This window comes from Pituophis catenifer, unplaced genomic scaffold (genome assembly GCF_029215685.1).
Source record: "Pituophis catenifer annectens isolate HBS135680 unplaced genomic scaffold, rPitCat1.0.hap2 SCAF_8, whole genome shotgun sequence".
NCBI lineage: Eukaryota > Metazoa > Chordata > Lepidosauria > Squamata > Colubridae > Pituophis > Pituophis catenifer.
Genome location: NW_027256888.1, coordinates 20,230,893 through 20,519,250, shown reverse-complemented (window position 1 = coordinate 20,519,250; position 288,358 = coordinate 20,230,893). Strand labels below are relative to the sequence as shown.

The 288,358-nt window shown below is 40.5% G+C and overlaps 2 protein-coding genes across 2 annotated transcripts; both read left to right on the top strand.

The window, feature by feature from the left end:
• Window positions 1–123,422: 123,422 nt before the first annotated feature.
• GUCY1A1 (guanylate cyclase 1 soluble subunit alpha 1) lies at window positions 123,423–134,302 on the top strand. Its single transcript, XM_070948412.1, has 8 exons — window positions 123,423–123,668; window positions 126,261–126,322; window positions 127,767–127,822; window positions 129,243–129,952; window positions 130,661–131,146; window positions 131,675–131,818; window positions 132,759–132,913; window positions 133,133–134,302. Exons 1-8 carry the CDS (start codon window positions 123,423–123,425, stop codon window positions 133,332–133,334), a joined length of 2,061 nt encoding a protein of 686 aa, XP_070804513.1. The 3' UTR covers window positions 133,335–134,302.
• Window positions 134,303–145,739: 11,437 nt separating this feature from the next.
• On the top strand, window positions 145,740–272,218 carry GUCY1B1 (guanylate cyclase 1 soluble subunit beta 1). Its single transcript, XM_070948219.1, has 13 exons — window positions 145,740–145,807; window positions 233,792–233,892; window positions 235,072–235,190; window positions 237,859–238,056; window positions 252,292–252,522; window positions 253,544–253,660; window positions 256,234–256,367; window positions 259,962–260,159; window positions 261,455–261,692; window positions 262,642–262,782; window positions 264,425–264,579; window positions 269,916–270,036; window positions 272,003–272,218. Exons 3-13 carry the CDS (start codon window positions 235,098–235,100, stop codon window positions 272,024–272,026), a joined length of 1,650 nt encoding a protein of 549 aa, XP_070804320.1. The 5' UTR covers window positions 145,740–145,807; window positions 233,792–233,892; window positions 235,072–235,097; the 3' UTR covers window positions 272,027–272,218.
• Window positions 272,219–288,358: the final 16,140 nt, after the last annotated feature.

Sequence of the window (288,358 nt, the reverse complement as noted above, 5' to 3'; positions counted from 1 at the left end):
CTGAATATTAGTTTCTTCCATTCTGCTGGTCGGTTTTGCTTCACCACTGTGGGAAACAGCATACTGTATTAAACAGAGCTTTGATCTGCTCCAGCAGGACTTTTATTCTGGTTTTATATTGTTCATGGAATAGCTATACTCCTGGTAGCTGAATCTTATTAAGAACTGCACAAGGGCGACATATCTCCCAACAGACTCAGTCAGTACAGTCAATTGTAAGAGAGGCGGGAAAATAATAGTTTAGCAATACTTGGTTGGCCATGCATTGTGTATCCAGGCCCTAAACTTAAAGAGTCCTGTGAATCCTTAAAGGTCTCCACTGCATTATGGAATAGGTTCATATGAGAAGACTTTCATGTCTTGGAGCAACTCAGCTCTTTTGCTCTAATCAGGCATGTTTATCTGGATATATTTTAATAATTTAATTTTAATGAAAACTTTTACAAATGCCATCTTGGCATTAGCAGTCCTCATGGATACCCTCTTTTTCTTTATGGTTGTCAAGACAATTAACAGAAGGCAGATAGCAGGTATAGTAAAATGCCATCTGTGCTACTAAATGAGGTTGGCTGATTTGGATATGAATAAATATGATTTTCCAAATATTTTATTAAGCATCCACATTTTGAAATACATAAATTGATGTTAAGCATTGAAAAGTGCTGGGGAACTTGGGAGAAGGTGGTGAGTGGGCACAAGGTTCTGCTGCACTGTTTGATAGAAGCTAAAGCTGGCTCTTTGCAAGAATCTCACCTTGTCCTGTAAAACAAAGTAACATAAAATATGGAAGAAAAAACTTGCTGCACTGGAAAATTCTCTCTCTCTCCCTCCCTCCCTGTGTGTGTGTGTGTGTGTGTGTGTGTGTGTGTGTGTGTGTGTGTGTAATAAATGAAGAATAGAAATGGAAGAGAAATACATCCAGAAGTATCACACTTTCAAAACAACATATCAACAATAATTCATTTGAAATTCATGTTTGTTCAGTATAGATCTCAGTTCTAAAATGCAACATATTAATGAAAACAATATGCAAAAATACCATCTACCGTGAAAATAATTGTGTGTTTTTATATATATTTATTTGTTCAATTTATATAGCCACTCATCTCACATTCATGACTCTGGATTACTTACAATTAAAATATAAACAATACCAACCAAGCAAAAAATAAAACAACTATAAAAACAATACACAATGTTTAAACAATTAAAAACCATACAGTACAATCACCAGGAGAGCACAGTTATTCAAGAATACAACAGCCAGAAAGGGCCATACTCCTCAACAGAAAGCATCTCTAGTGGATGGAACCTCTAAAAGCCTCTTCTACCAGACCTAATTGGATGAGTAAATATCACTGTATGATGTATATAAGTGTATATATCAGAGGTGGGTTTCAGCAGGTTCTGACCAGTTCTGGAGAACCGTAGCGGAAATTTTGAGTAGTTTGGAGAACCGGTAGTAAAAATTCTGACTCGCCCCGCTCCCATCTATTCTCTGTCTCCCGAGTCCCAGCTGATCAGGAGGAAATGGAGATTTTACAGTATCCTTCCCCTGGAGTGGGGTGGGAATGGAGATTTTACAGTATCCTCCCCCTGCCACACCCACCATGCCATGCCCACCAAACCATGCCATGCCCACCAAGCCACACCCACAGAACCGGTAGTAAAAAAAATTGAAACCCACCACTGGTATATATCCATTTGTTTATGAGGCTGTGTGTATGTACAGGTGTGCAGCTTGTTGAGATGCCCTTTCACTTTGATGAAGCTTCAGAAAGAGCAACTAGTTGAAGCTAATCTCCAAAAAAAGCCCCACTTCATTTTTATTGCTTCACCCAGGCAAGGCTGGATGGGAAATGGACATAATGTTTTGATGTAAAACATTTTTTGTCTTCCTCTCCCTCCTAAACTGATGCAGAAATGGAATGAATCAAACTAAACATAAAGAGACACTATCAACAACTTTCTTTGTTGTTAAACATGCCACTCTTAAATTGTCACTGATTTCTTTTTTAAAAAACTGTGAGGATGTCTGCTGCCAAAATCCTTCTGACAAGCCAAAAACTTTGGCTGGCCAACTACATCAGAAAAAAGATAGAGTGAGTGATTCCACTATTCCTGGATGATACTCTTCTTACATTTGGATTAAGCTTTCTCTCAGTATTGTCATTCATGTCATTTCTGAATTACAATAACAATTGAGAACAGAATAAATAGTTTCCTGAACTTATCAATACCACATAATATTTTGCATTTGCCGGTGACTTGCAGCGACATGGTGTTGAGTGAGTGATCGCTGCTCCTCAACACCTCCTATCACCGTGTTTTGGGGATCCCTTTGGGGGCGTGGAACCCGGAGAGTCCTGCAGACAAAAGAGGAAGCCAGGTGAGTGGGAAAGTGGGGTGCGACCCCTTCCCGCTAGACCGGGCGGCTCTGTCGATCCAACGCTGTGAGCCGGCCATTTGATGGCGGGCCTGAAGCTGCAATAGCCAGCAAAAGATGGGAGTTAAGAAGGAGATCGGAGGTGCCATGTCAGATTTAAAGCCACATCCCATACCCTGGAGTGATTGAGCATCGAAAGAGGAGGTCGGTGGAGTCGGGAGAGGAGTGCTTGGTCTGGTAAGAGGCGGCGACGGAGAGGGCAGAGCAGATCGCAACTACGGAGACCCGACAAGCCGATGAGAGATACGGAGGGAGCAGATTGCCTTTACAAAGAGCTCTGGACGGTGAGAGGGAAAAGAAAACGACTATCAGTGTGGCTGGTGCTGTGATTGGCAAACGAGGAGGAAAGTAAACAGGAGAAACTTTTGATCTGTTTTTGAGTGCTTCAGCGAAACAGGAAGTGCGCCCATTGAACTGAAAGAGTGAGACAGCAGAGGACTGACAAGGAGATGCTCTAGCAGTGAGACTCATCATAGAGAAATGCCGGAATCCAGTAGAGCAGCGAGGTGAAGATTTACAACTTCGTGAACACTATATAACAACATTTACATACTTATACTCATTCTTCCTCCTCCTTTTTGAGCAATTGTGATTCTAACACTTGAACTTTGACTTTTAAAATTATTATTAATAAGAACTGTTAACTGTTAAGAAATTGTTAAGAAATATAGAATATAGGAATATATAAATTAAGTATTGATTCTATCTAGTAGCCATTAGACATATTTACAAATAAGGACTTAGATTTGTATCTAACGAATTAATTTACTATATCTTTACATATCTATCTAGTCATATTTATCTACTTTAGAATATTTATTCCTACAGGTAGTATTTATTAATTTATTTATATCAACGTTTCATATTAAGGCTTGAATTTAGATATATAAGAATTACAGAGAGAACTTATTAACTTATTAATTTACTCATACTAATATTTATATTAAGGTTGAACTTAGCTATATAAGAATCATATTATTTATAGGAGTATATAGGTATAAAAATCTTGCTTTTCTAATTATATCTGAGAATTAATTTGGAACTCTGAAACATGATCTAACTCTTAAGTTTTAAACTATTAAGGAATTTTGAGAATCTTGGTGTGTTAGGAGGATCTGATTTAAGAAAGATATTTTGATGAATTGATTCCCTCCAGTTGAGACAGTAACCTAAGTAGCAGAACTAATAGAGGAAACAGGGGCAAAGCCATTGAATGGTCATTTGGAAAAATATTGAGAAAATTATAAGAGAACAAAAGTTAACCTTGAAAGAAATGGCAACGATGACATCGACAATCTTAAAATCTGGCAAAAAAGCCCCATCTAATCCTACACTAACAACACTATCTCCGATAATCCAGAAACCCTTAGAAGGCATACAGAAGTTAGATAAGCCACCAACAACTCCAACTCTTCAAACAGTACAATCTTCTTTATTGCTGATCCAGGAGACCATGTTAGCAATGCAGGAGAAATTGCTAAACAGTCATTCTGAACTTAAAACAGATATCCATGTTTTGGACGCAAAAATGACCGAGATCCAAGTCTCTATCGCGAATAATGAGAGAAGAATTCAAAATGTAGAACAAAGGATGGAACAAAGTGAGAAAAAACTAGATATGGTGGACCGGACATTCACGATACAGAACAAAGGAATTGAAGAGTCCCTGATACAACTGGAAATGGACAAGGCTTCATACTACCTTTGCCTCCAAAATATCTGCGAAGAGAAGGAAGAGGATTTAGGCGATAAAATAGCCGAGTTGATAGCAGATGTCCTTCAACAGGATAAACAAGATATCATCAAAGAACTTGACGAGGTTTACAGGGTTCAAACGAACTATGTGAGAAGAAACAGACTCCCCAGGGAGGTCCACGTGAAGTTCGCCAGGAAGAAAGTGAGGGATATTCTACTTAACATAGCGAGAGAAGAAAAGGTTGTATTTAAAGGAAAGGAGGTGAATATCCTGAAACAGATACCTAGAAGGGTGAGGAAAGTGAGGAAAAACTACAGATTTCTGGCGAGCCAACTGAACAGAAGGAATATTATATTTCGATGGATCCTGCCAGAGGGGATGCTAATATCATGGCAAGGAAAAAAAGTTAAAATCAATAGTTTAGCCGAAGCACAAGATTTTTTAGATCAACTAAGAGGAGGGGAAGAAGAACAAATCAGCAAAGAAGAGATCGATACAGTAAACACGGAAGAAGAAACCTCACAGGAGCAAAGCACAAAGGAAGACATAGAGGAAGAGAAGAAAAAAGAAGAAGCGGAAGGACAAGGAAAGAAGGTTAGACCAGTAAGAGCAATAATCCTAAAGAGAAATAAGAACTAGAATTCGGACACAATATAAGAAATGGATGGCCTAAAAATTTTATCCTTAAACGTTAATGGCTTAAACGATCACAAAAAAAGAAAGATAATTTTATCAAAACTGGTAAAACAGAACCCAGACATAATTTGCTTACAGGAGGTTCATATAAAAAAAGATGAGGCAAATTGTTTAGAATTTATTAAATTTGGCAAATTATTCGTGTCACTAGCAGAGAAAAAGAAAAGGGGTGTGGCGATTTATGTGAAAAAAGGAATCGAGGCAGAATTAAAGTACAAAGATACTAAAGGGAGAATTCTAATGGTAGAAATTAGGAGAGGTAATGCAAAAATGATGTTGGTGGGAGTATACGCCCCAAATGAGAAACAGGGACAATTTTACAAAAAATTACACGAACAATTAGGGAATCGGGCCCATGCTGAAATATGTATGTTAGGCGATTTTAATGGAGTTGTTAACCCAGTGAAAGATTATAAAAGCAGGGAGAGAAAAAGAAATAAAAGATTACCTCTGCCAAAAAGCTTCTTTGATCTCGTAGATGAAATCAACCTAATTGATATTGGCGTACTTTACACCCGCACGATTCCCAATACACTTTTTTCTCAAATCCACAGAATTCTTGGTCCAGAATTGACATGGTATGGACTACTAGAAAATTAGGTCTAGAAATTAAGAAAGTGGATATAAGTATAAATACTTGGACAGATCATAAACTTCTCGAAGTAAATTGGCACTATATTAACAAGAGAAAACAACAAAGATGGAGTCTAAGGTCCAACCTCTTGAATGAAAAAGAGTTTATAATAAAATTAAATGAAGAAATTAAGCGCTTCTTCATCGAGAATGGCAAGCAAGGTACGGTGAAGGAAATTGTATGGGATACCATGAAAGCGTATTTGAGAGAAGTAGCGATATCGTACACGGCGTTCAAAAATAAGGAAGAAAGGAAAGTTAGAGAGGATTATAATAGGAAACTAGAAGAAGCGGATAGCAAATTACAACAAAACCCGGGAGACGAGATGGCCAAACAAGAGTGGATGATGGCAAGGCATAATATTAACATCCTGGATCAGGAACAGTTGGCGCGAAAAATCAAGAGAACAAAACACTACCATTTTGAGAACGCCAACAAGTCGGGAAGATGGCTGGCATACAGATTAAAAAAAGAACAGGAAAAAAATCAAATTCTTATACTAGAAGACTCCAATGGAGATATCTTGACAAAAGAAGTGGACAAGCTAGAATGAGCGAGAGAATTTTACGAAGCTTTATATAAAGAGGAAGCGATTGATCCAGATAAAACTGTACAATACCTGATGGAAGCTAACTTGCCACAGATAACAGAAGAAGAGAGGGAAATGTTAAATAATAAAATCACAGTGGAAGAACTCAAATTGGCTCTTGCCAAAATCAAGAAAAACAAAACACCAGGCCCAGATGGTCTCCCGGGGGAAATTTATGCAAAATTCGAGGAAGAATTACAATTAGAACTGTTAGATATATTTAATGAGGTATTAGTTGGTACAAGAATCCCAGATTCCTGGAAAGAAACTTATATTACACTCATATTGAAAGAAGGTGCTGATTCAAAGCAGATAGCAAATTATAGGCCAATTTCTTTGTTAAATTCAGATTACAAATTATTCACAAGTATAATTGCGGAAAGATTAAAAAAAAATCTAAATGGCTGGATTCATAATGATCAGAAAGGATTCCTCCCAGGGAGGCAAATGAGGGATAACGTGAGGACTGTAATAAATGTTATAGAATATTATGAACAGCACCCGGAAAAACAGCTGGCGTTAGTGTTCCTGGACGCCCAAAAGGCGTTCGACAATTTAAATTGGAAATTCATGATCAACCAAATTGATTTAATGGGATTTGGGACAAATTTTAGAAAGATGATTGAAAATATCTATCATAAACAGAGGGCAAGCATTTTAATAAATGGGGATAAGACACGGATATTTTGGATACAAAAGGGAGTTAGACAGGGATGCCCCCTGTCCCCTCTACTCTTTATAATGGCGTTGGAAATCCTACTCAGAAAGATTAGAGATAACAAAGAAATCAAAGGACTACAAATTAAGAAAGAAATTTTTAAAACACAAGCCTTCGCAGATGACGTGGCCCTAATAATGGAAGATCCCTTGAAATCTGGCCCCAAATTACTCCAGGAAGTACAACAGTATGGAGAAGTCGCTGGCTTTAAGCTTAATAAAACCAAAACTAAAATTTTAGTAAGAAATATGACAGAGACAAACAAGAAAGAGTTAGAAAAGTCCTTAGAACTTCAGATAGCAAAGAAAATAAAATATTTGGGAATATAGATTACTGCAAGATATTCCTCTTTAAAGGAGGATAACTACAGTCCACTACTACAAAAAATAAAGCAGGATATAGACAGATGGAAGAAGTTAAAACTGTCTTTCACAGGTAAGATCTCGGCAATTAAAATGAATACTCTCCCCAAGATTATATTTTTATTCCAAACTATCCCAGTGAATATTGATAAAAAATACTTCCTAGATTTGGAAAAGAAGGTGCGAGAATTTTTATGGGAAGGGAAGAAGGCAAGGATTGCATATCAAACACTGCAAGGGAAAAGAAGCATGGGTGGCTTCGGATTACCCGATTGGGAAGCATATCAGAAGGCGGCCAAATTAGTATGGATCAAAGATTGGGTTTCACTACAAAACAAGACAATTCTGACGTTAGAAGGCCACGATCTACAGGCAGGCTGACACGCTTATTTATCGGGCCCAAAGAATAAAAAGAACTCACATTTCCACAAACACAAATTAAGGGAGACCCTGATTCAAACATGGGAAGAAATTAGACAAAGATTTTATACGAAAGTACCGATCTGGCTCTCAATTATGGAGGCTTTGACCTCTAATAAAAGGGATATCTTGAAATTCGGCATGTACAAAGATATATTAGATGAAAATGGTATTCTTAAATCACGAGAAATATTAAGTAATCAAGGTTTCAAGTTAGATTGGTGGAGCTATCTGCAGATAAGCTCTAGACATCAAAAAGATAGGGATCAATTTGGCATAGAGACGAAGTACAACAATTTGGATAAAATTATGTTGGGGACTGAAAAGAAAATGCTAGCAAGATTCTATAACTTCTTATTAGGTGAGGAAAGAGCAGAAGGAATAGCTAGGAATCAACTACGCATTTGGGAAAAAAACATTGGCTATAGACTAAATTTCAATGACTGGGAGGAGGCTTGGAACAGAAATTATAATCTCACCAAATCAGCAACTTACAGGGAGAATCATTATAAAATATTTCATAGATGGTATCTAGCCCCAGCTAGACTAGCAAAAATATTCCCCAGTGCCTCAGCAATATGTTGGAAGTGTGGAAAGGAGGTTGGCACCTTCTTTCATATGTGGTGGTCCTGCCCGGAGACAAAAAAGTTTTGGACAAAAATACGAATTTGGCTACAAGAAATAGTGGAAGAAGATATAAAACTTTCCCCCGAAATCTTTTTATTAGGAATGATGGGAGATGGACTCTCAAAGGACAAGATACAATTAATTATACATGTTATAACAGCGGCCAGATGCAAAATACTGGAAGGACAAACAAACCCCTCCAGAGATGACAATAATAAATAAAATCCTAGAATGCGCAGAAATGGCAAAATTAACAAGTGTTCTTAAAGACGATGAGAACTCAAAATTTAAGGCAGTATGGGAAAGGTGGTACAAATGGTGGAATAATAGAACGAGACTATAAGGATATGTCTATATTTAATAATGATAGATTTGAAGATACTTGATATGTACATAATGTAAATATGTAACCGCATGACACCTCAGATGTTATTGGAGATTTGATGTTTTCTTTTTAAAAAATTTTTTCTCTTTTTAAAATCAATGAAGTATTATTAAATAAAATATTTTGCACTTGCCATTATGAGACAATAACACTAGCCACGAAAATATGTATTTTCATTAGCCAACATCACTGATATTATTATGATGCAAAATTCTAAGAATGATACATACATAAGGATTTGGGGAAATGAATATAACACCCATGCAAAATATTTCTTCTTTTGCATTATTGGAAGATGAATGCATGCCGATTTTACACAGCAAGTGGCCAAAAAAATTATGCCGCAGGAAATCATTGGCTGTGTCGCTTTCTAAAGAATGCAAAAGTCCATTACAGGATTAGCTATTGTATCAGATAATAACTCTACAGTGTACTGGATTTTGTATAGCACATTGAAATACTTGGGGGGGGGGGAAGGTCTGAAATCAAAGGCAAACTAATTTTTACTGGACTTAATTCTTTATTTAAAAAGTAATCCTAACTCTTTTCTGGAAAGTGGGGCCTCAAAGAGTATCCAGAAAGAATGAGCTTTGCAGAATATTTTTCTTTTATAGACAATATTCAACTACCAAAAAGCATAACTACATTCATTCATCTTGTTGTGGAATGATGAGACCAAAGCAACATTCCTAGGTCAGCAGAGACAGCTTTATTGCGCAAGGTTCAGAGCCAGTTTTTGTACATGAAGTTTTGAACAAAGAGAGAATTCTGATACAGCGGTTTTATACATTTCTAAGACAAAGGATTCAGTGAGATCATACATTTTCCATATATAGTTAATCATGAGATCATACATCCGATTTTCCCTATATGGTTACATACATTGGATAATAAATTCATCTAATTACTTAAAGCATTAATCTTAGTTTATAAAATTATCTTAGCCACACAACTTTTCTTAAGTGCTTGGAGTTGCTAATAGGAGAGTTACTACTGTCCTTGGGTAAGTTTATTGGATTAAGTAACTCTTTGTAACATATAGGTCTTTGTGTCATTCACAGTGAGGTCACTCAGATGTTTTTCCCTATGGCAGTCCTTTCCGTGACATCTAGGCCTCAGAAGATATATTACCACTTAATGAGGTTTAAATGTTTGTTAATGTAATTTCCAACAAGCACTTTCCTCTCTTATAATAATGTGAATAGAGAGGGTCTCTCAGAGTTCATGTATCTAAGCACGTCTTCCCTTATAATAATGTGAATAGAGAGGGTCCCCCAGAGCCCATATATCTGACTCTGTATGTTTCCTTTCTTTTATTCACATTATTTCTTTTATCTACATTATTCCTTATTTGCTATATTTACCTCATTTCCCCCCTGTGGAAGTTTTTCCATGCATAAACTTCCATCACTTCCTACACAACACTCTATGTCCCTTAATACACAAAGCCAACATATAATATCCCACAACATATGACTAATCTAGGCAAGAGATAGGTATTTCTTGATCTTCACCCTATTAATCCTTGGAGGTACTCCCTCCATTCTTTTCCTAGACCCCATTTCGACATATGTGTCTGTTTCAGAAACTTTTTTTTTTCCAAGAAAGCGCTCTGTCAAAACTAATTCCTTCATAGTCTATATCTCTTTCACTACTCTGATAGATAGCTGTTTCAGCACAGGGATTGCACAAGGAATAAAAGCTAGGCCTGCCACAGCCATATCAACAAGAATAACATTTGTTTAATCCAACTGGATCCAGGCAGCCAAGAAAACCACCTGTCAGTTGTTTGTAACCTCTGACTTATCTTGGATGCCCTATCCTGCCATTCCTTGACAACTTCTCTGATCACACCTGATTTATTCATATAGAAACAACAGTCTTCACATACCTCCTCTCTCTGCACCAGGAGGTCTAAGGCACGTTGATTTTGTAGGACCACTGCTGACAATGACTCTATCTGGTCTTGGACTTCCACCAGGGTTCCAGCAATTTGGTTCAGGCTTTCTTGGAGTTCCTCTGATAATTGCTGAAATTGTATTACTGAGTGTGACACTCTACCTACACCTGTTCCACTGAAGTTCCTATCCCCATGATTACTAATAGTGGGACTAGGATTGGTACCCGTTTCTGAACATGCCCCATGAGAGGAACAGGGATTTTATGTTCTCCACTGACAACATCTATTTTAGGAAAAAGGAGTACTAGTGTGCATGTTCCGGTCCAATTTGTTGGCAAACATGAATACACATCCTTCCCTCAGAAGAAGAAAACTCCTTTTTCCCTTACACATACCCCTATGTTCATGGAGAAAGCATGGGTCCGATGGTTCTTTTCATTAGTCCAGACCCTCAAAGTCCCCGCCACAAACATTCCAGCAAGCGGCTGTAATGGGACTTCTAGTGAAGGGTCCTTTTGCTTATCTCTGAGGATTGGACCTTCAAAAAGATACCAGGAGGTAGTATCCCAGGGGGAAAGAAGACACATGAACCTTTGTTGGACCTAATGGAGAGCCAGATAGTGAAGCGAGGGGGCTGGAACAGACTGGTGCACCTTTCCTTGGATACCTTCCAGGACCTCTTCCATCCTTCCCATCTTGTGATGATGGCAGTTGGTGGTGATGAGAAAGTGAGTGGTGTGCAGAAGGAAAAAGATCTTTGGTTAGTTTTACATCCCTAAGGTTCATTCTAGGACCAAGATACACTTCTGATGGACATTGTTCTTTTGTCAGGGATCCTATAGGCCTACCAGGTTTCTGATGTCTCTTTACACACAGGGAAGGTGACCCTATGATTTAACAAGGTTTCAACCCAATTCCAGTATCCCTGATATGCAATCTCCTCTTTTCAATTGTTGTAGGGGCCCGTTCTCCTTTTCTATTCCCCCCTGTACTGGGATTGTTAAACTCTTAACCTTAGGTCTAGGAGTTGGTTTAGGAATAAGGTACCCACTCCACCTTCTGATGCCACGTTGTTGACGGGAGTGGACTTGACCCAAAGTGTCCCCATTCAGTGTCCTGATGCTGCTAGGTCCCAGGGGATTCTTGACATCTTCAAATCCTTCCGCAGAGACAAGGCGGATTTCTTGAACACCCACAAGGCCTTAAGAGCGCAAGACCCATAGTTTACAAATTCACCATGTCAGGAAGAGGGTTAGGGATATGTGTAACTTGGGGGTAGGGCAATATCAATCGTATTAAAACAATACCAACAGAAGGGCTAAAGTAGCTGTTGCCCAGAGTCCAGACACCCAATCTTCCTCTAGCATGAGTGTATTTAAGTAGTGCACACTGGATTCTATTACAGTTAATGGATTTTACATTACAAACTACAGTCATGGAATGTTGTCTTCCTCCGTTCCAAGCTTCGGCCGTGCGCTGGGAACCAGCTTCCGGGGTGGTTCAGCAAGGCTGACGATCACCACCGTGCATTGAGAGTCCGTTGCCGGTAGGACTCAGCAGGGTGTATTCTTCTTGAACTTCCGCACCAATGGCCTGTCAGTTTTTGTTACCTGGTATGTGACCGGATCACTCTGGTCTGCGGGCTTCAGTCTCATCCAGTGGATCCAGGATCTTCCTTCTAAGGTCTTAAAAGCACAATTACAAAACCAATACATCTGGGAGAGCGCACAATGGAATCTGATCAGTTGTAGTCCTCTTCAGTTGGGAAACAGCATAGGCAACCACTCAATCCTAAGAAAGAAAAAAATACAAAAATAGTCCAGATGATGAAGAACGCTATTTCCACTGGTTACTGCCCACCAGTCCATTGGGTTCTTTGGATCGTCAACTTCAATGGATCTCCTTGGTGAGATTCCACCTTCCACTCCTTTGGGGCTGGCACGGGCCCTTTCACTTGGGGTTTAACTTCCTTCCAGCTCCGGATCAACATCCAATCATCGTGGTGGCATTTGTGGACTGGAAACTTCAAAGGTGGTGTTTGGGCTAATAGTCCTTGTTTCCTAAAAACTTTAAAATATCTGGACAGTTTATACACATATTGTTTCAATACTTTGTCTCTGGTTTCCAGGAAATCAATGCATATGCTTCCTGTAGTGAAAACTACTCCAAACAACAGTTCATATGATGATAATCTTTCTAGGTTGGGTATAATAAAACTCTTGACATCACTGTTGCTGTAGCATTACTGCAGAGAAAAGCTTCAACCCACCCTGTGAGGTGGTCCACTATGACCAATAAATATTTTACTCTCCCCACTTTTGGTAATTCTGTAAAATCCACAGGAATACATTGAAATGGTCTTAAAGCTGGTGGTCTCCCACCCATCTGTTGTTTCCTGACAGCTTGTTCATTCACCTTTTTACAAATCAAACATTTGTTTATAATTGATGTTACTAAAGGATATATCCCAATACAACCATAGCTTTTTAAAAGTTCATCTACAATAGCTTGAATTCCCCAATGACTCCACCCATATTTTGCCAAATGAATGCACTATCCCAAATGCATACTTCCTTCTAAGATGCATAAAGCCCACCCCCTTTTTTTTTATTTTTTTAAATTTATTTATGTGCCGCCCTTCTCTGGAGACTCAGGGTTACAATGCGTTAAGCAATAGCCTTCATACTGTTGTATATTGTACAAAGTCAGCTTATTGCCCCCACAAACTGGGTCCTCAATTTACCTACCTTAGAAAGGATGGAAGGCTGAGTCAACCTTGAGCCTGGTGAGATTCGAATTTACTAATTACAGACAGCTGGAGTTAAATTACAATGCATTTGTCTACTGAGCTATCCAGGCTCCCTATCCATAGAGCTTAATTTAATGCATACAATTCAAAGGTTTGAGCAGACCAATTTCGAGGCAAACCCCTTGTTTCCAGGATTTTTCCGTGTTCCCCCCTCCACCCTAGAGGAACCATTTATACAAATTGCTTATCCTTTCTCCAGGGGTGTTCCTCCAAATCAGGTCTTATTTTTGTATGTAAATCAATTACTTCAGCACCATAATGTTCTAATCCAAACTGATCCATTGATCTGGTGTTGGCTAAGAACTGTGCTTGCTTCAAATTGTGATCTGTAGTTAAAATCAAGTCTGTCTGCTGCATTAAAATTGTTTCATTTTTGTTTAGAATTCTGGAATCAGTTAACCACCGCCTGCTTTTTGCTGAAGGATGGTTCTGACTTGATGTGGGGTGCTTACAATAAGGGCTCCCCCCAAAGGTCAATTTCCTACTTTCTGAGCCAACACCCCTTGTGCAATTCAATTTTCTGTGTTTTCAAAGAGATTGAATGGCTTTTCCAAATTTGGTAAACTTAATACAGGAGCCTTGGTTAAAGCTTGTTTCAAATTTTCAAGGCTTCCTCTTTCATGTCCCTCCCATTTCAAACTCCAAGGTCCAGATTCAATTAATTTTGCATAGAATTATCTTAATTCTTCCTTGTTTATTGATAGAGGCTGAGACTCCACCCTTTCTATTCTATGAGGAGTGTTTTTCCTACTCCTGTTGGAAGGAAAAAGAAAAAAAGAAGCCTTTTCCTTTAAGGATTGTTGAAAGGCAGAGCTTTCCATTCCTGAATTCAAAACTCCCGGCTGGGAGATTACTTCGAAATGATTGGAGGTCAACTGCTTGAGAGGAGAATCAGTTTATTGTTTCTAGGGAGGCAGGCAAGAAACAAACACAAGCACAGCGTTCCGAGGCCAGCCCGTCTTAACTGTAAGAGTAACCTTTTTTTTTTTTTTGAAAACATCTTTTGATTTTCTATGTGACCCTTTAAAGTCTTTTGATTTGGCGTGTTGAAGTAAATATAGCAAATAAAGAATAATGTAGATAAAAGAAATAATGTGAATAAAATAGGAATCATACAGAGTCAGATATATGAGCTCTGGGGGACCCTCTCTATTCACATTATTATAAGAGAGGAAAGTGCTTGTTGGAAATTATATTAACAAACAGTTAAACCCCATTAAGTGGTAATATATCTTCTGAGATCCAGATGTCATGGAAAGGACTGCCATATAGAAAAACATCTGAATGACCTCACTGTGAATGACACAAAGACCTATATGTTACAAAGAGTTACTTAATCCAATAAACTTACCCAAGGACAGTAGTAACTCTCCTATTAGCAACTCCGAGCACTTAAGAAAAGTTGTGCGGCTAAGATAATTTTGTAAACTAAGATTAATGCTTTAAGTAATTAGATGAACTTATTATCCAGTGTATGTAACCATATAAGGAAAATCGGATGTATGATCTCATGATTAACCATATATGGAAAATGTATGATCTCACTGAATCCTTTGTCTTAGAAATGTTTAAAAACCATTGTATCAGAGTTCTTTCTTTGTTCAATGCTTCATGTACAGAGCTTTGAACCTATTGCGCAATATACAATGTCTCTGGCTAACCCTGAAAAGTTGTGTTGGTCTTATTAAATCCACAACATTTATGGCACCCTGGCAGATGGGACTAAGGAACAAAGAACTTTTGTTCTACCAGACAGCCTGCCTCAGGGGAACCGACGCCTCCTCAAGGAAAATCCACTGGCCAGCCATTAGGACTCCTTTGAAGTCCACGGAACTTTTCGGTAAGAAGGTGCCGTAAACCCACTGGTAAAACAGGCCAGTCAAGAATCCTTAAAGGTTAGCCAGACACAGAGACCTTAACGTAAAGAGAAAAAAAAAGGAAGAAAGAAAAAGGAAAAGAAAACAGGTAAGTATAAATCAGAGAGTTAAAAGTCTCTCTGTTTAGAGGTACCCACCCATTAAGGGGTGGAGGAGGGAGGCTGATCACCCCCCTAGGAGACAGGCGTCATCCTAAAGTCTCTGGAATTAAGTATTTAAGTAAGGAATTAAGTATTGTGGAATTAAGTATTGTGTGGGATTGTGCGGGTGGTTAAACCTCTGTGGTTTGCATAGACGACTGTCGGAACATCCAGTGTCGTGAGCCAGGGGTAGTGTTGTTAGAATGGGTGGTAATAGTATTGATCAGTAGAAGACTAAAAGAGAGACCCCCTTAATTACTCAAGTATCAGGCAGAGTTTGCTAGGGTCTGTTTGATGGAAACTAAAGAAAGGGGAGAAAGAAAACCTTATGCAATATTTTTTTTTTTAAAGTGTGATCTTATGCGTGGTAAGAGAAAAGAACTAATTGCAGTGTTATAAATTTTCTGATAAATTGCCATTCTTAAAAAGCCAGAGAACTCTGAAAGAACTAAGAATAAAGAAGACATTGCTTACTGTTCTTCCCACCTGGGGTTTAGCAGGCAGTAAAAGAGGTAAAGCCTGTCTAAATGGGAAGAGTCAGATAATTTGACTTGATCAATTTGGTGTGATTTCTGTTAAAAAAAAATTCCTGGACGTGCATCTAAATGATAGTGTGTAAAAATTGAATGGAATTGAATTGAATTATGATATGTTTGGCTGGCCAGCAAAGTAAGTAAACTTGTGCTTGAATAATTGTAATGATTGGTTTGCATGAAGTGAGATTTTTGCATGTGAGATTGGTGTACGCAAGCAGTTTGATTGCCGCACGAATGTGAGTGTGTTGAGGGTAAAAGTTGGTGTGAATGCACTTTAATTCCCCTTCATATAATTTGTGGGAAATATCTGTGAATTATGGAGGTTAGAGAGAAATGCAGAACGTGTTGCTTTGTTGGAAGAATGCTGAATGAAGCAGGGAAGTGAGGCTTGGTTGCCTGCTGTAAAACATTTTTTTCCCTCTCCCCCCCCTTCCTTTGGAGGAGAGAAGCAGGAAAAGGGTGGGCTGTTGGGTTTTTTCAGCGGACCTCTCTCTCTCTGCTGAATGAGCAGAGAAAGGAGGGGGAAGTGGGTGATCGGCTAATGCGGTTTTGCTGCTGGTCTCTTTAATTTGCATATGAAACTTTTCTGCTCTGAATACAATTTTGATTTTATTTTTTTTCTGGAAATTTTTGAGGTTTAAAACACTTAACCTATATAAAAGAAAGGATTTTGTAAGATTTTTTTTTTGAATCTGACTGGCATTTTACTAAAGGCAGAGAATTGATGATAAAGTTTGATCCAAATATATTTCAGATTTGTTTGTTTGCTTGTTTGATTGTTAGCAGCTAAGTTGTTGTTCCTTTTGAAGAAGGAGCTAATTTGTTTATAAAAGAGAGATATTCACTAAAACAGAGAAATAGCAAACTGAATAATTATAGGGAATGAACAACTACAAAGGGTTAGGTAAAACAGAGAGTGAACTATAAAACTATTACTTATTTGCCAGATCCAGACAGAAGAACCTAATCACAAACAAAAACAGGATTTAACCACCATAAAACAATCACACACACAAAACAAAGAATTCACACGCCAAATCAAAAGGTGTTTTTTTTAAAAAAAAAAAGGGGGGGATGCTGTACGCATTTGGGATAGTGCATTCATTTGGCAAAATATGGGTGGAGTCATTGGGGAATTCAAGCTATTGTAGATGAACTTGTAAAACAGCTATGGTTGTATTGGGATATATCCTTTAGTAACATCAATTATAAACAAATGTTTGATTTGTAAAAAGGTGAATGAACAAGCTGTCAGGAAACAACAGATGGGTGGGAGACCACCAACTTTAAGACCATTTCAATGTATTCCTGTGGATTTTACAGAATTACCAAAAGTGGGGAGAGTAAAATATTTATTGGTCATAGTGGACCACCTCACAGGGTGGGTTGAAGTTTTTCTCTGCAGTAATGCTACAGCAACAGTGATGTCAAGAGTTTTATTATACCCAACCTAGAAAGATTATCATCATATGAACTGTTGTTTGGAGTAGTTCTCACTACAGGAAGCATATGCATTGATTCCCTGGAAACCAGAGACAAAGTATTGAAACAATATGTGTATAAACTGTCCAGATATTTTAAAGTTTTTAGGAAACAAGGACTATTAGCCCAAACACCACCTTTGAAGTTTCCAGTCCATAAATTACACCACGATGATTGGATGTTGATCCAGAGCTGGAAGGAAGTTAAACCCCAAGTGAAAGGGCCCGTGCCAGCCCCAAAGGAGTGGAAGGTGGAATCTCACCAAGGAGATCCATTGAAGTTGACGATCCAAAGAACCCAATGGACTGGTGGGCAGTAACCAGTGGGAATAGCATTCTTCATCATCTGGACTATTTTTGTATTTTTTTTCTTTCTTAGGATTGAGTGGTTGCCTATGCTGTTTCCCAACTGAAGAGGACTACAACTGATCAGATTCCATTGTGTGCTCTCCCAGATGTATTGGTTTTGTAATTGTGCTTTTAAGACCTTAGAAGGAAGATCCTGGATCCACTGGATGAGACTGAAGCCCGCAGACCAGAGTGATCCGGTCACATACCAGGTAATAAAAACTGACAGGCCATTGGTGCAGAAGTTCAAGAAGAATACACCCTGCTGAGTCCTACCGGCAACGGACTCTCAATGCACGGTGGTGATCGTCAGCCTTGCTGAACCACCCCGGAAGCTGGTTCCCAGCGCACGGCCGAAGCTTGGAACGGAGGAAGACAACATTCCATGACTGTAGTTTGTATTGTAAAATCCATTAACAGTGATAGTATCCAGTAAGCAATTATTAAAAACACTCATGGTTGAGGAAGATTGGGTGTGGGGACTCTGGGCAACAGCTACTTTAGCCCTTCTGTTGGTATTGTTTTAATACAATTCATATTGCCCTATCCCCAAGTTACACATATCCCTAACCCTCTTCCTGACATGATGAATTTGTAAACTACGGGTCTTGCGCTCTTAAGGCCTTGTGGATGTGGGAATTAGGTCACTATGATTTATTTATGGCTTTGGGTACTATTAGCCGAAAGGTCTAGTGAGTGATACTATCTTGAACAGTAGTTCCCAATGTTACTGGAATGTTTGTGGCAGGGACTTTGAGGGTCTGGACTAATGAAAAGAACCATCGGACCCATGCTTTCTCCATGAACATAGGGGTATGTGTAAGGGGAAAAGGAGTTTTCTTCTTCTGAGGGAAGGATGTGTATTCATGTTTGCCAACAAATTGGACCGGAACATGCACACTAGTACTCCTTTTTCCTAAAATAGATGTTGTCAGTGGAGAACATAAAATCCCTGTTCCTCTCATGGGGCATGTTCAGAAACGGGTACCAATCCTAGTCCCACTATTAGTAATCATGGGGATAGGAACTGCAGTGGAACAGGTGTAGGTGGGGTAACACTCAGTAATACAATTTCAGCAATTATCAGAGGAATCCAAGAAAGCCTGAACCAAATTGCTGGAACCCTGGTGGAGGTCCAAGACCAGATAGAGTCATTGTCAGCAGTGGTCCTACAAAATCGACATGCCTTAGACCTCCTGGCTGCAGAGAGAGGAGGTATGAGAAGATTGTTGTTTCTATATGAATAAATCAGGTGTGATCAGAGAAGTTGCCAAGGATTTGCAGGATAGGGCATCCAAGATAAGTCAGAGGTTACAAACAACTGACAGGTGGTTTTCTTGGTTGCCTGGATCCGACTGGATTAAACAAATGTTATTCTTGTTGATATGGCTGTGGCAGGCCTAGCTTTTATTCCTTGTGCAATCCCTGTGCTGAAACAGCTATCTATCAGAGCACTGAAAGAGATACAGACTGCGAAGGAATTAGTTTTGACAGAGCACTTTCTTGGAAAAAAAAAAGTTTCTGAAACAGACACATATGTCGAAATGGGGTCTAGGAAAAGAATGGAGGGAGTACCTCCAAGGATTAATAGGGTGAAGATCAAGAAATACCTATCTCTTGCCTAGATTAGTCATATGTTGTGGATATTATATGTTGGCTTTGTGTATTAAGGGACATAGAGTGTTGTGTAGGAAGTGATGGAAGTTTATGCATGGAAAAACTTGCAGGGGGGAAATGAGGTAAATATAGCAAATAAAGAATAATGTAGATAAAAGAAATAATGTGAATAAAAGAAAGGAAACATACAGAGTCAGATATATGGGCTCTGGGGGACCCTCTCTATTCACATTATTATAAAGGAAGACGTGCTTAGATACATAAACTCTGAGAGACCCTCTCTATTCACATTATTATAAGAGAGGAAAGTGCTTGTTGGAAATTACATTAACAAACAGTTAAACCCCATTAAGTGGTAATATGTCTTCTGAGACCTAGATGTCACGGAAAGGACTGCCATAGGGAAAACATCTGAGTGACCTCACTGTGAATGACACAAAGACCTATATGTTACAAAGAGTTACTTAACCCAATAAACTTACCCAAGGACAGTAGTAACTCTCCCATTAGCAACTCCGAGCCCTTAAGAAAAGTTGTGCGGCTAAGATAATTTTATAAACTAAGATTAATGCTTTAAGTAATTAGATGAACTTATTATCCAGTGTATGTAACCATATAAGGAAAATCGGATGTATGATCTCATGATTAACCATATATGGAAAATGTATGATCTCACTGAATTCTTTGTCTTAGAAATGTATAAAAACATTGTATCAGAGTTCTTTCTTTGTTCAACGCTTCATGTACAGAGCTTTGAACCTATTGCACAATATAAAATGTCTCTGGCTAACCCTGAAAAGTTGTGTTGGTCTTATTAAATCCACAACAGTGTGAATTCTTTGATTCGTGTGTGTGATTGTTTTATGGTGTTTAAATCCTGTTTTTGTTTGTGATTAGGTTCTTCTGTCCTGGATCTGGCAAATAAGAAATTGTTTTATAGTTCACTCTCTGTTTTTCCTAGCCCTTTGTAGTTGTTCGTTCCCTATAATTATTCAGTTTGCTATTTCTGTGTTTTAGTGAATATCTCTTTTATAAACAAATTAGCTCCTTCTTTGAAAGGAACAACAACTTATGCTGCTAACAAACAAACAAACAATCAATCAAACAAACATCTGAAATATATTTGGATCAAACTTTAGCATCAATTCTCTGCCTTTAGTAAAATGCCAGTCAGATTCAAAAAAAATCTTTCAAAATCATTTCTTTTATATAGGTTTAATTAAGCGTTTTAAACCTCAAAAATTTCCAGAAAAAAAATAAAATCAAAATTGTATTCAGAGCAGAAAAGCTTTCATGCCGATCACCCATGTCTCCCTCCTTTCTCAGGCTTATTCAGGAGAGAGAGAGAGAGAGAGAGAGAGAGAGAGAGAGAGAGAGAGAGAGAGAGAGAGAGAGAGAGAGAGAGGGGATGCTGAAAAGCCCAGCAACCCACCCTTTTCCTGCTTCTCTCCTCCAAAGGAAAAGGGGGGGGGAGGGAGAGAAAAAAATGTTTTAATGTAAGCATCCAAGCCTCACTCCCACTTCACTCAGCATTCTTCCAACAAAGCAACACTTTCACTCCTTATGAGCTTGGGGACACCTCACACACACACATTCACATTTGTACTGCAATCAGACTTCTTGTATAAACCAATCTCACATACAAAAATTTCATTTAATGCAAACCAATCATTACAATTATTTCAGTGAGCTTTTTCACAAGCCACTATTGTTAGAGGATTTCATCTTCCCTGCAGGTTTGGAAATGATTACATACATACACATGCACACATATCATCAAACATTTCCCACAGCTTCAAGCACAAGTTTACTTAATTTGCTGGCCAGCCAAACATATCATAATCAATTCAATCCCATTCAATTTTACACACTATCATTATAGATGCACATCCAGGAATTTTTTTAACAGAAATCACACCAAATTGATCAAGTCAAATTATCTGAGTCTTCCCATTTAGACAGGCTTTACCTTTTTACTGCCTGCTAAACCCCGGGTGGGAAGAACAGTAAACAATTTCTTCTTTATTCTTAGTTCTTTCAGAGTTCTCTGGCTTTTTAAGAATGTCAATTTATAACACTGCAATTAGTTCTTTTCTCTTACCATACATAAGATCACACACAATACTTAGTTCCTTAATTCCAATACTTAAATACTTAATTCCAGAGACTTTAGGACGACTTGTCTCCTAGGGGGTTGATCAGGCCCCCTCTTCCACCACTAAATTGGTGGGTATTTCTTAACAGAGAGACTTGAACTCCCTGACTTATACTTACCTGTTTTCCTCCTATTTCTTTTTCTTTTTCTTTCTTTCTTTCTCTCTTTCTTTCTCTCTTTTTTTTTATGTTAAAGTCTCTGTGTCTGGCTAACCTTTAAGGATCCTTGACTAGCCTGTTTCGCCAGTGGGTTTACGGCAGCTTCCTCACCGAAAGATTCCGTGGACTTCAAAGGAGTCCTAATGGCCGGCCAGTGGATTTTCCTTCGGGAGGCATCAGTTCCCGCTGGGCAGGCTTTCTGGCAGAACAAAAGTTCTTTGTTCCTTAGTCCCATCTGGGGTGCCATAAATGTTGTGGAATGATGAGACCAAAGCAACATTCCTAGGTCAGCCAGAGACAGCTTTATTGTGCAAGGTTCAGAGCCAGTTTTTGTACATGAAGCTTTGAACAAAGAGAGAATTCTGATACAGCGGTTTTATACATTTCTAAGACAAAGGATTCAGTGAGATCATACATTTTCCATATATGGTTAATCATGAGATCATACATCCAATTTTCCCTATATGGTTACATACATTGGATAATAAATTCATCTAATTACTTAAAGCATTAATCTTAGTTTATAAAATTATCTTAGCCACACAACTTTTCTTAAGTGCTCGGAGTTGCTAATAGGAGAGTTACTACTGTCCTTGGGTAAATTTATTGGATTAAGTAACTCTTTGTAACATATAGGTCTTTGTGTCATTCACAGTGAGGTCACTCAGATGTTTTTCCCTATGGCAGTCCTTTCCGTGACATCTAGGTCTCAGAAGATATATTACCAATTAATGAGGTTTAACTGTTTGTTAATGTAATTTCCAACAAGCACTTTCCTCTCTTAAAATAATGTGAATAGAGAGGTTCTCTCAGAGTTCATGTATCTAAGCACGTCTTCCCTTATAATAATGTGAATAGAGAGGGTCCCCCAGAGCCCATATATCTGACTCTGTATGATTCCTTTCTTTTATTCACATTATTTCTTTTATCTACATTATTCCTTATTTGCTATATTTACCTCAATCTGAGTATATCTCAGGCAGCTAAAACTCTCATCCTCATTACAATTTAATACCTGCAGAACTACTACAACTTATAGCCAACTGATTTGAAATATAATTTTGAGAAGCAGCTAGAGTTCTGAAAGAAACAATTACATTCTTACCATTTTCTTGAAAGTTCTTTGCATTGAGAAATGACAGCCAAATATTAAAAATACCATGACTAAAGCATTTTATTTTTAGTAGTGCCACAGTCTTAGTAATTCCAAACATTTAGATATCTACTCCACAAGTTATGGGTGATACTAGAGAAATCTTGATGAAAAAGTGCCATGAGATAATTGTAAAAGAAAAGAATCATGAGAAAAAGATCTGGGGATTGCTTGTTGCCTGGAAACTGTAGACTGTACATGCCATATCCAAATAACTATCTGACCTAGATGTGATGGTCTGTATAGCTATTTGTTTATGTTTTATTGGTACCTTAAATAGCTTCCTCCTTCCTTTATTCTAAAAAACTTTCCTGTGAAAGCAGTCTCTGTTAAATCAGCCTATTTTCATTCTTAGCACATTATTTCACTGAGATAAGTGCTAAGTAACCAGTTGAGAAAGGTTGATAAAGAATGGCTGTTGGAATCCACTACCTCCTCTTGTTTCTAATTATGCAGCATCCCAGCATATTTTTTATTAAGGATATGACCTAAATACTAATTTGCTCTGCCTTGGAAAACAATCTTTATGGATATTTATAAAACAGACCATTAAAGCTTTCACATTCTTCATTTTTATATGTTATTTCATGAGAAGACATAAAATAGATTTTGTTCTTGTTACCTTTAAAAGGGACCTGTGATAGAGATGATAACTTGGTTATCATCCAATTATCAATTAATAGATAATTAATATGGTATGAAGCATTTGGACTCTGGGAAGAATCCTGATGACATCAAAGGCTACTGAGATATCAATTAATGCCAAAAGATTTCGTACTTTCCTATTTGTTTTATCAGATGGCATTCAACCATACAACCTCAATGCCATGCCGAGGCCTGAACTCAATTAAAAAGGTTCGATAATCTAAGTCGAAAAAGGTTGATAGTAATTTCTTCCAAGACATTATATTACAGGTAGTCTGTGAATTATGACCACAATTGAGCCCAAAATTTCTGTTACTAAGCAAGACAGTTGTTAAGTGAATTTGCCCCATTTTATAACCTTTTTTGCCACTGTTGTTAAGTGAAACACTGCAGTTGTTAAGTTAGTAAAATGGTTGTTAAGTGAATCTGGCTTCCTCATTGACTTTGCTTGTCAGACGGTCACAAAAGATGATCACATGACCTCAGGACATTGCAAGCATCATAAATTTGATCACATGACCATGGGGATGCTGCAATGGTTTTATGTGTGAAAAACAGTCATAAATCACTTTATTCAGTGCCATTGTAACTTGAATGGTCACTAAATGAAGTGTGTATGTCAAGGATTACCTGTATTGCAACTCTCTTACCAAGAAAGGAAAAATTGTAGACTGGTTAATCTTTGTCCAGAATTCTTAGATTGTGTGATAGCTTCTTGAGAAGAGTGAATGCATATATTGAAGATGCATTTTCCACTGCTCCAACCCAGCCTCTAGTCACGTCCCTTGATATTTTAATCAACTAATGAGAGCAAGGTCTAGACCAGGGGTGTCAAACTCAAGGCCTGGGAGTCAGATCTGGCCCACAGGGTGCTTAGATCTGGCCCGTGGGGCTGTCCTGGAAACAGCAAAGGACTGGCCCGCTGTGCCTCTGCCAGTGAACACAGAGCTTGGGAGGATCCCAGGCAGCCCTCTGGAGCTCCGTTTTCACTGGCAGAGGGTTGCAGGAAACTGTAGCAGCTGAAAATGGAACTCAGGAGTCCATTTTTGCTGGCAGAGCACTTGGGCCACCCTGACATGAGTGACGTCGAGCTGGCCACACCCCTTCTGGCCACCCCCCCAGGTCAAAAACAACCCTGATATGGCTCTCAATGAAATCGAGTTGGACACCCCTGATCTAGACGGTAGGTATCAGTGTTATTGTTGATGAAAATCCCATCCAATTCCTCACTTACAGGTAAGATGTATTGAAAAATATGTGGGAGGGATGATAAGTTCACCTCAAGGATGAACTTTGCAAAGCAACCAACATCATGTTTTAAGTGCACTCTTTATAAATCACTTTAGTTAAGCTTAAAGGTAGGCCTAAGCAAAGGTTTTTCATCACCCATTCACAAGGTATGGCTTGTGTTAGTGTACTTATATTCAATTTTATGACAGAATTGTTCAGGATCACAACATCAGCTTTTCTAAAGCAGGAAATCCTGCTTTCTAGTGAATATAAATTGTGTGGCACAGTTGATTGTTGGAAATACCAGTTTGGTATTTTTTAAAAACTTTTTTTTACTACTGGTTCGCCTGAGTAGCAATTCACCATTGGCCCTATCCAACAAAATGAAATTTAATGTGGAGAAAAGCAAAGTTGTACCCTTGAGCAGAAAAAACCAAAGATACAAGTACAGATTAGGCTAAACCTGGCTCAAAAACAGTAACTGTGAGAGGGACCTTGGAGTCTTAATGGACAATCACTTAAATATGAGTCAGCAGTATGCAGCAGCAGCAGCAAAAAAGCTAATACAAGCTTTGGTTGTATAAACAGAGGCATATAATCAAAATCACAGGGAGTATTAGTACCACTTTATAAAGCTTTGATAAGACCACACTTGGAATACTGTATCCAGTTTTGGTCACCACATTACAAAAAAGATGTTGAGACTTTGGAAAAAATGGAAAGAAGAGCAACTAAGATGATCAAAGGTCTGGAGACTAAAACGTATGAAGATCAGTTGCAGGATTTGGATTTGGCTAGTCGAGAGAAAAGAACAACTGTGGTGGGGTGGGTGGGGACATGATAGCAGTATTCCAGTATTTGAGAGGCTGCCACAAAGAAGAGGGAGTCAATTTATTTTTCAAAGCACCAGAGGGCAGGACAATAAACAATGGATGGAAACTAACCAAGGAGAGAAGCAACCTGGAACTGAGGAGAAACTTCCTAATAGTGAGGACAATTAACCAATGGAACAGCTTGCCTTCAGACATTGTGGGTACTTCATCACTGAAGGTGCTTGAGCAGGAGGCTGGACTAGAAGACCGTGAAGGACCCTTCTAGCTCTATTCTGAAAAGTCTGTGGTTGTCATTGTGATTTTAAACTCCTGAGCTGCCTCTGATCTCCCTTTCAAGGAAGACAACTTTAAATTCCATCAGTACCAATAGCCTATGGAATTCCATTGCCTCCTCAGCAATAGGTTGAATGGCCCTGGCATGAATGCTACTGTGCAGCAGGAGGGCTGGTACCATAAGAGAAATCCAAAATTATTTCAAAAGCCCAACTTCATGCATAACACATCTCAAGTGGAACAGTATTCCTGGAAAACACTGCTGGCATATTTCCTCTGCTCTGACCATGTACTTGATGACAAACCCCAAAACTCAATTGGTTATATCTGTGAAACATGACCCTTCCTCTTTTCACCCATCCAGATTTTTGGTAATATAAAATAGTCTGTCCTCTCACCCACAAGAAGGTCATGAGTTGGGAAGAATGTCAGCTTTGGAGGCCATATTAGGCCAGAAGCTCCAATGCTGCCACCTTCTCATGTGTGGGAAAGCAGTAGAGGGGGGTTAGTAGACATAATAGCATTCTTCCTGTCGGTCAAGGTCAGGGCGATCCCACATCTGGAGAAGGAGTGGTCAGGGGGCTGGATCGGGATGGAACGGACATTGATTGGAGCAGGTGACCGACTAGGTGGAAAAGGGGATGGTTTTGAGAGCTTTGACTTACTGAGGAAAGCCCAGGCTTTTCAGATTCGGGTTTCCCCAGATGTGCCAGTTTGCCTATTTTAGTAAAGAAGACTTTGGAAAATGCTTCCTTCTGTGTCTTTACTTGGAGTGGGGGTTTTTCTGGAATGCAGACAAAGAATTTATTACAGGCCAATCTGGCATTCAATAATAACAGCCAGAGAGACCACCGGAAGCGTCGCGGCGAGACAGTCGGGGAATTAGTGGGCTCCGATGAGCTTTGAGAAAACCTGGACTGACGAACCGCTGTCGAGCGGTCTTTGGACCAGAACCGTCCTGTAGGCACGGGGAAGAAGGAGAGGCACCTTGGAAGACCGAGAGGAACATGCAAGTTCTTCAAAGGTCAGAGGAATTTCTCTCTAAATCAGCAGCAGGGGTGGCAGTCATTGCGGCTGTCACGAAGCTGGGCAACCGGGCCAAGCAATGAGCAGGAATGGTGAAAGGAACAGAGTTTTGAAGCTGGGTGAGTGACAGCCAACCCAGATGAAATAACAGCACTAAAAAGCTTTTACATTTGGAAAAACCCCAGCGAGAAATTGGCAGCTAAAGGGCACAGGGGAAAAAAAGAGGAGGTCGGAAGCAGAATTTAAAGGGATAAAAACCCGAAAAGAAAATGGACTTTTGGAAGGAAATTATTTGGAGAACATCAAAGATCAGAAGAAATAACCCTAAATATGGAAAAAGGATTGGAAAACATAAGCAAATCCTTTTTTCCTCTTTTTTGAAGGTTAAGACAAACAAAAGAGAATTGAAATAAGCCCCTGTCACAGAAATGTTTTTATAAATTGAAAAAATATTTTTTTAAAAAAAAAGAGAGAGAAGAAGAAAGTTAATTGGGACTGGACTTGATTGAGTGGATATTTTTAAAGTGAAAGAGACGAAAAGAAACTAGTAAAATTGTTAACTGAAACAAAATGGATACCATGTTAAATTATCTATAAGAATTGTGGATTGTAGAGAGACATCTTCAGAAGGAAAAGAACGGTGCAACTTGTAACTTTTGTTTTGGAAAATTCTGAACTCTGTTTGAGATAACAGTGGTGAGAACTTTAGGGAAGGATTTTTCTGTTTGCAAATGGCTTGACTTTGGAGGGAAGAAAGAAAAGAAAAAGAGATCTTTAACGAGACTTTTAAAATTGGAATAAGACTAATTTGGAAAGAGTAAAATGGAGCAAGAAATCAGAGAGATGATTATAATGATGTATTCGACTTTGAAAACGGAAATAAGGGAAATGAAGACATTGCATGGAAAATTGAAATCTGAGGACTTAATAACTGAGATAGAACACGTTCAATTTGACAAGGATTTAAAGACAGAGATACAAGATGCAGAGATTGAAAACAAAGAAGAAGAAAAAGACAATGAGATTAAGTATGTAAAATTAACTGAATATGAGGACAGTAACAATAAAAAGGAGATTTTTGGAGATTATATTGAAATTAACAATGGGAAAAATAAAGAGGATGGGAAGAGACAAAGCTGGATAGAGAGATGGAACAGAAAAAACACAAAAAGTTTAGATGATTACACTGGGATTATCAGTGGAATGACAAAAAAGAGAGAAAAAGATTGGAAAATACTAGGAAATATAGGGCAAAATAGAGGAGTCCAGGACTTTGATTCACAAATGATTACATTGAGGTTAACAATGGTAAAACAAGAGAAAGAGAAAAGAGAGGGGAAACAATGGGACAGATAGGCAAAATAGGGGAACTCAAGAAGTTAGAACACAAAAGAAAAAAAGGGGAAAGAAAAGGGTAAAAATAAAAAAAGGAAGAGAGAATGGAAAATAGAAATGAGGGAAGAATGTTACAGATACTTAGAATTGAAATATGGATTGAAGCTAAAATATTTGAAAATTAGATTATGTAAAAAGAAAAGATATTAATGGACATAATGAATTAATTTTTATTAAGATGTTGGATGGTATTATTTGAGAAAATTGATGGGTATAATAATTGGGATATCGTTTAAATACTTATAACAATTGTAATAATTTGAATATTCTTAACAATACATTTATCTAAGCAAAAAAGAAAAGAAAATTGAAACAATATAGGATTATGATTTAATTAAATAAGACTTATTTAACTGGCTTTTATATAAATGGTACTTTTTTTTTTCCTAATTTGATTTATATGCCGCCCTTCTCCGGAGACTCAGAGCGGCTTACAATGTGCTAAGCAATACTAAGCAGTAGTGTTAAATAGACAGAATTTAGGGAGATAATTGGGAATTGTATTATGTTGCATCATTTGAATTAAGAACTCTGTTTAATTGTTAAATTGATATATTTTTAAGATTAGAGATAAGATTTAAATTTGATGAAGTAATAATTAAATAAAGATTTAATGAATATTATATGAAGTAATAACAAAATGTAGGGAAGTTTTAGAAATTGAAATAAGATTCAGAAATATAAACATGTTTGCACTGTATTGTTAATAGTGAGAATTTAGGGTAAGAATTGTGAAATGTATTATGAGATATTATTTAAATTAAGATTTAAGGTGGATTAATAGAAGGGTACCCGTTTTGATTAAGTTAATATGAGTAAACTTACTATAAAATGGTAATAGTTGAGATATGTGAGCTAAGATTAAGAAATAAATGTTATGGCAAAAATAGAATATATAAAATTGTGTTAAAGATGGAACAAAAAGCTGAACAAATTTATGAGTGGATCAATGCTCTGTTCTGAAAAGATGCATTGTATGTTTGTCTCTGTGTTTTAAAAAATAAAATAAAAAATTGCAATAATAACAACAACAACAACAACAACAACAGCCAGAGGCAAAAGCCTCTGAGGATCCAGTAACTTGTACTTGTACTGTTTATGGTGACAGAAAGTAGTTAGCAAGGGTCTCTAGCTAATATTTTTTGCTTGTATCTCATTTATATTCCATGAAATTAGGAATTTCCCTTCCCAATTAACATTTTCATCTGTTATGGTAACTATTGCTATCTTTTTGACAGGGATTGTTAGTCATTTAGCATATCTTTAGATTTCAATATGTGCTTATTATTGCATCCAATTGAAAATAAAGAAATAAAGAAATTGACAAGCAGACCTATACATAAATATTTTTAGAAGAAAATAGAACTTACAGAATTGCATTATTAGTCTCCTAGTATTTAAGGTTACTTGAGAATTATTTTGCCTGGAAAAAATTATACACTCACAATTTGGTAAGAATTATAGTGGATTTGGATATTAATTACAAGAACCCGTTAATTCTATTACATGTCCTAGGAGAACTAGTTAACTGCTTTTTTAAAAAACAGTGTATAACTATTTATTCCACACCTCTCTTTGGCACAACTAATGGTTCAGACACAAAGCCACAGAAAGCTGAAAGCAGTTATTGGCTGTGTAATGTGACCCTCTGGAGGAGTTTATGCAAGTGTTGAGTCATAAAAATACTGCCTTGTCTCTGATGCTATATTTTTAGACTCTGAATTGAAAGATAGCATGAAGCCTGTTATCCTGCTGAATAATGTGGACCTAATATGGACAATTTTTTGCTTGAAAGATTGTGAATTACATGTCAAAAGGATTACAGAAAAGAAAATAACTGACTTCATTAGCATACAGAAAGTAACCACAAAGCACCAAAATACATTCACAGCATCAGCAGTGAAAATGAGCGTTCTCTCTTCTCATTGCTCTTGATACCCCCCTTGACTTTCTCTCAGCTTCTGTCAGATCTACAGTGCAGACATTTTCCAGGTCATAGTTACATTTTGTATTTCCCTCTCTCCCATTAGAGTTTAGGATAGTAAATTCATGTTATAAAACCAACAATTTAATGATATGGTGAAAATGACTAAACCTGCAATTCTATAGTCCTGAGAAACCTGCAGGCAAATATCTCACCAAAGGACTGTGGTTAGAGACTTTCTGAGGAAATGTGATTAGAGCAGGGTTGTCTAACTCGCATTGTCATGGCGTCGTCACGTGACGTAACGGGATTTTTTACCCCCCTTCACTAAACCAGGCATGGGCTTGGCCAGTGCATGACACATCCAGCCTGCGGGCCACAAGTTTGACAGCCCTGGATTACATGATAGGCATGTTAGTCATCTAACTTCACTTCCTCTCCTTCCCTCCTCTCTCTATCCTGCCATATGTTTCTCCACAATATTAAGAAATCCTGAATTGCATGCCTCGGTGTTCTTTTGGAATTGAAATAGTTTTTATATTCTTTGCCATAACATAATAACAATTATATTGAAAAGGCTGTTGGCAAACAAATGCATGCTGGAAAAAGAAAAACCCACATACAAAGTATTCTAAAGTAGATTAAAAACTTCCAAACAGTGTTTTATGAAAACAAGAAATGTTGAGCCATTCAAAATGAAGGTTAAGTACGAAATTCCAAAAAAATTTAAAAAACCACACACACACACACACACAAAACAATCATGGGGAATCACTTTGTATGGGGTTTTTTTTAGTTTTTTGAAATTTTGTATTTTAATTTTCATTTGAATAAAATAAAAAATAGATAAAAATAAACCAACTTTTGTCTTGATTTAGAACTGATTTCACTAATATGAAATGCTTGGGTGGAATCTTTATGTAACTACTCAAAATTTCTCAATCGCTAATGCTCCTGATGAGCAGGATCATCCTTTTTGCATCTGATTGCTGGTGAGAATCAAGACACTACAGTTATGTGGACTCAATCCTATGAAGATGAGAAACTGAACAAGGTTCACACTTATGCAGAAGTTTGTTTTTGTTTATTGGTTGGTTTATTTATACTCTACTACAACAGCAGTTCAGTAGATTTCAAATATGCAAAGCAGTAATATGTATATAAAAAGACTGACATACATGTCAAAAAAAGGGGGGAGGAAATCAATTAAAAATTAAAAATGATGCTATACAGTAAATTGAGCATATGCTCTATGAAATACTTCAGTATTCATATCTCCCTGAAAGTCAGTGTGGAAGGGGAGATTTTCTAAGAAGAGGCTGTTCAACTATAGCATCACCATATAAAAATAATGTCACATAGCTTTGGCTCTCCTGAGAGCAACAATTATCTACAAGATAAATTGATTCTACTTGGAAGAAACAGTCAGATTAACACCTTCATTAACATGAAGGATTTTATAAGTGAATATCAGCACCTTAAACTGTATTCAAAAGCATACTGTAACTAGTGCAGAGCCCTCAAAATATGGGTTTCCATCACCCAAGGTCAGTAAATACACAAGCTGCCAAATTTTGTACCAGTTGCAGATATGGTAAAGCATATTGCAATAGTCCAGCTAAGTGCCAATGAAAGTGTGTATTCAGATCTTCCCCATGAGATAGGATCATCATTTTACATCAGTTGCAGCTGGGCAAAACCTCCTCTAGTCAAGGCCTCCATTTGCTGTTCTAGCAGGAGCTAGAACAGGCCGGATGCATCACGTGCTGCCCCTGCCCGGTTTAGCAATGATGATACGAGTTTGACACCCCTGGCCTAGAAAAGCCCTCACATCTTAAATCTGCTCTTTCCTGTGTATGTAGTACATACCCATCCAGAAACAACACTGGCATGATAGAGAATCTTAATATGCCAACAATAATTCTGCCTTACTTGTATTCAGCTTCAGTCTATTTTCTCCCACCCAGAACTATCTAGCTTTCAAGCACTAGGAAAGGAAACATTTCCCTTGCAGCTTCTGCGGTGATGTAAATTTGGATTATCATCAGTTTACTGATGATACCAAACCTTGAAATGATGAAAGACCTCTTACTGTCACTAACTGAAATTGTCCACTAAAGAAGGAATAGCACCACTGCAAAATAGTTATTTCAATCCCCAGTTCTCTTAAGTGGTCCAGAAAGATACAGACTCAATAGTATCAACAACCATTCAGAGGTTCAAGCGGACAAGAAGGGATGCATTACTCCCATCCAAATCTTGACACGGATAATCTCTGTCCCATCTCTGAGCCAGAATTCCAAAGGAATAGACTCAGTGGTGGGATTCAGACAGTTTGCACCACTTTGGGAGAACCGGTTGTTAACTTTTTGTGCAGTTTGGCAAACTGGTTGTTGGAAGAAATCATTAGGACAGAGAACCGGTTGTTAAATTACTTGAATCCCACCACTGAATAGACTCCAAATAATCTCAGCTAGGTCTCTGTGAAACTAATCTGCTATCACTGTCTCAACAACTTCTCTAAAAAGGAAAGGTTGGAAATTCTGTCATAGTTGTCCAAGTTCCAAGATCCAGCGTCAACCTCTTCAGAAGCTGTTGCACAGAGAGTTGCTCAAGGCTGCTGCAAACTTTCTATTCTGTAAAGAGGTGGTCACAATTTTCCAGATCTAGAGGTTCACCTCTCTGCCTTTTCCTCACAGTAGCTGGCATAGGTCTCAAAGGCAAAGGGCAGATAACAACCTATTCACTTTCATTTGAAGTCACAGACCAAAAGGAATCCCAGGTAGCATTGTGAGATGGTATCACCACATGGACTCAGATTTTGGCAATTCTGAATTATATACAGCCAAGCGCTGTGTAAATTTTAATAGCACTTAGACTTATAAAGCAGTATTGCTTCACAAAGCTTTACAGCCCTCTCTAAGAGGTTTACAGAGTCAGCATATTGCCCCCAAAAATCTGGGTCTTCATTTTACCAACCTCAGAAGGATGGAAGGCTGAGTCAACCTTGAGCCTGGTGCGATTCGAAATGTCAAATTGCAGACAGCTGGCTGTCAGCAGAAGTAGCCTGCAAAACCATGGCTCGTAAAGTGGCTGCACCATGTAAAATGGCTGAGGGGCTAGATGGGAGGTATTCATGTCATTTCCCTCCTCAGGAGAATATCCTGGATATCCTCATCATCAGAAGAAATGGCAGCAAATTAGAAACACATCCATCAAAAAAACCACCCACGCTAAATTTGGAACTTTATTGCTACATATGTTAGCAGTGGCAAGAATCTTATATAGACTCTCATCTTTACTCTGCTACATAACCCCCAGTATCTTAGTTAGTTTTTTGTGAATTTTAAGGTACTTATTGTTTGATTGTTTGATTGTTTCAATTTTTATACTATAGTTTTATCCAATTGTAAACTACCCACAATCACGTGACAGTGAGATGGGTGGCAAATAACAAAATAAAATAAAATAAAAATGTACAAGTATAGTTACTGTATACTGATTTCCATAATGGAAGATTGATTGATTGATTGATTGATTGATTGATTTTTGATTGATTGATTGGCTGCCCATCTTACCATAAAGTAACTCTGGATGGCTTACAGTCATAAAAATTATATCTACATTAAAACATAAATTAATTAAAACCAAAAATTAAAATCTAAGTGTCAGGTTCCGAGTCAGGAAGTGGAAAGAAACACCAGACCACAAGAGGGATGTTGTAGTAAAGGTTTGGCTTCTGAGATTCGGCACGTTCCAACAATCACCCAGCATTTCTGTGAAATATTGTCAGCTCTAACCCTATTTATTTATTTATTTATTTATTTTATTTTATTAAATTTCTATACCGCCCTTCTCCCGAAGGACTCAGGGCGGTGAACAGCCAGAAGATAAAACACAGAGATACAAAATTTAAAATAGATTAAAACGAATTAAATAATTTGGCTGAATTTTAAAATACCCCATAACAAATTAAAATTTATATTTAAAATTTAAAATTTAAATTTAAAAGAGGAGAAGATTTAGGCCAGGCCAGTTGGATGAAATAAAAACGTTTTAAGCACGCGATGGAAGGTGCACAGATCTGGGATCCTCCGTATCTCCGGGGGGAGCTCGTTCCAGATCGTAGGTGCCCCCACAGAGAAGGCTCTCCCCCTAGGGGCCGCCAGTCGACATTGTTTGGCCGACGGCACCTGGAGGAGCCCCTCTCTATGGGAGCATACTGGCCGGTGGGAGGCTGTTGGTGGTAGCAGGCGGTCCCGTAGATAACCAGGTCCTAAGCCATGGAGCGCTTTAAAGGTGGTAACCAAAACCTTGAAGTGCACTTGGAAGACCACCAGGAGCCAGTGCAGCTCACGCAGGAGAGGTGTTACATGGGAGCTCCACGTTGCTCCCATAACCACCCGCGCGGCCGCACTCTGCGCCAGTTGGAGCCTCCCAGTGCACCTCAAGGGAAGCCCCATGTAGAGAGCGTTACAATAGTCCAGATGAGATGTGACGAGGGCATGAGTGACTGTGTGTAGGGAGTCCTGATCTAGAAAGGGATGCAACTGGCGGATCAGGCGAACCTGATGAAAAATCCTCCCGGTCACGGCCGTCAAATGCTCTTCTAAAGACAGCCGTGAATCCAGGAGGACGCCCAAGTTGCGAGCCCTTTCCGTGGGGGCCAATGATTCGCCCCCAATAGTCAGTGATGGCACCAGCTGACTATATCGGGACGTCGGAAACCACAGCCACTCAGTCTTGGGTGGGTTGAGTCTGAGCCTGTTCCTCCCCATCCAGATCTGTACGGCCTCCAGGCACCGGGACATCACTTCAAGGGCATCGTTTGGGTGGTCCGGGGTGGAGATGTACAGCTGAGTGTCGTCAGCGTACTGATGGTACTTCACCCCGAAACCACAGATGATCTCGCCCAGCAGCTTTACATAAATGTTGAACAAAAGGGGCGAGAGGAACCGATCCCTGTGGCACCCCACATATGAGGGGCCTCAGGGTTGACCTCTGCCCCCCTGTCAACACAGACTGCGACTGGTCGGAGAGAAAGGAGGAGAACCACTGTAGTACGGTGCCTCCCACCCCCAACTCTTCCAACCGATACAGCATGATACCATTGTCGATGGTATCAAAAGCCACTGAGAGATCTAACGACCAAGACAGAGGAGCAACCCCTGTCCCGAGCCCTCCAGAGATCATCAACCAACGCGACCAATGCCGTTTCCGTGCTGTACCCAGGCCTGAAACCCGACTGGAATGGATCTAGATATGACGTTTCATCCAGGTACTGGGGAAGCTGTCACGCAACCACACTCTCAACAACCTTCGCAACAAAGCGAAGGTTGGAGACTGGACGATAATTAGCCAATACTGCCGGGTCCAGGGAAGGTTTCTTGAAGAGAGGCCTCACCACCGCCTCCTTCAAGGCGGCGGGGAAGGCACCCTCACCCAATGAAGCATTTATAATCCCCTTGAGCCAGCCTCGCATCAACTCCCAGGAAGCCAGTACTAACCAGGAGGGACACGGGTCCAACAAACATGCGGTCGCGTTCAATCTACCCAGAATCCTGTCCACGTCATCTGGGGTCACAGGATCAAACTTGTCCCAGATAACATTCTCAAGACCCACCTCCGTCACCCTCGCTGGACTTACCCAGTCAGAGTCCAGACCTTCCCGAATCTGAGTGATTTTGTCATGCAGATATTGAACAAAGTCCTCGGCTCTCCCCTCCAAGGGGTCCTCCCGCGCTTCCTGGTGGAGCAGGGAGCGGGTCACCCTAAACAGGGTGGCTGGGTGATTATCTGATGATGCAATAAGAGCAGCAAAATGGGTACATTTTGCTGCTTTTATCGCCACTAGGTAATTCTTAATATGAGATCTTACCAGTGTCCAGTCCGATTCAGAAAGACTAGCCCTCCAACTACTCTCTAGGTGTCTTTTCTGGTGCTTCATCTCCCTCAGTTCCTCGGTAAACCAAGGAACCAGGTGAGAATGGCGCTGGGTCAGAGGCCGCAAAGGCACGACTCGATCCAGAGCTCCAGCAGCCGCTCTATCCCAGGCGGCCACTAGGTCTCCCGTCGAGACATGTGCAAGATCCTCTGGGATTGGTCCAAGCTCCATCTGGAACCTATCAGATTCCATCAGGCACCTGGGGCGGTACCATCTTACCGGTTCCGCCTCCCTGCGGCGGGGTACCATGGTTCGAAGGTCAAGGCGAAGGAGAGAGTGATCCGACCATGACAAGGGCTCAATGACTATGTCCCCTATCTCAAGATCACTCAACCACTGTCCAGAGACAAAAACCAGGTCCAGTGTGTTTCCCTCCCTGTGCGTAGGGCCATGAATTAGCCGGGTCAGGTCCATGGTCGTCATGGAAGCCATGAACTCCCAAGCCACCTCAGATGCCTCACCCGCGGACGGCAGGTTAAAATCCCCCATGACCATAAATCTGGGGGTATCAACCGCCACCGCGGTTGTGCTCCCATCACCGTTTTTATACTCTGTGCACTCCGCCCATCTACTCCACCCTCTACCTCCACCCCATACCCCAGTGTTGATTGGTGTGTTCCGGCTGCTCCCTCCATTCAGGCATCGATCGCAATTAATCCAGGGCTGTCGGCCCTAAGAAGCCCTCATTAATGCTGGCTAAGGTGGCCAAAGTGGTGTTTGCACAGACGCAGTTCTATCCGCCTCTCAGCTGAGGGGTGGCAACTCATCCGATGGCGCTGGAGGACACGGAACACTTTGGAACCAGTGGGGAGAGTCTGGGGGGGAAGCAGGTGGCATTCTTGTGAGTGTTTCAGTTTCGGGAAGCAAGGTGGCAGGATCTGTTAGTCCCCATCCTCCCTGGAATGACAGCCTGGTAGCGATGTGGGGCTGACACTAAATACACGTGGGGAGGGTGAGGCAGAATGGAGGGAGGTGAGATCTGTTGTTATTCAATCAACCACCTCCACTGTACTGTTCCCCCATTTGTGCCTCAGGCCAAATGGTAGAGCCACATCTTTAGGCCCTTACGAAAGGCTGGGAAGGTTGAGGCTAATTTCACATCAGGGGGCAAATATTCCAGAGTGTAGGAACAACAGCAGAGAAGGTCCTCCTGGTTTCCACCAGCCAGAAAAATCAGGCTGATGGAACCCACAGCATGCCTCCTCTGCTGACAGGAGTAGGATGGGCCAATCCCAGCAGGATGAGATGGTCCCTCAAGTAACCTGGACCTATGCCATGTAGGGCTTTAAAAGTGATCACCAACATCCGGAAGCAGACTGGCAAACAATGCAGCTCACAAAACAGCGGTGTTACAGGGCCCATTCTTGGGGTCCCCAAAACTGCCTGGATGGTTTACATAAGCTGTAGCCCTAAAAGCTCTTCAAGGGTAGCCCCATGTAGAGTGCATTACAATAGTCCAACTATGAGATGTCTATAGAATGAATAACTGAGTGCAGGGAATCCTGATACAGGAAAGGCTGCAACTGGAACACAACATGAAGTTGTGCAAAGGCTGTCCTAGCTGTGACTGGCACCTGCTTCTCGAGCAAGAGAGAAGCCCAAGGAGAATGCCCAAGTTGTGGACTGGATCTGTCTGGGCAGTGCCGCCCTATCCAGAGTCAAGGATGACAAAGTCCTGGATCATGGAGCCCCATGTCCCCAAAGCCATTCAGTTTTGCCAGGGTTCAGTCAAAGTCTGTTGTCCTCCATCCAGGCCTCCACAGTCTCCAGGCAACCCAAGAGGGCAGCCACAATATCACTTGGGTCACAAAGAGTGGAAATATAGAGTTAGGTGTCATCAGCATACTGTAGATACCTCAACCTGTGGTGACAGATGATCTTGCCCAGCAGTTTCATATAGATGTTTAAAAGGAGTGGAGAGAGTACTGAATTCTGTGGCACACCACAAAATAGCTGTTGAGAGCTATTTTGATACTGTGCTGCCCAGCCCCAGTCACTGCAGCCGGCCCAAAAGGATACCATGGTTGATAGCTGCTGAGAGGTCCAGGAGAGTGAGGATGGTTGCACTACCCTCATACCGCTTTCAGTAGAGATGATTGACAAGCATGACTAATGCCATTTCTGTCCATAACTGGGCTTGAATCCTGACTGGAAGGAGTTCAGATAATCCATTTTATCCAGGACCCTCTGCAGCTGCCAGACCAGGGGTGAAATCTACTTACCTTCCTTACAGGTTCGGAAGCGCATGCACCGCGCATGTGACACATGCACGCGCAGACCTTCTGCGCATGTGCAAAACCTTCTGCGCATGCACAGAAGGTAAAAACACATTACTTCCTGGTTAAAACCAGGAAGTAATGACACCTGAGGGTGGGCAGAGCTTCGCTCCACCATCGCTACCAGATCACTGAACCAACGGCCAAGATTGCTACCGGACCGGCTAATCCGGTCCAATCTGGGAGCATTTTACCCTTGTGCCAGACCATCACCTTTTCCACAACCTTCCCTAAGAATTAGAGTTTATTAGTCGGAACCTGGACATTAAACCAACTCTTAACCTCCTGGGATGGGTTGGCATGAAAAGGTTCCAAATTATACATCCCCGGTACCTTCTGGGTCCAAGTTCTGCAGAGAAGCTGCAGAAGTACAAAGATAATTTTCATGGTCAGCAATGAAAAAGGACATTGAAAGCTATGTAAAGAGCTGTGTGGTATGTGCACAATGAAAAATAGACCTGGGAAACCCCCAGGATTGTTACCACAAGTGGCCAAATTGTCATGATCATGGGAGAAGATAGCAATGACTTTATCGTGGAACTCCCAGAAAGTGAGGGAAACACCATAATTTGGACAGTGATTGATCTTTTTTCAAACAGGCTCACTTCATTGCCTGTTCCGACCTCCCTTCAGCCCACAAACTGGCAAAGCTGTTCCTGGAGCACATTTCCCGAATGCATGTAGTTCCAAAGAGAATCATATCTAATCGGGAGGTCCAGTTAATGGCAAATTCTGGAGGGAGTTCATAAATTGGGTCTTCCCAGGGGCTTAGTTTGGGTTTTCATCCAGGTACCAATAGGATGGCAGAACAAGCTAACACAATGATAGAGCAGTACTTGAGGTGCTATGTCAATTACCAACAAACCAATTGGGCTGACCTATTGCCTTTCACTGAGGTGGCATACAACAATGCTGCACATAGCAGCATGGGCTTTATGCCTTTTAAGGTGGCCACAGAGGTGGAATTTGTTCCCATGCCTGGGTACCCTCAGGAGCACCCTTCTCAGTAAGCCTGACTGAATGGGTAGACTCCCTCCAGGATGCCTGGGAGAATGTAAAAGGGGCACTAACAAAAGCAGGCAGACAAAAAGCGATCCCCCTAGAGACTGTTTCACATAGGGGAGAAAGTTTATCTCTCTACCGAGCACCTAAAACTGAAATTGCCCTATAAAAAGATGGTTCCTAAGTTTATAGCACCTTTTCCCATTGTAAAGATCATTAACCCAGTCACGGTGGAGCTGAAACTTCCACACAGTTAGGGAAAGTACATCTGGTCTTCCTCAGCAGTTGTTGAAGCCAGTAATAGGTTCAGAGCTAAGGCCAGTAGCTCAGGTAGCCCCAGGTCCCATCATAGTGCAAGGAGAAACCCATTATGAAGTAAAAAGAATCCTAGACTCTAGGCTATATAAGGGTAGGCTACAATACTTAGTACAGTGGAAGAGTTACCTCCTCTCTGAAGCCACTTGAGTGAAGAGTCAGAATGTAAAAAAAGATAGGTTGATCAGAAAATTCCATGAGAAAATCTCCGAAAGCCAAAAGGATAGCCAGGGGATGGCAAGGATGGCTGGTGAAAATGTAACCTGTCTGTATTTGATATTTTCCAGATAGTTCTCACTTACTAGGGGGAGAGCTGACTGTCAACGTTAAACCGAACCTGGCAGCAGCCATTTTTCTGTTCCTCAGTTGCCACACAGAGGGGGAAGGTGGGGGGAAGAGGTTGGAATGTGGCACAACATTCTTGTGAGAACCAAGGTCATCTCTACTGACAATGGATAAGGTCAGGGAAGGAGTGCCTGGAGAGCCTGCTAATTAACCCAATTGGCCAACGTGACGTGTGTACTTGGTGGATGGGGTTATTTCCTATTTTAATTATGCTGAAACCACAGGAAAGATTTAGGGTTGGTTTTCCTTTGAAGCTATGCTGATACTCAATAAAGAAGAGTTTTAAGGAGGATTCTACTCTCAGAGTTCTGATTTGCTTGGGTTCATTATTTGGAACCTTGACAGGTAGGTTGGAAATGGGTGGTGAAGGTGATAAAATTAGTGGAGATGGAAAATTGACTGTTTTAATTAAAGAGAAGAATTTATCTAGTTTTCTTTCAATTTGGAAATAAATTTTGGATTTTGTGCTTGGAACTGGAAAAAATAAAATTCTAATTTTAGGTTTTGATGATAAGAATGATTTTGTTGTAGAAATGACTTGAAATATTTAGCCCTCTAAAACATCTTAAGTAAACCAAAAGACATGATAGGTCAAGAAGATGAAACAGTCATCTACAACAGTGGTCCCCAACCCTTGCAGCTTGGCAGCCCAGCTGGGGGGTGGGGAGAACGGAAGTGGACTACATGTGCAGTGGCCCAGTGCACATACATGCACATGCAGCTTGACTTGTGTGAGTTGAGCTGCTCACGTATGCATGTCAGCCTGCCACTTGTGCAACCCGGTTTTGAATAGGCCATGGCCCTGTAGTGGGTTGTGGTCCAGGAGTTGGGGACTCCAACCTGTAACATATGGTCAAGTGCAAAGGAAATCAGGAGATTCAGGCAGTTCAAATGAGTATAAAGATTTATTGCAAGTTTAAGCTTTCTGACAAACTAGCGGTCAAGAGAAATGAGTGAGAGATAAGAGCGGCATTTAAGGTGGACTGGATATAGGGCTCTTGCAGGTGGGCAGGTATTTGTGACATGATATGTTTTACCCAGGGGTGAAATGCTCCCGGTTCGAACCGGATCACCCGATCTGGTAGCAATGGAGGCGGGTGGTTCGGAGAATTGGTAGCAAAAATCCCTACCTCCCCTCCATGCCTAGCTGACCAGCACAATCATCAGAGGCTTTTTTTTTACTTTTAAAAGCATTTTTTCTACAACCTCTTCGGCCGAAAAAATGCTTTTAAAAGTAAAAAAAAAAGCCTCTGAAGATCATGCGGCTCAGCTGGGATTTCAAAGGCTTTTAAAAGAAAAAACCCCTTTTTTTTCTTTTAAATGCCTCTGACGATCCAAGCTGAGTTTTTTTTAAAAAAAAACCTCTGCCGATCAGGCAACTCAGCTGGGATCGTCAGAGGCATTTAAAAGAAAAAAAAGCTTTTTTTCAGCAGTTGCCTCTGCTGATCAGGCAACTCAGCTGGGATCGTCAGAGCCTTTTGAAAGCATTTTTTTACAACCTCTTCGCCGAAGAGGTTGAGGAAAAATGGTTTTAAAAGTTAAAAAAAAATTGGCCACACCCACCCAGTCACATTACCCCCCCCCAAGCCACGCTCACAGAACCCAAATTTTAGATTTCACCACTGGTTTTACCTCTCCCTCAGGCTCAGCCTAGTCATCTCCTACATCACCCATCCCTCCATCTTGGCCCCCTCCTCTTCCATGGGTTCTTCTATGCTGCTTTTCCCTTCCAGTATTGTGTCTTCAAAGTCTGAGTTCTCATGGGAACTTGGCAAGGGAGGAAGGGAGGACATATCAAAGGAATCATCCTCCCATTTCTCTGCAGGAGCTGGTGAGCCAGATGGTGGTTGATATAAGACAAAAACGTTGTTAGAGGTTCCCTCCCGCCCCCCAGGAATTGAAGGCCAGATTGTAGGTGAGTCTCCCTCCTCACCCCAGAGGAATAAAGAAGATCTGGTTAACCTCTTCCTCGACAGATTCCTCAGGCAAAATTAGGTGGGGCGCTGGTAGCTTGGTCAGCCTTTCCTTGTCAGGAAAGCACTGGTGGAATTGATGAACAAATAGCAATAGCACTAGCAATGGCACTTAGACTTATATACCACTTCACAGTGCTTTACAGCCCTCTCTAAACAGTTTACAGAGTCGGCATATTGCCTCCAACAATCTGGGTCCTCATTTTACCAACCTCGGAAGGATGGAAGTCTAAGTCAACCTTGAGCCTGGTGACAACCGATCTGCCAAACTGCTGGCAGCCGGTGATCAGCAGAAGTAGCTTGCAGTACTGCACTCTAACCACTGTGCCACCATGGACAAAATCAGGGGTATGAACATACCGTGCATTCATTCTCCCAGGAGCGATCAGAAACTGAGTAGCTCTTCCAATGAATCAAGTACTTACTGAATGCCTTTTCTTCTTTTCCAAGAGTCTAAAATTTCTTTGACCTCATATTCTGGTTCTCCCTCCAATATGACTGATGGTAGAATGTGTCACTGGGATCTTACTGTGCTTGGGGGGGTGGGGGGAGAGCATCTTTGGAAACTAATGCTCGGTGAAATACTGGATGCACCTTCATTGAAGGGAGTAATGGTAGATTGAAGGCCACAGGCTTGATTTGTCAGAGAACTTTGAATGGGCCCACAAACCTAGCATCTAGCTTCTTGGAAGGTCTTGAAATGGCTAAGAACTTATTAGAGAGCCAAACTTTGTCTTCTACTGCTATGGGTGGACCCTCCTGCTGATGTGCATCTGCTACCTTCTTGTAAGCCTGTTTTGCTTGGACAAGTTGCTATTTCAACATGCCTTGGGATGCAAGTTGCTCTTGGAAGACGCCAACAGCCCCTGAAACCATGGAGTCCAGTGCAGGCTGGTCTGGCAACACTTTAGGATGTGTGCCATACATGCCTTGAAATGGTGTCATTGAATTTAATGAGTGCAATGATCTGTTGTAAGAAAATTCTGTAAATGGCAGTATTGATGGCCAGTTGCCTTGGCTATAGGTGCAGTAGCACCTCAAATACTGTTGGAGGACCTGGTTAGTCTTTCAAACTTTCCCACTTGTGATGGGGGAACTTACCTTGACATTTAGTAACTGAAAAAGTGCTTTGCAAAATCTAGATTGGAATTGTGCCCCTCTGTCTGACACGAGTGCTGAGACCATGTTATGGTAGTGAAAGAATGTTGGGCTGTGTCTTTGGCATTGGGCAATCCTTTACAGAGTATGAAATGGGCCATCTTGGTGAAAATATCTACCACCACTAATATGGTAATGAAGTCTTGGACAGAAGGTAAATCAGTAATGAAGTCCAGAGAGACCATATGCCAAGGGTGAGGGGGAGCATAGTCCTGCAGGCGTCTGATGAAATGGTTTGGCCCTCCTGCATGTGTGGCAAGAAGCCACAAATTCCCTGGTGTCTGTATCCATCCTAAGCCACTAAAAGTCTCTTAAAGTTCTGTGCAGTGCAGGGTTTTGAACATGTCTCTATGCTTTGTTGTTTGATTATCATGGCAAAGCTGCAGTACCTCTTCCCTGCATTGGGGGGTAACTACTATTCTGCCTCTGTGTTTCAGGATATCTTCCTCCATTGCAAACAGGGTTACTGTATCTGCTGGGCTCGCCTTGAGGTCCTCTATCATGGCCACTGAGAAGTGATCTCGTTGTTGCTGTTCCTTTATTTTGGTGATTAAGTTCTGGTACAATTGGGCAGCTCTCAATCTCTCAGTTGGCTGGTGGTGATTGGTGAAGCTGGAAATTGGAAGTTTACAGGATTGTTGTTGGTTCTGGAATCTTTTGAACAAGGGAATATTCTGGTTTGTGGGAGAGCACATCTGGCATTAAGATCTTGGAATCTGAGATGCACTTATTGTAAAAATCAGAGCATGAGAAGAATTGGCTCCATCTGATGTCTTGACAAAAGCGGCTTGGTTTGTGGCAGTGTATGTAAATTCTTGCAGTCAATGTTGACTTATATAGAAAAGCATGCACCTTCTAGGAAGTGTCTCCAATGCTGAAATGCTGATTTAACGGCAAGGAGTTCCTTATTAAAGATGTCATAATTGCGTTCTGGAGTTGTCAGGGCTCTGGAAAAGAAGGCACATGGATGAAGGTTGTTGTCTTCCCCTCTCTCTTGTAAGAAAACAGCTCCAATGGCTACATCTGAAGCATCTGTTTGGACCACAAAGCTCTTTAATATGTCCAGGTGCTGATGCAGGGGCTGGCAAGCAAAAAGTTAATTAGTTAGTTAGTTAGTTAGTTAGTTAGTTAGTTAGTTAGTTAGTTGTTTTATTTCATCAAGCATGTATTTTATGACAGATACAAGTGTAAACATAATTATAAATACATGAAAAGGATACGAATAAAAGAAAACATTAGGACAGAGATGGTACAGTAGGCATGCTTTAACTCTTTAAATGCTGTTTGATCTGTAGGAGTTCAAGCAAATTTAACTCCCTTCTTAATCAGTTGGATCAATGGTTTGGCTTTATAAGCAAACCCTGGTAGCCCAGGAAGCACTAGACATCTTCGGCTGTACAAGGGGCTTGTCAGTCAAGTACAGCTTGGACCTTCTGGAGTCTAGATAGATAGATAGATAGATAGATAGATAGATAGATAGATAGATAGATAGATAGATAGATAGCAAGTTTTGGTGTATTCAGGTCTTTTCCCGTGTAAGATTGAGAGTATCTTGGCGACGTTTCGACAAGGTCCCACTCGTCATCTTCAGGCTGGTGTCTTCGGCTTCGTGCTTGTGCGAGGAAAGCACGAAGCCAAAGACACCAGCCTGAAGATGACGAGTGGGACCTTGTCGAAACGTCGCCAAGATACTCTCAATCTTACATGGGAAAAGACCCGAATACACCAAAACTTGCATACCTCTACCCATGAAAATCTACAAAAACAAATAGATAGATAGATAGACAGATAGACAGACAGAAAGTGATAGGAGAGAGAGAAGGAGGGAGGGAGAGAGAGAGAGCGCGTGCAACAGCTGTAGCACTTAGTGTCAGCTCTGCCATTTTCAGCTTGCATCCTCACTGGCAACCTCGCTGGCATTCTGCTATCAACTGCTATCAACTTTAGGGGAAATGGGAAGGCAAGCAAGTGGGCAATAAACATGTATGGGCATAGGGAGTGGGGATGACAGCTTGGGAAAAAGGGAGGGGATGACAGCTTGACAGACACCAGAGGTGCAGGAAACCAGCCTGTGCCAGTCTTTGAGGCCATGAAGCTCAAGAATGAAATGTGGATTGCTCCAAACATCTGAGAGGTTCTCAAAACACCTATGCCATTGGCTCAAGACAAATTTGTCAAGGGGGAGGGCTGGGATGAAGGGAAAAGTTTGTAACGTGTTGCATGGCAATTTTAGTTCTAGCCTGCCTTTACTGCAGCAAGCAATATTTACTAAAATAACCTATCACTTCAACAAAATCAAAACATTTGATTTTTAACATTGGCTTTCTCTTGAAAGCTAAAGTTAAGCTAAAAAAATAGACAGGTTTTCTCTTCAACCAATTACAGAGGCATTCACAATAATTGTCTAGTTGGAACCAGTTGAATTAATTATTGCCCCAAATAGAAGTATTACATAAAAAGTTATTTTACTGCATTCTGTGAGAAAAATCTATTACAAATGACCCATGCAATTAATCAGTCTCTGTCATTTTCTAAAGATTATAACACTTGACAATACTACTAACAACACAGATTCAAGTAAGGTCAAGTAAGGACATATCTTGGATGCCAGTTGAACTAAATAGGTCACAATTCTGTACATACTGAGATCTCTGTTTTAGTTTCAAAGGTTGTACGGTAATGCTGCTGATGTAACTGAATTAGCAATGCCATTTTGCTTTCAGGAATTACAAAAACTTCTAAAGATAAAATAACATATTTAAAACATTATGTAGACATCACATATAAAAGGCATCAGCAATATCTTCCCCAATTAATCTTATGAAAAGGTAATATTTTATACACAATTAGAGGCTGCTGAAAATTAGTAATGATTGATTGTTGTGTGCTCATTTCAAAGGGCTATGGTTAATTCATCCAACATGACAGGCACAAGACCATATATATTTTTTCAAAATGCAGGCCAGTCCTTGACTTAGAACAGTTCCCTTAATGACCGTTTGAAGTTACAATGCCACTGAAAAAAGTTACTTATGACTGTTTTTCACACTTATGTCATCTGCATGGTCACGTGATCAAAATTCAGATGCCTGGCAACTGATTCATATTTATGATGATTGCAATGTCCTTGGACCATGTGATCACCTTTTGCAACCTTCTGACAAGCAAATGGAGAAGCCAGATTCACTTAACAATCATGTTATTAACTTAACAACTGCAGTGATTCACTTAAATGTGTCAGGAAAAGGTCATAAAATGGGGGCAAAAATCACTTAACAAATGTCTCCCTTAGCAACAGAAATTTTGGGTTCCGTTGTATTTGTAAGTTGAGGACTACCTCTGTTTGCATTTATAATGTAAAAATGGTCACATTAGAGATTTTCTTTCTAGTCCTGCACAAGAAGCAACACATTTCAAAGAGTAATTATTTTAGTCTCCTAAAACTTACCCTGTTTTTCGGAGTATAAGACGCACCTACCTTTTTTGGTTGTTTTTTTAAAAAAAAAGTTTTGTTTTTTTTTAGACAAACACACATACAAACATACAATGTATTTTCTTTGAACAGAGTATTTGGCCGGTTCACAAATTTAAACAGTGTTTAGTCATTTCAATTAAATTTACAATTTCTATATTTCCTTTTTGCCATATTTATTCCTCATCTATTTTTTTAAAAAAAACAATATTACCCTTCATTCTCATCTCTAATCTTAATTAAATTCAATTTTCCCCTTCTATTCTATATTATACCCCTTCCGATTGTCATCTATTTTTATATCCATCCTCACATTGGTTAATTATTTAATATTACAGTTGTTTAATACAAATTCAACATTTTAATATAAATCAATTAGTTATAACTATCTTTTTTGTATATTAATCAATATGAACATGAATATTCCAATTATTTCCATGCAATCCAATTTCTTACAAATCAATTAATTATATTTACCAATAATAATAAACCAAATAATTTCCCCCATATATTCCTCCAAACCACAACTTAACCATTTCTGCTTTCAACACAATATACAATTAATAGTATCTCAATTATTACAATTCCCTAGTTAGATAGAGCTTTTTTTCTTTTGTGTTTTAAAATCTTGAACTCTCCTCTTTTGCCCTAAATTTCCCATTGTTTGCACCTACCTTTTTTGGTGAGGAAAAAAAAAAAGAAATCTCTCTCTGCCTCATTTTGTCACGTTGCAGGAAAGAGCCTGCTTTACTTTCAGTTTCGTTTTTTCAGCATAGCTAGGGAAAAAAAATCTGCTCCAGCACTCTTTGCAGCAAGCAGGAGAGCCCTGCGCAAAACAGCTGAGAGCAAATCAGCTGAGAATCTGGAGGCCGATCTAATCAACTTGTGCTAATTAACCTATGCTGAAGCTGGAAGGGGCTGTTTTTTCTTGCTGTTTGCTTGCAAGAAGATAACTGCTGCAAGGCACAGGCCAAAGGATGGGGGCCAGTGGGTGGTCAGAGCTACATTCGGTGTATAAGATGCACCTAAATTTTCACCCCCTTTTGGGGGGTAAAAAGGTGCGTTTTATTTATTTATTTATTTATTTATTTATTTATTTATTTATTTATTTATTTATTTTTCAATTTATATACCGCCCTTCTCCCTAAGGACTCAGGGCGGTGCACAGCCTGAATTAAGAACATGAACTACAAATATTAAGAACAATTAAAATATATATAAATTTGGCCCAAAAATTTAAAAATCACAAACCAATTAAAACATTTAAAAAATTTAAAAATTTCTTCTTAAGCCAGCCCGGCTTGCTGGAAAAAGTGGGTTTTAAGGGCACGGCGGAAGGCACTGAGGTCTTGGATTCTCCTTATCTGGGGGCAACTGATTCCAGAGGGTAGGTGCCCCCACAGAGAAGGCTCTCCCCCTGGGGGTCACCAGCCTACATTGTTTGGCTGATGGTACCCTGAGGAGGCCCTCTCTGTGGGAGCACACAGGTCGGTGGGAGGTCATCAGTAGCAGCAGGCGGTCTCGAAGATAGCTAGGCCCTATGCCATGGAGCATAGGGCCTAGCTATCGAAAAATATGGCAAAGGCCTTATATTTTAATTTTTCTAGCTCCCTTGCATCAAATCTTTCAGGGATTAGCATCTACATTATTTGATTTATTATGCTCAGTTGATTTAGATATGGGAAAATATATGAATTGGGACCATAAAATTATGAAATACAAATCCCAGGTTATAACATATAAACATCTGCAAAATTTACAACGGAACAATGATCATTCACAAAATCAAAAAGTCTGATTAAATTCAAACAAGAATGGCTTACTATACATTATATTTCACACAACAAGGGAAAGTTAGTTAATTAAACCTACATTTTTAAGGGAAAAATATTCTATGTAAAATAGTAACCACATGTTACTATTCTCTTCTCTGTGGCAGCACCTGCCTTCTGGAACAACCTGCCCCCGGAGATACGTAAAATACTAAATCTCAGTGCTTTTCGCCGTGCCATTAAAACTTTTTTATTTCATCAAGCTGGGCTGGCGTAACTCCCCCCCCTTAGATATTTTTAGATATTTTTAATTGTAAATTGATTTTAGTTGGGGTGTTTTAAATTTAATTGGGCCAAAATTTGCCTAATTTTTTTTTTAATTAAATTTTGTATATGATGTTTTTATTCTTGGCTGTTCACCGCCCTGAGTCCAGTAGGAGAAGGGCGGTATAAAAATTTAATAAAATAAATAAAATAAATAAATAAATGTAATCCAAATGTTTATAAATAATTTAATGTAATCAGGTACAATGGGAGGCAATGTAAAATGTAATATTGTTTTAATTATTGTTTTTAGTGTGATGATCATGCCTATTTATTTTAGATAGTTATAAGTAGGGATAACATATATGTATATTAATATATATACATCACCATTTAAAGTTTCTAGCGATTTATAATTATTTTTCCAGATTATACAATGATCTGAATGAATGATCACTTAATTTAATAATGAATTCTAAATATTATGACAATTGTAAATTCTGTGTTTTTACAGATATTTCCCAGTTAGCCCTTTCTCACTTTTTCTTTTATAATACTTTATTATTTAAATGTCTTAAAATAAAAAATTTAAAATACATTATTTGTTGTAGCTCCTGCCAAATTTAGACTGACATATAAAACAGAAGATACAATTGGTGGCTATATAAATTTGATAAATGAATAAAATTTTAAAAGAATAAAATGGCTTTTTACAATTTATAAAAAGCCATTTTATCCCAGACTTAATTTATTTCCAGCATATCCCTCAATCAGTGTATTCACCTCATTCAGCAACCAGAGCAAGCAGAAGTGGATCGGCGGCTACATGAGAACTTGCTGGACAGGGCTGCTGGAGCTGCCGCCATGAGGCAAGGCAGGTGTCAGGGCATGGGTGGCCTGGCTGCAGGGGCCCTATGGTAAGCCAGTGCAGGGTGCATGTGGCAGCTCCACTCCCTCTGTCTCATGGCGGTGGCACTGATGCACTGCATGGCCTTCTGCCCTGCCGCAAACAAGCAGAAGAAGTGGGCCTCCCATCTAGTCTTAAAGTACATGGGGGAAAAAATAAGACATCCCATGAAAATAAGCCCTAGTGCTTATTTTGGAGCCCAAAAGAAAATAAAATCAGGTAAGAGTTTTCTCTTTAGGATTGTTAGACAAAGAACTTCAAAGAATATGTGGACTTTTGTTATTTCTTGGGTCCAAAAATACCCAAGAAATGTAATTTCTAATAAAAGATATATTATTTCTCACAACCAAAAAAAAAAATGGATTGAAAAAATGGATTTCATTAAGATGACAAATTAAATCAGATGTTTTAAACAAGGACAAGATTTTATCCGGTTTTGTTTCCATTTGGAAATTGCTTCCAGACTGTATGCTCAAAATAGAAGAGAAAAAAAATGAAATTTTGACTTTAATTTGAAGATTGGATAACTGTAGCTATAGAAATGGCTTGGACTGACTAAATGTAATAGAAAAAGTTGAGGCTGTAATTATAATTAGTATTTTACTGTATTGGAAAAAGTTTGGAGTCAATGCTTTCTTTTATTTTCTTCTTTTTATTCTGCACCCTCCTTTCCCTTTTCCTAATCTTTATTTTCATTTCTCTGAAAGAAGAATATTCTCTTTTATTAAAACAAATGAAAACTGGCCAAAAAAAATGTAAAAGAACTAAGACATGAGTCTCATGTATACAGATGCACAATGTGATCAGTATTATTTAATTTTACACATTTGAAATACATATCTATCTCAAATAGGTGCCCCAATAAAGCCGATTAAAGTATTTCTTTGGTTGAGCACTAGATTTAGGGGGTCCATGATATCCTACACTATTTAGAAACTCTAAGATTCATAAAGTGAATATAAAAGATAAAACCAGAGACTTTTTTCTTAGGCCTAATGGATAAAGAACTTGGGGAGGAAATGGAATTTTGGTGTTAAATTTGCTGATGACAGCAAGATTAGTTTATGCAGAAAAATGGAAGGACACTTTGATTCCTACAATGGACAAATGGCTGCAAAAGTTGATGGACAGTAGAGATGGCTAAATTGACTGCTTTGATTAAAGAAAAGAACACAAATAATTTTGTTTCTGCTTGGAAACCACTTTTGGATTTTGTGCTTAAGGTGGAAAAAAAATGAATTTGGGTTTTGCTGATTTGATAGGGCTGTTGTTATAGAAATAGCTAGTATATATTATTATATAAAAGTAAAAAGTTGGGTTTTCATGTTATTACCTTATTTTGCTGCACCAAAAGGAGGCAGAACCCAATGTCTTTTTTTTTCCTTTTTCCCCTTTCCTTTTTCTCTTTTGCTTTTCCTCTTTTATTTCCCCATTATTTTCATTTTTCTTTGTATTTCTATATTTTATTAGTTTATCAAAAAAACTAATAAAATTTTTGAAATTGTTTAGAAACTCTGGAAATAGTATTGTGGCAACAGTCAGTTCTAACCATCCCTTGTATCTGCTAGCAAACAAATTTATCTGAAGGAAGTGGTGACACTTCTATTGTCAGCGTTCCAGAAAACCCCCGACTCCCAATAAAGACACGGAAGCAGGCATTTTCCAAAGTTCTTGTTAATGCTGGATGGATCTAACCCAATAATTCACAGGAGACAATGGTATCTCTTCATTGATTCTTTATTCTAGGCCTGGAGTCCTCCTAGGCCCAATTCAGGGTAAAGGTCACTGACTTCTGTCTTGTCTTTGCAGGCATACATCTGGAACTGCTGGATGCCCACGTGTTGGACCCTTTTATACACCAGGGGAGGAGTCTGAGGTAAGGGGGTATGATGGGATATGGGGAGGTGCCAGCCCCTGCCTGGGAGAATTAGACATTTACCTGACAAATCCCACTCTAAATATCTAATTAACGGCGGACATATGATATCTGTATTTTAAATTCAGCCAAATTATTTAATTCATTTTCAATCTATTTTAAATTTTTGTACTTATGTGTTTTATCTTGTGGCTGTTCACTGCCCTGAGTCCTTCGGGAGAAGGGCGGTATAGAAATTTAATAAAATAAATAAAATAAATAAATAAATCTGTGAACATGCATGTTAGGTACATAAAACACATGATCTACATATATACACATATTTTTGATGTGAGATATGCGTGTTGCTTTTGAGGTAGTGGCTTTGTAAGTATGTCTGCTGTTTGTTGTTCAGTGTCACAGTATATGGCTTTAATGAACCCCATTTCTGAGAATTGCCTAACGTGTTTATATTTTATGTCTATGTGCCTTGATCTCTGTCCCACGACATCTGCTTTTGATATTTCTATAGCTGCCTTGTTGTCTTCATGTATGACTATGGGGTATGTTGGTTCGGCCCAGATGTCAGTAAGTAAATCATCAAACCACACTAGGTTATTTGCGGCTTTTGATAAACAGACGAATTCGGCTTTGGTGGTAGAAGTGGCCACCAGCTTCTGTTTTCCTGTATACCAATGTATAGGGCAATTGTTTAAGAAGACTACGTACCCGGAAGTGCTTTTTCTGCTTTTGGCATCCCCGGCCCAGTCAGCGTCTGCATAGCAGGTTAACTTGGGTTTCTCAGACAGGTCTGGTTCGAGGCACAGCTGGGCGTTGGCACTGTGTTTCAGGTACCTGAGCAGTCTTTTTATGGCATCCCAGTGCAGGACAGTGGGCTTGCTCACATGTCTGGACAGTAGATTGACGGCCAGAGCGATGTCAGGCCTCGTCCAGTTGGCGATGTAGAGTAGCGAGCCTATTGTTGACCTGTACAGCTTGTTGTCAACGAAGGGTTCAGCTTCATTGTACATGCTCCTTATGAAGTCCAGTTGCATGGGTTCTCGCAGGGTTTTGCCCCTGACATGTTGCATTTGGATAACAGTTCCATGATTTTCTCTCTTTGTGAGATCCGGAAGCCCTTGTCAGTTTTAATCACTTGCACCCCTAGGTACTTGTCTATCTTCCCTAGTGACTTCAGAGAGAAATGATTTCCTAACTCGGTGGCAAAATTATCACATTTGGTCCTTTGCTTCCCTATGTACAATATATCATCCACTTACACAAGAACACCTTCAAATGCTCCTCCCTTTCTCTTTGTGAAATACATTTGTCTGCAGAGGTGGCTTTGAAGCCCATGGTGTTGAGAGCTTTGGCTAGACAGTCGTACCACCTCTTGCCAGACTGTTTGAGTCCATATAAACTTTTGTTCAGGAGCCATGTGTTGTCCTTTCATCATTGTATCCTGGTGGGGCCTTAACATAGATTTCCTTATCCAATTCTGCGTGTAGATATGCGGTTTGCACGTCGAATTGGAATACTTCCAGCCCTAGGATGGTGGCAATTACTAGGGCGCTCTTGACACTCTCAGCCCTGATTGTGGGGGAGTAGGTGTCCGTGTAGTCTTCCGGGTACCTTTTGGCGAAGCCTTGTGCGACCAACCTCGCTTTGTAGAGTGTTTTGTTGTCTTCGAGTGTTTTGACTTTGAACACCTACTTGGTCCCAATTGGCTTTTTGTTCTCAGGTGCTTGAGCTGGCGAATATACCTGTAGGTCTCGGAGGCTCTCCATCTCCTTTTCCATGGCTTGTTTCCACCTTTCCCTCTCTTCCTGGGGGAGGCCGAGTATCTCTTCGTAGGAACTGGGTGTGAAATGCTCTGTGTGTATGGACATGACATAGTCCTCTAGTCTCTTTGGTAACTTGTTCCTACTGGATCTAGTTGGTCTGTCTGGAGGCGTATCTGCTTCATGCAGGCATTCGGCTTCTTTTTCGGTGAGGCTATCTAGGTTCAGTGTAGGGTGTCCTTCTTTCTATTCCTCGGCTTTCAGTTCTTGGTGTTTGGGTCTGTCTGTTTCAGTTTCCTCTGGCCCCCTGGTGGTCAATTCTTTGTCGCTTTGGTTATGTGGGTTGCATGTCTCTGCCAAGGAAAATGTCATTGCAGTGGAGCTTTGACCAATTCGAGTGCTCATGGAATTCCGCAGACCTGGATACAATGAATTTGTTATTGCAGTCCACAAATCTGAATCCCTTTGTCCCAGGCTCATAGCCCACGAACCTTAGTCTTTTTGACACCTTTTCTCCCTTCTTCCTTAGCTGTCGGGGAATGTGAACGTCAGCTGGGGCACCAAATACGTGTAGGTGGGCTAGGTTGGGTTTTCTATTGTACATTAGTTTGTATGCGGTTTTATTGATTGAGCTTGACCACAACCTGTTTAGTGTGTAATTTGAATAGTGTAGTGCCTCTGACCAGAATGATTGGTTCATTCCAGCGTCCTCCAAAACACACCTCATCATTGTTTGGAGTAGTCTGTTTTTTCATTCTGAGACCCCATTCTGGAATGGGGAAAAAGGGGTGGAGCTAAAATGTAATATGCCCCTCTCCCTTAACCATTTTGCAAAGTCCTTGGCCATGAATTCTGTGCCCCGGTCACTCATTATCTGTTTGATTTTCGCCCCATGTTGTAGTTCCACCCTTTTATAAAAGTCTTTGAACCTTTGGAATGTCTCATTTTTATGCTTGAGAGAGTACACATAGCCATACCTGCTGTAGTCGTCTACTATGGTTAGGAAAAACCTTTTCCTGTGTCCAATAGAAGGTCTCAGTGGTCCCACTAAATCCATGTGTACTAGCTGAAATGGGTGGTCAGTTGTGCGCTCTGACCTTTTGGGCCTCACTTTGACCTTAATTTTTGAAGATTTACACACTGAACACTCCAAATAATTTTTGCAGTCCTTTACTTTCAAACCCTCTGTACATCCTAGCATTTTTTCTACAACCGGGAAACTGATATGTCCTAGCCTTCTGTGAAGGAGGTGGGCACAATTGTCGTGGATGGGATTTCCCATGGATACCTTGTTTTTGCCTGGTGACACAGTGTTTGTTTCCTCCTGGGGTCTCCCTCTAGTTTCAGTATCTTCCCCCTGGTCATGGGTGATGCTTGTATTTATACTTCCCTCGCTGTTCTCACTGGGTGTAAAGTACGGTAATCCATCATGTGTGGTTACCTTGCCAACCCTTTTTCCTTGGTTGAGTATCTGTACCTTGCCTTCCTTGAATGTTACCTCTGTGTCTGTGTCTGTTGTGAGCTTTGCGATGGCTAAGACATTGTGGGGTATTTCTGGTACGTACAGTACTCCCTCTATTTTCCCAACCCCTGGTATATGTACATTCCCTCTCCCTATGACCTCTGGTTAGCCATTCTGATCTTGAAGTCTGTCTCTACGAGAGAGGTGAATAGATTGGGGTTGTGTGTTGTATGATTAGTGGCTCCTGAATCCAGAAGCCACATGTTCTCATCTGTCCCCTGCTTGGGGTCTGCTTTACCATGCCTGAAGCTGTACATGGTCCTTGGGTTGCTATCTCTGGAAGCATCCCTGCGTTCACTGCTTTTTCTAGGGTTGGATGACCACCCACGTCCCCGTTCCCTGAAATGTCTGCGGTCTGGTGACCGTCTCTCTCTATATCCCCTGTCCCTATCACCTCTGGGGCAATCCCTCCTTAAATGATTCCTGGACCCACAGGAAAAACACTCTGGGGCAACCTTTCCCCTGTCCTGAAACTCAATCCTTTTGGTGGGTCTGGGGTCCCTTCTTGACATGTGGCGGTCCCTCCTTAAATTATCCTCTGCAATAAGGCGGTTAGTGAGTGTGTCTAATGTTAAGTGTTTTAGACTGAGGCTGTCCAATTGCATCACAAAGTTGCCCCAGCTACTGTCTAAAGAGTTTATGACTATACTCATCATACTCTCCTCAGTGATTGCTTCACCCCTATGCATTAATTCAGTCCTGGTTGCATTAAGTTTTAACAGGTGTTCACTCATGGGGACCCCTGGTCTAAGTCTGGCAGAATGGAATTCTCTGGAAATCCTAGTTGTGGTTGCTCTACTTCTGCTGTAAAAAAGGTTATAAAGTTTTTGTATCACTTCATGCACTGTCATGTGATTCCCTATGCTTGGGAGAAAAGTTGGAGAAATACTGGTTAACAAAATACAAAAAGCCCTGTGGTGGTTACAGTCAAAAGTCCAGGGTTTCTGGGGTGGATCTGATATTAGGAAAAGTAAGTTTTCTTTCATAAAAACTATCTGCAGCTGTTGACTCCACTCTAGAAGATTTTTTCCATCTATTTGCAGTTTGGGAAAGTTGACAGGTAAAGCCCCAGAATTGTTAGAATGGTTATTTACAGAGGGTAGCTGTCCATGGTTTTGTGAGCGAGGGAACTCACAATATGGCATGGGAATGGCTATTCTGTACTGACTTGTCTCTATGTTCTGACTTATCTCTATGTTCCTCCCTTCTCTTCCTGCAGGTGGTGTCTGGGCATGTGCGAGGCCCATTTCATGCTTGAGGCCGTCCGGAGGGGAGCTCATGGCTGCAGTTTTCAGGCCTAGGCCTAGGCCTGCTGGTGGAGTGCTTGACTCACCCCTGGTGGGTCTGGATGCGTCGTGGGACCCTGGAAGTCACTGCTGGGCTGTGTAGTCCCCGGCGAAGAATGGCTGGAGGCTCGGGATCGAAGCGGTCGTAAGTCGAGGACTTTTGAGGATCAGTGGCGCGGCGGCAGCGGCGGCGATGGCTGGTCCTGATCCGGATGTGCTGGCCCCTGGTCGGTTGGAGAAGCCTGGCGGAGGTCGCGGAGCAGGTAGGTAGCTGGCGCGTCTTTCTTCTCTTGGATCCCTCGTAGTTAGTGAGGCGGGTGGTGAGTTCGAGTCCTGCCTTTGTTCTGCTCCATAGGCGGTCGGGGTTTCTTGTTCGTTGTGGAAGCACGTTGCCCCCTTTTGTAGTGATAGGGTTGGTGTCTCGTAGCTGGTGGTCACTCTGGTGCCTTCTTGGCCCTCGAAGTTTTCCTTGCGGCTTGCGGTTAGTGCGGGAGGCTTGAATGTGGAGCCAAAGGCTGCTGCTAGAGTCTCTATTGCTTTCTCTATCTCGAGCATGCTAGGCAAGTTCTGATTTACTTGGATTTGTCTATTGCAGTAATTTTCGGGGTGCCCCTCGTTCATTTCAGGGCCTTGGCTGGTTCCTGCCATTGGATTCAAATCCCGGCCTCCCATTGGTTGCTGGCCATTCCAAGATGGCCACCGGGAAATTGGTGCAAAACTGAGCCCCTCTATGTCCGGGGCCTCTGCGAGGGACTCCCCTTCCCTTACCGGGCTGGTGTCTTCTTGGGCCTGCTCTTGGGTGCTCATCGCTGCTCCATGGGTTTCTAGGAGGCCTTGGAGTTTCATGATGAGCTCTCCATTGCTGATGGGCGCTTCCATCATTTTCAGCAGGGCCATTCTCAGTTCGTTTTCCTCTCGTGGCTCTTCTCTTTCGTGGTCATCTGCTTCCTCCCATGGTCTCTCTTTACAGAGGAGTGGGCCCGGCTCGATGTCCTGTCCACTTTCAGCTGGGGTGGCTCTTGGCATGGCACTTTTGGGTGTCAGTTGAGCAGCCATCCTCTTGGTGAATGCCCTGGTGTTTACTCTGCTCTTCTTATCAGAGTGAACGGCTTGTTCGGTCATTCTTTAGAGTTATGGGCAACCATCCTCTGCTACCAATTTGTTAATGCTGGATGGATCTAACCCAATAACTCACAGGAGACAATGGTATCTCTTCATTGATTCTTTATTCTAGGCCTGGAGTCCTCCTAGGCCCAATTCAGGGTAAAGGTCACTGACCTCTGTCTTGTCTTTGCAGGCACACATCTGGAACTGCTGGATGCCCACATGTAGGACCCTTTTATACACCAGGGGAGGAGTCTGAGGTAAGGGGGTATGATGGGATATGGGGAGGTGCCAGTCCCTGCCTGGGAGAATTAGACATTTACCCTGACAGTTCTCTTTACTAGCAATAGGTAAACTGGCACATCTGGGAAATCCCGAATCTGAAAAACCTGGGCTTTCCTTCAATAATACAAAGTTCCCAAAACCACCCCTTTCTCCCCTTTTGGTCACATGCTCCAATCACCATTGATTTCGCCTCGGCTCAGCCCCTGACCACTCCTCCTCCAGATGCTGGACCGCCCTGACCTTGACCGATAGGAAAAATGCTATTATGTCTACTAACTCCCCTCTCCTAAATCCCCCCTCCTACTTTCCCACACATGAGGAGTGGCAGCATTGAAGCTTCCGGACTAATATTTTATTTATTTATTTATTTGATTTGTATACCGCCCTACTCCCGAAGGACTCAGGGCGGTGAACAGCCAACAATAAAATACATAAATACACAAAATTTAAAAACCCGATAAAATCAAATTAAACTTTTTGGCCCAGACAAATTAAAATACCCCAATAATTTAAAAACAGATTAAAATTTACATATTTAAAAAGGGAAGAGATCAGGCCAAGCCCGCTTGATGGAATAAAAAGGTCTTCACAGCACGGCGGAAGGAGCGCAGATCCGGGATCCTCCGTATCTCCGGGGGGAGCTCATTCCAGATGGTAGGTGCCCCCACAGAGAAGGCTCTCCTCCTAGGGGCTGCCAGTCGACACTGTTTGGCTGACGGCACCCGGAGGAGTCCCTCTCTATGAGAGCGTACTGGCCGGTGGGAGGCTATTGGTGGTAGTAGGCGGTCCCGTAAATAAGCAGGCTGATATCTATAATAAGATGAAATCCAAACTGCTGAAAGATTAAAATCACTTTTTGTGAGATGGGTGGCTGTATGAAAAATAAGTAAGTAAGTAAGTAAATGAATGAATGAATGAATGAATGAATGAATGAATGAATGAATGAATGAATAAATAAATAAATAAATAAATAAATAAATAAATAAATAAATAAATAGGCTTACTTCTTTGAAAAGTGGATTTTTTTTAAAAAAAAAAAGTCCACTGGTATTGCGGAACCAGCAGACTGAGCAGAACTTTAGATGCAATTGCATAAATAAAACCTTGTTTCCACAAGTTTCCTTCTTTATTTGGAACTGTCTGGAACTAGTGTGACATTATCCTTCTCTTGAATCCCTTGAAAAATTTTCAATCTATCAAGTAATCACTCATGCAGGAAACTTTGACATACAGTGTTTCCCTGAAAATAAGATCCAGTCTTATTTTTTGGGGGGGCCCAAAATAAGCACCATGTTTTATTTTGGGGGGATGTCTGACCCATTTATCTTAGGACCTCCACAGCCAGGTCTCCCACACCCTGACACCTGTCGTGCCGCTGTCTGACTTCTTCTAGACCGCTTGCAGCCAGATGCCATATGGCGCATCATGCCAATGCCACCACTCATGCCAAGAGGCCACAAGGCACATCACGCCAGTGCCACTGCTCACGGCTGGAGGCTACATGGTATGCTGTGCCATTGCATGTGCAAGTGTTAACACCAATGCACCACGTGGCTTCCTGCTGCTTGCAGTGGCACCAGCACAATGCACCACAGGGCGTCTGGCTGCAAATGGCTGTAAGCAGATGCAGAAGTCAGGCAGCAGAGTGATAGGTGTTGGGCAGGGGTGGGTTCTACTTACCTTTACTACCAGTTCACGACGGGGCCGCATGCATGCTCTTCTGCGCAAGCACAGAAGCATTTTCATGACATCAGGGTCAGTGGGCGGAGCCTCCCACCGGTTTTACTACCAGTTCTATAGAACCAGTGCGAACCGGAGGCAACCCACCACTGGTTTCTGGGCATGGGAGGCCTGGCTGCGATAGTCCTAAAATAAGTGAGTGCGGGGCACATGGGGCAGCTCCAGCCCCCCCGCCCTAGCTTGATTTTTATGCATGCGCCTCACCCTACCTTGTACAACCAGATGGTGGGATGGAGTGGTGGGTTCTTAGCTTATTTTTGGGGTTGAGCTTATATTAGGCATACAAATAAAAATCAATAATAAAATTTTCAGGATAAGTCTTATTTTTTGGGAAACACAGTATTAGAGTGTTTCCAATTTAATCATATTTTAAGGCTTTAATAAGGATATTTAGTTGAGCTAAACTGTTTCAACTGTCTTCTAAAAAATTACTAAAAACTATTAACACTAATGAATAGGTATTTATTAAAATTCTACAACATGTAGTTTTTCCCCAATGGGTTGTCAAGAAGAGAAATGCCTTCAACCAGAGCTGTACATTTCAGTATAGTTTTGACCCATGTGTGAAACAGCCACAGTTTCAAGAATTTTAAAAATGTCAATGACTTGGAAGCCAACCCATATAAGCAAAAATATTTAACCTAGAATTTCAATATGGGGAAAGAAACTGTTGAACTTGGCAGGGGCAGGAAAATTTCTTTTCCCATGAAATGCTTCCAAGTTGGTATGAGAAAATGTTTTTCTTTTTTTAAAGAGCAGTGCTGTTAATATCACAGAGGAAAACTGTTGTTTGGTGGTGGAGAACCTGTTTTCCAAGCAGGGAGTCCCAGATGGGAACTCTTTGGAGGAGCTATAAACATTTGGAGAAACCCCAGCCAATGAATTCAGACAATATTGAACCATGTGGATCATCAGTTTGATTTGATAGACAGCAGCCTAATATGTTGTCTATTTAAAAAGCAATGATGAATTGCATGAAATACTATTTGATGTATAATTTATATTACCACATAGACCCAGCAACATGAGATAATGTTATGACTTTTGTTTTCCATTTGAACCATCCAAATCTTATTTCCTAAACATTATAGGGAGAGTGAAATCATAGTCCTTGTAGCCCTTATTAAAATAAGGAAATTTCTCCTCCTTTTACCTATATAAGACTATCTCTTTGAAAAATCCAATTTGTACTAAATTCATTTTGGCATTAGAAACAGCCTTTGATTAAGCATTAAGCAAAATACAGTAAAGTAAATTTAACAGTCAATATTATAGAGAAATTCTACAGGACCTTTAAAATGAAACTGAAAAGGAAACTCATTTAAAGAAACTAGAAAATATAATGTTCTGTAGTTCTTTATAGATTTGTCTTTCTATATGATATAGAAAATTCATATCCAACTGTTCAATTGATATCAAATAAATGAAGTCATCTACACAAGAGTAAGACTTCTAAGTGTGTAAATTGCTGTTCAGCTTTTGGAGAAAACTGCATAACAGGTGCATGTAAGCATAAAAAGCAATGCTAGATATAAATGTATAAACTGGTACATATACTTTGCTTAAAACTTAATTTGAATACTAAAAAACATTTGTTAAGTTTTAGGATTCCCCCATGATTTTGATTGACTGATAAAGGATTTAAGTTGTAGTTTAATTGCTAGTTTTAAAAACAGGATTGTTCTGAGCTTTTCCTCTCAAATTTATTAAAATTAACTAAAATGTTATGATTCCGATCAAGTTACTTTATCTGATGAGGATGATACATGTTTGGTAAAATGATATAAAGTGCAAGAATTAAAATTATTTAATTATCACAGTTATGGACCATATTTTGCCATCAATTTTTCATTAACTTCTCATTGCTGTCAAGAGGAAGCTACTAAAACATTGATGGCAAATTGCAAAACAGTGTGCGATGTTCTATTTTAAACACAGAACAAAGAAAGATTTGCTGGATTAAAATCCAGAGAGATAAACTGAAATGCCCCCTCCTTCATGATGTCATAAACAGACAGAGGACAGATCAAATTACAATTGAAATACATTCTGACAGCAGTCCAAAGAGTTTTGAGCAAAACAACAACAACAACAACAATATCATTAGAAGCACAATGCCCTAATGTTTCAAGTAAAGTGTGCAAAAGGTCTAAGAGTAATAGCATATTTTCTTCTTATCTGTTTTTGCTATTACAAAACAGTTTCTTACAGACAGAAAGGCTCATTTGTTTCCTTTACAGCACAATGAATTATTTTCCCCTCTTAAACACACCTAATCATTCTTATTTGGTTCAACTGTCTTAAAAGCTTCCAGAATCTATTTGGAGAGGAGACAGGAACTAGCAAAATATTATACAGCTCTTTGGGCTTTTCTTCTGTCACAAAGAATAATAGCACAATTTATATTGCTGCTACTGCTAAATAAGCTTTAACAAGAAACAGAAAATGTAGCATGCTTCTTAAATTGCCAAGAACAGAAGATGAAAGTTTCAGCCCTAACTATTTTTTGAGCTATACAAAACTGCCTGATCTCAGTGCAGACTTCACTATTTAATAATAATAATAATAATAATAATAATAATAATAATAATAATAATAATAATAATAATAATAATAATAATTTTATTTATATACCGCCCTCCTCCCGAAGGACTCGGGGTGGTGTACAGCCAAAATTAAAAACATAAATATACAATATCATACTTAAAATTTATTTATTTATTTATTTATTTATTTTATTTCTATACCGCCCTTCTCCCAAAGGACTCAGGGTGGTGCATAGCCTAATTAAAAACACAAAGACAGACAAAATTTAAAAATAATTAAAATTATTAAATAATAGGCTCAATTTATAAAAGACCAAATTTAAAATCCCATTTAAAACCAATTAAAATCTTTACATTGATAGCCCAGCCTGGCGGAACAACATGGTTTTGAGGGCACAGCGAAACACACGGAGATCAGAGATTTTACGAATTTCTGGGGGCAGATCATTCCAAAGGGCAGGGGCTCCCACAGAGAAGGCCCTCCCCCTGGGTGTCACCAGCCGACATAATTTGGCTGATGGCACCCTGAGGAGACAATCTCTGTGGGAGCGAACTGGCCGGTGGGAGGCTACTGGTGGCAGAAGACGGTCTCGAAGGTATCCAGATCCAATGCCATGGAGCGCTTTAAAGGTGGTAACCAACACCTTGAATCGCACCCGGAAGACCACTGGGAGCCAGTGCAGCTCACGCAGGAGAGGTGTCACATGGGCACAACGAGTTGCGCCCATAATCACCCGCACGGCCGCATTCTGGACCAGTTGGAGCCTCCGGGTGCTTTTCAAGGGGAGCCCCATGTAGAGAGCATTGCAGTAGTCCAGTTGGGAGGTGACTGTTCTGTCCCCGTCTCCACACACACACAAACACAGCCAGCCGAGGGTTAAGAAAGCACTTGGCACGCACACAGGTTGTTATCTAAAACTTGGCAGCTATACGAGCATCGACTGCCAAGGGCTTTACTTCATCAGATAAACAGAAAAATACATACAAATTGCAAATAGTCCAGTTCAAAACAAGGAACCTTCGGCAGATTTAGGCGTTGTTCAAGTGACTAGCCAGAGTTAGTTTTTGTTCGTCACAGAGTCTTAAATGGCCACCACACTCTCTTATATAGTCTCTGGGGTGTGGTCCAGTGACTCAGTTATAATCCCTGGCACGCTTCCTTAACTGCTGCAACCATTTATGACGCCTTCGTTGGTGTGGATCCAGGAACGACAGATCATCTCCCTCGCTCTCATCGGAGACACCTGGCTCCTGGCTAATCTCCTCTTCCTCGTAAACCCGCAAAGGGAGGGGGGGAGGGTGAGGCAGGGAGAGGGAGGGGGGAATTATATCCCCAGAGGAGGATAACATCTCCTCCTCCGCCGATGTATAAGTCCTGGCCGCCCTCACCTCCTCATTCCTCCCTCACATCTCAGCTAACGCCGCTTCAAGTGGGGGGGAGGGAGGGAGGGTGGAGGGGTGGTCGCCCCGTGTCTCTGTTGACATCAAGCTGCAGCCAGAAAAGTCGCTGCAGCCGAGTTAGGGCGTCGCCTCCTTCATCGCCACTGCCGCCGCCGCTCTGCCACTTCAAATGGGGGGGAGGGGGGACATTGCCCACGACTCCTCGCGTTGCCGCCAGAGTCGCCATCCCCCTCCAAACCCCTTGTCTCTGTTGGCATCAAGCTGCAGCCAGGAAAGTCGCTGCAGCCGAGTTAAGGCGTCACCTCCCTCACTGCCGCTGCCGCCCTTATCTCCACGGCGCTCCGCAGGGCCCCATAGACCGCCGGCTCCCCAGCTCTAGCCGAGATGTTCCAGGGGGCATAAAGCCCTCCCCAGGTTGGGTGGGGGTTCTCCTCGCCGGGGCTGGGGCCGTAAAAAGTATTAATGGCCCCTACGCCCCCAAAAAAGGCCAAAACAGTCCCATCATCAGACGGGAGCTAGCTGGATGCCACCATCTTCACACATGCGCAGAAGAGATCATTAAATAGTTTTGGCCGAATTTTAAAACCCAAAGTTAAAACCCAATTTAAAATCATTCAATTAGACAACCCCACCTGTCGGAATAGTAGGGTCAAACTATTTGTTAATAGTTAAACTATTTACTTAAATAGTTTACTTAAATAGTTAAACTATTTACTATAAACTTAATCAAACTATTTGTTTGATTAAGCCTTGAATTGTTTATTTCTGATATCTATATCATTCAGCATGAATGTAATTTCCATGTTTGCCAGTTCACAAGCACTGAACAGATGGAATCTAATACTGAATTCCACTTTCCAATCCCTTCCCAGAACAGTGAACAAAGCTGATTGAGCAGGGATATCACTAGCTGAGATATTTAGCCATTCAGTTTATTTTTTTTAAAAAAACTGTTTTTGAAGCATCAGGATTATTGCTTCTCAGGAATTAGAATCCCAACTAATGCACTGTTTTTTAAAAAGCTTTTTGAAAAGAAGATAATTCTTAGTCTCAGGAAAGAGGAAAAATGACAAGAACAAAGCTTCAAGCCTGGTTTCTACAAAGAGTTCTTTTAAAAGTGTCTGATTATATTGCTTAATTTGGATATTAAGAGCCTGAATTTTGATCTTGTGACCATGGTGATGCTGCAACCATTGTAAATATGAAAAACAGTCATAAATCACTTTTTTCAGTACTTTTGTAACTTTGAATGGTTACTAAATGAACTGTTATAAGTCAAGGACTATCTGTAATTTCTCATGTGTGCAATAGATGCTTTTTGTGATTACTTCATAAACACATTCAATAAATATTTGTGCATGAAAAAGAACATTCGACACTTTCATGTTTAAAATGCAAGAGATAAGAGTTTAAGGATTAAAATGTACTCATTAAAAAGAAATACTCATACCAGATTTCACCCCTAACGTATCAATTGCTTTTTCTCTCTCACCATATAACTAGCCTTTGTATGGTTCATAGGATATGATTGTTCATTTACAAATTTAGCATCTTCTTTTTATGATTCTAGCAATGAAATTGAAGTAAGAATTAAGGTTGAACCAGTTTGTATATTTGTGTATGGGTATTATTACTACATGTTTAAGTTAATAGATGACCTTGTTTGTATCTCTCATACACCATTTTTAAGATTATTTTGCCAATCTGTGTTGTTTAATCTGATTAAAAATTCATCCCCTGAGAAGAGGCAGACTCAAGAATATGTATAAATCACCCTGGGTTATTGTACTACTATACTATAATACCCTATATTATATTATACTAATACCATGGGCAGCTATATAAATTTTTTAAACAAAGAAATATAGCTTATAATAGTTGTGATCCAGTTAATTGTGGTTTATCACACAAAATGAAGCTATATTTTTCTGTATTTAGGTGAATACACATAAATAGACAGAAGTATTCTAAGAAGATTTTTTTTTAAAAAAAAATTCTTTTTCAAACATTTTTGTCCATTTGTCTTTGATGCTCCATACTTCGATTGGAGAATATGTAGGTGGACAACCTCCTTGGTCCTGAGAGCCACAGGGATTGTTAAACTAGATATATATACACTTAAATTACATAATCTTATCTTCCTCTCTTCATCATCCTACCTCACAGCACTTATTTAGAGGTTCGGGCACTGCACATAATATCCACGAGGAAGCTAATAGAATGTCACTGTATTAGACATACATTTGCCTACATTTTTAAGCATTCCCCTATGAATTTTTTTTGTTATGTCATACAAGGAGATTTTTTAAAAAATTACAAGGCAGTTAGGTAATTAAAACCTCTCTTCCCATTGATCGTGAGAATTTCCACACTACTAAATCGGCGATAGTTTTTCAGTGCGAAACTAAATTTGCTCAATGCTTCACAGGCTACAATATAGTGAATTACAGATGCAGTGTCCTGTGTTCTTAATAATACATTGGAAATGCATTATGTATATATATATATATGTATCGTGTGGGGGGAGGAGAGCACACTAAAAATAAAATGGATAACTCTAAAGATTCTAGATGTCCTCAACACCAACATGGATTCCCTTTTCTTAAAGACTTTATAAAGTGTTATAAAGTTCCTTTTCCCATTCATTGTCAAGGCATAGTCCCAAAAGTGCTTTTTCAAAAGACAACTAGACTTTGTGCTTTTTCTTGGAGATGTTTCACTTCTCATCCAAGAAGCATCCTCAGTTCTGACTGAATGTTGGGGAATGGAAGGATTTATATTATTTGCAGTCATCTGTTTCTTAGCACTTTGAAGGTGAACCATTAGCTCTCTGAGAGTCATTAACCCCCCCCCTCCAATGTATTTCAAAGGTAGGATGCAATGACAATCCTTCTATTCACCAGCATTCAGTCAGGACTGAGGATGTTTCTTGGATGAGAAGGGAAGTTCAGTTGGCTTTTGAAACCTTTGGGACTAGGTCCCAAATAATATGAATTTGAGACCGAATACCACACAATGGGGTGAACTCCAGTTCCTGTTCCAACTCCTGCCCACCTAGCAATTCAAAAGCATGCAAATGCAAGTAGATCAATAGGTATGACTTTAATGTGAAGGTAACAGCATTCTGTGCACCTTTACCATATAGCCATGCTGGCCACATGACCATAGAAATTGTGTTGAGATAATACTGGCTCCCTTAGCCAAGAAACAGAGACGAGCGCTGTGCCCTGGAGTTGGACATGACAGGGAAACTTTTACCTTTTTAGTAGCATTTTAACATTCTAGGTGAATTCTCAAACATGTCGTCATATTAAGTTGGTGGAAATTCTAATGATATTTAAACTCATTAAAAGAACAGATCCAGGAAATTACAGACCAATCAGTCTGACATCAATACCTGGGAAGATCCTGGAAAAGATAATCAAGCAACAGATCTACAAATACCAAGAAACAAGCAAAGTTATAACCAGAAACCAAGTGGGGTATCCCAAGGTTCTGTTTCGGGCCCAGTACTCTTCAGCATCTTCTTAAATGATTTAAATGAGGAATTAGAAGGGGAACTTATCAAATTTACAGATGACATTAACAGAGGGAACATGTGAAGTACTAGTATTGCTTTATATAGCCTTAGTAAGATGATACTTGGAATACTGCATCCAGTTTTGGTCACCATATTATAAAAAAGATGTTGAGACTCTGGAAAGAGTACAGGAAAGAACAAGAGTATTTGAGAGGCTGCCACAAAGAAGAGGGAGTCAATTTATTTTTCAAAGCACCAGAGGGCAGGATGGATAAACAATGGATGGAAACTAACCAAGGAGAGAAGCAACCTGGAACTGAGGAGAAACTTCCTAACAGTGAGGAAAATTAACCAATGGAACAGCTTGTCTTCAGACATTGTGGGTCCTTCATCACTGGTGGCTTTTAAGAAGAGACTGGACAGCCACTTGTCTGAAATGGTACAGGGTCTCCTGCTTGAGCAGGAGGTTGGCCTAGAAGACCTCCGAGGTCCCTTCCAACACTGTTATTCTGTTATTAATCAGAACTAGGGGGATATTTAGTACTGAATTAAAACAGGAATAGATATTATATGCCAAAGTATATAATTCTTTTAATAATTTTAAATTTTGTATTGTTATGTGTTTTAGTTTTGGCTGTGCACCGCCCTGAGCCCACTAGGAGAAGGGCGGTATACAAATTGAATAAAATAAAAATAAATAAATAAATTTTCACTTTTTTCTATTATAACTTATTTTACAATTTAAAAAAGAAAGACAACTTTGACCCAATTTTGTTCCTCTTTTCTGGAATGATCTCTGCCCAAAGATTTTTACAGCTTTTATTTGAACTTATTAAATAAACCCTTAAAATCTGTAGTTTTGCTTCTGGCCTTTGGATAGAGTCCAGTGAAGAGTCTTTCCATGATGATTTGTTTGTTATTTGTGTTATTTTGTCAAACCATTTGCTTTTGTATCATTTTGTACTATATTATTTTAAATTATTTTATATGCCTAGTCTCATGATACTGAGGTAATTATAGCCAATAGCAAATAAGGTGAATAAAAGAAATCATCATACCAAGTCAGATAACATAAAGTCAGATCAAATATATGAACTTTGAATAACCTTCTCTATTAAACTTTGAGAGAACTTATCTATTCACATGAGTATACGTGCTTGTTAAAGGCAGTTGAACTTCATTATTGGTAAATATATCTTCTGATGAGGCCCAGCTGTCATCCATCCGGTCATGGATGTCCCCATAATTACTTGACCTATGGCCCTGTGTCAAATACACTGATTCTATACATCTTCTTAATAGAATCAAAAACTACAGAAATTCAGATATATGTGAACATCTGAATGGATATACATGGGAGAAAGAAGGTTACTTATTGTTTAAAGTATAGCCATAATTTCTGCATTTAAACATTACAGCACTTAAAGGAAAGTTGTAAACTATAAAGTGATGGGTTAAGTAAAGTTGTAATAGTTTAATTATGAGTAAATGATGGAGTAGTAAAAATGTGTAGCCAAAATAATTTTATTAACTAGTATGTAATGGTTTGGTAATTAGTAAAGTGTAATGTAAGTATAATGTATTTTTAACGTAACCATATATGGAAGCCGGAAGGGCTCATAGAACTCTTTGTCTTGAAAACATATTTAAATTATTTAGAGCCATATTTAGAGCCTTGGTAGTACAGTGGTCTAAAGCACCCTGTTATTAAGAACAGCTGCCTGCAATTACTGCAGGTTCGAATCTCGCCAAGGCTCAAGGTTGACTCAGCCTTCCATCCTTCCTAAGGTAGGTAAATTGAGGACCCAGTTGTGGGGGCCATAAGCTGACTTTGTATAAATATACAAAAGAATGAAGGCTATTGCTTAGCGCATTGTAAGCCGCCCTGAGTCTCCGGAGAAGGGCGGCATATAAATCAAATTTTTTAAAAAATCATGAAATCATAATTAATCCTTGTTCAGATTTGCTAGAACCAAACACTGCACTGAACCTTTGCGCAAATAAATGAATCTGTCTGACCCAGGAATGTGTTTCAGCCTTTCATTTTCGACAACATTTTCTGGCGTTACCACGAAGGGACTGAAGGACAAAGACGTTTTGTTCTGCCTTGATAGCTGCTCCGGCAGGGACCGACGCCTTCCCAAGGAAAATCCACAGGCCGGCCACAAAGACTCCATTGAAGTCTACGGAATCTTTCGGTGAGAAGACACCATGAATCCTGCTGCCAGACGCAGACCAGTAAAGGATCCTCAGGTCAGACCAGATTCATATCTCTCCACAGATGGCCACCAGGACAGAAGAAAAGCCAGCAGGCAAGTATAAGTAAAAAGGGTTACTTACCAATTTAGTGGTAGAAGAGGGGGTCTAATCACCCCCCTAGGAGACAAGGCGTCGTCCTAAAACCTCCAGTAAGGAATTTTTTGGCGTGGGTGGTTAAACCTCTGCGGTTCTCATAGACGACTGTCGGAACATCCAGCGTCGTGCGCCAGGGGTAGTGTTGTTAGAATGGGTGGAAGTAATAGTGTCCCCAGGACACCGTTACAATGCATGTTAGCCAATTTTAAGAGTGCCTATAGTGGAACTTATGGTGATTCCCCGTGTGATCCCAAAACCTTGAAGATGTTGTGTAAAAGTACCTGGCCTGCCCTTGGCATAAGGTGGCCAGAAGAAGGGTCATTGGATCCAATAGTGATATCCAAGGTACATCGGATCATTACCCGGGAGGGCCATTGGGACCAATTTCCATACATAGATCAGTGGCAGATTGCTCAAAAGGCAGCCCCCTCTTGGCTTAAGAAATGTCGGTAGGAATGTGTGAAAGTGTGTTTGATGAAAGAGAAAAATAGAACCAACAGAAAGATATTTAAAAACAAAGTTTTCAGTCAGGAGGAGGAGGAAGAAGTTAGTCGCCCTCCCCATATGCACCACATCCCGCAACCCCAAGACAAAACCCCTATCCACCCTTGCCAGCCCCAAGACAAAACCTCTATCCACCCTTGCCAGCGGATAAGGTGCCAAAGACCAGCCCACCCCAGAAACACCAACTACAAGCCAAACGGGAAGTCAAGAGTGATGGGGAAGAAGAAAGAGAAGAAGAATCTAAACCCATTAGTTCTCGAACTCGGAGCCAGACGAGTTTGAAGAAGGCCGAAACTCTGGCCCCCTTGAGGGAACTTTTAAGTCATGGAACTGATGCCCAGGGACTGCCCATCATTCGTCCCTTGTTTCAATATCAGCCATTTACAACTACAGATCTACTTAATTGGAAGCAGCAATATGGCCCGTTTAGCAAAAAGCCCAATGAAATAGTGGATCTATTCAGTACAATAATGCAAACTCATAGACCCACATGGGGAGACATTCAGCAATTATTAAACACCTTACTCTCCATAGAGGACCGAGAAAAATTAAAAATAGCTAAGGAAAAAGTTTTAACCCGAATGTTTCCAGGTAATGGAAATGCCGTACAGAAAACAGAAGCAGCTGCAGAAGTTGACCCCAAATGGGACCCCAATAGTACCCAACACCAGCCTCTATTAGATGCCTACCGCCTCTTATGCATAAACATTTTAAGAGAGGCAGCAAAAGGTCCTGTTAATTATGCCAAAACTGTTACTATACTCCAAGAAAAAGATGAAAGCCCTAAGATCTTTTTGACTAGATTAGTAGAATACTATAAAATCCATACTGGGATAGACATAGAAGATGTGACAAATAGATACCTGTTGAATGAACGATTTATTAATCAAAGGAAAGAACACCAGTGAACTCCTAGAAATTGCCAGAAAAGTTTACCTAAATAGAGATAGAGAAGAAGAAAAGAAGCAAGTTATTAAAGAAAGAAAGAAGACTGAAATGTTAGCTTTGGCCCTGGGAGGAGTTACTTTAGGAGCCAACCAATGTGCCATCTGTAAGGAAGAAGGACATTGGCAGAGAGAGTGCCCCCGTAGAAGTACAGGATCAAGAGGAGTATCCTATGGGCGTGGGCGACCTATGTTGAGAGGAAGAAATTTTAGAGGGACCCTGAGAGGAGCTTTTAGAGGAAGAAGAGGTACAGACAGACAACCCAGTCAGCAGTACCAGAAGGAGGAAGTAATCAGCCTAGCCAAGATGGAATGGGATGACTGAAGAGGCCAGGGCCCCACGGCCCCACCCCCGGAGCCCATGATGGATTTATTGATGGGAGGACGTCAAGTCTGCATGATGATTGATACCGGAGCCAGTCGATCAGTAATTAATCAACAAGTGGTGCCCTTATCAAAGGAGAAAGTCAGAGTCCAAGGAGTGTCAGGCACACCAGCCACACACAGCCTACTGAAACCGGTTAAATGCAAGGTTGGGAACGGCCTAGTAGAACACCAAGTCTTGTATATGCCTGAATGCCCAGTTCCGCTGTTAGGAAGAGATCTACTTTTTAAATTGAGAGCCACCATTTCCTTCAATGATAATGGACAGTACTTGACAGTGTCACATCCAGTGGAAGAAACTTGGCGATTAATGTTAATGCAAGACTCAACTCAGGAAAGTATATGGAAAGAATTTAACGTTCCTATCCTGTGGGCAGAGGACAACCCCCCTGGGCTAGCTAAATTTGCCTCCCCAGTAGAAGTTAAACTGAAATTGGGATACAAGCCCATTAGAGTACCCCAGTATTATGTTCCTCAAGAAGCGGCAGAAACCATTCAAGTTTTAATTGTCAAATACTTAGCCGCCGGGATACTTAGAGAAACTCAATCCCCATGGAATACAGCAATTTTGCCCATAAAAAAACCAGATGCGGGGTGGAGACCGGCACAAGATTTACGACCCGTCAATAATGCCATGGTCACGCTACATGCAATAGTTCCAAATCCCTACATTTTGTTGGGGACCATCCCTCATTCAGCTGCATGGTTCTCCGTCATAGACCTGAAAGACGCTTTCTTCACTATATCCTTATACTCTGATAGCCAAGACTTGTTTGCCTTTGAGTGGAAAGACTCTAAACTGCGAAGACATTGTCAGTATACCTGGACAAGATTACCCCAAGGCTTTAAGAATTCTCCTACCCTTTTTGGGCACGCCTTGGCTCTGGACTTGCAATACTTCCAACCTTTTCAAGAAGGGGACTGTCTCCTTCAGTATGTAGATGATGTGTTAGTAACAGGAACCACTCAGGATAACTGTTTCAAAAATACCCAAACCCTCCTTGAATTACTGAGACTGTGGATACAGAGCTTCAAGGAAAAAGGCTCAATTAGTAAAGAAAGAGGTTACATATTTGGGATACACTCTGTCTCAAGGTCAGAGAAATTTAGGCTTGCCTAGGAAACAGGCGATCTTGCAACTGCCCCCGCTGAAAAATCGAAAAGAACTGTGAGGCATTTTGGGAGTCATGGGCTCTTGTCGCTTATGGATTCCCAATTTTGCCTTACTTGCCAAACCCCTGTACGCTTCAACCCAGGGAGCAGAAACAGACCCGTTTGAAGGGAGCAAAGAACAAACGAATGCATTAAGTCATTTAAAGGAAGCACTTACATCCTCTCCAGTGTTAGGGTTGCCAGACCTTTCCAAACCCTTCCGTCTTTATGTAGATGTCCGTCAGAATGTGGCACTAGGGGTATTAACTCAACAGCAAGGATCATGGCAACGGCGGGTGGCTTATTTGTTCAAACAGTTGGACAGCCCGGCTCAAGGCTGGCCACACTGTCTTAAAATTTTGGCCGCTGTGGCAGAACTTATGAGAGACACAAACAAACTAACTTTTACCTCAGAAGTAGCAGTTTACACATCCCATGCATTGCAAACTATCCTAGAAAACAAAGGACACTTGTGGATAAGTAACCAGAGATTGCATAAATATCAGGCTCTGCTGTTAGAAAACCCCCAGATAAGTCTTCACCAATGTGCCACTATTAATCCAGCTACTCTCATGCCTGTACCTGATGCATCCTTCCCACTGCATGACTGCCTATATGTGTTAGATCATCAGTATTCCTGTAGACCACACTTGACTGACACCCCTCTTCCAAATGCCCAGCTTACCTGGTTCACTAATGGCTCAAGCTTTATGGAAAAAGGAGCTCGTTATGCAGGATATGCTATAGTTAGTCAACACGCAGTTATTGAAAGTGCCCCTCTTCCAGTGGGTACCAGTGTCCAAGCAGCTGAGTTGTGGGGACTCATCCGAGCATTAGAATTAGCCACAGACAAGACTATTAATGTGTACACGGACAGTAAATATGCCTTTTTGACTATTCAAGCACATGTGGCTATTTACAAGGAAAGGGGCTTTACAGGCAAATCAATCCAACATGCCCCTTTAATTAAAAGGTTGATATCTGCTGCACAATTTCCCAAATCCTTAGCTGTCATCCATTGTACGGGTCATCAGAAGACGGACACACTCATTGCACAAGGCAATCGATTTGCTGATAGAGAGGCCAAATTGGCAGCACACCTGCCCCGGATAGGAATGATTATTATCTCTATATGGCACAAGAAATTGAATCCTACATTGAAAGATCTTATCCCACCTACACTCAGGTAGAGAAGGAAAAAGCCGAAGGAGATTTGAAAGCCAATCTGGTGAAGGGATGGTATACCCTTCCAGACAATCGCCTAGTGGTACCAGTTTCACTCGCCTGGCCTTTAGTATCAGAGGCACACCAAACCTCACATAGTGGCAAAACGGCTTTGGCCCAACAGTTGCAAGCAACATTCTACATACCTAACTTGCAGAGTCTGGTTGCCAAAGCAACTTCCCAATGTCCTACATGCGCACAAGTAAATGCTAAGCAAGGACCGCGTTTACCACCAGGACAGCAGCTTACTAGTCCTACTTACCCATGGACTATTTAATGGTGGATTTTACTGATATGCCCAAATGCAATGGTTATAAAGCGCTGCTCATTTTCATTGACACTTACTCTGGATGGATTGAGGCCTTCCCCACTCAAAATAAGTTAGCTATACAAATAGCACGCTTTCTTTTAAAGGAAATAATTCCTAGATTTGGATGTCCATCTACCATCAGCTCTGACAATGGCCCAGAATTTGTGCAACATATAAATTGCCACCTGGCTGAAGCTGCAGGCCTGAAATGGAGGTATCACTGTTCGTTTCGGCCAGAATCGGGAGAGAAGATTGAACATGCGAATCGATCATTGAAAGCAATCATTACAAAACTGTGCTTAGAAACCCACTTGCCATGGCTTCAAGTTTTCCCCATGGCCTTGTACATTTTTAGAACAGCCCCTCGAACCAAATACCAGCTGTCTCCTTTCGAACTTCTGTATGGGAGACCCCCTGCCTTGTTCAAGCACCACTTTCAAGGCTGGCCAGATTTAGTTCAAAAAGGGGGGGGGGTAGAAGCAAGAAAATTACTTTTGCAGTTACAACAGCACAACAATCATGTCAACAAACTGAGGCATTATATGCAGGAATGTAGACCTCCCCCTATTACAACTACAGGTCACAACTACAAACCTGGTGATAGAGTATGGATAAAACATTGGAAAAATGAGCCTTTAAAACCTAGATGGAAAGGGCCATATACTGTTGTGATGTGTTCACCTCTTGCAGTTAAGACCTTGGAAGGAAGATCCTGGATCCACTGGATGAGACTGAAGCCCGCAGACCAGAGTGATCCAGTCACATACCAGGTGACAAAAACTGACAGGCCCTTGGTGTTGAGGTTTAAGAAGAATACACCCTGCTGAGTCCTACCGGCAATGGACTCTCAATGCATGGTGGTGATCGTCAGCCTTGCTGAACCACCCCGGAAGCTGGTTCCCAGCGCATAGCCGAAGCTTGGAACGGAGAAAGACAACATTCCAAGATTGTAAATTGTAATGTAAAACCCATTAACAGTGATAGTATCCAGTAAGCACTTATTAAAAAAACACTCATGGTTGAGGAAGATTGGGTGTGGGGACTCTGGGCCACCACTGGTTTAGTACTTCTGGGGGTATTGTTTTATATATATAAGGACCAGCTCTGTGAGAAACCTAGGGATCCGATTGATATTGACCTCACCCAAGTTACGTATACTTCTAAATCCCTTCCTGACCTGGTGAATTTGTAAACTTCGGGTCTTGCGCTCTTAAGGTCCTGTGGGTGTGGGAATAAGGTCACTATGATTTATTTAGGGATGTGGGTACTATTAGCCAAAGGTCTAATGAGTGATGCTAGCTTGAACAGTAGTTCCCCATGTTGTGTGGATGTTCAAGAAATTCCCCTTGTCCCTGTAGAAGGAATTAAAGATGTCAAGAATCCCAGGGGAACTAACAGCATCAGGACACTGAATGGGGACACTTTGGGTAAAGTCCACTCCCGCCAACAGCGTGGTATCATAAGGTGGGGAGGGAGCCTTAGACCTAAACCAACTCCTAGACCTGAGGTCAAGAGTTTAACAATCCCAGTACCTGGGGGAATAGAAAAGGAGAGCGGGCCCATGCAACAACTAAGAAGAGGAGACTACATATCAAGGATACTGGAATTGGGTCAAAACCTTGTTAATCAGTATGACCCTAACCTAGGTCAAAAATGCTGGTTGTGTTTATCTGCCAGCCCCTCATCTTATCATGCCATTCCTGTCAAGCCACAACTCTGGGCTAGGACAAAGGCTACAATAGTCCTTGAAAAAGATAGTAGGAACAAAGCACAGTATCTCCGATACAAGGAGATTTTTATAAGGCATTCCAATGGCTGGGAAAAAGCCGCCTCCCTATTGCTGGCCCAATAGCCACTGGTGTGGAACTCATAGGAACACCTTCACTGTGTGTAAAGAGATATCAGAAACCTGGTAAGCCTGTAGGATCTCTCACAGAAGAACAATGTCCATCAGAAGTTTCCTTTGGTCCTAAAAAGGACCTTATGGATGTAAAACTAACCAAAGATCTTTTTCCTTCTGCACATCACTCATCTCATCATAAGGTCACTTTCTCACTACCACCTAGTGCGACCATCACAAGATGGGGAGGATGGAAGGGATCCGGGAATGCATCCCAGGAAAGGTGCCCCAGTCTATTCCAACCCCCTCGCTTCCCTATCTGGCTCTCCATTACATCCAGCACAGGCTTATGTATCCTCTTTCCCCCTGGGAATACTACCTCCCGATATCTTCTAGAAGGCCCAATCCTCAGAGATAAGCAAAGGGACCCTTCACTAGAAGTCCCATTACAGCCCCTGGCTGGAATGTTTGTGGCAGGGACTTTGGGGGTCTGGACTAATGAAAAGAACCATCGGACCCATGCTTTCTCCATGAACATAGGTGTGTGTGTAGGGGAAAAGGGAGTTTTCTTCTTCTGCGGAAAAGATGCCAACAAATTGGACTGGAACATGCACACTAGTACACCTTTTTCCTAAAATAGGTGTTGTCAGTGGAGAACATACCATCCCTGTTCCTGTCATGGGGCATGTTCAAAAACGGGTACCAATCCTAGTCCCACTATTAGTAGTCATGGGAATAGGTACTGCTGTAGGAACAGGTATAGGTGGTGTAACACACTCAGTAATACTGTTTCAGCAATTATCAGAAGAATTCCAAGAAAGCCTGAATCAAATAGCTGGGACCCTGGTAGAAGCCAAGACCAGATAGATTCATTGGCAGCAGTGGTCCTACAAAATCAATGTGCCTTAGACCTTCTAACCGCAGAGAGAGGAGGTATGTGTATATTTCAGGGAGAAGATTGTTGCTTCTACATGAATAAATCAGGTGTGATCAGAGGAATTGCCAAGGAATTGCAGGATAGGGCATCCAAGATAGGTCAAAGATTACAAACATGTGGTTTTCTTGGGTGCCTGGATCCGGGTGGATTAAACAAATGTTATTTTTGTTGATTTGTGCTGTGGCGGGCCTAGCTTTTATTCCTTGTGCAATCCCTGTGCTAAGACAGCTATCTATCAGAGCAGTGAAAGAGATACAGAATGAGAAGGCGTGCGTGTTGACAGAGCGCTTTCTTGAAGAAAAAGTTCCTGAAACAGACACATATGTTGAAATGGGGTCGGGGAGAGAATGGAGGGAATACCTCCATAGATTAGGAGAATAAAACATCCAGACAGACCTATATCTTGCCTAGATTAATCATATGTTGTGTATTGTGTGGAATATTATATATTAGCTTTGTGTATTAAAGGACATAGAGTGTTGTGTAAGAAGTAATGAAAGTTTATGCATGGAAAAACTTCCATAAGGGGGGGAAATGAGGTAATTATAGCCAATAGCAAATAAGGTGAATAAAAGAAATCATCATACCAAGTCAGATAACATAAAGTCAGATCAAATATATGAACTTTGAATAACCTTCTCTATTAAACTTTGAGAGAACTTATCTATTCATATGAGTATACGTGCTTGTTAAAGGCAGCTGAACTTCATTATTGGTAAATATATCTTCTGATGAGGCCCAGCTGTCATCTATCCGGTCATGGATGTCCCCATAATTACTTGACCTATGGCCCTGTGTCAAACACACTGATTCTATACATCTTCTTAATAGAATCAAAAACTACGGAAATTCAGATATATGTGAACATCCGAACGGATATACATGGGAGACAGAAGGTTACTTATTGTTTAAAGTATAGCCATAATTTCTGCATTTAAACATAACAATACTTAAAGGAAAGTTGTAAACTATAAAGTGATGGGTTCAGTAAAGTTGTAATAGTTTAATTATGAGTAAATGATGGAGTAGTAAAAATGTGTAGCCAAAATAATTTTATTAACTAGTATGTAATGGTTTGGTAATTAGTAAAGTGTAATGTAAGTATAATGTATTTTTAATGTAAGCATTTATGGAAGCCGGAAGGGCTCATAGAACTCTTTGTCTTGAAAACATATTTAAATCGTGAAATCATAATTAATCCTTGTTCAGATTTGCTAGAACCAAACACTGCACTGAACCTTTGAGCAAATAAATGAATCTGTCTGACCCAGGAATGTGTTTCAGCCTTTCATTTTCCACAACAATACAGTCTTTTTTTCTTCCTAGTATTTTCTCCGTAAGTGCAGGCTGCAGTTTTTTCATGCATCACTAGAATTAAAATGCTAGTTTCAGTAGATTCCCTGTTGATGTGGAGTAATATAACATTCTGATTTATTTAGAATATCTGTCATGCCCCAACATATAATCTTTATACTGTTGTTGCTCTCTAGCCTCATCTAGTGTCTGGAAGGACAAATACCAATTATATTGTTTGAAGCTGACCCAGGCACTTTACCCATCAGCCTGCATGCTCAAAATAAGTGCACGCTGGGAAGCCAACTCCATTTTCCTTTAGTGTTTGGATGAGGTAGAAACACAAAGAAAAATCCATCTTAATCGGTGGCACATGTTCATCCAAGGAGAAACCCACATCCCACACACAGAGGATTGCTGGTGAGATTTAGATTATTTATATTTATTAATTGCTATGTTCAGCAGTAACTCAATACTGCCTATCTTGTATTTGGTTCTCGTTGTATGTATTCCTATTTTCCCCAGTTATACCATATCCTGTTCTTTCAATGAAGCATCCAGATCTGCCCACATGGTCTGTTTTCTTGCAAGATAGGTGGGTTTAGCTGCATGTTGAGCTGCACATAGACTAACGTGTAGCGAGGACAGAACAATATCAAACACGAGATTAATATGTCATTCAAATCTGCCCCATATTGGCAAAGGTAGGCCATATTTGCAGCATACTGTGTGCACACAGAAGAAATTAATCTCAGATTGAAGCATTTCTTGAACAAAAGCTATTGCTTCAAAATATGAAAGCAGTCAGGTAAACAGAAAAACTGTTTCCCTCGAAATAGCTTTTGACCATATTTGGTTATGTACTTTCAAAATCTATAAATAAGTCTGTGTGGTAGACCAGAATAGATAAGATCTGAACTAGTATTTTAATTTTCCTCATATTAACAAAAATCATTTTCCCACAAAAAGAAGCTATCAACTTCTTATCACATAGTTGGAAATACATCTGTATCTGTAAGAGTAATATATTTGCAAACTATTCATCTACTGAAACTATACTGAACTACAGACATCATGCCAGCAAAGACTGAAAGAAGGAAAAAGAAAAAGGATCCACTATTGCAGAGATTGGCTGGATCATAGATCAAAAGCCATAATTTGATTTCTTTGGCCCTGACAGTGTCAGGTAGGGTTTAATTAGCATTAAGGCTGTAGATTGTGGCTTAAAAAATATCATGATGGGTACTTAGCAAGATGGATGAATCAAAATGCAATTATTCCAAGAATGCTATTCCCCCACCTCCTCCTCCTTTCTTCTTCTTCTGGCATCATCTATCTCCTGTCTTCAATACAATTCTTTCAGCAGTCCCAAGATTTACACCCATTTATACTCTGTTTCAGATGACTCTGAGAGTACAGATAAACCTCCAAGTGGCCTCAAAGAGTTTCAGAGAACTAATGACTGACCCCTCGGAGTGCTAATGATCAGATGACTGCAAAGAATATAAATCCTTCCATTTCCCACTAATCAATTAGAACTGAAGAAGCTTCTTGGAAGAGAAGCAAGATGTTTTCAAAGGAAAAAAAAAAGAAAATCCAGTTGCCTTTTGGAAATAGCATGATCTGGATAATTGAGAATCTCCATAGGCAAAGTGCAACTAATGTATAGTGATTAAGAGGTTGGATTAGGAGTGAAAGAACCAGGTTTAGATCCATCCTAAGACATGGAAAGTGCTGATCGTTAGGCCTGTCACTTTCTTTCAGCTGACTCATCTCACAGGATTCTAGTTATGGAAAAAGATAATGCTGTGTATGTCACATTGTTCTAACAAGCAAACAAATAAAAATAGGAAGGATGTTTAGCCGAAGAAACATGAAAAGGCTTATTTTTCCTTGGTGAGAAGGGAATCCTCTGAACACTCTGAACTTTAGCAGATTCCAACAATTCATTTTAGTCTCCGAGTATGTCTTCTTTTTTTCAGTGACAATGTGCAATACCTCTGTGGCACTTATATACCAATTGTCAGGCCTGCCTGTCACGAGTAAATGCCTTATTCTCAAATGGGGAAAATGTATATTCACAGGGTATCAGGGGTTAATTTATTCTTCTTTCTTAATGTATTCATATGTAACCACTCCCATCCATTACTCCGCCTCATTGATATAAAAGGGGATGTATACACCTCCTCCTTGCTTCTATCTACGATCATTCAGTCATTATAGAATGCCTACTGTAAATAAATAGTACTTTGTTTGAATACTTCGTTCCTGAATCACTTATTGAGTCTGATCCTCAAATTTATGCAACAATCTGGTAGCAGAGGATGGTTAAACTGACTCAATAAAAATAGACATGCCTAAGAAAGAAAACTCCAAAAACAAAAGAGAAAGACCCAACACCAGGGCACACAGTAAAGAGATGGAAACGGATCAAGAAATGATCGATGAATCTACAACTATAATAACAAAAGAATCTGAAGACTGCACTACAGACAACGAAGAGGTAATCGATGAAACTGATGACCAAGAAGAGAACGAGATAGAAAACAACGATCTCAGATCAGAGATACTGAGACTACTGAAAAGCCAAAAAGATGACAAAAATCTCATCGCGAACCTCCAAGACATCATAAAAGACAGCGGAGCAGCGAGAGAAAACCACATCGTAACAACTGAACCTAAAGACCTAAAAATGGTGAGCGAATTGCCTATAGATAAGAATATAACAAAAAGAAAGACTAACGGTCCCGCACAAAATTTCGAATGGCAGCCATCTTGGTTTCAACAGACCACTCAAATGAGTGAAGCTGAGCCAATCAGAAAACAGAATTCAAAATGTATGGCGCGAAAAGCCCTACATAGTGTGAAAGGTAAAAAAGAAAAAATCTACTCTTCAGAAGAATCTGATACAGACATCAAAGAAACTTCAATCGAACTACAAATAGAGTCAGCCATGAAAACTCTCTTTGCAACGTTTGGTCCAAATTTAAAAATTACAAAAAAGTCAACGAAAGCTGCCGATCAAAGAATAAAGAAAAGATAGGCAAGCAAGCGAACGTCTCAGAATCTACCCGCTTCTATCCGGACGGCGAGAACACCAACACCTGAGCCCAGAGAACCTTGCAAATACTCCCCCACGCCGCAGACGCTCCCAGGAGCCAGAGACTGTCAGGGCATTTATTAATCCCATGTTTGGCTCTGGGACTAATTACCCTGGTTTAGAGGAGATGGATCGTGGCTTATTCCAAGTTGCAATATTCTGAAAAGAAACGCGAAGGAAGGTTTCTAATAAAACTCATTTATTTGTTATAAAGAAAATAAAACACCTCACTAACTAAGAAAAGTTAATTGCTACATTTTTGAAAGTAATTCGGGCCAGCTATGTCAGGAACAAAGGAAAGAGTGAGTGGAGGAATGTGGGTGGATGGACATGCGTAGTAGCTTTTGATAACAATTCTTGGCAAGGTACGGAAAGTCAGATAGTCCAGAAATGATGAGTTCAGCTGACAAATAAAATAACGCAGTGACAGAGACCTCAACCAGGACAACTTCAGCGAAAGGAAGCAAGTGCCAGTCGTCACCTGGACACCCAAGATCGAACCGGAGGCCGAGTCATTGGAGGAGGAACACTGCGGGGGAGCTACAGCAACGAGAGCCTCTCCCGACAGCTTCAGAAGCGAAATGAGCAACGCGCATGCGCAAACACACGCAGACAACTACGGAGGACATGAAGAACAGAGAGAACCATTCAGACTCATTGCGAGCATACCTACACCATTCTGCAACTATCAACATTTACAAGATCATGGACAACCTCCAGTTGTAAGTAATGGAACAAATAATATTGGGAACTTGCCCAATGATTTCCCAAAACTGAGAATAGATGGTATTAATTTACAAGAATGATGTCAACAACTTCAGGTTGTTTTTCTAAAAGAGAATTTATTATTTTTCATAACTAACCCTCCCAAAAAGCCTTGGACTCTAAAATTGGACTGCCTGCACCACAGAGCATTCTACTTATTAATATCTAGTATATCTCCTGCTATGTATCATAGTATTAAGCATAATCTGACTGTCTCAGAAATTATTCATTGCATGTTTAAATTGTTTCATAGTGAAAGCGTAGCAACCACAACAAGAATGTCTAAAGATTTCTTCTCAGCCAGGATAAAACCTGAGACTACTGTAAGTGAACATTTAATATCACTAAACAAAATCAGAGCAGAACTACATTTAAGGGGAAAAATAATATCAGACCAAACAATGAAAAGTGTTATCATTAATTCATTAGACTCATCATGGGATAACTACATATCACATTTAGACACAATTAATTTGGGATACCTATCCATAGAAAACTTATCAAATAAGCTAATAGCTGAAGATAATCTAAGAAGAAGCCGCTGCAATACACACATAGAACATAGACAAACTAAGAGAGTAGTATTTCAAGAAAAACATCGAGAATCAATTGAATGTTATAATTGTGGATCCAAAGAACATTGTAGAAGAGATTGTCCTAAATTTCTTAGAGAAAGACAAAAACATGACTATAGGAGCAGATATCATAACAGACAATCATCTATTGATAGATATAGGTATAGAAACTCACCTAATTTTAGAGAGCGTAGAGGGGGCAGAGATAATTCAAGAGATAGAAAGTCTGGATCATTAAATGGATTAGATAAACATAATATAACTAACATACAAAATTCAAGGGATAATGCTTGGCTCATTGATTCTGGGGCAACTAATCACACAACACATGACAGAAAAATACTATCTTCCTTTATAGAAGATAAATTTGTGATTAAGGTAGCCAATCAAGAAAAAGTCCAAGTTATTGGAAGAGGAAATGTAAATTTACCCGGTCTAGGGAAAATAGAGGGGGCATTATTAATACCAGAAATACCTCATAACATACTTAGTGTAATAAAACTAAGCAGAGATTCTGACATAAATATAGTATTCTCAAAAGGAAAAGCAATCCTAGAGAAAAACAAAACAAATTTGGGTAGTGTGGTTATCAAAGGAGGCCTACCATATTTAATCACTGAAGAAAAATGGCTACACAATATTGATTCAAACATGGAAGATGACACTAACATAGAGAATGAAGACAACAGCAATAGTGATAATGAGGAACATGAAACAAACCATAATCACAAAAACACATCTATTGGTGACACACTCAATAACAAAAAACCTACGATTGGAAAACCAATCCACGATGAATGTGCACACATATTACATAGAAAGTTGGGACATGCTAGTTTCCCTGTAGTACAAAAAATGATTGAACATGCTGAAGGTGTTAAAATAAAAAATTGTAAAAATTATTTGGAATGTTCAGTATGTAAGTCCTCGAAACTCAGAACTAATCCCAAGCCAAAAAGGGCAACAAGATCATCTAATCACATTTTTGATCTGGTACATATGGATCTAGTTGGTCCATTAACCCCATCAATCACATATAAAAAACAATATTTTCTAACTATTGTAGACGACTATAGTCGTTATGGGTTTGTCTATACTTTAAAACACAAAGATGAAACATTTCAAAAATTTAAAGAGTTTTATAAATGTGTAGAAACACAACACAATATTAAAATAAAACAAATCATGACAGACAGGGGATCTGAATTCATGTCAAAAGAATTCTCCCAATGGCTAAAAGACAAAGGAATGTTACACTTCACATCTAGCCCTTTCTCTGCATTCCAAAATGGAGTGGTAGAACGAAAGAACTCGACACTACAAACCATGATTAGATGCACATTAGAAGATGCTGGCTTAGGAAAACAATTCTGGTCAGAAGCCTTATTACATTCCAATTATACTCAAAACAGAACTTGGTCCAGCGTCATAAATAAAACACCATATGAACTAATGTATAATAGAAAACCTAAGATAACACACATGCACATATTTGGAGTCACAGCGGATGTACACATACCAAAACAATTAAGACGTAAAGGAGAGAACGTATCCAGAAGACTTAGATTCATGGGATACGAAACAGGCACAAAAGGGTACAGATTTATTGATAATAACAACAAATTCATAATTTCTAGAACAGCTGTATTTCATGAAAATGGTCTAAGATATATCTTAATGAGATATTCCCAATTACAAAGACAGACATTAAATATCAAGACAAAATAGAAAGAGAAGAACACAATCACAACATACATGAAAACAAAAATAAAACATGGACGAATAGTCACCCCAGAATAAAAACAGATTCATTAACCAAAAAGGAAGCAAGATACCTACACGATAACGATAGCAAACCAGAAAAAACAATCAGATATAACAGAAATCAAGTGCCAAGTAAATATAAGGATTACATAATGTACATGAATAATGAAACATCAACACCCAACACATACGAGGAAGTATTAAAGCTCCCCATTGAAGAAAGAAAAAAATGGGAATTAGCCATGGCCAAAGAAATGGACAGTTTGCGAGAATTAAATGTATTCACACCAACTCCTGCACCTAAGGACAAAACAATTATAGGCACCAGATGGATATTCAAAATGAAAAATCTGGAAGAAGGCAACACATTATATAAAGCTAGATTAGTTGCACAAGGTTACGCTGAAAAGTATCCTGAGGATTACACAGACACATACTCTCCTACTGTAAGGACTGAGAGTGTTAAGACAGCCTTAGTTATAGCATCTGCACTTAATCTTGATGTCTTTCAATATGATATACAAACTGCATATTTACATGCAAAGCTTGATAAAGAGATATATGTAAGAGCACCTCATAGCCAATACACAAACAAAAATGAAACTTGGCTATTGAACAAAAGTTTGTACAGACTAAAGCAATCCGGCAAACGTTGGTATGAATGTTTGGTCAATGTACTCAAAACTATGAATTTCAATGCCACAACTGCAGACAATTGTTTCTTTGTTAAAAAAGAAGGTGACTCATTAGAATTTGTGTTAATTTATGTGGATGACATTTTATATATTGGTAAACATAAAGAGAAAAGAGATACATTTGTAACAAAACTAAATGAACATTTTTCTTTAAAATCACTGGGAAAAGTAAATAAATATCTTGGAGTTCAAATCAGTAGGACAAAAAAAGGATTTAAATTATCTCAAAAAGATAAAATTATAGAACTCCTGAATAAATGTAATTTGAATGATGCTAAACCTTGTGATACTCCAATGCAAGCAGATTTTCTAAGAAACATGGATGAATCATCCCCTGAATTTAAAGATAATACACTTTACAGATCAGTTATTGGTTCCCTTTTGTATATATCTAATTGGACTAGACCTGATATTGCCTTACCCCTTAATCTGTTATCCAGATATGTTAGTAAACCCTTAATGTATCATTGGGAAGCCATTAAACGAGTATTAAGGTATTTAAAGCACAGCTTAGACTTCTGCCTACTATTGGAACCCAATAATGTTAAAGAACCCATTCTTACTTGTTACGCTGATGCAGATTGGGCAGATGATACTAAGTGCAGAAAAAGCACCTCTGGTTATATATTCTTTCTTAACAATTGTCCAGTTTACTGGTATACTGGGAAACAAGATTTAGTAGCTACATCAACAACTGAGGCAGAATATGTTTGTTTGTCTAAAGCTTCCAATAATCTTGTATGGTTTAATGATTTATTATCAGATGTTTGGAAAAATCCTTCATTACCATTTATCATACATGAAGATAACAAAGCTGCTATAGAGATATCTAGATCTGATGCTATTGGTCAAAGATCCAGGCATATAGATATCAAATTCAAACACGTAAGACAATTATCTCAAGATGGATTCATTAAAGCCATTCACTGCGAAACCTCAGAACAAATAGCTGACATATTGACTAAGCCTTTGCAATCTAAACAACACAAATATTTAACTTCTAAACTACAAGTTTTATATTGTTCTGAATCTGAATGTAATTATTGTTGTATATCGAATCGGCATTTAGAGGGGGATTTGTCACGAGTAAATGCCTTATTCTCAAATGGGGAAAATGTATATTCACAGGGTATCAGGGGTTAATTTATTCTTCTTTCTTAATGTATTCATATGTAACCACTCCCATCCATTACTCCGCCTCATTGATATAAAAGGGGATGTACGCACCTCCTACTTGCTTCTAACTACGATCATTCAGTGAATATAGAATGCCTACTGTAAATAAATAGTACTTTGTTAGAATACTTCGTTCCTGAATCACTTATTGAGTCTGATCCTCAAATTTATGCAACACTGCCTCCGTTCAAAACCCAAGAAAGAAAACCCCCAACTCCATTGAAGTAGAGAAATGATAGCAGGGAAAGAAAAGCAAGATCTGAGCCAAACAGCACAAAAGTTACATAATGGAAGTTTCCCCAAATCCCTCCCCACAGGGAGCCAGTCTGAAAGTCCAATCCACGTCCCACATAGTGTCATGTGGGGCACATCTTCAGGTGTTTTCGTCCATCTGGAGTTCCAGGACAGTTGGCCTTGACTAGGCGTAAACAACTCCATTCAGCAGCACAGTAATTCTTGAAAGCAAACCTCCCTTTTCGTTCATATGGGCCTTCATCACACCAGCACACTTCCCAAACCCCATTGCCATGCCGCCCCCCATTACTCTGGCAGCTGATAGCAAGCAAACATCAAAGGGAAAACCCATGCTGGAGATCTGGCTGACATTCGGCCCTCCTGCAGTAGAGGTGTTAGCCCTAAGGAAAAAAAAATAAGACAAAATAGACAGGATAGAAGCAATCTACCATACAGAGGAGTAAAATAACATTAAGGCTTGTCAGGGTATTTAGTATGAAACAGTTGTAGGAGTTAGGGGCCCAGACATCTCAAGCATTCACCCATTCAGACTGTGAGGGAGGGAAATGTTTCCAAGCCACCAAATACTGTACTTTCCCCCTATGCTTCCTGGAATCCAGGATTTCTTTGACCTCAAAGTGTTGTTCACCTTTGATGAGAAGAGGAATTGGAGGGGCAGGTTGGCCTGGTTGAAGAGGAGATACATGCTCATGTTTCAACAAGCTAACATGAAACACAGGGTGGATCTGTCTAAGGGTTTTGGGTATTTCTAACTGTACCGTGACCAGATTTACGATCCTAACAATGGGGAAAGGGCCTACATACTTGGGCCCCAGTTTCTTTGATTTCTGGGTGGTCTTTGAGGATAGGAAGACCCTGTCCCCTACTTGAAACTCTTTCCGTTTAACTCTTTTCTTGTCAGCCTGTCTTTTATGAGCTTGATGTGCCTCGTCTAGTGCCTAACCGGTGATGGGCCAAATACATTGAAACTGTTCAATCCATTCCATTAAGGAAGGGATCTGGGGTTTCCCCTGGGACCAGAAGCAACTTTAAATGGGGTGGTGCTACTGTGGATCGAGTTATTGTAAGTGACTTCTGCAAAAGGCAGCAAGTCAGCCCAATTGTCCTGCTGGTAGTTTACATAGCACCTGAGGTACTGTTCCAGAACCGAGTTTGCACATTCACAGGCCCATTAGTTGGTGGATCTTAGAACCTGGGCAGAGCGTAACAACTTCAGGAAACCCCTCAAGATGTGGGAAGTGAATTGTACCTCCCTATCAGAAATGATGCAGTCAGGAACCCAGTGTAACCGATACACATGTTGAATAAACAGTTTGGCAAGTGTTGGACTTCCGGTTGGCATTGCGGTGATCCAGACGGGGAAATAGCGGGGCTCTAAGGAGCCCCGCGAAAACCCTGTCTGTCAAGCTGCTGCCAGCAGGTCTGCAGACCTACCCTGTCCTGTAGGAACAGGGGGTAAGAGAAGGACCCCTTGGACAGCCGAGAGGAATGGGCAGGTTCCTCGGGGCTGGAGGATTGTCCTCTGTGTCGGCGGCGGGTGAGCGGCAGCCATGGCGGCTGCCTTGAGGCTGCGACAACTGGGAGAAGTGACGTGCAGGAGGAAGAAGTGGAAAAACAGAGCGATGTACTCGAATGCCGGGTGAGTGAGATTTAACCCAAGCGGGAACAGCTTTCAAGTGTTGGTTTATAACAAGTGTACCCTAGCCTTAACTAACGGCTACAAACTATCTGGGCAAAAGAATTTTGCAAAATAAACAACAAGAGGAAAAGACTCATTAACGGATTAGAGTAATCATTGATTGTTTTGGAAGAATCGTTTTCTTGGAAATATACAAAAATTTGGCACTTTTTCTTTTCTTAATGAGAATGGATTACTTGAAGAGAGAAAAAGGGAAGAAAAGGTAAACAGGAACTTTTTAAAGCAAGGAGAAAAGACAAGCAGTGATAGACAAAATGGACACCAGCTGTGACAAAGTGAAAGTGATAAATTGTGGATTGCTAGCGACTGGAAGGAGAAACTTTGTGTCTTGTTACTTAAACTGGATTATTTTGGGAAAAACTAAGGAGGCTTGATTCTGGAGATATCCAATCTGTCTATTGGAAAACTTATTGTTGGTTGGAGAGAAGAAGTGGATGTTATGGCTCCGTTACCTGAGCCTGTGTTATCGGCAGGAGAGGACTCCAAGAGTGAAGGAGAGGAGTTGGCAAGGCCTCCCTCTCCAGGACCCTCCTCTCTGGCAATGCCTTCGGTGTCCGCCGAAGGTCAAGAGATAGGCCTGGGGCCAAGCATGTCCACGCAGCCACAGGTGGACAGTAATGAGGAAGATGAGTCTTAGCTGGATCCTCGGCAGCGTCGCAGAGATAAGTGCACACAACAGAAGAAGAGACGTGCCAGGGATTAGGCTGAGTCATTTGACCACACCCCACAGGGTATAAAAGAGGGTGTGGTGGCCGGTTCAGCTCTGTGACAAGCAAAAAACGGATATTGGACGACCTTCTTTGTATTTACTGGACTTTGTTGATTATTGTGTATTGGCTTTATTCCCAGACGAAGGAGAAACTCCCCCCTTGTGAGTAAAGAATACCTGGCAGCCAGCCACTGAGATGCTGCCAATTCTGATACCAGATAAACTGTTGTCGGCTGAGTACTTTAACTGTTGCCTGTCTGTGGGGTGTGTGTGTGAGAGACGGGGACAGAACGGTGGAATGGAACAATTAAAATTGAATTAACGAGCGCAACATAAAAGGAAAAGATGCGGCAATAGAAGAAGAGATGATGATACCATATATGGAATAATTTCTACAAAAGAACTAAACTTTATAGAGCTTATAACCTTGACAATATTGAAATTGAAAAGAAACATTTTTGGATAGTTTGGAGAAAGAAAAAAAATGGAATATACTGGGTAGCAAGATAAGAAAAATAATACAGTTTGATTAAAATGGATGTAACACTTTCTGTTTATTTGAAGTTTGAATATTGTTAGGAGGTGTTTTCCTTCTCCTCCCTTCCCCCCCCTCTTTTCCCTTTTCCCTTTTCCCTTTTCCCTTTTCTCTTATTCTTTTTATTTTCTTTCTGTTACATCTTTATTCTTTTTTCTTCTCTCTCTGTTTTCTTTTTTATTTCTTTTTTATTACTATTATTATTTTCCATTTTTTCTCTTTCTACTTCCATTTCTATTGAATTTGACTATATAAATATACAAATATTAATTTGGTTAAATAATAAGAGTATAAATGATTGAAAGGAAAATATGATTCTTTAAATGTCTAAATGTTCAATTGAAACCCTGGATTTTTAATAAGCATTATTTATAGACTTAATAATCAGAGGAAAGTGATTTTTAAGGCAGGAGAAAATGTAATCTCTATAGAAAAACCAGAAAAAATATGAAGATTGAAAGAAAAATATGATTTTTTAAATGTCTTCATGTTTAATTGAACTCTGAATTTTTAATAAGAATTACTTACAGACTTAATAATCAGAGAAAAGTGATTTTTAAGGCGGGAAAAAGTGTGATCTTCATAGAAAAAAAATAGAACAATCTAGAAGAAAATATACAAGAAGTTTGTTGTTGAAATATATGTCTATATAAAATTGGGGGGAGATGTAGAGGAGAATATGCTGAAAACGCAACCTATGTAATAGGCTGTAAAGCACGCTGGTAATACTAGCCAAGTAAGAGATGGAGATTAGGTGGAGAACATGCTGGAAATCAGCCAAAATAGAAATATGCTGGAAATTAGCCAAGTAACAATGGGCAGTCTGGAGGAGATTATGCTGGAAATCAGACAAAATAAAATATGCTAGAAACTAGCCAAATAAAAATCGGAGGTATAGAGGAGAGTATGCTGTAAATCAGCCAAAATAAAATATGCTGGAAATCAGTCAAGCAATAACGGGAGTCTGGAGGAGATTATGCTGGGAATCAGCCAAACAGAAAGGAGGTATGGAGGAGACTATGCTGGAAATTAGCTAAAATGAAACATGCTGGAAATCAGCCAAATAATAGTAGGAGTTATGGAGGGGGATACTGATGTTGAGATAAATTTGTCCATTATGAAATGTGCAAAATTAAAGGTAATTGATAAAGCTTAAGATTTAGAGATTTGTTGAAAGGGTCTAGATACCAAGAAATATAGAAAGAATTCTCATGTATAAATTGAAATAAAAATAGAGCCGTATTGAATTTGAAATTAAGATGTGTGGTGATAAAATTGTAAGGTAAACAATTAGATTAAGAGGTTAGAATATTTTTAGGGGAAAAAATTTTCTCTGTTTTTGAATAGTTCTGACTAAGATATTACAATTTATGTTTAAAAAGTTTTTTTTTCTATGTTCTGTTTTTTAATTGTTTTTTTTTATTGTAAAAGTTTTACCATTACATTTTCACCCCATTTTCACCCCCCTAACCCACCCCAACCTCCCCAAACCCCCCCTCCCTAGCCCCCCTAACCCTCCCCTCCCCCCCGGACTTCCATAGAATGTACCCCATCATTATCCCCTTTATATAAAAAAAGCCTTGAACTCTAAACCCCCCCCCAACCCCCATATCATTTTTCATCTTCAGATAATTCAAATATTTCTATCTTAATATAATATAATATAATACTATCTTAATATAATACTACTTTCAGTGAAAAGCTATTTGATACTTCCTAGTTTGATATTTGTTCTGCACATAATCTATCCACTTTTTCCATTCACATTCATAAGTCTCTTGCGAGCGGTCTTTTAAATATGCTGAAATCTTCGCCATCTCAGCAAAACTGGCCATCTTCAAAGTCCATTCTTGAACAGTAGGCAAAGCTTCATTTTTCCAATATTTACCTATCAACAATCTCGCTGCTGTAATCATATACAAAATCAATTTTGTTTCATCCACTGTAAAACCCTTAACTATACCCAAAAGAAACAATTGTGAAGAAAATTGAATTTTTTTCTTCAAAACATTCTGCATGACCCACCAGATTTTTATCCAAAAAGCCTTAACTTTCTTACAGGTCCACCAAATATGATAATATGTAGCATCTGTACAATCACACCTCCAACATTTTGGCTGAACATTAGGGTACATACACGACAATTTCTTAGGATCTAAATGCCATCTATAAAACATTTTGTAAAAATTTTCCCTCAAATTCTGCGACTGTGTAAATTTAACATTCTGAACCCAAATTTTCTCCCATGTTTCCAACATCACTGGTTCTTCAAAATTTTGTGCCCACTTAATCATACAGTCTTTAACTAGTTCAGTTTCTGAGTCCCTTTCTAACAAAACATTATAAAGTCTTTTAATATGCATTGGACCTTTCTCTTTTATATGTCTAACCAGCTCTTCCTCATGCAACATAATACCAATTTTTTGGTCCTCTTTCCATCTCAATTGTAGTTGATTATATTGAAACCAAGTTAAATTAATCCCTTCGTCCAACAGTGTCTGTAAAGTCTTCAGCTGCCATCTGCCCGCATCTGTAAAAAGAACCTCTTTGTATAAAAACCCCCCGAGTGACATTATATTTATATTCCACATAATATGACCAAGATCCAGCCATAGCGGTATTTTGTAATCCCATTTGAATCGGTGCTTCTTCCAAACTCTCATCAAAGAATCTCTAAGTATATGGCTTTTGAATACTTTATCCACTTTGTTGTCATAGAATAAATAAGCATGCCATCCAAATTCAAGGTCAAAACTTTCTATATTCAGTATTCCAGTCTTTTTCCTTCCAAACCAATCACTTGCTGAGGTTAAAGCTGCTGCTTCATAGTATAACTGTAGGTTTGGAAGTTTAAGACCTCCCCTTTCTGGAACATCTTGCATAATTTTCAATTTCACTCTCGGTTTTTTCTCGTTCCAAACAAACTTATTCACTCCAGTTTGCCAAGCTTTCAATTGTTTATCACTTTTAAGCACCGGAATCATTTGAAACAAAAAAAGAAATCTTGGCAAAACGTTCATCTTAACTGCTGCTATTCTCCCAAGTAAAGACAGCTGCAGTTTTTTCCACATCTCCATATCTTTCTGTACAACTCGCCACAGTACTTCATAGTTATTTTGAAACAATTTAATATTTGATTCTGCAACCTGAACTCCTAGATATTTAACCTTTGGTACAATCTCAAAACCTCCCTTATTTTGAAGTTCATGTCGTCGATCTTGTGTCATATTTTTAACTATCATCTTAGTTTTTTTCTGATTCAATCTAAAACCTGATACTATACCATAATCTTGTATAATGTCTTTCATCTGGATTATTGATTCCATCGGCTGTGTTAGGGTAACAACCAGATCATCTGCAAATGCCCTTATTCTGTAATCCTCTTGCCTTATCACTATACCTTTCAAGTTATTCGAATCCCGTATTGTGTTCAACAAGACTTCTAATGCTAAAATAAATAACAATGGGGATAACGGACAGCCTTGTCTGGTCCCTTTTTCAATATTAAACTCTGATGTCAAACTTCCATTAATAATAATCTGTGCCTTTTGTTCTTGGTAAATTGCTGAGACCGCCTGTATAAATTGGTCTCCAAATCCCATTTTTCTTAAAGTCTTTAGTAGAAAATTCCAGTCCACTCTATCAAAGGCCTTCTCCGCATCCAAAAAAACCAGCACTGCAGAGATCTGTTTATTCTTCTCAAGATATTCCAATAAGTCTATAACTTGCCTTACATTATCCTTCATGTATCTGCCTTCTATAAATCCCGCTTGGTCATCATGAATCACCTCTTGGATTACTGGCATCAGTCTGTTGGCTAATACTTTTGCATAAATTTTATAGTCATTATTTAAAAGAGATATTGGTCTATAATTTTCCGGTTTTTTAGGACCTACTTGTTCTTTTGGTATCAAAGTGATATATGCTGATTTCCATGATGGGGGTATTTTACCCCCTTGTTGTATATTACAAAATAAATCTCTAAGTTGTTCCACCATTTCTGTTTGTAGAGTTTTATAATATACTGCAGTCAATCCATCTGTTCCAGGAGCTTTAGCTGTTTTCAGTTGTTTAATTGCTGCGATTATTTCCTCAACAGTTATAGGATAGTTCAATCTTTCTTTTTGTTGGCTAGTAATTTTTGAAACTCTTTTCTCTTCTAGATATTTTTCTATAAGTCCATTCTGTATATCATCTTTAGCATATAATTTAGTATAATAGTCTACAAAAACTTCTTTAATCAATTTTTGTTGAGAAATTTCTTTCCCTCCAATATCAATACTCTCAATAGTCCGCAAGCTCTGCTTCTTCCTTAAAGTGTAAGCCAACCATCTTCCCGGTTTATTAGCATTACAAAACGTATTATGTTTCGCATATTGTAAATTTGTTGCAGCTTGCTCCGCCAAGAGCATTTGAAATTGATCTTTCAAAAGTTTTATAGCACCAGATATTCTTTCATCTGTTGGGTTTTTAATGAGTAGCTGTTCCTTATTCTTTATTTCTACTTCCAATTCGGATCTTTTCTTTTGTCGATTCTGTTTGTGTTTAGAATTCATATAAATGAGTACCCCTCTCATATACGCTTTACTCGCATCCCATACAATTTCAATTGGGGTACCCTTATTCAAGTTCATCTCAAAGAATTCTTTCATCTGTTTTTTAAGTTCTGTTATATTTTTTTCATATCTAAACAAATTTTCATTTAGTCTCCATGACCTTCTCTCAATCTTTCCCATCTCAATTTCTATCCATACAGAACTATGATCGGTTAAAGTTCTTGGAAATATCTTTGTTCTTTTTGTTTTAACAAGTAAATCATCTGATAACAAGATAAAATCAATCCTGGAAAAAGATCTATGTCTATCCGAGAAAAAAGTATAGTCCAATTCTTTTGGGTTATAAATTCTCCAAATATCTTTTAATTCCAAATCTTCTTTCATGTCAAAAAAAGTCTGTGGTAGTCTGAGCCTTACTTTCGCCAAACTCTTTTTATCTAGTTTAGAATCGATTACTCCATTCCAATCTCCCATTATTAAAATAGATCTGTAGTCCCATTGCAATATTTTATTATGTAAAGTCTTATAAAAATGATCCTGTTGTTGGTTCGGAGCATAAATTCCAATCAAAAGAATTTGACCGCTTGCCGTATGCAATTCAATTGCGATAAACCTACCACCTTCATCTGCTTCTATGATTTTAGCAGACAATCTTTTATTTACATAGATAACCACACCATTCTTTTTTTCCGAGGTTGAAGCTATAAAATGTGTTCCTAATTTAGAGTTTATCAAGTATTTATGATCTTGAGTTCGAATATGAGTTTCTTGTAAACAAATTATGTCATTATTAAATTGTCTCAGGTATGTAAATAACTTCTGCCTTTTTTGTGGTGAATTTAATCCGTTAACATTCCAAGATAAAAGCCTAATTGTCATCTTGACCTTTCTGAAGCGATGAGCTGCCTTGCCTCGCTTCTTCTGAGGTCTTCGGCCTCGCTCCCCCCATGGCTTCACTTTGTGTGGTGCTTTTAGCTCCCCTTTTATGTTGACTTTCTTGTTGTTGTTTTTCTTTTATTTGCTTAGAAATTGCACGAGTTATGCGCTGGTCCTTAACTTCAGGAATCCGAGCTGGATCCAAAGCAGCATCTCTTGTTGACAAAATTGGTGAAGATTCTAACAGGGATTCCTCCATAAAACCTCCTCCTCCAACAGCTCCCTGCATTTCCACTAATTCCATCTGCTTGGACTGTTGTTCCCTCTCATGCTGAGGTTGCTTTTCCTTGTCACTTTTTGTCTCCAACATTGTGGATGTACGTGGGGATGATGATCTTTCTTTGAGAATGTTATAATAAAAATATTCCGCCTTCTGGAAAGTATTCAATCGATGGCTCTCTCCATTATATTTCAAAATTATACCAGTTGGGGCATCCCACCGGAATGGTATATCTTGCTTTTGCAATTCATTCACTAGAAACCTATATTCCTTTCGATCTTTTAACATCTTAGGTGGTAATTCCTTGTAGATTCCAATTTGAGCTCCCTCCCTCCCTCTGTTTTTTAATTGTTAAAGTGGTAATGGAATTGGTGAATGGAGTTTTCTTTTTTTTTCCTCTTTCATTTTTTTCTTTTTTTTTTCCTTTTTTTTAAAAAAATGTAAGCGATTGTACCTATCTGTGACCGGATCGAGACTCTGCTCTTGAAAGATATATTTTATGTTTATGTTGAAAATATATATATATATATTTTGCAAAAAAAAAAAAAACAGTTTGGCAAGCGTTTTTGCTGAGGGGATCTTGGAGCAGGGTACAAAGTACCCTGAAAAATAAGCATGGAAAATAAGTCCATGATCACCCAAATGACTGTGTTCCTCCTCTCTCAGGTAGTTCAACAATGAAGTCCATAGACATTTCCTTCCATGGGGCACTAGGACTGGCAACACTCTGGAGGAGTCCAACAGGCTTCCTGGGGGGGGCCTCTTAGCAGAAGCACACACAGGACAACTGGCCACATAGGTTTCTATGTCCTTTTTCAACGAGGGCCACCAGAACTGCCATTTGAGTAGGTGTAAAATTTTCACGAAGCTGAAGTGTCCAGCAGCTTTTGAATCATGGGCCCGTTGCAGCACAGTTATCCTAAATCTGGCAGGGACATATAGTTTAGCACCAATCCATGCTAGGCCACCTCGCATGGTGCATTCCCATGGGTTGACATTGTGTGCTCAACCCCCTCAGTAGACTAGGTTTACAGGAACCCAGGCTGAATGTCCAATCCACGTCCCACATAGTATCATGTGGGGCACATCTTCAGATGTTTTCATCCATCTGGAGTTCCAGGATGGTTGGCTTTGACTAAGTGTAAACAACTCCATTCAGCAGCGCAGTAATTCTTGAAAGCAAACCTCCTTTTTAGTTCACATAGGCCTTCATCACACCAGCACACTTGCCAAATCCCAATACTATGCCTCCCCCACTTCTTATTATGGCAGCTGATAGCAAGCAAGCATCAAGCAAGCACCATGCTGGAGATCCGGCTGACACCAGGAAGATTATTCAAACATGTAACAGAAAAGTTGAAAGGCACCATACTTTTCAAAAACTCCTACAAACTATAATTGATTATTAAAAATTGAGTCTTTTAAATAGTCATAGCATTGATCCATCTATTATGAGTACTGTCTAGAAACTATTTTCAGGGGGTTTCTGATATGGGTTTTTTGCAACCTTATTTAAACATTTTGCAGACTGAATGTAGCAATATCTGCATGAAATGGCTTCCCCCACTGAGCTATCAAGACCTTTATAGGAAGTAAATTCATTCACTCACATAAATTTACAGATTTAGGAGCAATTCCGAACAGATTCTGCTTATAATTCAATGTTAAATGTTATTGTATTCTATTTTATGGAACAGAAAGGCAAAATAATTGTGATACAACATCACTAACAATGGTGAAATACCATAACAGATAATCCTACTTATTTTACTGTACAAAACAACATTAAAACAGTCTGACATATGTTTACCTAATAATCTATTTTTAAAGAAGTTCACTTCTAGTGATGAGGGCTTTACAACTTCCTGTGTAATTTGTTCCAGTCCCTAAATATTTTTATGTTTAGGAAACTCTCTCTTCAAATTATCTTTCTTCCTCCAACTTTATCTTGCTTCCTCTAGCTTGCTGCTGTATTGCCATGGTGAGACATCAGTTTGCAATTTTTTTCAGAACTCTGAATTTGAAGAGAACTTAAGAGGGCTTCCGTCTGTTCTCTGACTAAATTGTCCAGAATGTCAATACTATATTTCTACTTAAAATACCAGGATAAATTGTTACATACTGAAAAATATACTTTGTTTTCTATTACTATTGCTAGTTTCTATTGGGAAAAAAAAAGTTTTGTTGAAGTTGATGGAACTTGCTGAGATAGCTAAATTAACTTCCTTGATCAGAGTAAAGGTTAACTATGTTATTTCTGATTGGAAATCCCCTATAGAAAAAAATGAAGTTTTGATGGTTTTGATGATTAGATAGTACAGATTATAGAAGAATGTTGTAACAATAGAGTAAGAAGTAAAGTTATAATATATTATACAGTAAGTTATATATACAGTTTATTGCTGTAAAGAAGATATATTCAGACTCTTTGCAACAACACTTGAAATTTAGCTCAGGTGCCTCTCACTTGTCTTTATTTATTTATTTATTATTTATTTATTAATCAAATTTCTATACCACCCTACTCCCGAAGGACTCAGGGCGGTGAACAGCCAAGATAAAATACAGATAATCTAAATATTAAAAAAGTCCCTTAAAATTATTAAATATTTCGGCTGAAACACAGATTAAAACACCCAATTTATAAAATCACAAATTAAAAATTTTTAAAAATTTTAAAAGATGGGAGTTAGGCCAGGCCAGCTTGCTGAAATAGAAAAGTTTTGAGAGCACGGCGAAACGTGCGCAGGTCCGGGATCTTCCGTATCTCTGGGGGGAGCTCGTTCCAGATGGTAGGTACCCCCACAGAGAAGGCTCTCCCGCCAGTTGACACTGTTTGGCCGACGGCACCCTGAGGAGCCCCTCTCTATGGGAGCGTACTGGTCGGTGAGAGGCTATTGGTAGCAGAAGGCGGTCTCGTAGATACCCCGGTCCGATGCCATGGAGCGCTCTAAAGGTGGTAACCAAAACCTTGAAGCGCACCTGGAAGACCACCGGGAGCCAGTGCAGCTCACGCAGGAGGGGGGTCACATGGGAGCGCCACGTCGCTCCCATAACCACCCGCGCGGCCGCATTCTGGACCAGCTGGAGCCTCCGGGTGCTCCTCAAGGGGAGCCCCATGTAGAGAGCATTGCAGTAGTCCAAGCGGGAAGTAACGAGAGCATGAGTGACCGTATTTAACGAGTCCCGATCCAGAAAGGGACGCAACTGGCGAATCAGGCGGACCTGATAAAAAGTCCCCCTGGCCACGGCCGTCATGTGCTCTTCTAAAGACAGCCGTGAGTCCAGGAGGACACCCAAGTTGCGAACCCTCTCCGTGGGGGCCAGTGTCTCGCCCCCAATAGTCAGCGATGGCACCAACTGACTATATCGGGATGTCGGAAACCACAGCCACTCGGTCTTGGATGGGTTGAGCCTGAGTCTGTTTCTCCCCATCCAGATCCGCATGGCCTCCAGGCACCGGGACATCACTTCAAGGGCATCATTGGGGTGGTCATGTCATTGCTGACATGTTTCTTGATTGTTGCTGACATATTTCTACCCCTTGATTGGAGTCCACCTGTGGTAATTTACATTGATTGGACATGATTTGGAATACACCTCTCTATAGAAGGCCTCCCAACTGACAATGCGTACTGTAGCAGAGCAAAAGCCATGAGGTCAAAGGAACTGTCTGTAGAGCTCAGAAACAGGATTTTTTTTTTTTTGCTTTAATTTATATGCTGCCCTTCTCCGGAGACTCAGGGCGGCTTACAATGCGTTAAGCAATAGCCTTCATACTTTTGTATATTTATACAAAGTCAGCTTATTGCCCCCACAATCTGGGTCCTCATTTTACCTACCTTAGAAAGGATGGAAGGCTGAGTCAACCTTGAGCCTGAGGAGATTTGAACTCGCAGTAATTGCAAGCAGCAGATGTTAATCTGTTAATAACAGTGCTTTAGTCCACTGTACTACAGGCTCTTATTGCAAGACACAGATCTGGGGAAGGCTACAATAAAATTTCTGCTGCACTGAAGGTTCCCAAGAGCACAGTAGCTTCCATAATTCTCAAATGGAAGAAGTTTGGCACATCTAGGACTCTTCCAAGAGCTGGTCTCCTGGTCAATCTGAGCAATCTGGGCAGAAGGGCCTTAGTAAGAGAGGGGACCAAGAACCTGTTAGTTACTCTGACTGAGCTCCAGAGTCCAGAGATCTTGTGTGGAGATGGGACGGAGTTCCAGAAGAACTATCACTGCAACCCTCCACCGAACTGAGCTTTATGGCACAGTGGCTAGGTGGAAACCTATCCTTAGTGCAAAACACATGAAAGCCCGCTTGAAGTTTGCAAAAAAGCACCTGAAGGACTCTCTGTGAGGAACAGGATTCTCTGATCTGATGAAGCCAAGATTGAACTGTTGTCAATTCTAAATGTTATATCTGAAAGTAACCAGGCACTGCTCATCACCTGCCCAATATCACCTCAACAGTGAAGCATGATAGAGGCAGCATCATGCTGTGGGGGTGTTTTTCAGCAGCAGGGACCGGGAGATTGATCAGAGTTGAGGGAAAGCTGAATGGAGAAAAATACAGGGTATCCTCATGATCCTAAGCACACAGCCAAGACAATACAGGACACTGGCTTAGGGACACTGTCCTAGAGTGGCTCAGCCAGGGCTCTAACTTGAACCCTACTGAACATCTTTTAAGAGACATGAAAATGGCTGTCCACCGATGGTTGCCATCCAACCTGACTGAGTTTAAGAGGATTTGCAAGAAAGAATGGCAGAAAATCCCCCAATCCAAGGGTGCAAAGCTTGTTGCATCATACTCAAAAGACTCGAGGCTGTAATTGCTGTCAAAGGTGTTTCAACAAAGTACTGAGTGAAGGGTCTGAATATTTATACCAATGTGATATTTCAGTATTTTCTTTTTAATAAATTAATGGACTTTTCTAAACTTCTGTTTTCATTTTGTCATTATGGGGTACTGAGTGTAGATTAATGAAAATAATTAATTTCAACAACTATAGAATCAGGCTACAGCAGAACAAAATTGACAAAAGTGAAGAGGGTCTGAATACTTTCTGAATGCATTGTATTCATGAGTTAGAATGCAGACCAGCAATTCAGAAGTGTTTGAGAAACTCACAAATGGGGAAACAAATCGGAGCTGAAAATCATTTGAAATGTTATTCACTTAAAAATATAAATTACACTAATGCCTAGTATACCTCTCATGAAGTGCTCTGTCTTTCTTTGTTTCAACTTGCTATCTAATCAATTTAGCTGAATTCCCTGCCTAACTGCATAGCTTCACTGCACCCTCAAGCTTTCTTGTTCCTCACTGATGCTCTCTGGACTCAAAGCTGGATTGAAAACACATTCTTTGTGTTGGCACACTTTGATAGCAAGTTGCCAAGTGTTCATTTTAGACTACTGGGTACTGCACCTTTCACCCCCCCTCCCAATCTAGTGCTTTCTTTGCTGCTATGCTCTGCACCCCAATTTTCTTTGCCAAGAAAGCAATTACCAACTGTGTTTTTTTCCCTGTAGGTCAGGGGTGAAATCTACTTACCTTCCCTACTGGTTCGGAAGTGCACGTGTTGCGTGGACCCTCTGCGCATGCGCAAACCCTTCTGCGCATGTGCAGAGGGTAAAAAACAGGTTACTTCCTGGTTAAAACCAGGAAGTAATGACAACCGGGTGGGTGGGCGGAGCCTTGCGCTGCCGTCGCTACCGGTTCTCCAAACTACCTGCCGCCATCACTACTGGCTCAGCCAAAATGGTCCGAACCGCTAGCATTTCACCCCTGCTATAGGTGCATCTCTCTGAACATATATACTTGGGTATGTGTGTTTACAGTACAAGTATATTTGATAGATACAGAGTCAAAGCATCAAAATGTAGCTATATGCAGACCCAAATAGTTTTAAAATAAAATTTTGTTTCTTGTATTTTGCAGGACTGCCTCAATAAAGTCTGCTGCAGCTTGTTACAGATCACTGTCAGTAGTGCAGTTGTTATTGTATTTATCTAAAATGCACTGTTTTGAAACCTTATAATTTTAGTTTTTATTTTCCTTTCCTAGAGCAACCTACTTTTCTATTAAAAAAAAAAAAGACAATTTTCCATCACTTGGGGAAGTAAACATTAATTGCTACCTGACATGGTCTTAAATTCTCATGTTTGGATATACTGTGGCAATTTTTACTATTTACTATGAATTTCAAGGAGGCAAATTGTTCTATTCATTTCTTCTATTAGACTGAGTGATATTCAGGATTTTTTTTTTAATCACTGTGCAGTTTTACCAGTGAATGTGAATCATTTAATAAAATGCCGTGTAGCAATATTATGAAATATATTATTTTGCTTATAATACTGCACAGCATTATTTACCAAATAGATACTTGTAATGATATATTTAGATGTAGATTGGTAACAACTTCACTGAAGAAACAGCAAGTGCTGACAGGCATCAAGATTGAAAAATTGGTTCATCTATAAATAAATAAATGATAAATAGTAAAAGGCTTCTCAAAGAAGATTGCATAAATACTGTTGAGATATTGTTACTTTTGTTATGTTCCCTACATATTTCACTTATTAATATATTTATTTATTTTTCTGCTAGTCTTCTGCCTACCTTCCTCTCTTCCCCTGCTTGCTGTCTTTCTGACATGGTGTGTCAGCTGGATCTCCAGCATGGGTTTCTTCAGCATGCTTGCCATTGGTTGCCATAGTAACGGGGAGGGGTCTTTGGATATTTTGGATGGGAAAGTGAGCAGGTGTAGTCTCATGAGAACTGAAAGGGAGGTTTGCACTCATGAATTATGGCACTACTGAAGGGAGGTGTTTACATTCTGTCAAGGCCAACCATCCTGAGATTCCAGATGAGAGAAATACCTGAAGGCGGGCTTTTCCACAACATTATACTGGAAATTTATTGAACTCTCAGTGCTGGACCAGTGCTGGGGGAGGGATTTGGGGTGACTTTTAATCTGTAACTTTCATGCGTTTTGAATCAGATCTTGCCTTGCTTTAGCTGCTATCACTTCAAACTTAGTAAAAGTACCTGTAGGATATGAGAAAATTCAAAAATAAAATAGTATGTAGGTATATAGGTTAGAAATGCATGTAAGTGAAGATTCAATTTTGCTTAGGCAGGGGGTTGGACAGGATGACCTGCAGGATCCCTTCCAGCTCTGCTACTCTGGTAAATTTGTTAGATATTATTCTGCTTTAAGATAGTTGGAGAAAAGACATGTTGAAAGCATACCAATATGTAACAATGTTGTGTTAGAATAAATCTTCTTTTGTTTTAGGACCGTTAGAAAGAGGCCCACTCTTGAATGCCAAGGCAATAGAGATAAGAAAGAGCTATGCTTGCAAAATATTGTGTGGGTATAGGGAGGTGTTGATGAACATGTAATTAGAGAAAGAGATGATGTTCTCTCTAAAAGGCGCTTCGGATTAGCCGTGATCTGTCACTGGATGCGATGTAGGAGGGGCATGGGGGGGCGTCGGGATAGGGAACTATAAAATGTAATGCTTTTGAAATTTCAGGTGTGGCTTCCTGGCTCAAACTCCTTGTTGAGGCCTGCTGGGATACCACCCTATTTTGCAAAATTGTTTTTATTATTTTCTTTTAATAAAGTCTCTTTGTTTTCATCGACCCATGCTTGTTGGTTGAATTCATTTCCAACATATCTCTTCTCTAAATCAATGGAGTTGGCAGTTTTCTTAAGTTTTGAATGGAAGCAGGCCTGACATGGTGGTTGTTTATAGTGCTTACACTTTGTATTGTAGATCAGGGCAGTGGTGAAATTAAATTTCTTTCCTACCGGTTCTGTGGGCTTGGCTTGGTGGGCTTGGCTTGGTGGGGGGGTCATGTGACTGGGTGGGCGTGGCTATGTAACCATGTGACTGGGGGATCAAAAGACAGAAACTCACAATGTCCTGCTGAAGCAGGGTTGGACTAGATGACCTCCAGGTCCCTTCCAGCCCTGGATTATCTTCTGAAGCTGTGTCTAGTGTCAGGTTTGTAGTCCTTTCTTCCTCTCCTTTTTTTTCCTTCCCTCCCTCCCTCCCTCTCTCTCTCTCTTTCTTTCTTTCTTTTTTTTCTTTCTCTCTCTCTCTCTCTTTCAAAAACGGACCCCCCCACCCCGTTTTTTGCCTACACCCCCCATTTTTGGCCTAGAAGGCTTCAGGGAAGCATGCTGGGAGCAAAAACAGACCCCCCACCCCACCCCCATAAAAGAAAGGTTCTGGCGATCGCGCGCCACAGTTGTAATCATCGGAGCCTTTTTTTACTTTTTAAAAGCATTTTTTACTACTTATTCGCCAGAGCCAGTAGTAAAAAAAAATGCTAAAAAAGTAAAAAAAAAAAAAAGTTTCGATGATTGCAGGTTGCTCAGCTGATCGTCGGAACTTTTAAAAAAACATTTTTTACTATCGGTTCAGTGAACCGGACCGAACTGGTAGCATTTCACCCCTGGATCAGAGTTCCCCAACTTCCAGTCTGTGGATCGGCAGCGGTTCATGGTATGCCAACAAAAGGTCCGCACAAACAAGCAAAGCCCCATCCACAGGATGCAGGCAGCAAATGAAACGATGCCCCCTCCAGAACTGACCCCTGATGCCCAAAAGGTTGGGGGCTGCTATTTTAAATTATTTCTGTTTTAGTTAGTTTTTATACTTCAGTGACACAATGTGATATCAATAGTCTGTAAGAGACTATTGTAATAGTTGTACAAACTATGTGGTTTCCGGCGTCCCAATATAGTCAGTTGGTGCCATCACTGACTATTGGGGGCGAGTCGCTGGCCCCCACAGAGAGGGCTCGCAACTTGGGTGTCCTCCTGGATACACGGCTGACTTTAGAAGAGCATCTGACGGCTGTGGCCGGGAGGACTTTCTATCAGGTTCGCCTGATTCGCCAGTTGCGTCCCTTTCTGGATCGGGACTCCTTATGCACGGTCACTCATGCCCTTGTCACCTCCCACCTGGACTACTGTAATGCTCTCTACATGGGGCTCCCTTTGGGAGCACCCGGAGGCTCCAACTGGTCCAGAATGTGGCCGTGGTTATGGGAGCGACGTGGCGTTCCCATGTAACATGTCTCCTGCGCGAGCTGCACTGGCTCCCGGTGATCTTCCCGGTGCGCTTCAAGGTCCTGGTTACCAACTTTAGAGTGCTCCATGGCTTAGGACCTGGGTACTTATACGAGACCGCCTTCTGCCACTAGTAGCCTCTCACCGGCCAGTATGCTCCCACAGAGAGGGGCTCCTCAGGGTGCCGTCGGTCAAACAGTGTCGACTGGCGGCCCCCAGGGGGAGAGCCTTCTCTGTGGGGGCACCTGCCATTTGGAACGAGTTCTCCCCGGAGATACGGAGGATCCCAGATTTACGCACTTTCCGCCATGCTTTCAAGACCTTTTTATTCCAACAGGCTGGCCTGGCCTAACTTTCTTTTAATTGTTAATTTTAATTGGTTTTTTTAAAAAACAAGGGGTTTTAATCAGTATGGGCCAAATTTATTTAATGTGTTTTAAATTGTTTTTTAAATTTTATATTATATGTGTTTTATCTTTGGCTGTTCACCGCCCTGAGTCCTTCAGGAGTAGGGCGGTATATAAATCCAAAATAAACTAAACTAAAAGAATGCAATGCAGCCTATTATAACAGTCTGTAGCAGCCTACAATATCCACAATTAAATATAATAATTTAGTTTTAAACTAATTAGACAATTGCATATTTCATGTTAGAACTTTTTAAACAGCATTAAAATAACCAGCATTAGTTTTGTTGAGCAGAGTTAACAAAGATTGATAGTCAAAAGCATAACTTAAATTAGTAATTACTTGGACGATAGTTTTAGCAGGGTTAGGGTACATTTCTGGAAATGAAACTTATGCAACCTATTAAAACTATGATTTAATGATAGATGACCCATTCCTTAATGCTTCCCTTAGAATTTTTAGAAAAATTGTGGCTGTTTACATTGATGAATTAATTTGATATGTTACTATTTTTGTAATAATTATATGAAAATAGTTTTGGTTTACAGTCAGTTAAGAAGTTATCACTTTCATCTTAGAGGAGAATAACTGCAAAATATCAAAAATCAAATGTTAGTCAATGAATGATTCAGCATTCTGAATAAGAAATACTTGTATATCTTTTTACACTGAATGGTTTTTGAAAGTAAACTGTACAGAGACAGTTTTCTCATAAAGTGAAGAATGGATCCAGATGCTTGTAAAAAGGAGACATTTCATGAGTAATTGTCATTTTGGTTTACATTTTCATCTGAGCCAAGAAGCTGGATGTTGTAAAAGTAAAAAACAATATAACAGAAAATACAATGTAGAAATTAACAGAGCAAAATACAGATTCAAGCATCAGCATAACAAGAAGTATTTCCATATTTTAATACTGAAAGCCAAAAGGCATGTTAAAACAAGGCTGCTTTTAAAGGATCAACCATTATATAGAGCAGTATTAGCAAACCTTTACGGCACCAAGTGCCAAAACAGGAGCATGTGTGAACCTTTTTGGCACCAAGTGCCAAAATGGGAGCATGTGTGTGCCCACATGCACTCACCAGAAACCAGAAAAGTAGATTAACTTCTGGTTTCTGGCACGCGCATTCGCACTGGCCATCTGATCTTCCGGTTTCTGGCGTGCATGCACATGCGAAGACCAGCTGTCTGGCGCTCATGCACCAGCTCCTCCTTGCCTTTCAGGGGTCCTCGTGCTTCCCTGCCCACCCCCCTGCCTGCCCCCTGGTCCCCGTTCAGGGTGACGGGACATCCCGATCGACGACCCAGTTCTGCAGCCCCAGACAGGGAGAGAAAATTGGGTGGGGAATGCTGCCTCCCTTTGCGGGAAAGCCGGAGCCCTTTTCCGGCCTCGGAGGTAAGAGGCGTCAGCGTTCCTGGGGCTTGGCTTAGGTGGCCAGCAGATGGGAGACCCAGCGCAGCCCCCCTCTTATCCTTCAGCGGTGCCTTCCCACTTCCCAGCAGGCCCGGCACGCCTCTTACCCCTTGGCAGTGTCTCCATGCTGCAGTCTCCGGCCCTCGTGGGGCAGCTTGCCTCCCTGACGGCAGCTCTTCCTTTTCTTCTGGCTGCTCCAGCATCTCGGCCGGAAATGGCGGCACAAGAACTGCTGCCGCCCCCTCGTCCCTCACGACAGCAGAAGCAGCAGGCAGGGCGGCCAGACACCCAGCCAGCAAACACTGCTACATTGCCTCATGCACCCGAGCTGACCATGTGCTCCGGACCATGGATGCACATCGGTGCCGCAAGCTGGAGGGCTGGGGCTGCACAAGAAGCCTGCTCTGGCAGGGAGGGAAGCACAGCCCGCCCATTCTGGCTGGCAGCTCTGCTCCCCTTGCTCTTCCAGGTTCCGGTACGCTGGCCACTTGGTCTTCACGCACGTGGGAGCACCAGAAACTGAAAGACCAGCTGCCCGGTGCACATGTGCCAGAAAGATGATCTTCCTGTTTCTGGTGCACGCATGCACACTGGCCAGCTGGTCTTTGTGCATGCATGTGCATCAGAAACTGCAAGAGCAGGTGGCCGGCGTGCATGCTCACACCAGTAACTGGGAGATCATCTTCCCAGCGTGTCATAGGTTTTGTGTCAGCTTCTTTCTCTGGGGCCAGCTAGCATAGCTTTATATCTCAACTTACAGAAATCCCTGAAAATATCCAGCTGAAATCACAGGATTAATGACCTGTTAAGGTATTTTGTTTTCATCTATTCAGCCAAACAAAGAAGAGCTACATGTTATTTCGAGGCTACTGTATGAGATCCTAGGACAATTTTTAAAAAAATTTCAAAGTAGTCAAACTGAATTAATCTGCTCTCAGACATTATCTCAAACTATTAATGGCTTCCTTGAATCTTGAATTTCCAGTGTTGGTTCACATGGACATAACTTTTATTTCCCCAATGAAAAGTCACTAAGAAGGAATGAACAACCAGTCTTGAGAAGAGAAAAGAAATTAACAAACCCTGAAGGGGGACTTTATGAAAGATTACTCAGTTCTGAGAAAAAGGAGAGTAAAATTCAAAATATCCTGACCATTTAAGAGAAGGCTTTTAAGATTTTGTTATTCTACCATATAAAGCATTGCTAGAATCTTTGGTTTCTTAATTTTAGCTACCTTGAAGCTATGGAATAAATCTTGAAACGTCATTACTCTCTCACTACAGAGGCATCAAGCCTTGCTTTTAGGCCCTGAATATGATGACAATGCCTTGAGGCACCTCCGTCGTCAGAACAAGTTGCTGAAATATTATTACATCATCATGTATGCAAGTAACAAACCTGCACAATGGCAATGGAATGATGCAGCTATTCAGGCAAGGTTTACCTCATCCAGTAGTCCCACAACTTGCTGCCCAACAAGTTTTGCTCCAGTCTCCTGGATCAATTTCTGACTTTCACTAACATTGTATGAATTGTTTATGCCAGCCTGGCCCGTAACATTTCCTACAAATCCCAAGTTTGCCTTTATTTTTAGTCTGCTGAAAGAAGAGGCAGCCAGATAGGCTATGCCCTTCATTGAGAGCAATGTTGCATTGTTGGATAAGTATCACAACTTGAAGAAATGTATACTTGCTTTTGGTAATTTAATTAAGAGAATAGCAAATTGGGTGATTTACAAGATAAAGCAAAGAACTCATCACCTTTATGAATATATAGCTGATTTCCAGTGTGTGCCAGAGATGTACGTTAGAATCAGGGGTTGGTTCTACTTACCTTTACTACCGGTTCGCAATGGGGCTGTGCGCGCGCTCCTGCGAACCAGGGGGGGGGAACCCACCACTGGTTAGAATGATTTTACCCTGATTGACCAGTTTCAGAAAGGATTCTCTGGTGAACTGAGGGATGCATTAGTAAGACAAAGTATAACATACATTTTTAAAGTATTGTTTCAGTGTTGTGTGTTAATTATCTGGTGATCTGAATAATTAAGGCATGGATGAAACAATAAAGGGAAGATGTTTTACAGTCTTTTGTTGCCCTACACACACATAACACAAACAGCCTCCTTGGATTACAGCATCATAGAATTTATGCAAATAGAAGGGATAAAGAGATGTTTGTTTTCAACATTAAAAACAGATGGAAAAATTGCAATTTAGGATTTACTATGGAACTCCAGAACTCCTAGCCATGGCCTGTTCTGCTAAGGTTAATTACTCTGAAGTAGCTGGAAAGTGTTGCACCAGTGGAACCGGAGTCACCACATGAGCAAATGCCTGGATTGTTCCAAAGACTCATCTTCAGAAAGCTTTGTAAGCTTCTCTCTCAAGAGCTCTGCAGGGGGATTCTCAAATAAATAAGAATAGTTCAATGGTTCATATGCAATTGCATTTCATTATTCCTGTTAGGCTTTACAGGCCCTTGAACATAAAAATACAGTTCTCTACTCTTTTAGACTGGTGCAATAGTGAATTTTATAGATGAGAGTATAGTACATCAGTTTGTAGAACCTGAACTTTCTTCTGCGCATGCGCAAGATGGCGACTTCCCTGTGACTCCGGTGTTTTGGGGGGGAGATTATGTCTTCAGGGGGCCTTTGGAGGGCTGAATTTCGATCGCTGCAGCCCTGGCCCAGCTGGAGGAGTGTCGGGGCTCTCTGTTGAGGGGTCTCCGGCTTCTTAGAACGTCCTGGAGGCTTGCGGAGGCTCGCGGAGGCTCGCAGCTTGTGGAGACCACAGGACAGCGAGAGTGGACCGAAGGAGGAGGGGGTGGCAGCAGACCTCCCATGGCGAAGGCAGCAGAGCCAGGAAGATGGCGTCAGCGCCGTGGCGATGGCGGTGGTGCGGCACCCTCGTCGGAATCCTCGCCAGCCCAATCCGCCCCCTGGACATGTGCTAGGGCGGAGGGGGGGCGAGGTGAGGACGGGGAGGCTGGCGACGGCGGTGGCAGCGATGCTGGCGGCGTGGAAATGGCGGCCACCGGCTCAAGGAAGAGGCCACCGCAGTTTGGTGTGTGTGAGTGTTAGAGATGGTGGCAGCTGCTTACTCGTGGTGTTAGATCTCCTGGGTGATCGTGGGGCGTTGTTTGGCCCCTTGGTCGTCCCAGAGGCCTCCATGATGATCTATGAAGGCTGGGCGAGACGAGCAACATGGTTACAAGGAAGATCTGGAGGGATGGGGGAGAGCTGGACCATGACTGAGGGTTTCCCCCCCTCTGGCGTTTGTTGCCTTGGCTCTCCTCTTTCCCCTCCCATCATCTCCTGGACTAGGTGTCATCTTGACCTCCCTGGAGTTTTGACTGCTATGATCTCCACCGTTGAGCCTGCCCTGGACTATGTGGACTGACCTGATCCCATTCTTTCCCTCCATTGAATGGAGGTTTACATCTGGGGATTCAAGTCTTGGTGGAGTGGGTCTACAGCTTCTGTCTCAATTCCGGTTTTTTGGACGATCGTGGTTGACCAGCCGCCGTGAGAGAGGGGCTGGGTCACCCTTTACCGGTCCGAGACAGCATTTTTACTCCTGCCATTGCCGTGAGAGGGCAATGAGGTCCTACGTGTCCCATTGGAATTCTATTGAAGCCCGGCATTCACTCCTTTTGACTGTGATAACATCAAATTGTCCCCTGGCTATTGGCCATGGATTGTCACCTCCCCTTGATGTCCAGATGTACTCGGTGAATGACCTTCGTGCCCTGCGAGATTCCCCCTTCTCGCAGGTTTGGCCCTCTTCGTTATCGAGGGCCTATCTTGATGATGGGCATTGGAGCCCTGAGAGATGGCATGCGGCAAAGAAGAGTTTGAGGGGTTTTTTAAGTTTTTTAGTGGGTTTTTAACAAAAATTTTAAGGGGTTCGGGGGGGATTAGGGTGGGTTCTGGGGGAAATCCACCGGGTTCAAGACCAGCCTTAGCGAAGGGCTGCGACACTAGGGATGTAGAACCGGAGGTTGGGGAGGAGGTTGGAGTTCGATTTAAAGAGGGCTGTTACATCAGTATAGTGAGTGGGAGGGGCAGATATGGGGGAAGCTGGGAACCACATCATGTTCGGGGAATGCACACTCGCTATCTTAGAGCGATTGCACACTCCAGTCCCCAATGCTTTCCTCGTTCCCCAGGCTGTCCAGATTCTCAGGGCCAGAGCCTTCGGCTGATGTTATGCAATGCCAGGTCCGTTGTTAATAAAGCCCCCCTCATTCACGATCTTATTCAGGAGGGGGAGGCGGACCTAGCGGGCATTACGGAGACCTGGTTGGGCCAGGAGGGGGGAGTTCCCCTCGTGGATATATGCCCACCAGGCTTCCGTGCATTTCATCAGCCGAGGGCTCAGGGTAGGGGCGGGGGGGGTGGCGGTTATTATAAAGGAAGGTCTGGATCCAAGGGAGACCACTGTTCCACAGATAGCCGGATGTGAGTCCCTCTTTGTGAAGTGGGGTCGTGGAGTACAGATGGGCTTGTTGGTCACGTACCTGGCTCCCTGCCACGTGGCAACGGCCCTGCCCGAGCTGCTTAACGTTATAGCGAGGAGGTGGTGGTGGACACCCCCAGACTTGTTATCATGGGGGATTTCAACCTGCCATCTATCGGTGAAACGTCTGAGGTGGCTCGAGAGTTCATGGCTTCCATGACGGCCATGGACCTTACTCAGTTAATTCATGACCCCACTCACACAGGGGGACACACTCTGGACTTAGTTTTTGTTTCTGGTCAGTGGTTGAGTGGCCTTGATATAAGGGATATAGCCATCGAACCCTTGTCATGGTCTGACCACTCGCTCCTTCGACTGGACTTTCTAACCGCTGCACCCCGCCGCAGGGAGGCGGGACCGACCAGGTGGTTCCGCCCCAGGCGCCTGATGGACCCTGACAGGTTCCAGATGGAGCTTGGGCCATTTCCTGAAACTCTGGCTCATGACTCGGCTGAAGACCTGGTGGCCGCCCGGGATAGTGCGGCTGCCGGGGCCTTGGACCGTGTCGTGCCTTTGAGGCCTCTGACCCGGCACCAAACTCACCTAGCTCCTTGGTTCTCTGAGGAGCTTAGGGAGATGAAGCGCCGGAAAAGACGCCTGGAGAGTAGTTGGAGGACCAGCCGCTCCGAATCCAACCGAACACTGGTGAGGTCTCATATTAAGACCTACCTAGTGGCGATAACAGCGACGAAATCCAGCTATTTTGCCGCTCTTATCGCGTCAACAGATAATCACCCGGCCGCCCTGTTTAGGGTGACCCGCTCCCTCCTCCACCTGGAAGTGCGGGATGACCCCTTGCAGGGCCGAGCTGAGGACTTTGTGCAGTATCTGTATGACAAAATCGCTCAGATTCGGGAAGGGCTGGCCTCTGACTAGGTATGTCCGGACGAGATGACTGAGGCAGATCTTGAGAGTGTTACCTGGGGGGAGTTCGATCCTGTGGCTCCCGAGGACATGGACAGGGTCCTTGTTAACGCTTCTTTGAGTGAGGGGGTCCTGCCGGCCGCTTTGAAAGAAGCGGTTGTGAGGCCCCTCCTCAAGAAGCCCTCTCTGGATCCGGCTGTTTTGGCTAACTATCGTCCAGTCTCCAACCTTCGCTTTCTTGCGAAGGTTGTTGAGAGTGTGGTAGCGCAACAGCTTCCCCGGTACCTGGATGAAGCTGTCTATCTATACCCGCTCCAGTCCGGCTTCCGGCCTGGGCACAGCACGGAAACGGCATTGGTCGCGTTGGTGGATGATCTCTGGAGGGCTCGGGATAGGGGTTGCTCCTCTATCCTGGTCCTGTTAGACCTCTCAGCGGCTTTTGATACCATCGACCATGGTATCATGTTGCACCGGTTGGCGGGGTTGGGGGTGGGGGGCACCGTTCTGCGGTGGTTCTCCTCCTACCTCTCTGACCGGTTGCAATCTGTGTTGACAGGGGGGCAGCGGTTGACCCCGAGGCACCTTGCTTGTGGGGTGCCACAAGGGTCGGTCCTCTCGCCCCTTCTGTTCAACATTTATGTAAAGCCGCTGGGTGAGATCATCCGTGGCTTCGGGGTGGAGTTCCATCAGTACGCTGATGACACCCAGCTGTACATCTCCACCCCAGGCCACCCCAACGATGCCCTTGAAGTGATGTCCCAGTGCCTGGAGGCCGTGCGGGCCTGGATGGGGAGAAACAGGCTCCGATTCAACCCTCCAAGACCGAGTGGCTGTGGCTTCCGGCGTCCCGATATAGCCAGCTGACGCCATCGCTGGCTATTGGGGGCGAATCACTCGCCCCCACGGAGAGGGCTCGTAACTTGGGCGTCCTCCTGGATGCACGGCTGTCTTTAGAAGATCATTTGACGGCCATGGCCAGGGGGGCTTTTTATCAGGTTCGCCTGATACGCCAGTTACGCCCCTTTCAAGATCGGGACTCCCTACGCACAGTTACTCAGGCACTCGTCACTTCCCACCTGGACTACTGCAACGCTCTCTACATGGGGCTCCCCCTGGAGTGCACCCGGAGGCTCCAGCTGGTCCAGAATGTGGCCGCGCGGGGGATTATGGGGGCGACGAGGCGCTCCCAGGTGACACCTCTCCTGCGCAAGCTGCACTGGCTCCCGGTGGTCTTCCGGGTGCGCTTCAAGGTGTTGGTGACCACCTTTAAATTTTATATGTTCTGTTTTTTACTTTGGCTGTTCACCGCCCTGAGTCCTATTTGGAGAAGGGCAGTATAGAAATGGAAACAAACAAACAAATAAATAAATAAATAAATGTGTAGTTATCTTTATGCAGTTGAACCTGTTTTGCAACATACTATACAACTGAAATATATGATCACACAGAATTCACTTCCCTATCTAAGGCTAAATCTATATATTGTATCTGTGATTGTCTCTGTCTGTCTGTCTGTCTATCTGTCTGTCTATCTATCTATCTATCTATCTATCTATCTATCTATCTATCTATCTCCACTTGCATTTCTTCCAGCATTATCTTTATTCAAATGGCGTCCAGAGAAGAATGGAAGACATTTGGGGTGGGGGTGTTCTGTTTAGAAATAAAGAGCTTTGCTCCACAATTTAGCTAAGGAGGAAAGAAATGCAAAAGAAATGGGTTCAGTAGCTGGTTAGAATGGGACTCAGAATGTTTTAATTTTTTTAAATGGCCTATTGAATGACATACAGTATTATGTTTACTCTGTATGTATCTGTGTACATTCTGTTGGTACTACCATAAAATGATAAAACAACATTTTATTAAAAATTACCTTACAGAACTTTGAATACCAAAGGTCTTTGTGCTGCAAAGACCTGCTGTCAGCTTACATTTATATTGAGCTAGAAACTGTGAAAATGTGTTTCAACTAAAATCAATTTGGTTAAAACTGAGAAAAAGTCAAATATGTGACAAACATACCATGCCTGGTTCATGGTTCTTTTATTAGGAGTATTTCCTGCTGAACTAATGTCTACCAGAAAACAAAAATAAAAAAAGATTTCTCTTTTTAAATTATTTTTAATTGCAGTCCCCAAAATTAAAAAAAAGTTGAAGCTTAAATCTCGTACATATGCATATAGAGAAGCATATAGTTAGAATAGAAGTTTTGTATTTATTCATCTTTATTTCACAGGCATAGGCAGCATTTCATCACAGAATAAAAGCAAGCCATGTAGAACAAGTAATGGAAAATTAGAATGTGGAAATTCTACAACCCCTGAAGTCCAAAGGAACCCACAGAGGGATCACTTCCCAGCATCTATATTTGCCAGTGCAAATCTCATTTTTGATATTGTTATAAACAGTGGAATGATAGAATAAATACAGTCTGGTATTATTCTTAATACCATAAAAAACACATAAAAGAAGAAAGACAAAAAGTGCAATTAAAAAAACCCAGTATAAAAATATATAAACGAACTATTTCAGTAAGAAATATCTGCTGCTTAGGAAGACATGTAAGGTTGAAAGCTTTTTAAAGCAAGCCCTGAACAATAACAGCTTAAGGTTTGTTGAAAGAAGAATCCACCCAAAAGCCTCCCCATCCCTCCTTGGTTTGGTTCATAGGGAGATGAGAAATGTACTCAGTTTAGTGCATGTTTCAGTTTGCTTTCCTTAGTACAACTGTGAATTTTATTTCAATCCCCAGTGTGCTTGTATTCAGCTTTACTAAAGCATATAGTTCCACAATATATATATATATTCTGAAGTTGATCATTTTAACCGCTGCACTGATACCCTGTATTTCTTGGAAAGAACTTCTGTTTTAAAAAGTTTTTTATTTTGAAAACATTAAAAACAAGACACAAACACACATTTAGATACATATCACTTTTCCCTACAGCTACTTCGAAGTGATCCTTTCTTACTATTTACATCTATTCACACACATTTTAACTTTATCTTATTCAACAATTTGTTTCATTCTTTCTTTCGTCTAGATTGTATTTTGACCTTCAACATTTTTTCTCCCCTCTCTCCTTTATTCCTCTTTCTCATTTTCTTGGAAAGAACTTCTGATCTCTTTACAAAGATTAGCTGAACTGTGAGACATGCTTCAATGTCCAAAATAATTTTGTATCTTATAATTCTACCAAAAGAACATTGACTACCATTAAAGTCAATTTGAAAATTATTTATATATTACAATTTTATATATAGCTTTGTACCATATTCAAAATTATACACAAAAAATTTTGTGTAAAATTTTAATATTTAAATTTTATGGTGTTTCTTAAATTTTATACCATCCTACTAGTGTTTCAGACATTCTATTTAGAACTAAATACTATGCATTCTTTTTTAAAAAAAACATACTTGGATATTTACTATTAATACTGAACAGCCTTAATTTCTATTAATCATATCAATTCCCCATTTATTTTGTATTTTATCTTTTGTACCCTATTTTTGTCTCTCGTGTTTTTTTTTCTCTTTTGTTTATTCTTTTTCTGCTCTCCCTCGCTGGCTCTCCAGCAATTGTGGCCAAACTAAGCCTGGCCTGGAGAAAGGAGGTTCTAGGAAACAGACTAATGCCAAAGGCACTAGGCTTTCCTTTTCCACAATTCTGATATAATGATACACAGGGAGTGCTGTGGAAGAGACAAAACACATCGACGTTTTGCTTGAGAGTGCAATAGTTCAGATGATGCTTATGCCTTTCATCATAAAGACCTTTACTCCGTCTGGCTATCACTCGAAGGGGCTAATGGGATCCTGCAGGGACTCGCTTATACTGACGAATCCGCGACTTTCTCCTCCGCCTCTTCTCTCTTTTGTGCGGCTTTTCCCGCACCCGCTCTCCCTTCCGCCGCTTGAGTTCTAGTTTAGGCGCTTGCTGATTGGACACACAAACACACACACGTCGCCTCCTCGCTCGCAGAGAGCCGCTGGGGAGGGGCCATAAGGAGCGGCTGAAGCCAGCTGCCCAAACACACGTTTTGAACATGAATTAGCTGGGAAAAGGCTGACCGGCTGGGGAGCGCGACTGCGATTTCTTCCCCTCGCCGCCCTTCGAAGACCACGGCTGGGAGCAGACGAAGCGAGGAGCGCCCAGACCGACCGATAAGCTGCCCCTTCGTCTGGAATGTCTCTCTCCGCCCCCGAGGCGATACTTACAGGTGACTGCGCTCGCCAGCAGAGTTTCTAGAGAAGAAAATCGCAAGCGTAGCCGGGAAAGGTTTCTGGACGGCACGCGAGGTGCCGTGGGGGAAGGGATGGAACTGCTCGCGCGGAAGCTGCCGTCCTATCTTAGTTCGCTCTTTGCAGCCTTGCTTGGATAATCAGTGGCGCCTTTTTCGTTCCCACTGCTGGCGTCGCCTCCCACCTTCCTCCTTGCTTCTAGTTTAATGGTTGGCTTCACTGGAATACCTTCCTCCGGCATCATCCACCCGAGGCAGGTGGTGTGCGAAAGGGAGGGGGAAATGGAAGGAAATTGTGGGAATGTTCTTATGTCTCCGTAAATCCCACCGGCGTTTTTTTCCACGTTTTTTTTTTTTTTTTTTTGCCCTTCCATCCCAACCGAGTGTTCCACGAAGTAGCAGCCATGGCTTCTTCGAGTTGCAGTTACAGGTGGCAGCGTAGCTAGAGCCTCCCTCCCCACCCCCCGCCACCCCCTTTCTTGGAAGGAGCTGTCGCGATTTCCCTTCGCCGCATCCGGTCGCCCATTCCGCGAGCCGCTCTCGATCCCACCGCCGCAAAATCCTCCAGCGCCCCGCCTCCCCTTCGAGCGCGCCTCTGGTTTTCCCACGGATCGCGCAGCCGAGGGGAAACGGCCGGGAACGAAGCCTCGAGGTCAGGGCTTCCAGGAACCGGCAGCGGGGCAGGTTCGTGACCAAGAGCCCCTTCTAACTCGGTGGGAAGGTTACCACCGAGGCTGCAGTCCGCAACCCTCCCTGGCGTTCCTTGAAGATAGATGGTTTTTCAGTGAGCCCTGAACTATATCTGTGCCTCTAAAAGTGGCTTCCTTCTCTGATAAAGACTTTGTTGCCCAACTCATAAGACTGATTCCCATAAAACGTGTGTAGTACTAAATGTTTTGGTTCATTGATTGACCGATTGACCGATTGCTTTTTTATCCTAGCCTGCCTCTGAATTTAGGAGGATTTACAAGATTTGCCCTGTCCCTTTTTTATTCTTGTAATAAACTGGTGGATTAGGCTGCAGGGTATTGACCAGCCAGGTCATTTGCTGAGCTGAATGACTGGGTAAGAATTGAGTTTATGGATTTCTTCCAAATTAATCCATTATTTCCCTACACTGCCTTTTTATATATAGAATGGGTAAATAAATACATATTAACAATTAAAGCCTGCAATATATGAATGTCATTTAATGAGACATTTTAACAAGAGAAAGAGCTAAAAGATAAAACCAAACACATAGTATTGTGAAATGAAATGGAAATCAGTTTCCTAGAAAAGTCTTTCTCTCAGGGAAAATATGGGTATTGTTTCAGGCACCTGTCTTCAAGCAAAAGGAAATTCCAAGGCTTTGAAGGCTATCAGTATCTTTTCTTTTGTGAAAAGCTTCGCTTTTGGAATTTTGTTCATTAAACAAAGTAAAGTAAAAACCAACTGAGGCTGCTCTATTTTTAGTTGATTTATCATTGATGTGTACATTCATTTTAATGAAAAGTGGAAACAATAGCTTACAGCCCTAGAGATACCTATTTCTAAATATTTTTGCTCCGAATGTATTGCAGCACAAGATATATCTAAGTAAACAAAACAGGTTAGGTTTTAATATTTTTTAAATTGTTTTATGCTTTCTTATATTTTAATATATTTTTTACATTTTACTTGTGTTTTAAAATTTTGTGTATCATTTTATTAGTCACCGAGAACCATTTTAGTAGAATATTAGATAATTTTTGTTGATGTACAAAATTAATCTTTTAAAAAACCTGTCTTTTATTTCAAGCTTTGATTGGTGGAATGAATAACTAGTTGGATTTTACAAAAAGCCATTTGTTTTCTACTGTAGCTTGGTTTCATTTGTTTACAAATGATTTTATAGTCATAATTATATTGTTTTCCATAAACTTAGAAAATAATTGATTAAAATTTGCTATGCTAAGTAAGATCATTATGAATTGATTATAATAGAATGTTGTCCTCTGAAAGGCCTGTATGTATTAGTTAGAAACATTTTGGTTGATATCATTTGTTTTGATGTCAACCAAACATTGAAATATTTGGTTTGACATCAGATTGTAATATTTTGCCTAGGTGTTTATGTGTAGCAAGGATTTCAGTGCTATGTTTGTTGTTTGAATTTTTAATCAGTTTATTGGGGGAAAGTGAAAGCTAAGCATTATGTATTTGTTTCTGATTTTTATTTTGTTTAAAATTTCATTATTAGTTGGAATTTAGATGCAACTGAAGAGTTGGTAAATTTATTGTGGCATAACTATAAGCTTACTCTACTAAATGCATGTAAAAATTGGAGCTTGATAATACAAAAGCATTTGCTACAATGCTTCCAACATTTTAATATACCATAAGAATCTTTGCAACTTTATTATACTTTCTTATGATTTGCTACCTTGCCATTTATTTAATGCATGTTATTCATAACTACCTTTTGACAGGCACTGCAAAGCTAGTGGAGAGAATAATACCTTTCATCTTGATGAAAGACTTGCTTTGTAACACCTGAACAATGTGTCAAACTATAAGTTTATGATAAGGAGCCTTTCATAAAATTTTAAAGGAGTAACAAAATCAAATTCAATTAAATGACAGTTGAGAACAAGAATGGATAATATTGTTAATAAATATCACTGAGCTGAAAGATTACTGAAATTTTATTTTACAATGTCCAAATTTGACATATTTATTTAGAGATGAGCAGTATTTTTCACTGAATGAATAAAGTAACTAACTCCAGAGTTTTATCAGTATTTTTGAATTTGTGGACATCTAATTCTTTAGTGCATTAGTATGTAGTCATCTCTGTGCAATACTTTGATTATGGTGCTAAGGCTGTGTCTCATCACTTTTTGTCAGTTGGGTCGGTCAGGAGACTACAGAATTGGGTACCAGACAGAAAAATGAGATGGCTGATCAGCCAATGGGATCATTATCTGAAATCAGTAAAATCAGACAAAGAAGACCTTTCGTTGAATTGTCTGAATTCCACTGCAGTGGAAAATATATGCATGAAGTATGCCTTGTTTCTGCTGTATCGTAATTTCTTTCATTGGTATTTAAAGCCGGGAGGAACATTTTATTTTTTCCATTTGTTTTTCTCCCTCTTTCATACACTGTACTACCATTTGATATAATCACAAAATTCTTACTCCTTAAACAGTAACAAAGCAGTTAACTTTTATTATTCAGAATTCTTTGGAGGGCATTACCTTAAATCACAGAACTGTCAAAACGCACAACATTCTAAGGTAGTTAGCTTGGAAGTCAGTCTTAGTGAAATTAATTTTTCATAAGACTAATTCCCTGTCATTAATACACTTTGAAAATAATGGAAGGTGAGATGAAATGTGGCCTTGCATACATTCTGTAAAGAATGCATTGCAAATAGATGCCTAATAGCAAATATCTAACTCCTCTTTTATGACATATTAATGTAAAAAATCAGTATGATAAAAAATAAATAAATAAAATTGTATATAGGTAGTCCTCAACTTACAACTGTTCTTTTCTGTACAACCCTTTGTTTAATCACTGTTCGAAGTTATAATGTCTCTGAAAAAAGTGACTTACAACTGTTTTTCACACTTATAACTGTTGCATTATCCCCAGGGTCGTGTAATAAAAGTTCGAACCCTTGGCAACTGGCATGAATTAATGACAGTTGCAGTGTCCCAGACAAATGTGATCACCTTTTGTGACCTTCTGACAATGTGGAAGCCAGATTCACTTAACAACCATTACTGTTTTAACTGCAGTGATTCATTTACCAACTATGGCAAGAAAGGTAATAAAATGATGCAAAACTCATTTAACTATCTTGCTTAGCAATGGAAATTTTAGGCTTAATTGTGGTTGTAAGTTGAGGACTACCTGTACACAGAATTCATGTATGTATGTAAATAAGCCTTGTTTCACATTTTTCATGTAAAATATATTATATATATATATATATATATATATATATATATATATATATATATATATATATATATATATATATATATGAAATGAGAGAAAGACATGTTTTGTATCCCCACATAACCTCATGTGGAACAATTTATGCTGACTGCACATTAATCATTCTTGAATTTTAGATTGCATCCCTTAAAAATAATATTATCATAACTTAATACAGGTAGTCCTTTTAAACATCCATTCAAGTCACCATTTGAAATTACAAAGGCACTGAACAAAGTGACTTATGACTAGTCCTCAAAGTTCTAGCTGTTGCACCTCTACAATCATGTGAAGCAAATTTGGTTTCACATGGGCCAACCTTTATGACTGCCTTTTGGCTGCCTGCCTACCCACTGCCTACCTGACCACCTCATTCTGCACTACTACTACCAGCCAGGGCCTTCCGTTATTGTACTACTTTTTTTTGTGCTGGTGCCACTGGAAAGTCTCTTGTGGCCCAGCCAGACTGTCTGTCTGAATGAAAATAGGCCCAGCTGTGCTGGCACAAAAGAAGGCCCTTCCAGCTAGGCCCTTGAAAGAAAGTAAAGATAGATTGGAATAATTTTGTTTTAAAGTCAACAGGAAGTCCATATAACTCAAGTCCATATAACTCAATTCTTTTATATGCTTTCCTCATAAAAATAATAAAGAGGAACATATGAGAATGGAAACCATGAAAAATAAATATCGGTAATCATTATGTTTGTAAAAATTACATAAATTGAAAATTAGAAAAGTAGCATTGACTGTTCAAATATACAGATACTGAATTATTAGCCTCTCGGTATAACCTGTCCATATTTAAATATACCAATTCACAGATGGACTTTTGTTCTGTCCCCTCCCACGAGTGGCCTTGCAGAGGCTCAAATAGCCCAGCAGTAACAAACGCAGGCTAGAGAGAATGAAGCTGGCCCTTTAATAAATAGTACTCTTCCAAAGCATATATCAGTCCAATAGTTACCGGACAATGTTCCAAAGGTCTTGGCAGACGGCCAGCAGGCTAATGCAGCAATGAAGTCTCTTAACAAAAAACTCCAAACCAACAGTTGTAAATCCATTGCATCCAAAACGCCAACAAATTGTTTACCACGCCTTTCCAGTCCAGTCACACCCCTTTTATACTTTGTAGGGTGTGGCCCTATGTCTCCTGACCAAACCTCTTGGTATGTGGCAATAGCTGTTCTCTACGACGTCTCCTACGTCTCTCTCTTGTATCCAATAGGGGCTCCCCCTCGGCGTTACCGGCCTCTGTTTCCTCCTCAATTTGGCTGGGGTCCAGAGGCATGTCAGCAACTGTCAGTTCTTGCTGACTAACCAGTGAAGACGGCCCCTCCGGTACAAGCTCGTGACAGCTTCCTCCTCCATATCATCCTCCGACTCAGCATGCGAAGATAAATCAGCCTCCGGGGCCGGGGTCACAACAACTTTAAACATGTACATCCTTATCGTTATCCTGTATTCATAATCATGTTTATACTTATATCTGTTACCTTAGGCGTACTTGACAAATAAAATAAATAAATAAATAAAGTATAGAAATCCAGCACAATGTCAGAACAGCAGAGGGGCACGATGGCCTTGGATCCTGGCGAAAACTGGCTGGGAAGGAGTCTGTCCTATCTCCAAAGACAGTTCCCCACCCTAATTCCCAAGTTTGCAGCAGAAGAGGAAAAATCCCAAGCATGCATCCCTTCCCCCAGCACAATGGCAGAACACCAGAATACAATGGTGGATCTGACAAATATGCTGCAAGAATGTAAATAAATGATTTACCAAGACTTAATATTTATATTGTATATAAGGTTTTAAATATAACATAAAAACTTAGAACGAAAACTAATTTGGCATCCTGCAAGGTTTTGTTTCTATTTGCTGTGGCTGATACTAGTAAACAGTCTGTGTGAAACAATAGCACTGAAAAACATTGAAATGACTACTTTGATTTCGAATTGCACCTTGCACCCAACTTTTGTTTGCTTTTCTGTTACAAATTTCAACTTTGGCTATTGATTTTGTTTCTAAGTGTAACATTTAACTGTAACAAACTGCTCCTAAATTAGCTATGTGCTACAGTTTACCTAATATGGTTAATTTATGATAGGACCCATTTTCATTTTTAATTAAAAATAGTTATAGTTAATAAATAGATTTGAGCTATGGCTCCTAGAAGAGAAATGCTAATTATTCATCCATGTTGTCTTATGATCTGTCTTCTAGTAATGCAGAGATTTATTATGATTTCCTTTCCCTGTGTCATTGTTCCTAAGGTTTGAACTAAAAATGAAGATTCTGAAAGATGTAATCACAGCTCTGTTTATAGTTGCCCTCTGTTTTTTTAAAAAAATATTATTCAGTCAAGAACCTTGCTTTCTATAAAAACTCATGCTTTAAAATGTTAGTATTAAAATAAATATGTTTCCCATTGTTAATAAAGTAACAGTACTATGTATACTTTTAAGTGTGTTATATAATTAGGTATTAAATGAGAGCATATTAATATCTCTTTTAAATCTCAAATATTATATTGCATTTTGTCTTTTAATTAAAATGTTATGCTACTTTAGAATATTCTTCTGTGGTCAGTTTGATTCCTAATTACTTTGGGTTTAATTCCAATAAATTGGACTTGAAATGTCAAAGTATTAAAGGATCAAATAAATCATTATGTTTACAGGAAGATCTAATTGGAAAGAGATAAATGCCAAAACTTTCTGTAATAATACTGACTTTTATGAAGCCCTGACAGGGCTTTAAACTAAAATTGAGGAATATCCCAAACTGCAATCTGTTTATATATACATTTTAATTAAGTTGACATTTCTACCTATGTAAATAGAATACTGAATTGTTCAGATATATGTCAACAAAGTTACAATTAATTTTACATGTTTTCCGTTATTGCACATTATACACCACAGATTGCAGCATCATGCAGTTATACAGGTGGTGCCCTACCTAGTCAACTGCCTTGTAGTACTACAAAATATCTTACAAAACTGCAGAGATGCATACAAACTAATCATTTTTAAATGCTAATGGAACCACAGGAATGAAATCTGAAGGCAGAGCTGGGAAAAAATAATTTTCTGTCTAGTATGTTTCAGTTGGTCTGTAAGGAAACTTCCACATGCCTTTGGCCATTATCATCAATTTTCTTAGCCATCTATTCTTCCCCCTCAAAATACAAGTTGATTTCATTGCTATGACAGAGGTTAACTCCCAATTGATAAAAGTTGGGGATGTATGTATGTATGATTGGATTGTTTTTTCTTTCCATAGCAACAAACTTCACACTAGCTCATAGCAATATATTTTAGTTCTATTTCTTTATCATACTTTTTCTCTGGGAGAGCGCTGGAAGCAAATTATCAGATTGTTTTTGAGGACAAGAAAAATAAAAATTTGTATATGGAACTTGGGAAGTCACTATAGAATTCCAATTTAATTCAGTCGACAGCATATCTGTCCTTCATCCTGAATTCAAAAATGGCTTCTATTATATATTGTAGTTGAACCAAATTAGGCCAGGTGAACTGTTTGTGGACTAGATGTATGTTTTGTGATATGACACAGATTTGTAAATTGTCCATTTGGATTTTGCCCCAATTATCTAACCCAGATTAATTATGTGGGGGGCAAACACTGCCTTTTACAATCAGGATATGATGATACCAGCTAAAGAAGTTTGTCTTTATAACTTAAATTGAAAGCACCAAGAAAATATAAATAAATATTTCAGCAATCTATATGAAGATGATGTAGGCAAGGCAGATAGTTTCCCACAGACCATCCTGTTTTATCATGTAAACTTTTTTTCCAACCTGCATCCAGTCCATAATCAGTTAAAATATTTTGCCTTGGGAAGTAATAAAAGCAGAGTTTGCCCATTTGATATATGATATATAAAACAATTAAAGTGTTATAGAATTGATTTTCTTCAGAACTGTTTTTCCCATATTGTCGCCCAAATTGATTCAACTTGTTTGATTCTGTTTCATTGTTCCAAAAATATCTCTGTTTCTTGGCAACCCAATGAAAACTAGGTTTTCATATCTTTTTCTTTTGTCACAAAAAGAGAAGAATGTAAGAATTCATGTGCCTGCAGGTTATTATGTCATCAATTACTGTGTAATTTAATAAGATGTCCAAAAAAATAGATATCAAAAATTGAGAACAGAGAAATTATGCTGGTTCTTCAATATAGTGTGAAGTATAATATAATACTATTTGTCTCCTTTCACTTTTCCCCCTTCTTTCGTTGCAGGCTAATAAAGATAAAGTTGTTTTGGAAGTTGATTTTACAGTCATAAGTAATTTGCCACAGGAATTCCTGCTGTTAGCTCTTTCTTCTCTGGTTGGTTAATGGAGGTGGCCACGTTAAGCACAAAATAGAGATATACACAACATTTTATAACAGTGATCTGTACAGTATGTTCTGCACAAAACTGAAAGAGCTGAAGATCACTGGCGAATGTCCTTTCTCCTTGCTCAACCAAAGTTGCATTCCAGATGAAAATGAGGAAGAATGTGCTGAAGTGCCCAACAGTTCTAAGGCTCCTTTGCCCATCTGCAGAGAGAAAGTCCCTCATGGAAACCTTCCACAAAGGAAAATCAGCAGGAACAGAGTATTTCTGCATACTTTAGCTGAGAGCATTTACAAGCTAATCTCTCCAGAAGTAAGTTGTTTGGAATATCAATTGGAAAATCCTGTTGTTGTTGTTTTAAATACCGCTTTCTAGACTGTTAGAAACATGTTGATTCAGGTACCTCAAGTACAATACTTTGATTTATCAGTTACTTAACAAGTTTCACACTCGCTAGTAACCTAGCAAAACTCAGGGTACAGAATTAATTATGTCAGGAGCATTACAACAAAATTTAAATGGACCTATTATTTTTTATACATTTCAGGGCCCACTCATTTGTATAGCAATAGAAATTGGTTCCTAGAGTTCTGACTTTGCCTTCATAGTAATGATGGAGGCATTAATATATGCTAATGAGGTGGGGGTTTTGCTTTAGCAAAATACATTTTATTTCTTTTTCCCAGCTAAACCTGCCTCTCAAATATTTTTAACAATATTTTGAAAAAATCTTTCTGCTTAGTAAATAATATCCACATTACATAAATATTATATACATTGATAAGAAAAAAAATGTCTCGGGGTACTTTTTAGAGAGAAAAGCAATTTTTTTCTTATTATTCCATCAATCTTGATAGTACTTTTGCTTTAGTTTAGATTAATCAAGTTACCTGTTGCCCCATGATCATTTTGTTTTTAAGTGCCATAAATTTCAGTCAGGAAAGTCAGTGGCAGAAGATATGGGAATTATTATCTAAAACATCTGGATGGAGTCTAATTTCCTGTTCCTGTCAGCAGTTCTTATAGATCTTTAAAGCAGATGTGTTTTTGAATCGCATTATCTGGGATCATCTAGTGGAACATGAGATATGTGACCTTAAGCATGTAAAATGCATAGTCTGTCATTTCTAAAGTACTTTTCAATATTTTCGTACTACATTCTTTGTTAGAGTAGGAACAGGGGTGAAATCCAGCCAGTTCTATCTGGCTCTGGTGAATGGGTAGCAGCGGCTGCGGGAGGCTCTGCCCACCCATACGAACATCATAACGTCGCTTTTTTGCGACATTTTAAGCCTCTGCGCATACGCAGACAATGGTGCGCAGGAGCAGAGCAAGTGCATGCATTGCACGTGCACATTGGTGAACTGTTAGGGAAGGTAAGTAAATTTCACCCCTGAGTAGGAACCTAGTATGTATATGGATGGTGGGATATTGACTCTGACATCAAGATGTTTTCTGTTATACCTGCATAACTTTATATTAAATTGGTTGATAAATATTCTAGTATGCTAGTGAATTGATTATATGATATATAGAACTAAATTGCACCTAGTTGTGTGGGTTTTTTTAGATAGATCCAGATATATGGTATTTAAAAGTTAGCCTTTCTTTCTACTAGCTGAAAATCAGCTTATGTTACCCATTTTCTACTTGGAAATATTTTTCAATTATCACGCCCCAGATCTGATTATATGTGTCCATTGACGTCAATCAGAGATTGTTCTAAGAATTGTGGAGAATACAGTATAGCTGAAATAGAATTAAATCAAGTTAAAAATGCCAATAAATGTCTATGTTTATTACTTTATTTGAGTTTTTAAAAACAGAAATTGTGGAATAAATGAAGAAATAAAAAATCCTTGATATATTTTTTTAAAAATATTGTCAATTATATTTTGTTTTATTAAGGACATTAAATATTATATAAATATTATTTATATGGTATTCATTTCAAATGTAAAATACTAAAGTCAGCACTAACGTTTTTCTTCAGGCAACATAATCTTCCTTCATACCTGTTTTCCTTCCATTAAATGTCTAAAATTTTGATGCAATAAATAATGAAAATGGCAAGAGATGTTAAATATAGTAGCTACTCAAGTGTGCCATTCTGATGGACCGAAAATAATAGGAGTCTGGACAATCATCTATTCAGGATAGCTGGAGTCTGGATAACTATCTTTGGATATCCTGCATTGTGCAAAGAGCTGGTTTAATTGCTTAGATACCCTACAAGTCCCTTCATTCCTCTTGGAAATTTGCTAACAAGAAATCTCTTAAAGCCATAATCTCTGAGTTGGATTGCTGAGCAATAATAGAGAATGATTCTGAAAAACAAGTGCACTGCTCCTTTAAAAAAATGTTAGTGCAATAACAGCTATTCTTGGTGAGCATATTATTTCAATATATCTTAAAATAAAATTGTAAATTTATGATCTGTATGCAAATATGGTCATTTTGATGAAGAATCTTGGAAACAATTGTGTACTATGCAAACAAGACAGATGTGTTAGTTGAGAATTCGATTGCAATCCAAAAATTCGTATATTTTTGTTTTGTATGAGTTAGAATTCTATCTTAAACAAGAGCTCACAGCTGAGAGATGCTCCTGGATTCAGTATTGCTACTGGCTTATGTAAATATCACTGTGCCTGTCTTTGAAGAAAGTAAAGAAAGTACTCTCGATCTAAACTGTGGTTGACAAAGAGTCATACATTATATGCAGATCCTTCGAAAGAGTCCTTCCTATTTAAGCATATATTTCTATTAAATATATAGAATGGATTTACACCTGAGCTAAATGACATTTGTGCCTTTTCTCTCCTTCTGCTTAAAAGACCAGGTTCACTCTGACACCAGTATTACGTATTGACATCTGATTTAATATAACCTTTTTCATTTCAGTATGAAAAATTGTATCTTGCATTTCAAAGAAGCCTAGCCAATAATAACATAAAAGAAATGGGGTAAGTGGCTGCACCATTTAAATTCAAAAAGAGTGATAGATTTATCTAGCAGTTAATGCTACCTCATTAATCTCAATTTCCTATTATATAATGACTAAGTTTTAATACTTACAAAGTAAAACTTAATTGCGGCTTTATAGTATAGTTTCTTCTCTCGGTATTTTGGATTGTAATGCTTAATATACTGTTGGTAGAGTGATGTATATTATTAAACAAAGGTTTTTAATATTATTAAATGTAACACTTTATATTCTTTTATATTCTTTTACAAAAATGGGGAGAAAATAGAAAATGAAGTTACAGATCTCTGAGTGACTTTTCTGTATGTTAGCAAAGGTTTCTATCCCATTTATCCAATAAGTACAAGTATGGAGAAGACCACAAGATGGCAATAAAAATGTGTATAAAATTTGATCTTTGTTGCCATCTTGTAATCATCTAGATTTTTGCAGCTCAGGCCCGGTGACTCAGTTGTGCTGATCTATAAAACGGTCTCTTCTGTACTAAATAGCAAAGAATTTGAACTATAATTTAATAGCAAAATTTGGACTTTTTCATCAAGACAGGGTTAAGAGACTAATCTTGAGTTGTACCTCCTTTTTAGAATATTGAAATATTTCACTTTGAAAATAGCTTGTGCCCTTTGCCTTTCCTTTCAAGTGGTGCTGTCCTGAGTCATGAAAACTGACATCTTAAAACAAGGGTGTCAAACTCAAGGCCCAGGGGCCAGATCCGGCTTCCGAGACGCTTAGATCTGGCCTGTGGGGCCACCCTGGAAATAGCGAAGGACCAGCCCGCGGTGCCTCTGCCAGCGGAAATGGAGCTCGGGAGGGCTGCGGGTGGCCCTCCCAAGCTCTGTTTTTGCTGGCAGAGGGTTGCAGGATGCCATTGCTGCTGAAAATGGAGCTTGGGAGCCTGTTTTTGCTGGCAGAGAACTCCCCAGCATGAGTGACGTCGAACTGGCCACACCCACCCCGGCCCCCTGAGGTCAAACACAACAATAATGCGGCCCTCAATGAAATCAAGTTTGACATCCCTGGCTTAAAAGTTTACATATGTTTAGTGAAGATACAAAGAGGCAGACTTCAGTTGGATTGTACCATTTCTTAACATTTTGGCTGCTTCTCGATCTAGCCAATTAGATATAATCAGAACAAGTGTTATGATCTATTTGTGGCACTGCAATTTCAAGCAAACTGATTTGACTGCATGTTCTATCAGTTTTTAAATTTATATTTGATCAGAATTTAATGGGTGAATATGGATATATGATTAGAGTGGTCATCATTTAATTTGTGATAAATGGAAAACAAACTAAGAATGAGGATTATAATTTAAACTCTGATACATTACTTACTGTTTTTTAAAATTATGTATATTTACATATTATTTTGTCTTTGCTAGACAATTGCAGTTTTAAAATTGTATTTTTCTTCCTTTACAGACAGTATGAGGGAAAAGATTTTGAGAATCTACTCACTGATAATGCAGATTTGGCAGGTAATTATATATTTATGAATAGCAAGTGCTAACACTACAATCAGTTTATTTAGTATCCCCAATAACCTACCAAGACTACTAATGACATAGAGCCGTAATGGCGAACGTGCCATAGGAGGCACGCGGCGCCATATCGGTAGGCACGCAAGTGTTGCCCTAGCTCAGCTCTAGAGCACACAGCTGATTTTTGGCCCTTCCTGTCCCACCGGAAGACAGCATTTCCAGCCTCTGGATGGCCTGGCCGGGGGGGGCTGTTTTCGCCCTCCCCAGGCTCCAAGAAAGCCTCTGGAGCCTGGGGAGGGCGAAAAAACGGGCCTACCGGGCCCACTGTGCCATTATGTGCCAAAACTGGGGGGGAAGTGCGGGGGGGGCATGCGCACATACATGGGGGGCGGGGCACATTTGATTATGGGTGTGGGCACGTGTGTGCGTGACCCCCTGCACTCCCCCCGCTTTTGGCATGTGACAGCAAAAAGGTTAGCCATCACTGACATAGAGTCTTTTTAAATGTCTTACTGTCAAAAGAAAGGCATGCAATTGAACAGACAATCAACAACATTGACAGCTAAATTTATGTCCCTTATACTCTGATAGCATGGCATGAAATTCTTGACAATGCTACCCATGTATGTATGTATGTATTTAAGAAATTTACACTTCACTTTTTATTATCTTTTTTTGTTATTCACATGCATGTGCATACAAACAGCTCTCTGAATAAAAGATTAGAATGAAGATCTCCTCTGATGGTGTCTCTCTGTGGAAAACATCAAATTAAATGTTATCTCAGATAATCTCAAATTCAAATTAAATGTTAAGCTGCAAAGACAGAACTCCAAATCTGTAGAATCTGTTCCCTTGATTAGTAAGAGAAAAGCAGCAATCAGAGAGTTTATTTTTTTCCTTATCCTTAGATTTTTCATTTCATTCGTCATTTGCATCTCTGTCCTTTTCATTTCAGAAGGTCAAATGGCTATGAGCAGATTAAATTTTTAAAAGGGTTAAAGATCCACCTATGACCCATTTTACATTTGCCACTTGTACCAATAATAATTTGGTACAAGCAAATTACTTGTAGAGCAATTACATCCTAAAGTTTGTTGCATGTACCTAGTTGGTGGTTATATTTCTTCTGCAACAGCCAATATAAATGGTCACCAGATCTTTACAAAAAAAAATGCACAAGAAGAAAAATAATACTTTGCTTCAAATATATAAGGTCTCAGGAGAGAAAAACTGATTTCAGAGAGTGATGTAAAATAGTTATTTATCTGAAGTGTTCAGTAATAGAAAACAGGGTTAGACAAAGGAAATGAAAGGCGAATGTACCGTATGTTAAAAATCAAAAGCATATTGACTGGGGGAATTTAAAGACTGTATTTAAAACAATATCAGTAATCAAAATGTTTTATACTGGCAGGAATTCCAGTCACTGTTCTAAGAGAATCACTTGGTGAAGAGCTGTTCAAAATATGTTACGAAGAAGATGAACACATTCTTGGAGTTGTTGGGGGAAGTCTGAAAGACTTTTTGAACAGTTTCAGTACTCTTCTGAAGCAGAGCTCTCATTGCCATGAAGCTGGGAAAATGGGCAGAGTTGAAGAAGTCTCAATTTTGTGCTTGGAAAAAGATCCCAATTTTTTAAATGTATACTATTTTTTCCCCAAAAAACCAACTACCCTCATCCTGTCTGGTATTATTAAGGCAGCAGCTCTCATTTTGTATGACATGGAGGTGGAAATAATGGTAATGCCACCCAGCTTTTGCAAGGACAGTTCCGAGTTTATTGATCAGCCTTATTTGTTATATTCTGTGCACATCAAAAGCACAAAGCCATCACTATCACCTTGTAAACCCCAATCTTCTCTTGTAATTCCTACTTCTATGTTCTGTAAGACCTTTCCTTTCCATTGCATGTTTGACAAGGCCATGGATATTTTGCAAGTTGGCAATGGCATCAGAAGATTATTAAACAAAAGAGAATTTCAAGCAAAGCCGCAGTTTGATGAGTGGTTTGAAATTTTAGCTCCTAAAATAAATTGCACATTTAGTGGGATCATGACAATGCTGAACATGCAGTTTACTATAAGAGTGAGACGAGGAGACAAAGTTCTTAAAAAGTCAACGGGGGTAAGAATTGGATGTATCTTTTTTCTTCATTTCTTCATTAAATCCATTTTTCTTTAAGGTATGAGACTGTGATTGAACTTGTATGTATTGTGGTGAGCTACAGTTTGCTTACCTTTGTTAGGATAAATAAGCCACCAACCATGATTCATAGCCTACAGTGGCATGGTCCATAAAACAAATAAAATTATGACTTATTATGAATGAACCCAGCTTATCAGTTGATATGTGTAAATGATGTGTAAAACCTAAAAAGGTCACCCCACCTTTTTAGGTTTTCACTTAATTCTCTTCACTGTAAATTTATGAAGGAGAGAAACATGTTAAATATTTGAATCTGTATCTTTCCTCTATGCATGTCCATTTTCTGTCAGTACAATAGATGTTCTTGCATGCATTTGTGAAAAGCATTGGTTCTTCAGATTAATAGTTGATGTTCATCTTGATGAAAATTGTAAGAGTCTAGAGATACTTTGAAAAACTTAAACATTTATAACTAACTTTATCAGACGATAAAGAAGGTAGAATATAGGCATTATAAAGTCAAACACTATTAAATACAGAACTGTTTATGGAGGAAAGGTAATCCAGACCAATTTTCCTGGAATGTGGATAGATACCACAGAGTAAATAAGTTGATTTTTGTTATCTTTGTATATGTTAAGTAGCTTCAGAATTCTCTCAATGCTTCATTTTTCTGTCTTGGCTTAGGTTATGGATCTTAAAGGACAAATGATTTACATTATCGAATCTAATACCATTTTGTTCTTGGGATCTCCTTGTGTGGATAGACTGGAAGATTTCACAGGACGTGGTTTATATCTTTCAGATATTCCAATTCATAATGCACTTAGGGATGTTGTTTTAATAGGCGAACAAGCCAGAGCTCAAGATGGATTGAAGAAAAGATTAGGGAAGCTTAAAGCAACTCTTGAACAAGCTCACCAAGCTCTTGAAGAAGAGAAAAAAAAGACAGTTGATCTTTTGTGCTCTATTTTCCCTGAGGAAGTTGCTCAGCAGCTATGGCAAGGACAAGTTGTACAGGCCAAGAAATTTAATAATGTCACAATGCTTTTTTCTGACATTGTAGGATTCACTGCAATCTGTTCTCAGTGTTCACCCATGCAGGTTATCACCATGCTTAACGAGCTCTACACTCGCTTTGATTATCAGTGTGGAGAACTGGATATCTACAAGGTAAAGAATGGTTTTCCCGAGAGAAATAATTGCAAAAAGTGAATGGGATATGAAGAACTATTTTGATTCAAAATTATAAGAGGTTTAAAACATATAATGGAGCATGCTTATTTGCAGTTAAACTGTAGGTGTAATCAAGTAGGAAGCATAATGTAACTTAGAAGCTGATGCTTTAGCTGTAAAATGGGAAAATATATGCAATCTTTACTATATTTACCTTGAAATTAATATATTGATCTCAATTACACTATGAGTAAGTGCTTTGGGATTGCTGATAGTGCCTCAAAAAAGTAGAATTCAAGGTAAATATTTTGACATAACATTTTTATTATAATGAAGAATTACCAAAAATGAATCAGACTTTGCTATGCAAAAATATTCACCAGTGGATAGATTGCATAAGAGAACTATGCATTTTGACTAAAAAAATGGAATAGTGGGCGGTTTGGGACAAAAGCATTTCAAATTGTGTTTTGGGTTTCCTTTTTTAATTTTCTCATCTTATAAATTGTTCATTTTAATGTTTAGGTAGAAACCATTGGAGATGCATATTGTGTAGCTGGAGGCTTACATAAAGAAAATGAGACCCATGCGATTCAGATTGCACTAATGGCACTTAAAATGATGGATCTGTCCAATGAAGTGATGTCACCACATGGAGAATCCATCAAGGTTAGCAAGCTATTTGAACATGACTTCAATTATTTTCTGTATAGTATCAGTTTTCTCCCAAAGTGATACTTGCAGTTGAAGACTCACAGTTGGGTTTCCTGAACATAATTCTTAACAGGTTTTTAGTTGGATATTAAAGTAATGCCATTGATACAAATAAAACTAGTACCCTAGTTTATGTATAACAAATCCAGACTTCAAACCTTAACATCTTTTTTTTCCGCTCGTGTGTTAATGTTATGTCATTTAGCCACTCTTTTGTCAACAGGAGAGATGGCTGATGTTATTGCAATGGATCATCTGCTCTAAGGAAATCTCCTTTTATTGTTACTGTCCCATGTAATATTACTGTGTATACTTTTTCCTCATACATTTTAATTTAATTTAATATGCAAGCAATGTTTCATATTAATGATGCATTAATCTTATTTGTTGTGAATTGTATTTTATATTAACTTGAGGTTTTCACTGTTCAATAGCAGGACAGATGAATGACATCAGATAATTTGTTGCCCTGCTTTTTTAAAATTTCCCAAGCTTGTAAAATTGGGCACATTTGAGTAGAAGACAGCTATGAGAACAGGAAAACTATTTTTTTTTTCACAATTGGTTTTGAGATATGGTGCTTGCTCTTAGACTATTTTGTATATAATGCTTAGTATATTATTATATTATCACATGCAATAGTGATAACATACATGTTTGAGACTAGGGATTTTGATGTTTCTTCATTATAGGCTCTGGTTGAATCTTTATATATACTATAGATTTGAATTATCTCAGTATTTCATATTCATTAGAATCCACTGAATACAGCTTCCAAGCTGAGCTCACAATTCATCCTGACATATAGAAATAGATAGAATTCAATGATGTTTTCATTTTTGCTAAATGTGATTATGATTTTTAACATCGCTTTCTTCTTTCTCTCTTATAAAAGATGCGTATAGGACTACATTCTGGCTCTGTTTTTGCTGGTGTTGTTGGTGTGAAAATGCCACGTTACTGCCTATTTGGAAACAATGTAACACTTGCCAACAAGTTTGAGTCTTGCAGTGTCCCTAGGAAAATAAATGTTAGCCCCACTACCTACAGGTATAGTAGCTTACCATGTCAAGTACTTGGTTTTGCTGCTTGTTTCTTACCACTGTAACAATAATCTGAAACCTTCCTTCTCTCCCCTGGCATTCTTTCAAATTCTTACCCTGTTACCTTGTATCTACTGATGATAGCCCTTCCATTCTCCTAACTATGCTGGTGAGATCTACAGGTAATATCTGAAATATTTAATAATACTTTTCATTCTCATTGCAGGTTGATAAAGGATCACCCTGGCTTCATGTTTACTCCTCGCTCAAGACAAGAACTTCCTCCCAACTTTCCAGGCGATATACCTGGAATCTGTTACTTTCTTGACGCTTATCTTCAAGGGAAAAGTACAAAAGCCTGGTTTCAGAAGAAAGATGCTGAAGAAGACAAGACAAATTTCTTGGGGACATCAACAGGAGTGGATTAAATTGTATTTTGGAGACAAAATAGTGTGTATGTATGTGTGTGTGTGTTTATAAGTTCTGAGTTTTGATTTCCTTTTATTAACAAAACATAATAGCACTTTAGCTTATTAATCACTTGAAATCCAGTATTAAATTTTAGATAAAAAGATATTGCATACTACGTAGAATTTTTATTGAGATAATATATTCAGTGTATAAAAAAGAATAGTTGAAGCAGTAACAAGACAGAGCCAATCTGCCTGTGAAGAATTCTGTCCCTCTAGCAATGAACTTTGAAGTCAGTTTTTTGATAAAGTGTGCTTTGCACCTCTCCAAATTCCCAGTTTTAGAATCAGCTTTCACAACAGTTTCTCAGCATTCTATACCTGCATCTGGGGCTGTATGAGCATCAGAGCACATACCATAGCTTTTTTTTTTTTAAGAGAACAGTTTGGTGTAGTGGTTAAGGTGCTGGCCTAGAAGATAGAAAGCTGAGTTTACCTTAGGCATGAAAGTCAACTGGGTGACCTTGGGCCAGTCACTGTCTCTCAGTCTAACTCGCCTCACAGGGTAGTTGTGGGAAAAATAGGACGAAGGCGTATTATGTATGTTCATCACCTTGAGTTATTAATAAAGTAATAGATGGTATAAAAATTAAATAAGTATTAAGTACATAGGTGATATACACAGGCCCAGCTAGATGAATGTCACAGCTGTTTTAGTGAATTTTTCTAAATTATTTCATAAGAAATTGGAAAGTGCAGCTATACATTATAGTCTACTTTCGGCTAAGGGTGTCAAGAAGCTGTTTAGACTAAAACATTTATAAACACAGATCCAAAAGCCATAATTTATGGCATTGTAGTTCAGAATTTCTGGATTTCATACCTGCCTGATGAAATCCAATTCTTGGGGTTTTTTTTCCTTCTAGGGTCCTTTTTATGGTTATCCTTAGCAATTTTCTAGTTATGTATAAATTAACTTTGATGACACTGTGCTCTCTGTTTCTAGTCAATTAAACAATATTTACATCTGTGGACTATATGAACTTAAATTCAGAATTGCCTCTGGTTCATTCTATGCCTAGTTTTTTTAATGCACAACTGTTAATATTATCATATATATATTTCTGAGGTTTTCGGGGATGTTTGTATTTAGGTCTTTGGTTATTCGGGTTTTCTCCCACGTAAAATTGGAGGTGTCTTGGCAACGTTTCGACGAAGTCTCATTCGTCATCTTCAGTCTGGTGCTTTCGGCTTCGTGCTTCTAGGAGCAATGTGTGTGATCGCAGCTGTTTCTTCCTTTTAACTGCCAGTGGGGGTGTGAACTGATTGGGTGGGAGCTTGGCTGTGTTCTGATTGGGTGGAGGTGTGTTCTGATTGGTTGGGGGTTTGGCTGTGCTCTGATTGAATGGGGGTGTTGGCTGTGCTCTGATTGGATGGGTGTGTGTTCTGTTTAGGAGGGGGCTTGGTTGTGCTCGGGTTAGTCTGAGTAGCAGGGGGATTTGAGCTGGTGAGCTATGTTGCTGTTGTTTGGCTTCGTGTTCGTGGCCGTGCCACCTCTTCATGGTGGGTGTCAGTCTGCTTCATGTATGGATTGGAGGAGTTTAAAGTGGCTAATGATGCAGCTGTGGTCTGGCTTCTGGACCGTGGTCATGCCTCATCATCAGTGTGGGTTTGAGTCTGCTTTCTGCGTGTATGTGTGGTGGTTACATCCTGTGTGGCTCTCGTGAGTGTGGGTCTGGTGTCATTCTTTGTGTTAGGGACTCGTTTGTCAATAAGGGCAGGTTTCCAAATGGCTGGTAGGCAGGAGGTATCATCTCATTTATTCATGCTGTGTGGATGTTTTTCTATCTCGATGGCTTCTCTGATTATTCTGTTGTTAAAGTGTTCAGTTTTGGCGATAGTTCTGGTCTTTTTAAAGTCAATATCATGTCCTGTGGCTTTGAGTGTTGGACCAGGGAAGAAGTTGGTTCCTCTTTTCTGACTGAGTTCTTGTGTTCTTCAATGCGTGTACTTATTCTTCTGTTGGTTTGTCTGATGTATGTGGTGGGGCAGGCGGTGCATGGGATTTCATATACTCCTTGATTTTCTAACTCAATTTTTTCTTTGGGGTTTCTTAGGATGGTGGATATTTTTTGGTTTGTGCAGAATGCTGTCTTGATATTGTGTTTGTGGAGGATCTTGCTGATTCTGTCTGTAGTGCCTTTTATGTATGGGAGGAGGTGTTGTTCGTCAGCTAAGCGTTTTGTTCTGGAGATGAGTGTCTTGGCTACGGAGTTGATCTGTGCTGGGTGGTGGTGTGAGAGTGCGTGCAGATAGCAGTTTGTGTGTGTTTTCTTCTGGTAGATGGTGTGTCCTAGGGAGCCATTGGATTTTTTGTAGACTAAGACATCCAGGAAGGGAAGTTGGTTGTTCGCTTCTGTTTCCATGGTGAACTGTATTTTGGGGTGTAGGCTGTTGAGGTGTGTGAGGAAGTTGGGAAGTGGGAAAGAAAAACTGGAAACATGGAAACAGAAGCGAACAACCAACTTCCCTTCCTGGATGTCTTAGTCTACAAAAAATCCAATGGCTCCCTAGGACACACCATCTACCAGAAGAAAACACACACAAACTGCTATCTGCACGCACTCTCACACCACCACCCAGCACAGATCAACTTCGTAGCCAAGACACTCATCTCCAGAACAAAATGCTTAGCTGACGAACAACACCTAAAAACCGAACTACACACTCTCACTAACGTACTAACATCCAATGGATTCCAAAGAAATAAGATTACCAACCTAATCCAAAAAGAAACCCCCACTGAAATCCAAGACAGAGAACAAGAAAACGGCAAAGCCCTCCTCCCATACATAAAAGGCACTACAGACAGAATCAGCAAGATCCTCCACAAACACAACATCAAGACAGCATTCTGCACAAACCAAAAAATATCCACCATCCTAAGAAACCCCAAAGAAAAAATTGAGTTAGAAAATCAAGGAGTATATGAAATCCCATGCACCGCCTGCCCCACCACATACATCGGACAAACCAACAGAAGAATAAGTGCACGCATTTAAGAACACAAGAACTCAGTCAGAAAAGAGGAACCAACTTCTTCCCTGGTCCAACACCTCAAAGCCATAGGACATGATATTGACTTTAAAAAGACCAGAACTATTGCCAAAACTGAACACTTTAACAACAGAATAATCAGAGAAGCCACGAGATAGAAAAATGTCCACACAGCATGAATAAACGAGATGATACCTCCCGCCTACCAGCCATTTGGAAACCCGCCCTTATTGACAAACGAGTCCCTAACACAAAGAATGACACCAGACCCACACTCACAAGAGCCACACAGGATGTCACCACCACACATCCACAAAGAAAGCAGACTCAAACCCACACTGATGATGAGGCACGACCACGGACCAGAAGCCAGACCACAGCTGCATCATTAGCCACCTTAAACCCCTCCAATCCATACATGAAGCAGACTGACACCACATGAAGAGGTGGCACAGCCATGAACACGAAGCCAAACAACAGCAACACAGCTCATCAGCTCAAATCCCCCTGCTACTCAGACTAACCCGCGCACAACCAAGCCCCCACCTAAACAGAACACACACCCATCCAATCAGAGCACAGCCAACCCCCCATCCAATCAGAGCACAGCCAAACCCCCAACCAATCAGAACACACCTCCACCCAATCAGAACACAGCCAAGCTCCCATCCAATCAGTTCACACCCCCACTGGCAGTTAAAAGGAAGAAACAGCTGTGATCACACATGTTCTGTCCCCGTCTCCACACACACACAAACACAGTCAGCCGAGGGTTAAGAAAGCACTTGGCACGCACACAGGTTGTTATCTAAAACTTGGCAGCTATACGAGCATCGACTGCCAAGGGCTTTACTTCATCAGATAAACAGAAAAATACATACAAATTGCAAATAGTCCAGTTCAAAACAAGGAACCTTCGGCAGATTTAGGCGTTGTTCAAGTGACTAGCCAGAGTTAGTTTTTGTTCGTCACAGAGTCTTAAATGGCCACCACACTCTCTTATATAGTCTCTGGGGTGTGGTCCAGTGACTCAGTTATAATCCCTGGCATGCCTCCTTAACTGCTGCAACCGTTTATCATGCCTTCGTTGGCATGGATCCAGGAACGACAGATCACCTCCCTCGCTCTCATCGGAGACACCTGGCTCCTGGCTAATCTCCTCTTCCTTGGCCGGCACTTGAGGCAGTGCCAGAGGGGAGGGGCCTGGAGAGGGAGGCCTGGCCAACTCCTCTTCTTCATGTTCGGAGCCTTCTTCCTCCGATGAGATAGGCTCGGAGGGCGGGGCCACAACAACACATTGCTCCTAGAAGCACGAAGCCGAAAGCACCAGCCTGAAGATGACGAATGAGACTTTGTCGAAACGTTGCCAAGACACCTCCAATTTTACGCGGGAGAAAACCCGAATAACCAAAGACATATATATATATATATATATATATATATATATATATATATATATATATATATATATATATATATATATATGAAAATAATATATGTTTTATCCAGTTTATGTGAAGGCCATTGAAATTACTCACTATTGCAATATTTGTTCCTTAACATCAACAAGAATGCTTTGGTCAGGTAATAATACCAAAGATTATGGAAATTCTAAGAGGTAAACAATGTCATTTAGATGACAATTTAATTTGCACCTATCTAGATAAATGTCAATGAATTCAGCAAGACATATGAGTAAACATACATAGGATTGTTATTTTCCTACTTGTATGGTGTTGACAATTTTTAAAACTAGTTTACACAAGATGCCACTTACTGCTATCATTGTCTATAAATTAATATATGTAATATATTGAATAATCAAATCTAAAATCTGTATTCAAACAGCATTTTAAGTTTGGGAGGCACACATTTTATAAGAAGCACATACTGTATATATACCCTGTTCTGTGTAATAGCAATAAATGTTTTCTCAAATAATTTTAACTGTTTAGATTAAAATGTGTACAATCTTTGCTTAACAGTATTAACATAGCACAGTTAAGGCAAAATATGAGGAGTTCTGAATCAAATATATGTATATAAAGACTTTGAATGCATTATGGTTATGTTTGAACTCAATAAAAAGAATTACACAGAAAGGATATACAGAACTTGGATACCACAAAAATTATTTTGCTTTGGTATACTTTATTTGCCAGTTGAGCTTAATAATAACATTAATATCATAGGGCACCATTTAATTTAATTCAGTTCTTACGTTTTTCAGTCCTGAGTAGATCCTGTGCAATTCTCTTTTTAACAAACACACATTACTCTTATAGTTCCTAATATTTCTGAATAACTAGACATGCTTACTCCAATTCACAAGTGCCAGTATGTTTATTAATTAGGGCTCATTGTTCCATGTCATAACTCAAACACAAAACCAAACTAAGAATCATATTTGTCCTTTGAGAGTTATGCTAGCACCATAATCTGAAAAAAATGGGTAGAGAAATAGAAGATTTCATTTCATTTACAATTTATATTAAAATGAAATGTACTGTGTTTCCCCGAAAATAAGACCCTGTCTTATATTTTTTTGAACCCTGAAATAAGTGCTTGGCCTTATTGCCATGCACTCAAAAGCCCAATTGGGCTTATTATCAGGGGATGTTTTATTTGGGGGAAACAGGGTAGTACTATCAAGTTTGGAAACAATGTTTCTAGATCTGGAGGCCACACATAGGGCTTCTGATGATACCACAGACTTCATGCTGTGCAACATACCTATTAATGGGAGGACAAACTACACAAGTAACTTTTTCATTGCAATGTTCTAGTCCAGTGTTTCTCAACCTTGGAAGCTTGAAGATGGGTGGACTTCAACTCCCAGAATCTCCCAGCCAGCGCTGCTGGCTGGGGGATTCTGGGAGTTGAAGTCCACCCATCTTCAAGCTTCCAAGGTTGAGAAACACTGTTCTAGTCCTTCATATATAGCTGATTTTCAGAGGCACTGAAATGAGGAAAAATAGCACATGGTAATAAAAGAATAATATATTTAATAATGCAGAGAATTAGATATTATTTTAGATCATATTATATAATACATTTCATAAATTTGTGACTAATGGGACATGCATTTTTGTTTTTGTATTTGTATTCCATTATATTTGCATTGTTTCTTCTCTTTCCTGTATTTATATCAAAGGACTTTAAGTCAGAAAATTGCCTAATTCTGCAAAAGTAAGAAGAAATTGAATAGGATTAGTCTAATGCAAATTATATAGATATATATGAAATATATGAAACCTGGAAATTCTGCAGAGGTCTGGAAGTTAAAACATTTGATGATCAGTTGAGAGAGCTAGATATGTCTATCCTAACAATGAGAAGGATTAGGGTTGACATGATAGCTGTATTCCGGTATCTGAGGGGCTGTAACAGTGAAGAGCGATTGATTGATTCTCCAAAGCACCAGAAGGCAGGACAAGAAGTAATGGTTGAGACCTTGTTAAAGAGATCCAACCTAGCAGCAAGGATAAATTTTCTGACAGAGAAAACAATTATTCTCCCTTGCGCCCAGAGAGTCCATTGAGTGGGCTGTTCTCATGTCCTTGGCCAATGACTGAGTTAATATTTCTTTAAGACACGCCTCCCCTTCCGGTTAGGTTCCAGTTCATTAACTCAGTCCGGCCTTCAATCACTACTTTTCCTCTTCCTCCCCATAAACAGTAGCTCCAGTATTTCAGTTTTAAAAACAACATATCTTTAGCCTTATTTTTTCATCTGATATGATATAAAAATTGTTGGGATGCTTTAAATATAGTTTCAGGCTCTAGTATATAATTGGAACAAATCAATGACATTACAAAGCAACACAAATAGTCCATTTGTAAAAATGTTTAAATTTTAGAGTCCCTTGATTAAATAACGCTTTGGAAAATTTCAGGATGACTTCTAGATTTACTATTCACTTGCTGGAAAGGCACATTTTCGATACAAGCCTGTTTCGCATGCGGATTCCACCTATGATTTAGAATTCTGTGTGAAGAGTTATAATCATACCAATGTTAATATGTAGTAAGCTTTTTTAAAGCAGATGTAAACACAGGCTGAAGCTGGAGGAAGGGAGGGGAGGATTTTGTCCAGATTGCAGGACAAAAAATAATGGTTTTAAAGGTACCAGAAGGCATATTCTGGTAGAAAGTTAAAGATCACTTCAATAGGAAGTGGTGGATTTCTTTAAGCAGGAGTAGACATTTGCTTTGGATGTTTTATTATGGATCCTAACAATGATCAGAGACAAAATGATTCTATGGCTATTAGATAGCATAGAAGATGCCAATATCAAAATTGCTTGATAAATCTTAGCTATTCACTATTATGTTAGATCTTATAAATCTTTCCAGTTTTCATCAGAAATTATGATCTGCGCTATTACTATACAGAAGAACTGAAAAAAGAAAAAAAGTTACTGCTTTCTTATATGCAGTCTGTTTCAGTCACATTCAACATTTTCTTTGCGCTGTATGACTCTTTTGGTGCCATGAAATTCCATTTATATGCTTGTTGAGGCATATACAAGCATATAACCCATTGCTATGAATGCTCCATAGTACCCAAATACAACAATTCAAGATGTTTCTCTCCTAACTACAAAGGGTAGATCTGAATGTTAAATATGCAGTTATGTTGGAACATGAGGTTAGACATACAGTCAAAGAAATAATAAACTGTTCAGGAATTTGGAATAAAATAAACACTCCTCTAACAATATATGTCCCCTGGGCTTCAAGAGGTTTCAGAGCTGACAGCAGAGTAGCTCTTCTGCTTATGCCAACAAGTGAAGACAAACTTTCCTTTTCCTTTATATCTACTCAAACCTCATATCCTTATATACATGAACATGACCCAATTAGCCCTTTCATATGTTTTATAGGTTTGATACCGTGTTTCCCTGAAAATAAGACCAGTCTTATTTTCTTTTGGGCTTGAAAATAAGCTTGCAGGCTTATTTTCAGGGACGTCTTATTTTTTTTTAAGTGCAGGAGGCGTCGAGTGGGAGCCAACGGGAGTGGGAGCGCAGCTACTGCTGGCCCGGCCCTCTCTGTCTCACTGTCTGCAACGGGCCAAGCTCTCAGTATGCCCCAACCTCCACCCACCCTGCTTGCTGGCCTAGCTGCTGCCAGCACCTTCTGGGGGCTCTTCACCCTCCTGGCAAGGCAGGTGGAGGCCAGGATGTGCTGAGAGCTTGGCCCCAAATGAGGCAAGCAGATAATGGGACGGAGAGGGTGGAGCCAGTGGTACTTGCCCAAATACTTTTCACCTGAAGGAGATTCAAAAGCTTTGTCTGCTTGCAAAGGAGACGCTTTGAAACGGAGCTAATCACTCCATTTCAAACCATCCCCTTTGCAAGCACATGAAGCTTTTGAATCTCCTTCACTTCTCCATTTGGGTGAAAAGTGTTTGGTCGCCTATGGGGCGCTTGGGAATGGAGCAAATCGCTCCATTCCCAAGTGCCCCCATAGGCGACCAAACATTTTTGCCTGGATGGAAAAATTAAGGAGATTCAAAAGCTTCATGTTCTTGCAAAGGGGATGGTTTGAAATGGAACGATTAGCTCTGTTTCAAAGTGTCTCCTTTGCAAACAGACAAAGCTTCAATTCCCTCTGGGCAAAAAGTGCGCAGCAGAACCAGGTGGAGGCAGAGGCGATCCCAATATACTGCCCACTCCGTCCCACCGTCTCTTGGCTTGCCTGTGGCCATGCCAAACAAACTGCAACCCATGTGGGGCATTGGGATCACCTGCCTCCCCCATCGCCCATGCCTCTGCCTCCCCCATCGCCCATGCCTCTGCCTCCGCCTGCTGCTGATGCCACCGTGCAAGCCTCCCATGAGACTTCTGTAAGTCAGGCAGCCACACAGCACGTCTGGACAGCCTGTCTTCTCCGCCCGCCTCTGCCTCCACGCTCGGACTTATCAGTACTTGTGCTGCACCAAGGGGCCGGCTCTTGTGCTGGCCACATCCATTGCCTGGGCTTATTTTCAGGATAGGGCTTATATTAGGCCCACCCCAAAAATCAGGCTCAGTCTTATTTTCGGGGAAACATGGTAGTGCCTTTGCTGAAATAATTCTTTAACAACTGGCTCTGAATTAGGAATATCTGGCTCTGGGACTAACTGGCACATAGTTAGAAAATTTCTCTAGAAACTGTGAAATAAATAAGGTTTCTCTCTGGTTGAAGGATAGGAAAGAAAATGGAGTAGTGCTATTTTGAGGGATGGGAATACTGATGTCAAAAGAGCTCCTCCCACCATATTCTTTCTCTATAATTCATTTCCTGTAGAAATAGGAATCAATTTATATGGATGGATGGAGACACACACACACACACACACACACACACACACACACCAAGAGTGTGTGGCTTGACAGATATTTTGTATGAACATTTAAAGAATTATAAATATAGGCCTGTGAGAAACATATCAAAATCCATGAAATAAAATCTTAAGTTCATATATCACATTTTGTAAATTCAGTGATATTATGAAAAAAATTCAAATGAAGCAGAAAAGTATAAATTATAAATATAGAAAGCAAATGCAGTAATCTGTAAATTGTGAATCAGCTTGGCAAAATCATCTGATTATGTTATATTCCAAGAATAAACCGGTCATAATAAAATTTTCTTTGAAGCATTTCTTAACTGATTTATTTCTGCCAAGAGGCATTTAGCCTTATTTCATATACTTTTTCAGTATATCATCAAACATTTCTGATACCTTTTCCAAGACAGTACAGTGCAGTATATTGCTGCAATTTTAAAATGGATCTTAGAAGACCTGGGGTGCCAGAAGGAAACATTTTAAATGAGACCATAAGAAATATTTTTGAAACATTTGGCACTCCAGTGGGTAAGGAACCTGTGGATCTTAAAATATTGTTCTATTATGGTTACCAATATTCCTCACCATAATCCATTGTAGGAAGAAAAATCTAGTCTGGTTCCAAGACGGGAGAAAGGTGCTGGAAATAAAATGGAGGCTGATTGGCTGCAAGGAAAGGTTTATTTGGCTTCCAGAAACTTCAGTGACAACAGCAAATTTTCTGGGGTGGCTGACAAAATGGCTGAATGAGTGCATGGATCTTTATAGGTTTCTGGGGTTTTGTGTTTGAGATGCTCCAGGGGGTTGTACAATGTAGTGAGCTTTGTTCTTTTGCTATTCTAATGGTGGTGGGTAAATCCTATTATGTCCTAAATGTCATGCTCTTTCCTTGGGGAAATGTAAATTCTTAATCCAACTCTGGGGGAGCTGGGCTGAACGCATTTTTGTTTATGAATAGGCTGGCCTGGATTTCTTAATGGGCACCAAAATATCCATCTCTAAAGACTTGAGGCTTCTGTTTAAGGCTATGGGGCTGCTTTCTGCCTTTGTTAATATTTTTCTCCATTTCTCCTTTGGGAAAATATAATGTTCTGCCTCTTCTAATATTCTTCAAAATACTTCATTCTCAAAGAGGCCGGGGGGTTCCCACACCATAAGGGTTGGGATTGGGAAAGTTGTAATTCAGTAATGAAGTGGCTCATATTCCTTATCCTTGTTTTACTTCCCATCTACGTACAGATATAATTTTTGAAAATGTTATGGTTTTAGCCCGTGTTTAAGGTTAACTTTAATGATGAATCAATTTGGTAACTAATCACAATATTTTCCCATTTTCTTTGGGAACAGTCCATGCTAGTGTTGTTAATCCTGGTCATTCAGTTGTAATTATAATTTCAGTTGAGTGCTGTCAGATTGGCTCTTTCCTATGCAATTATTAACGAGATCTAAGCTACAATAGAATCAACATCTTTGTTGTCAATTGGCAACTGAAATGAAAGAGACTGTAAACAGACAATCTGTAATGTCCAGTTCATGATGGGGCAGAATATCTAAGGATCAACAGAAACTATCCACGAGCTTGTTGCATCAGAGAATTAGACTTCCGCAAAAGCCTGAAGACCTGGCTCTGTCAGTTGGCTTGGGGCTCCAATGGGGAAATTTCACACTGGTGGTTGCTCAACTAATAGCAGTTCCCTCCTCTCCCCCATAGTCTCCTCCCTTCCTCCCCATCTTTAGTTATAACTTGTATTTTTAATTTTAATGTGATTTTATATATTTATTCATATATTTACAGCTTTATTTTAATGTAAGCCACCCAGAGTATCCTTGTGGAGAGATGGGCGGCAAACAAATTTAATAAATAAATAAATAAAAATGTAGCAGATTTCCATTACAAGAATGTATATACTGTACTTCCTGGAGGGGAAATCATGGCTAGAATTGACTCCAAGTACGGCCAAGGCAATGAAATATAGCAGAGATAGTTTCCCTGCAAGACCGAAAAAAAATCAAATTTCTAGAAAGGTACAACTCTATATCAATTAGAAAAAAGCAATCAGGTAACTAAGGCGACCGGGCAGCATCTTACTGGGGAAAGCGGAATGAGTGTGCGCAACAGGGAAGATCCTGTTCTCACAGCACAGGGCATCATACGTAAACACTTAAAATGCGAGGTTTCGCATCTTCTTCTCTCTGCCACAGTCGAGGGATTCACGCCTTTGCGAGTTTTGTATACATCGGCCCGCATTCTCCTGCCCTCTAATCAATTTTCCTCCCCCGGCCTCTCTCGTCCCCCGCCCGGAGCCAAAAGAGCACCCAAATTCCTCCTCTGCTTCTGATTGGAAATCACCCTCCTGGCTGATCTTGCGATTGGCTACGGCTCGGTGACAATCAGAGAGTGGCCGCGGGGGCGGCTGGCGCGCCGAGCTGCTTGCTTGCTTGCTTGCTTGCTTGCTTGCTCTTCTTCAGCCTTTGCCTCGCTAAGCAGCTGCTGGAACGTTGTCCCCGCGAAGCCGGGGAGGGGTAGACCGCAGGCGCGATGGTGAGTGTCAAGGCGACGCTTCCCAGGGCCCGTCGGAGGGTGCTGGCTCGTCTTTAGCAGTAAAGGTGGGGAAGGAAAAGATGCGCGGTGCTGAAGGGGGAGATGAAGGGGGAGAAGATAGACGAGAAGACCTCCGAAGAGAAGAGAAAAGGGGTGCAAGCGGAGGAATGCAGCGGCCCACCCTGCTTCTTCCTATCCGCCCCAGTCCGGACTGCCCCTCGCATTGCCCTTCCCCCGCTGCCCTTCTGTGCAAATTTTAATAGCTCCGCCTTCAGTGGGGCATTCAAATTTGTCTTGAATAAGCATTAAATACCTGGAGTAGGTGAACGGGCAGTTGCCAGCTTTCCTACCTATTCTCTTGCTTCTTTGGAACCCAACCTGAGTTTTTCTCACCCATCTTCTCCCTCTTGCCCTTTGCTACTCTTGAGTGCTCCAAAGCCTTGTAGCCACAAAAGACTTTTCCCGGCTTTTATCTTTGACAGTATGGTTTTGTCAATCACGCCCTGGAGCTGCTGGTGATCCGAAATTACGGCCCCGAAGTCTGGGAAGACATCAAGTAAGTAGAAGCTGCCTGGGCTTCAGCTTCACCTGAAAAACCCCAGTGCCAAATGTGTGCATAAAAAACCACTGTCCTTTCCCCCACTGGAACTAGCTCTGCTTCCTTGTTTCTTATCAGGAAGCAGGGTGAAAGTTTTTGGTAGGCTCTTCCTCCTCCTTGTCTCATGCCTGGTGGAACTGAGGAGCAAGGCTGCTTCCGCTGGTGGGACCCTCTCTAGGCCATTGCTTTGCCTGGTTCTCACGCTCTGAAGGGTGCAGGAGGGAGTGAAGTGCTGGCGGAAGACTCTTAGTTCCCTAAGGGGAGAAAGAGGAGGTGAAAGCAGCTCATGGGAAGAGGTTACCCTTATTCATGGCTGACTCTGACCTCCAAGTTGATGGGAAAAACAAAACAGACATCCAAAACTTCCACGGTTGAGAATCTCCATGGGGGAGAGGATGAATAACATCTTAAGTTTTTAGCATTTCTTGTTACAGCAACTAATTTTCAGGAAAGAGGACGTGCTGCTTCATAAATTTTTCAAGCAGGAGGAAGCACCTTTTTCACACACCTTTTTCTGGTTCTCCCTTATCTGTAATTGTGTCTTGCTTTACTTCCTTAATGTAACCTCTTAAATAAATATGCATTAGGTTTGCAAAAACAATATATAAACTAAAACCTGTGTCAGAAAGTCACAGAATATGATTTTTGGTGTTTTTGAGTTAGTCTTGACTCCTGGCCACTGCCTGGACAAGTCCCTGCAGTTTTCTTGGCAAGATTTCAAAAGTGGGTTATCATTGCCTCCTTCCTAGAGTTGAGGGAAAGAGACTGGCCCAAGATCACACAACTAGCTTTGTGCCTATGATTGAACTAGAACTCATGCTCTCCAGCTTCTTGACTGGTGCTTTAATCACATCAACAGACTGCAGTAGTTATGTCCATAATTTTATTAGGTTCAACTATTAAAATTCAAGCTTGCAGGTTTGCCATATGCCTTTATAGATGCTAAATACAAAACAACGTGTACTTATATGTGGATGCAAACAGGCCAGCAAAAGAGACCATCCATCCTATCATCCTAAGAAGAATTCTGTAGAATGCAAGAGCTTTCACACTGTGCACTATTTTAAGGTTAAATTTATTATTAGGTAATATAAGCATTATTCCATTATGCATAAAATTAGTATGTAACTTGAGCAGGGAAATTATTATTCCTAATTCCAATTATTCTTAATATTGTTCCTGAAATGACTTATTATTTTTTGAGGAATTGGTTGCTCTGGGTCTGCAAAAATCAATACATGTTTATCACAAATTATTTTTGTTGCTGGGAAATCTTATAAACTTTAATACAATTGGTGTTGGAAAATCTTTAATGGCCTTATGTGGGGCAAGTAATTAGGTATAATTTTCTATGGATTTATAGAAGTATTGGGTTAGACTTACATGCTGTATGTTATATATGTAAACTTATAGCCATGCTTTTGTTAAATATTAATTTTCAAAAATTATTAGCATAGCCCAATTGCTACATTAAAATCAATGTATGTAAACTACCCAATATGACAAACTCAACATAACCCAAAAATATATGGAAAAGGAGTAGAAAAAGACATTTTAACATGTTGGTTGCAAATGTGGCAACTTGCTATAGGTTTTAAATAACAAGCCTTAAGGGTCTTTTCTAAGATTCTTAGAAAAAAGGGATTTTTTTTCTATTAGCTATTGTAATTGAAAAAATACGTTTAAAAATTCATGCATTACATGGTGTTAATGCTTGCAACTGTGGGAATTTTCACATGCTGCAATTTGACTGCTAGGGCCTGAAAATTGTTTCAAGGGTTCTTCCATGGAAAATAGATTAAGAAAGGCTACCCTAGACCCTTCATTTAATAAAAGGCTACCCTTTATTTAATAAGTTACATCTTTTTTCTTTCCCTTTGTCATAATTGAATGCCACTTGTTAACCGACAGGAATATGCACAAACTATTTTATGGAATGACTATATATATATGCTTATCGTTTTGTCATTTGGCACAATTCCTCATTCAAACAAATAGTTTCACCTGGGAGACTGCACTATACTTTGTGTGTGTGTATGTGTGTGTGTGTGTGTGCGTACACACCCTGTATAACGTAGTGAGCTCCCGTTACTTGTCCCAGCTTCTGCCAACCTAGCAATTTGAAAGCATGTAAAAAATGCATGCAGAAAAATAGGGACCACTTTGATGGGAGGGTAATAGTGCTCCATGCGCCTTTGGCGTTTAGTCATGCTGGCTACATGACCACAGAGACGTCTTCAGACAGTGCTGGCTCTTTGGCTTATAAAAAAATAAAAGATACAATCTTATATAGGGTGTCTGAATCATCCTTCATAACTGGGTTAGTGCTGTCAATCATGTATAGAAGATATGGAATCATAGAATTGGAAATGGCTATTGAGATTAGAATCTAATTTATTTTTCTGAAAGAATCTCAATTAACAAACTGGCTGGCTTCATCTTGAAGACATTGACCAAAGGACAGTCCCCTATTTTCTGGGGACAGTAATTGGTTTTATGTGCCTTAACTCAGTCTGTGACCAGCACCCTACAAAGGCAGTTGGATGTTCCTTTGTACTTTGGCACATTTGGCTGTCCATGAAAGATAACCACAGTTGGATCTGATTACACTTGGATTAAAGACTATTAAGAAACTAAATTAGAAAGCTGAAAAAACATTTCAGAACACATTGGAAATTTATTTTGATGTTATTGCCAAAAACAAAACCTCCATAGCAAATCCAAAAATATACACTATGCGAATGTACATAAGTATGCACAGAGGGGAAAAAAGAGACAAAAATTTACTAATAGAGTAAATAACTGCTTTCAAATAGACTCTCAATTAGATTTACTTTCCTTTAATTAAAAATAATAAGAAAAGGGAGGATGAACAATTCAGAAGGATTTTGGCTTTCTTTGTTTGTCTTCATTCAAGAAGATGCAAAAGAGCAGTAGCATTTAGTGATAGGAGAAAAACCATCTTACTTCATTTTTGTTTTGATATTTTAGTTTATTGGGTAGTTGTTCTACTACACATTCAAAAGAAGATAGAACTGTTGGGTGCTCCTAGACCTTCACTTACAGAAGGAGGCCCATCTTCATGAGTCAGTCCCCCAATTTATTTAGGACATCCTTATATATTAACTGCCAGTTATTTCCTGGGATCTCAGGCATGAGATTTTTTAAATTCTACCTGGAAATGCTAGTGATAGAACATGAGATGTTCTTCACACATACTTTAGCTCCTCTGTTTGTCTGATTTCTTCCCTGGATCTGCTAAATATGTTCATTGTGTAACTAAGTAGGTAGTTATATAATGAACTCACTTTTTATAATGATTGAGTTTTTAGCATACACCTTTCCTCCATTCAAAATTTACATACTGGTTTTTCAGAAAGTGCAGTTACTTTCTATCACATTTATCTTGTCAATCTTCTGAGGACCAAAACCTATGCCAGAGGAAAGTGATTAGTAAGAAGAGGTTTTAAAAAAACACCATTGTATAACAGGAAGAATTGGAATGAAATACAAACCATAATCTTGTGTTTCAGGTAAATTTTTGACAAAGGGGATAGCAAATGATTTTTGCTGCTAGTAGTAGAGTTCTGTTTCTATCATACAGTTAGAAATTCATATTTTTTTTAAGAAAGTAAATATGTTTTTCATATAGGATCCTTGTCTTTTATACTGTTGTTTTCCTTGTGATTAATGTAATAGTGATGAAGTAGCATGCCCAACTTTAACCTCTGCCTATGACAAATATATATTTCCATTTTCTTAATTAAATCTGTGTTATGGCAGGCATAATATTAAACTGAATTACACTACAGTAATTTAATTAACTAAAGATGCAAAAAGAGAGGTCTATTTACCTATTTCAACATGCAGTTCTTCTAGTTCTTCCATGGGACCTTTGCCAAATGAGTTAGATCTGTCATAAACACAATATTTGACAGTGCAATATATATTATCTGCTAAAAGTAATTGAGTTTATGGGACTTAGCTCTTAAGAGGTAAATATATGATTGTAACCCACATGAAATTTCAGAGTTTTGCAACTCCTTCATTTATACAAAGTGAACCAGAACAATCCTGTTTAAACTGAAACAAGAGATTCATCATTTCTAAGACAGAAACAAAACAATACACCTAAAAATACACACACAAATGCTTAGCAAACCTGTATAGCAGGACTAATCACTCTTGTATCCTGTTTTAAATTAGCTACCTTCTTTTGTCTGAACTTTCCAAGTGAGTCAAACCTGACCTTTTGATTTATTTTCAAACTAGATCTTAAAGGATTCAATTTTCTTACAGACTATAAAAGGCAAAAATCATATTTTTGTGCACTTACATATGTATCATACATAAGTGCACAGAAACAATGATTTTTTAAAAAAACAATTTTTTAAATCTATCATAACAGCAGTGTGGTGAAAATGCTTGCCTCCCACTTGGAAGGTTGAGAGTTCAATCCTAGGTAATGGTAGACGTTTCTCTCCTAGGGTGCGCAAAAAAAAATTTTTTTGCTGCAAACTCTGCGTGGCATCTGGAAGGGCATCTGGCCAGTAAACGCTTAGCTCCATCCAGTTGCCCTGAGTCTACCCCAAATTAAGGAATTACAGGGTCATAAAAAGGGAGTTTTTTATGTATCTATCATACAAATTAAACAGATGATTTATATCCTTCAAGCAATTTAAAAGATTAAACAACAGGCTATCTAAGGAACTGTTTTACCCCAATGGGATTGGCTTGTCCCACCCAAGCCAGCTGAAAGGATATTCTGTGAAACCAGTTGGACAATGAATTCTGGCTGGTGGGGTTGAGAAGAAGAGACTTTTCTGCTCCTACCCTTTGGAAGATCATGCAACTACCCTTTCGGCTTTCCTAAAGGGACTGAAGAACTGACTCTGTCAACTGGCGTGGGGCCCAAGGAGGGCATACCATTCTAGACATAGCTAAAGGGCTAAGATTAGACACACAACCCCGCCATGTACATCTTGCTCTCTTTCCCCTAGCTTTCTCAATTTTAAGCCAATTTAATGTTACTATTTATTCCTTTGATATTTTAAGATTTTTTTAATCAGGTTGGCACTTAAGTTGAATGAATAGATGAATAAACTTACACAAAATTTATAACATCTTTATATGAATTAGAATCAATCTGAATCTGAAACTCTGAATTTAAGCCACTTCCATCCCCCCAATACATATACGAAGATCAGACAGGCAATTCACATACCTTATTTAGTGTATTTTTGGTGCACTTCAATGATTTATTTACTTTTAAAAATAACAAAGTAAATTATTTGTTGAGAAACAATCTTCCAGGAAAATCATATATATTTATATATACCCACTGATTTTTAAAATACATTTAACATAATTTTGTCCTAAGTAGTCATATCTTAAAGCAGTTTATAATAAAAAAGTGTTAAAATACACTGATAAAAGACTGTAAATTAAAATTGCATAAAATATATTTATTAAAATAACTGTTTGTAGGATAGGGAACAAAACAAAATAATTCATCCATACAAGGAAGGACCTAAAGAGGATAATAAGTTCCTTATTAATACAGTACATGAAGTAGAATATTCTAGAGTGAAGACAGAGAGTGTCCATCAGTCTTCACAAGGTGACACTATCAGTTGCAATGTAACAGGTTTACATTTATGATCTTGGCAATTTTCCAAGCCTATAAAAGGAAAGGGTATCTCTAGGATATCTAAGTAAAAAGTTGTTTAAGGCCGAATGTGATGCAGCAAACTCTTCAACCTGTATTGCATTAGTTTGCTTTATATTAGACTGTCCTTGAAGACCACTATGAAACTTCAGTTAGTGCAAAATGCAGTGGCCTTAATCATTTCTGGTCAGTTGCATTAACTGCCATGTTATTCCACTGACACAGGAGTTCTGCTGGCTAATGGAGTATTTCAGAGTGCTTTTCTATATTAAATTTATATATATTATTATTATTCTCTATTAAAAGTGCTAGTTGCTATTTTTAGAGACCTATATTGCTTTATGTCTGCCTGTTTTGTGCACCTGTTAAACATCCCCATTTACTATGAGATGCAATGGGAGAGGGCCTGACTCTGTGTGTTCTGTGTGGAGGCTCCCCTCTTAGAGAACAGGCAAGAATGCTCTTCTGGAATGGATTTGGGAATTACCGTAAATGTGGAAGTAGTTTTGTTATTATTGTATAATAACTTACTTTTATTCTATTATTTATTATTCTATTCTATTCTATTCTATTCTATTCTATTCTATTCTATTCTATTCTATTCTATTCTATTCTATTCTATTCTATTCTATTCTATTTCTAGTATTAGTATAGCGCCATGATGGCGAACCGATGGCATGCATGTCACAGGTGGCACGTGGAGCTATATCTGTGGGCACACGAGTGTTGCCCTAGTTCAACTCCAGCACACATGCGCATGCCGGCCAACTGATTTTCGGGCCTTCCGGTCGCACCGGAAGTTGGGAATGGGCCATTTCTGGCCTCTGAAGGGCCTCTGGGGGTGGGGAAGGCCATTTTAACCCTCCTGAGGCTCCAAGAAAGCCTCTGGAGCCCGGGGAGAGCAAAAAACAGGCCTACTGGGCCCATTATGCCATTGCGTGCCAAAGGAGGGGAGCATGGGGGGGTTGTGTGTGCAGGCACGGGGGTGGGGTGCTTTGAATTATGGATGTGGGACCCCCCCAGCACACCCCCCGTTTTTGGCACGCAACAGCAAAAAGGTTAGCCATCACTGGTATAGTGTCTAAAGTCATTGCTAAATGTCTACAATAATTAAGTAAACTTGGTTTCATAGCTAATTTGGCAGCAGAGGTGAAGATACACGGCACAAGATATAACTTCCAATCCAAGCACAGATATAATCTCATGTAGTATGTGTTACAGTACATATGTTAATCTGTATTGTTAATATGATAGCCAGGCTGTCTTTGCGAGGAATAGGCACTTTGGCCAAAAAGTTAATTGGACTTTTAATGACAATGAAGCTTGTTGCAATTTCCCCAAAAAATATCTATTCTTTCTGAGAAATATAACTTTGACAGATTTACTACTTCTGATACGTAGGAATCATTTTACCATAAATTTCTCAGCTTATTGGAATAGAACCTAATTTTACTGGTTGTCATCTACTTCACTACTGCATTTATACCCAGCTAATTAATTTGCATAAGAATGACACTTGCATCCAAATGCTGCCCACAGTGGTTTCATTTAATTTTATTTTTAAATTTCATTGGGGACAAAATCTCTTATGACTTACAATTTCATAAGAATCTAGGTGATTTACAATATTTACAAATAAAATACTGTTGGTGAAAACGTCAGTCTCTGAATAGAGTAAAATCAGATAATACTTTACAATCAAAGTAATATTTGTGTTCATTATTTTAAAATCATTTTGTATCCAGAGTTCATAAGAATGCCGTCTACTTTTATTCCTCCCTGGTTTCCCCAAAATAAGACATCCCTTGATAATAAGCCCAATCGAGCTTTTGAGCTCATGGCAATAAGGCCAAGCACTTATTTCAGGGTTCAAAAAAATATAAAATAGGGTCTTATTTTAGGGGAAACATGGTATTAGCTTTCCAAATTTCCAAATTAATTTTTTCCAAATTTCCAAAATTTCCAGTGTTACTATATCTTACTTCCCCAATTAAACATATTCTGTTATGACAGAGGGCAGTAATGTCAAAATGGCAGGCAGGATTGGGCAGCAGGGTTGTGCCCCTTTTATGTGGGATGAGACTTCTGATCATGCTGATAATTTTGATAGAATTGACTGTCCTTGTGGATGTTCTGTTTGTATGTGCCCAAAGTAATGTTGGATCTGCAAAAGTAAGATATTTCATATGAATAAAATAGCATTCACAACAAGCCACGATAATGTTAACGTGACAAAACATGCATAGGATTGCCAGGTCTGCTTCCAAAAAATAGCGGACAAGCGGAGGGGGGGGGTTAAGTAGTAAAAAAATTAAATAAATTTTTACAATTAAATTATATATTTTCTTACAAACATTTTAACACATATTAAAATAATCACTTCAAAACTTTACTTAAAATTCAAAACATCAAATATATTATAATAATATGTAAAATATTAAATTACATTTTACTTTGCTGTTGTGTGTATTTTTTATTTGACTGCGCAGCTTTGATCAATTCTTTGTGTTTAAGGAATAATTCTTTAACATTGAGAAATATTAAAAAATATACAAAGTTCACTTCGAACTGATACAAGCAGTCGGTTACGTTCGTCAGTCCACAAATTTCCCATGACGCTGAAAATTGGTTCAACGTTTGCATTTGATACCGGAATTGATGCACAATACTGGAACAGTTTCAGTAAACTCAGAGCTGGCTCTTTCTTGAAAAAGTACGTCCACTTATCAAGGGATGAATCGCCCTGCAGATGAACATAAACTTCTTCTAAGGCAGAAATTTCATCGAAGACAGTGTTGGGTGGAAGTTCTTCTCGCCATGGTGATAATAACGAGATGTTTGTCATTTCTTCTAAAGTTGGAGGATTATTGCGATCAATTAGATTGAAACAACTTAGCGTCTCATATACTGAATCGGTGAAATTATACCACTTTTCTAGGTACGCAATGGCTCTTTGATACACGTTGATGGCTTCTTTCTTGAACTTTTGCACGGCATTCTCAGGCAAATGTTTTTTACGTAAGGCAAATAAAACTTTCATTCCAAAAAACTGCTCATCGTATTTTTTTTGCAAAGAATCTTCACATGATAATGTGAAGATCACATGCAAGAATTTTTTTGCTTCCCAGCTTCAGTAGGGTGTCTTGCATTATTGACATGAAGAAGTGCGTGAAATATAAATACAATTCTGAAATTGTTGGTTCATCGTCCTTTGCGAGTTCATTTTCCTGATCCGAAATAAGGTTCCAGAAAACCTTATGGCACTCATCAGATCCAAGAGAAATAAAATACGATTTTAGAGGTATCCAGTTTAAAAGAAGTCTTTCGACCGCTTTAAACAAACTTAACCAACGTGTTGGAACATGGCGAAAAACTTCATGGAATTCTGACTCGCAAAACTCAAAAAATGATTTCAACTCTTCTCGTTTCTTCGCAGAATTCAAAAATTCGGCAAAAACCTTCAGCACTACATTTTCTATATCAAAAGATAACTGCTTTAATGCATTTTTTGCGCTGTTGTGTAAAATGTGATTATTGCAATGAGCATTCGATCTTTGTCTCATTCTAACTTATGAAAAAAAAAACAAAATGCGATTCTTCTATCCTTATTCTCTTAGACTGTACAACTTTAGATTACGTACCATTTCATCATAAAGTTTTTGAATAAAAAAAATGTCCACTATTTTGTGAAAAAAAATAGTGAACATAATGTAAAAAAAGTGGACTGTCTGCTCAAATAGTGGACACCTGGCAACCCTACATGCATCATTGGGTGATTGAGCAAATGGCATGTATATATAACACCAAGCTGTCTGAAACAAATTGTGTCATTTACATGAAGATATAATAAAAAACTTTCTCTATTCTTTCCCTTCCTGAAACCAATACTTAGTTTTCTTCATTACCTATCATTGTATAAAGTGGCTTTCAAATAAAATAAAACATCTTATTTGCTTTTATAGCAATATTGTAGTTGTCACAATATATTCTCCTAGAGGTTTCTTATTTTGGTATTGTCAAATTATCTATTTACCTACAAAAATGTTTTTTGATTATCTTAATTTGAGATATCACCTCAGCTGCAGATAAAAGTCTATGCAAATATTCTTAGTTTATACTGACTCATTGTAAATTTATTACCATAAACACATGTAGAGTTAATAGATTGTGCCTAATAAATCACATATTGCTGAAATACTGAGATGGGTAATAGAATGGTGACACAGTTCATGGAAGCTTATTCCTTTTCATAACATGTATTAATTTGATAAGGTGCTACCAACCAGACTCATATTGAGTTTTGGCTGCCATAGACTAACATCACTGTCTTCCTATACCGTAATATCGACAAAGATATTCATCTTCCAGGTTAGCATTTCTGAAACAATGGCACTGTAATTCACTTAATACTTTTTCCAATTAGGCATGGGATCTCATTTTTCTTTCCTTCTTGTTTCCAGATATAAATATAAAGTATGGTAATAAATATAGGTACATGGCCTGAAGGTGTGTTGAAGGAATTAGAAATAAAATCAATGATTTCAGTTTATTATTTATTTACTTAATATATGATGAGAACATGATAGAAGTGTATGTGTGTGTGTGTGTGTATGTATATGTGTATGCACACACAAACACACACAGAGTCCATGTAATTATAAGTAAAACTTATATGAGGATATGGCAGTGGCCTCATAACTGGATGTCCAATTCAGCTATCCAGGCAATTGGCTCTGGCGTTGTTTCATGCAAATCTTATAATGAACAATAAGTATATATATACCATAGTGCACACCAACCACACAGGAGAACTGAACTGTAATTAAGCTTAAGGACAACCTGTGTTATAAGGAAAAGAGAACAAGTCTGATAAGGCTTGCAGGATGGCTATTGAGTTCAAGGCGAGCTCTCTGCCTCGATTGGGACAGAAGAATTCTATTATTTGGGCTGCAAAGATGGAATGTTTCCTGAAGCCTAAGGAGCTCTGAGATATTGTTATTAATCCACCCCAGGCACCATTAGCAGTAGCAGATCAAAGACAGCATGATAAGGCACTGGCCTATATCATCTTAAATTTAGAAGATGAAAAATTCTTGAATGTAGATAATTTAAAAACTGCAAAAGAGATTTGGCTGAAATTGAGAAGTCTGCATGTGAGTGCATCAGCATGCAATATTGTGCAATTATTGAGACAATTATACAGAGCCCAGTTGCAACCATAGGAGAGAGTGGAGAGCATTTGCTGCATATGCAAACTTTATTTATTGAATTGGAACAGCATGGAATGCACACTCCTGAATCTCAGAAGGTACTGTTGGTGTTAAATCGTCTTGATGAAACATGGGACATTGTTTCAGCTGTTTTTGAGTGCAAACCAGAACAGGACATACGAATGAAGCCCTTAAAGCCCGTTTGATTTCTGAAGAAAACAAATGTCATTTTAGAAAAAAGCCAAAAGGAAAAAATCCTGAGGTGGGGTTCCAAGGAGCAGAGAGAGAAAAGGAACAGATAGGATTCCTGCAGCGATCGGATTACAGCCCAACAAAGATTTTCTAAAAAGCAAGAAACAGGATAGTAACACCGGAGGTGTTTCATTTGTGGTGATAAGGCTTATTTAAAGAAAGACTGTTTTCAAGGAGGAAAAACAACAGATGGACAAGCTGCTGTTGCAAAAGTTAGCTATTGTAATAGCAGAGACAAATGGTTAATAGACAGTGGGGCTAGTCAAACAATTGTTAATAATTCTAAATTGTTTTTCAGAATGGATCCAGTTGGAGGAGATGCAATAGCCTTAGCAAATGGCTAGAAGGCTAAAGTCACAGGAAAAGGCAGTGTGCTGATTCCATGCCTGGAGAAAAAGTTTAGTAACATATTATATGTACCTGAAATGGAGCATAATTTACTGAGTGTCTCTAGTCTAGACAAACAAGGTTTTGAGACCACATTACAAATGAGAAGTGTCTCATAAGAAGAAATTGGAGTGTATATGCACAGGGCATAAAACAGGATGATCTTTATGTGTTGCAGGCACGAAAGGTTCAATATGCCTAAACATATGGCAATGTGGCACAACATGTTTCATGTATTCATCCCTTGCATAGAAATCTTGGCCATGCCAGCTTCAGAGTTTTGCAAAAGTTGCAACAGTTTGGAGAAGGGTTAAACTTAAAAGGGTGTAAGACATACTTGGAGTGTGCAGTATGTAAATCATCAAAATCCAAGGTATTCCCAGTAAGCAAGAGTAGCACAAGGGAGACAATAAAAGCTCTAGAGCTGGTACATGCAGATTTGGTTGGGCCAATGCAAGCCAGTTTGGGAAGATAAAATAGGCGCTCGTCATTGTAGATGACTACAGCAGATTTGGTTTCTGCTATTTACTAAAGAGTAAAGTAGAAGTGCTACAGAAATTTAAGCAATGGCTAAGCTTCGTAGAAAGGAGATATAAACAACAGGTATGTCAGCTGCAAAATGACAAGAGGTTCAGAATTCATATCAGCAAGTTTTCAACAATGGTTGGGACAGTTAGGAATAAAACACAGATGCACAAATCCATTCACAGCAGCTGAGAATGGTGTGGTTGAAAGGCAGAATGGTGTTTTACAAACCATGAAGGACTCACTGCTGGAGGATTCTGGTCTGAGCAGATCATATTGTGGTGAAGCCATGTTGACTGCTAATTATTTAATCAATAGGCTGTGGAGTTCCTCAATTAATGATACTCCATATGCTGTAGAAAGCCATCTCTGGCACATTTAAAGGTGTTTGGAAGCAATGCATGGGTACATATTCTCCTAAGTGGAAGAAATGGCATTCAGCCATGGGAGGTGACTCTTCTATGCTGCAATGACCGAGTCTGCAATTTACATAACTCCGCCCCCTGCTGGCTAGCCTCCAGTGTTTAGACTCGGTCTTTGCTTGACGGTAGTGTCTTCCTGCGCTGAGTCTTCTAACCTATTGGGTGAATCGTTTGGACTGATTTTCGGCTTTTATCGACCCTTGGACTGTTTTCCTGACTTTCCTGGACTGATTTCTGGTTTGTGATTTCAGATTGTTATCGGTTTTGACTTTATGGATTCCGGCATGAAAGGTCCTTACCCGAGCCCGCCGAGGGCCGCATAGCGGCGAGGGACTGCTTCCCAGACAGTCTCCTCAAAGGGGCTCCTTTTCGTTGCCGTTTGAGCCCCTTGAGCCTCCACGAACTTTCGGAGAGCTTCACTGTGTTTTAAAGACATTTGCCAAGCAGGGTTACCAGAGCCACCTAGGAGAGGACGGGAGCGCTTTCTTTAGCCGCGTTTGATTGCCAACGGCTAGCGGCTCAGCTGACAGGCTTGTGAGGCGTTTTTTCGCCGCCTGCTTTATTGGGATTCGTGTGCCTTTTCGCCATCCCTGCTCCATCGTTTCTGGCGGGCCCCCCTCTTTCCAAGAAAGGTTGTTTTCACGGACTTGACTTTCCCTGGCAGCTAGTCAGATCGGCCTGTAGCCATTTCAAGATGGCGGACGCCATGAGGCAAGCCCGGGGAGCCCCAGCAGCTAAAGGGGGGAGGCGCAGGCACACCAGCGAGCCTGGGGAGGGCACTTCAACTATGCCACCACCGCCTAAGCGTCCAGCTAAGAAGCCTCCCTTGATTGCTCCCAAACCCTCCAGGGAGGAACTTCGGAGACACAGGGCCCTAGAGAAGGCCGTTCTTAAGGCACAAAAGCCGGCGGCCATTTTGTTAACTCCGGTGGCCTCCTCCCCCACCCAACATGGAGTCTGCTCCACAGCACGGGAGAGATCTGTCACCAGACCATCATTCTCCTCAGGGTCCTCCTCCACCTCCAGGCTCTGAGCCTTTATTTCAAATGATGCCTGAAGCCTCCTCTTCTCAGGCCTCTGGCCTAGATTCCCCTCAGCCTGATCAGCAACCTCAAATCTCCCAAGCAAGTTGCCCCCTGCCCTTGCCTCCTCAACCTCTATCTTCTCTGGAAGCCATTATTGCAAGGACTACTCAACAAGGTCTGGCCCAGGGCCTTCAACAGGGTTTGCTTCAGCCCCAGCCTCAAGGTGCTACTGCTCCTCTTCAGACTGAGGAAGGACTGTTGGAGGAACGTTATTCCCCTGAACATTATGAGCAAGGGTCGGTTTCTGAGGAGGAGGAGGCAGAATCCAGGGAGTTAGCACTTTCTGATGGTGAAGGATTAAGTCCTGATCAGCCAGCTTTTATTGGACTCTTTCGCCCTCAACTGTTTCGGTCTCTACTTCACAAGGCCTTGGCAGTAACTCGTCTGGGCGCTGCTGCTTCCACTTCTACCGAGCCACAATTGAGTGGTTCTGATCCTGCTACGTCTTTATTCGTCGAACCTGCGGTGGAACCGGATTTGATACCTGTGCCTAAGCTATTTACTGATGTTGTACAGCGTCAATGGAACCTGCCTGGGGCTGGTCCAGCCCCAAATGGCCTAGACAAACGTCTTTATCAATTAGCTCCGGCTCTTTCTAACCTTTTACAGGTCCCCCCTGTTGACGGACCTGTGGCTGCGTTGGCTTCTCCTTCGTGGGTAATGGGATCGTGGGAAGAATATCTCCGCCCAGAGGATAAGCGAGCTGAAAAAACTCTGATAAAATCTCATCTGTCAGCGGCCTGGGCTGTCCGTACAGCCACTTCAGCTTCTTTCTTCAACCGGGCGGCCCTTCTCTGGATAAAGCAACTTCAGGACCAGTTTCCTCCGTCCGACTCCCGCACACATCAGGATTTGAATAAGATCGCTGCTTCCTTAGAGTATTCTGCAGATGCTACTTTGAGCTCGGCCCATTTTGCGGCCAAGGCTATCGGTGCCACCGTCACTTCTAGACGTCTGCTCTGGCTCCGCCAGTGGCAGGCGGATGTCAGGAGCAAGAAGCAGTTAGCGGCCTCTCCTTACTCGGCTGATTCCTTGTTTGGTGCTCCATTGGAACCTTTGTTGATAGAGATTAGAGATCATCAGAAGATTCTCCTTCTGTGTCCAGATGTTCTGACTCGTTTTTTTCCTTACAGCAGACCGCAGAGCTTTCGTTCTTCGGACGCCTCCTCCTATCCATCGCGATATCAGCGTTCCTTTCAGTCACGGGCCCAACCGGATTCCCAGGTCAGACAGGGCAACAGATTTCCCCCAAAGTGTTCCTTTCGGGGTGGCAGGGGTAGACCCTTTCGGAGAGCCAAGTGACTCTCCCTCTTCCGCCCCTATAGGGGGACGTCTCGCCCTATTTGCAGCGCAATGGCGGGCGTCCATTTCAGATTTATGGATTCTTAATACTATCCAATACGGTCTTTCCTTGGAGTTTCGCTCTTCTCCTTCTGTTTTTCTATCATGCCCCCCGTCCCGAGATAGGGTTAAGCGGGTTTTAGTCTCTCAGGCTATTGACCATCTTACGGCCATTAATGCTGTTCAACGGGTTCCCCAGGAAGAACGGGGTCAGGGATTCTATTCCCGGCTTTTCCTAGTCCGCAAGGCTCGGGTGGTTGGCGACCTATCTTAGATCTTAAGGCACTGAACCGGCACATAGTTTATTGCCGGTTCAAATGCACACCCTCCAATCTATCTTGGATACCCTTAGGCCTGGGGACTATCTTTCCTCAATTGATTTAACGGAAGCTTACCGTCATGTCCCAATTCACCCCTCTTTTTGTAAGTTCCTCTGTTTTCACTATCTCGGGGGCCACTACTAGTATGCAGCACTTCCCTTTGGCCTTTCTTTGGCCCCTCGGGTCTTTACAAAAATCATGGCTGCTCTGGTTGCCTATATCCGGGCCTTGCCCGTTCGTATTCAATTTTATTTAGACGACATTCTTTTTTTTTTATTTAAAAAGTTTTACAAATACATTTTCTCCCCAATTTCCCCCCCCCCAAGCCCCCCATACCTTCCCTAGCCCTCCCCTTTCCCCCCCGGACTTCCACAATATAAAATCCTAATCGAAAAATACATTTTATAAAGCTTTTATAAAACTTAAACCCCTCCACCCCCCTGTATACTATTTATACCTTCATAATGCTCTATTGATTTGTCCCTACATAATACATTCATTCAGCTAAAAGCTATCTGATATTTCTTAATTTGATATTTATTCTGCACATAATCTATCCACTTTTCCCACTCCCATACATATGTCTCTTGAGTTCGGTCTTTTAAATATGCTGAAATCTTCGCCATCTCAGCAAAACTAGCCATCTTCAAAGTCCATTCTTCAATAGTGGGCATAGCTTCATTTTTCCAATATTGACCTATCAGTAATCTTGCTGCTGTCACCATATACAATATCAACTTTGTTTCACCCAATGTAAAACCCTTAACTATACAAAATAAAAACAATTGTGGAGAAAACTGAAGTTTTTTCTTCAAAACATTTTGCATAACCCACCAAATTTTTATCCAAAAAGCCTTCACTTTCTTACAAGTCCACCACATATGGTAATATGTGGCATCTAAGCAATCACATCTCCAGCATTTTGGTTGAACATTAGGATACATACACGATAACTTCTTAGGATCTAGGTGCCACCTATAAAACATTTTATAAAAATTTTCCCTCAAATTCTGCGACTGTGTGAATTTAACATTCTGGACCCATATTTTTTCCCATGTTTCCAACATCACTGGTTCTGCAAAATTTTGTGCCCACTTTATCATACAATCTTTAACCAATTCATTTTCCGAGTCCCTTTCTAGCAAAACATTATAAACCCTCTTAATATGCATTGGACCTTTCTCTTTTATATGTCTAACCAATTCTTCTTCATGCATCATTATACCAGTTTTTTGATCTTCTTTCCATCTCAGTTGAAGTTGATTATACTGTAACCAAGTTAAGTTAATCCCTTCTTCAACAGCATTTCCAATGTCTTTAATTGCAATCTGCCCCGTCCATAAAAAGAACTTCTTTGTATAAACCCCCCCCCCGAGTGACATATTTGTATTCCACATAGTATGACCAAGATCCAGCCATAACGGTATTTTGTAATCCCATTTAAATCGGTGCTTCTTCCAAACTCTCATCAAAGAATTCCTAAGTATGTGGCTTTTGAATACTTTGTCCACTTTGTTCTCATAAAATAAATATGCATGCCGACCAAATTCAAGATCATGACTTTCTATATTCAATATTCCAGTCTTTATCCTTCCAAACCAGTCACTTGCTTGCGTCAGAGCTGCTGCTTCATAATACAATTGTAAATTTGGAAGTTTAAGGCCTCCCCTTTCTGGAGCATCTTACATTATTTTCAGTTTGACTCTCGGCTTTTTCTCATTCCAAACAAACTTATTCAATCCATTTTGCCATTCTCTCAATTGCTTATCACTTTTAAGCACCGGAATCATTTGAAACAAAAAAAGAAATCTAGGCAAAACATTCATCTTAACTGTTGCTATTCTTCCAAGTAGCGACAGCTGCAGTTTTTTCCAGGTCTCCATATCCTTTTGTACCTCTCGCCACAACACCTTATAATTATTTTGAAATAATTTTGAATTTAAATCTGCAACTTGAACTCCTAAATATTTAACCTTTGATACTATTTCAAAGCCTGCCTTGCTTTCAAGTTCCTGCTTCCGATCTTGTGTCATATTTTTAACAATCATTTTAGTCTTTTTCTGGTTCAACCTAAATCCTGATATCATACCATATTCGTTTGTAATGTCTTTCATCTGGATTATTGATTCCATCGGCTGTGTTAAGATAACAACCAGATCATCTGCAAATGCCCTTGTTCTATAATCCTCTTGCCTTATCACTATTCCCTTCAAAGTACTCGAGTCCCGTATTGTATTCAACAAGACTTCTAATGTTAAAATAAATAACAATGGGGATAGTGGACAACTTTGTCTTGTTCCTTTTTCAGTACTAAAATTTGTAGTCAAACTTCCATTAATAATAATTTGTGCTGTTTGCTGTTGATAGATTGCTGAAACTGCCTGTATAAACTGATCCCCAAAGTCCATTTTTCTCAAAGTCTTTAATAGAAAGTTCCAATCCACTCTATCAAAGGCCTTCTCCACATCCAAAAACACCAGCACTGCAGATATCTGTTTATTTTTCTCAAGATAGTCCAATAAATTTATTATTTGCCTTACATTATTTTTCATGTATCTGCCTTCTATAAATCCTGCTTGGTCATGATGAATCACCTCCTGAATAACTGGCATTAATCTGTTGGCTAATACTTTTGCAAAAATTTTATAATCATTGTTCAGAAGAGATATTGGTCTATAATTCTCAGGTTTTTTAAGACCTACTTGCTCTTTCGGTATCAATGAGATATAGGCTGATTTCCATGAGGGAGGTATTTTACCCCCATGTTGTATACTACAAAATAAGTCTTTAAGGTGTTCAATCATTTCTGCTTGTAAAGTTTTATAGTATACCGCTGTTAAGCCATCTGTCTCTGGCGCTTTGGCTGTTTTCAATTGTTTAATTGCGACAATAATCTCCTCAGCTGTAATTAGTTGACTCATTCTTTCCTTTTGATCACTAGAAATTTTTATAACTCTTTTTTCTTCTAAGCATTTATAAGTCCAGTCTTTATTTCATCTTTAGCATATAATTTAGTATAATAATCTAAAAAAGCAGCTTTAATCAGTTTTTGTTGAAAAATGTCCTTCCCTCCAATGTCAATACTGCCAATAACCCATGTACTCTGACGCTTCCTCAGTGTGTAGGCCAGCCATCTGCCTGGTTTATTGGCGTTGCAAAATGTATTATGTTTCACAAATTGTAAATTAGTTGCTGTTTGCTCCGCCATAAGCATATGAAATTGATCTTTCAAAAGTTTAATAGCTCCTCGTGTTCTTTTCATCTGTTGGGTTCTTTATAAGTAGCTGCTCTTTCTTCTTTATCTCTGCTTCCATTTCCAGTCTTCTCTTTTGTCGGTTTAATCTATGTTTAGAATTCATATGGATAAGTACCCCCCTCATATATGCCTTACTCGCATCCCACACGATTTCAATAGGGGTACCCTTATTCAAATTCATTTCAAAAAATTCTTTCATTTGCTTTTTAAGTTCATTTACATTTTTTTCGTATCTAAACAAATTTTCATTTACTCTCCATGATCTTCTCTCAGTCTTTCCCATTTCAATTTCTATCCATACCGGGCTATGGTCAGTTAGAGTCCTTGGAAAATTTTTTGTTTTTCTTGTTTTTGCAAGTAAGTCAGGTGATAATAAAATAAAATCAATCCTAGAGAAGGATCTGTGTCTATCTGAGAAAAAGGTAAAGTCCAAATCTTTCGGGTTATGTATTCTCCAAATATCTTTTAATTCCAAGTCTTCTTTCATATCAAAAAAAATCTGTGGCAGTCTATTCCTTGACTTTGCCAAACTCTTTTTATCTATTTTCGGATCAATTACTCCATTCCAATCTCCCATAATTAAGATAGATCTATAGTCCCATTGCAATATCTTAGAATACAATGTTTTATAAAAATCTTCTTGTTGGTTAGGAGCATAAATTCCAATCACCAAAATTAGACCATTTTCTGTATAAAGTTCAATTGCTATAAACCTCCCAGAATCATCTGCTTCTATAATTTTAGATGATAGTCTTTTATTTACATAAATCACTACTCCATTCTTTTTTTACGAACTAGAAGTTATAAATTGTGTTCCTAATCTGGAATTTATTAAGTATTTTTGATCTTGTATTCGAATATGAGTTTCTTGTAAACAAATAATATCATTATTAAACTGTTTCAGATAATTAAACAATTTTCTCCTCTTCTGTGGTGAGTTTAATCCATTCACATTCCAAGATAACAACTTAATTGTCATTTGAAATCTCTTGAAGCGATAGGAGCAATTGCTGAAGACTATCATCCAGATTGATAGTCTTCGGCTCAGCTCCCCCCATGGCTTCACGTGCTTGTGTACCCTTAGCTCCCTTCTTTTCTTGTTGTGGCTTGGACCTCTCCTGTTGTTGTTTTTCTTTAAATTGCTTATAAACTGCTCGAGTTATATGCTGCTCTTTAGCTTCAGCCATCCGGGCCAGGTCCAAAGCCACTTCTCTTGTATTAGTGGGTACTCCAAATGCAGGTTCCAGAGGGAGATCTAACAAAGGCTCATCTAGAAATCCACCTGTAGCTCCCTGCGTTTCCATTGCCTCCCGCTCCAACTGTTTGCACTGCTCCTCAGTCTCTTGTTCAAACTGCTTCTCCTTATCGCTCTCCTTTATCTCCAACACTGAAGATGTGCGTGGGGATGTTGTACCTGTTTTTTTAAAAACTGCAGAATAAAATTCTTCCGCTTTCTCAACTGTATTCAATCTATACCTTTCTCTTTCATACTTGAATATTATGCCAGTTGGGGCATCCCATCTGAATGGGATTTGCTGTTTCTTTAGTTCAGACACTAAAAATCCAAAATCCTTTCTATCTTTTAACATCTTAGATGGCAGCTCTTTGTAAACTCCAATTTCTCTTCCATCCACTTGCACAGTAGAGACAAAGGACCTTTGCAAAATATCATTTCTTATTCTTCTATCTGTGAAATATATTACCACATCTCTAGGCAATTGTCTTTGTCTAGCCGCCCAGGAATTCACTCTATAAGCTTTATCCATTTTACAAAAAATTTCTTCAGGGCTGGTCTTTAACAACACAGCTAAGGCATCAGCACAGATCCTTCTCAAATCTTCTCTAATATCCTCTCTTATACCTTTAAGTCTTACAGCAAATTCCATAGCCCTGAATTGCATCATTGTCAGCTCATTTTCCATCCTTTGCATTTTATTATCAACATTAAGAATTTTATGATCTGTCTGCTTCATTTTAACATCCATCTCAGATTTATATTCCTCTACTTTCTTATTAGTTTGCACAACTGCAGCTGAGAGACCAGTCACCACGGTCACTAACTTTTTAGTCACCTTGTCATATTTTTCTTGAACCACCTCTTTAATTTCTTTAATCTCCTGCTTAATTTCCTGTTCAGATTTTTTAAACTTCGCATCCATATTTTCATCTTGTCTCATCAAAGCCTGGGCAATAAACTCTTTCAAACTTTCAAGATCAATCTCCTTTTTCTGACTCTGCTGGCTAGAAGGCTGTTGTTGCGGCTTGTACGTGGGGGATACCCCCCTGCCACCTTCATATCTTGCTTTGGCTGTTTAGAAGCCATTCTGCCACGTAGCCTAACTTTTTCAAAAAGGGAGGTTCTTTTTTCCCTTCTTCCTCCACGAAGTCCTCTAAAAAATTCCCCCAGGTTTGATCAAATTAGAAGTAAAGTTAAGTCAAAGTCAAACTTGCTTATTTTTAGGAAAAAAAAATGGTCTTTTCTCTTCAGTTGTTACAGACAGTGAGACTTTGTAGCATGTTAAAGTAACTAGGCAAATCCACTTTCACTTTCAGCATTCCTCTGCGCTGAAGCCGGGCACCATTTTCAGGAAACTTTCAATCTCTCACTTAAGTTTAATCACAGGGCTAGCACAGCACAACACAAATACTTGCGGTTTTGAGGTTCAAGTCCCAGTTTCACCCTGTTCAATTAGGAAGTTTTCTTTGTTTTCACTTGTTAGGATGGTCACGCCGTCTTGTTCTACAAAGTAGAAGCGTTTCTGAGGTCCGGAGCTTCGGCGGGCTGGAGAGGGAGCCTCGCCTGTTTCCTCCCCCAGAAGCAAAAAAAAGCAATCTGGGGACTTCACAGGGGCTCAACCAAGTCTTGCCGGCTCTGCTTGCAATTCCTTATGGATTGGGAGTTTTTCAAGCCGCTTCTCTTTTCGCGAAGCGGCTCTTTACAGACGGCGGGGCTGGCGGTCTAAAATAAGACCGTCTAGCGACGACGAAGACCAAACCGGAAGTCTATTTAGATGACATTCTGATTCAGTCGTCCTCCCTCCAGACGGCCCATCTAGATTTGAAGGTTACCATTCAAGTTTTACAGCAACATGGTTTCTCCATTAATTGGCCTAAAAGCCATCTGTCCCCTTCCACCGTGCTACAGCATTTGGGGGTGATAATTGACACCGATTCTTCCACAATTTCGCTCTCCGCGGAACGCCAGTCTAGTCTACGATCCCTTGTTCAGGGTTGTGTCTCGGATCGTACCTCGTCCCTTCTTCGTCTTTCTTGCCTCCTTGGCAAGATGGTTTCAACCTTTGGAGTGTTCCATGGGCCCGCCTTCACAACCGAGAACTCCAGTTGTTCCTCCTTCCTCACCAAAAGGATCATTCCAGTACCTCCCTTCGCAGGGTATCTCTTTCTCTGGCTCTGATCTCCTCCCTTCGATGGTGGACCTCCCCAGCAGTCTCCAGGCCCAGGCCCTTCCGGGAGCCAGTGCGGGTGACTATCACGACCAATGCCAGTCTGTTTGGCTGGAGGGCCCACCTGGATCATCAACTGGTGCAAGGTCAGTGGTCCTACACCAAGTGGTGTCTCAGTATCAACCTCCTTGAATTACGAGCCATTCGTTTGGCACTACTCTCATTTCAACACTTAATCACCAATCGTGACGTGCTGGTGCTCACGGACAATGTGACCGCTAAGGCCCACGTTAATAGAATGGGGGGCACACATTCCAGGGCTCTTATGGATGAGACCTTGCTTCTCAGCTTCTGGGCTGAGTCTCATCTGCGCTCCATCCGCGCAGATTACATTTCGGGGGAGGCCAATTCTCAGGCAGATGCCCTCAGCAGACATCGACTGGACCACTTGGAATGGAGCATCCCGGACCATCTGTTTCAGGACATCACGGCGCGGTTCAGCATGCCGGTGCTCAACCTCTTTGCCTCGGCGGTCAATCACCGGGTCCCGAGGTATTTCTCTCGTTATCGGGATCCTGCAGCAGAGGCCACGGATGCTATACGTTCTTCTTGGCCTCCCGGGCTCTTATATGCTTCCCCCCCTTCCTTTAATATCTAGGGTGCTCCTGAAAGTGCTGGAGGAACGGGCAGAAGTCATCTTACTGGCGCCTCGCTGGCCGCAGAGACCCTGGTTCGCGGACTTAGTGTCCCTATCTGTCTCACGCCCGTGGACCATTCCCAACAATCGTCTGATTTTTACTCAAGGGGCCCTTCGCCATCCAGATCCGACATGGTTGCACTTAACCGTTTGGAGGTTGAGCGAGCTTGTTGCTGAGAGCTAAAATCCCTCCCTCTGTTGTCACCACCATTCAAGTGGCTCGTCGCGATTCCACCAATCGTATTTACAATGCAACGTGGGATGCCTTTGTAGCCTGGTGCCGTCGTTCCAACGTCGTTCCTTTGTCATCCTCTGTGGTGGATGTGCTTCGTTTCCTCCAGGCTGGGTTCGAGTCGGGGTTGGCCCCTAATACTCTCCATCGCCAAGTGGCCGCGCTTTCTTCAGTTCTGGCCTACGGGGCAGATTCCTCTCTTTCTCAACATCCTGTCATTCGACATTTCCTCCGGGGCGCTTCGAACTTATGCCCCCCCCACAGTGCATCATTACCCCACGTGGGACCTCAACAAGGTTCTTTCCGCACTGACTGTGTCCCCGTTTGAGCCTCTTCGCCTCGTGTCTCTACGTTTTCTTTCATTCAAAACAGCATTTTTAGTAGCTATTACGTCTGCTCGGCGTATTTCGGAGCTGGCCGCCTTGTCCACTTGTCGTGACCTATGTATATTTCACAAGGACAGGGTCGTGCTCCGTTTGGACCCCGCTTTCGTTCCGAAGGTTAACACTTCCTTTCACAGAGCACAGGAGCTGGTCCTACCGGACTTTTGCCCCTCCCCATCTCACCATCTAGAGCGCACCTAGCATACTCTGGACGTACGATGGGCACTTAAAATCTATCTGGCTCATATGGCGTCCTTCCGCAAAACAGAGGCTCTGTTTGTCTCGTATCAGCCAGTGTCGATCGGAGTTAAGGTTTCGGGCCCTATGTTGGGGAGATGGATTCGGGCCACTATTTCTACTGCTTACCTGCGCCACGGAACATTACTGCCCATTCTACGAGAAGTGCCTCTATGTCTGCCGCCTGGGCTACGTAAGCCTCGTTGGAGGAGATCTGCCGTGCCGCCACCTGGGTGAGCCTCTCTCCTTTCATCCGGCACTACAGAGTCGATGCCTTTGCCTCCGCTGATGCGGCTTTTGGACGTCGCGTTCTTCAAGCTATCCATACGCCTTAAGAGTCCAGGACCTCTCTTCTTTCCCACCCGACGGACATGAAACTTTGGTATGTCCCATGGCTGAATGCCGTTTCTTCCACTTAGGAGAATGGAAGTTGGTCTTACCTGATACGTCCATTCTCTATGAAGAACAAACGGAATTCAGACCCACCCTTTGGAAGGTTCTGTCCCCTTGGTGGGTGGGGGGTTGGTGCATTAAATTTATTTTTCTCATTTCAGGAAGACACTCTAGTCTGCGTCAGCGCCCTCGCCTAAACACTGGAGGCTAGCCAGCAGGGGGCGGAGTTATGTAAATTGCAGACTCGGTCATTGCAGCATAGAAGAGTCACCTCCCATGGCTGAATGCCGTTTCTTCTTCATAGAGAATGGACGTATCAGGTAAGACCAACGTCCATTTCACAAGCAATCAGGAGAAAAGGTCAACCAAAGGCTAGAAAGCTCAGGTTTACGGGCTATGAGCCTGGCTCAAAGAGATATCACTTTAGCGATGGGAGCAAAAGAATAGTCATTTCCAGGTCTGCTAGCTTTGCAGAGCAAAATTGGAACAGAATTGATGCTAATTTTTGGAATGATCCACTTAGTGATGGTAATTCACTTAGTGACGGTGTTAGCATTCAGGGAGGAGAAACTGAAAAAGAGCAAGAAAAGAGTCAGGAGAAGATGATGACTCAGAAACAGGAGAGGGTTGAAACACAAGAGCAGTCAATGCCACGCAGGTCTGAGTGATGGAACAAGGGGATTCCATCTGACAGATATTCTGCTAGTAGAGTTAAGGTGTGTAATGTTGGTATGAGCCAAGAAACTATTGGGAAGTATTGGCACTACCCAAAATTGAACAAGTGAAGCCTGTGATCAAGAGATATATCAGTCAGCAATAGGGAGCTTGCTATATCTATCACAGTGGTCCAGACCAGACACAGCTTGTGCAGTAAGCATCTTGAGTCGCTTTACTACTGCACCAAAGCAATTGCATTGGGTGGGTGTAAAAAGGATTCTCAGATATTTGAAGGGAACTGTGAACTTGGGTCTTCAAATATAGGTCTCTGAAGAATATTAAATCACTTGGTTTTATGTCTATTACAGTCATAAAGGGAGGAGTGTCAGTGTAATTATGAGCTGGGATAGCCATAACAACAAGTCAGCCAATCGGAACTGCTTGGTGACTGAGAGCCGTGTTGGACAGCTTGGAGCCTGAGCGTGGCTTAGGTTCACTGGTCTGTATATATATATATATATATGTTATGTATTGATACTTTTAAGCGGGAGTTTCAAACCTGCCTATGTTTCTGATTGGCTGACAGTCCCTCCAGGATTGTATATAAGGAGGGCTGCAGCCTCTGAGTTTTTGCTGAAGTCTCACTGTAAATTAAAGAGCTGTTGTCACTTGCTTGGTTGTGCCTCTCGTTATTCCCGAACCACTTCATTGGCGACGAAGGTGGGATAGAGGTCACAAGAAGCGAACCAGTGAGACCACGAGCTTCAGCTAGGCGACGAGGCGAACTACAGGAGGCATACCGAACATGTCTGCCTACGTTCCGCCCAAGCCTTTTGATCCGACCCGCGAAAAATGGGTCTCGTACCTAACGAGGTTCGAATGCTCACTCGAAGCCAGCGACATGCAGGGGCTCTCCGCTAATCGGAAGAGGGCCCTCTTCCTAAGCCACTGCGGACCGGACGTGTTTGAGATGGCAGAGTCACTGTGTGAGCCAACACCGGTCCAGACCGTCTCCTGGGACACCCTGATGGCCACGCTCCGGGCTCACTACGCTCCCGTGCCCTCCAAGTTCGTGCAACGATACCAACTCAGACAGCGCGTTCAGCGAGAGGGAGAACCGGTCAGCGCATACATGGCCAGCCTGAGAAAAGCCGCAACCCATTGCGACTATAGAGACTTGGACGATGCGTTGCTTGAGCAACTTATCTGTGGTGTTCGGGACATTAGGCTGCAACGGCGCCTGCTCGCTAAGCCTGATTTGACGCTTGCTGGAGCCCTGGACGAGGCCAGGGCTCATGAAGCCTCCACAAAAGCCGCAGAAACGCTGCAGCGTCCGCTGACCAGCAAAGACAACCCCAAGTCTGCCCCGGTGCACAGAGAAGACGCCGTATCCAGCTCGGAGTCCAAGTCGGATGAGGACGTTTTCCGAACGGAGCACCAGAGGAAAGACACAGGCAGCCCGTGGCGAAGCTGTCCCAGCTGTGGAGGGCACCATGATAGACTGTCCTGCAAATACAGGGAGGCTATCTGCAGGCGTTGCGAGAAAAAAGGGCACTTGGCGCGAGTCTGTAGAGCCATTCTGCCCAGAAAACACCAACCACGTGAGCGCCGCAGCCAACCAGAATCAATGCGCCAGAAACAACCAATGAGAGAAGGCGGCGCGAAAAAACGGCGCGAATTCGAACCTCGAGATGGCCGCAGCATTCACATAGACCAGGCCAGCGCGGAAATCGAGGACAAAGTCAGCACAGTGGTCGAAATCAACGGCAAGCCATGCTCGATGGAGATCGACACCGGATCAGCTCTCTCCATAATGTCATGGGCGACCCTAAAGACCCTCCTGCCGTCGTTCCGGAAGGACCAGCTCTCCAAACAGAGACTGCGCATCCTAGACTCCCAGGGGAACCGAGTCCCCCTCGAGGGCTTGGGCACGTTCCGAGTCACCTACGGAGACTACGAAAGAGACCTGCCACTGACCATCGTCACGAAGCAGCTTCCCAGCCTTCTCGGCATGGGGTGGTTCCGAGCCCTCGGCATGGGCTTCACCGGCGTCCACCAGATGCTCAAGTCATCGTTAAAAGACAGTCTCCTGACCGAGTTCCAGGACGTTTTCGGGGACACGTTGGGCAAATATGTGGGGACCCCTATCTCTCTTAATCTAGACCCCAACGTAGCCCAAATAAGACTCAAGGCGAGACGGGTGCCCTTTGCATTGAAACCAAAGATCGATGCGGAACTGGACGAATTAATTAAACAAGGGATTTTGGTTCCCGTTGACCATGCAAAATGGGAAACCCCCATAGTGACCCCAGTCAAGTCGGACGGCTCAATTAGAATTTGCGCCGACTACAAGTGCACGATCAACAAGGCTTTGCAGCCGAGCGCCTATCCGGTGCCGATCGTGCATCATCTACTACATTCCCTGGGGCCAGGGAAAATTTTCGCCAAACTAGACCTGGCCCAGGCCTATCAAAAACTTCCTGTCGACGATGCCACGGCTGAGGCACAGACAATAGTGACCCATAGGGGTGCATTTAAATGCACCAGGCTCCAGTTCGGGGTGAGCGTAGCACCCGGCCTATTTCAAAGCACCATGGAGCGCCTGTTGCAAGGGCTTCCTGGGGTGGTGCCATATTTCGATGACGTCCTAGTCAGCGCTCAGGACGAACAACAACTAGGGGACAGAGTTAGAAACGTCCTGTCCAGATTCAGGGAAGCGGGACTCAAATTAAAAAAAAACAAGTGTATGATAGCAGTCCCCTCCGTTGAATTTTTGGGGTACAGGGTGGACGGCACAGGCATCCACCCTACCGAAAGCAAGGTGAGAGCTATTAAAAGCGCACCTGCCCCCAAGACCAAAGCAGAGCTCCAAGCCTTCCTTGGACTGCTTAATTTCTACTCAATGTTCCTGAGAGACAAGGCTACCGTCGCAGATCCCCTACACAAGCTATTGGGGAAGAATGTACCATGGGTCTGGGGGAAACCACAAGCGGCCGCATTTGAGGCAGTAAAGAGACTTCTATCGGAAGACAGTTTCCTAATCCAATACAACGCAGCGCTACCGCTTGTATTGGTTTGTGACGCCTCCCCCGTAGGAGTCGGTGCCGTCCTAGGCCATAGACTGCCGAATGGCCTAGAGGTGCCCATTGCGTTTTACTCTCGCACTCTGTCAAGCGCAGAGCGGAACTATAGTCAATTGGACAGAGAGGCTCTGGCTGCAATTGCGGGGGTTAAAAAGTTCCACGAATACCTTTATGGCCGGCAATTCGAACTTGTGACTGATCACCGGCCCTTGCTAGGACTTTTGGCAGGCGACAGGCCCACCCCCGCTGCCCTTTCCCCACGTTTGACTAGATGAGCTATTTTTCTTTCGGCCTATTCATATCAGCTTGTACATCGACCCGGACGGACCCTGGGTCACGCGGATGCCCTCAGCCACTGCCCCCTACCTGACTTACTGACCAACCCAACACCAGAGACCTCCGTCCTTCTGCTGGACTCATTAACTTTGGGCCCTATTTCCTCTGCCGAAGTGGCAAAAGCCTCGGCCAGGGACCCGATCATTCGCAATGTGATGGGGTGGGTGCTGAAAGGGTGGCCGGTCAAGGTGGACGGGGGGGACTACCAAGGTTTTGTAAACAAACGAAATGAACTGTTTACGCAAGGTGGTTGTTTGTTATGGGGTGACAGGGTGGTAGTGCCAACGAAACTACGAACGAGGGTCTTAGAATTGCTGCACGACGGGCATCCGGGCATTGTCAGAATGAAAAGTTTAGCCCGCAGTTATGTATGGTGGCCCAACATGGACCAAGTTATCTCTGAGTGGGTGGGGAAGTGCAGACCCTGTCAGGAGTCTCACCCCGATCCCCCGGTAGCGCCCATCCGAGAGTGGGAGAAACCAAAAGGGCCATGGGGGAGGATCCATATTGATTTCGCTGGCCCCTTCCATGGGCAAACATTTTTAATTGTAGTTGATGCCTTTTTGAAATGGCTCGAAATAATTCTAATGCCCTCTACCACAGCCGAGGCAGTCATTAAAGCCCTGCGCAAGCTATTTGCCACACATGGCCTACCGGATACTCTAGTATCTGACAACGGCCCTCAATTCACAGCAACTCTGTTCGAGGGTTACTTGGCCGGACTGGGCATCCGCCATGCCCTATCGGCCCCGTTCCACCTGGCTTCTAACGGATTGGCTGAACGTTTTGTAAGAACGGCCAAAGAGGCCCTATCCAGACTAGATAACGGGGACTGGCAGGCCAGGATAGATCAATTCTTAGCTGTCCAGCATGCCACACCATGCACAGCCACAGGGAGAAGCCCAGCAGAGCTCCTCATGGGCAGGAAGCTTCGGTGCGTGTTAGATAGGCTTCATCCTAACTGCTCGCACGAAAATTTCAAGGGAGAGACCTCTGGACTAAGACAGTTTCAGGTTGGGTCCCCGGTGTTTGCTCGCAACTATGCCAGCGGACCTCTATGGGTTGCAGGAACCATAGTGGGCATAACGGGCCCGAAATCTTATACGGTAGACGTAGGGGTAGACAGACTCTGGAAGCGCCACATAGACCAGCTGAGAAAAAGGGTAGTTGGAGAAGCAAACATAAATTTAGACATCTCCGAGCCTAACTATAACAACTTTCCCAAAACAGCTAACTCAAGCCCAGGTTCGCGAGAATACTTAGCTGACAAGCCCTGGTTCCAGCGCTGCCCCAGCAAGTCGCCACTCCCAACCGGGGATAACCACGCCCCGGACAAAATCCAGGAGGTTCCATTGGCGGAGCCGGGAGAGACAGAAAGTCCCTCCGACCATCTCGACGCCCCACCAAACACTGAACTGCGCAGGTCAACTAGGACGAGAACTCGGCCTGGGCACCTGCGAGATTTTGTGTGTACTTATGTAAATATTTGAATGTTAGTGCCTTCTGGGAAGGGAGGGGTGTTATGTATTGATACTTTTAAGCGGGAGTTTCAAACCTGCCTATGTTTCTGATTGGCTGACAGTCCCTCCAGGATTGTATATAAGGAGGGCTGCAGCCTCTGAGTTTTTGCTGAAGTCTCACTGTAAATTAAAGAGCTGTTGTCACTTGCTTGGTTGTGCCTCTCGTTATTCCCGAACCACTTCAATATATATATATATATATATAAAGATTATTATATTGATTCTTTGCTTCTGGATTCTGTGATTTCTGGTTCTGGCTTCTGCTGCATGGGTGTTGTATACATGCATCATGATTTATATTATTGTATATAAAGAAGGGACATGGTGGCTCAGTGGCTAAGATAATGAGCTTGTCGATCAGAAGGTCGGCAGTTCAGCGGTTTGAATCCCTAGCGCCGCATAATGGAGTGAGCTCCCGTTACTTGTCCCAGCTTCTGCCAACCTAGCAGTTTGAAAGCACGTAAAAAATGCAAGTAGAAAAATAGGGACCACTTTGGTGAGAAAGTAACAGCGCTCTGTGTGCCTTTGGCATTTAGTCATGCCAGCCACATGACCATGGAGATGTCTTTGGACAGCTCTGGCTCTTCGGCTTAGAAATGGAGTTAAGCACCGCCCCTAGAGCCAGAAACGACTAGTACACATGTGTGGGGGAACCTTTACTTTTACCTATATAAAGAAATTTATTTTAGACATGAATTCTGCTGAATTATTTACTTGTGTGCTGGTTGGATTGCTGCAAACTCTAACAAATCATTTGGATTTGGGCGTTGTTAAGCCATATACTGGCACACTATTTAGCTGTGGAATAAACCAAAGCCAGGCTGTTCGTAGGGTCTTAGCATCAGCAGCCTAGGTTGTTCCAGCCAGTCTATTCAAGTAAATTGTTGCAACTTTTCAGTTTTGCAACTGTTTTTTCCAGGTGCTGCTGGAAAGTTAGTGATCTGTCCAGTATTATTTCCAAGTACTTTGGAGAGTTACAATATTGTAAAATATGGTTCTGGAACTACACTGAAGGCTGGTAATTCGTGTACCTATTGCTGAGGTGGAATGTAGCTACTGCTGTTTTTGTTAAGCTTAGTTGGAGGCACAGTTTTTCGAAGTAGCCATCCAGCTTCTGGAGATCTTGAGATCTCTGCATCACTAAAATTGGTTCTTTGGCCTGTGGAATTGATATCATCGGGATAGATAAATTTCTAAGAAACAGTTTCAGGCAGGTCATGGATGTACAAGTTAAAAGGAGCAGGAGATAGCATTGATCCTCGTGGTAGTCCATTATTCAATTTATGATATTTGCTTCTATTGAATTCTGTGAAAACTTGAAATAACCTGTTATTCAACATCTTGTCAATCAAGGCAGTGGTGTTATGATAAGATGTAACCCTGATTAGTTTGAGGAAAAATCTTTCTCCCCAGACTAGAAAGAGATAAAAAAAAAAACAGAGGCATTTTCATGATTTCATGAAGTGATTTCAGTTCTTTCCTCTCTTTGCTTGCACGTTCTAATGTGTAGTGGATGGCTGAGTTTTTAGCAGTTTAAAGTGGGTTCTGTAGATTTTTTTTAAATTAGAGTTTAATTTCATTATATTAATTAAATAGTCAGATAGAATATCAACTCTAACACACATACTAATTAAGAATATCAAACTGCACAATAAAACATAGAGGCGCCTTTGAATCCGCATTCTATTGTATTAACCACTTTTTCTTGATATAATATCATGACTGACTGCGCTGAAAATGGAAAAATGAGCCCTTGGTATGATGCAGATCGTCAGTCAGCTAACAAGTCATGCAGAATCCAGATGGCAAAAGGTTTAAAAACACCCCAATTCAAGAATGCTTAGAATTAAAATCTACTCTTATCATCTCAGCTAGAATGGCAAATAGGATATGGACTAGGTAGTCCATATCCATGTTTCAATTTCATTTCTTCCTGAAAAAGCAAGAAAACTGCTCTGTGTGATTTGCATCCTAATGGAGAATGCATTTAATATTTACACTAGTCCATAGCTATAATACTTTTACCTACCAACCAGGATCATAGCAACTAAGTATAGCTTGCCACTTATGAGGACAGCTCCATTAGCTGTGCTAATACTAAGTCATGCCATTGAACTGACTTTTTCTAAACAATTCTATAAAAAAGAAATAATCTCAATAAACCAAAATATCATGTGATTTTCTGTCTATTGAGATCAGATTTTGGGGGAAAAATGAATTCTGAAAACACATCTTTTTAATCTCTCTTCTATTGAATTTCAGAATTAATATTAAAGTAGCACTTTAAATAACATGACAGTTCTGTGGGTTGGCATGTGTTCAGAGTTGTAGATCATGGTTTCCATACATGGTGAAATCTATGAAGGGGATTTCCCCCTCCCCTGAAAATAGGAAATGACGGTTACATATTATACTGTGTAGTGTTTTGCTAAGCAAAAAGTCATCTGTCCTGTGCTGCATTTGCTATTCAAGCAATCCTTTATTCTGGAATAGTTTATTTTATGAAACAAATAACCCCGGTCTATCAAACAAAAATTCTGAAAGCATTGCAGTCTTTTTAGATATGAACATTTATCATATCTATCATACAGTATTTATTTTGCTTTTATATAAAAACCAGTTAAAATTGTATGAATTAATGTGCTAATGTTTGCTGTTTACCTTGTCTATCTGCAGAAAGAAACAGGGAAGCTAAGAGAATTTTCTTATTTTCAGCTGTTGTTGACAGCTATGCTAAAGTGAAAGCCAGTCTTAAAAATATTTTAAACCATAAAACAATAGTTCTTGCTTTTTTTCTCTCTCTCAAAAAGGAAAGTCTAAAAGTAGCATTTATCTTACTAGAGTGCAACATCAGGTTTATCTCAGAAATATTCCAACTGCTTCCTGAGGATTTGGATTCATATGGTTTCCTGCTCTTGGATATTAACAGTAATCAGCAGCAACAACTGCCAAATGTCCCAGCTTGTCCTAACTAAGTTATTTATATGCACTCCATCCACCCTTTACCTCTCACATGCATCAGAGACAATGGATTTACATAAAGGAAAGTCCTGACATCTATTTCAATATTAAAATTTGTAACCTCCAATTTGATTTGAATAATATTCTCATGAAAAATAGATAGTAAATTTATTAAAAGACATAGAAGAATATATATACAGTGGGGCAAAAAAGTATTTAGTCAGCCACCAATTGTGCAAGTTCTCCTACTTAAAAAGTTGAGAGGCCTGTAATTGTCATCATAGGTAGACCTCAACTATGAGAGACAAAATGAGAAAACAAATCCAAACAGTCACATTGTTTGATTTGGAAAGAATTTATTTGCAAATTATGGTGGAAAATAAGTATTTGGTCACCTACAAACAAGCAAGATTTCTGGCTCTCACAGACCTGTAACTTCTTTAAGAGGCTCCTCTGTCCTCCACTCATTACCTATATTAATGGCACCTGTTTGAACTTGTTATCAGTATAAAAGACACCTGTCCACAATCTCAAACAGTCACACTCCAAACTTCACTATGGTGACGACCAAAGAGCTGTCGAAGGACACCAGAAACAAAATTGTAGACCTGCACCAGGCTGGGAAGACTGAATCTGCAATAGGCAAGCAGCTTGGTATGAAAAAATCAACTGTGGGAGCAATAATTAGAAAATGGAAGACATACAAGACCACTGATAATCTCTCTTGATCTGGGGCTCCATGCAAGATCTCACCCCGTGGGGTCAAAATGATCACAAGAAAGGTGAGCAAAAATCCCAGAACCACACAGGGGAACCTAGTGAATGACCTGCAGAGAGCTGGGACCAATGTAACAAAGGCTACCATCAGTAACACACTACGCCGCCAGGGACTCAGATCCTGCAGTGCCAGACATGTCCCCCTGCTTAAACCAGTACATGTCCGGGCCCATCTGAAGTTTGCTAGAGAACATTTGGATGATCCAGAAGAGGATTGGGAGAATGTCATATGGTCAGATGAAACCAAAGTACAACTGTTTGGTAGAAACACAACTCGTCGTGTTTGGAGGAGAGAGAATGCTGAGTTGCATCCAAAGAACACCATACCTACTGTGAAGCATGGGGATGGCAATATCATGCTTTGGGGCTGTTTCTTTGCAAAGGGACCAGGACGACTGATTCGTGTACAGGAAAGAATGAATGGGGCCATGTATCGTGAGTTTTTGAGTGCAAACCTCCTTCCATCAGCAAGGGCATTGAAGATGAAACGTGGCTGGGTCTTTCAGCATGACAATGATCCCAAACACACCGCCTGGGCAACGAAGGAGTGGCCTAGCCAATCTCCAGATCTCAACCCCATAGAAAACCTTTGGAGGGAGTTGAAAGTCCGTGTTGCCCAGCGATAGCCCCAAAACATCACTGCTCTAAAGGAGATCGGCATGGAGGAATGGGCCAACATACCAGCAACAGTGTGTGCCAACCTTGTGAAGAGTTACAGAAAACGTTTGACCTCTGTCATTGCCAACAAAGGATATATAACAAAGTATTGAGATGAACTTTTGATATTGACCAAATACTTATTTTCCACCATAATTTGCAAATAAATTCTTTCCAAATCAGACAATGTGATTGTCTGGATTTGTTTTCTCATTTTGTCTCTCATAGTTGAGGTCTACCTATGATGACAATTACAGGCCTCTCTCATCTTTTTAAGTGGGAGAACTTGTACAATTGGTGGCTGACTAAATACTTTTTTGCTCCACTGTAGGAGTTGGATTTATCAAAATCATTTTAAACAGTTCAAAAAACAAAAACAAATAAGCATAATTGCATGAAATTGGACAACAAGCATGATACATTATATTTTGACAGCTTGTATATTTGGACTTCCATTGTAAACTACAGGTAATCCTTGGTTTATGAGCATTCCCTTAGTGAACATTCAAAATTATTTGATCAGCACCCCCTAGTGTTTACGAACAAGTCCCAAAACTACGAATCTTGCAGCACCATGGCAGTTGTTCGCCCTTATGAACAACCTCAGAGACTCTGCCACATTCAACTTGCACTTTGCCAGCCAATATGGAGGTTTGGAGGGGCGAGCCCGCCCTTCCGACTCTCCATTTAGGCCTGCACAGGCCTCACCCAGCAGTTAGCTGGCCAAAATGGAGCTCTGTTTAGGCATATGCAAGCCTCACCCGTCACATTGCAGGCCAAAATGGAGGTTGGGAGGGGCGGGCCTTCACTTCTGAACCTCCATTTTGGCCTGCAGTGTACTGGGCAAGGCCTGTGCAGACTTAAAGGGAGCTCCATTTGGCTGGAAAAATGCCAGCTGAGGCCTGTGGAGGCAGGCCTACGCCTCCGAAACTCCATTTTGGCCTGCAATATGCTGGTAGAGGTTTGCAGAGGCCTAAACGGAGCGTCAGAGAAGCGTGCAGGGCTGAGAGGCTGGAGAAGAGACAGCTTGCTAGATCTTCGCATGATAAGTGACCTGGCGGTGCAGGTTGGATGGATGGGGGGACGCAATATTTCAGTGGCTCGGGGAGGCATTGGGTGGTCTTAAGCAGGTGGCCTGTTCCATCACTAGGCTCCTGATGGCTTTCCCCATCCTGAAATACTTCATGTGCACTTAACGAGCCTCACATTCAATTAGTGAATGTGTGGGCAAAAGGAGGTATGACATTCACTCCCATGAATGCTCAGGTTACAAATGGAATGGGCAGGCTCCATTATATTCGTAATGGAGGACTACCTGTATTGCTATTTTGCTGAACATGAAAAATCACTGAAATACAGTTTTTCCAAGATTTCCTATCATAAGAATTTGGAGTATTCTACCTTAGCAATATATAATTGACAAAGCAATGTTCTTAATTGACAGCAGAGACAATGAAGGGGAATGGTCTGTAAGAATAACTTTGAGAAACAGGTGGAGAAAGAACTACAGCCTAGGTGTCCATGTCTCATGTAAAAAATGCAGAAACTAGAAAGTGGAAAATTATTAATTTAAATTAAAAAAAATTAAAATTCTTAATACAGATATAATATTGCCCAGTGCTAGGCCATATATTAATGGCAGAGGTATTTCTGACCAGCAAGTCATTCTGTGCATGTCAGTCCCAGGGGGCACTGCAAAAGATGTTAGTTGTTTGAATAGTGCCACTTTCACAGTAAGTATCCTTATCATCAGAAAGGAACACCCATTTTAACATGTGTTCTTTAGTTCTAGCCAAACCAATGTGTAGTCTATTTAAACATCTTCAAACCACCCAATTCCTCTCCAAAGATCTAGGCAGCTCCTCAAATGGTTCTATGCAATCATAAAGATACTTTACTTGAGATTTCCATCTTTTTAGTTCTTCTATTTGAGGTGTGGTAACAATCTCATCAGTGCAGTCTAAAAAACTCTTTAATTTCAATTTTTTTGTAGGGGATATTGGCCAAATAATGGATGTGCTGGATCATGTAACACCTTTCCATATTCCATGTTTTGTACCACAGTCCTTCTAACACCTGGCGGGATTATTCCCACCAAGATATACAGTTTGTCAAGGGGGGTGGGGTGCAGACATCCGGCATGTATCATTAAGCACCCTATCCACCTATGTAGAGTGCACAGACCAGACCCAAATGGAGTAGGTGTACTCTGCCTCTGAGTAACACAGTGCAAGGGTGGCCATTCATAGAGTAATGGGGTGAGTATCCCAAGTACTGTAGTTCCAGTGAACTTTCTCAGGGGATTATTATGGGTAGATATTTTTTAGCTTTAAATTGCAACAATGTCTTTTAAACATGGTGTCTCACAATGTGCTAGACCAGTGATGGTTAACCTTTTTGGTGCCGAGTGCCCAAAGCATTGCCACTGTTGCAATATTTTCAGGATCAGACTCAATAAAGATAATAGAAGTTAGAGATTTAAATATTTTTCTCTTTAATCATAATAGGCATTCTATATTCGCTGAATATTCAAGATAGAAGCAAGAAAAATGGGGAGGATGGCTCCTTATATATACAAGGGGTGGAGCCAGGAATGGGAGTGGTAAATTATGAATACATTAAAGTCCAAAGAATAAGTTAACCCCTGATGTTCCATATATACATTATTTACATATTAGAGAATAAGGCATTTACATCTGACAAATCCCCCTCTAAATGCCGGTTCGTTATACAACACCAGTTACATTCAGATTCAGGACAATATAATACATATAATTTAGAAGTTAAATATTTGTGTTGTTTAGAAGGTAAGGGTTTTGTTAATATATCAGCTAATTGTTCAGAAGTATCACAATGTATTGCTTTGATGAATCCGTCTTGAGATAGTTGTCTCACGTGCTTAAATTTTATATCAATATGCCTGGACCTTTGTCCAATTGCATCGGATCTAGATATTTCAATGGCCGCTTTATTGTCTTCATGCATAATAAATGGTAAAGTAGGTTTCTTCCAAACATCTGTGATCAAATCATTGAACCATACAAGGTTATTTGCAGCTTTAGACAAGCAAACATATTCCGCTTCTGTGGTAGAAGTGGCTACCAGTTCTTGTTTACCAGTATACCAGTAAACTGGACAATCGTTCAATAGAAAAACATAACCAGAGGTACTCTTTCTGCATGATGTATCACCAGCCCAATCTGCATCAGCATAACAAGTAATTTTTGGTTCTTTGTCATTATTTGGTTCCAATATTAAACAAAAATCTAATGTACTTTTCAGATATCTTAAAATTCTTTTGACAGCTTCCCAATGATACAAGGTTGGTTTGCTAACATATCTTGACAATAAATTGAGAGGTAATGCAATATCTGGCCTAGTCCAATTAGATATATAAAGGAGTGAACCTATAACTGATCTGTAAAATGTGTTGTCTTTAAACTCAGGGGAAGATTCATCAGTGTTTCTAAGAAAATCAGTTTGCATAGGTGTGTCACATGTTTTGGCATTATTTAAGTTACATTTGTTTAGGAGTTCAATGATTTTATCTTTCTGAGTAAGTTTGAATCCCCTTTTAGTTTTGTTAATTTGTACACCAAGGTATTTATTCACTCTACCTAGCGATTTCAATGAGAAATGTTCGTTTAACTTATTTACAAAGATTTCCCTGCTCTCTTTATGCTTTCCAATATATAAAATATCATCCACATAAATTAATACAAATTCAATATGATCATTACTCTTTTTTACAAAGAAACAGTTATCAGCAGTGGTGGCGTTGAAATCCATGGTCTTAAGTACTTTTACCAAACAATCGTACCATCTTTTGCCAGATTGCTTCAATCCGTACAGACTCTTATTTAATAACCAAATTTCGTTCTTATTAGTGTATTGACTGTGTGGTGCTCTTACATATATTTCCTTATCTAATTTTGCGTGTAAGTATGCAGTCTGTATGTCATATTGAAACACGTCCAGATTGAGTGCAGATGCTACTACAAGAGCTGTTTTGACACTCTCTGTTCTCACTGTTGGTGAATAAGTGTCAGTATAGTCTTCTGGATATTTTTGTGCATAACCTTGTGCAACTAGTCTGGCCTTGTATAAGGTATTACCTCCTTCCAAATTCTTAATTTTATAAATCCACCTGGTACCTATAATTGTTTTATCCTTAGGTGCGATCGCAGGTGTGAATACATTTAATCCTTGTAAACTTTCCATCTCTTTTTCCATAGCTAGTTCCCATTTTTCTCTTTCTTCACGGGGAAGTTTCAATACTTCCTCATATGTATTAGGTGTTATTTGTTCTCCATCCATATGCATTATGTAATCTTTGTATTTATTTGGTATTTGGTTTCTATTGTTTCTAATATTTCTTTCAGGTTTGCTATGGTTGTCATGCAAATATCTGGCTTCCTTTTTTGTTAATGTGTCTGTCTTTATTTTATGCTGACTATTTGTCCAAGTTTTGGTTTTGTTCTTACTTTTGTTAATATTTTGATTTTCTGTTGTTCCTTCCTCGCAAGATATATTATCTTTGCTTTTATTAGGAAATATTTCATTAAGGTGCAATTTAGACCAATTAGCCTGCTCATGGAACACAGCTGTTCTGGATACTATAAATTTGTTATTATTATCAATGAATCTGTACCCTTTGGTTCCAGTTTCGTATCCCATGAATCTTAATCTCCTGGATACGTTTTCTCCCTTTCTCCTCAATTGTTTAGGTATGTGTACGTCTGCAGTAACTCCAAATATGTGCATGTGTGCTAATTTGGGTTTTCTATTGTACATCACCTCATATGGTGTCTTATTCACAATACTGGACCATGTTCTATTTTGAGTGTAATTTGAATAATGTAAGGCTTCTGACCAAAATTGTTTGCCTAAACCAGCATCCTCTAATGTGCATCTAATCATGGTTTGTAGTGTGGAATTCTTTCTCTCTGCAATCCCATTTTGAAATGCAGAAAATGGATTGGACGTGAAATGTAGCATCCCTCTATCCTTTAACCATTGGGAGAATTCTTTAGACATGAATTCACATCCCCTATCTGTCATAATTTGTTTTATTCTGATATTATGCTGTGTTTCTATGCGTTTGTAGAATTCCTTAAATTTCTGAAAGGTTTCATCCTTGTGCTTTAATGTGTAAACAAAACCATAGCGACTGTAATCATCCACTATTGTTAGGAAGTAACGTTTTCTATAGGTAATTGATGGAGTTAATGGACCAACTAAGTCCATATGTACCAAATCAAAAATATTGTTAGTTGATCTGTTAGATTTTTTTGGTCTGGGACTGGTTTTTAGTTTGGTGGATTTACATACTGAGCATTCCAAATAATTTTCACAATTTTTTATTTTGACACCTTCTGCGTGTTCAGTCATTTTTTGTACTACGGGAAAGCTTGCATGTCCTAACTTCCTATGTAAGATGTGAGCACACTCATCATGAATTGGTTTACCTATTTTTGGTTTCTTCTCATTGTGTGTATTTTTGTTATCATGAGTTATTTTACATTCATCATTGTCACTGTTACTGACATTTTCATCATCTGCTTCAATACAATCTTCCATATTTGAATCAATGTTATGTAACCATCTTTCTTTGGTTATCAGATAGGGTAGACCCCCTTTTATCATCACAGTACCTACATTTGTTTTGTTCTTTTCTATAGTTGCTTTCCCCTTTGAGAAAACTATATTGATGTCAGATTCTCTGCTTAGTTTTATAGCACTCAGTATGTTGTGAGGTATTTCTGGGATTAATAATACCCCCTCTATTTTCCCTAAACCAGGCAAGGTCACATTTCCTCTGCCTAATACTTGAACCTTTTCTTGATTAGCTACCTTTATCACAAACTTATCTTCTGTAAATGAAGATAATATACTTTTGTTGTTAGTGGTGTGATTTGTTGCACCAGAATCAATAAGCCAATTATTGTTCTCATCTTGTTGTGTTCTGGTGCTGTCTTGTTTATTTAGCCCATTTAGTGACCCAGATTTTCTCTCTTTTGAATTTTCTCTACCCCCTCTACTTTCTCTGTAATTTGGTGGACTTCTATATTTGTGTCTATCTGTGGAAGATTGTCTGTAATTGTATTTGTTCCTATATTCTGGCCTATGTCTCTCCCTTGGGACTTTGGGACAGTCTCTTCTACTGTGTTCCCTGGATCCACAATTGTGGCATCTAAAGGCCTCATTATATTTATCTTGAAAGACTACTTTCCTAAAAGATTTGTGTTCTGTTTGGTTACTGGAACGATTTTTTCTTGAATTGTCTTCTGCTATCAATTTGTTAGATAGACTTTCTATTGATAAATATCCCAAATTAATGGTATCTAAGTGTGACATAAAGCTATCCCATGATGGATCAAGTGAATTGATAATAACACTTTTCATTGTTTGATCTGAAATCACTTCCCCCCTCAATTGCAGCTCAGCTCTTATTTTGTTTAGATTTATCAAATGCTCACTTATAGAAACCCCTGGTTTCACTCTAGAAGAAAAGAAATCCTTAGACATTCTTGTGGTTGTGGCTACGCTATCGCTGTGAAATAGATTAAACATGCATTGAATTATTTCTGATACAGTTAGGTTTGGTTTGATGCTATGATACATTGCAGGAGACACGCTAGAAATTATTATGAAAAATGCTCTATGATGTAAACAATCTATTTTTAAAGTCCAAGGTCTTCTTGGAGGACTAGTTATAAAGAATAGTAAATTTTCTTTCATGAAAATAACCTGAAGCTGTTGGTACCACTCTTGTAAATTAATGCCATCAACTCTAAGTTTTGGGAAGTCACTGGGTAAGTTCCCCACATTATTTTGTCCATTACTTACAACCTGAGGCAGTCCGTGGTCTCTCAAGTGCAGGAAATTACAGAACGGCATTGGGATGCTTGTAACGAGTCTGCGCGGTTCTCTGGCCAGTTCAAGTCTTTCGGGGCCGTCTACGTAGTTTTGCACATGCGCGTTGCTCATTTCTTCTTTGGCGCCATTGTGGAAGGTTCTCTCCATTTCAGCTCTCTCGATCCGCTCCTCTTCAGATGAGTCGGTCTCTGGCTCGGTTTTTGGGGCTTTGGTGATGGCGACGGTTCTTCTCTTTCTCTTGTGTGCGCTGGCACTCGATTCTGTCTGCGGTGTAGGACGGAATCGGCATGGCTCTCTGGGCTCGGGTGTCGTCGTTTTCGAAGTCAGGATGGGAGCGTGCAGGTCTTGAGTTGTCGGTTTGATTTTTTGCTTCTTCGTTGATGTCTTGGAAATTTTCAATCTTGACCCAAAAGCAGCAAAAAGCGTTTTCATTGCTGACTTTACTTGAGACTTTGTTAAATCGTCTTCACTTTCTGATTTTGGTTCATCTGAAGAGTTTGAGACTTCTTTTTCACTTTCTTCGTCTGATAGCGTTTTTCGCGCCAGAAATTTTGAACTGAGCGTTTTGATTGGCTCTGCTTCACTCTCTTTTGAAGTTCGTTGAAACCAAGATGGCTGCCATTCAAAATTTCGCGCGAGGTCACATCTTTTCTTTTTTACAACTATTTTCTCAGTAGTCATTTCACTCACAGTTTTTTGATCTTTGGGTTTTTCTTTAATGACGTTTTTCTCTCTCGCTGCTCCGCTGTTCCTCAGCATCTCCTGGAGGTTCGCGATGAGGCTTTCATCATTCTTTTGGCTTTTTAGTATCTTTAATATCTCTGACCTGAGTTCGTTATTTTCTATCTCAATTTCTTCCTGGTCGTTATTTTCACTCATCAGTTCTTCTTCTTCAGTGGTGTATTCTTCGGATTCTCTCGAAATCGCATTAGTGGATTCGTTGATCATCTCTTGATCAGTTTCTATTTCTTTGCTGTAGGCCCTGGTGTTGGGCCTATCTTTCTTGGACATTTTTAATTACTTATTGAGTCAGTTAACCATCCTCTGCTACCAGCTTGTTGCAATATTTTCAGGATCAGACTCAATAAAGATAATAGAAGTTAGAGATTTAAATATTTTTCTCTTTAATCATAATAGGCATTCTATATTCGCTGAATATTCAAGATAGAAGCAAGAAAAATGGGGAGGATGGCTCCTTATATATACAAGGGGTGGAGCCAGGAATGGGAGTGGTAAATTATGAATACATTAAAGTCCAAAGAATAAGTTAACCCCTGATGTTCCATATATACATTATTTACATATTAGAGAATAAGGCATTTACATCTGACAGCCACAACCCCCAAAATGCAATGTGAGTGCCTCTGGAGCATATGCCCTGCACATGCATGCATGTTCCCTGTGCATGCACCCCCCCCCGGTGCAGGTGCCCTGGGCCCCCGTTTTGGCTTCCTGGTTGGTGCAGGAGACTTTTCAGGCCCAAAATAGGGGGAGGTAGCTAGGACTTGATGGGGGTAGAAACTGCAAAGATCAGAGAAGGCACGGAAGGCAGGTGGCAGCTAGGACTCGATGAGGGAGAAACTGTGGAAATCACGTCCTAGCTTTCTCCTGCATTCCTGCCTTTCTGCTTCTCCAATCTTTGCAGTTTCTCCCCCATCGAACCCTAGCTGCCTCCTGCCTTCCACGATCTCCAAAGTTTCTCCCCCATCGAATCCTAGCTGCCTCCTGCCTTCCATGATCTCCAAAGTTTCTCCTCCATCGAAGCCTAGCTGCCTCCTGCCTTCCACAATCTCCAAAGTTTCTCCCCCCATCGAGCCCTAGTTGCCTCCTGCCTTCTCTGATCTCCAAAGTTTCACCCCCATTTAATCCTAGCTGCCTCATGCCTCCCACGATCTCCAAAGTTTCTCCCCCCACTGAGTGACTCCTGCCTTCCGTGCCTCCTCCGATCTTTGCAGTTTCTCCCCCCATCGCGTCCTAGCTTTCTCCTGCTTTCCTGCCACAGAGAGGCATCTGCAGAGGGTGGAACCTGCAGAGATTGGGGAAGACCCTGCCCCTGTGTATGCGTGGCAGAGACCCAAAGACCAGCTGGCCGATGGGAGGTGCGCACTTGTGCGGTGGAGCTGGGCTGGGGCGAAGGCTGGCGTGCCGCAGAAAGGGCTCTGCGTGCCACAGGTTCGCCATCACGGTGCTAGAATCACTCCAACCCAGATAATTTTGAGTATGGATCTGGCCAGTTTGTTTTTGAGATGGAATGCCCAGACATTGGTTTTTGATGGATTAGGTTTTAGTCAATTCTTGTTATAGTGTATAACAAGTTATAGTATTCTGACATATTCTTAAGAACCAGAGTAAGCTTGTCTTCCACCTTCTTGAAGTTTGTTCCCTGAGCAATAAGTGCCAAATCATAGATAAAAGACAATATATTACATTGTCAATAAATTTTACAATAACTAAAATAATAGGAGACATTCTGGTGTGCCTCTCTGTGTTTGTAGCCTAATCCTGCTTATCTTTAAATGTTTTCAGGAATTACCTCTGAGTTATTTTACTGTGATCCTGATACGCTTGGGGGGGCAGAGACTTGAACCTGGAACCCCTATATACTTTGTTAGTTTGTCTCTTTAGCTCGGCATTTTATAGCCAAAGTATGGACAGCTTAAATGACCTCTTTGCTAAAGGGTTTCACTTTATGAGCAAGAGTTGGCTGCTTGTAATTATTGTTGCATTTTAACTATTTTAATTCCTCAAGGTACTCTGGCACCCTACCTGATTTGTAACTCCGGGTTATAGTTATTGCTGATCAAAAGGAAGGCATTCAGCAGAATGGTTTAGGTTTCCATGATGGCTGTGGCTATCATTGATCTTCAGTGTATATTCCCCCATACCAATGATTGGTATTTAGGGCAGCTTTTTGCAAGCAAAGAAGCTTTTTGTATTTTTGTACAGGTAATCCTTGACTTACAACAGTTCATTTAGTGACCATTCAAAGTTGCAACAGTACTGAAAAAAGTGACATTTTTCACACTTACGACCGTTGCAGCATCCCCACGGTCATGAGAGGTCAGACAAGGCAAAGCACGACGTGAATGACATCAAGTTGGCCACGCCCACCCAGTCACATGACCACCCAGCCACGCCTACTCAGCCGGTCATTAGGGCAGAGAACCAGTAGTTAAATTATTTGAATCCCACCACTGATTATATGTATGTAAGAAAGTTGAGGAGGTTTAGGATTAGCAAAATACTGTAACTTCAGATACCAGTCTTGTGTGTGTTTTGATTCTTAAGATGATAAAATGAGACAAGATGTTTGCCTATAGAACTGTGATGGCGAACCTATGGGACATGTGCCAGATGTGGCACGCAAAGCCCTCTCTGCTGGCATGCACACTATAGCCCCAGGTCAGATCTCTGTGGCGTTTCTTTCGTGAGCTTCTGTTTCCCTGCAATGGAATCCCAGCCATGAAGATTAACACCAGACCCAAGATAACACATGACACCACCACCAATCAGCCTCACCATCAATCAGCCTCACCAAACCCAAACCCACCCCATAGACGAAATACAACCACCATCCAGAAGCCAGACCACGGCGGCATCACAGCTGCTGCACCCCCCTCTGATCCCCACACAAAGCAAACTGACACACGCCATGAACACATGGCAAGACCTCAAATTCGGAGCCAAACCAAAGCCCGGGATGTGACATCACAGCCATCTGCTCAGGACATTACATCAACTACCCAGCCCATTACCCAGGTTGTTAAAACAAAAGACTAATGGGCACACATCAAGGACCTCACCCAGACAGGATGTTACGAAACAGCTGACTAATATGCAAACATCAACTCCATCAACTAATCAAGATGTAACAAGACAGGCAACCAACCCGCTCACAGCAACAAAGCCAGCACCCCACACCTCCCCACCAGTATTTATAGAGAGACGGCAGCTCCGATCATGCTTTGCTTGCATAGGCACGAAGCCAAAGGCACCAGCCTGAAGATGACGAGTGGGACCTCATCGAAACGTCACCAAGATACTCTCAATCTTACACGGGAAAAGATCCAAATACGCCAAATATATAAATATATATATAGTATATATATATATACTAGCTGTACCTGGCCATGCGTTACTGTGGCCCAGTCTGGTGCTTCTGCTGGGCTAAAAGAGTGAGGCTGAAGTTCCAAAGTTTCCACAAACATTTGGTGGGCGTGGCCAACATGACGTCACTCACTTTCATCAGTCACATGACAGCCCCCGAGCCACGCCTACCCAGCTGGTGATTAGGGCAGAGAACCGGTTGCTAAAAAACAATGGGAACCACAAAATACTCCCTCTCTGTCTCCCCCTCTCTCTTTGTATATGTCTCTCTCTCTCCCCCCTGTATCTCTCTATGTGTCTCTCTCTCCCCCTCTCTCTGTATCTCTGTCTCTCTCTCCCCCTCTGTATCTCTCTATGTCTCTCTCCCCCCTCTGTATCTCTCTATGTCTCTCTCCCCCTGTATCTCTCTGTGTCTCTCTCTCCCCTTCTCTCTGTATCTGTATCTGTCTCTCTCTCCCCCTCTCTGCATCTCTCCCTCCCTCCCTCTGTATCTCTCTATATGCCTCTCTCTCCCCCTCTGTATCTCTATGTCTCCCTCTCCCCCCTCTGTATCTCTCTGTCTCTCTCTCCCACCCTCTCTCTCTGTATCTCTGTATGTGTCTCTCTCCCCCCATCTCTCTGTATTTCTCTATGTCTCCATCTCCCGCTCACCGACCGGATTCGCATAGCGCCAGTTAGCGGCTGGTCTTTCTGACCTCGGGGCCCGTGATAGCGCTGGGTCAGGCGTGATTTGGGCCAGGTGAGGGATGGAGGGTTCCTGCTCGGCGGACCCAGGCAGCCTCGTTGCCAGGTGTTCTTTGGAGGGAGCCCTGAGACCGGCTGGCGAGGGGGATGGGCAACAGTGGCAAGCGAGGCTAGTTCGCGGGGTGGCCGGGGGAGGGGGAGGTCAGAGCCAGGCTCGGGCAGGCCCTGCCCAGCCCTAGAAGCACTGGCTATGAGGGCTTCCCGGCGGGGAGCCAGCTGCCTACCTGCCGAGCCTGGTGGCAGGATATGGCCCTCGGGCGTCTCTGCCTTCCAAATGCGCAGTTTCTTGGAAGCAATATGGAAAGTCTAAATATAAGGAGCAGAAATCTGTTGAGCGTAATCAGGGCTGGGAGGCTGCCATGTTGCTTTTACGTCCAGCAGATGGCACTGTTTTTCAATGTTTGTCAATGTCTTTCAATGTTTTCCAATGTTTTTCATGTTTTTACCTGTCATAGATGTGACATGTATATAATATAGGTATATAAAACACGCCCATAGTCGAATGCAACGTTGCGTCAAAATTTGAAAGCAATCGGTGAAGAACTTTCGGAGATATGCGGTTATGTACAAACAGACATTTACATACACACACACACACACACACACACACACACACACACACATATATATATATATATATATATATATATATATATCTCCCTTTTTGATTCTTCTGAATCCTATTAAGTTCTCAGTTGCACATTCTCTAACTGTGCTTGCTTTCCTCCAGACATTTCAGTCTTTGCACTTTGGTTAACCCAGTACTTCCAGTCTACCGAGCACAAACATAACAACTAGGCAACTCATTTGCATATAAATCTTGTCTAAATGGCAAATGTACCTTCATTAGTTTCAGAATCCTCTTAACTATTGACATGACTATTTGTATGGAGTTGGCACACAGTGAAAAATTCATCTTTAAAACAAAACACAATGCAACTCATCCTGCCACAGGGACATATTCTGGATTGATTTGCATAAAGTTGCAATCTCAAAAAGTCTAGTAATTGCTGATACCATTATCATTAATAGACCATTCTGATCCGTTTTCAAGGCATGACATTTTCAGATATTTCAATTCCAAGTAGAATTAAAGTGGGGGAACTAACAACAAAGGATTTGGGTGTTGTCTTATTTCCATTCATGTGTTGCGTTTATATGAAAAATCAGTGTTTGAAAAGATGTTTGAGATATTCCATTTAAAGTTTTTGCTTTTCCTTGCTGATAATGTTTAAAGAACTATTAAATGGCTTTGTTGTACTCCTTGGGGTTGAGTTTACAAAACCGTTTGCTATAGATATTTATTATTTAATTATTTGTAATTCATGATTGTCAGAAAATATTAAACACTCTGCAAAAATGCTATAGGGAAATAGCTTCAAATGTTAGATAAAGAAGAATGTCTCAGGGAAATGACAGATTTTTCATTCCCCCCCCCAACACAATGGAATGTTGGAAAGAAGATATGTAGAGGGTTTTGAGACTCTTGTCCATCAGCAGGATAACTTTCCAAAAATGAAACACGATGGGACCAAATTTGGTGTTGAAAGAAAAAAGAGCAACGAAAGATTGAATTTGAAAATTGTCTTGGTCTGGCTGGGAACTGCAGAAAAAACATTCCTGAAAAATTCCTGCAATACATCCCTATGAGAGAGGCAACTGCTAAACTTCATTGTGTTCAGAGCAAAGCATATGCAGCGTACTTTTGTTCTTGAAATCATGCTCTGCCTATCTTCCTTGTTTTCTTTTTTTGTTAATATTAACTTCATTTCAAGTTCTTATAAAGACTCATTACCATGTATAGGTACTGTTTTCCAGGGATATCTTTTGAGGTGAGGGAGATGTGTGAGCTTCACTCCTGTACATTGATAATGTTAAAAATTAGGGTTGTGCAGCCTTTGGAATTTAAGGAAAAGATGCTTTAGAATATGTGAATATATAACTTCCATCTTTAATTCCTTAAAAGAACAATGATTCCACATTTGCTCAATTATCTTCTGCATTTTCTATGATCCTGGAAAGAGGATCTTTAATATGAGAAATTGCAGGCAGTTGCTATTGTCACATGGATATTTTCAACATGCTAATAAAAGGAAGCATATGGAGGCTATATATTATGGGCTTCATTTTATCCACTTTTTTTATCTTTTCTGAAATCAAGTTCAATAAAATATTCCATGTTTTATGCCATAATAAAGTTTTGATTTGATTGATAAATAGGAAATTTCATCTAGCTCTTTCTATTATTATTTTTACATAAATGATTATGCTATTTATATATGTTATTTCTCATTTTATCATCAGAGCATCATATATTTTGAAACCCTACATTAAATACACTTGGCCACCAGCAAAAATAATCATGCGTTCTGAATCCTATAAATATTATTACTATTTTGTTAATTCAAATATTTAATTCTTTGACAGAAGCATATATATATATATATATATATATATATATATATATATATATATATATATATATATATATATATATATATATTAGTACAATATGTTTCCCCAATTAATCAGTGTAAACAATATTTGCTGCACATTTAGGAATAATAAAAGCAATACACACAATTAATGAAGTAAATAGGGCGAGTGGTGGGATTCAGCCAGTTCGCACCGGTTCAGGAGAACTTTCTGAGCAGTTTGGAGAACCGGTTGTTGGAAGAAATCTCCTTCCAGCAGCCTTTTGTTTTTCCCACTTTACAAGGTTAATCCTGTCAGGAAGGCAGAAAGGGGACTTTCTGGTGTGCCTCTCTGTGTTGTTTGTAGTCTAATCCTGTTTATCTTTTAAGTGTTTTCAGAAACTGCCTCTGGGTTAAGCCTTGTTACATTGTAACAGCAGTTAATAGTTCTTGGCAGCATGCCCAGACTTTCTGTAGCCTGATTCCTTTGGTGGTATTTTTATTAGGGGCTTGACTTCTTTTAAAGCTTCTAACACTGCTTTAGTGGTTCCTGGCACTGTCATTGTGGGGTGTACTTCCAAGAGGCAGGATGTAATCTTGGCACTCTCTCTGATTTTTTTTCTTTTACTGCCTTTCTGGGAGCATGTGATCTTTCCTTAAATCTGGATGATTTCCTTAGGATATGTTGTGAGATGAGTGGGACCAGCTGATATCTTTAAGTGGTGCAAATGGATCTAAGGATTGCTTCTCCTGGGTGGGAAAGTGTGCTTTGTCAGTTCACTGAGCACAGGAGTTATTTGGTTGTCGCAAAGGTGCTTTTTTCAAGAGGCAACTGGACTTTCTTGGTTTCCAGAAAGTCCAGTTGCCTCTTGAAAAAGCATCTTTGGGACAGGAGTCTCTTTCATTGCTTCGGAATGGATAAGGAACATGATTGCTCACTGATAGTAAGATTTTAAAAAAGGAGGTAGGGGTGTCGATCCTTCAATTCATTTTAGTTTTCTCTCATGATAATAAGGCTTAGTAACATGGCACCAGGCTTGAAGTTTATTTAGATATCTGTGGCATGTACTAATTTTATTGTGATTCTGACAAGCTTGGGAGGACAGAGACTTGAACCTGGGTCCACTATATACCTTGTTAATTTGTCTCTTTAGCTCAGCATTTTGTAATCCAAGTATGGACAGCTTAAATGACCTCTGCTAAAGGGTTTCACTTTATGAGCAAGAGTTGGCTGCTGATAATTATCATTGCATTTTAACTATTTTAATTTCTCAAGGTGCTCTGGCACCCTGCCTGATTTGTCACTCCGGGTTACAGGTATTGCTGATCAAAAGGAAGGTATTCAGCAGAATGGTTTAGATTTCCATGATGACTGTGGCTATCATTGATCTTCAGTGTGTTTTCTAATCTAATGATTGGTATTTAGGGCAGCTTTTTGCAAGCAAAGAAGCTTTTTGTATTTTTGTACAGGTAATCCTTGACTTACAACAGTTCATTTAGTGACCTTTCAAAGTTACAATGGCACTGAAAAAAGTGACATGACCATTTTTCACACTTACGACCGTTGCAGCATCCCCACGGTCATGAGAGGCCAGGCAAGGCAAAGTGCCCCTCGACGTGAGTGACATCAATTTTGCCATGACCACCCAGTCACATGACCACCCAGCCACCACTGAATCCCACCACTGAGTAGGGCTTTAAGTTTCTCTCAATAGGCCAAAGTAAATTGGGTTTAAAATAAAAATGTAATCTTTCTTGAATAAGATGAATGAATGAACTTTGTTGTGGGTCCTTCACATCATTATCATTGCTTTACTACCAATGGCAAGATGATCAGTTCCACTGATATGTTATAGGACATCTTAATAAATTCCTGATATTCTAATAGATAAGAAATATATAAAAGTATGTTTGAATAGCTGCATTCTAAGGGATAACAGGGGGATTTAGCAGCCCCCTGTAAATAGACATTTTATCCTTTGCATTCGGGAATAATTTTGTTAAGCAGCAGATTTTATATCCTTTGTAAATCCCAAAGTTGAGAATCAATCCAATTTTTTTTTTAATTGAAAAAGTTTTACAATTACATTTTCTCCCCATTTCCCCCCCCAACCCTCCCTAACCCTCCCTAATCGCCCCTAACCCACCCCTCCCCCCCGGACTTCCACAGAATATAATCCAAATCAAAATCCCCTTTTATAAAACTTGAACCTCTCGCCCCCAATATATTTTTTCATCTTCACAAAATTCAAATATTTCTATCTTTGTATAATACTTTCAGTTAAAAGCTATCTGATACTTCCTAGTTTGATATTTGTTCTGCACATAATCTATCCACTTTTTCCACTCCCATTCATAAGTCTCTTGTGAGCGATCTTTTAGATATGCTGAAATCTTCGCCATCTCTGCAAAGCTGGCCATCTTCAAAGTCCATTCCTCAATAGTGGGCATAACTTCATTTTTCCAGTATTGACCTATCAGTAATCTCGCTGCTGTTACCATATACAATATCAACTTTATTTCACCCAATGTAAAACCCTTAACTATACCCAATAAAAACAATTGTGGAGAAAATTGAATTTTTTTCTTTAAAACATTCTGCATGACCCACCAAATTTTTATCCAAAAAGCCTTCACTTTCTTACAAGTCCACCACACATCTAAGCAGTCACATCTCCAACATTTTGGTTGAACATTAGGGTACATGCACGACAATTTCTTAGGATCTAAATGCCATCTATAAAACATTTTATAAAAATTTTCCCTCAAATTCTGCGACTGTGTGAATTTAACATTCTGAACCCAAATTTTTTCCCATGTTTCCAACATCACTGGTTCTGCAAAATTTTGTGCCCATTTAATCATGCAATCTTTAACCAATTCAGTTTCTGAGTCCCTTTCTAACAAAACATTATAAAGCCTTTTAATATGCATTGGACATTTCTCTTTTATATGTCTAACCAATTCTTCCTCATGTAACATTATACCAATTTTTTGGTCCTCTTTCCACCTCAGTTGAAGTTAATTATACTGTAACCAAGTTAGATTAATCCCTTCATCCAACAGTGTTTCTAATGTCTTCAGTTGCCATCTGCCCGCATCTGTAAAAAGAACTTCTTTATATAACCCCCCCCCCCCGAGTGACATTATATTTGTATTCCACATAATATGACCAAGATCCAGCCATAGCGGTATTTTGTAATCCCATTTGAATCGGTGCTTCTTCCAAACTCTCATCAAGGAGTCTCTAAGTATATGGCTTTTAAATACTTTATCCACTTCGTTTTCATAAAATAAGTAAGCATGCCAACCAAATTCAAGATCAAAGCTTTCTATGTTCAATATTCCAGTCTTTTTCCTTCCAAACCAATCACTTGCTTGAGTCAAAGCTGCTGCTTCATAATATAATTGTAGGTTTGGAAATTTAAGACCTCCCCTTTCTGGAACATCTTGCATAATTTTCAATTTCACTCTCGGTTTTTTCTCATTCCAGACAAACTTATTCAGTCCACTTTGCCATTCTTTCAATTGTTTATCACTTTTAAGCACCGGAATCATTTGAAACAAAAAAAGAAATCTTGGCAAAATGTTCATCTTAACTGCTGCTATTCTTCCAAGTAAAGACAGCTGCAGTTTTTTCCAAGTCTCCATATCTTTCTGTACATCTCGCCACAACACCTCATAATTATTTTGAAACAATTTCATATTTGATTCTGCAACCTGAACTCCTAGATATTTAACCTTTGGTACAATCTCAAAACCTGCCCTCCTTTCAAGTTCGTGTTTTCGATCTTGTGTCATATTTTTAACTATCATCTTAGTTTTTTTTCTGGTTCAGTCTAAATCCTGATACTGTACCATAATCTTGTATAATGTCTTTCATCTGGATTATTGATTCCATCGGCTGCGTTAGGGTAACAACCAGATCATCTGCAAATGCCCTTATTCTGTAGTCCTCTTACCTTATCACTATTCCTTTCAAGGTACTCGAGTCCCGTATTGTATTCAACAAGACTTCAAGTGTTAAAATAAATAACAATGGGGATAACGGACAACCTTGTCTTGTTCCTTTCTCAATATTAAAATCTGTTGTCAAACTTCCATTAATAATAATCTGTGCCTTTTGTTCTTGATAAATTGCTGAAACCGCCTGTATAAATTGATCCCCAAAGTCCATCTTTTTAAAAGTCTTTAATAGAAAATTCCAATCCACTCTATCAAAGGCCTTTTCCGCATCCAGGAAAACCAGCACTGCAGGAATCTGTTTATTCTTCTCAAGATATTCCAATAAATCTATAACTTGCCTTACATTGTCCTTCATGTATCTGCCTTCTATAAATCCCGCTTGGTCACCATGAATCACCTCTTGGATAACTGGCATCAACCTGTTGGCTAATACTTTTGCATATATTTTATAGTCATTGTTCAGAAGAGATATTGGTCTGAGATTCTCAGGTTTTTTAGGACCTGTTTGCTCTTTTGGTATCAAAGAAATATAAGCTGTTTTCCATGATGGGGGTATTTTACCCCCTTGTTGTATGTTGCAAAATAGATCTCTAAGATGTTCAACCATTTCTACTTGCAAAGTTTTATAGTACACCGCAGTTAAACCATCCGTTCCAGGAGCTTTAGCTGTTTTCAATTGTTTAATTGCGGCGATAATCTCCTCAGCTGTTATAGGATAATTCATTCTCTCCTTTTGTTGATTAGTAATTTTTGTAACTCTTTTATTTTCTAAATATTTTTCTATAAGTCCATTCTGCATGTCATCTTTAGCATATAATTTAGTGTAATAATCTACAAAAACTTCTTTAATTAATTTTTGTTGAGAAATTTCCTTCCCTCCAATATCAATACTATCAATAGTCCATATACTCTGTTTCTTCCTTAGTGTATAAGCCAACCATCTGCCCAGTTTGTTAGCATTACAAAATGTATTATGTTTCGCATATTGTAAATTTGTTGCTGTTTGTTCCGCCATAAGCATTTGAAATTGATCTTTCAAAAGTTTTATAGCACCACGTATTCTTTCATCTGTTGGGTTTTTAATAAGTAACTGTTCTTTGTTCTTTATTTCTGCTTCCATTTCAGATCTTTTCTTTTGTCGATTCAGTTTATGTTTAGAGTTCATATGAATGAGTACCCCTCTCATATACGCTTTACTCGCATCCCACATGATTTCAATAGGGGTACCCTTATTCAAATTCATTTCAAAAAATTCTTTCATCTGCTTTTTAAGTTCTGTTATATTTTTTTCATATCTAAACAAGTTTTCATTTAATCTCCATGATCTTCTCTCAATCTTTCCCATCTCAATTTCTATCCATACTGGGCTATGGTCGGTTAGAGTTCTTGGAAAAATCTTTGTTCTTTTTGTCTTAACAAGTAAATCAGTTGATAATAAAATAAAATCAATCCTAGAAAAAGATCTGTGTCTATCTGAGAAAAAAGTAAAGTCCAATTCTTTTGGATTATATATTCTCCAAATATCTTTTAATTCCAAATCTTCTTTCATATCAAAAAAAGTCTGTGGTAGTCTAATCCTTGACTTCGCCAAACTCTTTTTATCTATTTCAGAGTCAATTACTCCATTCCAATCTCCCATGATTAAAATAGATCTATAGTCCCATTGCAATATTTTGGAATGCAAAGTTTTGTAGAAATGATCCTGTTGTTGGTTAGGAGCATAAATTCCGATCACTAGAGTTTGGCCACTTACTGTGTGCAGTTCAATTGCTATAAACCTACCACCTTCATCTGCTTCTATAATTTTAGCTGACAGTCTTTTGTTTATATAAATAACCACACCATTCTTTTTTCCCGCATTTGAAGCTATAAAATGTGTTCCTAATTTTGAATTTATCAAATATTTTTGATCTTGTATTCTGACATGAGTTTCTGGTAGGCAAATTATATCATTATTAAATTGTCTCAGATACGTGAATAATTTCTTCCTTTTCTGTGGTGAATTTAATCCATTCACATTCCAAGATAAAAACTTAATCGTCATGTAGACTTTTTTGAAGCGACGAGCAGAATTGCCGAATATCTTCCGAAGTCTTCGACTTTGCTCCCCCCATGGCTTCACATTCTTGTGTAGTACTCTTGACTCCCTTCTTATATTGTTGTGGCTTGGACCTTTCCTGTTGTTGCTTTTCTTTAAGTTGTTTAGAAATTGCTTGAGTTACACACTGGTCTTTAGCTTCAGCCATCCGGACTAGATCCAAAGCCACATCTCTTGTAGTCACAATCGGAGAGGGATCTAACAGGGGCTCCTCCAGAAAACCTCCTGTAGCGCCCTGTATTTCTGCTGCCTCTGGTTCCACCTGCTTAAGTTGCTCTTCCATCTCTTGCTGAAGTTGCTTCTCCTTGTCACTCTCCTTTATCTCCAACACAGTGGATGTACGTGGGGATGGTGAACTCTCTTTAAGAACATTAGAATAAAATTGTTCTGCCTTCTCAACAGTGTTTAATTGATATCTTTCTCCATTATACCTCAAAATTATGCCAGTTGGGGCATCCCACTGAAATGGAATTTGTTGTTTTTTTAATTCATTCACCAAAAATCCAAAATCTTTTCTATGTTTTAACATCTTGGATGGTAGCTCTTTATAAACTCCAATCTGAGCTCCCTCCACTTGCACGGCAGAGAGAAAAGACTTTTGCAGAATATCATTTCTCATTCTTCTGTCTGTAAAATATATCACAACATCTCTAGGCAGTTGTCTTTGTCTGGCCACCCATGAATTCACTCTGTAAATTTTATCCATTTTGTAAAAAATCTCTTCAGGGTTAATTTTTAACAACACAGCCAGAGCATCAGCACAAATCTGTCTCAAGTCTTGTCTATCGTTCTCTTTTATACCTCTAAGCCTTATGGCGAATTCCATGGACCTGAAATGCATCATTGTAATTTCGTTTTCAACTCTCTGCATTTTATTATCAGCATCAGAAATTTTATAGTCAGTGTCCTTCATTTTAACATTCGTTTCTGATTTAGATTCTTCCAGCTTAGCATCCGTTCTGATAATTGCTTCTGACAGACCAGACACCACAGTCATTAATTTATTAGTCACCTTGTCATATTTCTCTTGCACCACCTCTTTAATTTCATTAATCTCCTGCTTAATTTCCTGTTGTGACTTTTGAAATTTCTCATCCAGAGCCTGAGTAATAAAATCCTTTAAACTTTCAAAATCAAACTCTTTTTTCTGGCTCTGCTGGCTGGGAGGCTGCTGCTCAGATTTACGTGTGGGGGTTCCCCCCACGCCGCCTTCCCTTCCTGTTTAGGCTTGGAAGCCATTCTGCCACGTAGACTAGCTTTTCTGAAAAAGGAGATCCTTTTTCCTTTTCCACCACCACAGAGTCCTCTAAAAAATTCCCCCAGGTTTAATCAAATTGGGGATAAGATTTAAATTGAAGCAAGCTCAGGCTTATTTTAAAAGAATTTTTCCTTTTTTTTTTCCTTTTTCCTCCTTGTTACAGACAGCGCAACTTTGTAGCTAGTTGAAGTAACGTTGCTAATCCACTCTCACTTTCAGCTTGTTAACGCTGAAGCCGGGCGCCATTTTTCAAGCCGCTTTCACTCACGCTTCTACTTTGAATCACAGAAGTAATAATACTTGCAGTTTCGAGGTTTGGAGGTTCAAGTTGTTATCTCCCCCTGGTTATTTGAGTTAGTTTTGTTTAAATAGAAAGGTTGCACCTGCCGACTTGCTCTGCGCTGGGCAGAGTTGTCCCACGCCATCCGGAGTCTCGGCGAGTTGAAAGGGAGCCGCGCCTGTTTCCTCCCCAGTAACAGCTGTCTGGGGGCTCACAGGGGCTCAACCCGCTCCTCGCCCACTCTCTTCCACAAATCCTTCGGGATTGGGAACTTCCAAGCCGCTTCTTTGGATTGAAGCGGCTCTACAGGCAGCGGGGCTGGCGGTCCGAAAACGGGACCGTCTTTCGTCAGCAGCAAGCAAACCGGAAGTCCTCGAGAATCAATCCAATTTTATCTTCATGATTGTTTTTTGTGATATTGAAATAAAATGAAATAAAAAGACCTGGTTTTAAAATAAAATTAAGTTGGAAAAGACCCCTATTAAGATCAGCCAAACACCACCAAGGGGTGGAAGATTTCAAAGCAGAAGAATAAAAACACAAAACAAAAAACAGATGAAGTATTAACTAAGATTTACCATGGTCACCAATTACTATTTGTAGACTTAATATCTTGTTCTGTGATAGATGAGCAGGTATAGCAATTTAAAGCAAGTATTCTAGGAGAAACTAATTGTTTGGCCTCCATTTTTGAAAAAAACATCATTTAACTTCAGAGCAGTTTCTATATTCACCATCAGTTAAACTGTGAATGAGTTACCTAATGATCACCTAATTTGCTAATCACCAAAATAATGGTTTTGTGTAACTGTATCCCAGTGTAGGAAAGCCTAGAAAAGTCATTTGTTATTGCCAGGGCAATTAGCACTATTATTCTGTAATTTTTATTCAGAATATGAATAAAATTATTTATGAAATAATTTTCAAATGTTGGATGCATTGTGATAAAACTAACCTTTACACTAGAGATATACTTTTCCAAATTGTGCTGCCACTTTCCTAAATAATGTTATTTCCAGAGTGCATCAAGAGATCCTTTGGTATTTACAAGTGAACCCAAAAATGTCAAATGATCCAAATGTATTTTTTAGATTTTGTGTCTGACAGCCTATTATCAAACTTGTCCTAGATAAAGTTGAATTGTATTAACATTTATAAAGAGATGTAGTGCTTTCTTTTTTCTCTTTAGGATGATCTCCATTCTATTTTGCCATTGTTCTCTTGGGAGCATTTCTACTGAGGAGCTATTCCTTTTTATATTAAAAATTTATTGCAAGGGATTTCACAGTGAATAGGAAGTGCAGTATCTAGATAGAGCATTAAGGTTATATGTCATGTTTTCTAACCTGGCCATAAATCAGAGATAAGGAAAAACAGTGCTATGTAATCAGGTTGCATACAGTTTTGTTAGCAGAAGAACAATGGAATGCTACATTTCCTTGTAAAATATGGAGCAAAAGATTGAACTGGTAATATGATCATTGTCCTTCCTCTGCCTACCCGGTTGCTTAGCTGCCATTTTGCCTTATTGCTTATAGTTACCACTCTCAGGTAGAAGGTTGATGCAAAGAGTGAACAACAGGGTGGATTTGATTTAAATCAAACTGATTTAAATCACGATTTAAATCACGATTTAAATCACTAGTCAGTAAGGCTTGATTTAAATCATAGTTTTCTACATAAAGACTAATTCTTGCTGGTATAACTTTAATATGCAAGTAGATGAAGATTTTTAGAATAACAACTTTTCATATTAGTTTTTTTATCCCCAGTTTAATAGGTTAATCATTCATATTTGGACAACTTTTCTGTTGTACTTAGGAAGAAGAAAAATAATCATTACCTTAATAATAACAATTTAAATAGAGTTATTCAACTGAAACAATAACATTACAGCATATGTTATTTGCTTAAACAAACATGCATGTTTGTTAACTAATTTGGCTAAACAAAATATATATATATTAAGAAACTTAGACTGTCAGCCCAGCCTACACATGAAAAACTTAAATACTGTTCTCTGTAGCTCACTCGTCATCTTCATCTTTTTCTTTGTTCATAATCTGGAAAAGAAAAACAAGCTTTCCTGCTTTATCAGGTCCCAAACGATTTCTCAATTTAGAATGAATGAGTCCAAAGGAAGAGAATATTCTTTCAACGCCTGCAGAAGAAGCTACTGCTGTTAAAAGTGAAATCATTACATGAACAGTCTCTAAATCCAAGTGCTTAAATGACTTCCACCAGTTCACTGGTGTGACTTTCTTTAAAATATCTTCAGCAAACATATATTTCTTGAATGGTTCCCCCTTAGCTTTGAAGTTTATTATAGTTGGCATTACAGATGGATGATTGCTGGATACCCATGTCATAGCTAACTCCTCTTCCTCAGCACTTAAGTTTTGACCCTGATACTGGATATTGACAATATTTACCAAAAAATGAGCTGGAGACAGTACTTGTCCCATTCGTTTTTTTAATGCTTGTAATTTAGTTCTGTCCATGTGTAGTTCTGTTTTTAAGTGTTCACTCAGTTCCTTCCAAATTTCAACAGCATCAGCAATAAAACAGCTATTTTTCTGTATTTTGTTTAAAGCTTCAGAGATGGGTTTCAGGATGCTCAGCATATGTTCAACATTTCTCTTAAGGCCAATGTTGAGGATTTTGGCCGTGACAGTGCCATCTATTTTATCTTGATTTTCTTCACAAACTGTCATCAGAATAGGCCAGTTCTTGATATACTGCTCAAAACAATCCACCACAGAGTTCCATCTAACATCTTGTGGGAGCGTTAGCTTGGTTCCACCCATCCTTTTCAGAGCTGCTGCAGCAAAATGATTGTTACGGAAGTATTTAGCAATTTCAACAACATTAGTCTTTATTTCTGGAACACTTAAGTCTTTGGCTAAGAGGTGCAGCAAATGAGCACAGCAACCATATGTTATTAGCTTTGTATTCCCTTCCTGCTGTTCTAAATTTCTTCTCATCTTGGATACATTTGCAGTATTGTCTGTGACCAAACTGCGTACTAGACATTTGAATTTTTGTTCACATGTTATTATAGCTTTTACTGCCACTTCTTGTAAGTATTCTGCTGTGTGTGCATTTCTTGACGTATCAATTGTTTGTGCAAGGAAGACTTTCCCTTCTTCTGTTGTTATACAAGCACATACAATAGGATCATTGTGGACATTACTCCACCCATCAATACTTAGGTTAACAATTCTACCCTCCAGAGCTGTTGCACATTGCTCTATTTCTCTGTCATACACTTTATCCAGCAGTTTCCCTGCAACATCTGCTCTGCTGGGTGGACTGTATCCTGGTCTCAGTGACTGAACCATATTAAAGAAATGTGGGTTCTCAGTCAGACGGAAAGAACAGTTCGTTGCATAAACAAACTGGGCAATTTTTTCATCAATTTTCTAATCTGCTAGTTTTTATCACAAACTTATCTATGGTGGTTCCAGGAGGGAAGGGTTTTTTCTTTCTTTTAGGTGATAGTGATATGTGGCTGTGGGTGTCTGATGATGATGATGCTAATGAAGCACTATCCTGGATGGATAACTCTGAAACTGTAGAACAGGAGGATGGTGATCTTGAAGGTGGATAGTTTCCAGAATCCATGAATTCCCCTAAACAAAAAAGTCAATGCTGTTATTTTATTGTTTATACAATTTCTGTTTATTTTACACAGCACTGCCCCAAAAGGAATATTTGCTTTTCTTCATAACTGTATCAAATGACAGTAACATGCAGTAATAATAAGAAATATAATTTTGCTCAAACATGACAGTTCAAGGCAGTCTTTAGAAATATGATTCAATAAAAATGTTTACCAACCTGAAGATCCTGCCTGTTCAAATGTGTTTCTTTGGTCATCTTCATCACAGCACTTCTCATGATGTTGCCTCATTCGGGCCACCAGGCCTTGCATTTCTTTGTTGCAGTGTTTGCAGTTTGCACGCATGCCTGCCTTACCGATAGGTAAAGGAACTTCATTAAAAATATTGCCAAACTGGGTCTCTTTTACGGCCTGCTGCCATTATAGGTTTTTTCCTCCAAGGAAAGAATGTGATAAACCTGAGGTCATACACACAAAAAGATCCAAAGACTTGTCTGTCTGTGACTGTGCAGTATTGTGCTCAGAAAGTTTCACTTCCATTTTGTACTGCTTGTCTGCTTGCCCCTTCCTCCTCACACTTAATTTCACTTTCTTCTTGTGCAGATCTATTCCACTCCAAACAATCAGAAAAATATTGTTTCTATTCTATTCACTGAAGTTCTTGAAATTTAGCACTGAAGAGGTTGATTCTGTATTCATAGGTTTGTAGAACAATAGGATTAAGGTCTTTTTCTCAACTCTGTTCATGTTATAACATTTTTGCTGTGAAGAAGAGGCATGTGATCTCTGCTGAGTCAAATTCAGTTTTGAGAACTGCAAAAGTAAACCAAGCATCTGTGATAATATCTTGTAGGCAGAGAAACTGCCCAATAATCTTACAAAAACCTCTGGAAGAGCATGACATTGTGAATGGATTAATGGAATTTATTTACCAAAAAAATTAAACATATACAGCCTTATTCTACATAATTAAAAAAACTAATCTTTATTTCATGATGGAATAACCTTTGGATGGTAATATATTTTCCTCAAAAAGCATTTTATTTAAAAAAATCTGATTTAAATAAAAAAAATCCAATTTAAATTAAAAAAAATCTGATTTTTTTGATTTTTTTTAAAAAAACATTGATTTTTATCCACCCTGGTGAACAAATAGCAGAAATATTAAGAATGCTATTTTGCAAAAAAAATCCCTGATATATTTGTTAGAAAGTCAGAGTTAATTGTTTTGATTTTTATCATTTGTCCACCAAAGAAAAATTTGGAAAGGAAAATTTAGAAGATATTCTTATATAATATTGTAAATCAAAATATTAGACTACATAATAGGACACATAATACACCAAAGTAAGTTGTTTTAATGCAAACATTAGGATTTTTTTGTTTATATAAATCTCTCTCACTAAATTTAATGCATCTTAAATATGCTCAGTTATTTGGATTATTGAACTGAATGACAGTCACGGCCCTTTATCCAATGGAGTAAAGTATGCATGTGACAGAGAAGCCTGCTCGTTATCCTCTATAATCTGTTTACTGTCTGTATATGCCCACCCAACTTAATTTCAAAACATAAGCAGTGACTTTAACTTCCACTTCTTTCTGTGTTGCTCTTCACTGCTAATAAATACATTGTTGTGCTCTTTTTGTCTTGTCCTTGAATTAACCAAATTGTGATAGAAATAGGTCAAACATAAATGACTTTATTCATTGATCACAAAAAAAAAGAAAAGAAAAAGAATTAGATATATTTGCTTTAGTGTTTACACATACTCGCATCATCTACCATGGTTAGGTTCCACCAGAGAGCCTGGTGGCGCAGCAGACTAAAGCACTGTTATTAACATCAAAGCTGTCTGCAATTACTGTAAGTTCAAATCTCACCAGGCTCAAGGTTGACTCAGCCTTCCATCCTTTTTAAGATAGGTAAAATGAGGACCCAGATTGTGGGGGCAATAAGCTGACTTTGTATAAATATACAAAAGTATGAAGGCTATTGTTTAACGCATTGTAAGCCGCCCTGAGTCTCCGGAGAAGGGCGGCATATAAATCAAATTTTTTTTAAAAAAAACAACACTTGATTAACAATGCATTATCATCCCCTCTAAATCCTAAAATGTGCTATATCTTAAATATGGTTTGATAAGATAAACCACAGTTTAAGGTTTTCCAATGAATGTATTTAGCTTACAGTGCATATCTGTATCTGATACAAAATCTACTTTTCTGTATCTTTTTTGTACCATCTGATTATTTATTATTAAATTATGTATTATTTATTAAATTTTTATGCCACCCATCTCCCCAACAAGGTGAGTCTAATAGAGGTACAGATTTTTTTAGCCCAGATCTGGTAGCACCAACTTTTTCTTATTTAGAGTTGACAGGAAAAGAAATGCTAGAACTATACAGAAGAAAAACTGTCATTGTTTATTTCTAATATGTAAATTAACTAGATTTAACTAATCTGAGTGCCTCTGAGAGTCCATTTATGCTGTGGCCTGAAATTTTTTTCTTAACTTCTTATTTTACTAATGATATATGAAAACAATTTTGTGTATGACAAGAAGTGTTAAGCAATTATTAATTGATGTAAATTATTGTTTTGCTTGTAATAACTTGAAATGAATATACTTCTTTAATATTTGATGGCAATATTCATGAGTCTCAGTGCATGACTTTATTTATGGCAAAGTTTATCAAGATACTTCAATAATAGAATCAACAGACAAGTATATTATTACAAATAATCTGGAATTAAGCTCCTTTGAATCCTCCGTTACTGTCACTGCCTTCCCATCTATATCTGTACCATGTTTGTTTGGGGTTGTGTGTGGGGTTTTTTTTTTTTTTTTTTTTTTTTTGCAAATCAGTTAGGCTAATGGAGAACTCTAGATAAGGGGAAAATAAGACATGAATCACATATTGCAATTATTCTGTATTTGTTTGACTTGGCAGTTATTTTCAAAGGAAATCTCATGTAGACAGTTCAACTTAATGCTACACTTTATGAATATTTTGAGAAGAAAGCCAAATTGCAAATGGGAGTTTTCCAAAAATAACTGTCCTAGGATAGTTTCAACCAGCGTATTAATTCATATCTAATAGAGTCTGTTTAAGTTTTAATTGACAAGTATGATAATGTAAACCTACTCTCTTCAACCAACATGCTTGTTGGGTTGATACACATAATTTTGAATTGAAAAGAAACCATTTTGGCTTAATGTGCTTTGAGAATCAATTTTGTATGCCCCCATATTTTTGCTCTTAGTGTCAGAGCCACAAATACATTTATGATATTTGAAGTGTACCTCTGTCAACAATTCATTCTTATTATCTGAAATATTAATGTATTCAATTGAATATTAGTTTGCTTTCATACTGATATTATAGAATGCACTCTGTAAATAGTAAAGAACAAACTGAGCAATGTGGTATGTGCAGTACAATGCAGTGATGTGCAGTACAATGTGCAGATCTGTACATTGGGGAAACAAAACAACCACTTCATAAACACATGGCACAACATAGGAAAACAAATCCATCAGGACTAGTTTCAACAGTCCATCTGCATTTAGGAGACAAAGGCCACACTTTTGAAGATAGAAAAGTCCACATTTTGGACAGAGAAGGCCGCTGGCTTGAAAAAGGGGTCAAAGAGGCCATCTATGTCAAAATTGGAACAACCCTCTCTCAAAGGGGGAGAGATACGACATCAGCTATCTCCAGACTACAACACAGTCCTTTCAACAGTTACAAGAAGACTCCACACCTATTTGCACTACTCAGGTGACCCTGACGACACAAATAAACCTCCAGGTAGCCTCAGTGACTCTCTAAAAAGAATGCAAATGGCCATCTGTCTGCAAGGAGTATAAATCCTTCCATTCCCTACCATCCAGCCAGTGCTGAAGAAGCTTCTTGGATGAGAAGTGAAATGTCTTCAAAGAGAAACTAGAAAGTCCAGTTGCCTCTTGAAAAAGCATCTTTGGGACAGCCATGACCTGGATGACTGAGAATCTCCATAGACATTTAGCAAAGAACAGGTAGTTTGAATATTTAACAGACTAACAAGAGTTGAAAGGGACCTTGTAGGTCCTCTAGTCCAACCAACCACTCAAGCAGGAGACCCTACATCATTTTTGAAAAATGGTAGTCGAATCTCTTCTTGAAAGCGTCCAATGATGAAGCTCCCACAACTTCTGAAGGCAAGCTGTTCCATTGGTTGATTGTTCTCACTGTCAGAAAAGTTATCCTTATTTCTAGGTTGAATCTCTCCTTGATCAGTTTCCATCCATTATGCCTTCTCTGTCCTTCAGAGTAAAATAGCTTGACCCCTTGCTTTCTGTGGCAGCCCCTCAAATATTGGAAAACTACTATCGTGTCCCCCGATCCTTCTCTTCACTAGACTAGCCATGGCCAGTTCCTGTAACCGTTCTTCATATGTTTTAGTCTCCAGTCCCCTAATCATCCTGGTTGCTCTTCTCTGCACTTTTTCTAGAGTCTCAACATTTTTTATAGTGTGGTGACCCAAACTGGATGCAATATTCTCCATTGTGGGTGGAGACAGCAGCCAGGATGGGTGTGGTCATCTGTTAGGCCGATAGACTGAGCCCATCAAATTTGCTAAGTCCCGCCCTTGTTACCGGGCAAGCCCAGCTTTTGGCTCAGTCTGTCAGCCTAGACAGGCGTGTGGGACTGATCCTCTTGATCCTTTCTACCTTTCCTGGCTGCTTCTTGTTTAAATCGCTATTACATAAGGCCATTGCTACGGCCCGGCTTGGTTCTCCTTCACCGCTGCCACCTTCTACTTCGGACTCCAAAGGTACCTTGAGTCCTCTCTTCGCTGAACCGTCTAGGACAGTAGATACCATCCCCACTCCTCCCTTGTTTCTTGATGTTATTAAGAAACAGTGGTCTACGCCGGGTTCTGCTCTGACACCTACAGTAACTGATCGTCGGAACTTTAGCATCGCTCCGGATCTAGATTCGCTTCTCCAGATCCCGTCTGTGGACGCTCCTGTGGCTGCCCTCCTACCTCACTCGGCGGTTCCCGGTGACCCTGAGGAAGGACTTCGCCCGGAGGAGCGCCGTGCTGAACATGTGTTACAACGAGCCCACCAAAGTGCCTCCTGGGCCATCCGTGCAGCTTCAACGGCCTCCTTTTTTAACCGGACAACTCTGTTATGGCTTCGGCAATTACAAGAGTCGTTGTCTACGGAGGACGTCCGGGTACGGCAAGATCTCAGCAAGATTATTGCCGCCACGCAGTTTTCAGCAGACGCAACTTTGAATACTGCTCGCTTTGCGGCCAAGTCTCTAGCTTCTGCGGTTACGGCGCGCCGATTGGTCTGGCTACGCTACTGGCAGGCCGACGCCAGGCATAAATGGCGCCTGGCGTCGGTTCCTTTTGCGGGCTCCAAACTGTTCGGGGACTCCCTCGATCCTTTTCTTTCGGAGACAAAGGACAAGAAGAAATTTCTTCCGGTGGTTTTTCGTAGGGGGGATTCCAGGTTTCGCCCGTACCCGTCTCGCCCCCAATCTCGCCCCTATGACGGACCTTCCTCTTCCTCTTCCTTCCCTAGGTCGCAGGGGAACTTTCAACCTCGGCAACGGGTCGTTCAGGACAGACCTCCCAGAGGTAGGACCTTTGTCCCCAAACGGCCCTTTCGAGGGGGAGGAGGTCGTTTCTCCGGTCGCCGTCGTTAAGTGCACTCCGGATCCGCCCATAGGGGGCCGATTGGCTCTTTTCGTCCCCGCTTGGGAAGGTTCCACTTCAGACAAATGGGTTCTGGCCACCCTTCGATCCGGGTTGGCCATTGAATTCGTCTCCCCCCCTCCGAGGTCTTTTGTTTGCTGTCCGCTCTCTAATGATATCCAGAAACGATCCCTTATGGATTTGGCGGTTCAGCACCTTCTTTTGATCAGGGCTATTCAACCAGTTCCCGTGTTGGAGCGGGGCGAGGGATTCTATTCCCGCGTTTTCCTTGTTCCCAAGTCCTCGGGGGGGGTGGAGACCCATTCTGGACCTCAAACGTCTCAATCGGTACGTCCGGTATCGAAAGTTTAAGATGCACTCCCTTAGATCTATTTTGGACAGTGTCAGGAGGGGCGATCTCCTCTCTTCCATAGACCTCACTGAGGCCTATCTCCACATACCCATCCTCCCTGCCCATAGGAAATTCCTTAGATTCTGTTACGGGGGCCACCATTATCAATATCGGGCCATGCCCTTTGGCCTTTCCTCTGCCCCTCGTACCTTTACTAAGGTATTAGCTGCTCTGGCAGCTTCCCTCAGGGCTAAGTCTATTCGACTACAATGTTATCTGGATGATATTCTGATTTTGTCTCCTACGCCTCAACAAGCTCTTGCTGATTTACAATCCACTCTCCACTCTCTTTCGGCCCACGGATTTTCAGTTAATTTGGAAAAAAGTCAGTTGGTCCCCTCCACTACCTTGGTACACTTGGGGGCACTGATAGATTCGGTGGCAGGGAAGGTCTTCCTCTCGGACGAGAGGCAGGAGAGTTTGAGATCCCTTGTCGCCACTGTTGAACGGTCTTCTTCTTCCTCTCCCCTAATCCTGTCTCGACTCCTGGGTAAGATGATTTCCGCCATTTCATTAGTTCCTTGGGCCCAACTGCACTCTAGGGAGCTTCAGTGGTTCCTGTTACCTCTGCAAAAGGCGGGTAGGGGTACTTCTACCGGGAGGGTTTCTGTCCCTAGGAAGGTGATTAGGTCTCTCAGGTGGTGGCGGTCTCCAGCACTTTCCCGAGGTTGTTTTTTCTTTGATCCACAGAGAGTGGTGGTGACAACGGACGCCAGTCTCCAGGGTTGGGGTGCTCATTGTCGGGGTCACCTGACCCAGGGCATCTGGACATCCGCCGAGGCCCGTCGTTCCATCAACTGGCTGGAACTGCGGGCAATCTTCCTGGCTCTTCGGGCCTTTCATCGTCTCGTCTCAAACTCACACGTCTTGGTCCTCACGGACAATATTACAGCGAAGGCCCATGTCAACCGCCAGGGAGGCACGCGGTCTCCCTCTCTGATGTCGGAGGCGTTACGGTTGGGACTATGGTCGGAGGTCAACCTGGCTTCGTTACGGGCAGAACACATCTCCGGGGTCACCAATCTACAAGCCGACTGGCTCAGCCGTCGTCATCTAGATCATGCGGAGTGGCGTCTCAACCCTCGTCTCTTCCGACTGATCACGTCTCGTTTCGGGGAGCCGGTGCTCGACCTCTTTGCCACGTCGGACAATGCTCAGCTGCCACGTTTCATCTCACGATTCCCGTCACCTCAGGCAGAGGCTGTCGATGCTCTCCGCTCCCCATGGCCACCCGGGCTCCTATACGCCTTTCCTCCGGTTTCCCTGATTCCCCGGGTGATTCGCAAGTTGCTGATGGAACAGGCGGAGATCATTCTTGTGGCCCCTCATTGGCCGCGCAGACCTTGGTTTGCGGACCTAGTGTCCTTGTCAATAACCCAACCGTGGCAGTTACCTCAGCCACAGGACGCTCTAACCCAAGGAACACGTTGCGGAGACAGGTGGCGGCGATTTCATCGGTCCTTACCTTTGGTTCCTTGTCCTCTTTGACACAACATCCGTTAATCTGTCGATTTCTGCGAGGAGCTACAAATCTCTGCCCGCCTGTGTTGCACAGGTACCCCACTTGGGATCTCTCCGTCGTCCTTAATTCCCTTACGGCAGCCCCGTACGAGCCCTTGCGTACGACTAGCCTTCGCCTTTTGACCTGCAAGGTTTCACTTTTGGTTGCCATCACTTCGGCCCGACGCATTTCCGAACTGGCTGCCCTCTCAATCCGGGAGGACCTTTGTGTGTTCCATACCAACCGTGTGGTTCTCCGTCTGGACCCAACCTTTGTACCTAAAATTAATACCACCTTTCACCGTATGCAGGAACTTATCCTGCCCAACTTTTGCCCTCGTCCAGCCCACAGGTTGGAACGACGGTGGCACCTTTTGGATGTTCGTCGGGCTCTACGGATCTACATTAAACGGACGGCGGATTTCCGCAAGACGGAATCCCTCTTTGTCTCCTTTCTACCGGTATCCTTGGGCGGCAAGGTTTCTTCACCGACTATTGGGCGTTGGATTCGCCAGACGATAGCCAAGGCATACGAATTACGCTTTCTACCGAGACCTCCTCGACTGACGGCGCATTCTACCCGAAGCGCCGCTACTTCGGCTGCCTGGGCAACTCAGGCTTCATTGCTTGAAATATGCAGAGCGGCCACATGGACTTCGCCTTCTCCGTTCATTCAACACTACAAACTTGACAAATTTGCCTCGGCTGATGCCGCCTTTGGTCGTAGAGTGTTACAGAGAGTTGTTTCCGGGGAGGGTACTTCGGACCAGACTGGTCCCACCCGGTTGTAGGGACGTGAATCTTTGGTATGTCCCATCCTGGCTGCTGTCTCCACCCACAATGGAGAAGGGGCGTTGGTCCTACCTGAGACGCACCTTCTCGTTGGGTGGAGACAGCAGCCAGACCCTCCCTCTCTGTCGCCAGTCTGGCCCGGTTATTTCTGTTCTGTTTCTATTCTTTGCTCTGTATTGGTGTCCCACACGCCGAGCCTGTCTTCGGATCCTCGCCAAAAGCTGGGCTTGCCCGGTAACAAGGGCGGGACTTAGCAAATTTGATGGGCTCAGTCTATCGGCCTAACAGATGACCACACCCATCCTGGCTGCTGTCTCCACCCAACGAGAAGGTGCGTCTCAGGTAGGACCAACGCCCCTTCTAGGTGTGTTCTTACTAAGCCTTTATAGAGTGTTATTAGTACCTCACTTGATCTTGATTGTATCCCTCTGTTAATGCAATTTAGGATTGCATTGGCTTTTATGGCTGCCTCACACTGCTGCTTCATATTTAACTGGCTGTCCACTAAGATTCCCTGTCACAGTTACTGCTACTAAGCCTGGTTTCACCCAGTCTATATGTGTACTTTTGGTTTTTCTTCCCTAAGTGTAGGACTTTACTTTTCTCTACATTGAATTTCATTTTGTTAGATAGGGCCCAGTGTTCAAATCTGTCAAGATCCATCTGGATCTTGAGCCTATCTACTATGGTGTTAGCTATTCCTGCCAGCTTACTATCATCTGCAAATTTGATCAGTTCCCCTTCAATTCTTTCATCTAAGTCGTTTATGAAGATATTAAAGAGTACTGGGCCTAAGACAGAACCTTGTGGTACCCCACTGCTTACTTCCCTCCATGTAGACTTAGACCCATCAAGGACTATTCGTTGAGTACGGTTTGTCAGCCAGTTGTAAATTCATCTGGTGGTGATGCTATCTATCCTACTTTTTTCTAGCTTACTAAGAAGTAGGTTGTGGTCTACTTTGTCGAATGCCTTGCTGAAGTCTAAGCATATTATGTCAACAGTATTTTGCTGGTCTACTAATTTAGTCACTATGTTGAAGAATGAAATAAGATTGGTTTGGTATGATCTGTTTTTAACAAACCCGTGCTGACTGCTAGTTATTACTTTACTTGTTTCTAGATGTTGACAGATCTGGGTTTTTATATTATTTTTTCCAGTATCTTCCCGAGTATTGATGTAAGGCTGATTGGTCTGTAGTTTCCTGGGTCTGGTTTTTTTTTTTCCTTTTTTGAAGATGGGAACCACATCAGCTCTTTTCCAATCCTCTGGTAGTTTTCCAGTGCTCCAGGATTTTTGAAAGATGTGGTGCAGTGGTTCTGAGATGATCTTTGCCAGCTCCTTTAGAACTCTGGGATATAATCCATCAGGTCCCGGTGATTTGTATTCATCAAGATCAGACAGGTGTTCTCTTACTATTTTTTTTGCTTATTTCAATTTTTATTTCTAGTCTGTCTTTTACAGTTATGTTTTTGATAGGTTGAGCTATAGTTTCTTTTTGGGTGAAGACCGATGCAAAGAATGAGTTAAGCAGCTCTGTTTTCTCTTTGTTGCCTGTTACTTCCTTGCCAGTGGACCGACTATTTCTTTGATTTTTTTTCTTGTTATTTATATGTTGGAAGAAACTTTTTTTATTATTATTATCTTTGACTTTTGTTGCAAGTCTTTGTTCATTTTGAGCCTTTGCTTTCCTGACTTCATCTTTGCAGATTCTGGCTATCTGCTGATATTCTGCCTTAGTTGTGTGTCTCTCTTTCCATTTTTTGTACTTGTCCTTTTTGTCTTTCAATTTGTCAGAGAGATCTTTGTGCAGCCATGCTGGTTTCTTCTTGGATTTCTCGTTTTTTTTCTCAGTGGTATTGTGCTGGTCTGGTCTTTTACAGAAATGCATGAAACCAAGGACGAAAATCTCCTAGGATGCATATAGGCCAATATTAAAAGAAAAAAAGAATGACAGGGCTATAGGTGTATATTATAGGACACCCAATCAAGCAGAAAAGATAGATGTGCCTTTTGCTAACCACTAACAAATATAAGTAGGAAACACAGTACAATAATAATGGAGGGCTTCAATTACCTTGACATCAGTTGGAAGACTAATTCTGCACCAAGTGATAAATCAAATAGGTCCCTAACCAACCTAGCTGACAACTTTGTCGTACAAAAGATAGAGGAGGGAACTAGAAGGACAGCCATACTGGACTTAATTCTTACAAACAGAGAAGAAATGATAGAGGGAGTTGAAACTGCAGGAACCTTGGGTGAGAGTGACCATGTCATATGAGAATTCAACATAACACAAACACAAGCAACAGAACATAATGACACCAGACTCTTAGATTTTAAAAGAGCTGACTTTAATAAATTCAGAGAGAACTTGGGAAAGATTCCTTGGATGAAAATCCTAAAGGGGAAAGTAACGCAAGAATCTTGGGAAACTTTGAAAAGTACGATCATAAAAGCCCAGACCAGTACAATAGAGTATCACCACCAGGTGGATTCATAACTGGCTGACCAACCACACTCAACTTATAGTCCTCAATGGAACTGCATCTACATGAAGGGAAGTATGCAGTGGGGTACCCAAAGGCTCTGTTTTAGGCCCAGTACTCTTCAACATTTCCATCAATGATTTGGATGAGAGGATAAATGGGGAACTCATCAAATTTGCAGATGACACCAAGCTGGCAGGAATAGCCAACACTCTAGAAGATAGACTTAAGATACAGAAAGATCTTGACAAACTTGAACATTGGGCCCTATCTAACAAAATGAAACTCAATGGTGAAAAAAGTAAGGTTCTATATTTGGGCAAGAAAAACCAAATGCACAGTTATAGTATATGTGGTACCTGGCTCAACAATAGTAATTGTTAGAGGGATCTTGGAGTCGTAGTGGACAATCATTTAAATATGAGCCAGTAGTGTACTGCAACTGCCAAAAAAGCCAACACATTTCTAGGCTCCATTAACAGAGGAATAGAATCAAGATCATGTGAAGTGTTAATACCACTTTATAATGCCTTGGTAAGATGATACTTGGAATACTGCATCCAATTTTGGTCGCTGCAATGTAAAAAGATGTTGAGACTCTAGAAAGAGTGCAGAGAGGAACAAAGATGATTAGGGGACTGAAGGCTAAAACATACTGTATAAAGAATGGTTGCTGGAATTGTGTATGTCTAGTTTAATGAAAAGAAGGACTAGGGGTGACATGATAGCAGTGTTCCAATATCTAAGGGGTTACCACAAAGAAGAAGGGGTCAATCTATTCTCCAAAGCATCTGAAGGCAGGACAAGAAGCAATGGATAGAAACAAATCAAGGAAAGAAGCAATGTAGAACTAAGGAGAAATTTCCTGACAGAACAATTAATCAGTGGAACAACTTGCCTCTAGAAGTTGTGAATGCTGCAGCACTGGAAGTTTTTAAAAAGTATTTGGACAATCATTTGTCCGAAATGCTAAAGAGTTTCCTACCTGAGTAGGGGGCTGGACTAGAAGGCCTTCAAGATCCCTTCCAAATCTGTTATTGTACTATTGTGTTATTTTATTTTATTTCATTGGCATCCTTCAGTCTCAAGAGACTACGTTATCGTGCTCTGGAAAGAGGTCCTAAAACAGCATCTAGTGTGTCTAAAAAGGCCAATTCGAGAGTGGCAATCCCTTCCACACTGATGGCAGATACATTCTGTCCCCTGCCCGGCCCCCAGATTTCGTTGGTTCCGGGACTGCCTTTTTGCCTCAGCCTGCCGAACAAGTCTCTCTTCGAATTGGAGAAGGTCATGCTGCATCTTTAGCCTCCAAGCTGAACGATCAAGGTTTCCCAGTTGTTAATGTCCATTCCCAGGGCCTTTAGGTCCCTCTTGCGTATATCCTTATATCGCAGCTATGGTCTCGCTCTGAGGTGCTTTCCCTGCACTAATTCTCCATACAGGAGATCTTTCGGAATCCGACTATCAGCCATTCTCACGACATGCCCCAGCCAGCGTAGACATCGTTGTTTCAATAGTGTATACATGCTAGAAATTCTAGCACGTTCCAAGACTGCGCTACTTGGAACTTAGTCCTGCCAGGTGATGCCAAGAATTTATTGGAGACAGCGCATATAAAAGGTGTTCAGCTTTCTCTCTTGCCGTGCGTAGAGGGTCCAAGACTCACTGCAGTACAAGAGTGTGCTCAGGACGCAGGCTCTATAGACCTGGATCTTTGTATGTTCCGTCAGCTTCTTATTAAGCCATACTCTCTTTGTAAGTCTGGAAAATGTGATGGCTGCTTTACCAATACGTTTATTCAGCTCAGTATCTAAAGAGAGAGTGTCAGAGATAGTTGAGCCGAGGTACACAAAGTCATGGACAACCTCCAGTTCTTGTGCAGAGATTGTAATACAGCGAGGTGAATCCACGTCCTGACCCATGATTTGTGTTTTTTCAGGCTGATTGTTAGTCCAAAGTCTTGGCAGGCCTTGCTAAAACTGTCCATAAGTTGTTGAAGGTCTTCAGCAGAGTGAGCAGTGACGGCAGCATCATCAAGCGAAGAGGAAATCCCATAAGCATTTCAGCTGGACTTTAGACTTTGCTCTCAATCTAGAGAGATTAAAGAGTTTTCCGTCTGATCTGGTCTGGAGGTAAATACCCTCTGTTGCAGTTCCAAAAGCATGTTTCAGCATGACAGCAAATAAGATCCCGAATAAAGTTGGTGTGAGGACACAGCCCTGCTTCACTCCACTTCAAATATCAAAGGAATCTGAAGTTAAACCATCAAAAACTACAGTGCCCTTCATTTCCTCATGAAAGGATCTGATGATGTTGAGGAGCTGAGGTGGACATCCAATCTTGGGGAGAATTTTATAAAAGCCGTCCCTGCTAACCAAGTCAAAAGCCTTCATAAGATCTATGAAGGCTACGAAAAGTGGCTGTCTTTGTCCCCTGCATTTCTCCTGCAACTGTCCAAGGGAAAATACCATGTCAGTAGTGGACTTGTTGGCTCGAAATCCACTGTGATTCTGGATAGACTCTCTCTGCAAGCACCTGGAGCCTCTTCAGTACGACATGGGCATGCAGTTTCCCTACAACACTAAGAAGAGAGATGCCACGGTAGTTGTTACAGTCACCCCTGTAACCTTTGTTCTTGTACAGTGTGATGATATTTGCATCCTTCATGTCCTGTGGTACTCCACCTTCCCTCCAACAAAGACAGAAGATTTCATGCAGTTCAGTGGAGATGTCCTCTTTGCAGCACTTCAGAACTTCAGCAGGAATGTTATCTTTCCCGGGTGCCTTGCAAGGCAAGGGAGTCCAGGACCGCATCTTCTAAAGTTGGTTTACTGTCAAGCTCCTCCAAGACAGGCAGGCATGTTATTTAATGCTTCTTTAGTTACCACATTTTCTCTGGAATATAACTCAGAGTAGTGCTGCACCCAGCGTGCCATCTGCTGTGCTCAGTCCTGGATAACCTCACCTGTAGCAGACTTCAGAGGGGCAGATTTCTTCTGTGTTGGACCTAAGACCTGGTTGATGCCATCATACATCCCCTTGATGTTGCCTGTGTCAGCTGCTATCTGAATCCGAGAGCAAAGCTGCAGCCAATAATCATTAGCACATCTCCTGGTGGTCTGATGGACTTTGCTATGAGCAGCTCGCAGAACCTGTAGGTTGCACTCACTGAAACAAGCTTTATATGCAATTAGAGCTCTCCTTTTTTCCTTGATGGCTGGCGTCAACTCCTCCAAATGGGCTCCAAACCAATCTGCTGTCTTTCTTTCTTTTCTTTTTTTTTAGAATTTTTTTTTTATTTTAAAACAAAACTTAAAACATATCATCCATTACAATTATAGAAAGTGTATTGATCGGTTACAAATCTTTTGTGCTTAATCCCTTATCCAACATTTTCTTATTTGACAATTTATTACATTATTATTCTCATTTACCAATTATTTAACAATAACTTATCTCCCATAAAGAAAACAAAGAGAAAAACAAAGTATTTCATTTCCATGCTTTGTTGTCTAGCCAGTAATAAAATAAATCCCATATCAAATAATAATGTTTATTTTCCTGTTCTCTAATTTCAAATGTCAATTTGCTCATTTTAGCACATTCCAAAATTTTCTTAATAACATTTAAGAAATAACATTCATCATCAGTAGGTATCTTCTCTCCTTTCCAGTTTTTGGCAAATACAATTCTAGCTGCCGTTAAAACGTTCACAATTAAGTATTTCAGTTCTCTATTATATGTCTCTGGTACAATCCCTAATAAAGATATCTCTGGTTTAAAGTCAATATGTTTCTTTATCATTTTTTCCAACCATGTGTGGATTTTAGTCCAATATCTTTTAGCTTCTGCACATGTCCACCACATATGGTAATATGAACCTGGAATCTGATGACACTTCCAACACTTCTCCGATTTGTTCTTGAACATTCTGGCTATCCGTGCCGCTGGTAGATGCCACCTGTAAAACATCTTATACAAATTCTGCTTATATGCTGTTGACATTGTCATTTTATAGTTCTGCGACTACAGTTTTTCCCATTTCTCTAGATCAATCCCATGACCAAAAATTTTTTCCCATGCAATCATTGTTTCCTTAACTTGTTCTTCTTCCATTTTTACATCTAATAAATAACCATACAGTTTTTTAATTATATAGTCATCAGAACCTATTAAAATTTTATCTAAATTCATCATATTACTATAAAATCCCTATGTTTTGGAATCTTCATTGTATCTAGATTGTATTTGCATATATGAAAACCAATCCATTTCAATCTCTTGTTCTTCTAATTCTTGTTTAGATTTAAGTTCACCCTTTTCATTCAATATTTCACCATATCTAACAATTTGTTCCTTTCTAAATGTTATTGAGTATGAGAGTGCTTCAATAGGGGATAGCCAGACTGGAATTTTCAAATAGTGACATTTTTTAATCTTCTCCCAGTTCAATAATAAAGATTCTCGTATCATATGTCTTCTAAAATAACCCTGTGTTTTTGTGCCTTTGTACCACATAAAAGCGTGCCAGCCCAGCAAAAATCATGCCCTTCCAAGGTCAACAATCTAGCATTTCTTAACGTTATCCATTCTTTGATCCACATCAAATTACAAGCTAAGTAATATAGTTCCCAATCCGGCAGACTAAAACCTCCTCTTGCTCTAGCATCTTGTAACAGTTTAAGTTTTATCCTTGCCTTTTTGCCCTGCCATATATATTTTAACACAATTTTATTTAAATCTTCAAAATCTTATTTTCCCAACTTAGTTGGAATTGTTTGGAATAAATATAAAAGTCTAGGCAGTATATTGATTTTAATAGTTTATATCCTCCCTATCAATGATATTTGCAAATTCTCCCATTTTGCCAAGTCTGTCACTATCTGTTGTTTGAGTTTATTAGTTATTTTCCTTACGAGTGCCAAATATATCCCCAAATACTTAACTTTGTGACCTGCATCTTTGATGTTTCCACCAATTCTTCTTTTTGTTTTTTAAGCATGTTTTTCATTAAAATCTTCGTTTTATCCTTATTTATTTTCAAGCCTGTCACTTTTCCGAAGTCTCCTATTTTATCTATCAGTTTATTTATTGATTGGAGTGGATCTTCCAAAATAAACACTAGGTCATCCGTAAATGCTTGCAATTTATATTCTTGATTTTGAATTTTCAATACTTTTATTTCTTTTTCTTCTCTAATATTTCTGTTTAATACTTCTAATGTTAACACAAACAACAATGGTGACAATGGGCAACCTTGTCTCGTCCCTTTTTGTATTTCAATGAATTCTGTCAGTTCTCCATTTATCATTACTTTTGCTATTTGTTTATGGTATATAGCTTCTATGGCTTGAATAAATTTATCTCCAAACCTCATCTGTTTCAATTATAATATCATGAATTGCCAATTCACATTGTCAAAGGCTTTCTGTGCATCTAAAAACATTGAAGCCATTTGTCTTTCTGGATGTGCCTCATAATATTCCAAGATGTCCAAAATTATTCTCAAATTATCCCTAATCTGCCTTTTTGGCAAAAAACCATTTTGATCTGAATGTATAAAATTATTTAAATATCTTTTGAGTCTTTCTGCTAATATTGTAGCAAAGATTTTATAGTCTGAATTTAGCAGAGATATAGGCCTGTAGTTCTTAACTTGTTGTAGGTCCGTATCCTCTTTTGGAATGAGTGTAATATATGCTTCTAGCCATGAGTTAGGCATTTCCTTTTTTAACATTACTTCATTCATAACTTCTAATAATGGGAGGCTCAGTGGTTCCTGTAAGGTCTTAAAATATTCCGCCGGTAGTCCATCTGGGCCTGGCGCCTTCCCACTCTTTTGTTTTTTAATTGCTTCTGTCAGATAGAAGAGGGAAGTATTAAACAATATTTGCATAAGGCAAATTTACCCCAGATCCCAAAAGAAACTGAGATGATGTTAGAAGGAAATATAACAATGAGGAACTGACAGAACCAATCTGCTGTCTTTCTTATTTCCTTACCAAATACCGACAAGGCGGTGTTATAAACAGCATTCTTGAAATATTCCCATCATTCAGATGCATTTACTTCAGCTGGGCCTGGGAGAGTTTCCTTGAGTGCTTGTGCAAATTCCTCCACTTTACCCTGATTGCAGGTCTTGTTGATATCAATTCGTGGTCTTCCTTCCTTCTTCGAATGATGCAATCTCTTTGTTTGTAGTTTTATTCTGCTGCACACCAAGGAGTGGTCTGTATTGCAATCAACACCCTGATAGCTGCATGTGATTGTAATATTGGGGAGGTTGGAGCGCCTGGTAAGAATCAAGTCGAGCTGGTGCCAATGCTTCGATCTTGGATGTCTCCAAGAGACTCTGTGTTGAGGCTTTGTTTTAAAGTATGTATTGCTAACGCAAAGTCCATAGTAGCAGCAAAACTCCAGCAGTCACTGGCTATTTTCGTTCATCTTTCTGACGCCAAACTGATCTAAACAAGTGGGCTAAGAACTATAATCAGCTCCAGTTCTGGCATTAAAATCACCAAGGATAAACAATGGTTCTTTCTCAGGGATTTTCTTGATAATAGCAGCCAGATCGTTGTAGAATTTGTTTTTGGATTCTACTGAAGATGATAATGTTGGAGCATATGCGTTAATAAGAGTAACCAGCCCTGCTGATGAGTGGAGCTGCAAGGACAGAATTCTTTCACTTCCTGCAGCAGGTGGAGTAATGGATCCTAGTAGGGTGTTTCTGACCACGAAGCCAACCACATATTCCCTAGACTAGTTTGATGGTTTTCCCTGCCAGAAGAACGAAAGGTTTTTCTCCTTAATAGATCCGGAGTCTAACAGTCTTATCTCTTGAAGGGCAATGATGTCCATCTGCAGTCTGCTCAACTCCATGTCAATGGCAGCTGGCTTATGTACGTCATCTACCTCTTGTAAATCGTCAGAAAGGCGGAGGTCATTGTCCGAACATTCCAGGTGTCCAACTTTAGGGCTAAAGTTTTCTTTTTTCTTTTTTTTTTAAAAAAATTAATCTTTATTAAATATTTACAATAAAATTAATACACAATAATGATTGAAAAACAATATAGGAAGCGAAATATAGAAACACATAAACACAGGACTAAAACAAAACAACAAACATGACTAACCGAAAGTTAAGCTCACTCTCCAATTAATATTAACTAATATCATCCTAGCCAAACATTTCAATGCAATCAAGTTCTTTTTACTAACTACAAAACAATTGGCCTGTTTTTATCAAAATTATAAAGAGTTATAAAACCTAGTAAATATCTAGTTAATCTAATTAGACGATCTTATTACCCTTCTCCTAAGTTTAACCTTCTTTTGAGCCAGACAAAGCATCTGTCCCAACTTCTATCACATACTGAATCTTTCTTGTCTGGACAGGCTAACGTATATAAGATATACGTTAGCCTGTCCATCTCAGCACATCGGAGAATCTTGTTTATTATCAGATGGTCAGGGGGCATATCTGCATCTTTCCACAGTTGAGCAAATGCCATTCTCGCCACTGTTGAGACATGGACAAATATATACCAATCCTTCTTGTCAATGTAGTCCGGTCTCATTCCGAATAAGTAGAGGTCTGGGTGAAGGGGAAAGCTCGCACCTGTTATTTCCAGCAGCCACTGCTGTATTTTCCCCCAATAGCATCTAGCTGATGGACAAATCCACCACTGATGGAAGAAAGTACCCTTGGCCGACCCACATTTCCAACATCTATCAGAAGATCCTGGGAACATCTTAGCAATTCTGGCGGGGGGGAGATACCAACGGTAGATCATTTTATAAAAGTTTTCTTTGAACGAGGAAGAAAGGGTCAGTTTCATAGTTTTGTTCCATACATTTTGCCATGCATCAAGCTGAATTGTTGTTCCAATATTTCTCCCCCAGGCAATCATCGTGTCCTTTACAATCTCATCCGCCATAAAATTGGACAGAAGAAGATTGTAAACGTTGGAAATAAATTTCCTTCGGCCACCTAGGAGAAGCTTATCAAAAGTTTGTAAATGAAGGGAAATACCATGTTCCTGTTTATCCCTAGCGAATCTAGTTTGAATTTTCACATAGGACCACCAGCCTATGTCTAATCCTCTAGTTTGGAGATCGGCTCTAGGTCTAAGTCTCCCGACTTCATCCAATAAGTCACCATAAACCCAGTTCCTCTTTATATTGTGCACAGTTGGAAGGGTCACTGCCTCTAACGGAGACGCCCACTTAGGAATCTGTGTGTAAACTTGCTTCTTCACCATTTCCAAACCCTTAATAAAATTCCTCTAATATAATGATTAGTAAAATGTTTGGATTGCTTGTCTTTCTGAGACCACAAGAAGGAATGCCATCCCCTCTGCAAATCATATACTTCAATTGCCAAAATGCGCTTTCTTGAGAGGATCACCCAATCTTTTATCCAAATCAGGGATGAAGCTTGATAATAAAGCTCCCACATAGGGAGCCCCAAGCCACCCCTTGTTTTGTGCTCTTGCAGCATTTTTCTTTTTATATGGGGTTTTTTACTCTGCCAAATAAATTTACTTAGAATTTGGTCTAATTTCCTAAAAAAAAATTTATCCAATCTTGCAGGAGCCGTTTGGAATAAAAAGATCCATTTTGGTAAAACATGGGCTTTTATCGTGGCAATTCTACCCAAAAATGAGATCTGAATATGTCGCCATCTCTCCACTTCATTCACTGTGTCTATTAATAATTTGGAATAATTGAGCTCTTTGATAGAAGAACATCTATTTGTAAGCCAAATACCTAAATATTTAAGTTTTTTGACACAATTAATCCCCATAATACTTAGGATCTGTTCCTTTTGGGCACCTGACAATTTTTTTGTTAACATTTTGGTTTTATCCTTATTGATTTTTAATCCCACTACCTCCCCGTATTCATCTAATTTAGTAAGTAATTTCGGTCCCGTAATAAGGGGATCTTCTAATATGAAAACCAAATCGTCGGCGAATGCTTGGAGTTTGTATTCTTCCCCTTTAACTTTTAAGCCCTCAATTTCCGAATCCTGCCTGATCGTCTTAAGAAGCGGTTCAAGTGTTAAAATAAAAAGCAGCAGTGAAAGAGGGCATCCTTGTCTGGTACCTTTATAAATCTGTATCTCATCTGATAGTGATCCATTAAACAGCCTTGCTGACTGTTTAGAATAGATGGCTTGAACTGCCCTTGTAAATTGAGACCCAAAACCCATCACTTCCAATTGTTGTATTATAAAATTCCAGTTGACTCTGTCAAAAGCGTTTTGGGCATCCAGAAAAATCATTACCATTGATAGTATTCTAAGGCATTCAATACTACCCTTACATTATCTCTTAGGTGCCTATGAGGCAGGAAACCATTCTGGTCTTGGTGGATAAATCGGGACAGGAACATCCGGAGTCTCTCAACTAGTATTGTCGCAAAAATCTTGTAATCCACATTCAGGAGCGAGATTGGCCTATAGTTCTGGATCAGAGTTTTATCTGTATAGGGTTTCGGGATTAGGAAAATGTAGGCTTCCGTCCAGGACCGGGGTATCTTAGAGTGTAATAAAACCTCATTAAATAGATCTTTAATGTACAAACTAAGTGAGTCAAAGATTCCTTTATAAAATTCACTAGGAATCCCATCCGATCCCGGAGTCTTGCCATTGACTTGTTTCTTGATAGCTACTGCTATTTCCCCAACTGTAATTTCTGCATTTAAAATTTCTTTACAGTAATCCGGAATCATCTCCAATTGTAGATTCTGGAGATAACTCTTGAGTTTATCTTCCTGATGGATTTCTTGGCTATATAAGGAGGTATAAACATCTTGGGCCACCTTTGCTTTTTGCTCTGTAGTACCTACCAAATTTCCCATAGAGTCCTGTAAAAATTCAATCTTTCTAGATTCTGCCTCTTTTCTTAATCTATATGACATCCACCGGCCCGGCTTATTAGCATGCTCAAATTGGTTTTGTCGACATTTCCGAATTTTATTCGCCAAATCGTTTTGATCTAGGATAGATAACTCATGCCTAATCAAGTCAATTTTCTCCTTAATCAAATTATTATGCGGATCTAAACGCAGCTCTCCTTCAGCTTTCTCCAATTCAGCCATTAACTCAATCCGTTTGGCCTTCTCCTTTCTCCATTTGGTAGCTGTATATTTTATTACCAATCCCCTAACTACTGCTTTGACAGTATCCCAAATATTTTGAAGGGAAGAATCTTCTCTCTTGTTTTCGGTAAAAAAATGATCTAATTCTTTTTTAATCATATTTATAAATCCCTCATCTTTCATGATCTCGGCCCTCATAGACCATCTCGCTCTTCTAGTGGACCCCTTCCATTTTATTACCAGGGGATGGTGGTCTGCCCATATATTCATCCCTATTTCAACCGAATTTATGCCTTCTTTCAAATCTGATGTTGACCAGACCATATCTATCCTAGACCACAATCTATGCCTGGGGAGAAATATGTAAAGTGCTTTTGCATAGGATGGCAGTCTCGCCAGACGTCTCTTAACCCTATTTCTGTTCTTAGGTTATCCCATGTTTTGGGGAGTACCTTCCTATGCCCTTTTTTATATTTAGGAGAACCCCTTCCTGGATCATAATCAATTGAGGTATCAGCAATCGCGTTGAAGTCACCTACTATGCATACATGCTCGTAATTTAATTCATTAATTTTCTTATGCAAATCTTTAAAGAAACCCATTTGGTTAACATTAGGGGCATATATATTTACTAGCAATACTATTTTTTGGCCAATACTAATCTCTAACATCAGTATCCTACCCTCTGTATCTGCATATACTTGACATTTCACCAGGCCTCTCCAATTGTAAACAACAACTCCCCTTTTCTTCTGGTCGGCCAAGGATACATTCAACTTCCCCAGTTTGGGATAAATTAAAATCTTAGAATGGTCTTTCCTTATATGGGCCTCCTGTAAACATATAATATCATAATTATCTTTTTGAAGTTTAGCCCAGACCTTTTTCCTCTTAGTGGGAGCATTCAGGCCATTGATGTTAACAGAAAACAGGTGGAGCACCTCATCCATACCTCTACTTACCTGCGTTCTTGAGTTTCTGGGATCAGGTCTCAATTTGGAAATTTGTTCCTCTTTCTTCTCCAGATTGGGCTAAAGTTTTCTTATGTTTGTTGCATGGTGCAAAGTTATCGATCTGCTTGTCGGCTTTGACCTTAAACCCCACGCACCTTACTGGCTGGGGGCTGCCCAGCTTAAGGCGGGCGGTAGCTGCCCAATGAGGTACAATGACTTCTCCCACTGACGAAAGTGGCCCCTGGCATCATGCTCTACACCAATCAAGCAAAGACTTATAACCGGTAACTGCCACTTCCCGTGTTGTTTCAATGCTGTATGCAAAGCTGGAGTGTCCTCTCCAGAGCACGAGTCTTGGGTAGATTAATATGGAGGATAGACTGTTACTCAAGTACTCTCCACATCGATGAAATAGTCCAATGGAACGGTAAAGCCGATACGATTAGTTCCAGCTGCATCGCAGGAGTTACCAGAACATGATTGTACACAGTCACGAACTGCTTCCGGGACTCCGGCTCCAGATTTTGCCTCGAGGTTGACTCCTGAAGCCTTTTCCAGTAGTAGATATAGCCACAAGACACTGGAGGTTTGTAATCAGAGTTTCCCTTCTCCTAGAAGATGGTTCTGCCGGTTTATCTGCCATTGGGGCATAACCTTTACGAGGTGCTACCAGCCGGGCCAGCTTGACCAAGGTTTTTTTTTAGAGAGGTATTACTCCTCTAGCACTCCTCCTCACTCCAGGACTTCTGCTCCGGGTTTTGCCTCGAGATTGACTCCTGAAGACTTTCCCATAGATAGGTATAGCCACAAGACAGTGGAGGTTTGAGATCGGAGTTTTTCTTCTCCTACATAGGTTGCCTTCCAAGGCTAGCGGACACCATCTAACCGGTTTTTCCCACACACACAGCTAATAAGACTTCCCACTTACTCTCAATCAAACAGCCACTCTCCTCTCCCCCTAGAAACAAGCAGATTCATTCATGAGGTGAACTGGAGCACCTTCCTTCCTGCAGTCACATGATTCAACCACTCAAACAGATACCCCCCTTCCCCCTAAAAACAAGCAGATTTACCCATGAGGAGAGCTGGAGAACTTTCCTCCCTGCAGTCACATGATTCACTCACTCAAACAGACACTCCCCTTCCTCCCTAAAACAAGCAGATTTACCCATGAGGAGAGCTGGAGAACTTTCCTCCCTGCAGTCACATGATTCACTTTTATTTATATGTTTATTTATGATTCATATTTTATTTATTAGTTTATAATATATAATACAAAAATACAAAAGAATGAAAAATGGAAGGGAAAGGTGTGGGGAAAGGGAAAAAAGAAAGAAAAGATGTTGACTCCTGACTCCCTTCGATGCAATAAATAAGATAACATCAAACTTCAACTTTTTTCTTTTAAATAAGAATATAAACTAGCCATTTCTATAACAACGAAGCTATTAATCAGTAAAACCCAAAATCAAAGTTTCACTTTTTTCACCTGAAGCACCAAGTCCAGAAACTATTTCCAAGTAGAAAGAAAATCTTTGATCAAAGCAGTCAGTTTGACCATCTCTGCTAACTCCATCAACTTTTGCAACTATTCATCCATTGTAGGAATCAAAGTGCCCTTCCGTTTTTGTGCGTAAAGTAATCTTGCTACCGTCAGCATATATAACATCAAAATTTCAAGTTTTTCTAAGTTTTTTCCCATTAAACCCAATAAATGTTTCTTGTTTTATCTTTATTTTCACTTTGAGAATCTTCTGTATTAAGATGTGAATTCTATTTTAATATTTCTTTGCTTTATCACATAACCCCCATAAATGATAAAGGAAACCTTCTTTACATTTGCATTTCCAACATTCATTTGAAATACCTTTCTAGATTCTTTATCTGGTGTTAAATACCAATGATACATCATCTGATAAAAGTTTTCTTTTAAATTATAATTTAGTGTAAATTTTAGACCTTTCATCCACACATACTCCCTAGCATTACATTATATCCAAAGTTTCTTGCCTACTGAGTCATACAGTGCTTTACATATTCATTCTCCAAATTCAAATTCAATAAAATTTATAAACCTTAGCAATAATATGTTCATTATGACCACGCGGTAGGATTTCCAATTCATTTTTCACAAAGTCAAACCTATAACTCTTTTTATCTAATTTAAATTATTCTTTCAATTGTAAATATGTAAACCAACGGCAGATATGTCCTTCTGATGCTAAATTTTTGGGTTTGAGGATAAGATCACCAAATTAAAAGATTTTTTTTTTTTAATTTGATTTATATGCTGCCCTTCTCCGGAGACTCAGGGCGGCTTACAGTGCGTTAAGCAATAGCCTTCATACTTTTGTATATTTTATACAAAGTCAGTTTATTGCCCCCACATTATTGTTTGATCATAAGTCCACCAGTCCGGCTTTTCTGCCTTTCCTTTTCAATAAAGAAAGCTTCTAGGGTGGAACATCCATTGTTATTCTGTTATTTTCCAAAGCACCAGAAGTCAAGACAAGAAACAACGGATGGAAACCAACAAGGAGAGAAATAATCTAGACTAGGGAGAAATTCCCTAACAGTGACAATTAACCTGTAGAACAGCTTGCCTTCAAAAGTTGTGGGTGTTCCATCATTGGAAGCTTTTAAGAAGAGACTGACAGCCACTTGTCTGGAATGGTATAGGGCAGTGATGGCGAACCTTTTTGCCATCACGTGCCAGGAGAGGGGGGGGCGGGGGAGGGTCCTGCGCATGCGTACGCAACCTCTCCCACCGCCGCTCCTGGCACATGATGGCTTGGTAGGCCCATTTTTCTTTCTTACGTGGTTCCAGATCCTCTCTATGCATCTGGGAAGGGCAAAAACAGCCTTTCCCACTCCCTTGGAGGCCCTATGGAGGCTGAAAGGGCCCATTTCTCAATTCTTGGTGGGACAGGAAGTGACATTTTTTGCTGTCCCCAGCCTCCAGAACCTCTCTAGGAGTCTCTAGGAGCCTCCCTAGGAGTCTCTAGGAGCCTCTCTAGGAGTCTCTGGAGGCTGGGGACAGGAAAAAAGTCACTTCCTGTCCCACCGGGAGTTGGGAAATGGGCCCTTTCAGCCTCCATAGGGCCTCCAAGGGAGTGGGAAAGGCTGCTTTCACCCTTCCCAGATGCATAGAGGGGATCTGGAACCAGGTAAGAAAGAAAAACGGGCCTTCCCCACCACCCCCCAGGCCCTCCAGAGGCAGGAAACAGCCTGTTTCCCTACTTTTGGTGGGCCCAGAAGGCCCGAAAATCAGCTGGCCAGCGCGCGCATGCCCCCCAGAGCTGAGCTGGCGTGCCCACTAATATGGCTCTGCATGCCACCTGTGGCACACATGCCATAGGTTCGCCATTACCGGTATAGGGTCTTCTGCTTGTGCACGAGGTTGGACTAGAAGACCTCCAAGGTCCCTTCCAGCTCTGTTATTCTCTTTCTGATTCATAGGAAACAATATATGGAAACAGGTTTGGAAACCTGAAAGTATAACTAACATAACAACTCCGTAAATTATTATTTGACTTTACTGTATTTTTAAATAATCACAATAAAGAACAAAGTCTACTTTAAATCAAAAAGACTAATTTAGATCAACATCTAAGTGCATTTTGTTTATATTCCAGAATCTAGAGAATTAAACATCACTACTCAAAGAATAGGAATTTTTTTTCTAGGACTTAATGCTATTTCTTCTCTCATTTTAGTTCTAAATGAGATTTCACAGAAATTGAGAAAAAAATCACGTCCACATTCATTCACACAGAAATTGTGAATTGTTTAAATAGTTTTATTTTCATAATGCTATATATTAATATTATGTGTATATATGCATGTAGTATGTATATAGGAGCACCTCTCACAACTTTCTGCAATGAGAAAAACAGAAAATTTTCTATCAATATATTTAAAAATTTATAACGTTTGAAAATTAGTTGCAAAATTAACATGCCTTTATTTATTCTTTCAATTGTTTGCTTTGGATAATGTTTTTTAAAAATAATATAGACTAACATCTAATCATGAGCCAGTTTAGTGAAGTGGTTAAGGTAAGGTGACCAGACGTCCCGCTTTTGGCGGGACAGTCCCGCTTTTGAGCAATTTGTCCCGCGTCCCGCGGCGTTTCAAAAAAGTCCCGATTTTTCTTGAGCCCCAGCTGATGGCTAGAAGAAAAAAAAACTGTTTAAACTCTTGCCCGGGGCTTCAAAGGGCCGCCCTACAGGCAATCAGTGTAAAGCAGTTTTTTTTTCCCCTAGCTAAGCTTCAGAAACAAAACCGAAACCAGGGTCTTTGGTGCAGCGTGACAAAATGAGGCAGAGAGAGATTTATTTTTATTTTTATTTTTCCTCCCCAAAAAAGGTAGGTGAAAAACTGCAAACAATGGGAAATTTAGGAGGAGAGTTCAAGATTTTAAAACACAAAGGAAAAAAAGCTGTATTTAACTAGGGAATTGTAATAATTGAGATACTATTAATTGTATATTGTGTTGAAAGCAGAAATGGTTAAGTTGTGGTTCGGAGGAATATATGGGAGAAATTATTTGGTTTATTATTATTGGTAAATATAATTAATTGATTTGTAAGAAATTGGATTGCATGGAAATAATTGGAATATTCATGTTCATATTGATTAATATACAAAAAAGATAGTTTTATAACTAATTGATTTATATTAAAATGTTGAATTTGTATTAAACAACTGTATTACATAATTACATAATTAAACAATGTGAGGATGGATATAAAAATAGATGACAATGGGAAGGGGTATAATATAGAATAGAAGGGAAAAATTGAATTAGATTAAGATTAGAGATGAGGATGAAGGGTAATATTGGTTTTTTTAAAAAATAGATGAGGAATAAATATGGCAAAAAGGAAATATAGAAATTGTAAATTTAATTGAAATGACTAAACGCTGTTTAAATTTGTGAACCAGCCAAATATTCTGTTCAAAGAAAATACATTGTATGTTTGTATGTGTGTTTCTAATTATTGCTATTTATTCATATTTGTTCTCTTTTATTCTTTAAAGTTTAACAATTCATTCTTTATCTTAATATCTTTATATTTGCTTGGGGTTGGCTTTCTTCCCTTTCATCTTTTTTATTGTACAGCAATCTTTCTCCTCAAACCTACCACCTCTCTCTTTTCTTTCCTTCTTACTTTCTCTTCCCCCCACCCTCTTTTTCTCCTCCCTACTTCCTCTTTCTTTCTCCTTCTCCTCCTCTCTTCCTCCCTCTCTTACCCTCACTCCTACTCTAATTTCCATTCCTTCATCCCTCTCTATTGCTGTAATCCTTTAATGCATATGGACTACTCAGAGGGCTGAAAAAGTTATTTTTGACTGGTCCTCACACTTTTGACCAGTCCTCGAACTTATGACTGTCCTCACATTTTACATTTTTGCCCTATCTTGTCATCATGGTGAAGAGAAGCAGTTGTGAAATGAGTGACATGGTTGTTAAGAATGCTGCATGGGCATAAATGTGAGGATGGTCATAAGTGTGAGGACCAGTCAAAAGTGCGAGGACCTGTCAGAAATGACTTTTTTCAGCTCTCTGGTTAGTCCTTTTGTGCATATGGACTACTCAGAGGGCTGAAAAAGTTATTTTTGACTGGTCCTCGCACTTTTGACCAGTCCTCGAACTTACGACTGTCCTCACATTTTACATTTTTGCCCTATCTTGTCACCATGTTGAAGAGAAGCAGTTGTGAAATGAGTGACATGGTTGTTAAGAATGCTGCACGGGCATAAATGTGAGGATGGTCATAAGTGTGAGGACCAGTCAAAAGTGCGAGGACCTGTCAGAAATGACTTTTTTCAGCCCTCTGGTTAGTCCTTTTGTGCATATGGACTACTCAGAGGGCTGAAAAAGTTATTTTTGACTGGTCCTCACACTTTTGACCAGTCCTCGAACTTACGACTGTCCTCACATTTTACATTTTTGCCCTATCTTGTCACCTTGTTGAAGAGAAGCAGTTGTGAAATGAGTGACATGGTTGTTAAGAATGCTGCACGGGCATAAATGTGAGGATGGTCATAAGTGTGAGGACCAGTCAAAAGTGTGAGGACCTGTCAGAAATGACTTTTCAGCCCTCTGAGTAGTCCCTATACACATAGCCATGGCCACCCGGTCACATGACCAGGTAGCCACGCCCACCCAGTCACATGGCCTCCAAGCCACGCCCACACAATAAGCCATGCCCACAATGGTGTCCTTCTTACCAATGTTAAAATCTGTTCACCTTACCCTATAGACATAGCCATGGCCACCCGGTCACATGACCAGCTAGCCACGCCCACCCAGTCACATGACCAGCTAGCCACGCCCACAAAACAAGCCACGCCCACAATGTCCCTCTTTACCAATGTTAAAATCTGGTCACCTTAGGTTAAGGCATCAGTTTTGAAACCAGGAGACCTGCCTTAACACAAAGTCAGCTATATGTTCTTGAGCCAATAGGTATCTGCTCTAGAAAGCTGGTTGCAAGGACTTGTCCAGGCAATTGCTAGGAATTAACACTTACTCAAAGGCACACACACAAAAAGCCCAGTAAGTTGTTATGTTATGCTGTGATGCCTTCTCTTTTCTTATATTACATTTGAGATTCTTCTAGTATTGGAGTCAAAACATGACATTAATACTTTTTTTTTCTTTCTTTCTGTTAAGATTATAACCTTATAAGGCACATTACATCTTCACTCCTAACACATTTTCAGTATTCTCAGCAACTAAGAACTTTGATCTCTTTTATAAATATCTAAAATATATAATTTTTTTAAAAAAGTATGTTGTACTTTGTTCTAGGAGAGAGGCACAGCTGGATGAGGAAGGACAGTTTTTGGTCAGAATTATTTATGATGATTCCAAAACATATGATTTGGTTGCTGCAGCAAGTAAAGTCCTCAGTGAGTAAATTTGGCTTTCTTTCAGCATTGCTTCTAAAGGATATGATGCTATTCAGCTAGTTTTATGTTTTATGATATACATATGAGTATATAGTACAAAAAATGTTTTCTGTAGTTCAGTCTGGAGTATTATTTTTCAATGACTTGACAATGGTACTATGCAGTCATTCTGAGAATGTTTGTTTCAAATTAAGAGCAGGCCTCAGGACTGCTAAGGAACACTTTCTTTACAAGGTAGATAGTTGCTTCAGAGGATCAATTTACCTCTGAAGTGGCTAAGTTTATATTCATATTCCTACATACAATGATCTCATTAAATATTGGTGTCCCCTTCATTGGCTGATTTCTGCCACTTAAATGTGCATGTATATGCATATGTGAAATGCTCCCGGTTTGGACCAGATTGGGCAATCTGGTAGCGATCGTGGTGGGCAGTTCGGCGATCTGGTAGCAATGCCGGAGGAAAGCTCCACCCACCTGCCCCGGTGTTGTTACTTCCTAGTAATGCGTATTTTACCTTCTGTGCTTGCGCAGAAGGTTTTGTGCATGCGCAGAAGGTCTGCACGCGCATGTGATGCGTGGTGCGTGCACTTCCGAACCAGTAAGGAAGGTAAGTAGATTTCACCCCTGATATGTGTACACATAAACAAGCATGTCTAATACATTTAGCATCATATATATTTTGTCCCAAATTGTTTTAAAATAGACTCATGAATTGTAGTTTGTTGAAATTGTGTGAGATAGAATACAAAATACTTACCACATATGTGCTTCTCAAATGTGTTTTGCATATCACTGTTATTCTTTATTATGAGCTTCAATTTAGAAGAACAAATGGGCATGTGTATATCAGAATTTTTGGAAGAATTTGTTTTACACAATCCAATCCATTGAACTTTGAGACAATTCTTGAAGCTCCTCTAAATGTGCTGGTTATCTAATCTGAAATCTCTAAAATACTTTAAATTCTCATAAAGATTTTAAAACTGGTTTTGAAAATAAGTAATAGATATAATGTGTCTTTCTAGACTATAATTTGCTGGTATTGGTTAACATTACTCATTTTATTATTTTACTTAATCAGTGCTGTAATATTATTTCTTGCTTAGCAAAAAGCATTGACCTTGACACTTTCAAAACACAGAATTTTATTATTTTATTTGTTTATTAATTTTGCAGACCTTAACGCCGGAGAAATCCTTCAAATGTTTGGGAAGATGTTTTTTGTGTTTTGCCAAGAATCTGGTTATGACACCATTTTACGTGTGTTGGGATCAAATGTTAGAGAGTTTTTACAAGTAAGTTAGCTGAGACAAATGGTTCAGTTCCAGGACAATTGAATTTGAACAGTGTGTTTGCTATGGTACTATTCTCATTTACTTAAACACAACAATGTAATTTATCAAATTTCTAGATCCAGAATCGGAAATCCTTTCACTCTGGCTACTTTGTAGGCAGTAACTTTTTATTTGCTATGACACTAGCTTTATCAAAAATAATGTCTTGATAATTCACATTTAAGAAACAAAATAATACACATCAAACTTCAGTTTTTCATGTAATTAGGAAATTAGTGGAAATTATAAGAAAAGCATATTTAAATAGCATATTTCCAAAACAAAAACAATGAAAAAGTCACAACCTTGATTACTAAATTCCTTTTCCATTCCATTTTTGTTGTGCCCAGATAACACTAGTTGAACCTCTGGCATCTTGAGATGAATAACTTCTATTGCAATAAGAACATGCTCAGCTAATTTGAATTATTTTAATAATGTGAGGTATTTTTATAATATACTATATACATTTATTCGTATGGGGACAAATGGAATTGTTTACTCCTATTGATGACACTTCATAGCTGTCAACCTTGAAGCTGTCCTGACTGAGGCCATTTTGAGGCTTCAGGGCTGCCACAACTGGACTAAGGGATGGAGAGGGAGGAGTAGAGATAGCTGGGGTTTGCAGCCAAAACAGAATACTTTCTCTTGGGAAGGACATTCCAGCAGGTGCTTGGAAGGAGGGGACTGGGGTCACCTAGCAACTGGACTGTATCTGGATTGGATCATGTGATTGATTGTTTTGAGAAAGTGAAAAACTTCTACTTTTAATTAGGAACGTTTAGAGTTGGTTTTCCCCAGTCCGTGCCAATATGGCATATCCAATAAAGCTATTCTTTGAGGAATCTACCTGCCTCAGAGTTTCGTTTGCTGTGGGTATGTTACTTGGAACTCTGACAATAGCATCTAAAATAGATATTCTAATAATGTAAAAAAAATATCTATAAGCTTTGTAGACAATAAATGACAGGATGATTTATACATCAAATACATCTCAAAATCTTGAGAAAATGTGATTCTGTGCATTCATTTATCCATATACCATTCCAAAACGCAACCATTGTTTTAAATACAAGTTTAATTTTATGACTTTAAAAATATCTCCAGTACATAATTTGAGAAGAAAATATTGCTAAAGGCAATGTTAACGCAGCATGTAAATGAAGAATGGCTAGTCAATAAGTGCAATTTGAGGCATCCCAGGGGTATTTTTGTATTAATAGCATAAAAGAAAAATCAATCTGACATAGAGTGGTGGTTAATAAAAAATACTTTAGGGAGCAGTCTAGTGGTCTACTCATATTCTGTTACTGACACAAATATGCACTCTCTGAAGATATAATATTCAAAAACATGGCAACATATCAGGCAGCTTTGACCTTGAAAGCTAGCTTAAAGATGGCCAGGTATAAAAATTAATCTTTTATGTTTCCACTTACTTAAATTGAGTTTTCTGCATAATTATTAAACATTAAGCAAAATGTAATGAGGAAAACATGTGCATTGATATTTTTCACTGATACTTGAAATAAATGGAATCTGTATTCTTTCCACTTCTTGTACTGTATAAAAGCCAGAGTTATACTAAAAACAATTTACTTAACAAATACAGGTAATCCCAGTATTACGACTGTTCATTTAGTGCCTGTTCGAAGTTACTAGATAACCGCCCCCTAGTGTTTATGAGAAAGTCCCAAAATTATGAATGTTGTAGCACCATGGCAGTTGTTCACCTCGTGACTGGCTGTTGTTACTGAGACATGGTCCAATTTCTGGTGAGCTGGCCAGCCATTCAAACTATCAAACAAGCCAAAACCAGACCATGACTCAGAAGCACCCAGATAAACAATTCTAATCCTAATCTGTATCACACAGAGAGTACATAACTATAGCCACCAGCAACAGCCAGCCTATCAAACACTCCGAAATCAGATCATGATTCAGAATATCCGAACAAACAACATTCAGGCTAATTTGCATCTCATAAAAAGGTATTTAAAGACCTGTATTCTGACAGACAAGCACATCTCAAAGTGCACTGACGATGTCTCCTTGAATGGTGACGAAACATAACCAAATTGCCAAGCTCGGAGCTCAAACCAACAGCCTAACTAGCAACCCAAGCTACTAATATTCAAACACATTTCATTCCTAGCTATTTCCAAAGTTTTGGACATTTACATATGTTAAATATGGATCTAATATCTGATATTGCATTACATATAAAACATCTTCATTCCTCACAACATATGCTTTAGAGTTACATTAACAAAATATAGCTGCATAAAATTCAGGAGTAGGGATAAAGACTGTACAGTAATTTAGAACTGATGGAAATGGTGCTATTGTGGTTACTATGTAAATGTTTTTTTTTCACTATCTTAGTGCAAGTAAAAGTAAGGTAATGAAAATAGGGGAATACTTGCAAAGTAACAGATTTCCCATCCAAGTACTGTTTTCTTGATTACCTTTCTTGAAATATGTGCTTTCCAACACCTTTAGAAGTTTATTTTATACAGAATAGATATACTTTGAATCTCTGTTTACCTCAGCTTAAGCACAGCCTCTCAATGAGAATGTTAGAAAATTAGATTATAACATTTTCTTGTAATTATTTCTCTCCCAGAATCTTGATGCTTTACATGACCATCTTGCTACAATATACCCAGGTATGCGTGCTCCTTCCTTTAGATGCACAGATGCAGAAAAAGGGAAAGGCCTCATTCTGCATTACTATTCAGAGAGGGAAGGACTCCAAGATATTGTCATTGGAATCATCAAAACAGTTGCTCAACAAATTCATGGCACAGAAATAGATATGAAGGTAAATGTCAAGATAAAGTCTCTCCAATGGTTGGTATTTCATAAATAAAATTACTTTATAGCAATTTCTTTATCTCTTTTTCAAAAGTAAACTTATTTTCAAGGTACAGTACTATGTTCCCATTATAAAGCACACAGGATTATTGTGAGTAATGGATATCTCATCATTACTTCATTATTCTATTACAAATTTCAAGAGTTAATTTTTATTTATAGAAAATTACAAATAGCAGTATTAGGAACAGAATCCTGTGTAAATTTTGTTTGATTTTTGTATATTGCTAATTTTTGTAATGCTACTTGTATATTAATTGATCAAACAATTCTAGAATCCTAAATGTGCTTTTGATACAAGATCAGGATTTGCCCCAATATTTTATAATCTGACACAGGATAGGAGGAGAATTTTTAAGAATGGACAAAAAATAATACTACCCATATTACTACAGAGTTTCCAGTTCTAGTTTTCATAGAAGGGTTACTTGTGAATACCTCAGCTTCTTAATGTAAGTTTGACTTCTCCAGTTGGTGTCCTTCAGATACTTTGAAAGTTAGTAACTATAATTCCCAACTCATTGAATATACCAGTGATGGCTAACCTTTTTTGCCATTGCGTGCCAAAAGAGGGGGGAGTCCTGGGGGGTCACGCGCATGTGCCCACACCCATAATTATATGCCCCTTGCCCTGGGGCCCCTTGCTCTGGGGAGAGCAAAAAATGGGCCTTCCCCACCCCACCCCAGGCCCTCTGGAGGCAGAAAACAGCCTGTTTCTCTACTCCTGGTAGGCCCAGCACGCGCATGCACGCCGAAGCTGAGTTTTCATGCACCATAGGTTCGCCATCACGGGACTATACTGTTTGAGAAGTACTAAATTGGGAATGACTATCAATGTCTGTTTGGGTGAGAGCACATCAATTCTTTCTCTTTTTGTGCTCTTATTTTCTTTTAAAAAATATACATAAATAATAGACTCTGCATAGACTAGTTGTAGAGACTGCCTGATTTCTGGTTTTTTTAAATTGTATTCCTGTTCCATAAATTGAGAATGTCCTATACATTATTTTGTGTTATTATGGATGAGATCATATAGAACAGCCCAGGGATGAAATGTACTTACCTTTCCTACCACTTTGCTGATGTGCATGCGCCACACATCTACGCATGTGCAAAGCCTTCTGTGCATGCATAGATGGTCAAAACCGGGACGTGATGACATCCTGGTTTGGAGGGGGGGGAACCTCCTGCCACTGGCACTACTGGTTGTCCGAACTACCCACTGCCGGCGCTACTAGCTCCCATGAGCTGGATAGAGCCAGCAGCATTTCACCCCTGGAACAGCCTAATACATTATATACTTGATATCAGAAATCAGGTGATATGAGAGTTTAGCAGAAACATGAACATTGATTAGAGAGTTTAATCTGGACACGATATATTGCATCCTTGGGTGGATGATAACTGATTAGATAAACTGATCCAGTTGATTACTTACAAAAAGAATAGAAAACACCCTATCTCCACCGGTTTATTGATTTGCTTAATATTGGCTGGAAAAAGCATTAGTGAAATTAGAAGTGGAATAGGACAATACCTATTTTTTTAATTTTACTGAAAGGTCTTCATAGAAAAGTCAGTCATAGGTAAATGAAATAGCTTTACTAAACAAAGACAATATGCCCTCCCAAAGGAGGTGGTGCAAAACTGTGCATAATGTTGGCTGGAAAGGTGATACAATTTCTGGAAATATTTCTGGAAAGGTGATACAATTTTAATAATAATTGCATAAAATATAAAGTACAAATACAAAATACAAAGACTTGCAAATAGGTCTGCAGATGACTGTGGCAAAAGAAAGCAATTATACTATCAAAACATCTGGACACCACTTGAATATCATCAGCATTGACAAAATCCCCATCAATCAATTGAAAAAGGCAGAACAACTTATATCTTGTAGTGGTATCTTTAATACCATCAAATAACATCTGCCTGTCCCATATCCCTTAGAAGGACTGGATAACTGGATAAAATGCCAAATCCAGTCTAAACACCTAGCTGACTATGCGACTAACAATAATTTATTAAATTTATATGCTGGCCAACTCCCCGTGTTGCTAGGCAGCTTACAATCATTAAAATATTTAAAAATAAATGGCGGCTGGAGTTGCACTGTTTGTTTTGATTCAGGCACTGCTGCTGACTTGGTAGGAACTCTTTCTTGTGTTCAGGTAACCTCCTTTCCTTGGGGTTCCCTGCATACAGGCACATCCATTTTCCTGCCAATCCTCCTTTTCTTCGGAATGATTTATGCCGAAACCATGTGCGTGTGTGCAGGGCTGTCAGGGCTGATGAGCATAGAGGGTGGGGAGGGGAATCTGGTTTAGGTGAACAGGGTGGAGCAGGGAGGCAGAATTGTGGGCAATCCCCAGATCTTGTCAGCTACCTCGTTCATCACAGGTTGATTTTGCTTGAGATGCGGGAATGGGAGAAAGATCAGAAGTTCCTGCAGGGTGAGGAAAAGTCTTTCAGAAAGTGATCTGCGAGCGAGGTGGTGGTGTGATTTTCCTGCCGATCCTCCTTTCCATGGGAATGATTTATGCACGAACAAAGCAAATAAATTGTCTAACTGCATATCTACACGCTGGCAGAAAATTGGTTGGGTGAGCTACAGCTTCGGTGGGCAGCAGCTCTGTGGCAGCCCTGCAGGTCCCTGCAGGTGTCCCTGCAGCGGGACAGACAAATGGCAGAGGGAGGGGAGATTGCCCCTTCCTTCTTTGTGCTCCAAAAATTGCCCTGCATCAGACAGAAGCAGTTGGATGGAGGAGGAAGGGGCGCTTTCCCCTTCCCTCCTCCATCCTGCTGCAGGACCACCACTGAGCTCTTGCCCGTCAAAGCTGCAGGGCAGCCAATAGCAGGCAGCCAGGAGGGCGAAGAACCCTTGCAAGGCTAGAAGGAGCAGGTGCAACTGGGCAGAGGTGGAGGGGAAGCAGGCAATGGTCGCCACCTGCTCCAGAGCTACAAAGTGAGCTGCGGAAGAGAGAGGCCCTCGGCCACGAGGTTGCCTGGTGCTGCGGCAGGGCTGGGGCTGGCAAGACTATGCAAGAAACACCTCCAGGCGCCCAGAGAGATAGAGAGGCAGCTCCCGATCAGCTCAGCTGATCCCTGGGTTGTGATTAAGGGGTCCAGCTGCCATTAGCTGACTGGGGAAGCTGCCTCCTGGGCTGACCATGCCCACCCCTTCACTAGAGCTTAATTTTGGAGTAGGGCGTATATTAGGCCCACTCCAAAAAATCAAGCTAGGACTTATTTTCTGAATAGGTTGTATTTTCGGGGAAACACGATATTTGTAAGGCATTTTTAGCCCCTTCCCCCTTTTCATTAGCTGAATGGAAACTTCTGTTTTGCAGAAGATCCATTTTGCTGCTGCTCGGGAAAGCAGAGTCTGCTGCATCTTTGAAATCTGATAGGCAAAAATGTCTTCATTTTTACTGCTGTTGCCATGGTGAAAAACTTTGTAGGTGTGCTGGTTGCTTTCATTTGTTAGCTAGTTCATGGAGAAAGGTAATTTAAACTTTATTCCAGGTTGTGTCATTGCTACTGGTATTCCTGTTTAGCCTGTTTATTTCTCTAAAATAATATCTGCTGTCACATACACATGACTAGCCAAAACTAAGATTTTTAAGACAATGTTGCATTACTATTTTAACCAATAAAATGAATGAAGTTTTTGATACAGTAACTAGATACCATTCTAATTTTAATATGTATGTTACAGTGGTGGGTTGCTACCGGTTCGCGCCTACCTGTGGCGGAAATTTGGCCAAGGTCGTAGAACCAGTAGCGATGACCTGCTGGCCATGCCCCCAAACGGGTCCCCCAGTCGCCGCTCGCTCACCCCGGCCACCATGTTTGTTGCCACCATTTTCTTCGCGCATGCACATCCCATTAACTTGAGAACATGACAGCGACGGCAGCAGCTTTTTCCATGGCTGCGAAGCTTGCTGGGCTGGGTGGCCCCCTCCCCGCCTGCCAGCGGCTCCTGAATCCGCCATCATTGCAGCTGCGGTGGGGATCAGGGGGCAGCTTGCTGAGCCAATGGCTTGACCCTCCTCGCCGCCACTGCCCTCTCCTGCTAAGACCGTTGCTACCATCTTCTGCCGCCGCCTTTCTTTCAGAGGCGCGTGGAAGATCTAGAAGGTAAGGCTGACGCTGGTGGCGGGGGGAGGGAGAACCGTTGCGCTCTGCCGAAGAGCTGCCTCGGGGGGACATGGCAAGGCTCACTTGCCTTTTGGGCCTGGTGCGCTCGGCCTTGGGGGACACCACGTGGCTAGAAAGCTTGCTGGGCTGGGCAGCCCACTTCCCACTGGGCAGCCCCCTTCCTGCTGGCCAGTGGCTCCTGAAGCCGTCGCCCTTGCAGCCGCGGTGGGGACGTGACAGGATGGGGTAGCCAGGCAACCTTCGCAGCAGCCGCGTGGCTACAAAGCTTTCCTGTCCTGCTTGTCAGCGGCTCCCGAACCTGCCTGCGTTGTAGCCACGGTGAGGACAGGGAGGGCAGCCCGGCAAGTTTCCTAGCCACTTGCCTATGAAGCTTTCCCTTTCTGCTGGCCAGCAGCTCCCGAAGCTGCCTGCATTGTAGCCACGGCAGGGATCGGGTGGGGGACGCAGCCCAGCAAGCTTCCCAACTGCTTGGCTACAAAGTTTGCCCTTCCTGCTCACCAGCAGCTCCTGAAGCTACCTGCATTATAGCCACAGCGGGGATGGGGGGCAGCCCGGCAAGCTTCCCAGCCATGTGGCTACGAAGCTTTCCCTTCCTGCTGCCCATCAGCAGAGGTGCTCTCCTGGGAGGACAGGAGAGGTCAGCTGCCAGTCTGCAGCCCCTTGGTGGAGCGGTTCCACATGGCCTGAGCTCTGGACTGCACCGTTGCCCCGCCTTGCTTTCCCCCAGCTGGTTCCCAAGCTAGGAGGCAGCAGCTGGTTCCCCCTGCCCTTCCGATGGCCAGCATGACCGTGGCTCTCCAGGAGCTCAGCAACAACGTGAGTAGCAATGGCAACTGCCCACCCACCTGCTTTCAGTCAAGGGTGGGCTTGTTTGCAAAAGCACAGCGTAGCCGAGGGTCATGCTCAACCAGGCCGGGCAAAGAAACCGCCCGATCTGAAGGTGGGGACACTTTTTTTGGGGGGGGGAGGGGAGACGCCACTTTTATCCTTCGCCCACCCAACCACTACCCATGTCCAGGCACTAAATTGGGGAAACTCGGGCATGATTGGTCTTGAATGCGGGTTCACGCACCCCCCTTCGCGCTTTTGCAGGTTGGAGGGCATGGAGCATGGACCCTTTTTCAAGCCCGCCCCAGCCGGGTTGAGTCCTTCCTTGGGGTGTGTGCCCTGGACACGAGGGGCACAGGCTAGGACCGGGTGCCCTCATCCATTTCTCCCAAAGGTGCTTTTTTTTCTCTCTCCAGGAGGCAACTGGACTTTCTTGTTTTTCTCCGAGGAAGCTTCTGGAAGGAGCTGAAGAAACTTCTTGGAAGAGAAATGAAAGGTCTTTGAAGAAAAAGCAGAAAATCTAGCTGCCGCTTGAAAAAAAAAGGGCCTTTGGGACAACCTAGATGACCTCATAAACATCCCTCATCCTAGCCTTCTTTTCTGATGCTCCTAGCCTTGCTTGCCTTCCATCCCTTGTGGCCACTCTCCCAAAGCCCATGATTGTGGAGCATCAATAAGTCCTCTTGTGGTATCAAGGGTGGCTGAGGGTTCGGAGATGGCACACACCCATGGTTTCCTGATTGCCAGGGCTAATTGGGAAATCTAAACTGGAGAGATCTGGTCTGTCCCAAACTTTTGAAGCCGGTGGGCTCTAGATAAAAGTCCAGTTTGATGCTGACGTAGAGGTTTTTGTTGGAATCCTAGTTTAAGTTTTGGAGAAAGACTTAATTCACCCTATTCACCCTAAGCTTGTGACTGCTTTCATCAAAACTGAGAGTGATTTAGAAAGAAAGAAAGAAAAAAAGAGACAGAGAGAAAGAAAGAAAAAGAGACAGAGAAAGAGAGAAAGAAACAGAAAGAGAGAAAGAAAGAAAGAGAAAGAAAGAGGAAGGAAGGGAGAGAGAGAAAAAAACTCTGTGCTATTATTTTTAATTGTTCCATTATTTATCATGTGTTAATATTTTACACATGATACCTAGAGTGATTTTACTGCCTTTCTTTTGTCCAGGGCTACCACATTTTTCAGAGATTTACATGCATTCAATGTCTGTAGTCCAGAGCATAAATATATATGTGTTTATTTTGTACATCAGGTTGCATGAGTCCAGTTTAATATGCTATTCCTGGTATGTGATGTTTTGTATGTGGAAAAAGAAGCACTCTTGTGATCTTTGATTTTTAGGCTTGCTGTCAAACATCAGCCGTAATACTAATTACTGTTTTGAACAATATGCAGGTTATATTACATGAATGGCTATTTTATTTGTGAAATTATGACTGAAATATTTCTGCACCTATATTGGTTCTCACTGTCAGGAAGTTTCTCCTTAGTTTTAGGTTTGTCCAGTTTCCATCCATTGTTCTTGTTTTGCCTTCTGGTGCTTTGGAAAATACATTGCCCCCCTTTCTTTCTGGCAGCCCCTTAAAAGGCTGTTGCCTATCACACTCTTGGGCAAAGCATGTGAGCCATCTCCTCCTTTCAGTGGTCCATAAAAGTACATCTGTAGTATGTAGATAATAAAGTTGAAAAAAGGTGAACAACTTTTTTACAGAACTATAGATACATTGAGACTGGGTGTGACAAGGAATAGCTGGGAGGGAGGGGCCAGGCGAGGCACACCTTGACATGAGTGACATTGAGTTGGCCACGCCCACCCAGTCACATAACCACCAAGCCACGCCCACAGAACCGGTAGTAAAAAGATTTGGAACTCACCCCTGGTATGCTATAGTTGAAAAATGACAAGTTAGAGTGAAATCCATGTCTATTCAAAAGTAAGGTACGTTGAACTTAATAGGATTTTTTCCCCCAGATATATACAGTATCTTCAGGTTCTTTTACCTTGTTGTGTGGTAATTTATCAGTGATATTAAATGAATAGTTTTCCAGAGTACTGCTCCTGCAGTCCATAGCTGGGTTTCTTCATCATCAGTTCCTTTTGACTGGGTGATCTTTAAGAATATCTCTCTCTTCGTCCTGTGGCCACGCCCCCTGCTCCCATAATGCACCAGTCTTTTCACTCAGTCACTGAAGACTGGTGTGTTTTTTCTCTCTTCGTGATCAATATTGCTTCCTTCTTAGATTCTGGCGTTAGGTTTTTATTTATTTTTGTTAGTTATTTTTTCGGTGAGAGCCTTAGAGGACAAAGCTGCAGGGACTAGAAATCGGCGCTGGGGCTCCAGTCCGTTTCTTCCCGGGGTTTTTCTGACGGCCGTCAGACCGCAGCTGGGAGTTCCGACCCTTCGGGGCGGTCCCCTGGCCTCTATTTCAGCCGCCGGGGTGAGTGCAGGCTTTGCGGATCGCCGCAGGCACCCCCCCACTCAATTATTTTGGACTTCTGCCATCGGCTCTCGTAGGGGCGGCTCCGGAGCTTTGCAAGGTTTGCCCTGCAGGCTCTGATGTGTGTGTGCGGCCTCGTCTGCTGGAGCGAGGCCTAATTAGCTCAGCCGGCTTGTATTTCCTTTATTGAAGGCGCCTTTGATCGGCAGGAGATCGCGGAGCCTTCGCACGCCCGAGCGGCCAGTGGTGAGAGTGCTGGGCGTCCGACCTTCGGGCGGCGCCCTTGGGGCGTGTAGCTGGGCTAAAGGCGATTTGCGGTGGTGTCCAGGCTCACCCTATTTTCGCCGCTGCTGGCCCATGTGTGTAGGAGCAATGCGGGCGCCATTTTGAGTCCACTTTCATTGCGTCGGCCATTTTGCCTCGTTTTTCCGGCTGGTCGCTCCTCTTGCCATTGTGCTGATTTGTTTTTTTCTCCCTTTTGGGGGGCTTTAAGTTCTAAGAGCACACCTAGTATCTGGACTGCCTCACTGCTATCCCTGTGTGCTGGGGTCAGAGGCTGACTTTACCTGGTTATAAGCCCAGTCTGATTGGGGCTTCTAGGTTTTTTTCCGCCAAGCCTCCAGGTTCTCTGCTGTTCCCCTCATCATACGAGGCGGCCTGTGACTCTTGTATATAGTTTCCCATTGTTGTTTTTTAAAAAAAAAAAAAAAAAAAAAAAAAATTGATAATAATAATAATTATAATATTAATAGTTTATATAAAAAAAAAAAAAAAAAAAAAAAGAATAAGGAAAGAGAAGGAAGATTTTTCCATATTTCGTGGCTTAGCCCCTGTTATGGCGGATTCTTTTTTGTCTTCTGACTCGGAGCGGGAGCCCAGTCCACCCAGGGCCCCGGCCAAGCACAAATCGAAGTCACGAGGACGCTCTGCTGCCGCTTCTACGGAGTCTCAACAGCACAGACCCTCATCAGCGGCAGAAAAAGACGCTCAGCGCCGGCATAGAGCGCTTGAGAAACAATATGATAGGGCCAGGCTGGCCACCTCTGCTTCTGTCTTCGCATCCAGCCAGCTGTTACCTCCTCATGGTCACTCATCTTTGACCCCTGAGACTGCTTCTGGCCTGGATACACCGCTCGCTCCGGATCGTGACGTCTCCACTTCTCAGGTTCCGCCTAGTCTTCCTCGCGGCCTATCCAAAAGGACCTCTCTGTCCTTACCAGATGTTTCGGCTGTGGGACTTGCTGAACCTCTTGCTCAGTCTTCTCGCCGGGCTGAAGCGACGTTTACCCCTACCGCTGCCGGACTCCGGGGTCCAGACGGGCAGATGCTGACTCCTCAGGTGGACCTCCAGGCAGCGTTGTCCAACGCTCTTTCCTCCATTTTGGCTGCCGGCCTTCAACAGTCTGTCCTTCAGCAACCTCTTCCAGCTCCGTCCAATACTTCATTCTCTGTTGCTCCTGGTCGTTCCAAGTCTCCATCCCGAGTGGCTCAAGTCTCTTCTGAGGACTCTGAACAGGAGGAGGAGTTTCCTGAGGAATTGGAATTCTCGGAGGATGAAGGCCTGGCTCCAGACACCCCGGCCTTTTCCGGCTTATTTCGGCCTTCATTGTTTAAATCTCTGCTGCATAAAGCCAGGCAGGTCACCAATATGGAGGTCCCGTCTGCTGAACCTTCTACTTCCTCGGCTCCTCATGAGGCCTTGTTTTCGTCATCCAAGCCAGGCAAGGACTTTATTCCTTGTCCCCAACTCTTTGCTGATGTTCTACAGTCCCCCTGGTCTCAACCGGGCTCTCAGATGGGTCCCACCAGCCTGGACAAAAAACTGTATTGTGGGGCTCCGGAATTGGACTCCTTATTATCTCTACCTGTGGTTGACCATCCGATTGCCAGCCTCTCCTCTTCTTCGCTTTTGTCCTCGGATGCTTTGGACGTTCTTAAATCAGAGGATAGGAAGTCTGAACTCTCCTTTCGTAAGGAGCATCAATCTCTTGCTTGGACAATTAAGACGGCGACTGCTACGTCGTTCTTTAATAGAGCCACATTGCTTTGGCTGAGGCAACTTCAAGAGAAACTTCCGCCAGAAGACACGCGTCTTCATCAGGATATAAATAAAATTGTTGCTGCTACCGAATATTCGGCGGATGCCTCGTTAAACTCCGTGAAGTTTGCCTCAAGGGCCTTGGCTTCGTCTGTCACATCTCGCAGACTGTTTTGGCTCAGAAATTGGAGAGCTGATGCCAAGGCAAAGTGGAAGTTGGCGGCGGCCCCTTTTAAGGCCCCGAACCTCTTTGGCCCTGCCCTCGATCCTGTCTTGATCGAGGACAAAGATAAAAGGAAAGTGATGCCCACGTCTTCATACCGCAGACCGGAAAGGCGCTACGCACCCTATTCTCAGCGTCAGCCCTTTCGGGTCTCGTCGGGGTCAGGGGGCCCCTACTCACAGCGCGGTTATTTTCCTGGGACCGACCGATCATCGGACAGACAGCGCTTCAGGGACAGGTCCAGAGCCAGCAGCTCCAGACGCCCCTTCCGTGGAGCTGGCTTCCGCCAGTCCCGTCGAGGCAAATGACTACAGTCTGCAGGATCCCATTGGCGGACGGCTACAACTTTTCAGTCACCAATGGGAACGCTCGACCAAGGATACCTGGGTTCTTCGGACAGTATCTCAAGGTCTGGCCATCGAGTTTCTGGGACGCCCTCCGATTCGCCACGTCAGCTGTCCAACCCACCTGTCGCCCGACAAGGCGGCCCTCTTGCGGAAGGAGGTCCTCCACCTACTCCTTATCCGAGCAATAGAACCTGTTCCTCTGGATCAGCGGGGCAAGGGCTTCTATTCAACTCTCTTTTTGGTCCCCAAACATTCCGGGGGTTGGAGAGCCATCTTAAATTTGAAGCAGCTGAATCTGTCAGTCCGCTACCGCAGATTCAAGATGCACTCCCTGGGATCCATCCTCGCGGGAGTGCGACGAGGCGACCTACTCCAGTCTGTCGATCTCAGGGAGGCGTATCTGCACGTTCCGGTCCTCCCGGCCCATCGCCAGTACTTGCGTTTCCAACTTGGGGAGGACCATTATCAATATTGTGCAATGCCCTTCGGCTTGTCATCTGCTCCAAGGACTTTCACAAAACTGGTGGCAGTGGTGGCGGCTGCTCTCCGGATGTTGCCTGTAAGGGTCTTGTGCTATCTGGACGACATTCTGGTCCTGTCCTCCTCCAGAAGCCAAGCATCTCAGGACCTGGCCCATGTCATCGGTTCCTTTCAGGACCACGGGTTTTCGATCAATTTCCCAAAGAGCCATCTGCACCCGACCACTGTTCTCCAACACTTGGGAGCAGTAATCGACTCCATTCGGGGCCAGGTCTCCCTATCCCCAGACAGGGCGGAAAGCATTCGCAATCTGATTCGGCTCATTCACTCCAAGCGGACTGTTCCTCTTCTACATCTATCCCAGTTATTGGGGAAAATGGTCTCGTGCTTCTCGATAGTGCCATGGGCGCGCAGACACACGAGGCCGTTGCAGTGGTTCCTACTGCCTTTTCAACGCACGGGTCGCAGCGACTCTCTCCACAAGGTCTCCCTTCCCCCTCAGATTTCCATGTCCCTCAACTGGTGGACGGGTCCCAACCTTCTTCTCGGAACGCAGTTCCTGCTCCCGGATCGGCTGACATTGACCTCGGATGCCAGTCTTCTAGGCTGGGGAGCCCATCTCGACGAGCGGATGGTGCAGGGCCGCTGGTCATCTTCGGAACAGACGTTGAGCATCAACATCTTGGAGCTGAGAGCGATTCGCCTAGCTCTCTGTCACTTTCAGTCCCTGTTGCAAGGCCAACACGTTCTCGTCCTCACGGACAATATCTCCGCCAAGGCCCATATAAACAAGGAGGGGGGCACGAGGTCAAGGGACCTGATGCTGGAAGCAGAGAAGCTGTTCTCTTGGGCCGAGGGTCACGTTCTGTCTCTGAAGGCCGATCACATCTCCGGCGTGGACAATGTCAGAGCAGACTGGCTCAGCAGGCAGCTGTTAGATCAGTCGGAATGGCAACTGGATCCCGAGATTTTTCAGGAGGCTGTCACCATCTTCGGCCGGCCTGTGGTGGACCTCTTCGCCAGCCCGGCAAACGCCCAACTTCCCAGGTTTGTGACGCGTTATCCGACTCAGATGGCAGAGGACCACAATGCACTACGGTGCCGCTGGCCTCCCGGCCTCCTGTACGCCTTCCCTCCACTTCCGTTGATTCCTCAAGTCATTCGAAAGTTGTTGGAAGAACGGGCGGAGATTTTGCTGGTGGCTCCCAATTGGCCTCGTCGACCGTGGTATGCAGACCTGGTGGCCCTGTCCATACTTCCCCCGTGGGAGATTCCACCGAACCGTCTCTCTCTACGCCAAGGAGCGGTGTTCCATCCAGATCCAGGATGGCTCCAATTGGCCGTCTGGCGTTTGAGCGGGTCATCCTGCGCAAGGACCGGCTGCCCGACTCTGTCATAACCACTATACAGGCGTCTCGCAGACCTTCGACATCGCGCATATACGAGGCCTCATGGCGGGCTTTCTGCGTCTGGTGTGCTGACAACTTAGTGGATCCTACGTCGGCTCAGGTCGTTGACATCCTCTGTTTTTTACAATCGGGCCTGGACAAGGGCTTGTCGCCGTCTACCCTTCGTCGTCAGACTGCTGCTTTGTCCACTGTCGTTCGCTGCCCGCCTTACTCGTCTCTGTCTCAGCACCCTCAACTCAGAGAATTCTTGCATGGGGCTATGAACTTACGTCCGCCTCCAGTTCGTCGGTACCCGACCTGGGATCTTTCCCTGGTTCTTCAAGCGCTCATGAGTCCCCCTTTCGAACCGTTGGGCTCTGTGTCTCTTAAGTACTTGTCCTATAAAGTCGCTTTCCTCTTGGCGATCACATCCGCCAGACGGATATCCGAACTTTCAGCTCTGTCGATCCGGAACGATTTGTGTATCTTCCACGCTAATACTGTTGTTCTTCGCCTGGACCCGGCCTTCTTGCCGAAAGTGAACTCATATTTCCATCGCGCCCAGGAATTAATCCTTCCCGACTTCTGCCCGTCGCCCAAGCACCAACGTGAGAGGGATTGGCACACCCTTGACGTGCGCAGGGCCCTCCGACGTTACATTCGCAGGACTGAGTCGTTCCGGAAAACAGAAGCCCTTTTGATATCTTTCCATCCAAGATCTTTGGGCCAAAAAATATCTCCATCGACCGTGGGCAGGTGGATTAAGGCGTGCATCTCCACTGCTTATGAGCGCCAGGCCAGGCAGGTCCCAGCTGGGATTTTGCCTCACTCTACTCGTAGTGCGGCAACATCAGCTGCTTGGGCCACTCAGGCATCTGTTTCGGACATCTGCCGGGCTGCCACCTGGTCCTCGGTGACACCTTTTATCAGACATTATAGGGTGGATTCATTTGCCTCGGCTGAGGCTTCCTTTGGCCGTCGTGTCCTGCAGAGTGTTCTGGTGACGCAGGACTCCGGGGGCCCTTAGTTTCCCACCCTTGTTTTTTTCTGAGCTTGGGTATATCCCAGCTATGGACTGCAGGAGCAGTACTCTGGAAAACGAACATTGTCTTACCTGAATGTTCCTTTTCGGAGTACTGCGACTGCAGTCCATCCCCTCCCTTGGTTTTTCTGTCTTCCTGATATTAATGAGCTACTGGTGTCTGGGCCGGTCTGAATTTGTTGATGTTGTCGGCCCGTTGAGTTTTTTCTTGGACTATTTTAGGTGGTCGCGCCTTCGTTCAAAGACTGGTGCATTATGGGAGCAGGGGGCGTGGCCACAGGACGAAGAGAGAGATATTCTTAAAGATCACCCAGTCAAAAGGAACTGATGATGAAGAAACCCAGCTATGGACTGCAGTCGCAGTACTCCGAAAAGGAACATTCAGGTAAGACAATGTTCGTTTCATGCAAGTACATAAATCTGGCTTGGGTCCAGAGACTGGTTTTGTACACGACAGAATAGCTCTCTTGTACATGGGGAATAATTTCCTCCTTCTTGGGCAAAAGCTTTATATAATCAAAATACAGTTTAAAAATTGCTACTCTTGTTAAACCTTTAATTCAGGGTTATTGGATCTGTATAAGGGTGTAATGAAAGATTATTTATGAATACGATTACAGTATGTGAAAAAATAGTAAGTGCATGAAAATGAGTTTATATAAAAGCTGGACATCTGTTTCACAAAACTATATTGTGAAAGTTTCCCATTTAGATTAAATGCTTTAACTTAAAACATTTATTATATTTCATTATATTTTAAAGCAAAAGCAAATCCTGTTCGCTGGCACTATTCTTCCTTTCTTGGTTTCATATATTAGGGAAGCACTGGATGTATTCAAAGTATTGCCAAGGTATTCTAGGTATTCTAGAAACCAGAGATTCAAATTGTCAAATTGTCAATCATGCAAGGGGCTTTTTGGAACCTATAGTTTTCTATGCTGTAAATTGATTCTTCCTGATGACCCTTTTCCTTTGGCAAATCACTTGATATGAAGATCAAATTGAGCTTCAAAAGTAGGCTTTCTTGTTCTTAAGTCATGATGCCTTACATTTATGTTATTAGTTCATTGTTTGGATAGTTGTAACACTGCCAGGAATTCTAATTTAAGTCTGTTTATTTTTACTCATGCACTTTAGGTGTCTAGATTGGAATTTAGTATGAGCAACATTTGTTGCTAAAGAATAAAAATAGACTATTTTTGTATTAACCAGCTTTTCTTTGTGATGTCCAGGTTATTCAACAAAGAAATGAAGAGTGTGACCATATTCAGTTCTTAATTGAAGAAAAAGAATCCAAAGAAGAAGATTTTTATGAAGATCTTGACAGATTTGAAGAGAACGGTACTCAAGAGTCTCGCATCAGTCCATATACATTTTGCAAGGCTTTTCCTTTCCACATTATATTTGACAGAGACCTAGTTGTCACTCAGTGTGGAAATGCAATATATAGAGTCCTTCCCCAGGTAAGGATTCTTGTTTTTCCTGCAAAGCTTTTGAATTCCAGACTTTCTACCATTCTATTCACTTTTCTTATACCAGTTCTATTATTCAATATTTTGTATGCACTATTTGAACTATGAAATGTATTTCATATTTCTCCTTTTTTTACTATTATATCTGAATCTGCACACATGAAGTTTTAATAATCAACTTTTAAACATTTCGTTTAAAAATATTAATGCTGAAAAACAAGCATAAGCCCTGATTGGTGTAGTTTATATATTGGTGCACTTATATATTTTAAATAGTTTTCAGTTCATAATTAGCTATACCTATATTACGAGTTGAAAAGTTTTTTTCCCTTTTTAATTAGCAAATATTAAGTAAGCCAGCATTTCAAAATATTTATATTATTTCATGCCTCTACTTTTCCTTTTCCCACCCCTTTCAGGTTGATTTTCATATAGTATGACAATGGAATACAATCCTTGATGAAAAGCCTAGAGTTTTTCATCCTAAATTTTTTTCATTAAAGAGTCCATTTGAATTTATTTTAGCCTATGCAGCCTGAATCACTGTAAACATGAAAGTTGTGAATAGGGCCACATGGAACAGGTCAAAGTAGAAGTGGCCATCACTTTCTACAAGTGTTGCTTGAATTACTGCTGTGGATTGTAGAACACAGAGTGAGGTATAGAGATTGTTTATAGAAGTGTTTCTCAATCTTGGCAACTTTAACATGTGGACTTCAACTCCCAAAATTACCCAGCCATCATGCAAGGCTGAAAAATACTGTTTTAGAATATTTCCTTGCTCAGTGCGATTGAAGATAGGATTCATTCTTTCATCCTGGAGCTTGGACAACTCTTATTCAATTTATTTTTTTATGCAAAAGGTCCATTATTTAATTGTACAATATGAGCACTAGTTCACTAAATATTATTATATTAAAACCACAGACAGAACATAGAAAAATGGACTGCAATAACTAACCAGAATTCAAAGTTTTAAAATGTTTTTCTTTCTTTTTTCTTTATATTTCAGCTCCAGCCAGGATATTGCAATCTATTATCAGTATTTTCATTGGTTCGGCCTCATATTGATATTAGTTTCCATGGAATCCTCTCACATATCAACACAGTGTTTGTGTTAAGGAGTAAGGTAATCTAAAACCGAATTGGCAATTTTTCAATAGATATCTGTTTTACTAGAAGAAAAGACTTAAAACTCATGTTAGTTTGAAATAGTAAAAATGCTTTCAAGTGTTTTTGAAAACGGAGAGGGAGAAGGGGGCAGCGGCAGCCGCTAGCATTGAGGGGAGAGTGCCACACAGAAACGGGAGCACATAGAAATGCCACCTCCTTTTCCCTCTCTGTCTCTGTTGCTGTTGCTTTTCCCTCTCTATCCTGTGCGAAGAAGGGGCTAATAGAGAGGGGAAGAGTGCAAGGTTGCTGCTTCTGGAACGAGGGGGACCCGGGGCATGTCTGGGTCCAGCTCACCTGGCTTCTCTTTCTCTTGCAGCCAGCTTTTTGGGGGCATTTTTGGACTGAAAAACAGCCTGAAAAAAGGCCTGAAAACCGCCCGAAAACCATCCCAAAAACCAGGCCATTTTTCAGGCAGATTTTAGGCTGTTTTTTGGGGTGATTTTGGCCAGAAAAACAGCCTGAAAATGGCCTGAAAAAAGGCCTGAAAACCGCCCGAAAACCATCCAAAAAAACAGGCCATTTTTCAGGCAGATTTCAGACTGTTTTTTGGGGTGATTTTGGCCAGAAAAACAGCCTGAAAATGGCCCAAAAAACAGGCGGGGCTGGGCCAGCTAGTGATCCAATTTGCCGATTCTCTGAACAGCGTAGAATTGGAACAACCAGTTCGGGTGAACTGGTCCAAACTGGCAGCAACCCATCTCTGGGTTGCTGCAAAGAAGAGAGAGTCAACCTGTTCTCCAAAGTGCCTGAAGGCAGGACAAGAAGCAGTGGATGTAAACTAATCAAGGAGAGAACCAACCTAGAAGTAAAAAGAAATTTCCTGACAGTTAGAACAATTAATCAGTGGAACAACTTGCCTCCAGAAGTTCTGAATGCTCCAACCCTGGAAGTTTTTAAGAAGAGATTGGACAATCATTTGTCTGAAACAGTATAGGGCTTCCTGCCTGAGCAGGGAGTTGGACTAGAAGACATTCAAGGTCCCTTCCAATTCTGTTATTCTGTTATCTTTTGACTGTCCATATATGAGGATATTCCATCTTGGATCTTGGATGGGCTTGCACAGTCTGTGAATCTTCATGGACCTAAAGCTTATGCTTAAAGAACCAATGGCAGTTGTGGTCAAAAAGGCAGCCTCTGCTGTACCACTTGCACACTTTCAGGACCTTTAGATAGTCACTCATACCATGGTCATGTTGACTATTGTCTTGTGGCTGTACATAGGGCTGGTGGGCCACTGGAAGCCCCAGCTGGTCCAGAATGCAGCATCATGAGCAGTGGTAGGCATGCCTTGGTATTCCCAGTAAACCTCTGTTTTACCGGCTGCACACATTGCCAATTTGCTTTTGGATGCAATTGAAGTGCTGGTCGTTACCTATAAAGCAGGGGTCTCAAACTGGCGGCCCATGGGCCAGATGTGTCACATGCAGGTCATGCCCACCCCAGCTCCGCAAATGGGGAAAACGTCCCAAAACGTCACGTAACAGCAACATGAGATGGCAAGTTTGACACCCATGCTATAAAGCTTTACAAGGCTTAGGGCCAGTGGTGGGTTGCTACCGGTTCTCCCCGGTTCTTGCGAACTGGTAGTGGAAATTTTAAGTAGTTCGGAGAACCAGTAAATACCACCTCTGCCTGGTCCTGTCCCCAATCTATTTGCTGCCTCCCGAGTCCCAGCTGATCGGCTAGAAGGAAAAAAACTGTTTAAACTCTTGCTGCGGCGCTTCAAAGGGCCGCCCTACAGCTGATCAGCGGTAAAAGGCAGTATGGTGGTAGACCAGTGCGTTCCAAAAACAAACGGGTAGACTGGTGCACGCCAAAAACAAATAGGTAGACTGGAACACTCCAAAAACAAATGGGTAGACCGGTACGGTTCTGCAAGCAGTTAAAAGTCTGGTAGACCAGTACCTCTGCTAAATCCTAAAGAATTATCATATGACTATCAAACCACGCCCACAAAATAAGCCACATCCACAGAACCGGTAGTAAAAAATTTTAGAACCCACCCCTGCTTAGGGCCTAGTTTCTGAATAGGGATTAATTAATCTGTACTGAATAATTGGTATGCTCCGAGTTCCTATGGTTAACCTTTGCTTTCTATTTGGACCTTGGAAGTGTACATTCTCTGTCTCAGTGCCTCCCCTCCTGAATGGGATTTCTCCTGAGATCCATATGGTCCCTATCCTGCTATTTTTCAGAATATGGTAAAGACTTGGCTCTTCAACCAGGCCTTTGACAAGGGAGAGTGACACTCTTGTTTTGTTTCCATTCAGGCTATCATTCTTGTTATCTATTTTTTAAAAAATCTTTTTTAATGTTCTATTGTAATTTCTTCCTTTTGATTGTTTTGAGCCACCCAGAGTTGAGAACTGGGTTTTACAACAACGGAAATGCTTTTCTTTATAATATTTGTTTAGGTAAAGATCAGAAAATCAGAAATAAAAGCATTAAAGTTTTCTCTGGGTGACCCCTGAGGGCACAGGCTTATAACAATGGTACTTTTCATTGAATTTTCTTTTTGTTCTTTAAAAGGAAGGACTTTTGGATGTAGAAAAATTGGAATGTGAAGATGAATTGACTGGTACAGAAATTAGCTGTTTACGCCTGAAAGGGCAAATGATCTACTTACCTGAAGCAGATAGTATTCTTTTTCTTTGTTCTCCAAGGTAAGCAAATAAGATGTGCGCATTTATTGCAACAACTAGAATTGCAGCCTTTGAAACCAAAACGCTGTGATGCAAAAGGTTCTGTGTTTGTTTTATGTTATATTGCTACATTAGAAGCTTCCTTTTGATTCTTTTTTTTTTAATTGAAAAAGTTTTACAAATACAAATTTTTTCCCCTTCCCCCCCACTTTCCCTGCCTAACCCTCCCTTACCCTACCCTCCCCCCATGGCTTCCCTAGAATGAAATCCAATTATACATTTCTTCCTGACATTCTAGTATACTATCCCCTGTAAACTATACATTTCTAGACAACATTCATCTAAAAATTATCTAATACTTCTTAGTTTAATATTTATTCTACACATAATCTATCCCTATCCTCCACTCCCTTACATAAATCTCTTGTGTCCGGTCTTTTATATATGCTGATAACTTCACCATTTCTACAAGACTAGCCAGCTTCAGAGTCCATTCTTCAATAACACCCCTTTTCCAGTATAACCTAATCTATCACCATATACCCTATCAGTTTTGTTTCACCCACTTTCCCGCAGGTCCGCCATATATAATTATTTATAAAATCTAAACAATCACATCAGATTCTTCTTCCAACAGAGTATTTAGTGTCTTTAGTTGCCATCTGCCCACATCGTTAAGAAATACTTTTATGTATAAACCCCCCCGAGTGACTTTATATTTATATTCCATATAATATCTTCTGCAAAGTGTTCCATCTAGATTATTAATTCCATCAATCGTGTTAGGGTAACAACCAGATCAACTGCAAATGCCCTTGTTCCGTAGTCCTCTTGCCTCATAATTATTCCCTTCAACGTACACATAATCCATCTTTCTTAAAATCTATAATAGAAAGTTCCAATTCACTCAATTACAGACCTTTTCCACATGCTTAAACACCAACACTGCAGGGATCTGTTTATTCTTCTCAAGATAGTCCAATAAGTCTATAATTGCCTCACATTATCTTTCATATATCTGCCTTCTATAAGTCCTACATAAACATAAATCAGTTCTTAGATAACTGGCATTGATATGTTGGATAATAGTTTTACAAAAATTTTATAATCCATATTCAAAAGAAGTATTGGTCTAAAACTTTCTAGTTTTGTGGAACCTGCTTTTTTTCTTGCCTTGTGGTGGCTTGAAGCTCTGCTGTTGTTGCTTTTCTGGAATTTGTTTATATGCTGTTCGAGTTGTATATTGATCTTTAACTGTGCAGGACATTAGATCAAGATCCACAGCCGCTTCTCTTGTGTTTTTAAGTGGTCCAGCTAAAACCTTTAAAGGATAATCCAAGCGCGAGTGATCCAAAGAGCCCCCTGTAGTTTGTATTTCCATTGGCTCCACCTCCATCTGCTTCCACTGGACTTTAATTTGCTTTTCTTTATCTCCCTCCTGTATTCCTGACACTGACAATATACGTGGAAATGTTGGGCCAATTTTAAAAACATTGCGATAAAATTCTTCCGCTTTTTCAACAGTATTTAATCGATATCTTTCTCCTTGATACGTCAATCTTATGCCACTGGGACATCCCATCTGTATGGAATCTGTTGTTTCTTTAGTTCAATCACCAAAAATCCAAAATCTTTTCTGTCTTTTAATATCTTAGGCGGCAACTCTTTGTAAATCCCAACCTGCCTTCCATCCACTTGTAGGGTAGAAACAAAAGACTTTTGCAAGATGTCATTTCTTATTCTTTTATCTGTAAAATATATCACTACATCTCTGGGCAATTGCCTTTGTCTTGCTACCCAAGAATTCACTCTGTAAATCTTATCAATTTTGGACAGAACCTCTTCAGGGCTAACTTTTAACATCACAGCCAAGGCATCAGCACAGATCCTTCTCAAATCTCTGTTATTTTCCTTTATCCCCCTCAGTCTTACAGCAAATTCCATAAATTTAAATTGCATCATTGTAACTTCATTTTCAATCCTTTGCATTTTATTATCTACATTATAGATCTTATAATCAGCTTCCTTCATTTTAGACTCTACTTCTAAGTTGGTTTCTTCGATTTTTTTATCAATCTGAAGAATTATTTCTGAGAAGCCAGTCAGAACTGTCAAAAAATCTCGCTTCATCTTATCATGCCTTTCTTGCACCAGTTTCTTAGTTTCCTGTTGAAATTTCTCAAACTTCTGGTCCATAAGCACAATAATAAATTCCTTCAAATCTTTAAAATCAGTGCTTAAAAACTGCTCTTGTAACTTATGAGTAGGGGAACCCCCCCATACAGCTTTGTTATCTAGCTTTAAAGCCATTCTCCCACACAGACAGACTCTTTTTTAAGAAGGAAATCTTCTCTCCCTTCTCACCAGCACAAAATCCTCTCAGAATTAATCAAGTCTCTAAGGGAGATAGAACATAAAGACAGTTTGGAAAAAAAAACTTTTTCCTTCTCTTCTAACCAGCGCTGTTATTTTAGATACTTTATAGCATACTGAAACAATCAGGCAAGTCCACTTTCGCTTTCAGCTTTTTTTTTTTTTTTCCTTTAAAGCAACTAAAGCCGGGCGCCATTTTAAACCTTCATTCTTTCTTCAATCTTAAATCCAATCACAGGGGTAATATATATACTTGCAGTTTTAGATTCCAAATCCGGATTTCACTCTGTTTATTTTAATCCTTTAACTTTCACTAATTACGTTGGTCACGCCGTCTGGCTCTGCAATAAGCAGAGTTCCTCCGTCGTCTGGAGCCTCGGCGAGCTGGATAGGGAGCCTCATCCTGCTTCCTCCCCAGAGGCAAAAAGGACACTCTGGGGACTTCGCAGGGGCTCTACCTGCTCTCGCCGGCTCTCCTCACGCTTCTTCAAAGAAGCGGAGTTTTTTCGAGCCGTCTTTCAGCTGTGGAGGCGGCTCTTTATGGGCGGCGGGGCTGGCGATCATAAAAGACCGTCTGGCAACGACGGCGACCAGAACCGGAAGCCCGCTTCCTTTTGATTCTTGATCAGGAGGTGATTTCTGCTTGTCCTGCATCCCTGTATAACAGCAGCCCCCAACTTTTTGGGCACCAGGAATTGGTTCTATGGAGAGAGGTTTTTCCGTGGACCGGAGGGGGTGTGGTCTTGTATGCTGCCTGCATCCAACAGATGGGGCTTTGCTTGTTTGTGCGACCCAGTTTCTGGCATGTTATGGCCTGGTGTTGGTCCACAGACTCGGCGTTAGGGTTCCCTGCTGTAAAGTCCATTCCTGAAGCTGAGTATCACTGCTGGGGAAAGTATCAAAGTATAATAACACTAAGAAAAATATAGGCAATAGAAGGATGGGTGGTAATGATTAAAGTTCCCCGATAAAAGTGTTTAATTGCTTGTATTTTGGCTTTGATTTCAAACAATGTTGTAAAAGAATCAGTTATTGCAGCAGAATAATGCTAATGTTGTTAAATGTACCACATAGAAGAATTAAAAAATGCAATATTAATAGTGTATTAAATTATGAAATAGAGATATATTGTTACTTTTTGGCAATTGAAGAATATTTGCAAAACAGATTAATCAGTATCTTCTACATAAGTACCAGGAAAATCTTGCCCTGCCATTTTCTCATTCATTTTTAATTGATTAGTGTGATGAATTTGGATGACTTAACTAGAAGAGGACTGTACTTAAGTGACATTCCCCTGCATGATGCTACTCGTGATTTGGTCCTTTTGGGAGAGCAATTCCGAGAGGAATACAAACTGACACAAGAACTGGAAATATTAACGGATAGGCTCCAGCATACTTTAAGAGCTTTGGAAGATGAAAAGAAGAAGACAGATACGTAAGATTTAATCTCTTACTTTGAATATGAAATGGTATAAATAATCAATTTTTATCCCTCTGTTGTCCTCTGTTTGGAGGCTCATAAACAACTCTGATTCCTAATTGCCTAGTTAAAGTCATTACTCTAGATAAAGTAAGATAAAAATATTGAACAAAGAAACACAAACATGTCTCTTATTGAAGCCTGAGAATGTTTTCTATTTACAGTTCTTGCACACATGTGACCTTTATATTTAGGTTACCATTTCTCTTATCAGTCTGGGTGGATAAAGAAGATATAAATGTTTGAATACAGTGAAAGTAGTTTAGTGTCATGCCACTAAACTAAACAATCTGCAATGTCTGAACTTTCTAATGGAATGTTCATATGTAGTTTAATCATATAAATTACTAATTTTAGTGTATATTTTTTAAAAAGACATGGTTCTGAAGCTTTGTATTAAATGCATTCTTCAGCCTTCACAATCTAGGCGAGTTGCAATTCACTCCTCATAATATGTAGTCATCATTGCCAAATTAATTTCTACTTATGAGAGTGTATCTCAAGGATATTCTAATGTATCATGGGCTACAACTGAGTTTGTCATCCAATTTTTGTTTTGTAACAGTATTTTCTGTTACAAAAGTCATTATGCATTAAATCAGGGGTCCCCAATCCCCTGGTCTGCAGCTCACAACCAGTCCATGGTCCATGGGAAATCGGGCCATGCAAGTGAGCACATGAATCTGCATTTGTGCAGGCAGCAGATGTGTGTGCCTGCCGCTTGTGCAAATGGAGCTTCGTGAGTATGTGTGCCTGCTGATTGTGCAGAACCAAACGCTCTTCTACCTCCTTCCCCTGCTGGTTCGCAGAGCCAAAAAGGTTGAAGATTGCTGCATTAAATTCAAATCAGTAAAAAAAAATCAGAAACATGTAACAAATCCAAATGAAGTACTACAAAAATTGTTAACTATTGATAATATAATTATTGTTAAGAAGCATATTACTAGGATTTTAACCATATATCTATTCAGCAGAATATAATTTGCCTACATTGGGCTTAAATCGTGTATGCCTGTATAAATAGTAATAAAATAAGATAAATAAATAAATGTATAAAATAATGTACTGTATATATTTATTTTGTTGTTTGTTTAGAAGTAAACTTTATAATACAAATTAATGTCTGCTGTAGAATATGCTAAATTTTTTAATCAGTGAATACTAGACATGAATATGATAAATTTATCGGAATAACATCAATTTATTTCTTTTCTATTTTTTCCTTGCTACTGTTACATAAACTTATATAGATTATTGTATTCTGTGCTTCCTCCATCTGTGGCCAATGAACTGAGACACAAGCGTCCTGTACCAGCAAAACGTTATGATAATGTGACTATATTGTTTAGTGGCATTGTTGGTTTCAATGCCTTCTGCAGTAAACATGCCTCTGGAGAAGGAGCTATGAAAATTGTCAATCTTTTAAACGATCTTTATACAAGATTTGATATTTTGACTGATTCACGAAAAAACCCATTTGTTTTTAAGGTAAATCTGATATCTCATTTCTGTTCTGTGAAGAGGGTAACATTGTAATGACCAGTTTATAACAAATAGTGTTAAGATGTATGGCTGAGCACATTTCTTTATGTATTACAAACAACAGAAGCTAGAGATGTAACATTTTACTGAAGTCTCAAACTATCTCTTGGCAACTTTCCTAATATGGGCTTATATAGTCTGATGCTAGGCACAGTATTTACAATCTGAAGTTAAATTCCAGGTTGGTTTATCATGAAATAGAATGAAATAACAGTTTTGGTCAACAGATTGTTAGAGCCTTGTATACAGATAAACATAATAATAATAAATTCTATTTTATTATGTTTAACCATACAGGAGTGATAATTTTTAATATTATATGTCACTGTGGGTTGAATAACATTCAGGAAAATTGTTTTAACTACTGCTATAAAATAATATAGATAATAGGTTTATTCTTCCAGGAAAAGATTGTTGTGATCTGTGGTCTTGCACTTCTTTGTGTGGCTTATTGGGAGATATTTATTTTGATGTACTTCCTAATCTCAGACTTATTTTTAAATAAAATTTCTTGTATTGACCATACTGGAATTTTGGCAAATGAAGCCAGTGGGTATATTAAGATGGAAATTATGTTATTTTGGGGCAAAAAAAGTGCTACATTCAGATGAGAAGTTAATATAATTTTCCAGAACTTGATTTCTTTTATATGTGTTAAGAATGCATCTCCCATAATTATTGATATAAGTGTATGTACTGAAGGTTTTAGCTTCTTAGGATTTGTAAAAAATGGGGAAGATCGAGTAAATATGTTCATGTTTGATAACTGTGAAAATACTCTTTCTAATGAAATGATACTGCTTTAATGCCAGATGATTGATAATCAAAGGTCATTATTTTACTGAGGCAAGCAAAGGAAAGGAATATCATAACTTTCAGGTTTATATTTTGCTAGGTTGAGACAGTTGGAGACAAATATATGACAGTAAGTGGCTTGCCAGAACCATGCATTCATCATGCACGTTCTATCTGCCATTTAGCTTTGGATATGATGGAAATAGCTGGACAAGTTCAAGTTGATGGAGAATCTGTTCAGGTCAGTGATTGGCAACATATTATGGGATTTAGGGATTTTATTATGGTGCAATTTCTGTCCTGACTTAATGTAGAATCAACTTTCAGGTTTTTAAACTCCATAAAAATAAGCAAGGTGAGGAGCCATATTACGAGAAATCTGTCTGCTACTTTTTTTACTTACTAATTCCTTGTTGCTATATAGCTATAGCATTTTGTAAATATTTTGTAAATATTTTTACAAAAAATATTTACATTTTGTAAATATTTTTTCATGTTACAACACTGAAGAAATGACACTTGGCTACAATGTAAAATAGTGAATATACAGCTTGTATAACAGTGTAAATGTGCTGTCCCCTTAAAATAACGCAACACACAGCCATTCATGTCTAAACTACTGGCAACAAAAGTGAGTACACCCCTAAGTGATAATGTCCAAATGGGGCCCAAGTAGCCGTTTTCCCTCCCTGGTGTCATGTGACGTGTTAGTGTTACAAGGCCTCAGGTGTGAAGGGGGAGCAGGTGTATTAAATTTGGTGTTATCGCTCTCTCTCATACTGGTCATTGGAAGTTCAACATGGCACCTCATGGCAATGAACTCTCCGAGGATCTGAAAAAACTAATTGTTGCTCTACATAAAGATGGCCTAGGTTATAAGAAGATTGCCAAGACCCTGAAACTGAGCTGCAGCACGGTGGCCAAGACCATACATGGTTTAACAGGACAGGTTCCACTCAGAATAGGCCTCGCTATAGTCGACCAAAGAAGTTGAGCGCCCATACTCAGCGTCATATCCAGAGGTTGGCTTTGGGAAATAGACGTATGAGTGCTACCAGCATTGCTGCAGAGGTTGAAGGGGTGGGAGGGTTAGTCTGTCAATGCTCAGACCATACACTGCATGCTGCATCAAATTCGTCTGCAGGGCTGTTGTCCCAAAAGGAAGCCTCTTCTAAAGATGATGCACAAGAAAGTCTGCAAACGGTTTGCTGCAGACAAGCAGACTTAGGACATGGATTCCTGGAATCATGTCCAGTGGTCTGATGAGTCTATGAATGGCTGTGTGTTGCATTATTTTGAGGGAGCAGCACATTTACACTGTTATACAAGCTGTATACTCACTACTTTACATTTAAAAAATGTAAGGGAGTGTACTCACTTCTGTGACATAATGTATATAGCTATAAATAAAAGAGTTCTTAAAACTGAGGATTCATTAGTTTAAAATTATGGACAAGGAGAAGAAATCCTATGTATTTAACATGTCTCTATAATATAATATATTCTAATTTATCTGGAAAAAGATGGACCAATAGACTAACATTTCTTTGCAATTCTTTACCAGGCAATTAGTTACATTTATAAATACATAATTTTATTTTACCATTCTTAGAGAAAGTGTAGATGTTTTCAGAATTACATTGAATGATTTTCTAGTTCAGTTGTATAAGTGAAAAGTTGAAATAGACTGACTATGCTATATTTGTTCTAGGTTTGTAGTGTTGTGTTACATATTTTGGTATATAAATTCAGTTAAAATTAAGCATAAAGTTAATATTTAATTTCATATTCATAGTACATTCCCATTACTTACTAATGATACTGTTGACCTAATAATAAATCAACTTGATATCATTTTCTTTTCTATTAATTTTTTATAATAGATAACAATAGGTATTCACACTGGAGAAGTGGTCACAGGTGTCATTGGCCAAAGGATGCCACGTTATTGTCTTTTTGGGAACACTGTAAATCTCACAAGCAGAACAGAAACGACAGGTGAAAAAGGAAAGATCAATGTCTCTGAATATACTTATAGGTGAGAAATTAAGTTTACTTGTATCATTGTATCTATTTCCAAACCACAAATGTTAAACCACAAGGTGCTTTTATGAAATTTACTCTAAGGATATTTTCTTTCAATTTAATTAATTAAAGTTTAATTTTGAGATAAATTCCTGGTAAAATATGGATACACTCTTGTTATTTTTGTCATAACAGTATGGAAGTAATTTACCATACAAATAATGCTCAATTTATGACCACAGTTGAGACCAGAATTTCTGTTGCTTGGTTATGTGGTTGTTAAGTGAGTTGCACCCTATTTTACAATCTTTTTGGCCACAATTGTTAAGTGAATCACATAGTCATTAAGCGAATCAACCTTTCCATGTTAACTTTGCTTGTCAGCTGTGAGGTTCACATGACCCTGGGACATGTAACAGTTATCATAAATATACGGTTTTCAAGCATCTGAAATTTGATCACATAACTGTGGGGATGCTGCAGTGATTGTAAGTGCAAGGACTGGTCATAAGTCACTTTTTTCAGTGCTATTGTAACATTGGACAGTCACTAAATGAATGGCGGTAAATCAAGGATTACCTGTAGTCCCTTTGCTTCAATTTATACATGTCATTTTACATAAACTATTTAAAGTAAAAAACTTAGCATTGCCCAGATAATAATGTAATCATTTTCAAACAGTCTGAGTGGTCTTTATAATGTAACTTTTGCCAAATATAATCTTAATATTTAAATGAAAACCAAGATACTAAATTTCAGTAGCCTAACTAGGAATGTGCATGGATGACTATGATAGGTACTATTATTCAGATGATGGCTTTGGATGATCAGACATTCTGCATAATGGAAGATGCTGGATTCTAGTGTATCTTTTATCTATTTGCTTGTCACTGCTTTCACATACCACCACTGGAAAGTGAAAGGTTGTTCTCCCTATTTTGTTTTTATTTTTTGACATTGTGCATTGTATTTTCCTTGATCTATCTATTTTCCGAACCTAAGGGGCATTATGAATGTGTGTACTCTGTGTTTGGTCTTGGTGATGTTGACTGTAAGGACTTGCCCCAGCTGGTCCCTCAAGAACGTAAGACTCTTGAATCCATTAAGTTGAATCAAAAGAAATGTTTACTGAGAGAGAGTGATTTCAGGAAAGCAAGGTGGAATCTGAAAAGTCTCGAGCAAAACACACAGCAATTCTTTCATTTCCCCAAACCCAACTCCCCCTGACCAGTCCACTGGCAGCTAATATGATCCTGCAAGGTTGTGAACTCCGAGATACTAGGCAGCTAACAGTTCACCCTCAGGGCCTGACAGCCTTGAAACGAGGCTGGAACCAGCTGGGAGGGAGTCTGTTCCATCTCTGAAGACAATCCCCCTCCCTAATTCCCAAGCAGTACAGCAAAAGCAAGTGAAAAATGCCAGTGAGCCCCCCCCTTCTCACAGAATGGCAGGACATGATGGTGGACCTTAGATGCTGCCCCCCTGAACAGCAACATTAGTCCTGAACATAAAACAAGAGAAATGTCATTTGGGTTTGTCAGGATACTGATTATGGAAGTGTTTTACAAGTTTAGGGGCTCTAATATGGTGGTGATCCACCCATTCATTCTGAGCTGTTGGGAAATCTTTTCATGCCACCAGGTACTGAAGGGTTCCCCTATGCTTACGGGAATCTAGAATTTCCCAGATTTCAAAGTGTTGTTCCCCTTCTATCATGAAAGGTTCTGGGGGTTGGTAGAAGTTTAGGTCTAATGGGAGAAGTGACCTTAGACTTCAATAAGGTGCAATGAAACACGGGGTGAACCTGTCGAAGGGATTTGGGCAAATCTAATTCTACAATTACTGCATTAATGATGCGTTTGATTGGGAAGGGCCCTACAAACTTGTGTCCCAGCTTCTTTGATGATTGTAGAGATTGCAGGAAGTAGGTGGAAAGATAAACTCGGTCGCCAATCTTAAATGGTTTGGGTTCTTTATGCTTCTTGTCAGCTTGCTTCTTATAAGCCTCATTAGAATCCGCCAATGCCTTCCTCATCACTTGCCACATATTTCTCAGTTGGGAGTCCCACTCTTTCAGTGACGTGACTCGGGTGGGTCATTGAGGGGCAATTCAGGCATAGGGTTGAAGTCCTGTCTTTCTTTTCATGGAACAGAACCAGGGCTGCTACCTGGAATCAGGCCAGTTGAATAAAACCATGGACAAGATTTTTGTCAGTAAACAGTCGCAGTTCATCTAACTCCCTCAAGGTCATTAAATTTAGTTTCAGCTTAGGTAGTTTAGCTCTGGGAAGGATTTCTATAGCACAGTTCATCAGCTAGTGAAGGGGGAGTTTGTCCAAACCCTTTTTGCTGAACACCTCTCTTAGTATTCTTTGGGGATAGCAGAGCGGTCCTTCTATTGTCCCTGCATTGCTGCCCTATTTCCCACCATGGAGAAGCTGCCTTCTGGACTCCAACTTGCTCCCGGGGAGGGCAACTCGTTCAGAGTTTTAGCAATCCCCTTCTCCAGTTTATGTATAGATTTCACTTCTTTAGCTAAGTCAAACTAGAAGCCATTCCATCCCTGGGGCCACTATGAAACTTAAAGTCTCTATGTGGGCCCCATCCATATTTCTATGGGTTCGGTGACAAATGTTGCTGGGATGCCCCCAGTACGGATCCGTCCAGTTGGCAAAATGCAGTGGGTACTTTCAGCTGCCTCAAACAGATTCCTAATTTTTCAACCAGAGCTGGGTTAACCAGGCACCTGGTGGAGCCTGAGTCTCACAGGGTCCGTAAGGTGGCCTTCAACCCTGAGGCTTGGAAACTTAGCTCTGTGTCGACCGATCTGGTGTGACCGGACCACTTACCAGGGGATCATTGTTGGTGTCGGTGTCAGTTAGCCCCTGGCCATCAACTGGTGGAGTCGGAGTTCCATCTCGGTTCAGTGATGGGGTGAACTCTACAAACTCTACTCCCTTCAGTTCCATTTTCTTCGTCCACTGTGAGGCATTTGTGGCTTTTCCAGGGGGCCTGGGGGGTGGATCTTGGCTTGGCAGCCAGTTTTGCACTCTGCTGCTTGGTGTCCCTCCTGGCCACATTTGAAGCATTTCCAGGCAGTGGAACATAGCTGTGGGTTTTGTGGTTTCGCCGCCTCTCTCTTCTATGGGGCCAGTTTCTTCCACAGTTGGGTCGAGCAGGACCTGTTGCATACTTGGTTGATCTCCACTCTTCAGCCAGAATGTACCAGTCATGAAGGGTGGCAGGGGCTCCCTTCAAGACTTAGGCATTGTAGCAGTTGTTGTTCAGCCCATCTTTGAAGCAACTGATGAGGATATCTTCTGGCCAGTCATTCTGGCCAGTCATTAAGATTGCATGTCAGGTCACGGAATTCCTCTGCCCTTACCCTGCGACCTTGATTCATGGTCTTGATGTGGTCCCTTGCTTTGCGGTCAGCTAGAAGGTCTTCGAATCGCCAATGAATAGTCATCATAAAGTGATTGAAGTTTCTCAGCTCCAATGCATTTGCATTATGGAAGGTCACCATCCAGCAGGCTGTGGCCCCTTCCAATGCCAGGATGATGCTTTTCACCTTGCCACCTTCGGTAGGGATCTCCTGCCCATATTCTTGCATGTATGTCAGATGGTGGGCCAGAAAGAATCCCAACTGCTGGGAGTCTCCATCGAACTTCATGTCAAGGGGTGGGGCCTTTCCGCACCTGGCTCTCACCTGGCCACTTCCCACCAGGGCAGGAGCCCTGGCAACTCCACTAGGTGCCCTACCTGCGACAGTCAAGGCAGCGGCTGGAGCACTGAAACTCCCACCGTGGTGTCTAGTGCTGACACTCACTCATCCTCTTGGGTTTGCCGGGCCTCACTGGTAGCAGCCTTGGCATCTGCCTGGTGTGCCTTCAGGGTTTGGGAGGGATTCATCATGAACTGCATGCCTTGCCTCACAAACCCTGAAGGCACATGAGGCACATGCCAAGGCTGCTACCAGCGAGGCCCAGGAAACCCAAGAGGAGGAAGATGGGGGACAAGCGAAGAAGTTTTTCCCCCTGGGAGATAGCACAACATGAAATTGAAGTGGCAGGTCCTTACATTAGGCAGAATCTGAAAAGTAGCAATTCTTTTATTTTTGCCAAGCCCAATCCCCTCCTGACCAGTCCACCGGCAACCAATGTGATGCCACAAGGTTGTTATCGGGAACTCCAGGATACTAGGCAGAGAACAGTTCATCCTCAGGCTGGAACCGGCTGGGAGGGAGTCCACTCCATTTCCGAAGACAATCCCCCTCCCTAATTCCCAAGCATCTACAGCAAAAGCATGCGAAAAATGCCAGCAAGCCTCCTCCCTTCCACCTTTCAACAAATGGCAGGACACGATGGTGGACCTGACAGGGACTGCCTGCAGAATGCCTGCTGCAATATGTTTGTTATCTTTAAAGGGTCTTTGAATGGTCTGCAATCAACAGATGAAAGAACAAAGTGCAAGTGCATACTTAAAATCTCATGCCACCATCAATGTTATTGGTGGCTACTGTTTTTTTTTTTCAAAAGCTCTTTGCTGATAGCTTGTCTTGATTTGATTGATTTTTTTGGAAATCCTTGATTTGAATGTCATACATTCATCATTGGACTCTAGACATTCTGTTGTGTCTTTTTGCTTGCAGAGTCTGCTAAAGATGCAAGAAGATGCTGTATTAGTCAGCCTGCTCTGTTTAGGTGTATGTATTCATTTTTATCGTGCATTTATGTCCTGTTGATTCAGTCCATGGTATATTTTGCTGCAAAACATGTTGATTATTTGAACTTGTTGATTTGGTACATTTGATGCAGTTATTAAAAAAGCAGTTGAACTGCTGATCAAGGTTATGTGTGTGACTTTTAATTATGCTTTTGCTGTTTGTGCTTCTGAGATATGAATGTCATTTAATATTTTATAACAGGAGTGGTCATGCTCTGGAGGAAATGATTGACTGAAAGGCTGTGCCTTCAGAGATCAGAAACAGAGCCAAATCTATGTTCCCTCACGTTCTTTTCAGTTAGAAATCCTATGGCCGCCAGACAAATGGTTGCTCCAAAGAAGGCTATGACGGAGGATACCAGATCCAAGCTGTACAAATCCACATGACAGCCAACAATAAAAGTTTTCTGCAACTCTCTGGTCCCTTCTGGTGGTCATCCAGATTTTGGCAGCCCAAGAGACCTAATCACTGTTTCTCATGGATGAAACATCCAGCACTGTTCCAGATTTATTTATATTGAATCACAGCCAGCCTGAATGGTGTCAACAAATCTTCCAAAATTCAATGTTCTACATTTATATTTCATTCATGCTCCTATTTAATTATAATCTGTTTAATTTCAGATGTCTGATGACTCCAGAAAACTCAGATCCACAGTTCCATCTAGAACACAGAGGTCCTGTTTCCATGAAGGGTAAAAAAGAACCAATGCAAGTTTGGTTTTTGTCCAGGAAGGGCACAGAGGTATGACTAACCAAAACATTTTATCAAAATAAAAACAAAACAAAAGTGATATGATATGAGTAATCAAAACATGTTCATCAAAATAAAAACAAACCAAAAAATGATGCAAGGACTACATATGAAGTCTATATCAGGCTTTCTAGTTGCAAAACTGAATGTCCTCTTGAAGAAATGAGCCATTTAAAAATATTGCTATGTTAATATATTTGCCATCTTGACAGCCAATTACTATCTATTATATTTTACCAGACTATGTGTTTGTATTTCAGGAAATCTTTGAGAAAATGCCAACTGATTAAACATTAATTTTAATCTTTTCCCCTCCTGCACTAGAATTTATATTTATTTAATGTCTAGTCCTAGTAATATCAGTTTATTGTTTTGCACATTTATAGTCAAAAGCTTTTTTTACACGGCTTAAACTTTAGATTTGTTTTCAAAAATGGTTACATTTTATCATACATTTGCACATAGATTGAGGCCCAATATTCGGCACAGCCACAGAGGAGAAAGCAGTTAACTGTACATTATTTTCAAGGAGTAAAATGTGTGTGAAATAAAGAATTTATTATGTGTAATAGAATTTATACATAGTCTAAAATGTTACTTGTCTAGATTTTTTTTTATTAAGAGCATTTAAAGTTCTGCCTACAGAAATAGTATTTATTTTAATATGTATTTAGTTAATTAAGGATATAACATTCATTTACACAGCTCAGCTAAAACAACTGCTGTTAAATCTTTTGATTGGAAAATTTCAAGTGATTTGTATTCTGATGGATCAAAATCTGAAATTGTAGGATACATTCTATACATATTTTATATTTTATAATATATTTATATTTTAAAAATCTCACACATGTGCTTATAATATGATGTAACATCTCTCTCTTTCTCTCTCCATATACTGTATCTCCGTCTCTCTTTGAGACCTCTTTACTGCCAAGCAGGCAACAGTTAATTTATGTCTTTCACCTTGGGAAAAAAACATTTTTTCTGAACATATTTTTTTTACTTTTTATTGCTTAATAGCTGCAACAAATGACAGAAAGGATGGATTCTGTGTCTATTTTAATTGCTTTGATTTTTAAAGTTACTTAATTTTAATTGCTGATGTGTTTCAAGTTTCCATGGCTGGGAGATTTTTTTTTAAAGCCAATCATAGATACTGTAAACAACATGAGGTTCAGAACACAAAATAGCAAATTTGAAATGGCATCTTTTTTTAATAATCTGAATGTTGGAAATAAAAACAAGGACACCCTTTTTCAGAGGGAAACTTAAAAATATTAAAAAAACCAACATAAACTAACAATAAAGAAAAATGATAATAATAATAACCTTTATTGTCACTGCACAACATATGTACAATGAGATTGGTGGAGCTCCCTATAGATAAGAGTAAAGATAAAGAGTAAGAAGAAAATAGGGATGGAAATACAAAAAGGTATAAAGAGAAAGAAAGGAAAACAAAGATATATACAACAAATGACTTCCAACTTCTGCCAAGAATATGAGGAACACTTACATTCGATTCTTAGTAAATCTATTTTCATGGCCACAGTATAATATTAAACTGTTATCATATATAATGGCTGCAAAATAGCATCATTCTTGGAAGCAGTAAGTAATAAATATCCAATTTATAAGTAATTTATAAAGCTTTAATTTATAAGAGATAAGTAAACAAGATTAGCCTAGCCTTCATTAAAATAAATAGAATCTAATGCTTTGATGTATTATTGAGGAGAAAGAATTAACTCACGTATTACTCTATCCTTTGAGACATCACACATTCATATCACAGTAGGTTGCAGAAAAATATCAGTAATTCTATGAGAAGAAGATAATATTTCAAACTATTTAAATCCTGTAGTTCACCAATTAAAGTATGTTTCTGACATGTCAGATATTATTATTAGATTGCAGTACCTTACTTTTTAAACTTTTTTTGCATGCCTTCAAGGAAGTAACACATGATGCTAACTGAGCCAGGTGAAATGTTGGAGAAGAACAGAGTGAACCTGTCCTGCCATTTATCTAGTCTGGCAGTATCAGATATGAGTGCAGTTGCTTCTATTTTATGTCCAATTCCATAATAAGCAGTAATTCTTACATCAAGTTTCCTGCTTTTCCTGCTTTTTGTTCAGTTTGCATTTGATATTATAATATTTATGCTGTACGTGTGTTTCAATATCTTTTGTCTTCCTTTCTGGTTATGAACATAAATAATCCATGCAAATGCTTGCTAATCATAAAATATTTCACACATATGCTTTTCATCTCCATGTTTGGTGACTAATCATCATTATCTTTATGCTTGTGTACTCAAAACCATTTCTGCAAGAGAAATTATGATACCAAGAATCATAAGCCCAGAGAATTTATAAACATTGTTTGACAATTATCAGTGTACTTATCCAGCTGTTTCTTCCAATCTGCTTTTACAATGTATTGCGGTAATTCTATTAGATAGTTTCTGCATTGTTAGTCTTCTACTATGTATTTGCTGTTATTTGAGGCAACATATGCATTTTCTCTATGGAAGAGAAATGAAGGTCGTTTAATGTAAGGTTTATGAAATAAAAATCAATGTCTACTCTTGAGCTGATCATATTATTAAGCATACAGTAATAAATTATCAAACATTTTATGTATTTATATGCATAAATATTGTAGATGTTTACATTAGGAATGGAAAGACTTTCACAGAAAAATTCAGTCGCCCTATTTTATCAGACTTAGGGCAAATTTTTTGATCTATTTTGGAAGCATGTCTCATATCTATCCAATATGTAAAAAAGGGCCATTATACAAATCAGAAAGCAGCAAATTGCTTTAAAAACATAGCTTTAACAACATCCAAGGAAAAACATATGTTAAAGGAAATTACAGTATATGATTGCCAGTATGCTTTGATCTGTAAAAAAATTTAACTTGAAAACATTCGGATTTTTAAAAATCTGATCCTTTCTTATGTAGCCTTTCTAGGAGTCCTGGTTTTGTTGTTGTTTTTTGGATAATTTCACTTGTGTCAGAGCACTGAAAGTGATTGTGTTTGCATGATACAGGTTTCTAAACCTTCAGAGCATAGCATTTCATATATACTATAGCACTCTTTTATCTTTCCAAGCTTATAATGGCAAGAACAGGAAAAAAAATAAAATTCTGTTTCAAGTTGCATCTGGGTGGAATCTCCAAATTAATGATGATGCAGTTCTGCAAAATATATTTTCTACTGTTTATCCATAAGTAAAACATTTCATGTGTGAGTAAGTAGTGAAACCTTTCAAATTATCTTCATTTTATTGCTTAAAAACAATAAAATTATATGTGGGTGAATCAGATTCATCATGTGTTCATATATAATCCCATGAAAACATAATGCATATGTAAACAGCATTTATATTTCTATGAAGTACTGATTATTTATCCATATGTCAAATATGTCAAACTAATAAATGCAGTTTAGATATATTGTAGGGAATAATATATCAGTTTAAATTAATTTGATATTTAAATCTGTATTAGATATAAATGAATAAAGATGATAAGGTTAGGGGGAAGGTAGAATGGAGTTGTTACTGTCATGCAGAAGACTCAGATGGTTTCCTGTTTTTTTTTATTGTGAAACTTTGTGAAGTTGCATTCTAGGAATCAGTTGTGATTGTAGTTACTGTACTAGCTCTCCTGCCTGAGCTGTGAAATTGCTTCCCATGGCAAAGCTTGTAGTAGTGAAGTTTCCTAGACTTGGACACTCCCCCATGTGGAATCTGAAATGGCTCAAAAATGATTCAAAGGTTCATGGCCACCATGAGCTTAACCTAGATCATCAAGGACCTAAGATGTACTGCTGGAGCTGGTTTTTCTTGTGCTCAGAACACTCTTGCAGCTTTCTGTTTAGGGACCTTATGGATCACCACTCCTGCCCTCCGGAATAGCATTCCTCCTGAGATCCATTTAGCCCTGACCCTGCTGTCCTTCAAGAAAATGCTTGACTCTTCCAGCAGGCCCTGGATCAAGGCAATTGATGAACTGCTTGAATGACTTCTATTTAAATATTGTGTATTTTCCAATTGTTGACATTGTTGTATTTGATCTTGTGTTGTTTTGTTTTGTTTAAAGATGCTTTTAATCTATTGTACATTGTCTTGAGTCATTTCAGATAGCTGTATTTATGTGATTTTGTGTGTATGTGTATACTGTATGATGTGTGTGTGTGTGTGTTTATATACACACATACATACATACATACAGTATCTAAAGGCAAGCTGGACACGCTAAGGACATGCTAAGGACACACAGACAAAAATATATAAATATCATGAATAAAATGTGTTAGTATTTAGCATGTGTACATACGTATACAGTATATATATATGTGTGTGTGTGTGTGTGTATATCTCTGTGTATACACTCTGTGTATACACAGAGTGTGTGCACATACACACAGAATATATGTATAAATGTTATATTAATGTGCACAAGCAAGGTTTTTGAAGTATGGATTTTCCCCATAGATTTTTTGCAAGATATTCTTTTTTCTCCTTTATGTTGGTGAAAAATTATATGTTAATTTTCTGAAAAGATATAATAAATACACTTTATTCTTAATGTTATATATACAACCTGCTTTATTCTTTTAAAAAAATTCAAAATAAATATAAGCAGAATATGCACTATTTCTAATGGTAGACCTGATAATTAAGCTGAATTTTCTAAACGCATGAAATTAAGGATCAGGTATTTGAATTATATGGGCAGTATCTAACCCTGAACAGCATTCCTATACCTATCATTTTGCAATAATCCAAACAGGAGGTGACTAGAGCATTTGTGACCTTTAGCAGAATTCCTTCCAACTCAGGAATGCAGGGTGCAGTTGACACACAATATGAAGTTGTGCAAAGACACCTGTGGCCATAGCTATCCCCTGCACTTTAAGCAGAATTAACGAGTCCAAGAGAAACCCCCTGATTGTGCATTGAATCTGAGTGTAATCCTGTTGTGATTCATATCTATCCAATTTCAGGATCCATGGCACCCAAAATCCACAGCTACTCAGTCTTGGTGGGGTTAAGCTGGAACCAGTTTTCTCCATACAGTCTTTACAGCCTCTATCTTCACTTCATCATAACACAGATTTTGAGACCAATTGTCATTCACCTATTCAAGAACTATTGATTCTGAACCTAATATATTCTATTTCTGGACTTTAGTAAAACTGATTTCTTAATCTTTATGTATATTTACTACAGCTTCCTGTAGTGCTTCATGGAATGCCAAAACAATCTTAAAAACATTCAACATTAAACATCTATTGTATGTACCATAGCAATACTATTATGGAAATAGTCTCAAACTCTGCATCTCAGATGCATTTCTTCAAAGGCTAGTGTTTTTATAGTCCTTCAGAAGTACAGTAACATGGAAGAGGATCCAGTATCTAAGGGCAAGCTCTTTTACAGAACCCCTCATCAGAAAGGCCAAAGTTCTACTGTGCTACATTGGATAATGTGGTAGCTGCATCTAAATGAACAAGCAAAAATCTTTTGGCGTTGATATAAAGCATTATAGTAAGCAGGAGAGTTGGGGGGAATTGTTGGATTTAATTTAATTTATTTTTTTATTTGATTTGATTTGTATGCCGCCCTATCTCCATAGGACTCAAGGCGGCTCACAATAATTAAAAAATACAATCTCAATCCAAATAAAACATATTAAAAATACATATTAAACACATATTAAAAACACATTAAAAATAATCAAAACCCCATCAGTCCAGGCTGGGCAATTTAAACAACCATGTTTTTAGTTCGTGGCGGAAAGTGCGTAGGTCAGGGGCCAACTGGAGCCCCAGGGGGAGTTGATTCCAAAGGGTGGGTGCACCCACAGAGAAAGCTCTACCTCTGGGGGTCGCTAGCTGACATTGTCTAGCCAATGGCACCCTGAGTAGGCCCTCCCTGTGAGAATGCACCGGGCAATGGGAAGCTGTTGCTGGTTGCAGATGGTCTGACAGATATCCTGGGCCTAAGCCATTTTATTTTATGTAAGATGCTAAGTTAATTCAGCCATTGACAATAAGATCTACCACATAGCCATTTCTTTCAAACATAGATAGTCCTTGACTTACCCTGGAATGCTTAACATTATCAAAATCATCTGACTCTGCAGCTGCACCTGTGTTTGATTAGCCTCAAGTGACTCGACTTTTTGTCTCCTGAGCTGACATTCCAGATTCTACTGGAGCTTTTTCCTTGACATCTGAGTATGTATGTATAGTATAGTTTATTGAATAGCCCGAAGGCCTTTTCAAACAAAACAGAAAAGAAAAAGGTAAAACAGTTACAAAAATAGCAATCTAAAAATATATGATAGATGACATTAAAATTTTACAATATCAAATTTCAATAGCTAAGTTACCAAGACTAGATAACCCAAATAGGATAGCTCCTCTCTAACTGAGCTCATCTTCCTTACAATTGATAAAATTTTTTTTGATATAACTGGCTCGTATTGCCGTCATTCTTTTAAGGTATCGAGTGATCGCTCTTACCAGGGGAGGAGAGTCAGCCCTCAACAGAAATGCTAATTTTTGGCTTATATTCCAGTGGGGAAATTTATTTATAATTGGGGACAGATATTGTTTTCTTACTTCTTGATAGAAACTACATTCGAATATTATATGCGCCATGTCCTCCACGACGTTACCCCAGATATGCATATTCTTTTGTCATACGGGATTTTCCGATAACGGCCGAATCTAACGTTGGTATCTAGAAGTTCGAATCTAAACTTAACAACTGTCTCTCCACTGATGGCATTTCTAAATGTAAATACTTTTCCAGAGTGAAAGTTGTTTTAACTGCTGTCAGCAGTTTAAGGGAATGATTAGTTGAAAGGGTTGCCATGTCCATTTGCCCATGTATATCTTTAATCCGTTGTTTAACTTGGTTCAGTGTGTCACACAACGGGAACCCTACGCCATATCGGTTCAATATTTCTGACAGCCGGGTTAGCCAGGAATACCTTTGAGGATTTGAAATCTCCTGTTCCTCTAGACATATTTTAGGGAGTCTGCTGGCATCCATCTGGGTCATTTTTAGCCAGTAGGCTACCGCCCTAGTGATTGTATAGGTGTACAGTGAGAAATGTCCCAATTCAGCTCTGACGGCAGCAGCTGAAGTGGAATTGTTTACCCCAAGCATCCTCCTTAACAAATTATTTTGAGTTATCTCTAATATGGGGGCCTCTGTAAGACCCCAAATTTCAGCACCATAGAGCATGATCGGAACAAGTTTAGCCTGAAAGACTTTACGAAGAGGTAAAATGGAGGTTGGTTGGATTCGTTTACTTAATTTGGATACAAGGCTTGCTCCTGCTCTGACCTTTTGAGAAAGGTATTGATGGTGCGGAGTCCAACCTCCTGCACTGGAAAAAACAATTCCAAGATAAGTATATTGGGTAACTTGCTCAATTTTTGTGTCATTAATCTGCCAATTGTGCTTTTTATTCTTATTGCCAAAGACTAAAACTTTTGATTTAGCTACATTTATAGTCAAATGGTTTGCAGTACAGTAACATGTGAGCTTGTCAAGAAGTCTCCTCATTCCTATTTGGGTTCTAGAAAACAACACTAAGTCATCGGCATACATTAATACGTTAATAAATCTAGAGCCTATTTGGGGGCTGTGCGCCAGAAGATCATCCAGCTGCGCTGGGATATCATTTATATAAAGGTTAAAAAGAGTAGGGCCCAGCAGGCAGCCCTGCCTCACTCCTCTAGTTGTCGGTATGCTGTTTGTTGAGGCCCCATTTGCTGCATATCTGAGTCTAATTGCCGTATTAGTATAGAGAATCCTGATCAACAAAATAAGTCTGGGGTCCATCCCCATAACTTGTAGTTTCCTCCACAAGTGGTTCCTATCTATAGAATCAAAAGCAGCAGTAAGGTCAATAAAGGCGGTATACAGCTTTTTCCCCTGGGTCTTGTATTTATTAATTAAGTGAGAAAGGACAAAACAATTGTCTATGGTAGACCTACCTGATCTAAAACCTGCCTGCTCATTTGCCAGAATTTCCTTATCCAAGCACCAGTCCTCTATTTTATTTAGGAGATGTTTCGTATACATTTTTGAAATTATATTAAGAAGACTGATGGGTCGGTAGTTGGATGGGGCAGACATCTGAGTCATAGCATCAAGGCATGTTCTACTTGCAACAAAGGACAAAATGAATTCTTTTCCTCCATTTCATTACCAAGACCAATCATACTGGCTGAATCTGAGATAGCATCTACCACCATTTCTTAGGGCAGAGGCTATCTGAAGTGTTTCAAGAGAAACTAGTACATTCACCTCTCCCATCTACTCCACCAACAGTTTCCCCAGTTGGCTGCTTCTTCCAGTCTTGAAATGCTACACTGCAGGAGCAGTTATGACAGCTTGCAACATAAATGGAAAGTAACTTGTAGAAATGTAATGCTAGAGCATCTGGCTTAGCCTGGCTTTTCCTTTGTGCTTTCTTCTTTAGGAGTCCTTAATTATGATGCATTAAATGAAGAGGACCAGAACAATATATGCCCCTTGAGGAAGATCTCGGGAGGAATGACTGGATGCAAATGCCAGCTACTGAGCCACGTCCAGCAGCTGTTGACTGAGAAGGCAAATTCACATTGCACAGTAGTACAATAGGCCTAAATTGGATGCACAATAGAAAATGAAAAGTGCAAAAGGAATTACTGTTGATTTGCTTTCCCAAACTAGGTCTTTCAATTTGGATAGATGTGCAAAAATAGAATAAGTAGAGAAAATGGAATGTTGTTGTATCTCAAGCTAAAATCTAAAACTCCTCAATTGCAGTTAGAACTGAAAGGCAGTTTTGATTATTCTAATATACAGTATTATTTATAAATATAAATACATAAATTAACAATTTGCTTGAGTTATTGCTTGTCCTTAGTGTCATTTAGTGTAATGGTATGAAAGTGTAAATTTAGAAAAAAATGCTGAAAATGGCAAATATCACTTCCTTATCTGCCTCTATTTTTGAAATCATTTCCCCTCTGCTTTAAGAAGTTCTAAGGAAAACCACATTCAGTTTATTTTCAACAGTAGATGTTGTGAAGATATCAGGCAGAAACAGAACAATTAAAATAGCAAAAAAAGAAAAAGAAAAATCCTAACCACTGATCTTCATTTCCAAAAAAGTTTTACTTTTTACTGTTAATGTAATGCTGTAATGATGTCATCCAGTGTATTTGAATCTTTTAATTATTTTTAATTTAATATTAAGCAGGAGCAAAACAGGAAAACAAAAGAGGAAGAAATCACAGAAAAAGGAAAACAAAAGGCAAATAAAAGCCCCAAGTGTGTATGTTTTGTATTCTTAGATTTTAAAAAAAGCAAGTAAAATTTTAGTCTTTTATCAAGATTAATCCAGTGTGATGTTACTTTTTCATAGTACAAAACTGCTAGTCCCCATCTTAGCTACATTTGCTGAAATCTCCAATACTGTAAATATAAAAATAAATCTTAAATTAATCTCATCTCAGTTATAAATGATAACTGAGAAGTTATCACTCTTTATTCCAAAAATTTCCAACATTTTAAAATGCTTTCCCATTACTACATCTTCCCAGTTTAAGAGTCCAATCTTCTGTATTTTTAGAAATTTATTGTTTCCTCACTTTAGGTCTTTTCCTTCCAGTCTGGTATTTTTCTCAGAATGTTTAATCACCACTTATAACAAGCAATTCTGAGCAGATAGTTCTAAATTGTTCCTTGGGATTGGGTTTTAAGAAAAAAGGAATCCTCTCCCACAGTTCCAGTCACTGTTCACCTACTTCACTCCAGCACCAGACTTAGTTGTTCCTCAGTTGTCCCAGCTTCATGGTAGCCATCTTTCGGCTTCCTCTTCTTGCTGTGGCTGAGAGGGGAAAAAACCCTCTGGTTAAACAGGAGAGTTGCAATTCTCCGTGACCTCACAGGGCATCCCTCTTAGCTTCACCGCCCCTATAGGGCAGCTTTGGCTCCTTTTGGAGCTCACCAGCAGGGAGAACTCAGCATGGGGGGGGGGCACAGAGACTCGCTCCTCATGTCCAATCTTGCTGCGACATCAACCAGAAGCCCTGGTTTAGATATTGTTGAACTATTAGGATCAATATAGATTTTTGTGTAAGCACTCATTTAGTTCCCTGTCCAAAATGAATTGGATCTTGGACTTGTATTTCATTCACTACAATAAACATAAACAGCAAATAAAATAATACCAAATCAAAATAAATATCAAAATCAAAACAAAACTTCTGGAGTTTATTGTGAGCATATATAGCATCTTAAAAGCATTCATGGTATGTTTATAAAACAGTGTGTATGTCTAAAAAGAAGCAAACAGTATGTTTTATTCCCTAACACCACACTGCATGAAAACAATCCTGATTGATTGATTGATTGAATCTCATGACATCACTGAGCAGTCCATTTTTCTGCAATTACACAATACCAAAATAATTGGAAGTGATATCACAAAAATATCTGGTTTCATATTTATAAGTTTAGAGAAACAGAAACAGTTGTTTTTATTTTGCTCAGAGTATTGTTCATTCTTTCCTGCTGGCCTACACAATACTTTTCTTTCCCTATGGCTTTTGATAAATAAAGGTATGTATATGGCAATCAAAATTGCACATATAAATCAAAACATTAAAAGCTATTTCCAGTAAAACAAAGTATTCTATAATATTGTAATAAATAACTGATTCATGGAAAGATTTTAAAATTTACTACAGTATCTGCCATAAACAAGAATGATTTTTATTGTTAGCAAAATGTCTATCAAAGAGTAACATTCAAAGAAAGTTAGAACAATTAATCAGTGGAATGACTTGCTTCCAGAAGTTGTGGGTGCTCCAACAGTGGAGGTTTTTAAGAAGAGATTGGACAATCTGAAATGGTATACGGTTTCCTGCTTGAGCAGGGGGTTGGACTAGGTCTCTTGTAAATCTGTTATTCTGTTAAAAGCTGTATCTGCATATGCTGGAGGTAGCAGTCAACTGTTTGACTAACATTCTCTGTTAGTTGCCATGACATAAGACATTTTCATTCATGCTAAAAAGGGCAAATTATATGAAGGGGGTGGGTAGTAGAATGGGTCAGAATATTGACAGTTGGTGCTTCTTAGGGAAGACATGTTTATACTGTCAGCAAACAACAATTGTCCAACTTCCATGCTTAAAACCTATGCTCTAGATAAGAAGGAGCTGAGGCACAAACACTTGAGATGGAATAAAACAGTACATGGATTGAAATTAGGCAATCAATTTTTGATTAAAAATTTGGGGCACTGTTCTTGAAACAATTATACATATTCAAAATATTGGAGACCACAAAAGACTAGAATCTCTTCAGATAACTAATATGAAAACAGATCCTGGCATGTAAAATAAAATAATAAAATAAAATAAAATAAAATAAAATAAAATAAAATAAAATAAAATAAAATAAAATAAAATAAAATAAAATAAAATAAAATAAAATAAAATAAAATAAAATAATAAAATAATAAAATAAAATAAAATAAATAATAAAATAAAATAAAATAATAAAATAAAATAAAATAAATAAAATAATAAAATAAAATAAAATAAAATAAAATAAAATAATAATAAAATAAAATAAATAAAATAAAATATAAAATAAAAGTAAAATAAGAAAATAAAATAAAAGTAAAATAAAATAAAAAATAAAATAAAATAAAATAAAAAGTAATAAAGTAAAATAAAATATAATCTGAATACAGATCCTTTAGGCTCTGTATTATAATGTATTTTGGTCTTTTTTTGTTTTCTTCTGTCATGACCCAGGAATTGGACAGTGACTTTGAATGTGAAGAAGCTGCTCCAGCAGAACCTGTGGAATGTCAGTTTCAGGAGACACAAAGTCACAAATCACATGAGTCTGATCAAACATAGGTACCACCTGAGCTGCTGGAGAAGTCAGAGTGTGATGGCACAGGGCCTCCAAGGCCCTGCATCCAGCAAACAGAGAGGAGAGCAGAGAAGAGATCTTCTATAGTCTCCTCTCTTGATTAATGATTGCAATCTTATTTAAGAGGCAGCCCTAGCCCATAATCCCTTGTTGGAAACAACCATCTGATCTTTGGCTGTTAAATGATGTTTGTGTGGCTTCTGCTATGAAATTTTGATCTATGGACTATCTCACCTTACTCTTGGACTGAATTTGGACTATGCACACTTTTTAAATAAAATCATTTAGGTAGGCTTTTGTCAGAGACTGTTTTGTTTTACATCTTATCTGCTGTTATTTCTTCAGCCATGAGTCAATTCTAATCTAAAACTAATGCAATAAAATATTATTACTGTTATGTCCTTATAAGGACATCCGTCGGGGATTGGCTAATCCGCTGGCGGGAAAAATGAACTGCTGTCACTGGGCAGCCCAGCCTGCCGGAGTGTTATAACAGAGAGCTCCGGCAGCGCAGCCGGCATTCTATTCTTGAGCTGAATAAAGTACTGAATGGACCATCGCTGATCACGTCTTCTTTCCCTGCGCCTGATCTAACACTGGCGACGAAGGACACAAAGAACCACAGCGACAAACCTTGTGGCACACCACCAGCTGACCAACAGAGCCAAGCACTGAGCTGGAGTCACAGAAGCCGAAGCCACTGAATCATGGCATCACAGCAAGCCCGCTAGTCTCGCTAGCTGCATTCAACCCCGGAAAGGAAAAATGGAGATCGTGCATGATCCGATTTTGCCAGTTCCTTAGGGGCAACAACTTCCAAGACTTAAATGATGACCGCAGAAGGGCCCTCTTCCTGGCTCACTGCGGTTCAGAAGTCCTGGAAATGTCCATCGACCTCGTGGCCCCGAGGGACATCGAAGAAATGTCGTGGGCTGATCTCCAAGACGTGCTACAAGAGCACTATGCCCCAATGGGAACTCCGATCGCTAACTGCTTCACCTTCCAACAGAGGAACCAGCTGGAAGGAGAGTCAATCAAAGACTTCGTGGCAGCCCTATGCCAAATTGCAGCCAACTGCGATTTCAACAACGTGGACAATGCCATGAGAGACCGCATCATGTTTGGCATGAGGGATATGGCACTATAAATTCCTAAGCAGGAAAAAGATACCTCTTAAAGACATCCTCGAAGAAGCCCCGGCTGCCGAAACATCGGAGAAAGCAGCAGCCGCAATGATGAAAGCCAAAGCGGTTCACAAGATCCAAAGGGCTCCCCAAACTTCCACCAACGAATCCACTGCTGGATCCGAGTCAGAGGAGGAAATGGCTGTCCACAAGGTCTCCAGACCCCCAAGGCAGGAAGCCGCCCAAAATGGCGACGGGGGGAACGCTGCGGCACCTGCAGAAGGGACCACGCGAGGGCCAAATGCCGGTGGAGAGATGTGACCTGCAGACGTTGTCTGAAGAGGGGCCACATAGCAGAAGCATGCAGAGCCGTCCAACTACCATTTTCGCGAAATTTGCAAAGATTACCAAAGATCATCTAGACGGTCCTCCTACCAGCCCAGACGAGGGGAAGACGATGGCACCAGGAGTGGAGCAGTCCATCAGACCACCATTGCCCATACCGACGACAACAGCGCCACCAAGTACCACGTGACAGTGCACGTGGAAGGGACACCATGCTCCATGGAAGTAGATTTGGGATCAATCTACTCCATCATGGACTGGCATCAGCTGAAGCACTTAAAGCTGGCTTTCAGTAAAAAGGACCTGAAACCCCTACGGTCAAGGCTGGTCGACTTCAGAGGAAATCCAATTGGAGTCCTTGGAAGAACCTCACTCCAGGTCACCTATCACAACTTCCATGGCGACCTCCCCATCACCATCATCGAGCACAGCCGCCCGAACCTTTTGGGAGTGGTTCAAGCCATTAGGGCTCTCAATTGTAGGGATTCACCAAATTCGTCAGGACGAACTCGACAAACTCATCGAAGAGTTCAAGGAAGTCTTCAATGGTAACCTGGGTAAATTTTTGGGGAAACCCATTTCCTTCAATTTGGATAAGTCAATTACACCAATTAGGTTCAAGCCTCGCAGGGTTCCATTCGCCTTGCGGCCCAAAGTAGATGCCCAACTGGACAAATTAATTGCCACGGGCGTATTGGAACCGATCGATCATGCAACATGGGAGACCCCCATTGTGACCCCAATGAAGCATGATGGATCTGTGCGCATCTGCGCTGACTATAAATGTTCAATCAATAAGGCATTACAGCAGCATGCATACCCAGTTCCAGTGGTGCAACATCTGCTGCATTCACTTGGGAGTGGGTCAATATTCGCAAAACTGGACCTGGCCTACGCTTACCAGCAACTGCCAGTGGATGAAAAAACTGCAGAGGCACAGACAATCATCACCCACAGGGGTGCATTTAAATGCAACCGCCTCCAATTTGGAGTCAGCGCAGCCCCAGGCATCTTTCAATCCATGATGGAACGCCTACTCCAAGGTATTCCAGGGGTGGTGCCATATTTCGATGATGTCTTAATCTCCGGGCACTCAAAAACCCAACTAATTGAGCGACTGAGGCTTGTCCTACAGCGGTTCAAGGCGAAGGGTTTAAGAGTCAGGAGAGATAAGTGCATCATTGGAGTCCAGGAGGTCGAGTTCCTGGGCTATCTCATTGATAGCACTGGCATCCACCCCACCAAAACAAAGGTAAAAGCTATCCACGAAGCCCCAGCCCCCAAAAACAAAGCGGAGCTTTAGGCTTTCTTAGGACTACTGAATTTTTACAGTGTCTTCTTACAACAGAAAGTCACAACTGCTGAGCCACTCCATCGCCTATTGGGGAAAGCGGCACCCTGGAAATGGGAGGAAGAAGAGGAAGCGGCATTCAAAGCCATCAAAGGACTGCTTTCCTCAGACAGCATACTCATACAATATCATGAGACGCTCCCACTGAGTTTGACCTGCGACGCGTCACCCTACGGAGTCGGGGCAGTACTCAGCCACCAACTTCCCAATGGCACAGAAGCACCCATCGCCTATTTCTCCAAAACGGTGTCCAGCACAGAACTCAATTACAGCCAGCTGGATAAGGAAGCCTTGGCCATCGTCGCTGGCGTCAAGCGCTTCCACGAATACCTCTATGGCAGGAGTTTTAACATCATCACCGATCACAAGCTGCTGCTGGGACTACTTGCGGGGGATAAACCGACACCAGCATACATGTCCCCCAGAATGACGCGATGGGCAATTTTCCTAGCCGGGTACTCGTACACACTAATCCTTAGACCCGGCAAAACCATAGGCAATGCAGATGCCCTTAGCAGATGCCCTTCCAAAGAGCCGGTGGAAGATCCAGCCTCCACACTCAGGCTCTTCCACATCGACGATGACCAAGCTTACCTGGTAACTTCTGCAGACGTGGCAGCCCATACCCAGAAAGACAAGACTCTCAGACAAGTAAGATCATGGGTCCTGTGGGGCTGGCCCATGGGGAAGACGGCAGATGAGTTCAGCCCGTTCACCAGGAAGCAGCAAGAGCTATCCACCATGAAGGGCTGCCTCCTCTGGGATGATAGAGTAGTAATTCCCCGCGCCCTGCAACAAAAGACTCTGGAAACCCTCCACAGCGGGCACCCAGGCATAGTAAGGATGAAGGGGTTGGCACAAAGTTACGTCTGGTGGCCAACTCTAGACAGAGACATTGAGGAGTGGGTCAACAAATGTGACCCGTGCCAGGAAGTGAGGCCAGCACCTCCACAAGCCCAGCCGACGGAGTAGGAGATGCCCAGGAGCCCATAGTCAAGAGTCCACATTGACTTTGCGGGTCTGATGAATGGGAAACACCTCCTAATCGTAGTGGACGCCTTCTCGAAGTGGCTGGAGGTAGTTCCCATGACATCCACCACAACAGAGGCAATGGTCAGGGCGCTCCGAAGGTTATTCTCAACCCACGGGCTACCGGATGTGCTGGTTTCCAACAATGGACCCCAACTTACATCCAAGCCCATGGAAGCGTTTCTGGCAGGATTGGGCATCCGTCATGCCCTGATAGCACCCTACAGGCCGGCTGGGAACGGGCAGGCGGAGAGAATGGTGAGACTCACCAAGGAGGCACTCACCAAGATGGGCACAGGCGACTGGCAAGAGAGAATTGACAAATTTCTCCTTACCCAGCATATCACGCCACACGTCACCGCGCAGAAGAGCCCAGCGGAAATGTTAATGGGCAGAAGACTGAGGTCACCCCTGGATCGGCTGCACCCCCAATACAACCCAGTGGTGCCACCAAACGCCAGCCGGCCGCCGCACACCTTCACCATAGGGGATCCGGTATTCGCACTCAATCTCCACGGGTTTTTGAAATGGCTGAAGGGGAAGATTGAGAGCATCACCGCCCCGAAGTCCTACCGAGTGGAGCGGGAAGACGGACAGGTTTGTAGACGTCACATCGACCAGCTCCGGAAAAGGTGGAGGGAAGCGGAATGAAACCAGCCGGGCGAGGTAGACCTACAACACCCTGACGAGGTAGGCCTACAACACCCCGACAATGTAGGCCTACAACACCCCAACGAGGCAGGCCTACAACACCCCAAAGAGGTAGGCCTGCATCACCCCGGCGAGGCGGCCCGCCGGCGCTCCATGGAGGTAGACCGGCACCTGGGGGGCGAGGGAAGCCAGTGCCGCCCCAGCGAGGGAAACCTGCACCACCCTGTCGGGGGAGACCTCCACCTCTACCATGAAGTAGACCGGGGACATCTGGGGAGGGGAGGCCCGCAGCACCCCGGCGAGATCGACCTGTGCCACCCTGGCGACGGAGACCTCCACCGCAACAATGGAGTAGACCGGGGACATTCTGAGAAGGGGGCCCGCATCACCTCAGCGAGCCCGACCTGCGCCACCCCGGTGAGGGGGACCTCCACCCCCCCAGCGAGGTAGACTGGCAACACACAGAAAGGGCAGTCCAACAACACTCCGGTGAGGTCGGCCTGCACCACCCCAGCGAGGAAGGCCTCCACCATCCCAGCAAGGGAGGCCTACACTGGCCTGACATGGTAGATGGACAATCCCCCGGCGGGGTCAGCCACCAGCCACACCAACCAGATACAGAGAGGCAACCACAACAACAACATCGGCAACAACAACAACAATGGCAACAGGAACCGGGGCCCCGACTAGACCCCCCATCATTGCAAACCACCAAGGAAAAAGTAAAAACCAAGGACTTACCAGGCATCAGTTGCTCCCCACTGATGACAGCGATGTCCGACCACGAGGCATCCAGCAGTCAGGACAGGGAGAGGTCCGGCGACACCAGCGAGGAGAACTTCAAGACTTAGCCGGAGGTGCTGGGACAGGGCCCGCACACTCGACGGCCGAGCTCCGGATGGTTCCAGGGCGGGAACTGGAGGAAACAGGAGCTCCGCCTGCTCTGGTAGGCGGTGAAGCTCAAGTGGGACTACGCAGGTCAACCAGAACCATCAGACGTCCTGCCTACCTGCGCGACTACATAACTTTTATTGATAGTGATGGACAGACTACAAACTAGGAGGGGAGGGGTGTTATGTCCTTATAAGGTCATCCGTCGGGGATTGGCTAATCCACCAGCGGGAAAAATGAACTGCTGTCACTGGGCGGCCCAGCCTGCCGGAGCGCTACAACAGAGAGCTCCGGCAGCACAGCCGGCATTCTATTCTTGAGCTGAATAAAGTACTGAATGGACCATCGCTGATCGCGTCTTCTTTCCCTGCGCCTGATCTAACAATTACAATACATTACAATAAAATATTACAATATATACATTACAATAAATATTTATAAAATATTGGTACAATAAAATTAGTACAATAAATATTATTTTATACAAATGTAAGGAAACAAAAAGACCAGAACATTTGCTTTCCAGTAGGCTGCACCCAAATTAACACCAGACAAACAATGAAACAGAAAACATTAATCAAGGAACTATCAAGGAACAAACCACACCCCATCAACATTGGCATGGCAAGTTACTGTATATAAACAGGGAGCAAACCACACATTCACTAGCACTGATAATGTTACCTGGTTAGGTAATGAAACATCTGCAAGCTAACAACTAAATTCAAGGAGCACCAAGGACTCCATAATGGATCTTTCTGTTGAGGTATCTGGAACATCTATTTTGGTTGTCTGTTTGAATTTTGGGAGGGAAGCACTTGGTGTGCCATTCCTGAATTAATGGGAATTTGAGAGACAGTTTGATATAGTGATTAAGGTGATAGGCTAGAAATCAGGAGACTGTAAATTCTAGTCTTGCTTTAGACACAAAGCCAGCTGGGTGA

What these genes read in the sequence shown, in the direction of transcription:
- GUCY1A1 (XM_070948412.1), top strand. Translation starts at nt 123,423, where the DNA reads ATGTTCTGCACAAAACTGAAAGAGCTGAAGATCACTGGCGAATGTCCT. An exon ending in ACAAGCTAATCTCTCCAGAA is followed by an intron (nt 123,669 to 126,260) that starts GTAAGTTGTTTG and finishes TTTTCATTTCAG; the next exon opens with TATGAAAAATTGTATCTTGC. An exon ending in TGATAATGCAGATTTGGCAG is followed by an intron (nt 127,823 to 129,242) that starts GTAATTATATAT and finishes TTATACTGGCAG; the next exon opens with GAATTCCAGTCACTGTTCTA.
- GUCY1B1 (XM_070948219.1), top strand. Translation starts at nt 235,098, where the DNA reads ATGTTTGGGAAGATGTTTTTTGTGTTTTGCCAAGAATCTGGTTATGAC. An exon ending in ATGTTAGAGAGTTTTTACAA is followed by an intron (nt 235,191 to 237,858) that starts GTAAGTTAGCTG and finishes TTTCTCTCCCAG; the next exon opens with AATCTTGATGCTTTACATGA. An exon ending in CTTTTTCTTTGTTCTCCAAG is followed by an intron (nt 256,368 to 259,961) that starts GTAAGCAAATAA and finishes TTAATTGATTAG; the next exon opens with TGTGATGAATTTGGATGACT.